Source organism: Myotis daubentonii, chromosome 3 (genome assembly GCF_963259705.1).
Source record: "Myotis daubentonii chromosome 3, mMyoDau2.1, whole genome shotgun sequence".
In the NCBI taxonomy this organism is placed as follows: Eukaryota; Metazoa; Chordata; class Mammalia; order Chiroptera; family Vespertilionidae; genus Myotis; species Myotis daubentonii.
Window position 1 is genome coordinate 43,027,788 of NC_081842.1, and position 274,866 is coordinate 43,302,653.

The window sequence follows — 274,866 nt, forward strand, 5'->3', positions numbered from 1 at the left end:
GAGTTTCCTCAAAAAATTAAATATGGAACTGCCATTTGACCCAGTGATCCCACTTCTAGGAATATAGCCCAAGAAATCCTTAACACCAGTCAGAAAGAATGTATACACCCCTATGTTCGTAGAAGCACAATTTACAATAGCTATGATCTGGAAACAGTCCAAGTGCCCATCAGTAGAAGAGAGGATAAAAAAGCTGTGGTACATGGAATACCATGCAGCAGTAAAAGAGGATCTCTTACCCTTGAGACAGCACGGAGGGACCTGGAAAGTATTGTGCTAAGTGAAGTAAGCCAGTCAGAGAAAGACAAGTATCACATGATCTCACTCATGTGGAATCTAATGAACAAAATAGATCCAGAGACAAGGAAGCATGGAGCAGACTGTCTCTCGGAGGGAAGGCGGGGGGTGGGGCGAGGTGAGGTGGGGGTGGGTGAGTGGGAAGAGATCAAACCAAGGAACTTGTATGCATATATGCATAACCCATGGACACAAAAGGGGTGGTGGAGGCCTGGGATGGGGGGCGAGGGTGGGATCCTAGAAGAGATCAATAGGAGACAAAAGGGGACATAGGTAATACTTTCAACAATAAAAGTTTTTAATAGAAAAGCCCTTCCAATCCCCATCATAGGATCCAGCCAGGTGATTACCCCTATTTCTCCCCTGCAAGAAATGGGAGATTCAGTCTTTGGAGAAATGGTGGGGAGGAAATGACCAAAGAAATACAAAGATGTCCTAGACCCAAAGGTCATGAGTTTCTAGACTGACAGCCCATGAGTGCCCAGCATAATAAATGAAATAGTCCCGTGAACCTTGGGGGAAATGTAAATTATTAGAGCCTCTGGATTCAACAGCAAATCTAATAGAGATGAGAGGTTGGGGGCTAGATTGAAATTGAAGGATTTAGTGAAACTAGGAGTGTTAGAGAGTTTTTTAAAAACACAGGGATGAAACTATAATTCTCAAAATTAAAAGAGAATGAAGAAAGTGCTATAAAAAGGAAGAACTGGAGAACAAAAGAGTTCTTAGAAATTAAAAATAAATTGTTTCCTTCCACTGAGAACTAGAGGTCTAGAGACCAAATAGGAGGGAGACTCTAGAACAGCCGTGGGCAAACTACGGCCCGCGGGCTGGATCCGGCCCGTTTGAAATGAATAAAACTAAAAAAAAAAGACCGTACCCTTTTATGTAATGATGTTTACTTTGAATTTATATTAGTTCACACAAACACTCCATCCATGCTTTTGTTCCGGCCCTCCGGTCCAGTTTAAGAACCCATTGTGGCCCTTGAGTCAAAAAGTTTGCCCACCCCTGCTCTAGAACCAGAGTCATAGAAGCATCAAACAGATCGTCCAACCTATGAGAGAAGCAGGGAGTGAAAGGGTAAGAAATCAACCAAAGGACTTGAATGAATGCATATGAGCATAACCAATGGACACAGACAGTACTATGTGAGGGCATGTGCTAGGCAGCTAGGGGGTGGGGGTGGCTGGGGAGAGGTCAATGGGGGGAAAAGAAGACTTATATAATACTTTAAACAATAAAGAATTTAAAAAGCAAGCAAACGAATGAATGAATAATAAAAAATAAATAAAGGGCCGAAACCAGTTTGGCTCAGTGGATAGAGCGTCGGCCTGCGGACTGAAAGGTCCCAGGTTCGATTCCGGTCAAGGGCATGTACCTGGGTTGCGGGCACATCCCCAGTGGGAGATGTGCAGGAGGCAGCTGATCGATGTTTCTCTCCCATCGATGTTTCTAACTCTCTATCTCTCTCCCTTCCTCTTTGTAAAAAATCAATAAAATATATTTTAAAAAATACATAAATAAATAAATAAATAAATAAATAAAGGGAAGGTGAGGTAGTGAACACATAATACAATATATAGATTATATATTATAGAATTGTACACCTGAAACTTACATAATTTTTATTAACCAATGTCACTCCAATAAATTTAATTTAAAAATCCTATCTAATAAAAGAGAAACATGGTAATTAGCCATACATCCGCTACCCTTCCCATTGGCTAATCAGGGTGATATGCAAATTAACTGCCAGCCAAGATGGCGGCCAGCAGCCAGACAGCTTGAAGTGAACATGAGGCTTGCTTGCTTCAGTGACGGAGGACTCCAACGTTCCCCGCCTGCCGCTGCCGTCCTCTGAGCTTGCAGTATGAAACATTGTTACAAATACAGAAGCTAAGCAAAACCCCAGAAACCTGCTTTCAGCCAGCCGGGATCTCAGAGCTGGAGTTGAAACAGTGTTTCAATTATAGAACCCAAACAAACCAGATACCTGCTTTCAGCAGCCGAGGCCTGAGAGCTCGAGCCAAGCCTCAGAGCTAAAGCTGGCCCAGAATAAAAGAAAAAAAGGAGCGGTTGGGAGCGTCAGTCACCCGCCAGCCTGAAAACAGCCCTCAGCCCCTCACCCAGACTCGCCAGGCACCCCAGTGGGGACCCCCACCCTGAAGGGGGTGTGACCAGCTGCAAACAGCCATCATCCCCTCATCCAGGCTGGCCAGGCACCCCATTGGGGACCCCCACCCTGATCCAGGACACCCTTCAGGGCAAACCAGCCGGCCCCCACCCGTGCACCAGGCCTCTATCCTATATAGTAAAAGGGTAATATGCCTCTCAGCACCGGGATAAGCGTGACAGGGGGCAGTGCACAAACCCCCTGATCGCCCTGCGGCTCTGTGTGTGACAGGGGGCGGGGCCACAACCTCCCTATCCGCCCTGTTCTGTTTGTGACAGGGGAAGGCGCCCCAACCTACTGATCAGCCCTGCTCTGTGCCTGATAGGGGGGAGCTCCCCAACCCCCTGATCGCCCTGCGGCTCTGTGTGTGACAGGCTGCGGCGCCCCAACCCCCTGATCAGCCCTGCTCTGTGTGTGACAGTGCGGTGCCCCAACCCCCTGATTGGCCCTGCTCTGTGTGTGACAGGGTGCGGCACCCCAACCCCCTGATCATCCCTGCTCTGTGTGTGACAGGGTGCAGCGCCCCAACCCCCCCCCCCACGGGCCCTGCTCTGTGTATGACAGGGTAGAGCCATAACCTCCCCATCAGCCCTGCCCTGAGTGTGACAGTGGCGGCGCCCCAACCCCCTGATTGGCCCTGCTCTGTGGGTGATAGAGGGCGACACCCCAACCACCCCCCACAGACCCTGCTCTGTGTGTGCCGGGGTAGAGCCATAACCTCCCCATCGGCCCTACCCTGAGTGTGACAGGGTGTGGTGCCCCAACCCCCTGATCCGCCCTGCTCTGTGTGTGACCGGGGTGGTGCCCCAACTCCCCTATCGGCCCTACTCTGTGCGTGACAGGGGGGAGCTCCCCAACCCCCTGATCGACCCTGCTCTGTGAGTGACAGGGGGCAGCGCCCTAACCCCCTGATTGGCCCTGCTCTATGTGTGACAGGGGGTGGCGCCACAACCTCCCCATCAACCCTGCCTTGAGTGTGACAGGGGGCGGTGCCCCAACTCCCCAGTCGGCCCTACCCTGAGCGTGACTGAGGGTGGCATTGCAACCTCCTGATCCGCCCTGCTCTGTGCATGACAGGGGGCTGCACCTAGGGATTGGGCCTGCCCTCTGCCACCAGGGAGCAGGCCTAAGCCAGCAGGTCGTTATCTCCTGAGGGGTCCCAGACTGCGAGAGGGCACAGGCCGGGCTGAGGGACCCCCCCTCCCGAGTGCACAAATTTTTGTGCACCGGGCCTCTAGTCCTATCTAATAAAAGAGAAACATGGTAATTGGCGTACGACCGCTACCCTTCCCATTGGCTAATCAGGGTGATATGCAAATTAACTGCCAGCCAAGATGGCGGCTGGCAGCCAGGCAGCTTAAACTGAACATGAGGCTTGCTTGCTTCAGTGACGGAGGACTCCAACGTTCCCCGCCTGCCTTGCTGGCCTCTGAGCTTGCAGTTTAAGAAACATTGTAACAAATATAGAAGCTAAACAAAACCCCAGAAACCAGCTTTCAGAGAGCTGGGATCTTAGAGCTGGAGTTGATACAGAATTTCGATTATAGAACCTAAACAAACCAGATACCTACTTTCAGCAGCAGAGACCTCAGAGCTGGAGCCAACCTCAGAGCTAAAGCTGGCCCAGAATAAAAAAAGAAAAAGAAAAAAGGAGCAGTTGGGAGCTTCAGGCCTCAGCCCCTCACCCAGACAGGCCAGGCACCCTAGTGGGGACCCCCCACCCTGAAGGGTGTGTGACCAGCTGCAAACAGCCATCATCCCCTCACCCAGGCTGGCCAGGCACCCCAGTGGGGACCCCCACCCTGAAGGGGGTGTGACCAGCTGCAAACAGCCATCAGCCCCTCACCCAGGCTGGCCAGGCACCCCAGTGGGGACCCCCACCCTGATCCAGGAAACCCTTCAGGGCAAACCAGCCAGCCCCACCCATGCACCAGGCCTCTATCCTATATAGTAAAAGGGTAATATGCCTCCCAGCACCGGGATCAGCGGAGCTGCGAGGCCTCCCAGCACTGGGATCAGTGGAGCCGAGAGGCCTCCTGGCATCGGGATCAGCATGACAGGGGGCAGAGCCCAAACCCCCTGATCACCCTGCGGCTCTGTGTGTGACAGGGTGTGGCGCCCCAAACCCCTCCCCCCATGGGCCCTGCTCTGTGTGTGACAGGGTAGAGCCATAACCTCCCCATCGGCCCTGCCCTGAGTGTGAGAGTGGCGGCGCCCCAACCCCCTGATCGGCCCTGCTCTGTGTGTGACAGGGGGCGGTGCCCCAACTCCCCTATCGGCCCTACTCTGTGAGTGACAGGGGGGAGCTCCTCAACGCCCTGATGGGCCCTGCTCTGTACATGACAGGGGGGAGCTCCCCAACCCACTGATCGACCCTGCTCTGTGCGTGACAGGGTTCGGAGCCCCAACCCCCCTGATGGGCCCTGCTCTGTGCGTGACAGGGGGTGGCGCCACAACCTCCCCATCAACCCTGCCTTGAGTGTGACAGGGGGCGGTGCCCCAACTCCCCAATAGCCCTACCCTGAGCATGACTGAGTGTGGCATCGCAACCTCCCAATCTGCCCTGCTCTGTGCATGACAGGGGGCGGCGCCCCAACTCCCCAATCAGCCCTGCTCTGAGCCCGACCAGGGGCTGCACCTAGGGATTGGGCCTGCCCTCTGCCACCCTGGAGCAGGCCTAAGCCAGCAGGGTGTTATCTCCCGAGGGGTCCCAGACTGCGAGAGGGCACAGGCCAGGCTGAGGGACCCCCCCTCCCCCCCGAGTGCACAAATTTTTGTGCACCGGGCCTCTAGTCTATAATAATAAAAGCATAATATGCTAATTAGACAGACGTCCTTCTGGATGACCTTCCAGACAAAGCTGGGACTATGAGGGAAGCCTGGGTCCTGGGTGCCAGAGGGAAGCCGGTGCCAGCAACCAGGGGAAGGAAGGCCTACTCTTGCACAAATTTCGTGCATTGAGCCTCTAGTTTATCCTATATAATAAAAGGCTAGTATGCAAATCAACCAAACAGCGAAACGACCAATTGCTATGACACACACTGACCACCAGGGGGCAGACGCTCAATGTAGGAGCTGCCCCTTGGTGGTCAGTGTGCTTCCACAGGGGGAGCGCCACTCATGGCTGGCGAGCACAGCAGCAGTGGCTGGAGCCTCTCCCGCCTCCGTGGCAGCGCTATGAATGTCTGATTGCTGGCTTAGACCTGCTCCCCACAACGGCACTTGGACATCACCCAAGGGCTCCCAGACTGCAAGAGGACACAGGCCAGGCTGAGGGACGCCCCCCCCCCCCCCGGCCCGAGTGCACGAATTTCGTGCACTGGGCATCTAGAATATATATCAAAGCCTAAGCGCCCAGTCAACTGGTTGCTATATTGTGCACTGACCACCAGGGGGCAGCCGCTCAACACAGGAGCTGCCCCCTGGTGGTCAGTGCACTTCGGCGGCAGCAGCAACGCCACTCAGCTGACCACTGACTGACAGGCTCTACACTCAGGGCTCATGGCTGCCCACTGCAACAGAGCAGGTGCGAGCCTACTGAGGGGGAGGCAGCAGCAGGCTCAGCGGGGCCAGGATGAGCAGGAGTGGCAGGCAGGAGCGGCAGGCGGCATTGGACTGCTGTTTTCGCCCCATCCCCACAGGCCCCGGTGAGGGACCTCACTGGTGCACAAATCCATGCACTGGGCCTCTAGTAAAAATATAAAGGGAAGGGTATGAAATAAAAATACATGTTTTGTGTAAGAGATAGCTAATAGGTCACCTTGCTGAAGTCAAAAATTTAGTCAGGCCCTGGTGGGGCAGCTCAGTTGTTTGGAGCATCGTCCCATACACCAAAAGATTGTGGGTTTGATTCCCGTTCAGGGTACATACCTAGGTTTTGGATTGGATCCCCAGTCCGGGTGGCTATAGGAGGCAACCAATCAATGTTTCTCTCTCTTTCTCTCTCCCTCCCTCCCTTTCTCTCTCTAAATATATCCTGGGGTGAGGATTTTTAAAAATTTAGCCAGGATGTATAATGAAACAAAAGGCTGTATAAGATATAGGTTAGATTATGGAGGGTTTTCAATATCATACTAAGGATATTTGAAAAGCACAGGGGAATGTGGAGAAGTTTCTGAGCAGAAGTGTCTGAAAAGGTACTTATTCTTGAAATGTTAATTTGGCAATAGTGTACAAAATGAAGTGAGAGGAGCCCACACTTGTTGCTGTGACCTAAAAGGACCTGTGTGAGCTGGTCACAGTTTATTTTCTCATCTAACACTATTCCTGTAGTTACAATAGCCTTCTTCTGTTCCTCAAATTAGGCAAGTTTTTTCCTGCCTTGAACCCTTATACTTGTCGTGCTCTCAGCTGGAATGCTCTCCCTCCAGACCAGACAGACCTTCTTATAGCTGCTTCCTCATTAGTTCTAAGTTTTAGCTCAAATGAAAGAAGTGTTCTCTGATCACCCATAACCTTCTTTCTCCTGTTACATCACATCACTCTAGTTTTTCTTTTTTTCTTTTTTTTTTAAGCTACTTTTAGCCCTAGCTGGTTTGGCTCAGTGGATAGAGCATTGGACTGCAAACCAGAGGTTCGATCTGGTCAAGGGCATGTACCAAGATTGCAGTCTCCTCCCTGGTGGTCAATGTTTCTCTCTGTCTTTCCCTCTCTAAAAAAAAAATCAATGGAAAAATATCCTCGAGTGAGGATTTAATAAATAAATAAAATAAAAATCAGTAATTAAAAAATACATATACTTTTTTTATTGCTTTCAGAGAGAAGGGGAGAGGGAGAGATAGGAACATCAATGATGAGAGAGAATCGTTGATCCACTGCCTCCTGCACATCGCACGCTGAGGAACGAACCCGCAACCCGGGTATGTGCCCTGACCGGGAATTAAATCATGACCTCCTGGTTCATAGGTCCATGCTCAACCACTGAGCCACCCGGGCCTGGCACTCCATTTTATCTTTTTCATAGAATTTGTCATTTTGACGTTTATTTGCAAGCCTCCTTCCAGATAAGTAAAGGTCCTGAGGGCAGCCTTATGTCTTGTTTTTGTTGTATCTCTTGCAGTATGCCTTGGCACTCAGTATTCATTAGGAAGGGGTGAGGAGATCTGTTAGGAACCAATTATATCTAGTTCTGGTTTGAGACTCACTGTCCCAGTCAGACAAGCATCTTCATTCCTGTACTCATTCTGCATTCAGTCCATTTATTTTTTAGAACATTCTTACTGATTTTAGAGAGGGAGAGGGAGAGAGAGAGAAACATCAATGATGAGGATCATTGATCAGCTGCCTCCTGCACGCCCCCTACTGGGGATTGAGCCCACAACACGCGCATGTGCCCTGACCCGGACTCAAACCCTGACCTCCCGGTTCATAGGTTGCCGCTCAACCACTGCTTCATAAATGGGCTGAGCTCCGTCCATTTATTAGACCACCGCTTTGCACTTAGGTGCTGAGGATGAAAGGAGTCAGCGCGAGATGTGGTAGACTTGATGACAGCAGCTATGTTTCCGAACAGACCCTACAGGGCCAGGTCGAGGTCACCTTCCCCCAGGGATCTTGGTCTGAACCGCCACCCACCCGCCACTGGAGACCAAGGCGACCTCTGCATTCCCCCGCCCAGCTGCAGGGGAGCAGCCCCTCCCCGCCGGGTCCGGAGCCTGGACCGGGGAGCGTCCAGGGACGTGGCCACGCTGGTGAGATCAGCTCTGGCGTCTCTGGGGGCCTAGACTCGCGCGGCCACGCTCGCGGGGGACCTGGGACCCGAGCAGGAACCAGCGCGCCGCCCGGCGGGTGGGCGGGGTGTCTGCGGCCGAGGCCCGGCCATCTGCCGCGAGGCCAGCGCGGCTGGCGGCCGGGGGCGGGGCCGCGCCGGGGCGGGGCGCGCCGGGGCCGGAGTTGGGGAGCGGGCCGGCCGCAGCCCAGAGCCGGGAGGGCCACGGCCGCCGGAAGAGTAGCCGTCGCCAGCCGAGCCGGGAGCGTGGGGAGCGGAAGCGGCGGCCGCGGCGGCGGCAGGCGGCGCTGGGACCCGGGAGCGGCCGGAGAACAAGGGAGCCGGCGGTGCGGCGGGCGCGGGGCTGGGCTGAGCCGCTGGGCCGCGCCGAGCGCCGCCGCCGCCGCCCGAGAGGCCCGGCCCGGCCGCCTGAGCAGGCCGCGCGCGGGCCGCCGGGCCCGAGGCCGGAGCCATGGGCGAGACCAAGATCATCTACCACCTGGACGGGCAGGAGACGCCGTACCTGGTGAAGCTGCCGCTGCCCGCCGAGCGCGTCACCTTGGCGGACTTTAAGGGCGTTCTGCAGCGGCCCAGCTATAAGTTCTTCTTCAAGTCTATGGACGACGATTTCGGGTGAGGATGGCCCCCGCCTCGCCTCCGGGGGACCCCGGCCCCTCTGGCTTCCAGAGGCCATTCGGCAGTTGGCGCTCCCCCGGCTGCACTGGCTCCCAGCCCCGCTCTGGATGCTGGGGGCCCTCGGCCCTTTGCTCCCCTTGCTTGTTGCAGACCCGGGAGTCCAGCCTCTCTAGGGGCGCTCCTTTCGCTCTCGTTTAGGGGGGCGTCCAGCTCCCCAAGAGCAATCAGGACCAGCCCAGGAAGCCCGCTCACCTCTGAGACCAGCGGCTCAGACACACACACACACACACACACACACACACACACACACCCCTCCTCCCAGTCCCAGAGCCCGAGCCCCCCACCCCCTCCTGCCCAGGGGCCACCTTTTAAACCCAGACTCGGGGTGTTTGGCACTCGGCCCTCTCCCTCTCCCTCTCCCCAGCTCCACACTCCGAGCCATATTTGGAGCACCGAGCATCCCAGCGCTGTGCTGCGGGGCTGGGAACTGCGGGGAGGGGGAGGCGAGGGGTGCCCGGGCGCCAGGCTGGCCGCTCAGGCCTGCAGACCGGGAGCCTAGCTGCTCCCCGTTTCCTTGCGGGGTGTGTCGGAGGTTGTCAAGGGAGCAGAACGCCTGACCCCGAAGGAGGAGCCCGCACTAGCCCAGGTGCTGATTGCCGACCCGGATGGGGGCCTTTTCCCTCCAGGGGGTGGTCTTGGAAAGGGCCTCGGAGCCGGTAGGAGGGCCGGGAAGCGTCCCTGGGCGCCCACCTCCCCTCCCTGCCGGCCTGGTGCCCTCCTCCCCCAGCCGTGGGCTCTGGACAGGCCGAGTTTGGAAGCAGCGACTTCCCCTTTAAGAAGGGATGGAATGTTGGAGCCGGAAGGTTCCTTAGCAGCTGGCCTGGGAGGGGGAGCCTGGCCATCCCCGCACACACACCCCAACTCCTGGGGGACTGGGGGCGGGGAAGGCCCCCACACTAACTGGGCGCTGGGCCTGGAGGCCTGTGGGGAAGCCTGGAGGCAGCCTCTGCAGCCCTGGCCAGAGGCCTGCGCTGCTCTCAGCTGAGGCCCCAGGCCGAGTGAGGGAAGACATTCTTCTCCCCAGTGTTCCTGTGTCCAGCCGCCGGCTTCTCTCCCAGGGCCCCGGCCCTCCTGGCCCTGGGCAGCGAGCACCCTCTCCCTCCTTCGCCTGGCATGCTTGTTGTCACCTTTCCCTCCCTGGAACTCAGGGTTCCATGAGCCCATGAGCTCCTGTGTGTGAAAGTGCTTTTCCAGTGGAAAGTGCTGTGCGGCTTCTAACCTCCTTTCTGTTGTCAGACTTGCCCTGGGGCGGGGAGCTCCGATGTCTAATATTGCCTGGCCTCAGTCCAGAGACAGACACCCCTGCTTTCCCATCCTGGAGGTCCGGCCTCTCTAGGGACTCCCCTTTGGAAAATTCGGAAGAAGGATGAACTCATCTGCAAGGATGGGAGGGAGGGGGTGATGCCTTGGCCGGGTAAGAGAAGAATAGAGTTAGGAGAGGCTGAGATACTGCCTCGGGGTATGGGTAGGGGCAGATCAGCTGGAGTCCTGTGCACGGCCCTACCCAGGCCAGGCCTCACTGCAGTCATAGGAGGCCCCCCATTACATCAGCTCACTATTGACAGTATTGTTCTTTAAATTCACTGTCAGTCCACTCACTCTTTCTTAGCTTGACCAAATCAATAATAGGAAATCACCCATCTGATTTTCTGCTTGTATTTCTTTATAAGATATGTTAAAAATAAATGTTAACTGTTGAATTAAGCAGTGTGCATTCAGGTAACGCCTGAACACATCTTGTATATGTCGCTGGTACTTGAACCATCCTTGGTAAAGTATCAGAGTAGGCCATTCTTACAGGGTTGAGAACAATGCTAAAAATGAAATGGAGGAGATTGATTTTGGAGATTGATTTTGTTTTTATCCCCAGAAGGATTAATGAGCAGACCTGGTAGAGGAGTGTGTGTGTGTGTGTGTGTGTGTGTGTACACATACACATTTAACAAAATCTTTATGGCACTTACAGTGTACTAGGCACTGATCTAAGTGCTTTTCTAATTTTTACTCATTTAATTCTCTTATCAGCCCTATGAAGTAGGTAGTAATACCATCAGTTTACAGATGAGGAAATTAGAGCACAAAAACCTGAAGTAACTTACCCAGGTCACACCGTCTGGCTAGTTAGTGGCAAAGCTTGGTTCAACATCAGGAATCTGGCTCTAAAGTCCAAGGCCTTAATCCCACTGTTGTAGGTATTATTATTAATATCACCATTTTACAGATGCATCCTCTCTGAGGGAGATGCTGAGCCTTGGCAAACTGTAGAGGTGATAGGGCTGCCACCTATCCTAGCCCCATAAGAAGAGGTCAGGCATACTTACCTGGCAGGGGAGATACCATGATCACGAAGATGGTTTCCCCAGGGCAAGGCTTACCCATTGCACTCCGGGTATGCTGACTCCTGCGATTTCCCCAAATGTGGGAAACTCGACTGCATAATTTGTGGTAGTGGGGGACTGCGTTCGCGCTCTCCCCTAAAAAAAAAAAAAAAAAAAAAGAAGAGGTCAGGCAGAGGCCAGTGACCCCTACTGACAGATGGGCGGTGGGTCAGAGGAGGAGGGCTGCTGCCTCTGCTTCCCCTCCAGGCTCACCCTCTGAGATGCTGGTTTGTGAGGGCTCCAGAAGTATTTGTCAAGCTCAGGGTAGGCCCACCCTCTTAAATTATTTGGGAAATGGAAGAAGAATAAGCATTTTTACCACTGAGGAGATAGTGTATAGAACACGGTACCCAATGCTAGAGTGGCCTTGAGCTGTGGGAAGGGGCAATATGGGAAGTAGAGTCACTAACTATGTTCCTCCTGCTCCATGTCACACTGTCCTGCCTCTGGGCCTTTTGCCTGGAACACACTTCTTCCCCCTGCTTCTCCATGTCCAAATTCTCCTGTCCTCTGGGTTCAGCTTTTAAAGTTATGGTATTTTATCCTATTTGTGCATACACCTGCTCCTAGCCAGGACTTGACATCTGTATCACTCAGCAGGTGTCTGTCCAATGAACACCTCTGCTGGTCTTCACTCTGACCACTTCCCACCTGGAATATGCTTATGTGGACTGTCCACTGGACTGTAACCTCAGAGAACAAGGCAGGCTCCAGCTCTGATGCTGCTTGAGGTTTATACAACGGCAAGCACGGGATCTAAAACTCACTGGGCACTCTCTCAGCAAAGGCTTCTTAATTGCATGAACGGTGAATGATGAGCAGATGTGTTTGGTTCCAGCCCTTGCAAACTTACTCCTAATTAGAAAGAGAGTATGGATCCTCCTGAAAATTCACAAAGTTAGAAACTAGCTTTTATGGGATGCCTGGACTGTGCCAGGCATTTACAAATCCCATTTACCAGGATGAGACAAAGGCTTGGAGAAGTTAAGAAACTTCTCTAAGATGGGAGGGCTAATAAGTAGCAGAATTGGAATTTAAACCCAAGTTTGTGAGAGTGTGGTGTGTGTGTTTGTGAGAGTGGTGTGTGTGTGTGTGTGTATGTGTGTGAGAGTGTGGTGTGTGTGTGTGAGAGTGTGGTGTGTGTGTGTGTGTGTGTGTGTGTGTTCACGCGTGTGTGCTCATGTGCAGTGGAACCCTGAGCCATTTAGCTCCACTTGGGAAGGGGGGCTTTCTGAGGCTGATCAGCTGATCATTATGAGTCAACAGAGCCTTGGCGACCTGTCAGTGACCCCCAGAAAGAGAGGAAACATCTGTAGCTGGAGCTGTGTGGTGGGGCCTGCTGGGGGAGAGGGTTGTGGGGACACAGCCACGGTTTCCACCACAGGGAGACCCTCTCTGAAGCAGGTCACAGAGTCCCTGCCATGTGTCCCACACACCTTCTTCTCCTTTTGAGCCGCAGGTCCCACAGGGGGCTGCAAGCTTAGGGTGTCCTGTGGCTGGACTGCCTGACAGGTCTGAGCTACCTCTCTCTTTCCCTCCTCTCCTGCCTGTTCTGTCTCCAGGCTTTCTGCCATGATGGCCCTGAGCAGGATGATTTGAGCTGCTTTCTCGGGGTCGTTGTGGGGCTGGAAATGATGGAGGAGCCAGGGCTGGATGGGAGGGAGGAGGGTAGGCTCGGCCTTCGAACTTGGCTGTGAGTCCAAGAATGTGAACATCGCAAGGAGCCAAGCACGTTCCCAGTTCTGGGCAGAACTTCTTCAAGAACAGGGAGACTGGGCTTCGCAGCCTCCTTCCTTAGTGTCTTCTCTCTCTGCTCACAGCTCCAGGCATGTGTCTCCCTCTTGCCCCTAATCACATCTTTCCAGCTCTGTCCTCCTGGGGGACCTCAAACTATTCCAGTTTCTTTCGCTGGCCCCAAACTGTGGTCCTAGTCTGACTTCTTGCCTCACTGCATGCCTGTGACCACATCCCACCCCCACCCCCCATGCCTCACATCACTGCCTCCCCTACCTCACCTTCCACACAGACCCACATCACCTCTGTCATTGTACAGGAGAGAATGTGAAATACTGTCCAAAGAGTGTGGGATTTAGAGTCAGACAAGCTTGGGGTTGAATTTCAACTCTGACATCTTCTAGCTCTGTGGCCTTGGACAAGTTACTGAATGTTTCTCAGTTCCTTATTCATAAAATGGGGATCATATTGTCTACGCAATGAGGCTGGTGTGAAGAATATATATTATCACTGTGGGGAGATAAGATGGTATAATTGGTAGGAATAAAGCTTGGAGTCAGGCTGATGAGGATTCAAATTCCAGCACGTCACTGATTAGTGGTGTCACTATAGGTGAATTTCTGAACCTGTTGAACCTTCGTCTCCCTATCTGTATCTTATATATAGCATTGCTCTAGTAAATGAAATGATACAAGTAAAGTGTTCACTTAGTGCTTGGCCCATAATACATGCTCAATAAATGAGAGCAATTGTTACTATTATCATAACAGCAGTAAATGTCTTCTCCCTTTTTCTTTCCTAATTTTCTTAAATTCCTCACCCACACCTCCCAGAAGAATGTCAGGATTCCCAATTGAGAAGGGAAGGACAGTAATCAGGGTGTGCTTTTTCCTAGTTTAGGGTCAGAGGGCAAGAAAAAGTCCAGCCCATGAGAGCCTTACTGGGGATGGATAAAGCGCTCTTGAGATTCTAGGGAGTGGTTGCACTCATGGGGGACAGCGATTTGTCAGGTGACCAGGAAGGCAGCTGGGTCACCCCCACCCATGCTGTTGTTTGAACAGGCTGGTGCTGGTGGTTTGATTCCCAGTTTAGGATGGAGGAGCCCCTGAGAGTTGGGATTGTGAGGACACCTCCATTTCTACCCCAGAAAGCTCATTGACAACCTCCCTTTCCCTGCAGAGTGGTGAAGGAGGAGATCTCAGATGACAATGCCAAGTTGCCCTGCTTCAATGGCCGGGTGGTGTCCTGGGTAAGGATCCTTTCTCAACTCTCCCTCCGTCCACATTCCTGCCATGGGCTGGACGGAGGAAAGACATTGCTAAGGTTATAGCTGATGGTTTTATGTTTCAGTATCTGAACTGTCCCTGAGTTTTAACTGAACAGTTTCTGCCCCAAATTCTATAGCCTTGGTGAAAACTGGGGGAGTGGTGTGAAAGGGAAAAGGCGGCTACAGAAACATACATAGGAGGCAAAATTGGTTCCTATGCCCTTGGAGGCACTTTGCCTCAGGTTCCCTTCTGTCACCTGCTGAACTCTGCCTTGGACCCTTACTCTCTGCCCCCATCGCCCTTCGCCAGCCCATGCCTCCCTGACACCGTCCACCTGCCAGTGGGCCTGCTCCTCAGGTCAGCTGTCCTTGCATAGTCCTGTCTCTTTTCCCTCCGTGTCCCCTGCTTCATTCTCCCCAAGTCTTCATGCCCTGCCAGAAGCCAACTATCCTACTCTCCCTGGTGCCCTCGTGCCATACTACCTACCCATTTTCTCCCCATCAGCTGGTGTCAGCTGAAGGCTCACACCCAGAGCCAGCTCCCTTCTGTGCTGATAACCCATCGGAGCTGCCACCTCCCATGGAGCGCACAGGAGGCATTGGGGACTCCCGGCCGCCATCCTTCCAGTGAGTGTGACCTGAGGGTAGGCAGGGCCTGTGGGGAGGGCCAGGTCAGCTCAGCCCAGGGCTGGGGGAGGGAGCCCCCAGCCTGCCCCCTCCCCCACCAAGTCCTATCTTCCCTGCAGCCCTCATGCTGGTGGGGGCAGCCAGGAGAACCTGGACAATGACACAGAGACGGACTCCTTGGTGTCTGCCCAGCGGGAGCGGCCTCGCAGGAGGGACGGCCCAGAGCACAGTGCGTCTTCCCTGAACAGATGCCTTCCCCATCCCGGTGCCCTCCCCACAGCTTCCACTCAGCTGACCACCTCTTTGCCCAACTTACTGAGCTCTGGATAGGACTGGCCCCAGTGCAGCCCCTAGCCTGCCTCTCCTCCCTTCCCTCCTACACTGGGCACTGTGAACCCAGCTGCCTCCATCCCCTGCAGCAACCCGGCTAAATGGAACTGCAAAAGGGGAGCGGCGGCGAGAACCAGGGGGTTATGACAGCTCGACTACCCTCATGAGCAGCGAGTTGGAGACCACCAGCTTCTTTGATTCCGAGGAGGATGACTCCACCAGCAGGTAGGGCCTTGGTTTTATGAGGACTGGTGGGCAGGTGATCCCTGAACCCTGAGGATACTGGGCCCCTGGGAGGGATGTGGGCTTTGTGCTGGGGACCTGGGCCCTGCAGTGCCTCTTATGGGGCAGGGCTAGGTCAGCCTGGTGGGGAACGACTGTGGGCCCCACAGGTTCAGCAGCTCCACAGAGCAGAGCAGTGCCTCACGCCTGATGAGAAGACACAAGCGGCGGCGGCGGAAGCAGAAGGTTTCCCGGATTGAGCGGGTATGGGACCTGGGGTGCTAGGGGTGAGTGGGGCAAGGCCAGGGCTTATCCGTCCTTAGATCCCCTCCCCTTGGGGCAGTGTCTAGAACCTTAGAGGGAAGGTGGTGGCTGAAGGCTCACCTTGAGGAGGAGCTAGGGGAGAGCAGTGAGTTCCTGCCACCCCTGCCTGCTGCTCAGAGTCTCTATCTATTCCAGTCCTCATCCTTCAGCAGCATCACGGACTCCACTATGTCACTCAACATCATCACGGTCACTCTCAACATGGGTGAGTCTGGTGAAACAACACTCTTGAGTGCCTACTGTATGCCAGACACTGGGCAGACTCAAGGAGTTTAAAGAGACACAAGCTATGTTCCCTGCCTTCAAGGAGCTCTCTTTCATAAACCTAAACTGATTATTTCAGTATCTCATGATCAGGGCTATGCCAGAGAGAAGCACACAGAGCTATGGAAGCAGAGAAAAGCATCAGGGAAGACTTCCTGGAGGAAGTGATTTCTGATTGCTTCCCATTTCCCATGTTTTATCTGTTGCATTCTTGTTCTCTGATTTCTGCCCTACCCACTCTTTTAGGAGATAGCTGGGTGTAGTGAAAGAGCCCCAACTTTGTCTGGAATTTAAATGAGTTTGAATACTGGTTTTGCCATTTAATGGCTTAGAAGAGTCACTTAAATTCTCTGAACCTCAGCTGTCTACTCTGTAAAATGAGACTGAGCGTCCCTGCCTCACCTCCAGCAAGGATTAATGAAAGCCTATTGAGCATGCTGAACCCAGTGCCTGGTTCCAGTTCAATAAATGTTAGCTCTTGTCCCTTTCCACTCTTTCTAATAAGGGGCTCAGAATTTGGTTAGGAACCTTGCTCCCATCTCAAGGTCTTATTACTCCCTGTAGAAAAGTATAACTTCTTGGGCATCTCCATTGTGGGCCAAAGCAACGAGCGTGGTGACGGAGGCATCTACATTGGCTCTATCATGAAGGGTGGGGCCGTGGCTGCTGATGGACGCATCGAGCCAGGAGATATGCTGTTACAGGTACCATTGTTCACTGTGGCTGGTGGTGTAGATAGGGAGTTGGGGAGATGTACCCTCTGTTCCTTCTCATTCTTCCTACCCTCTCTACCCTATTCAGAGGCCCCTTCTTGGTGGGGAAGACCTCCTGATCCACCAAGCTTCCCTAACTCCCTCCCCAGCACAGCTGCTTATCCCATTCCTGGTCCTATTTCCCAGGTAAACGAGATCAACTTTGAGAACATGAGTAATGACGACGCAGTCCGGGTACTGCGGGAGATTGTGCACAAACCAGGGTATGGATGGGCTGAAGCATTACGGAGGAGGTGCCAGGCATTTCTGGCTATCAGGCAAGGGGCTTGGTCTCGCCTCCATACATCCTGCCCTCACTAGGGACACCCTTGCTTTCAGGCCCATCACCCTGACTGTAGCCAAGTGCTGGGACCCAAGTCCACGTGGTTGCTTCACATTGCCCAGGAGTAAGTGGATGGGGAACTTGGCCCTAAAACTGGTGTCTGGCATACACGAGCTCTGTCTCTCCTGCCTTCTGTGTTGCCCTGAATCCTCACACCTACCCTGTTGGGCCCAGCACTGGGCAGGGTGGGCAGCCCCTAACTCCTCATCCTCCCTGCAGGCGAGCCCATCCGGCCCATTGACCCTGCGGCCTGGGTCTCCCACACTGCAGCCATGACTGGCACCTTCCCTGCCTACGGCATGAGCCCCTCCCTGAGCACCATCACCTCCACCAGCTCCTCTATCACCAGCTCCATCCCTGACACAGAGCGTGAGTGTCCAACCCTGTCCCCTGGGCCCAGCAGACAGGGCCAGGTGAGAGGGACTGATGAAGGCCCATGTGGAGACTTGCTTGAAAGGCAGAGGGGCTGGAGGGGGCTCGGCTCATTCCAGCTACTTCACACTGCAGCTTCCCTCAGGGGACACCCGAAGCTCACTAAACAGTGTTTGGTTCTGAACTGGTATTGAGCACCCAGTGAGCCTCAGTTTCCTCTTGTAAAATGGGACTAAAGATGTGCGCTTTACCAGGCTCCCGGGGGTTAATGAAAGGGTATAAGTGAAGCAGGTATCACAGTGTGTGGCATAAAGTAAGCACGTAATAATGACTGCCATTTTTATTATCATAACACTCGTTATGCACTATACTAAGCACCTTCATTTACATTATTTAATTATCTTCAAACATCCCTATAAAGTAGACGTGAAAGTCCCTATTTTTACAGGAGAAACTGAGTGTCCAAGAAGTCAATAATTTGTCCAACACTGGTCCATATTTATTAGACGGTAGAACTGGAATGCAAACTCCCGTCTGCCTACCTCCACAGCCCCTTTCTGCCTGACCATTTTGCTTCCCACCCCCAGGCCTAGACGACTTTCACCTGTCCATCCACAGTGACATGGCTGCCATTGTGAAAGCCATGGCCTCCCCTGAATCCGGGCTGGAGGTCCGAGACCGCATGTGGCTCAAGATCACTATCCCCAACGCTTTCATCGGTGAGAGGGCCCCATGGTGGGATGAAGGATGGGGTGGTGGGCAGTGAGGGAGCAGGATAGGCTGGGCGCCCATAACTCCCTTGAGCTGGAACCAGGCCCACCCTCATGGCTTCTGTGAGGCCAGATGAGCCCAAGGTGGGCCTCCCAATCAAAGGTAGCCTTGCTCCCAGGCTCGGATGTGGTGGACTGGCTGTACCACAACGTGGAAGGCTTCACTGACCGACGAGAAGCCCGCAAGTATGCAAGCAACCTGCTGAAAGCTGGCTTCATCCGCCACACTGTCAACAAGATCACCTTCTCCGAGCAGTGCTACTACATCTTTGGTGACCTCTGCGGCAGTACGTGCCTCCCCACTTCCTTGCCCTGTCTTCTGGCTGGGACTGGGGCGGTGCCCAGGGGTGTGGCAGCAGACTCCAGGGAACCCAGAGGAGGGGGCAGCAGAGCTGGGCTCCCAGCTCAAGGCCTGAGTTTTGTGGTGGAAGCAGAACCCAGTTCAGCCTCTTCACCTGCCTTGCGTCCCCTGGAGGGGCTGGCATTTTCTAAGTGCCTGGCACCATGCTGATTGTTTCTAAAACATCATCTCACTCTATCACTCCTCACAACCTCCTCTCTGCCCTTGGGGAGATGGATTACTATCCCTGTTTTCAGATGAGGCAACTGAGATATGTAGACGGTAAATAGTCCACCCCAGGTTTCACTACTAGAAGCAGAGAAACTAGGCCGTGGTTCCAGGTCTTTCTGGCTCCAGAGCCCTTGTTCTTCCCACCATCTGGGTTTGACCAGGTGTGTAGTGGTGCAGAAACATTGTCTTAGCAAGGCCAGAGTTCCTATCCTTGGGCCCTGCTTAGCTTCCCAGCATCAAGCAGGGTCCACCAGGGTAGGAGCTAGGATTTGTCTGAGGCCCCATGTCCTCAGCTTCCTCAGACCTCTGTGGAGGGACTGTGCTTCAGGATGGAGCTAGAGAAGCTATCAGGACCAGGTTGTAGAGTGGGGTGGGGAATGTCCAGCCTGTGGGTGGTATGAGGCCCTCGAAATCATTTGGTCTGGCCCTGCCAAGGCATTAGGGGTGAGTTAATTAAATGTTTGAGTAAATATAACAGGCTAATTTTTAAGTTGATAATTTTGTATGGCCTGTGAATGATGTTATAAATATCCAAGTGGCCTTTGGCAGAAAAAAGGTTCCCCACCCCTGTTGCATAGGATTCTACAAGCTATAACAGGAGCTGGACTTGCTCTTGAAAAAGTGCAAAGCCAGTTGGAGTTAGTAAGCAGGAGAGGTCTGCGTGGAAGCCCTCTTCTCTTTCTGAAGCCCTTTGAAAGGGGAGTCTTCGGAACAGGACAGCATCACTCAGTGTTGGGAGCTGAAACCCTCACCCAGAAGCCACCTCTACCTGAGGGAACCTTCTCTAAGCCCAGTGGTGCTGGCTGGAGTCCAAAAACTAACTCTTAAAATGCTTCAGATTAGGTTCTAGGGACCAGAAAAGCTGTTTCTTCAGAGCACAAGTCCTGGTGGAGGGTGGGTTCCTGGCCCTCAGCTGCTCCAGCGTGGCCACATGGAGTAGATGCACAGAGTTTTGGAGTTAGACAGTTCTGAGTTCAAATCCTAGCACTACCCTTACTGTGTGAACATGAGTGACACAGCCTCTCAATGCCTCAATTTGTTGATCTGTAAGGTGGAAGTAATAGTGGAATCTATATCATAGAGCTGTTTTGAGGACGATGTAATGTATATAATGCTTTCAGCACCATGTTTAGCCCACAGAAAGTACCCTTTAAAAAGTTGTCCATTCTTCATATATTTAATTGATTCTAAGATGAACACTTACCATGCATTTCAATGTCTGAAATTGGAGTGCATCTTACAACCAGTGGCTTCTTAGACTCAATCAAGTGTGATATTGTCATCCTTAGCAGAAGTCAGCCCTGATCCCAAATTTCCAGAGACACATAAAGCTTTTCAGAAGAGCTCTAGTTTTTGCTCAAGAGACATCCTTCCATCCCTGGGTCCTCCTGGATCTTCTACCCATGGACCTGGCACCAGAGGCCCAGCTCAGGGAGACACTGACATAACAGGTCTTTTCCTTCTCACTGACTGAGGTGTCCTAAGCTGGGAGAGTGGCAAGCTCAAAGGGAAAAGCCGAGGACCTGGGGAACCCCAGGAACACATAGTCTCTCCCCTTGGGATGATAGCCTGGAAGTTGAAATAGTCACCAGCTCCTGGAACATGAGCCAAAGCAGGCCCCTGCTTACTACCACCACCACCACCCTTCATGCTAGCTGCTGGCCGTGACAAGTTCATGGCTTGGCTGGAAGACTTCATTGGCTGCTTGGGCCCCCTTGGGCCCCCTCTCCTTATCTCTTCTCCCCTGGAAGGTTGGGCTGGCTTACTTAAGGGCTTGGAGCAAAGGGCTCAGTCTATATCTGGCAGGCCTCTGGGACCTGGTACAGATGGGGTGTGAGTAAGGGGTGTCCAAGGCAGGTCATTAGTCCTAGTGGCCCCTTAAACTCCCTTCCAGGTAGTTCTAACATTAGTGGGGGCATCCTTATCCTTAACATTTACTGGGGGAGCCAGAGTCGGGAAAGAAGTAATGTTAATACAATGAAGAACCACGCCTCCCTGGGAATGGGGTGGAGAGCACAGACGAGGCACCTAACTTGTTCTCTTTCTGGGCCCTTCCCACCCCACTTCCACCCTCCCCAGCAGCACCAGGAAATTGATTCTCCCAATGGCCTTCTGTATGGGAAGGTTCTGAAAGGCCCTATGTTCATTCTGGTTTTTAATGGGTATTTTTTTTTTTAGTGTTAGGTGAGAGGGGAGGGCACAATTTCACCAAACTGCTTCCTACTCCTTACTAATTTCCTCATCTGGAAATGTAAAAAAGTTAGCAATTTTTAGCTTCTGTTCTGGCTACAGTTTAGGTTGAACTCAAGCTGGTCATTTAACCTCTCTGGACTGCACTTACTTCATGTGAAAAAAATGTGCCTAGCAACTTCTTCATAGGGTTGGGGTAATATTTGTATGAGATAGTGTTTTGTATTGTGCCTAATGAATTGCAGGTATGCAGTACCTACCTGATCGTTGTCTGAGGTGTCAGCCTCCTACATTCCTCTACCTTTTACCCTCCAAAGTCAGCAATTTTCAGTCTTTTTCATCTCATGGCACATATAAGTTAAATACTAAAATTCTGTGGCGCACACACAAAAAAATTGTTTTGCCAATCTGACAAAAAAGATCGGTATAATTTTGACTCACTCACATGGGACCGTTATTGTTGTGTTGGCCACTCTTTATTTGAGTCTAAGGAAAAAGAGGTCAGAGCCCCTCACTAGTCAGGTACTGCCTGTTTTAAAAATTCTGGTGGCACACCAGTTGAAAATCACTGCCCTAAGTGAACAGAGTGAGATTTGTCCCTTCCAGTCCACTTAGGAAGGAGGAGAAACTGCCAAAGGCTTTTCTGGGAGGTGGGTGTCAGGATTTGGCATTGAGGCTAGGAATGGTGACTGGGGCCTCCCTGAGAAGGGTTTTCCCGGGGCTGTCTGCAGGGGCTCCCTCTCTACCACCTCTTCGGGGTGGTGGAGAGGGTTTAAGAAGGAATGTGAGCTCTCTGGCCTATGCCTCCTCCATAATGGTGGGAAACTACCACTGCTGTTGTCATCTCATATGCATCCAATGCAGCCTAGGCTGGGACCTCCCTCCTGACAGAGGTGCAAAGGTATGGGGGAGTCCCAACATCCGGCCCTCTCCTGCCCTCCACAGACATGGCCAACCTGTCCCTCCACGATCACGACGGCTCCAGCGGTGCCTCTGACCAGGACACACTGGCCCCTTTGCCGCACCCGGGGGCTGCCCCTTGGCCCATGGCTTTCCCCTACCAGTACCCGCCACCCCCGCACCCCTACAACCCACACCCAGGCTTCCCGGAGCTGGGGTACAGCTACGGCGGGGGCAGTGCCAGCAGTCAGCACAGTGAAGGTAAGGTGGCGGAGACAGGTAAGGCGGAGGAGACCCAGGCTTCCTCGGCGAGCTCTTGAACATCCACCACCCTGCCCCTGCCTGTCCCCTACAGGCAGCCGGAGCAGTGGCTCCAACCGCAGCGGCAGCGACCGGCGGAAAGAGAAAGACCCGAAGGCTGGAGACTCGAAGTCAGGTGGCAGCGGCAGCGAGTCGGACCACACAACCCGCAGCAGCCTGCGGGGGCCCCGGGAGCGGGCGCCCAGCGAGCGCTCGGGGCCTGCCGCCAGCGAGCACAGCCACCGCAGCCACCACTCGCTGGCCAGCAGCCTGCGCAGCCATCACACGCACCCGAGCTACGGCCCCCCTGGCGTGCCCCCTCTCTACGGCCCCCCCATGCTGATGATGCCCCCACCGCCCGCGGCCATGGGACCCCCAGGAGCCCCCCCAGGCCGTGACCTGGCCTCGGTGCCCCCCGAACTGACTGCCAGCAGACAGTCCTTCCGCATGGCCATGGGAAACCCCAGTGAGTTCTTTGTGGATGTGATGTGAGCAGGGCCCCTCCCCCACTTCCATCCCACCTCTAACCTGGCCGGCTGCGTCCCTCTCTCCATCTGTCCAGTCTTTTTTACTTTGGTACCTGAAAGGGAAATAAACGGAACTAAATCCAGGCGCGCTAACTGCTCGCTGAGCTCAGCGAGGGTGGGGTGACCCACATAGCTATTGCAGCCCCTAACCTGCCAGCAGCCCCAGCTTGTCCCTCTGCCCACTAACTGCTGCACAGGACTTCTCAGGATCCTTCATGTCCCTGGGACCCGACTTGCTGGTGCTGCTCCTGACTCCCTTCACCTGTGCATACACTTCAGGAATTCAACTGTGCCCTTGAGGGCCTGCCCAGCCCCTTATCCCCACCATTTCCCCACCTCAGGTCCCTTTCACCATTCATTCAGCTACACCATCTGCCTATTAACCTCATCGCCACAAGCATGTGTCCCATCTCTGAACTGCACCACACACGCAATACTGACACCAAAAAAATACTTGCTCCATCTGCCCCTCCTCATTGTTCCTTGCCTGCTGCCTGACCGTCTCTTGCCTGCTGCTTGCACCCTAGAGTTGTGGGTCACCTTTAGTAAGTATCCATGCTATCCCTTCCTGCACTGGGCCCTTACCAGGAGCCCAGGGGGGGCCTTCGTTGCCTGATCTCTGCCCTACCCCACCCCTTGCCTGCAATTGTGTGCTGGTTCCTTCAGACCCTTAACCCTACTAACCAACAGGCTCATCTCACCTCTGGGCCTGAAACATTTCTTTTCTTTCTTTTTTCCTCCCCCAATTTTTCCTGGGCGTGGAGCAGCCAAGAATTTCGGGCTGTTTGACTTTCTGTGAGCCCCCAGCGAGGGGAGGCCCAGCCTCCGAGGAAACCAGGAACCCTGCTTCAACAGCCCCTCAGGGCTTCCCGAGGATATGCAGCCCCCACACCCACACTTCAGCATGTTGAGTCACTAGGCTTCTGGGGAGGGCTCCAGCCCTTTGCCCATATATGAGGGATTGTTCGCCTTTCCAGAGAGTGTGCGTGCTCTCTCTTTCTCTTTCACACACGTGCACACACACAGGTGCCTATGCAAGTTCACTTAAGCCTCAGGGCTGGTCCCTGCCCAGAGGGCTGGCCTCTCTCTCCCAATTTTCTCCCAGGTTGTGGGGCTGGTCCCCTGACGTACCTCTATCCTTTCTCCCCTTCCTCATAGCCCTTAAGCCTCCCCCACATGTCCCTATCATCATCCTACCTGGATAAAGCCCATATATGGGGCTCATCAGAGGGCTCCCCAGACAACAAGCAGGCTGTTCTCACCTTGCCCCCTGCATTGCACACTTTTTCCTTTTTTCACATCACCATGGTACCCCAGAGCAGCGGTTCTCAACCTGTGTGTCACAAACAATGAAAATACATCCTGCATATCAGATATTTACATTACAATTCATAACAGTAGCAAAATTACAGTTATGAAGTAGCAACGAAAATAATTGTATGGTTGGGGGTCACCACAACATGAGGAACTGTATTAAAGGGTCACGGCATTAGGAAGGTTGAGAACCACTGCCCCAGAGCATGATTGGGCAGGGGGAATTCTGCGAGTGCCAGGTTTTTGTTTTTAACCTGTTTTCTACTCTAAACAAATTATGACTGTAAGCCTCTTCTATGAATTCTTTTGGCTCACTTGGGCTCCCATATTTTCAGAACTGGGGTGTCAAGAGATGAAGTACTAAATTCCAGGCTTTGGGGCAAACCAGGGAAGGGGCATTTGGCACTCATTTAAATACTTCCTGGGGTTTTTTGTGAGTGAAGGCTACCTTGGAAATTTGACTCAGTCTTGCCTGCCTTCTAGCAGCTCTAGTTTGCTCCCAACCCAGACCGTGGCTTCTAGCCACTGGGAGGAGGGCTGCCTCCTATACTTCTCTTTTTTTTCTGACTCTGCCATGTCCAACTTTCTTGAGAATTCTTCCACTATTGCTCCTGCCTTCAGTGTTGGTGCTCCCTGTGTTCTGTCTTCAATCCACTTCTCTTTCCTATTTACTCCCCAAATGGTATCATCCATCAGGAGGTCCTTACCTGCCTTTGATATGCTGGGTATTCTCAAATCTATCTCTCCATCCCCAATTTCCCTCTAATCTTTAGATTTGTGTTTTTATTATTCACCGGACATCTTCATGGACATGTCCATATGGACTCAATGCATTTCCCCCACTTCATGAATTCCAATTCTAGTTACTTTCACAATCTACATAGGCTCATCAACTAGAAACATCTATGGACTTAAATCCCTTCCCAAATCTTACTATTCAGCAGAACATATTCATTCTACTCCAACAATCTTTCTTAAATTCAGTCCTTCTCCCCTCTGCCTCTGCTCTAGTTCACAGGAGCATGGGATTTGGAGTCAAGTTGTTCTGGGTTTGAATCCTAGCTCTACTACTTTTTGGTTGTGTGATAGGAGAGTTATTTAATCTCTCTGAGCCTCAGTTCCCTCATATGTAAAATGACGATAATAATACCTACCTCACAGGGTTGTTGTGAGGATTTAAATTAGATATTGTATGAAAAGTGCCTAGCACAGTGCCTGGCACACAGTAGAATAGGTGCTCAATAAATGGTAGCTATTATTATTATTATTATTATTATTATTATTATTTGCTCTAAATTGGTAAGGATTTAGGGTATTAATTGAAGATAAATTTTTGGGAAAGGTTAGGAGTGAAGCCTTGTGTGCTGATTCAAGGATCAGAAATGCCTGTATTTGGTCACTTGATGGCTTCAGGTTATGACCACGGTTTTAATGAAGGAGGCCAATCTTCATCCTGCCACATCTTGGCTTCTGAAAGAGGATGCTAGGGACAGTAAGGCTTGCAACCAGGTTTGCCCTTTCTTATCCTTCCTTCCTCCCATGACGGACTCAGCCCTGACTAGCAAAGGCATCAGGGTATTTCTCTGTATAGAAAGAGAAGAGCTAACATATTTCCTTCAGGTCCTGCAAGAGCCAGGCATGCCTTTCATGTTTGAGGGTTGGCTCTGTCTTCTTGGCTTGGATGTGAAGATTAACTCTGTTCAGAGAGGGAATTTCAGATCCCATGTCCAATTAAATTAAATTCACCAATGGTTTTCTAAACAACATATCTGCCTCTCACTAGAAGGCACACAGGTTCTGGCCTTGAGGAACTGACAGTAACATAGGTATAGATGAAGTAGAACACGGACATAGTCTTGAAAAGATTTATCTAGTTTCTTCCGAGTATTTTCCTCTTCACTCCCTGTTCCCTTCGTTGGGTCTTTCTTTCTTTTTTTTTTTATGTGCCTCAGGCATGAAACAGCTCTGGCCACCAACACAGTCATCAAGCTAGGATGAACTAAGGACTGTACATCTGCTTTGCCCCTGACTGATATAAGAGCAACACCACCAATCAGGTGTCTCCTTGCCCATTGCCAGGGGGTCCTTGGGTCTTTCTTGATCCCTGGAGAAAGGCTCACGTCTGGCAAATATATACGATGAAAAATTAAAATTTGGGAGAGTCAGAGGTGGTGTGAGAAAGCAGTAAATTCAGCACAAACACTTCTACTGCCAAGTCGTGTGTTGTATGGAAAGTGAGGACAGCCGGTCCTCGGACTTGGAGACACTAAAGGCCTACAACGATCCAAGACTTAACAGATGGACTTCTAATGGTAGTAATCCTCTGAGGCTCTCCGAAACACTGACATGGGAACGGGAGGGACCTCAGAGACTACAATTCCCAGAATGCTCAGTGGGGGAAAGGAAGCGAGCGGAATCGGATAGGCTGGGAAGTGCCTTTCGGCTAAGGCTGGATTAGGCCACTCCTAGCCCTCCCCCAAGGAACTCCTACTCTCCCTTTCGAAGGTTCCCGAAGGCAGTCGGTAGTTGTAGTTTTGCTAAATCTTGAGAGCTTAAAATTGTAAGCGAGAAAACCCGAGGACCTGACGGGATTTGTAGTCCGTGCGGGAGCCCGGCGCGCAGGCGCAGGCGCAGCCGAGGCCGGGGCGGGGCCGCAGCACTGCAGTGAAAGCCGAGGCAGCGGGCTGGCGAGCAGGGGGCGGGCGGACATCTTGGGATCCGGAGAGCGGCCGGGCGGGCGGAGCAGGGGCCGCGGACACCAGGTGAGCTCGGGGCCTGGCCTCACGGGATGAGGGAGGACGCCTGCCCAACGGCAGCTTTGCCCTTCCCTTCCCTGCACAGCGTCGGCGGAAAGCTGCCCACACCCGGGAGCGGCCTCAGCCTCTCAGATCCCGGAGGAGCTGACGGCGGGCGGAGACGCCCGGGGCGCGGTCGCAGGACGGGCGGGGAGCGCGCCCTCCACCTGACCCGCCCTGCGCCTTCCTGGGGAGGGAGATCCACTAGAACCCTCCCAGGGCAGGGACCCCGCGCGGCGACCCCTCCCTGGGGCGGCGACAGCGCCCCTACCCCTCGACGCCGCCCCTCGGCGCCAGGACTGTCTCCCCACCTCCCCGGACAGTGACACCCCCCGGGTCGCCTCCTGGGACTGTGACAAGCCCCCCCCTCCCCGTGGAGTGACAGCCCGGGGCTCTCATTCCTCAGGCCGGTGACAGCCCCGCACTCCGCGCAACCATCTTCTTCCGCGGTGTCGTCCTTCCAGGGCAAAAGCCCACCCTCCGTCCCCTCATGCCTCTACCCCTGGACCTCGCCGCGGGCCCGTCTCCCAGCGCCCCTAGTCGCCACTGCCGGGCTCCCCCTGCCGTCCTTCCTCAAAGCCCCGACCTTTGCCGTCCGAACCCGCTCCCTGGGCCCCACCCGCAGCTGCCGTGGGCACCTGAGCGTTCTGCCCGCCGCCGCCGGGTCCCCGGGTCCCCGCTTAAGCAACATTCATTCCGCGCCTGCCCGGGGCCAGAGCTCCCCCCGGAGCCTTGATGCCTGGGAACTTGGTTCCTTGCCCGGGCTCCACCTCCATCTTGCCTTTCCCCTCCTGGACTCGCAGGGACCGAGGCCTGGGTCGTGTCCGCCACCTCCGGAGACCTCTCGCCGAGTCTGGGAGACCTCGGTGGCCATAGGAATGGGCTTTATCTTACAGTTTAGAAAAGCCTGCCGCACTACCCCCTGTGCAATGAACACCAGGGCTCAGCCGGGACATCTAGAACTAAACGAACCCTTTTTGCCCTCGCCAACAGCCTGCGATAGTTTGACCCGAATAATTGGATAGTCTGGGCATCCTGCCCCTCACATGTAGGCACCCAGGCCGGAAGTGGGTCTGGAATCGCAGAATTCCCGCTGGAAGGATCTCTTTAACTGTGCGGACCTGCATTCCCCCCACTCCCCACCCCCCCACCCCCCCACCCCCGCCTTATTTTTATTGTACTTGGGAGCTGAGAGGGAGCCTCCCTTTTTGAAAGGAGGGGAGGTCGCCAAGAATAACTACTAAGCAGCTTGGGTCGTGAAAGTATCGTCTGCAGGGCTGGGACCTTTCTCCTCTGCCCTTTCGCCTGCTTATCTGACTGCCTGGGGGAGGTTGGATCCACACTGGGGTCTACTAGTCAGTCAGGGCCTAAGGCCTCCCTTCTTTCCTCCTCCGCCCACCCTGCACACCCTTCCAGGGAATGCCTAGATTCAGGCCCTGCCCCTTCTCGGAGGGTAGTGGCGACTGAGACTTGGTGCCCCTGGGGCTGTCCCTGAGCCCCAGGCCTGCCCCACGGGAGTCATTGCTGCCACCATTCCTGCAGCCACGGGCAGGCCTTCCCGTGGACTCCCTGTGAGAGCCTGAGAGGCGGAAAAGGATCCTTGCTGAGCTCAGTTCTGTGAAGAGGGGGCGGGGCTACCCTCTGGGCTCAGCTCCAGAAAAGGGAGGATCAAAATGGCCTTAGTATCCTGGGCCCAAGTCCCTCACCATTTCTTTCTCCCGTCCAGTGTGGGATAAACAGGAACTGGAGCCTGGCTAAGGGGAGGAGCATGCCTGCAAGGGCTGCAGGGTCACTTGCTGGAGGGTTGAGTCAGGAAAAACACACCCAGATTGTGACCTGCACAGCCCCACAGTGGATGTGGGCAGGGGTTCTGAGGCCTTCCTTACCCTGCCTCTGCCTGTCCTAGGTCTGTTCTCAGAGCGATGGGCTGTGGAGACTGAGCTGCCGCCATGATTGGAGGCTTATTCATCTATAATCACAAGGGGGAGGTGCTCATCTCCCGGGTCTACCGAGATGACATCGGGTGAGTCCCCTGGCTGAGCCAGCTGTGCCCCACCTCCATCCCTCCTCCCCAGCATGCAGGATTAGGTCTGTTCCTCTCAGTCACTTGACTTGGACCACCCCCACCCCAACCCCCACCCCTTCTGCATCATGGAAGCTCAGCATGTACGGCCTGGCTCCCATGAGGTCTGGTAGTATTGGCCTGGCAACCAGTGCTGGCCCCCAGGTGGGACCTGTGGAATGGCGGGGCCCTCACCGTCCTAGGAACTGCTGCCTTTCCTGCCTCCTGTTTCCCTTAGTGACAGACCTGGTTGCTGGGATGAGTGCTTTTGCCTGGGCAGGTTGATTCCTCCTTTGAGGAGGAGGGAGACGTCTCCTGGGTGGAGTTAGTGGCCAGGCTGGAGGTACTAATCCATCTAAGTCTTGCCTTTAAAAGCCCTTCTCCTGACGAGAACCTTCACTGGATTCTTTTGAAAGCCTTTCCAGGCTGCCAAATCCTCTTCCACTCCCTTTCTCAGAAAGAGGCAGGCTGCTGACTCAGCTGTTTTCAGTTCCTCTGGGCCATTCCTAGAGGAGAGATTGTGAGCACTGAGGCCCTCCCTGGGTCACGGAAGGGAAGGCACTCCCTGACCTATCAGAGGAGACCCAGAATAGCGTCTTGTTCTGGGTCCCACAGACCTTACAAGTGGGCACAGCCTTCCTTTTCATTCTGCCCCGTCCTGCATGCTACTGTTCTTTCCTGAGGACATGGCCTAGCCTCAGCAGTCTAATGAGGCTAGGCTCCTCGGTTCGTTTTTCTTAGGCCCTGTTTTTCTTCCTCAAAGATCTTGGGGATAGACAGTCAAAGAATGGGCTTGCTGCAGTGCCCCAGCTCGTTGGCTTTTGGCTCCTAGGCTGATGGACTGGCCTTTGTGGCTATTTGTCCACTGGCTGGTGGTGGGGCATGAGCTAGAGATGTGGCAACACCTGGTTTGCCTGAGCCTGGCTGGCTACACCCATCCGCACCCTGCTCCAGCCCTGCATGGACCTGGTTAAGCCAAGGCCAGGGCACACACCATCATGCATGCCTTGCCGTGCTCTCCACCCCTTGCCTGTTGTCTGTTTTTACCTCATGGTGTGTGCTGCCTACCCCAGTGTGTTGTGTGTCTAACCCTCTCTCTCGTTGCTGTCACTCTCCTCTTCTTGCTGGCGTCATTTCTCTCATCCCATCTCATTGGCTGCTGTAGCAATAGGTAAGCAGCCTGTTAAGCTGCCGCCCAGGCACCGGTGGGTGGGGTGTCCTGTCCCCCCATCATTGTTTTCTTCATCCTTTTTCATTCCCTGAGCTTGCCCTGGAATTGGATCCCAGGCAGAAATGGGTGGCCCAGCTCCACAGCTCCTTGGTGCTTCTCCCTCAGTAGATTAGAGCCTCCTCTGAAGTCATGCAGGCTTTGTCTAACTTGTGGGGGAGCCAGCCTTCCCCATTGGCGGGATTACTAGTGCGAAGACTGGGTCTCTCTCATGTGGGCCTGGAGCTCACTGAGAAGCTAGAGAAGTGGTAGCTGGGAAATTGGGGGCATCCCTAAACTTGATGGACCGACCTCACTTTATTCAGTTTACATCTGTCTTCCTATCATGGCACTTTAGAGTATGTGTCAGACTTCAGCAGTGAAGTGGGGATCTGTTAGTAGCTGTGATTGATCCCTGTAGAGTGAGGTTTGCCTGAGTACTGAGCAGCCCGTCTGCCCTTTTCCTCAGGAGGAATGCCGTGGACGCTTTTCGGGTCAATGTTATCCACGCCCGGCAACAGGTGCGCAGCCCCGTCACCAACATCGCTCGCACTAGTTTCTTCCATGTTAAGCGGTCCAACATCTGGCTGGCAGCTGTCACCAAGCAGAATGTCAACGCTGCCATGGTCTTCGAATTCCTCTATAAGATGTGTGACGTAATGGCTGCCTACTTTGGCAAGATCAGCGAGGAGAACATCAAGAACAATTTTGTGCTCATATATGAGCTGCTGGATGGTGAGACTGGCGGAGTGGTGGGCCTAGGGAGGGGATGAACCTGATGGGGCCTGGCCTGGAGGTGGGAGCAGGTCTGAAGCTCCAGTGCCTTCTGAACTTTCTGTCCTGACTATGTGGTCTTTTGAGCCCTGGGAAGGCTAATCCAAATCCAGACCTAAAGTCTGCTCTGAAGTAGGACACAGAAATAGGCACTGGTGAGTAGAGGAGGTCTTTCATGGGGCTGGGAACCTGACTGGGATTTGGTGGCTGGGACTCCTACAGTAAGCACTTTTCGCCCTCTTACCTTTGTGGTTTGGACCTTAGTTCATGACTGTCCCTCCAGCTTTCCATCTCAACACCTGCCTCAGAGCCTGGAGGAGGGTGAGGTATTATAGGCCCCTCAAGTGCATTGCATTGTTACCTTGGCTCCTCTGTAGGGTATGATTTAAGTGAACAGAGTCATTCCACCTTCCCAACATCTCTCCGTTTTCTAAGGCTCAGTGCTTCTTGACCTCTCACCCACTGACCACGTGACTCTTCTACTGATTTTCTCCATTTGATAAAATCTGACATTTTAGAGAGAGGAAGGGAGGAGAAAGAGAGAGACATAAATGTGAGAAAGAAACATTGTTCGGTAGCCTCCCATATGCACCCCAACCCCAGGGACTGAACCCAGAACCTGGGCATGTGCCCTGACCAGGAATTGAACCAGGGACCTTTTGGTGCACAGGATGGTGCTCTACCAGCTGAGCCACACCAGCCAGGGCAAAATATGACATTTTCTTATGAAGAACAAATCCCAGAGTAAATACTACAAAGCTAGAAGACTTTACTGCAGGTGATCCCACACCCTTCTGGAGCTGTGTGGCTAGACATGTCTAGGCCAAGGAAGGGACAGGAATGAAGGAGCCTTCAGCTTTCTCCAGGATCTGATGGTTCCCTTCCTTTTGCAGAGATCCTGGACTTTGGCTATCCACAGAACTCAGAGACAGGCGCGCTGAAAACCTTCATTACCCAGCAGGGCATCAAGAGCCAGGTATTCGAATTATACAGCTACAGTCCGGGTGAAGCCCAACCCCTTTATCCCAGCTGGGCCCTGAGCCTTGTCCTAGCTGACTCATGAAGCTGCCTTTGGCAGGAAGTGCTGGTCTGATCTTTCTGCTATGACTGCAGGCTTATTTTCCCATGTGGCCCTCTCCCAACCGAGGTGCAACTGACTCAGCATCTCTGTTACTAGGAATACAGATCAAGCAGTTTCCTTCTACACTGGGGGAAGGGAGAATGGGGGTTGCTTTGGAGGCCTTGGTTCCTCAGGAGGAGAGAGTTTGGACCCTCCTCTAGGATCCAGGCCTCATAGCCTTTTCTGCCTGTCTCTTCCCATCTGTGCTACCCTACGGCTTCCTGTGGGCTCTACATTGGTCCTGTGGCCTCCAGCATCAGGTAAGGTATTCCCTCAACTTCTACCCTGGCAGCTTTGCTCCCTTTCTCTAAGGCCTGCCCCACTGGGCCTCTGGGGGAAGATGGGTTTCAGGGCGGGGCTTAGAAGGAAAGAGGGATGAGGATGGAGTGGGGATACAGACAGGATGATTAAAAGTGGAGAGGAGTGAGGCCATTGCTGTTTGTCTCTATTTCCATGTAGACAAAAGAAGAACAATCCCAGATCACCAGCCAGGTGACTGGGCAGATTGGTTGGCGGCGGGAGGGCATCAAGTATCGCCGGAACGAGCTGTTCCTGGATGTGCTGGAGAGTGTGAACCTCCTCATGTCCCCGCAGGGTGAGAGCCCTCTCATGGCAAAGCTGGAGGGGAACTGGGGCAAGGTCCTGGTCCTGATCAGCTTTTCCATTTGTCTGTCCATCACCAGGGCAGGTGCTGAGCGCCCATGTGTCGGGGCGGGTGGTGATGAAGAGCTACCTGAGTGGCATGCCTGAGTGCAAGTTTGGGATGAATGACAAGATTGTAATTGAGAAGCAGGGCAAAGGCACAGCAGATGAAACAAGCAAGAGGTGCCTGAGGCAGGGAAGCTGGTGGGAGTGGGTGGACCTTGGAGGGTTGGGGGGGCCTGGTGAATCACAAATTCTTTCTGGACATTTCTGTAGAATTGCAGACCCCCTCTTCCCAAGGATGTACTTGGCTAGTTGCTCTTGACATCTGTGTTTAACACATTGCGTACCACATAGAAATCTCTAAGACATACGCCAGGGACCGCACGTTTTTGGGCAAACTGCATGTTATTTAAATCATCATAATGCACTTTAGGTGTTGTTTTTCAATAATTATAACATTTTTATTTACAAAAACAATTAAACAATTGAAGTTCCTAGTACTTTTTTAACGTATGGTACTGCGTAAAACATTTTCCTCTATGAAGAGGGACCAAACAAAATTTACATAAGTATCTAGATTCGCTCCTTTTTCCATGGGCATGAAAAACGAGAACACTCGTGAGCGGTCCTTAAGAGATGGCGCGCGAAACACGAGAAAACTCCTGAGCGGTACGAAATGTGTTAAGCAAGATGAGGGAATTGCCGTCATCCTACTCAGAGAGTAAGTCCCTTTATTTGGTCCCCAGGACCGAGGCTTTTCAGTATATACTGATGGCCTCTGCCCAGTGTACCTGAAACCTCTAGGTCCTAAGCAGCAGAGCACTCAAGAGATGATGAGCTTGCAAAGCTCCCACTGATCCCTAATTATGGGGCAGGGACCCCTAAGTCAGAAAGCTGTATTCTGACAGGTTTGGGGTTTTTTTTTTTAACCTTTATTGTTGAAAGTATTACATAGGTCTTCCTTTCCTGACAGCTTTTGATAGTGTATAGTGGAAACCTCACCCAGGCTCTGAAAACCTTTGTGGGTGGGGTAGCCTTCCAGGCTAAATCTCTCCTGCCACTCCCCTGTACCTATGACACTTTGTGCCCCTTCTTGCAGCGGGAAGCAATCAATTGCCATTGATGACTGCACCTTCCACCAATGTGTGCGACTCAGCAAGTTTGACTCTGAACGCAGCATCAGCTTCATCCCACCAGATGGAGAGTTTGAGCTCATGAGGTGCCATTGGGATGTGAGGAGGCAAGGGCAAAAAGTGGGGAGAGGAAAGAGGACACACTCTGCCATGCCAACCTTGCTCTCTACTCCTAAAGGTATCGCACCACCAAGGACATCATCCTTCCTTTCCGGGTGATCCCACTGGTGCGGGAAGTGGGGCGCACCAAGCTTGAAGTCAAGGTGGTCATCAAGTCCAACTTCAAGCCCTCACTCCTGGCTCAGAAGATTGAGGTGAGGACAAGGGACTTGGGGAGGAAGAAGCACTTGTCTTCAGGAATAAAAGCAGCTGATGTCAGGGTTTGACAGCGCTTCCTGACAGGGGTGTTACTTCTAGGTGAGGATCCCAACCCCGTTGAACACAAGTGGGGTGCAGGTGATCTGCATGAAGGGGAAGGCCAAGTACAAGGCCAGTGAGAACGCCATCGTGTGGAAGTGAGTCTTTCCTTCATGAGGCCACAACAGGGCTTAAGAAGCCTCGATGTACCCTCTTACTCAGTTTTACTGTTTGTCCTCTGAGTGTATATGTGTTTTATTCGGGGAGGGAGGGGATTGCCTATTTGCTTCTCCAGGAGCTTCTACTTGCTCTCACCCTGTACCGATGTGAATGTGCCACCTGTTTGCACTTGGGTGCACGCCTACACTTATTTATCAGGATGCTTTAACGTTTTCCCATGTCTGTGAAGTAAACAGTAAGGGATGGCACGACCGTGTATCTCAGCAGAACCTGCAGCCCACAGTGCTAAAGGAACAGCAGGCCCAAGGTTCCGTAGCAAGTGGTAATCAAGGTCCTCACTGCATTTTCTTGTCCTAACACCTCCCACAAGCTCCTGGGTTCTTTCCTCCCCGCCCCCTTCGAAATTCCTCCAAGCTTCCAGCAGCACTTGCTGCCCATGGCTCCTGTGTTCCTAGGATCAAGCGCATGGCAGGCATGAAGGAATCGCAGATCAGCGCAGAGATTGAGCTGCTGCCCACCAATGATAAGAAGAAGTGGGCCCGACCCCCCATTTCCATGAACTTTGAGGTATGTCGGAGGAGGGGCCGAGAGCCATAGCAGGGTATGCTGGGAAAGATCTTGGAAGTCATTCAGATCAATCTTTACACCTACTACCTGCAGATGAGCAAACTGAGACCTTGAGAGGGGAAGTAACTTTAATTCATAGAGCCATTTCTTCCCTCTTCAGGCTTCCAACTAAAATTGCTATTCACACTAACAAAAATCTTTACCTTCTTTTGGCTTGTTGTAAGATAATTCTTTGGAAAGCTTTAGATTGCTTGAATGCCAAATAAGACACAAAGTTTACTTACAGACAGGAAAATGGGCTGACTTTGCTTTGTGCAAATTATATGTTAGACATACAATTTTCTCCACCTTATTTTTTAAGTCCATAATATTGAGATGTTCTAAGTCAGGTCTTTGGTTGCTGCTTTCTGCAGATTAAAGGAATTGATTCAAGTTATCACAGGCAGGGCCTGACTTCAAACCCAAATGATTACTGGTTACTCTTGGATATGCTTTATTCTTTAGTAACCTTTTAGAGGACCCCCTCACTACCCCAACTTCTTTCAGGACACTAATCATTCAATCACCTGTAGTAAGGAGGTAAAGGTAGGGCGGGGCTACAGAACTTCCCAGAAGAGAGAGACTGATTGGAAGGCCACATTCCTAACGAGCTGTCCCTTGCCCAGGTGCCATTCGCACCCTCTGGCCTCAAGGTGCGCTACTTGAAGGTGTTTGAACCGAAGCTGAACTACAGCGACCACGATGTCATCAAATGGGTGCGCTACATTGGCCGAAGTGGCATCTATGAGACACGCTGCTAGCTGCCTTGTGGCAGCTAGCCCGCCTCCCCACCCACCCACCCTCTTCCACAAGTCCAAGTGCCCCGGCCACCACACATCGGTGTCTCCTCCCTCCTGCTTTGCTGCCTTTCCTTTGCACCAGCCCCTGAGTCTAGGTCTGGACCAACCACATCGCAAGTAGGACAGGTGGAGCTGTCCCTGGGCTCCCTGGGCAAGGTGGTTTGTGGGGCTCCTGCTTCTCCATCCGTCTGTCTTGGCCCAATGCCAGGCTCGATGAGTTCTATGACCAAAGTCAGGTGGGCTTCTCCTCCCCTCCCCTGTGGCCACATCTCTCAAGTGGGAGGGTTGGCTGCCCTTCACCTCAGAGCTCCCCCAACAGCTAGTAATGGATCCCTAGCCCTCAATCCCTATTCTGCTTTGGGATAGTGTGAGCTTCATTTTGTACACGTGTGACTTTGTCCAGTTATAGACCCAATAAACTCTGTAGAGTGGAGTAGCTGGCTGTGTCGATGCAGGGGGGATGGGAACTGGTGGGACGGCTCTTCCTATGTCTTACACTACCTGCTCTGAGTACAATTTTCTGTTTTGACCTCTCTCAAGGCTTCTTCCCTTGTCTTGGTCTCAATTGTTAGGCCCCTCCAAGGCCATCCAGTCCCTAATCCTGATTTGTGTTCACCCCAGGCCTCCTGTCTTCTCTGAGAAGAAAACAGCTTCAAGGGCCAACAGCCCCACCTGGCCCCAGGTCCCTAAGGGTAGAGATTCTTTCTTTAATTCACTCCTAGCTTTAGGCAGATAAAAGAGCAGATTTACCCTCACCAGTTTTTCCTTGCTTGGTTTCAGCCTTTTTGAATCTAAAAAATCTATTAGAAAGTTTCAAAAAAACAGAAGTAGCAAAATGAAATGAACGCTCATGTCCCATCATCCAATTTCAACAATCAACTCGGCCGGTTCATGGATATCATGTCCAATCTGTGTACATACTTAATTCAGGTGTCCTATAAAATTTTTAGTTTGCATCTGGATCCAAACAAGGTCCATTGTAGTAGGTGAATACTTCTTAAATTTTATAAACCACAGGTTCTGCTCAGCTCTTGCAATGTTGAAGAAACCAGATATTTCTGCACAGTACATAGTTTCCCTCCTCCGAATTTCTCTTTCCCAGTGTTTCCTATAAAGTGGTTATTAGCTCTAATAACTTCTGTAGATTTATTTTAAATATTAGGATTGACTGATTCCTCACAAGGATGAATTAATGTAATTTTAGAGCAGGATTGGAAGAGTGTTCACATTAAATGTAAAGCAGTAGCATCATTAACTTCTGAGAGAATCCGGGAAAGGAAGTAGTCTTCAGAGTTACTTACTGAGATTCAGGCCGCAGAGAAGTCTGCTTTAGGTTTAGGTAGAATTAGAGCATATCAATGAATTTACACAGGCCGTGTTCACCCGGTTTTCTCGCCCTCTGGCAGAGTGAGGCTGTGCCCTGGGTGGTGGAATAGGCATAACTTGTATGAGTTGCAAGACACGAGCAGAACAGGCGAGCTTCCAGGCTGAGACGAGCCCATAAAGGTTGGGAACCATAATAACCGCGGCTGCACAGAACTGCGCAGGGGGCTTCTGAAAGCTCGGGAACCAGCGTGAGTCAGCAAACATCTCGGCTGGCTCCAAAATGGACCCGCTCAGGCGTGGAGACTGGCAAGACCAGTGTGCTCGACCCAGCGCCGGTCTCTCGGGCGGTTCCCACCCCCTGAACCTTGGACAATTGAGTTCTCCGCCGGCCGGATCTCCACCTCCCAGAAGGCAGCGAGGGCCGCACGTGTGGCTCATTTCTCAGCCGAAAAGGCGTTGCGCAAGCGCAGAGAGCAGCTCTGGCGTAGACACAGTGGTGCTCGCGCACGGTTCTTTCGGCCCCGCCCACCGGGTTCGGCGCAATCCACGCTTTGCTTATGTCACCACTACGCATGCGCCATGCAAGGAGGGACGCGCTTTCGGGGGAAGGGCAGGGGTGGGCCTTGGCCGGGGTCTCACCGCGACTGCGCGGAAGGGAGCCGGACTGTAACATGGCGACTTGCGCTGAAATCCTGCGGAGCGAGTTTCCCGAAATTGACGGACAGGTCTTCGACTACGTAACCGGTGAGCCCAACCGAATCCGCCGGCTGGGGAGGCCAAAGGGGAAGTCGGGTGGGAAAGACTAAGGGAGGGCAGGGCCGGGGCCGCTGCTGGGCCTCTCCTCTGTGTGACCTCTTGTCCCGAGGGCGGGATGGGTCCGGAGCCCGGACTCGGGTCGCGGTCCCGGGGTTAAACTGCTTGTGTGCCCACCCTGCCCCGTGTCTTCCTGGACCTGCCCCGCCCCGCCCCGCCCAGGCGTCTTGCACAGCGGCAGCGCGGACTTCGAGTCCGTGGACGACCTGGTGGAAGCTGTGGGGGAACTGTTGCAAGAGGTGTCCGGGGACAGCAAGGATGACGCGGGCATCAGAGCCGTGTGTCAGCGCATGTACAACACTCTGCGCCTGTACGTGGCGGGGGGCGTGTGGGGACGGGGGGAGGGTCGGTCGGGAGGCAGGAGGGAGTCAGGTCTGATGGCCCAGGAGCTTTGTCCTCCCCCCCTAACTGCGCTTGCGGTCCCTGCCTTGCAGGGCTGAGCCGCAGAGCCAGGGAAACAGCCAGGTGCTGCTGGACGCCCCCATCCAGTTGTCAAAGATCACGGAGAACTACGGTGAGAATGAGGGGAGGTTGACCTAGCTACCCTCTCCTGTCCTCCGCCGCGAGGCCCCGGCCGCCTGCCTCCTGGAGCTCAGAACTCCCGGCACCTCTTTTCCATAGGACAAGATTGTAGAAGCTAGTTGATGTCTTTACTGAAGGCAAAAGAGCCCATTGATGCAGGGAGTAGGGTTGGAGGGTTCTCCAAGCTCTTGGCAATGGTATGAAGCATATGGGCTTTGGAGCTGGACAAACTTGGGTTCACCCACTCCCCACCCCCTATTTTGTGACTTACTAACCAACTGCATGCTCGTGTTAGAGTTGCTTATCAGCTTTGTGTCTGGCTTATATTAGTTACTCAAAATATTAGTTTCCCTTCCCTCAGGGAGAAGGTGACTGCTTTTCTTCTCATCTACAGACTGTGGCACCAACCTTCCAGGGCTGCTGAAGAGGGAACAGTCCTCGGTGAGGAGGAGGATGAAAGGGAGGGGGCTGTGTATGGTTGGGGTAGGAGTTGACGGTCTCTAAATACTGGAATATCTTTCTGGGGGATTTCTGAATCTTTAATTCTGTTCATCGTGGATAAATTGAAAGGGTGAACTTGAGGTGCTCTCTCTGAGCCTACACCCGAGGGTGAAATGGTTTTGTTTGGACCCTCAGACAGTGAATGCAAAGAAGCTAGAGAAGGCTGAGGCTCGACTAAAGGCAAAGCAGGAGAAACGTTCAGAGAAGGACACACTCAAGACCAGCAACCCTCTGTGAGTTTAGCAAAAAGGGTTAAGAAAGCAGAACAGTCTCTACAGGGATGAAAGGGTGGTTGGGAGTGCCAAAAGCCATCCATTTCTTCTTTTAAAAGAGTCTTGGAAGAGGCATCAGCCAGCCAGGCAGGCAGCAGAAAGGAGAGTCGGTTGGAATCATCTGGCAAGAACAAATCCTACGATGTGCGAATTGAGAACTTTGACGTGTCTTTTGGCGATAGGTGAGGGAGTGGCAGTGGGGGATGTGATGTTTTTCTTTTTCCAAATAAAGGAGAATTTGGAGAGATTAAATGGGGCTAAAAGTAATATTAGGTTTCTGTTGTTAAACTTGCAGTACACCGATGTCTAGAGCACCCTTTGTCTTCCTGCTGCCCCTGCAGGGTGCTGCTGGCTGGTGCAGATGTGAACCTGGCATGGGGCCGCCGCTATGGGCTAGTGGGCCGGAATGGGCTGGGGAAGACAACACTGTTGAAGATGCTGGCCACCCGGAGCCTGCGAGTCCCAGCCCATATTTCCCTGCTGCACGTAGAGCAGGAGGTTGCTGGAGATGACACCCCTGCCCTGCAGAGTGTGCTGGAGAGTGACACTGTACGAGAAGACCTCCTGCAGCGAGAGCGGGAGCTCAGTGCCCAGGTTGCTGCTGGCAGGTGAAGGCTCCGTGCAGCTGTCCTTCACAGAGTGCCTGGCATAGTGTCATAATCCAAAATTCACATGCCCATCCTAGCGAGCAGGAGAGCTTAGAACTTAGCACTCTCAAGCCCTTGTTCCTTCCACAGTGTCCAAGGCCCTCAATGCTGTGAGCCAGTCCTTCCTATACTCTGTTCTTGTCCCAGCAACAGGGCAGCCAGTGGTCTGCTTTCCAACAGCATGGGGTGCAGGACATCCTCTTGGACTGCCCCTACTCAGGCTGATTGCTCTGCCCTCCATTTCCTTCCCAGGGCTGAGGGCTCAGAAGCTGCACAGCTGGCAGAAATCTATGCCAAACTGGAGGAGATTGAGGCTGACAAGGCACCTGCCAGGTATTTGAAATTCCCCCTTTCTTCACATTTCACCTTTCCCTTCTGTTACCTGTTCCAACTGGGTTCTTCACTTCTAGGGCATCAGTCATTCTTGCTGGACTTGGCTTTACCCCTAAAATGCAGCAGCAGCCTACCCGGTGAGTGGCCCTTGCCATTCTTGACTGTGAATACTGTTGGCTCTGCCCCTGTGCTGGTGAGCACCCACCTCTCATGCGGCTCTTTCTTTCTTTAGGGAGTTCTCAGGTGGCTGGAGGATGAGACTGGCCCTGGCCCGGGCCCTGTTTGCTAGGTGAGTCTTCTGGGCCTGTATGTGGATATTATGGAGGATGGGCCTTGGCAATTAGGGGTTTGCAATGGATCTCTAAGCTAAATCCTCAAGCTTTGCATTCTTTTTCTCCATAGGCCAGATCTTCTGCTGTTAGACGGTAAGTTTGAAATGTGACACCCTAACTTCAGGGTGGGGAAAGGTGGCAACACCCAAGTTCCTACATCTCTAGCCCTTCAATCCCAAATGTGTTCACTTTTTTAGAACCCACAAACATGCTGGATGTAAGGGCCATCCTATGGCTGGAGAATTACCTGCAGGTGAGTGCCTATAGGTGCCGGAGTAGGTTTGGGGGAAGTCTGCCTCCAAGACATCTAGGGGCTGGGAGCTGACTGCCCTCCCAAACTGGGCCTGCTGTCCTGTAACCCCTTAGACGTGGCCCTCCACAATTCTGGTCGTCTCCCACGACCGAAACTTCCTGAATGCCATAGCCACAGACATCATCCACCTGCACAGCCAGCGGCTAGATGGCTACCGGGGAGACTTTGAGACCTTTATCAAAAGCAAGCAGGAGCGACTACTCAACCAGCAGCGTGAATATGAGGCACAGCAGCAGTATCGCCAGCATATCCAGGTGTGGAGCCAGCAGGGCTGAGGGCCCCATCTCATGGGTATTAGATTTGCAGGGAGTGAGGGAGCCTGACCAATGTCTACACTCATCCGCCCGCAGGTTTTCATTGACCGGTTCCGCTACAATGCCAACAGAGCCTCTCAAGTACAGAGTAAACTCAAGATGCTGGAGAAGCTGTGAGTACAATGTCCAATGGCCCTGACTCCTGTTCTCTTAATTTCTGGCCTCATCTTGCCCTCCCATTATAGGCCCCCCATTTTCTAGAAATCAACTTGAATTTCCTCCCCCGCAAGAAAGAAAGAAGTTTTATACTGTTCTCAAAGAGTTAATCTTGTCCCCAGGCCCTAGTAACCACTAATCTGCTTTCTGTTTGTGTATATTTGTTTATGCTGAACATTTAATATAAATGGAATCATACAATGCGACCCTTGTGTCTGGCTTCTTTTGCTTAGCATAATGTTTTTGAGGGTTATCTCTGTACTAGCACATAGTACTTCATTCCTTTTTATGACAGATAATATTCCATTGTATGGATAATACCATATTTTGCTTATTGATTCATCAGTTGATGGACATTTATGTTTTCTCCTTTTGGCCCTTATGAATAATGCTGCTATGAACATTTGTGTACTAGTTGTGTGGACATATGTTTTCTATTCTCTTGGATGCATACCTAGGAGTGGAGTTGCTGGGTTATATGGTAATTCTATGTTTAACTTTTAAAAAAAAATACATATTTTTCCTGGTTTCAGAGAGGAAAGGAGAGGGAGAAAGAGATAGAAACATCACCGATGAGAGAAAAATCATTGATCAGCTGCCTCCTGCAAGCCACACACTGGGGATCGAGCCCGCAACCTGGACATATGCCCTGACCAGAATTGAACTGTGACCTTCTGCTTCGTAGGCTAAAGCTCAACCACTGAGTCACGCCTGCTGGGCTGTCTTTTTTTTTTTTTTTAATACTCACATGAGGACATGCTTAGAGAGGAATGGTGAGAGAGAAAGAAACATCAATGGGTTGCCTTCTGTATGTGCCCCAAACCCACAGCCCAGGTGTGTGCCCCGACCTGGGATCAGCGGGAAACCTTTTCTCTCAGTGCACACACTCAACTACCTGAGCCGCTCTGGCTGGTTATCATCTTTAATTTTAGCTATCCTAGTGGGTGTGGCATGTTATCTCATTGTGGTTTTGATTTGCATTCCTTCATGACTAAGGGTGGTGAACATTGAAGGTTGAATCTTTTTGTTTTGTTTTTGTTTTGCTAATCTTGAAACAACATTTCTAGAAGTGCTGGTGTTGGAGAGCCTAAAATCATAAGGCTTAGGATTTTTATGACATTGAAATGTACATCATGATATGTTAACTAGAAGGTCAAAAAGCTGCAAAAAGAATAATACTATTTTTTTCCAGCATTTAGTAAACTAAAGGAATGTACAGTCGTGTGCTGCTTAATGTCAAGGATACGTTCTGAGATGTGTTGTTGGGCAATTTTGTCATTGTGCAAACATCATAGAGTGCACCCACCTAGATGGTATAGCCCACTACACACCTAGGCAGTATGTTATAGCCTATTGCTCCTAGTCTACAGGTCTGTACGGCATGTTATTTCACTGAATACTGTAGGCATTTGTAATACAATGGTAACTATTTGTGTAACTAAACATAAAAGTTACAGTAAAACCCAGCTGGTATGGCTCAGTGGTTGAGCATCAACCCATGAACCAGGAGGTCACAGTTCAGTTCCCGGTCAGGGCATATGCCTGGATTTCGGGCTTGATCCCCAGTAGGGGGCATGCAGGAGGCAGCTGATCAATGATTTTCTCTCATCATTGATGTTTCTATCTCACTCTCTGAAATCAATAAAAATATGTATTAAAAAATGAGAGAGATGCAGTAGACAAAGGATATTTACAGCAAAAAGTATATAAGTAGCATAGTCATTTATTATCATTATCGAGTATTATGTGCTGTACATAATTACATGTGCTGTATTTTATACAGCTGGTGTGCAGTAGGCTTATTTATACCAGCATCACCACAGACATTGTGCTATGACATTATGACTTGGCTCTGATGTGACTAGGTGATAGGAATTTCAGCTCCATTATAACCTTATGGGACCATCCTCATGTATGTGGTCTGTTGTTAAACTTGTTATGTAGTACAAAACTGTCCTCGAAAATAAGAATGTTATCTGGGTGGTGGGACTAGAAGCTTTTCTAAGTTTTCTCTGAGCATATATTTCTTGTGTGATGGAACACATGAAAGTCATACATCTAGAGTGCCCCCTCTTTCCTCAGGCCAGAGCTGAAACCCGTGGACAAGGAGCTGGAGGTAGTGATGAAGTGAGTGCTGGGCCAGAGGGGCTGGGTGGAAGCTCTTGTTTCTGGCCACTGCAGTGCTGTTCACCCCCACCCTCCCTCCCACAGGTTCCCTGATGGGTTTGAGAAGTTCTCACCACCAATTCTGCAACTAGATGAGGTGGATTTCTACTATGACCCTAAACACGTTATCTTCAGCCGTCTCTCCGTCTCTGCTGATCTTGAATCCCGCATCTGTGTGGTATGGTTGTTGTTTCTCTGTTCCAGGAGCTGGGACTCTCCCACCCCAACACATGCTGGGGATTGGCCCAGATCCTCGGGCTGCAGGGGAAAGAGGTCCACTGGGCAAGAGTCAGGGCCTGAGCCAAGGACTTGGCTATACTTATACTGTCCCCATGCTCCAGCCTCACAGGGCTGCCCTGCAGAGGTGAAAAGAAAGCCTGGCATCTGGTACTTTATGAATACTTGAAGCAGTATTCTGTCTTGCTCGTCTCTGCTCTCAGTTTTCTCAAACCATGGAACATAGAGGAGAGAGTATAGGCTTCAGGGTCAGACTTCAGATCCTGACTCTGCCATTTCCCAGCTTTATTACTAAACAGTTTTCTCATCTTTAAAATGGAGATAACGTCTACCTCCCTTGGTTATTGGGAGAATTAAAGCCCCAGCACTTAGTAGGTACTCAGGTATTAGGCTCTCTTTACATATTTATTTACCTTCTTCATTTTTCTCTTGAGTTTCTGAAAAATATTTTAGTTATTGAAAGAGTCATTGGGACTACCCAAGTCCAATTCTCATTTCCTTTCCTTGTGTCCTCTACATGTACACTCTAAAGGTCTCATGTTTCTTCTTATAGGTTGGGGAGAATGGGGCTGGGAAGTCTACCATGCTGAAGCTGCTTATGGGGGACCTAACACCTGTTCGAGGCATCAGACATGCTCACCGGTAGGGCCCACACCTTCACTCTCCAACTACCCGTACACTTGTAGCTACATTCTTTATGGTCACGCCTTTCATCCCCTCTTGCACCTTCATTGCTGACTGCAGGAATCTGAAGATTGGCTATTTCAGCCAGCACCACGTGGAACAGCTGGACCTGAACGTCAGTGCTGTGGAGCTGCTGTCACGCAAGTTTCCTGGTGTGTTAGGGCTTGGGGTTCAGGAGAAAGTCCCAGGGCTGCTGCCTACAGTTAGGCCTCCTTGGGGAGGTGCTAAGCAGCCCAACAAAGTCTAGGTGTAAGGACAGAGGTATTTGAAGGTGGGGCTGGGGAGAGGGTGAAGGGAGGGAGTTGGGCCATGATTGAATGGGGCCTATTCCAGGACGGCCTGAGGAAGAGTATCGTCACCAGCTCGGCCGGTATGGCATCTCTGGAGAACTGGCTGTGCGCCCTGTTGCCAGCTTGTCTGGGGGCCAGAAGAGCCGGGTAGCCTTTGCTCAGATGACTATGCCCTGGTGAGGCCTTATTTTCTAGAATTCTTGCCCTCCCTGTCCCCCTCTAGCCTAGTAGAAAATGATTCTCTTGTCTTTATATCAGAGGAGTTCATGATTTCTCCAACTCCCCATAACTATCCACCTTCCTGGGTTCTGCCTTCCAGCCCCAACTTCTACATTCTGGATGAACCCACAAACCACCTGGATATGGAGACAATTGAGGCTCTTGGCCGTGCTCTCAACAGTTTCAGGGTGAGTGTGTCTTCATAATGCCCACTCCTTCCCAGGCCTCAGCACTCCTTAGCCCCCCAACCCCCTGAGTGCCTCTGGTCTCCTGTCTTTCAGGGTGGCGTGATTCTGGTATCCCACGATGAGCGCTTCATCAGGCTGGTGTGCCAGGAGTTGTGGGTGTGCGAAGGAGGCGGCGTCACCCGGGTCGAGGGGGGATTTGACCAGTACCGTGCTCTTCTCCAGGAACAGTTCCGCCGTGAGGGCTTCCTCTAGGCCCAACAAGCTGAGGGCTGTGCCCAGGACATGGACTGGTCTCCCAGACCCCTGGGCCACCATGTAGGCCACGGACCTCCCCTGACTTTGGGGACAGCCTTATTCCCAAATCTCTCCTTTTGACTGGAGCATGCTCTGCACAATCCAGAGAACCACATCTTAGGGTCTGTGAGGACTGGTCTTCTAAGTGGAAGGGGTAGGAGGGTACCCTCTGGGGTTATAGTTCCTCCACTGCCCCAGCTCTGACTGGGCCCCAAGTGGCTGCTGTGTAAATTAAATCTTCTTGCCTCATCTCTGCTGTTCCCTGGCAGGGCTGCAGTGTGTTAAGGGGTGTGGGCTCTCTGATTTGTTATTCTCCTGTGACATTTGTATCAATCACAAAGAGGAGGTTATAGCATCACCAGCCTTGACCCTGGAAGGAGAGACATCACTAAAGCCGCTGGGGCTCAGAGGTCACCTGCCTGACCTTGCAGTGGGCTGGGCTGTTGAATGAAGGGCAGTGGATTACATCACTGTCGTGCTTGTCCCTGTAGCGTGAGCTCGGCCTCACTGCTTAAGAGAGTGAACTGATTCTGTAATCTTGCAGCTTTAGACATGGTTTGTCATCTGCTTTCTCCCGTGGTCTCTGGCCCAGGCTCACCCTGCTTCTCTGGTCTGGACCTTCAGAAGGGTCTGAAGAGAAATTGTCTTTGTCCCTGTTTTGCTTGGGTGGTTTTATTTTTCCCTCTAACCATGTAAGAGGGGCCTGGGAAGAAGTTGAAAATGGGAACAAATAGAGCACTTTGTTTTCAAATTAAGCAGTCTTAAGTGTGGGGTGGAATGTTTCATTGTTGGGGTCCAGCTCCCCACATTTCACAGAGGTAATAGGATTTATAAATATTGCTTCTCAAGGGCTCAGCTGCTATATGTAGTTGTTATACAGAAGACACTGACATAGAGACATTGTGTTGCTCTCTGTGATGATGGAGGAAACCAGTCAACAGAAGCAACTTGCTGGCTTCATGGAGAATTATAGTCACAAAGCTCAACCAAGGAATGTTAACTCAGCTGGTGAGGTTATTATAGTGCAGGTAGGTGGAGGGAAATACCTGTTTTTGGAGTAAAGGAGAATAAAGACAGGAAGTCTCTGCTGATTTACTATAGAACAGGCAGTGATGGATGAATGAAAACAGCAGAAGAGCCACTAATCAGCCTGCCTCCTCAGCCTCTCTCACTCCCTTTCAGAAGTCCAGAGGAGAGGTTCTTCCAACTGTGTGTGGCTTTGTGAATCCTCATGCTCCTAAGAGCCTTCTCACAACCCCCATCACTTCTGCCAACCTCAGACCTGCAGATGGGCCAGTCAGGGGCCATCTGGTGTGTGATTTGTGTCTACCTGTTTGCCAGGCTCAGCCCCTTCACCTCACACAAGCTTGTGAATCCTGATATGAGTTCTCCCAAGTCCTTAAAGTTGGTGGGAGTGCAGCTGAAGGGTTCTGTGACAGAATCTGCTGCTTTTGGAGGTAGGTGACTTTATACAAAGAGCACTGGAGTTGGGTCTAAGATCAAGTCCCAGTGCCATTACTGGTGATAGAAGGAGTCACCAGACTAAGAAATACTAGCTGTGAAAGGAACCACTTAACCTTTTTGAAAACCTCTGCCTGGTTTCTTGATAGGATTGTGTTGAGGATTAGCTGACAAGCACATTATACATGTGATTCATAAAGTGATTTTTTTGTCGGTGGCCAGTCTGATTTGAAGGACTATCATGGGAAAAGCAGATTTTCTGAGTGATTCCAGAGGTGGACAAGTTTGGGTTCGAAGGAAGGAAAATTTGTAATAGTTCAGGTTGCCTCCTGAGAGTAAGTTTCCAGTCTCTGGGACTGTTCAGCCCTGCAGGCTCTCAAGAAGACCTCTTTCAGGTTGGTTTCCAATGTCATGATTCCATGAACAAAATAGGAAGAGCCTGTATATGACAGTACAGGCCTACATATCAGGCCTTGAGAAAATGAATCGTAGCTGCTGAGAAAGACTACATTAAGGTTTGGGTGAACTTCTGGAGGTTAAAAGAGGAGAGCTGGCAGAAGATAGTTGTCTTGAGGGAAAATATAGACAATGTCAACTCCATTCCAGAAAGCACAGGGCGGAGAGAAATTTGATATGCATGAGTGGGAAGCCACCCTTGATCACCACAGACTGCCCATCACAGTAGCCACCCCTTTCACACTGGAGAGCCCATATAACCCAACCATTGGGAAGCTGGTCCTTCCAACTGCTGAGGTTGGAGCTGCCCTGCTGACATCAGGCTAAGTTCTCACTGTTTTCCAGGCAAATTTTGGAATAGGGGAAAAGGTGCCGTTTACCCTTGCTGGCTATGCCCCAGGTTAATTTGTCATTTTAGAATGTAAAATTCTAGTAAAAGCCACTCCACAAGCCTGGGCCTGGCCCATCCACAGGTGCAAGCCAAACAACACCTCCAGCATCATCAGCTTATGGGTCTGCACCAGCCTGAACATGCAGACTGGATTATGGAACCTGGGGAAATCCCAGCGGGCTAGCAGGCTGGGTTCACAACCTGGCTGAAGGGCCTCTAGGGGTCCCTGAACCTGGAGCCATTGACTCCCTTCAACCTAGCCTCCCTCCAAGTGGGCTTCATCGCACTTAGTGCTTCCCACATTATAAGCTGCTTGCCATTATTAAAGTTGTAGATCCCACTTTGCCTTGTTAACCTAGAAGGCCAGACCGTGGCTTGCTCGTCTTTGTGTCTTATGTGCCTGCCACAGGTTGGGTTCCCTGGGAAGCAGTGTGAAGAAATCATGCAGGGTGTTGATGGGGATGTACTGCTGGGACCAATACCAGGATTGAGCAGAGGGAGAAAATGGGCAGCATTAAAGCCTCAGCCCCACATTCTGGAGCTGGGTAACTCTGCAGAGTTGTCCTGAGTTGAGGCAATGGCTCAGGCAGGCCTTTATCTGCTGAGTTGACTAGTCTTTGAATGCTGGCTGCTACCAGAAGATGTGAAGTTGAGAAAGGAAGTTTTCTTCAGCTGAGACAATTCCCCCAAAGGGACTGACAGCTAAGGACTTTGCCATCAGCACTCTGCAGCTAAGGCAGCAAGTCCATTCCTGAAAGGGCGTCCAGGCAGCTCATCACAGCATCTACAGTGCCTGACCTATAGACATGTGCTCAATAAAAGTGCTTGAGAAATGAGTATTTGGGGGAGATTATTTGAGAAAAAGTAGAGAATAATATTGGGAGAGGAAAAGGGGATAAACCGAGAAACCAGCCAGAAGGTCATAATCAAAATCCAGTCCTAAGGGCACGGGGTCAGCAAGGTGCAGGTGGAGACAAGGCTAGGGAGGATGGTGTGCAAACTCAGCAAGGGGCTGCCCGCCCTGCCCAAACAAGGAAGGACTCCTTTTTCTGGGCCAAAGTCTTGAGAGCTTAGGGACCTAAGGAACAGGTTTATTAGTAAAGGGAACCTTTTTGTTTTTAAACCTCACCTTGTTTCCTTTTAAGACAATGCTAAGGAATAATGACAGTACTAAATATTTATTGAGTTCTTACTGTGCAATAGGGACTTTTGTAAGTCCTTTGCCCACACTCACTCAGTCCATCTTCACAAACAAACCTGTTTTTCCCATTTCACAGATGAGGAAACAGGAAGTTGACATAGTGGGTGGCAGGACTGGGATCCGGGCCAGTCTGGTTCTAGAGTGCAACCTTCACTGTCATGCTGTACTACCGCTCAGCTCCTCGTGTGACCTGCTCAATGGTTTTGTTCATTCCATCACTTAAAACTCATCAGTTGCATGGGGCAGGGGTGGGAGGTAGGGTATTCGAACAAGCTCTCAGGAGAGCAAGCTGATGAGTAGGAGTACCTGGCATTGGGTGACATGCTGGGTGGTCAGTGAAATTGTTTGTTAAATTAATAAGAAAAAAACGTGGAAAAGTCATGCACTGGGATTAGCACAGCTCTCCCACTAATGGCATCTTGGGCAAGTCAACCTCTCCTGAGCAAATTATCCTTATCCATAAAATGGGTATAACCCAATTTGTCTTGCCTGCTTCTTTGGGTAGTTGGAAGGATTAAATGAGACAAAGCCCCGTGTAAGCTGAACAAACATTTTTGTGAACTGTAAAGAGCTGTGGATCCAAAGGGTGTCATTTTCATGGATGGAATGAGGGGGCGGCAGCCTGGGGCCTCCTCTGGAGACACATAGACTACCACATGTACAAACACTCCAGGCCATCATCAAGATGATTGCCCCAGGAGGGCCATCCACAGCCCTCATCTGCTGAGCCAAGCATCAGAAAGTGTGCTTGCAGGAGCGCAGCATGAGACTGCCTGGCACCTGCTGAGTTACATGGGGTAAGGCAGAAATCATGCAATTTAAGCCCATTCTAATAATATGTATAGGTCATGTCCTATTGGTAATTCTAGGTTTCTATTTTCTTTATGTTAAATAAATGGATGGTTTGTAAGTGATTTCTGCTTTACTGTATATAGAGAGGCCTTTGAAACCCTAAATTAAATATTTGTCAACCCATGCTACAGCATTTTTAACACCGAGGAACGCTTTCACTAATGTTCTCCTTTGGCCTTGTCTTCTCCATAATCCGTTAAGTGGATCTTGATGAGTTATTCCCATTTTACAGAACTGGAGCTTGAGGCAGAAAGATGATGAAGTGTCTTGCTTAGGTTCAGATACCTCTGTGCGTGAGAGATGGGGCAAGAACAGAGGTATCTGGGTCCCTAGACTTCTCACATCTCTCCAGATCGCTGTTCTCAACTTTGTTCCGTATTTATTCATACAATGGATGGCATTCTCATGTCACACATGCCCATGGGCATACTCAGGGTCATGTTACCTTCAATCCTTTCAGGCAAGTGTTTTGAACCTAATTGTTCAAGATGGGAGATGTTCAAGCAGGGTGTCAGAACCTAACAAGGCAAGGGGGGCATCTGTATAGGAAGGTGGTCCAGTATGAGGTCAGAACCTGAGTGAGGTGAGGACATTCATGCATGGGCATGGCCTGCGCTCTGGGGTGGGAATGCAGCCTGCCTGGGGAATCAAAGCCCAAGCAGGGGGAGGAGGACATTATTTTTTTAACTTATCTTTATTCTTTATTATTGATAGTATTACAGATGTCCCCTTTGTTTTGTTCCCTATTACCCCCTCCAGCCCATACTAGCCCTTCCCAGGCCTTCACCGGACTATTGTCTGTGTCCATTGGCTATGTACATATGCATATAAGTTCCCCAGTTATTGTCTCCCGCCTTCCCTCTAAAATTCATCAGTCTGTCCCATGTCTTTTTTTTTGTTAAGTTTTTATTGATTTTAGAGGGAGAGAGGAAGGGAGAGGGAGAGAAACATTGGTGGCTGCCTCCTGCACGCCCCTTACTGGGTATCAAGCCTGCAACCCAGGCATGGGCCTTAACCGGGAATCGAACTAGCGGCCTCTCAAGCCCGGGATGACACCCAACCAACTGAGCCACTTTAGCCAGGGCAAGGAGGACGTTTTAAGGAGGGGAAGACCCAGGACAGGGTGTTGGGCAAGTTTAGGGTGAGGAGGGTATTTACTGAGGAGGCAGGTGGAAGCAACCCAGTGTAGAGTATTGGAGACAAGAGTGGGAAGGGCATGTGAATGCAGAAGAAGGCAGTGGTGACAGGGATAATTCATGTGGATAAATGTGTTAGGGAAAATGGGAGCCCAGTTTCTCACAGTTGGAGAAGGAAATTATCCTATCTAATTAGAAGGGGATATGCTAATTGACCCTCACACCATTGCAAAGATGGCAGCACCCACAGCCAACAAGGAGGGAATATGCTAATTGCCCTGCCCTCAAAGATGGCGTTGCCCAGTCCCCTCAGCCCCCCAGCCACCCAGGGCCAGCCTGAGTGCAGGCAAGCCTCAGATGTCGGTTGCCCAGCCACCCAGGGCCTCCCAAGGCGCAGGTAACCAGGGTCAGCCGAGGCTTGCGCTGCCGACAGTGGCAGCAGCAGAGGTGTGATGGGAGCATTGCCTTCCCCTGATCGCAGGGTCACCTCCTGTCCCTGAGGGCTCCTGGACTGTGAGAGGGGGCAGAGGGACACTCCCTCCAGTGCATGAATTTTCATGCACCGGGCCTCTAGTAAATATAGAAAGGGAGAGCCGAAAGCGGTTTGGCTCAGTGGATAGAGCGTCGGCCTGCGGACTGAAAGGTCCCAGGTTCTATTCCGGTCAAGGGCATGTACCTGGGTTGCGGGCATATCCCCAGTAGGAGATGTGCAGGAGGCAGCTGATCGATGTTTCTCTCTCATCAATGTTTCTAACTCTCTATCTCTCCCCCTTCCTCTCTGTAAAAAATCAATAAAATATAAAAAATAATATATAGAAAGGGAGAAAGACCTAGCTGGTTTGGCTCAGTGGGTAGAGTGTCGGCCTGCAGACTGAAGGGTCTCAGGTTTGACTCCGGCCAAGGGCACGTGCCCAGGTTGTGGACTCAATCCCCAGTGGGTGGGAGGGTGTGCAGGGGGCAGCTGATCAATAATTCTCATCATTGCCGAAACCGATTTGGCTCAGTGGATAGAGCGTCGGCCTGCGGACTGAAAGGTCCCAGGTTCGATTCCGGTCAAGGGCATGTACCTGGGTTGCGGGCATATCCCCGGTGGGAGATGTGCAGGAGGCAGCTGATCGATGTTTCTCTCTCATCGATGTTTCTAACTCTCTATCTCTCTCCCTTCCTCTCTGTAAAAAATCAATAAAATATATTAAAAAAAATAATTCTCATCATTGATGATTCTATCTTCCTCTCCCTTTCTGAAATCAATAAAAAATATATTTGCAAAAAAAAAAAAAAGAAAGGGAGAAAACTAGAATGAACCTTGTGATGTTGGGTTAAAATTGGAGATATTGGTGTAAACTCATATTTTTCAATACATAGAGGTAGATTTAAAAATCAATATAGGGAGAAACCAAGATGGCGGCATAGGTAAACACCTGAAATTGCTGCCTTGCACGACCACTTCAAAACTACAACTAAAGACAAAACAGACATCACCCAGAACCACAGGGAGGCTGGCTGAGTAGAAATTCTACAACTAGAAGGAAAGAGAAAAGCACACTGAGACTCAGGAGGTGCAGAAGTAAAGTGCAGGGGTACAGAGGCGCACGCAGAAAGGGCTGGCATTGGAGGTTGCTGGTGTCTTTTTCAATCGGGAGGGAGTCTCAAGCTCCCGACGGCCCTGACTCCAGTTCTGGGCGAGTCTCTGGGGACTCAGACTCACACGGGGAGGAACTGAACTGTCTGGCAGCAGGCGGAACTTGAGGGCAGCTTTCTCAGAGGTGCTTGCAGCGATTACCGTGGGACACTGAGACCAGGGGCCTCTTAGGGCGGGACTGAGGACCAGCCATAGCTGTTTGCTCCGCCCTGTTGATTCCCTGAGACACCGCCTCACCCAAGCTTTTGCATATGAATGGGCTGGCCCTTTGAGATCTAAAATTGCCTAGCAAACTGCAGCTGGGTCAGAGAGAATCAGAACACCCGAGGGCTCAGGGCCCCACAGCAGCTTGCATTGCTTTGCTACTGGGCCTCATCTGGGCGCCTCAAGACCCCAAACAAGGAGGAGGAGTCTGCAGATCTCTCCGTAGCTCCTGCTGGGTAGCCTTGGGCGGAGGCTGAATTGGCACCTCCTTGGGGATCCAGGGGCCCGTGTGCCTAGTGGTCGGAGTGGGACCGTCCGGATTGCAACTCCTCAGATGCATAAGGAACACACTCGGGGCAGACTCAGTGAGCACCAAAGCCCCACTGAAGCAAGTCTTGCCCCATAAGGGTGTCTTCAGCACAGAAGTTCTCCCACTGTAGACACAGCTGATTCTCACAGACAATTGGCCTGGAGGTCAATTCCTCCCAGTGATACCAACAACAGACAAGGCTTAACTACAACAGGACTGTGCACACAGCCCACAAAGGGGTGCACCAAGAGTGTCCACCTCAGGTAATTTGGGAGGCTGAGCCACTGGGCCCTATAGGACACCTAGCACACAAAGCCACTCTATCAACACAGGGAAGCATAAAAAATGCGGAGACAAAGAAACAGGTCACAGTAACAGAAATGGAGGAAAGCAAACTATTGGATATAGAGTTCAAAACCACACTTATAAGGTTTTTCAACAATTTTCTAGAAACCACTGATAAATTAGTGAGACCCTCAAGGATATGAAAAAGGACCAACTAGAAATTAAGCATACACTGACTGAAATAAAGAATAATATACAGAGATCCAACAGCAGACAAGAGGATCCCAAGAATCAAGTCAAAGATTTGAAATGCGAAGAAGCAAAAAATACCCAACCGGAAAAGCAAAAAGAAGAAAGAATCCAAAAATATCAAGATAGTGTAAGGAGCCTCTGGGACAACTTCAAGCATACCAACATCCGAATTATAGGGGTGTCAGAAGAAGAGAAAGAGCAAGATATTGAAAACCTATTTGAAGAAATAATGACAGAAAACTTCCCCTACCTGGTGAAAGAAATAGACTTACAAGTCCAGGAAGCGCAGAGAGCCCCAAACAAGAGGAATTCAAAGAGGAAAACACCAAGACACATCATAATTAAAATGCCAAAGGCAAAAGACAAAGAGAGAATCTTAAAAGCAGCAAGAGAAAAAAAGTCAGTTACCTACAAGGGAGTACCCATACGATTGTCAGCTGATTTCTCAACAGAAACTATGCAGGCCAGAAGGGAGTGGCAAGAAATATTCAAAGTGATGAATAGCAAACCCTAGCCAGCTTGGCTCAGTGGATAGAGTGACAGCCTGCAGATTGAAGGGTCCCAGGTTCGATTCTGGCCAAGGGCACATGCCTGGGTTGCGGGGTTGATCCCCAGTAGGGGGCATGCAGGAGGCATATGATCAATGATTCTCTCATCATTAATATTTCTCTCTCTCCCCTCCCCCTTCCTCTCTGAAATCAATGAAGAAATATGAGAAAAATAAAAAAAAAGGGATGAATAGCAAGAACCTACAACCAAGATTACTTTATCCAGCAAAGCTATCATTCAGAACTGAAGGTCAGATAAAGAGCTTCACTGATAAGAAAAAGCTAAAGGAGTTCATCACCACCAAACCAGTATTATATGAAATGCTGAAAGGTATTCTTTAAGAAGAGGAGGAAGAAGAAAAAAGGTAAAGATAAAAATTATGAACAACAATTACATATCTATCAACAAGTGAATCTAAAAATCAAGTGAATAAAAAATCTGATGAACAGAGTAAACTCGTGAATATAATAGAATCAGTGGCATAGAAAGGGACTGACAGTTCTCGGAGGGGGGGGGAAAGTGGTTTGGGGGGTGGGGGAAGAGACTGGACAAAAATCATACACCTATGGATGAGGACTGTGGGTAAGGGCAGAAGGTGGGGTGGGAACTGGGTGGAGGGGAGTTATGGGGGGAAAAAAGAGGAACAACTGTAATAATCTGAACAATAAAGATTTAATTAAAAAAAATAAAATAAAAATCAATATGGATTTAAGTGTGTATGCTCTAACTGTTGAGAAGTGGCACCCCCATTCCAATGGCAAGGAGCAGTGCCCAAGTCCTAGCTTCTACATAACATTCTACACTGTATGGTGCCAGTGCTCCCTAGTGAATGAGCTGATTCTAGGGCTGAGAGAGAAATACAAGATGAGCCTAGAAATCTTGTACTAAAAGCAAAAAAAAAAAAAAAAAAAAAGTGTAATTGGGACATATAAAAAGGGCAGAAAAGTTAGCTTGAAATGCTCCCACTGGACAAATTAGACAGTTTGAACATCAGTATACTAGCATATTGATTATAACCTCTGAATAAAACAGTTGATATTAATATACATAATTATATGAATAAATTAAAAATTTAATGAGGAACAAGACACATTTTCAAAGTAATTCCACCCAAAGATTTATTTATTATAAAGGGAAAAGGAATTACTGTACAGTAGAGAAGCTTAACTGATACCACCTTGATCAAGTGATCAAAGTCAACATCAGCAGAACAAAAATAGACCCAGAGACATAGAAGCATGAACAGACTGTTGAGCCTCAGAGGGAAGGCAAGGGAAGGTGTGTGGGAAGAGATCAACCACTGAACTTGTATACATCCTTTTTCACGCCGTCCCCCAAAAGTCCCCTTTCTGGCAACCAAATCTCAGTCTGTTCTCTGTATCTGAGTCTGTTTCTGTGTTGTCGGTTCATTTATATTGTCCTTTAGATTTCACATATAAGTGAAATTATATGGTATGTCTTTCTCTCTGACTTATTTAACTCAGCACAATACCCTCTAGGCCAGCGGTTCTCAACCTTTGGCGGTCGAACGACCCTTTCACAGGGGTCGCCTAAGACCATCCTGCATATCAGATATTTACATTATGATTCATAACAATAGCAACATTACAGTTATGAAGTAGCAATGAAAATAATTTTATGGTTGGGTCACAACATGAGGAACTGTATTTAAAGGGCCAGAAGGTTGAGAACCACTGGCCCATCCATGTTGTCGAAAATGGTAAAATTTCATCCTTTTTTTTTTCAATCCTCACCCAAGGATATGTTTTATGGATTTTTTAGAAAAGAGGAAGGGAGAAAAAGAGAGAGAGAGAGAGAAACATGGGTGTGAGAGAGAAACAATGATCGGTTGCCTCCCATATGTGCCCTCACCAGGGATCAAACCCACAATCTGGGTATGTGACCTGACAGGGAATTGAACCTGTGACCCTTTGGTGCATGGAACAACTGTCCAATCAACTGAGCCAGACTGGCCAGGGCAGATTTTGTCCTTTTTTATGGCTGAATAATATTCCATTGTCTAAATGTACCACATCTTCTTTATCTATTCACCGGCGGATGGGCAGTTAGGATGCTTCCATACCTTAGCTATTGTAAATAATGCTGCAGTGAACATCGTGATTTCTTTTTTATTTTATATTTCTTACGATAAATACCCAGAAGTGGAGCTGCTGGGTCCTTCTTTGTCTCTTATTATAGCCTTTTTCAAAAGTCTGTTTTGTCTGGTATAAGTATTTCTACTTCAGCTTTTTGTTTTGTTTTGTTTTGTTTTGCTTCCATTTTCATGAAATATCTTTTTTCATCCTTTATTTCCAGTCTCTGTGTCTTTCCATCTGAAGTGAGTCTCTTGTAGACAGCATATGTATGGGTCTTGTTTCCTTCTCCAGTCAGTTATCCTGTGTCTTTTTATTGGAGCATTTAAAGTAATTGCTGATAGATATGGATTTATTGCCATTTTATTATTCATATTTTTTATCTCTTTTTTCCTGAAATAAAAACAACAACCCTTTAACATTTCTTCTAATATTGGTTTGGTGGTGATGAACTCCTTTACCTTTTTCTGGGAAGCTCTTTATCCTTCTAGTCTAAATGATAGATTTGCTGGTAGAATTAACTTCCTGATTTTGACAATTGTGTTGTGGTGATGATGTAAGAGAATGTCCTTGTTTATAAAAAATACACATTAAATAAAGGGTTATGGGGAGTTCTTTACTTCAAATTTTCTATGTGCTGAGATTGTTTTCAGATTTTTAAAAATATAAAAGTAATACATGAGTGTTGTAACAAGTTGAAGAATGCAAATAAAGTTAATACCCCCTTCATCCCAATTCTAGTACCATCTTTCCTAAAGAAACCATTATCACCAGATTTATAGATATGTTTCCAAACTTTATCTATAATCATATGAACATGTAGTCCCTGGCTGGGTAACTCAGTTGTTTGGAGTGTCATCCCAATACACCAAGGTTTTGGGTTTGACCATGGGCACATACAAGAATAAGTGGAACCACAAATTGATCTTTCTCTCTCACATCTTCCCTAATCAATTAAAAAAACACATATGAGCATCTAAATCTTTACCTTCTCTCATTGTGTCAGCTATTAACTTTCCCCTTAGTGTCCTGCACTAAACAGAAATTCTTAATTTTTATAACATTGTACTTTAAAATAATTTCAGACTTAAAGAAACAAATAATTTTTATAACATTTTACTTAAATAATTTTAGACTTGTAGAATATTACAAGGAATTCTGCTCTTCCCTTCCTCCAGATTCCATAAATGTTAATATTTTGCACATTTGCTATATCATTCTGTGTTTTTGTGTGCATGTGTGTGTATAATTTTTCCCAAACAACTTGAGAATAAGTTGTAGACATAACATTCCTTTATTTCTAAATACCCCAATATGCTTTCTAAAAACAAGGACTTCCCTTATATAACCACAGTACAATGATCAAAATCAGGATATATACACTGAGTGGCCAGATTATTATGACCGGCCAGATTATTATGACTGGCCAGATTATTATGACCACCCCATCAGTACTTCATTGGGCCACCTTTTGCCTTCGATACTGCAGCAATTCTTCTTGGCATTGACGCCACGAGATGTTGAAAGGTGATGCGAGGAATCTGACACCATGCCTGATGAATAGCACTGTCCAGCTCTGTGAGATTTGATGGTTGTGGAACCAGCTGCCTGATGGCTCTTTTAACTTCGTCCCACGAATGCTCAATTGGATTGAGATCTGGTGATTGTGGGGGCCACCTAAGCAAGGTAAAGTCTCCCTCATGTTCTTGAAACCACTCATGCACAATACGAGCACCGTGGCATGGCGCATTGTCTTGTTGGAAGATGCCATCTCCATTGGGATACACCATCAACATGATAGGATGAACTTATCAGCAACAATACTTAGGTATGTTGTGCTATTCAGACGTTTATAATGGTCTGGCCCTCTAGCTACTTCAGCAGGAAATTATAGCTAATATGCCTACAAACGTCAGGTGATCATAATAATCTGGCCACTCAGTGTACATTGATACAGTATTATTATCTAATCTATAGAGTTTACCCAATTTTTGCTAATTGTACACCAATTTATTTTATTTATTTTATTATTAATTTTTTAGTCCTTACCTGAGGATTTTTTTATTGATTTTTAGAGAGTGGAAGAGAGAGGGAAAGACAGAGAGAAACACATCAATTGGTTGCCTCCTGCACGCACCCTGATCAGGGCCCGGGCTGGGGAAGGAGCCTACAACTGCGGTACATGCCCTTGACCAGAATTGAACCCAGGACCCTTCAGTCCACAGGCTGACACTCTAACCACTGAGCCAAACTGGCTAGGGCACCACTAATTTATTTTATAAAAATTTTTTTAAATATAGGATCACACTAAATTGTATTTAGTTGTCTTGTCTCCTGTAATCTGGAACAATCCATCGGTTTTTATCTTTCATGACCTTAACATTTTGGAAGAGTACAGGACACTTTTTTTGTAGAATGTCCATTTTGGTTAGTCTGGTGTCTCCTCATGATTAGATTCAGACTATGCATTTTTGGCAGGAATGTCATAGAGGAGAGGCTGTGCCTTCTCAGAGCATCTGATCAGGAGGCATGTGATGTCAATTTGTCCTATTACTGGTGATGTTAACTTTGATTATTTGGTTAAGGTGGTGTCTGCCAGGTTTCTACGCTGTAAATTGCTGTTTTTCCCTTTGTAATTAATAAGTATCTTGTGGAGAAGCAATACTTAATTCTTATGTAATCAAAATCATCAGTGTTTGGCAACATGATTTATTCTTTTGAAGTGTTTGAGTCCTTCCCACCACCAGTAGGTGACAGAGATTTTCTGCAATTTTCTTTTTCTTTTTTTATTGAATTTCTTGGGGTGACATTTGTTAACAAAATTATATAGGTTTCAGGTGTACAATTCTGTAATACCTCATCTGTATATTGTGTGTTCACCACCCCAAGTCAAGCCTCCTTCCATCACCATTTATCCCTCCTTTACCCTCTTTTACCTCCCCCAGCCCTCTCTCCCCCTCTGGGAATCACCATACTGTTGTCCGTGCCTATGAGGGTTTTCTTGTTTGTTTGTTGTTTTTGTGTGTTTGTTTTGGCTTAATCCCTTCATCCCTTTCACACAGCCCCACAATTCCCCTCCCCTCTGACAGCTGTCAGTCTGTTCTCTGTCTATGAGTCTATTTCTGATTTTTTTTGTTAGTTTATTTTGTTCATTAGATTCCACATGAGTGAAATCAGTTCAATCCATCTAGAATTCATCCTTATATGTGTTGTATAGGAACACAGTCTTCATCTTTCTCCATATAGTGAACCAGTTTTTCCAACATTATTTACTTAACAACCTATCTTTTCTTCAATGATGGTGGTGCCACATTTATTGCATATTGTTTTCACTTATATATTATGTATTACATATTATATATAATATATTATATTACATTATTTTTATTAATACATAGGTCAGGTTCTCTATTGGTCTACTTGTTCTTGTACCAGTACCAAATCTGGTAGGGTAAGCCCCACTCTTTTATTTTCATTTTTTGTTTAAATGTATTTTTATTATTGATTTCAGAGAGGAAGGGAAAGGGAGAGACAGAAACACCAATGATGAGAGAGAATCATTGATCAGCTGCTTCCTGCACGCCCCACACTGGGGATTGAGCCCGCAACCCGGGCATATGGCCTGACCAGGAATCAAACTGTGACCTCCTGGTTCATAGGTTGACACTCAACCACTGAGCCACACTGGCCGGGCTGAATATTCTGAATACTTGGACTTAGAAAGCATATGTTGTCTAGTTTGCTATCTTTCACTTGGACCCTTTCAGGTGTCTGCTTGTTTTGGCCTAGAAGTTCATATTCCCCTGGGGGTGTCAGCCATCTGTCTGGCAAGGGTGTTGGGAAAGGTCTGAAGGCCTACAGTTCATATCCAGTCCTGGGGATCCAGAAAGCATACAACATCACAATGGATCACTCCCATTTGCTGCCTCCCGCCGAGCTGTTTAAACCCTCTAAGCTCTGAGGGAGAAGCAGGAGGGGAGGAGGTAACTGACATGCCCTCAGGTTTTGGAAAGAAGTAATAAAGGAGTGGCTGCCAAGGTGATTCAGTGACGTTCTCCTCAATTCCTTTCCTAGCAGGAATGTTGCACTGCACGGATATTATCGCTAGAGAACTTTGATAATTACTTATTTTTATAGAAATTGAGTCACATCATTCTGCAATCGGCTTTTTTCTTTCAGCGATGTACATTATTGTTTAATAGCACACACTGTTCCATGATGTGGATGCACCATCACTCATTCAACAGTTCTCTTTTTGGTGGACATTCAGCTTGTTTCCCTCCTTCTTTTTTGTCCCTAGAAACAGGTTTGTTTGTATCCTCTTAAAGACCTGTGTATTTATACCTATAGGATAACTTCTCCAATGTACGGTGAAGGAACATAAGAAAACAGTGGTGCCCTGGCCGGTGTGGCTCCGTGGTTAGTGTCTGCCCTGCTCACTGAAGGGTCTCGGGTTCAATTCCTGGTCAAGGGCACGGACCTAGGTTGCAGATTCAATCCCCAGCTCTGGTCAGGGTATGCACAGGAGACCACAATAAATGTGTCTCTCTCACATTGATGTTTCTTTCTCTTTCTCTACTCCTCCCTCCTGTCCACTCTCTCTAAAATCAATGGAGAAAAAACATCTGTGGATGGGATAGAGGAAAGAAAGGGAGGGTAACTTTTTACTGCCCACTGAATACCCATTAAGACTTTATATCCTAACTATGCATTAATTTTACAATATTAAAAAATAATTAAAGCACAACCATGTGACCACACTTAATGCCACAGTACCGTGCACTTTTGTTATGTATATACCTTACCACAATTGAAAAAAAGATATAATTAGTCCGGACCGCATGGCACAGTGGTTGAGTGTCGACCTATGAACCAGAAGGTCATGGTTCAATTCTCCATCAGGGCAAATTCTGCATCCAGGATGCCCTGGGTGCAGTAGGGGGCATGTGCCGGGAGCCGGTCCATCCTTGCTGTTTCAAGGGACCTGGCATATATGGCATACGGTTCTTAATGTTTGCTCACCTTCTTGGCACTATGTGTTTTAACCAAGGTCACCTCTCCGAGAAAGGTTGAATCCCCAGGTAGGGATTTTCCCCTGAAGTTAGGGAGGGAATAAAACCCCTCAACTAAGTGCCAGGTGGGTAATTAATCACTTTAACTATGAACAATCATGCTTAAGCTACATAATCTTTACTCCCTGCAATGGAGATAAGAAACGCCCTAACCTTTGTAATAGAGATTGATAGGATTGAATCAACTGGTATAAATACAGATGTAACAAGACAGCAAGAGACAGAACTTAGAACACAGTACTTAGAACACAGAACCTACACAGAACGTTCTCTAGAGAGAGAAGACATCGCTGGAGAGAACATGGCAAAAGATCCTGGACAGAAACTGGCCTCAGAACCTAGAGACAGAACCTAGCAAGAGAACATGACAAAAGATCCTGGACTGAACCTGACTACAGAAATTGGCAAGAGAACCTGACTAGAACCTGGTGACTGAACCTGGCTGGAGATCTCAGACAGAACCTGGCTGGAGAACCTAGCGAGGGAACATGGCCACAGAACCTGGCTGGAGATCCGAAGCAGAACCTCTCTGGAGATCGAGACCAGAACTTGGCTGGAGATCCAGGCTGGAGATCCTGGCTAGGCTGCTGATCAACTGAACGCTGTCTCCATGTCATTCCTTCTTCGCTGACTCCGTCTACGCCTTTGGGAACCCCTGGACCTGCTGGGGTTGGACCCCGGCAGGCATGCAGGAGGTAACAATCAATGATTCTCTCTCATCAACGTTTCTATCTCTCCCTCTCCTTTCCTCTCTGAAATCAATAAAAAAATATATTTTTAAAAAGATATAAATTGAAATAAACCCTGTGTGATCTCATCATTCCCTAGCTTGAAAGCCCTCTAATGACTTTTCAAAAGTTTTCAAGTAAATTTGAAAATCCTTAATAAGATTCTAAAGCCCTGAATAATTCAGTAACTTTCCTTTATTCCCTGTAAGGCTCTACACTTTCTTCTAAACAGTTCTTGAGAGACCTTAAAAGTGTGGTTCTGAACTCTATATCTTCCATTGACAATTTTGTCCTGTTTCTTTGTCTCCGCATTTTGTTATGCTTCCTTGGTGCACCCCCTAGTGGTCTTTGTTCGCAGTCTTATAGTTAAACCTTGATTGTTGTAGCTAATACCAGGGAGGGTTTGACCTCCAGGCCAAGTGGCTATGAGAATCAGCTGTGTCAGCAGTGAGAGAACTTCTGTCCTCTAGGGAGGTGCTAATCTAGCCTTTGCCTGAGGCTATCCGGCAAATGCCTCTGTGCAGGGCTTGGGTAGGGCGGGTCGCACAGGATCAACAGGGTGGGCCGGAGAGAGCAGTTATGGCCGCTCTCAGTCCTGTCCCCAGGGGCTCTGCCTCTCTGAGTCCCAGCACCCGCTGCAAAGCTCGGAGAGAAAGCTGCACTCGCTCTGACCGAAGCCAGACAGTCCCGCTTCTCCCGTTTGAGTCTGGGTCCCTAAAGACTCGCCTGTATCTGGAGCTCAGAGTCTGCGACTCCCTCCGGATTGAAAACAACAACCGCGCCCTCCGCCGCCAGCCCGCTCCGCGCACTCCGCACCTCAGAATTTGACTTCAGCACTGTGCCTCCTCTGAGTGTCCGTATGCGTTTCTCTTTCCTCCTAGTTGTAGGACTTCCACTCAGCCAGCGTTCCTGTGGTTCTGGGTGATGTCCGTTCCGTCTTTTAGTTTCACTTTTGAAGTAGTTGTTCAAAGCAGCAAACTCCGGCGTTAACCTATGCCTCCATCTTGGTTCTCCTGAGGCTCCACACTTTCTAACTCATGGTGTCTGCACACACTGTTCCCTCTGCTGGAGACCTTCTCCCTCGTCCCCTGCTTAGCTGATTCTTAGTTCTTCGGCTCTCATTGTTCAGAGCAGCTATCTCTGCCCCTTCCCCCAGGATGGTCAAGTTCCCTTATCATAATAATTGCATTGAAAAATGTAGTTTCTTATAGCTATTATCATAATTACATTTTAAATATCTAAATAGGCCCTAACCGGTTTGGCTCAGTGGATAGAGTGCTGGTCTGCAGACTGAAAGGCCCCAGGTTCGATTCCAGTCAAGGGCATGTACCTTGGTTGCGGGCACATCCCCAGTAGGAGGTGTGCAGGAGGCAGCTGATCGATGTTTCTCTCTCATCGATGTTTCTGCCTCTCTATCCCTCTCCCTTCCTCTCTGGAAAAAAATCCATAAAATATATATTTTTTAAATATCTAAATTAAAAAATGAATAATAGCCCTAGCTGATTTGGCTCAGCGGATAGAGCGTCAGCCTGCAGACTAAAGGGTCCCAAGTTTGATTCTGGTCAAGGGCACATGCCCGGGTTTCAGGCTCGATCCCTAGTAGGGGGCATGCAGAAGGCAGCCAATCAATGATTCTCTCTCATCATTGATGTTTCTATCTCTCCCTCTCCCTTCCTCTCTAAAATCAATAAAAATATATTTTTTAAAAAAATGAATAATAAAGATCTAAACAAATGGAGAAATATATCATATCTGTGGATTAGAACATTCAATATAGTAAAGATGTCAATTCTCCTCAAATTGATATACAGGTTTAGTGCAATTCCTATAAATTTCCCAGCAAAACATTTTATAGATCTAGACAAGATTATTCTAAAATTCATATGGAAAGGCATAGGAACTGGAATAACTAAACCAATTTTGAAAATAAGAATAAAGTGGGAGGAGTCAGTCTACACAATTTCAGACTTATATAGTACTAGGGGCCCAGTGCATGAATTTGTGCACCTTGAAAGGAACTGTGGGCCGCAAGGCTGCAGTGGGCACAGGGGCAGGTCTCAGACCATCCTCTGCACCCCTGCCTGGCCCCTCCCCAGTCCCGTCTACCAGCAGCCCTGCTCCCACCACCACCACTCCCACACACTGACAGTGCCACCCCCCTTACACCCACTGACAGCACGGAGTGATTGGGGCTGGCGCCAGCAGTGGGTGCAAGCAGCAGCGGCTGCCGGCCCTGATCGCCCCTCAGGAGCAGGGGAGGGGGTGGAGAAGCCCTGAGGGGCAATCGGGCCGGCTGCCACTGCTCGCACCTGCTGACAGTGCCAAGCGATGGGGCCAGTGCCAGGTGCTGGCAGCGGGTGCGAGCGGGGCCGGCGCCAGCAGCAGGTGCAAGTGCCAGGCGGGACCACGGTGGACAGGAACAAAGAATTTTCAGTAACCACCAGAGGCTCGCCCCAATGACAGCGACCAGCGCCCTGCCTTGGTCTGGTGCCCCCACTCACCTGCTCCACCATCCCACCACGGCTGACCCACGCCATATTCCACGCTCTGCCACCTGCTGCCGACGCCCACCATGTTCCACATGTGCCCCCTGGTGGTCAGTGCATGTCATAGCGACCAGTTGTTCGGTTGTTTGGTTGTTCTGCCGTTCGGTCTATTTGCATATTAGCCTTTTATTATATAGGATGTCTTCAGTAAGCAAGGTTATTTGATACTGGCAGGACAGACATACAAACCTATGGAACAGAATAGAGAACACAGAAACAGCCTTGTACAGGTACAGGCAACTGGTTTTTTAAAAATGTTTGTTTTTAAAAAATATATTTTTTATGTATTTCAGAGAGGAAGGGAGAGAGAGAGAGAAGAGAAACATCTATGAGAGAGAACCATCAATCTGCTGCCTCCTGCATACCTGGGGATTGAGCCTGAACCCTGGTATGTGCCCTGACCAGGAAGCAAACTGGGCATGAAATGATGCTCAACCAACTGAGCCACATCTGCCAGGGCTCAACTGATATTTAAAAAATATATTGATTTCAGCCGAAACCGGTTTGGCTCAGTGGATAGAGCGTGGGCCTGGGGACTGAAGGGTCCCAGGTTCAATTCCGGTCAAGGGCATGTACCTGGGTTGCGGGCACATCCCCAGTAGGAGATGTGCAGGAGGCAGCTGATCGATGTTTCTCTCTCATCATGGATGTTTCTAACTCTCTATCTCTCTCCCTTCCTCTCTGTAAAAAATCAATAAAATATATATATAAAAAAATATTGATTTCAGAGAGGAAGGGAGAGGGAGAGAGAGATAGAAACATCAATGATGAGAGAATCATTGATCGGCTGCCTCCTACATGCCCCCTACTGGGGATCAAGCCCACAACCCAGGCATGTGCCCTTGACCGGAATGGAACCTGGGACCCTTCAGTCTTCAGGCCAATGCTCTATCCACTGAGCCAAACTGGCTAGGGCCCAACTGATTTTTTACAAAGGTGCAAAAGCAATTCAATGGAGGATGGATAGTCTTTTCAACAAATGGTGCTGGAGCAATTGGCTATCCATAGAGGAAAATTTTAAAAACCTTGACCCAAACCTCACACCTTATTAAATTTTTTTCAAATGAATCAAAGATTTAAATGTACAACTTTTAGAAGCTAACATAAGAGAAAATCTTTGGGATCTAGGGCTTAGTGAAGAGTTCTTAAAATGGTACCAAAAGCATGACCCATAAAAGGAAAACACAATAAACTGAGGTTTTGATGTGTTGGCAAAATGTGGGGGGAAAAAGGAACACTTGTATATTGCTGGTAGGAATGTAAAAATTTTCACCTGGTATGGAAAACCTCACTAAGTTAATATAGATTTACCATATCATCTAGCAAATCCACTCCTGGGTATGTACCCAAAAGAATTGAAAATAGATATTCAAGCAAAAACTTTTATACAAAGATTCATCGCAGTACTGTTCATAATAGCCAAAAGGTGGAAAAAAAACCAATTTTTATAAGCTGATGAGTGAATAAACAAAAGTGATATAGCTATACAATGGTAGATTACTTAACCAAAAAAGATAATTAAGTACTGATACATGCTACAACATAGATGAAGCTTAAAAATATTAAGTGAAAGAAGCCAGACACAAAAGTCCACATATTGTATGATTCCATTTATATGAAATCTGCAAAAATATGGAAGTCTATAGAAATAGAAAGCATATTAATGGTTTCCAGGGATTGAGAGGAGGAGGGAATGGAGAGTGACTTTTTAATGGATATGGGGTTTCCTTTTGGGGTGATCGAAATGTTCTAGAACTAGCCCTAACCAGTCTGGCTCAGTGGATAGAGCGTCAGTCTGCAGACTCAAGGGTCCCAGGTTCAATTCTGGTCAAGGGCATGTACCTTGGTTGTGGGCACATCCCCAGTAGGGAGTGTGCAGGAGGCAGCTGATCAATGTTTCTAACTCTCTATCCTTCTCCCTTCCTCTCTGTAAAAAATCAATAAAATATATTTTTTTAAAAAATTAAAATAAAAAATGTTCTAGAACTAGACAGTAGTAATGGTTGCATAACATTTTGAATGTACTAATATAATTAATGGTAAAATTTACTTATCTGTATTTTACCACAATAAAAATGGTGAATTCTATTGTATATAAATTATACCTCAATAAAACTGACATAAAATATTAACTGTGACATTAATGGATGCTAAAACTTGTAGGTAAGATTTTTTTTAAAAATATATTTTATTGATTTTCTACAGAGAGGAAGGGAGAGAGATAGAGAGCCAGAAACATCGATGAGAGAGAAACATCGATCAGCCGCCTCCCGCACATCTCCCACTGGGGATGTGCCCGCAACCCAAGCACATGCCCCTGACCGGAATCGAACCTGGGACCCCTGAGTCTGAGTCTGCAGGGCGACGCTCCATCCACTGAGCCAAACCGGTCTCGGCAAAACTTGTAGGTAAGATTTTTTTTATGAAGATTGGATACTTACATAGACTCAGACTATCTCCCCACAAATGTACTTATTTATTTACAAAAAGAAAAAATAGCATTACAGTTGAAAAACCTAGAAACCTTACCTGTGATAGTTTATTTCATGTGTCAACTGGGAGTATGCTTTGGGATGAGATTAACATTGAAGTTGGTGAACTGTGGTTAAGCATGCTGCTCTTCATAATGTGGGTGGGCCTCATCCAATCAGTTGAAGGCCTGAGTAGAATAAAAAGACCAGCCTTTCCAGCAAGAAGGGATTCTCCAGCAGACTTCCTTCAGATTTCACCTGCACCATTGGCCCTCCTGGGTCTCCAACCTGCTAGCCTGCCGGGGTTCTTGTTCCGGCATCTAGAAGGGTTCAGGAAATCTGGAGAAGGCTGTGCGTAGATCAAATAGGAGTCCAGAGACGAAATAATTTTGAAAGGCATTTGGGGGTCAGAGGAGCCTAGTTTGAAGAAAACTAAGTTCTAAGTCAGGGGTGGGCAAACTTTTTGACTCGAGGGCCACAATGGGTTCTTAAACTGGACCGGAGGGCCAGAACAAAAGCATGGATGGAGTGTTTGTGTGAACTAATATAAATTCAAAGTAAACATCATTACATAAAAGGGTAAGGTCTTTTTTTATTTTTTTTTTTTTAGTTTTATTCATTTCAAACTGGCCGGATCCGGCCAGCGGGCTGTAGTTTGCCCACGGCTGTTCTAAGTTCTCCTCGTCTCAGGGCCCCATGCTTTTTATTAACACAATTTGTCCTGAGGCGAGGCAGAGATATACACTTCAAAGGGTCAGGGTTTGGTACAGAGTCCATTGTCAGAATAGGGGAATTAGCCTACGGCTGTTCAGGTGTTTGGCCAGTAGGAGGCAATAACATGTAGATTAAGATGCCCTGTGCTGTCTGGCAGCCAATAATCATCCCTTTTCAGGTTTGGGGAAATGCCCTCAGCCATTCCCAGCAGGTGACTACATGTGTGACTCAACTCTGTTGAGTCCCCAAGTTCCATCAACCTTTCGATGAAACTCTTGAAATTATGACATGCTAGAATTGGCTTCCAGCATTAGCCCACACTGCAAATTTGAACTTGCCAGCCTTCGTAATTGGGTGAGCGAATTCCTTATAATCAACACTAATAAAAGAGAAAAATGGTAATTGGCGTACGAGCTAACCTTTTCATTGGCTAATCAGGGCTATATGCAAATTAACTGCCAACTAAGATTGGCAGTTAACTGCCAACTAAGATTGGCAGTTAACTGCCAACAAGATGGCGGTTAATTTGCATACATAGGCACAATGCAGGGAGGCGAAAGGGAAAGCAGGAAGAAGCCCCCTGCCACTGACAGTGATTGGAAACCCAGGGGGGAGCTAAGAGCTGGGGGGCAGGGCAAAGGTGGCCCTGGAGCCGCCTTTGCCCTGCCCCCCAGCCATGATCGGAGAATCAGGCGCCTTTTCCGCCCTGGCCAGTGATAGCAGGAAGTAGGGGTGGAGCCAGTGATGGGAGCTGGGCATGGTCGAAGCTGGCAGTCCCAGGAGCTAGGGGTCCCTTGCCTGGGCCTAAAGCGAAGCCCACGATCGCGGGGCTGCTAAAGCTGCAGGTCCCCGCTTCCCCGGGCCAGACACCTCAGCCAGAGGCGTCAGGCCTGGGCAAGGGGCCGATCCTGCGATTGGAGGGTGATGGGGGTCAACGCCTGAGGGCTCCCAGTATGTGAGAGGGGGCAGGCTGGGCTGAGGGACACTCCCCCCGCCCCCACACACACACCCAGTGCACGAATTTCGTGCACCGGGCCCCTAGTAAATAAATAAATGAAAACATAAGTAAGGACATAAACACACACATAGCTAAAGATACATCTCCTATTGGTTTGCTTCTAATTGGAGAACCCTAACATACCACTTCAATCCAATGATCAAAGTTAACATCACCAGCAATAAACTGACGTGCACATCCTAATGTAATATAGTGAGAAGGCTACATTACTTATGTGGTAAAGCTGCCAAAAATTAATATCCCGAATCTAATCATGAGCAAACAACAGATAAACCCAAACAGCGGGACATTCTACAAAATAACTGGCCAGAACTCTTCAAACATGCCAGTGTTGAGAAAGACAAAAAGGAACGAGAATTGACTTCTGATCAAAGTGTGAGCCGTTTTCTCACCAAAGTATCAGCCTTTCAAGACAGAGACTGTCTTTTTAGCTCTGTACTGCCCACCCCCTTCCTTATGCCTGGCACACAGCAGACCAGCCAAGCTCCATGCCATTCCTTAGCCCTGTCTAGGATACCCTACCCCGGCTGGGACCTAATTCTGGGCCCTCTGGGGCTGAGCTGTCCCTTCCTGTCCTCAACGCCTGCCATGCTACAGCCCTACCACCAGAGTGCTCCCAGCTGGGCCTTAGAGACCCATTTGCTGTCCCCACAAAGCCCCTCTTCTCCCTTGGCGTCACAGCCTGCACTGCCCTGCCCCTTCCTGCAGGATGCTTTATGCCTCTTGCAGAGCTGGAGCTGCTGACCTGTCTCTTCTATGTTTGCCTCAGCTAAGACAGCCTTCCCAGCAGGATCTCAGGGCTGGTCCAGCTTCCCGGCAAAGCTTGGCCACTACAAGTGTGTTATCTAGTCTCTGACAGGAACGCCATCTTCCCGGGACACTGTCCTACATGCAAACTCTGCTCAGGACCAAAGGGGACCTCTTTGGCCATTTCTGTGTGTTTGAGGCCCCCTAATGACTGCTCCCTGCAGCTTCAGCTTGGGCCCAAGGGCCACATATAACGTTTGGCTCATTTGCAGAAGGGGCAAAGCACAAAACCCGCTTGGGCTCCAGGAGGACTTCCCTGGGCTGGTGCTGCCTGGGGACCTGGAGCACCTGGATGGCCTCTCCGCCCACTCACCAGCTACTGTTTCTCCCTAAACCTGTAAGAGGGAAGCTCACTCAGCATGAGGCTGAAAGAAAGGAGGACAGGTGTCAGTGGAACCAGGGCTCAGGTGGTGTGGAAAGAACGGGTAGCATGCAGCTGGAGCTCGCTGTGGGCTGCGGCATTGTGATGGCGGCTGTTTTCCGTGTCATCCTCGTGCATTTCCACCCATGAAGTTCCCTGGGGAGAGGCCAAGGGAAGGCCACATGCTAAGTGGTTTGAGCAAGGGAAAGGGTGTGGTTAAGGGCTCCAGCGCTCAAGGAGACAGGGGATCCCCCTGGGCAGAATGGTGGGGGTGGTGACTGGATAAACTGGGGAGGGATGAAACCTGTCTGGCTTGAAAGCCCACTCCCCACCTGCTGCCCCCTACTCTCAGCTCTCCTCAAGTTCTCTTTGCAGAATCTGAGTGTGGCCTCTGCAAGAAAGCTTCCAGGGTGACTCTAACACAGTCGCCTCCCCAGGACTCCCAGACTCTCTGTCAGGGACTGGGGAGAGCTTTTGCAGCACAACACTTTCAAGTTGCAGGACAAGTCTGCCAATTATCAAGGAACCTGTTTACAAGCAGAAATGTTTTTGCCTGTTGCAGTGATGGGGTGGGGGGTCATTGCTGCGGGGGTCGGGGGGGGGGTAGTCTGCCATCACTAGAAGTTCTGCAGGCTGGAAGGCCTCACTCCCAAGGTGGTGGGTAACTGAAGCACAGGGAGTTAAGTCCTGAGGGGGTGGTCCTGCCCACTCTCCCCACCCCCGGAAAAAGTGGGGAGATGGCTCTGCAGTGGTGGGAAGGCTGATTGCTTCCTGCTGGTGGGCGGGGGGAGTCGCTGCGGTGATGAGGACCCCTGCTTGGAGTGAGTGGTCACTGAGGGGGTCAGACAAGCTGAGGATGCCTGCAGGGCAGGGGAAGGTTCTGCAGCGAGGAAGGAGCACTTTGAAAAGGAATGGGGTGGCTTGCTGGGGCTTGGGGTCCAAGGGTAGCAGGGAGTTGGGGTTCGCTGCAGTGAGGCGGGAGGGTGACTGCAGAGACGGAAAGCCGAGCTCGGGCTGGCGCGGCGCGGGGCGGGGGCTGATACTGGGAAAGCTGTGGTCGCTGCAGTGTTGGGGGGCGGCAGGCTGAGCAGCTCGGGGGCATCTGCAGGCCGCCTCACTTCCTGAAGGACAGGAAGGGTGGGGCGTCGGCCCGTCTCGCTCGGATGGGGGGCTGTGCGGCGGCGGGGACGCGGTGCCTGCAGTGCGGTGCGGGTCTGGCTGGAACGGCCGGCGCTGGCGCGGAGGCGGTACCGCACACAAAGAGGGAGGGGGTTGGAAGACGGGGAGCACCAGCCCCGCCGCAGCGGCAGGCGGGGCCGAGGCGGGCCAGGGGGCGGCCTTTCCGAACGGGGGCGGGACCAGCATCCTCGGGGCCGACGCCCCTGCGCGGACAGAGAGCAGCCGCTGCGGGAGTCCGGAGCGGGAGCCCCGCAGGTGCCCAGACCGACTGCCCCCCGGGCGCAGAGGCGGCACCTCACCGCTGGTCCCGTCGCGGCGCCCAGAACTCCGCGGAGGACGCGGCGGTGAGGCCGGGGCTGCCTGCGGGACGGGACGACCCCGAGAGCCGGCCCGTCGCATCCCAGCCAGCTCGGCCGGCTCCGGGTGGGGAGGGGCGCCCCGGACGGACTCCCCCCGCCCTACACTTCTCCCGGCCTTGCCGCAAGGACCCCCTCCTTTCGCTTCCCGACCTCGTTCTCCCCCACCCAGCCCCCTACCCCACTCCTGCTGCAGTCTCTCTCCGCATCCAGGTCAGTTAAGGCGCCGGAGAGAGAGACGGGGGGCAGCCCTCCGGCTCCCCATCCCGCCTCGCCCCTGCTGTCCCTGGCTGGGCTGGGGGCACCCAGCAGGATCCTCGCCCTTTAAACCCTTGCTCCCTACCCAGAGCATCTTCCCTCTCCCCACCCGCGCCACTTCCGACAGCTGGCAGCCGCGGGGAGCCCTGGGGGGCCGGCAGGTACCGGCGGCGGGGCGGCTGGGAGCGGGGGATGGAACAGCTGTGACACCCCCCTCCGCCCCTAGAGGAGCCGCCGGCGGGACTGCTCGGCGCCCCGAGCGCTGGTTAATCATTAACCCTCCGCGCCCCGGTTCCGCGCTGCCCGGAGCTGCGCTCGCCCGGCTTCCCAGGTAACGGGCGAGGGTGCGGGTCTCGCTCCCTGCCTCCTTCCGCCCTCCCCTCTGCACCCTCGGCCGCCCCTCCCTGCAGGCCCCGCGCTCTTGCCCGAGTTAGGAAGCGGCGGGCTTTCCCGAGCGCGGTGGGTCCGCGCGCCCCTCACCGGGCGCCCTCCCCAGGCACCATGCCAGGCCTGTACTGCCCCTCCAACTGGACGCCGCTGCCCCTCACCGACTCCTGGGTCCGGGCCTGCGCCAACGGCCCCTGCCTGAGCCTGCGGGCCCGGCTCACCTACCGCAACCCGCAGCCGCAACCGGTGGACGGTGAGGCCGGGAGGGGCGCGGGACGGTGGGGCGCGGGCGCCACGCGAGATCCGACGCCGCCTGTGCCCCCACCCAGGTGTGTTCGTGTACCCGCTGGCCGAGGCCGAGGTGGTGTCGGGCTTTGAGGCGGAGGCGGCCGGACAGCGCGTCTCCTTCCAGCTGCAGAGCCGGCGTCGCTCGCAGGCGGCTTGCTGCCGCGCGCTGGGGCCCGCGCTGGGGGCCTCGACGCCCCGCCGCTGCGCGCAGGGTGAGTCCCCGGAACCCCGGCCCCGCCCCCCCAACCCGCCGAACTGTCCCGCTCTGCGTCCGCCCCACCTCCTGCCCCCCCCAGCCCTGAATTTTTTTTTTTTAATTCATTGATTCATCCCTTTATCCAACAGCTGTGGTTTGGGCACCTGACGTGCGCCAGGTGCTGGGGGGCTGTGACCCAGGCCTGACCCACGGTTTTCAGCCAGGGAGACAGACACAGCAGGCGTCACACATCTGTTTCCCCCGCCGGAGCAACAGCTCCTGAGCCTGGGGCAGGGTGGTGGTCATGTCCACGTCCCAGCATCTTGTACCGCAGAGGGGTTCAGTGAGCGCTGGGTGAGAGGGAAGCCCACCCTGTGTTAGGTTCCACGGCTTGCACTCCATTCTTTTCTTGACTTTGTGTACTTCCCTTGGATTTCTGCGCATGGGATTTACCGTCCGAGTGAAAAGAGGGACCGAATCCAGTGGTGCTGAGAGTTGGCATAAGCCCAGCAGGTAGTTAGAAGCCAGAGTGAGGAATGTTCCAGAAGGAAGTGGAGCCAGCATTTGACTGAAAGGAAGGAGGAGGCGGTGAGGTGGAGGAGAGGGGGAAGGCACCAGGCGAGGGCAGCGGGCGGGTGTAAGCCGTAAGCGAAGGTTTGGAATAAGTTGTCCTGGGTGATGTAGTAAAACACCTGGTGTGTGTAGAGATTGATTGACACTTGGCAAAGCCCAGTCACTGGTGCGCCTTGTCCGAGTCCTGAGGTCTGAATGTGATTGTTGTTCTCCTCCCTCTTATAGGTGATGAAAAATAACAGCAATGGTCTCTTACATGTTAGATGCTTTGCACATATTATTTCATTTATTCCTTGACCTTTGAGATATAGTTATTATGGCCCCCACATGGTGGAAACTGAGGCCCCTCAAAACAAGAGAGTTACCAACAGACAGAGTTAGAAGCCACAGAGCCAAGACTCACACTGTGCTCTCTCCACACCATGTGGCAGCAAGCTTTCTTCCTTCTTTTCCTCCCATCTCCACCCCCCCTTCATTTATTCAGCAAGCGATTCTCAAAAGAATGGATAAGTGATGATTGTGGGAATGTGAGGTGACATAGGGCTGTAAAGATAGTCTGGGGCCAGACCATGGAAGGCCTTAACTGTCACGGCATACACCTGGCCATTTTTCCTGTAGCAACTGTGGTGACTCCACACACACCCCCCTCAGTCCCCAAATAGAACTATGATCTAAGTAAAATCTTGTACTTGATATGCAAATACAGCTTTATGTTCTCTAGCCAGCTTCCAAGCAGATTACTGCTCCTGAACTCCTCTTGGGTAGAAAATCCTGGAGCCACTCCCAGTGGGCAGTCGGGAACTCCTTACTATTCATGAGCAAGGGGTTTGTGGGTCCCAGGCTACAGGAAGTGTCAGTCCACCAAGATGGTCCTTTAGGAAGATGATGTCCAAAGGTTGAATAGACAGGGGCAGAGGCCCAGAGGGCATGGGTCCCCCAGAATCTGGGCATCATGTGAATATGCCCTGTCCTCCTCAGCTTCCATTAGCAGTGCTGTCACTGCTCCCTTCCTGAGGACAGCCAGACCCTTTTACCATCCATCTACCTCTTTCTACTGTCCTTCGTCCCATGCCTCCATCCTGTATCACCAATGCACTAGCCCCGTGGTCGGCAAACCGCGGCTCGCGAGCCACATGCGGCTCTTTGGCCCCTCGAGTGTGGCTCTTCCACAAAATACCACATGCGGGCGCGCACATACAGTGCAATTGAAACTTCGTGGCCCATGCGCAGAAGTCGGTATTTTGTGGAAGAGCCACACTCAAGGGGCCAAAGAGCCGCATGTGGCTTGCTAGCAGCAGCTTGCCAACCACTGCACTAGCCCATTGTCTCTCCAGTACCCCTTGCCCAGGCTCCCCTGACTCAGTGTCTGCACCCACCCCTACCTTCCCTCATCCTCTTCTGCTTCCAGCTCCCTCTGACCCCTTTTCTCACTCATCATAGGTCATCTTGTCTTGGATCTGGCCCAGGCCCGGTCCACACTGGTGCTGCCCACCGGCCTCATCACCCCGGCCGGCACCATGACAGTGACCCTGTGCAGCAGCCGGGAACTGCCCTCAAGGCCTGATGGGGTGCTGCATGTGGCTCTGCCCTCCGTGCTCACCCCACTGGCCCCGCCAGGTCCGCCGGGCCCCCCCAGACCTCCGGGGCTCTGTGACGACAGGTTGGGCCTATGGTGATTCTCTTCGTCCCTCCCTCAGCTTCTCTGGGTCTAGTGCGGGTGAGGGGGCTTTGGCAGGGTGCCCCTGGGCAATGGGCAGGGTGGAGACAGGCTGGGGCCAGTCAGCCAGAGGGGCTAGGGGCCTTGGTAGTGGCCAAGTGACCCTCCTCGTGCTCCCTTCCAGCCCTACCAGCTGCTTTGGGGTGGGCAGCCCTCAGGAGGAAGGTCTGGCCTGGGAAGAGCCAGCTGCCCCTCCGGACGTGTTCTTAGGCCCTGCCCGCTGCCCTGCCCCATACACCTTCTCCTTCGAGATGCTGGTGACTGGGCCATGCCTGCTGGCAGGTGGGTGCCCCTCTCAGCATAGCTGACTGGGAAATAATTCAAGGCTCAGGGATGGGAGGAACACAGAACAAAAAGGAGAGAGGGACCTAAGACGTAGGAACCTCGTCTCACAGTGCGAGCATCCTCTGGACACTACTATGCAAGCCCCCCCCCCCCCGATTTGTCAGTGTCATTTATTTACCTACCACCCCACTCACCCGTGGGAAGAGAGAGGCTGACTGAGGCCAATACAAGAAGTGGGGGAGGGTGCTAAATCAGCAGTTGGGTTGACCAGCCAGGAACAGAGCTGGGACTCTGCCTCCCAAACCATGAAACCATGCAACCCCCCTCTTGTCCATTGGAGCCTATGGCCAGGTTCTGAGAGCTGAGCTTAATCAGTTGTGATTCTTGGGCCCTCCTTTCCCCCCCAGCCCCCATGGTCTGGGAAGGTGGTGTTTATGCTCTTAGTGCTGACTTGGGGTGGAGCGATCATCACCCCTCCCTGCCTCTATGTCCCTCAGGCCTAGAGAGCCCCTCTCATGTTCTACGGGCAGATGCCCCACCTCACGCCAGCTCTGCAGCCACCATCTGTGTCACACTGGCAGAAGGCCACCGCTGTGACCGGGCCCTGGAGATCCTGCTGCACCCCAGTGGTGAGGGAATGGGGCACACAGTGGGCCGGCCCTGACCAACTCCGGGGCCACCTCAGTAGCATTTTTCAAGCATAGATTTCTGGTCCCCTAGCCAGTTGGACCAAGTCATCTGTAAGGGTGGGCCTGGTGGTGTAGGGAGGCTGGACCTACAGGGTCCTCCCTGGACAGCAGAACTGGGCAGTTAGGGTCCAGAAACAGGGATTCCCCTGACAGAGCTGTGTCCCCTCCTCCCCAGAGCCCCACCAGCCGCACCTGATGCTGGAGGCCGGCAGCCTGAGTTCAGCAGAATATGAGGCCCGAGTGAGGGCCCGCCGGGATTTCCAGAGGCTACAGCGAAGACACAGTGACGGGGACCGGCAGGTATAGCTGCCGGGGGGCCCGCCTTGGTCCCTGGCCTGGCTGCTGGGTGCCTTTGTGCGTGAGGGACAGGCGAGCAGACTCATGTTGGGATGAGTAGGGGGCTCTGCTCACAGTAAGAACTCTCAGTCCCGCCACCACCATCCCAAAGGGCTGGTGAGCATTGTCTCCGGAGGGCCCATACAAGCCTCCCTGGACTGTGTCTCAGAGAACGGGGGCTCAATCTGCCGTAGGCAGAGGACAGCCACCTGCCTCTGCCCTGGCCTTTATTCATGTGACCACAAAAAGGTGACTCATTGGGTGGATTAGACAGAAAAAGGCCCGAGGGCCGGGTCCCGCTGCCAGTCCAGGTGGGAGTTGCACTAAGCCCGGCCCGGCGTGACTCTGGGCTCCCATCTTCAGGTGTGGTTCCTGCAGCGACGCTTCCACAAGGATATCCTGCTGAACCCTGTGCTGATGCTGAGCTTCTGCCCGGACCTGAGCTCCAAGCCTGGACACCTGGGCACAGCGACACGGGAGCTCCTCTTCCTGCTGGATGGCAGCTCTGTAGCACACAAGGCCTGTGGGGGGCACGGCGGGGCAGGCCTGGGGCAGTAGGTCTGAGGTGGGCTGCAGCGCGCACACACACACACACACACACTCAGAGGTGTCTCTCCCAGATCCCAAGAGCCTATCTCATACATAAAGTTGGATTGTCACCTAATCTCAAAGCCAAGTGTCATACACACCTGCAGAGTCACAGACACAAATGTCTCCCTAACACTCTCCATCCTCACTCACAGTCTTTCTCACCCAGTCTCTCACACACAGGGCCTCTCCCAGATCCTCATCCAGGCCCTCATTTTATACACAACCTGCAGAGGCAGGTCATCTGTGTCCCTTTCTCTCCACCAGTGCCCAGGGCCTGCCTCACACCGTCCTCTCTGCCCCTCCCCAGGATGCCCTTGTCTTGGCCGTGAAGTCACTCCCGTCCCAGACTCTCATCAACCTGGCCACGTTTGGCACGGCAGTGCAGCCCCTCTTCCCCGAGAGCAGGCTTTGCAGTGATGTGAGTGTGGTCCAGGAATTTGGGGGCCTAGTGGAGATGCTCAGCTCAGCGCACCCAGCCTGTGCCTTCTCTATGCAGGACACTGTGAAGCTCATCTGTGAGAGTGTTGAGACCCTGCAGGCTGCGGGAGGTCCCCCAGATGTGCTGGCTGCGCTGGACTGGGCCATGAGGCAGCCCCAGCACAGGGCCCACCCTCGGCAGCTGTTCCTGCTCACTGCGGCCTCGCCCGTGGCCGCCACTACCCACCAAACCCTGGAGCTCATGAGGTGGCACAGGGGGGCAGCCAGGTACGAGGTGGGCAGAGACAGGTGACTGAGATGCACCCCCTCAGAGGCTCTGAAGGTCACACTGCCTCCCTCCTTCCTCAGGTGCTTCTCCTTTGGGCTCGGGCCTGCCTGCCACCAGCTGCTCCAGGGTCTGTCGGCCCTCAGCAGGGGCCGGGCCTACTTCCTGAGGCCTGGGGAGAGGCTGCAGCCCCTGGTGAGCTTGAGCCTGGGCCCTGTTCCCTACTCCCCAAGTCCTTCTCCCAAGTGACACTGAGGCTGAAGCAGACCCAGTCCCGTTGTGGGGTCTCCTGGCTTCTCCCCCACTCCAATCCCTATTCTCCCTTGAGATGCCAATCAGGGGAGGAGCTACAGGTGTTGCTGTGGGATGCTTCAGGGGGCTAAAGGTGAGGGGAGCACAGCTTCTGACCACCCCCCAAATATTCTCAGTTGTGTCCTGGTACTGAGCCGTAGCCTCAATAAGCCTTTTCTCGTTCACATGGTAGAGCTCAGGCCAAGAGACAGACCAAGCCCTGAGGCCTGAGCGCTCAGTCCCCTTGCTTGTTCCTGCCCCCATTCCTTCCCCTGACCCCAGCCTGACCCTGCTCGCCTCAACCAGAGACCAGGCAGATGGGAAGGGCAGCCTTCCTGCTGTCAGCTGAGTGGCACCTCTCTCTCCCCCGTGGCCGCTCCTCACAGCTGGTGCGGGCTCTGCGCAAGGCACTGGAGCCGGCTTTGAGCGACGTCTCTGTGGACTGGTTTGTGCCAGACTCGGTGGAGGCCCTGCTGACTCCCCGGGAGATCCCAGCACTCTACCCTGGGGACCAGCTGCTCGGTTACTGCTCACTCTTCAGGGTGGATGGCTTCCGGCCTCACCCCCCTGGGGTAGGCCTGGGCTGGGGTGCGGGCAGTGGGCCTGGGATGGCTGAAGCCCTTGCATCCCTTCCAAACCCTTCCTCCATTTCCCATGCCTCTCTGCCAACTCTCCTACCACCCCCAGGCCTCCTCAGAGACCACACTGGGCCCTCCAAGGTGACTGCCACCTGCCTCCTCTTGAGTCTTCCACTGAGTTGTCCTGTAAAGTGTAGCCCTGGGCTTTTACCACAGGTCACTAAGCCACACAGACACAGAGAACAGCTCCAGCATTTGCTATGAGGTTTTTGTCAAAATTTGCTCACTCCTTCCCTCAGTGCCCTACAGAAGGCACCATCTGATTATTTCCTGTAACATTCAGGGACAGGCGCAGCACAGTCTAGATCAGTGGTTCTCAACCTGGGCTGCACATTAGAATCACCTGGGAATCTTTTTTTTTTAATCCTGATTTCTGGGCCTCGTCCTCCGGAAATTCTGTTTCTTTGTTATGGGGTGAGGCCACAACATTAGTAACAAAGAAACAGAATTTCCGGAGGATGAGGCCCAGAAATCAGGATTTTAAAAAGATTCCCAGGTGATTCTAATGTGCAGCCAAGATTGCGAACCACTGGTCTAGATGAAATCTCAGATCCCAACTCTGCCAGGTACTAGCCATTTGATTTGGGGCAAGTCACTTCACCTCTCTGAAGACCATTTCCTCGAACGGGTTTTTTTTCATAGGGTTGTTGTAATTCGAGGTCATAATACTAGTATACACGCTCTTGGTAGAATACTTGACACATCGGAGTTAGAGATGTGGTAGTTATTTTTATTATGAAAAGCTTTCTCTCTTTGGAAGAACTAAGCATGCTTCTCCCTTTTTGATAATGGACTGTTTGCCTTTTTGCCTGGTTGCCAGGAAGCTCAGGGCCAGACCTGAAGCTCAGCCACAGAAGCTCTATTAACCCCGTGGTTAGCATGGATGCTTCCTCTTCCTGAGTACTGGGCTTTCATTTCTGGTTTATTAACTTCATTGCCTCTTGCCGTTAGCCATCTTTGATCCTGTTTGGAAAGAGGTAGCATAGAGCTACAATCTGGCTTTCCCCCAATGACTATTCCTCTCTAGGGCCAAGAGCCTGGCTGGCAGAGCTTGGGCGGCTCCATGTTCCCATCCCCAGAGGAGGTGCCTTCTGCCACCAGCGCTGGCACTGAGCCCACTGGCACCTCGGAGCCACTGGGAACAGGCACTGTGCCAGGAGAGCTGTCCAGTCCATGGGCTGCTGGAGACTCAGAGCAGAGTGAGTGCTGGGTGTATGTGTGTGGCTGTGCTGGAAGAATGGGCAAGGGGAGGGGCCAGGGCTGGGTCCATTCTCCTGCCTCCATTAGGTACTGATGCTCTGACAGACCCAGTCACGGACCCTGGACCGAACCCCTCTTCTGACACAGCCATATGGCGTCGCATCTTCCAGTCCTCGTACATCCGGGAGCAGTATGTGCTCACTCACTGCTCTGCCAGCCCGGAGCCAGGCCCAGGCTCCGCAGGCAGCAGCGAGTCCCCTGGCTCCCAGGGCCCTGGCTCCCCCGAGGGCAGTGTTCCCCTGGATCCCCCCTCGCAGCAGGGCTGCCGCAGCCTGGCCTGGGGAGAGCCTGCGGGTTCCCGCTCCTGCCCCCTGCCTCCACCCCCACTGGCACCAGTCAAGGTGAGATTCAATCCACATCCATTTACCATACATCCAGCAACACTTCTCGGCCATCTGCTGTATGCCATACATGGTGCGGTGGTTACATTAAGTCTAGCTGAAGAGCTGGGTGGGCAAATCTATCATGATGCCATGCAACATACAGGGATGAGCACAGGGACATGGTGCTATGGAGTTCAGGTGACTAAGCCTGTCTCAGGGAGTTGGGAAAGCAAGAGCCTATCTGGAAAAATAAGTAGAAGTGAGCCAGGCAAAGAGGGACACGGCCTGAACAAAAACAAAGGCAAGTAACCTCCAGTGAGAAATAGTGTGTAGAGTGACATGGCTGGGAGGGGGCCGGGGGCCATGGGAGCCTGGCCTTTTTCCTAACCGCCACTCAGGGTTTCAGACAAAGGGACATGTGGCCAGTTGTGTGTGTATGTACGATGGCCAGGAGCTCTGCATTCCTTGGCCAATGGATCCCCCTTGTCCGTGCAGACTGGGGCCTTGAGTGCTGAGGTGCTGAACCGTCGACACAGAGCGGCTCTGGCTGGCCGAAGCCTCTCGTCACCCCCCGGCCAGGCGAACCCAGTCCCTGGCCGTCCCCGGCACCCCTCTCTGGGTGCAGCACCGGATGGGCCAGGCCCTGAGTCGGGGCAGCAGCTGGGACAAGGCCTGGATGACTCAGGTAAAGGTTGGATGGCGAGTTGGATTCTGACACCAAGGAGGCCTTGGGAAGGTGGAGCCAGGGCACCACACCGCCTGTCCCTGCCATTGTCTCCTCAGGAAACCTGCTCTCCCCAGCGCCCATGGACTGGGACATGCTGATGGAACCACCCTTCTTGTTCACAGCTGTCCCCCCTGATGGGGAATCCGCACCCCCAGCAGTGCCACTGCCTCCGCAGGCTCCACGCTGCCACGTGGTGATCCGGGCCCTGTGTGGGGAGCAGCCTATGTGCTGGGAGGTGGGTGTTGGGCTGGAGACACTCTGGGGGCCTGGGGACGATGGCTCCCTGCCTCCATCACCCCACGAGAGAGAAGGTGCTTGGGACCAAGCACTCCACCGGCTGACAGCAGCTTCTGTGGTCCGGGACAATGAGCAGCTGGCTCTCCGAGGGGCTGAGACCATGGCTGACTGGGGTGAGTTGCTGGTGGGCCCAAGGGGCCTGTATGGGGCAGAGGTATGGGTCTGTTTGGTCACTCTCTATACCCCACCTTGCACATCAACAGTTTGAGATGGCTCATCCACATTGACGAGGGGAAAAATTAAGCAGGGCAATGGGAAAAAAAGGGTAACAGGAAGGAGAGAATGAGGTTTTATTAAAGACGAGAGGCCTGGTGCATGAAACTCATGCACTGGGGAAGTGGGGGGTGGGTCCCCCAGTCCGGCCTGCACCCTCTCGCAGACTGGGAGCCCTTGGGGGATCTCCGACTGCCTCAGAGGCAGGAGAGGCTCCTGCCACCGCCTCTGCGCTCGCCAGCCATGAGCCCAGCTTCTGGCTGAGTGGTGCTTCCCCTGTGGGAGCACACTGACCACCAGGGGCAGCTCCCGCATTGAGCGTCTGCCCCCTGGTAGTCAGTGTGCATCATAGCGACTGGTCGTTTTGCTGTTTGGTTGATTCGCATATTAGCCTTTTATGCCTGTGGGATTGAGCCAAAACCAGCTCTCTGACGTCCCCCAAGGGGTACCAGATTGCGAGAGGGCACAGGCCAGGCCGAGGGACCCCACTGGTGCACGATTGGGGCTGGGGAGGGGCATGGGAGGCTGCCAGCCAGGGAGGGACCACGGGAGGACTCCAGGGCATGTCCGGCCTGTCTTGCTCAGGCCTGATTGGCTGGACCCCAGCAGCAAGCCAACCTACGGGTCAGAGCATCTGGCCCCTGGTGGTCAGTGCACGTCATAGCGAGTAGTTGAGCGGCCTTAGCATATCATTAGCATATTGATTGGTTGAATGGATGACTGGACACTTAGCATATTAGGCTTTTATTATATAGGATGCACACCATAAGGTTATGTGCCTTTGCAAGTATGTGACCCAAAATTGGCAAGCTTCTTAGCAGCCAATAGAGGGAAATGAGATCTTGTAAGGATTTCTAGGGCCCATAACATAAAAACAAATGTCACTCAGGAAGACTGTTAAAACCAAATAAAGTTAAAATTTCAGTTCCTCAGTTACACTAGCTACATTTCAAGTGCTTAATGGGTACACATAACTAGTGGCTACCATATTGAATCATATAAATATAGAACATTTCCTTCCTCACAGGAAGTTCTATTGGACAGTGCTGAAATGAGCGGATGGAAAAGGCACTGGTCCATGCTTCCTGAGTGGTGTCCAGAATGTTGAATTTCTGGGTGGCCAAGAGGCCTAGCCCTGCTATGGATTAAGGCAGTGGTTCTCAACCTGTCGGTTGCGACCCCTTTGGCAGTTGAACAACCCTTTCACAGGAGTTGCCTAAGACCATCCTGAATATCAGATATTTACATTACAATTCATAACAGTAGCAACATTACAGTTATGAAGTAGCAATGAAAATAATTTTATGGTTGGCTCACAACATGAGGAACTGTATTTAAAGGGCCAGAAGGCCCTAGCCGGTTTGGCTCAGTGGATAGAGCGTTGGCCTGTGGACTGAAGGGTCCCAGGTTCGATTCCGGTCAAGGGCATGTACCTTGGTTGTGGGCACATCCCCAGTGAGGAGTGTGCAGGAGGCAGCTGATCGGTGTTTCTCATAGATGTTTCTAGCTCTCTATCCCTCCCCCTTCCTCTCTGTAAAAAATCAATAAAATATATTTTTAAAAAAATAAGGGGCCAGAAGGTTGAGAACCACTGGATTAAGGGTTCAGCTTCACCACTTCTTGCCACAGTTGGAGAGTTCAAGCTGGTCCTGATCCTGAGAAACTCTACTCTGTTCAAAAGTGCACAGAGAAGCTATGGGAACACTGACTTTTTTTTTCTGTGAAGCCCTAAGTAGAGGGTGGATGGTGGGAGTGCACCCCCTCCTGGTCAGCAAACTGCTCCTTGGTTTCACAGGCCACGCCCGGAGATCCTGGCTCCGAGCCCTTCAGACAAGCAAGGTCAGCTCTGCCCCTTCCCGCTTCACCTGTCCTGTAGCTGTGGACGCTACCACTAGGGAGGTCCTGCCCTCAGTGCTGCAGGTGCGGAGCTCAGGTAGAGTCCCTCCCAAGTGACGTCTCAGGTGCTGGCCCTCGCCTCACTGGCCACACGCCCAGACAAACCTCAGCCCCATCTTCTGTGCCCCTGCAGAGCCAGTAGAGCCCCCAGGCACCCCTCCCGCCTCTCAGGGCCACCTAGATGCAGCTCTGCCCACAGTTGTCCACTGTAAAGGTAACACTCAACTCTGGGCAAATGGCAGGGAGCGCCCGAGCTTAGGGGTCACCACTGGCACTGACTGGCTCCATTGCAGCCCTTCAGGGAGGCTCTCTGGCAAGTGGCTCACATCCAGACCAGAAGGACAACTCCAAGTCTGCTTTGGAGGATCCTGCAGCCCCTACCCGAGGTCCTCATACCGTGTCCCCTCAGCCGCCTCTGAAGCTCAGCCTGGGCCATCGGAAGTCCAGAGGCCCAGACAGCCGTAGACTCTGCAGCCCCAACACAGGCCAGGCCAGTGACGGCAACAGTGAAGGCAGCAACCATGACTACTTGCCCTTGGTGAGGACTCGGGAGGTGGAGGGTGGTGTTGCCAGGGCCAGGCACTGTCTCAGCTCACTCCTCCCCCCACCTCCTCTCTCCTCAGGTGCGACTGCAGGAGGCACCTGGCTCCTTCCGCCTGGATGCACCCTTCTGCACTGCGGTGCACATCCCACAGGAGCGCCTGTGCCGCGCCTCACCCTTCGCCGTGCACCGTGCCAGCCTTAGCCCCACCTCAGCTTCGTCTCCCTGGGCACTTCTTGGCCCTGGTGTCAGCCAGGGAGACAGTGCCACGGCCTCCTGCAGCCCGACCCCCAGCTCAGGCTCCGAGGGTCCAGGCCAGGTGGACAGTGGGCAGGGTTCAGACACTGAGGCCTCAGAGGGGGCAGAAGGGCCGAGTGGGGCCGACCTGCGGGGCCGGACCTGGGCCACAGCAGTGGCACTTGCGTGGCTGGAGCACCGCTGTGCCGCTGCCTTCGGCGAGTGGGAACTGGCAGCGGCTAAGGCGGACTGTTGGCTGCGGGCACAGCACTTGCCCGATGGCCTTGACTTGGCCGCGCTCAAGGCTGCAGCCCGGGGTCTTTTCCTGCTGCTGCGTCACTGGGACCAGAACCTGCAGCTACACCTGCTGTGTTACAGCCCGGCGAACATGTGAAGCTGCCCACTGCTGGGGTGGCGGCCCCCAACAGAGTCAAGTCACTGCCACCCGGGCCGGCTTCTCGGTGCCAGCCTGCCCCCCACTGCTTCTCATCCCCTTCCAAAACCCTTTATCTCCCACAGAAAGTGCCTGCCTGTGCTCTCTCCCACTCCTTCTACCCCCTGCTCCTTCCCCTCTGAGCTCTGTACAGTGCGGTAAAAGAGGAGAGAGCCACAGCCCCCAAACCCTATGCAATAAAGTGCCTCTTAATACCACCCGAACGAGTTCTTTATCTGCCGCATGCATACCCCTCACTAGTTGGTCTAGGCACCTCCATGTAGGCTGCACAGACGTGGACTTGGTAAGGTTTATTGGGAAGGGCAGAGTCCATCCACGTCCAGGGTCCTGAGAAGGGGGCAGAGGTGATCTCAGTGGGCTTTCTTGCTGTGCTGGATGCTCTTGGGGAAGGGCTGGGGGCCCAGCCAGAGCTGCAGCAGGATGACAGCATGGCACACGTGCAGAGCAGCAGAGCTGCAGGACGTGGATGGGTATGTGTTCCAGGAGAGCTCGATGAGCCCCAGCACCAGCAGCCTGGAGATGAGAAATAAGCTCCAGGGTTTGTCCAGTTTCTAGGCCCCAGCCCCTCCATGGTCCCTAACCCTAACCCTTACCCCCCCTCAGGTTGTCCCAGCCCGGTACCTGAGCAGGTGTGTGAGCCAGCGTGCAGGCGTGGCCCACAGGAGGTAGGGCAGTGTGTGGAAATACCAGACGTAGAACTGGTAGTGGAGAGAACGGCTGAAGCAGATGCCAATGAAGTTGGAGGTGAAGAGAGTGGAAACGATCTGTATGCAGTGGTCAAGGCCAAGGGCAGGAGCAGAGGGGACGGGGCTGGGGGTGGGGTCAGGCAGGGAGGTTCCAAAGCAGAGGGGTAACAATTTTGGGGTCAGATCGCCCCCTGGCTCTACCATTCCCAGATGTGTACCTTTGGACAAGTTTCTTAACCTCTGGACGTGCTCCTCAATCTAAGGTGGAGAGTGATACCGCGGCCATAAAAGCCGAGTGAGTCCATCCTTCCTAGCTGGGTGACCTTGGTAAGTTATTTAACCTCTTAAAGCCCGAATGTTGTCCTCTGTATGTGAGGATAATAAATACACCTTCTGTGAGCTTTAAATGTTAGAATGTACATAAACCTCTGAGCACAGCACCAGGCAGAGGATGTGCACTCATAATGATAACTCAATGATATTTAAAATTATGAATAAATATGCTTAAATACGTAAATGCTCAGCACAGTGTTTGGTACAGAGCAGGAGCTCTCAGAATAAGCCCTGTAGCTATTACTGGTGCCTCCTTTTCCCTCCCCAGGTCACCAGCCATCCAGGGCCACCTGACCAGGGACCCTGTCTGCAGCTGGAGAGGGCAAGACTTACCTTCACATGACTTAAAGGATATGATTGGCTGTGAGGGGCTGGGGTGGAACCTTCCTTTTGGAGGGATCCTTCAGCAGCGACAGGATACTTTCCCCTGTCCTGGGGAAAAGCCATTCAGACATTTACCAAGCTCTCATCATGGGCCACGCTCTAAAATTCACCTCCATGAGCTCAACATCTCCCCTCAGCAGCCCCTAAGGCCCAGGCCCTTCACTCCTTCCCCTACATCTGCCCTTGGCACTGCTCCCCTTTCTCACCTGTGCCACCTGCAGAGAACAAAGAGCAAGAGCAGGGTGAGGTGGGTGGCCAACAGTGCCAGGTGGAAGGCGCGATGCAGGAAGAGGGTCTCGGGGAGGAAGCGCCAGTTCACTGTCCAGCGGAAGAGAAACTGGCGGCCCAGGTCAAAGGAGCGGGACAGGTACCCGACGGGGTTCTCCAGCAGGAAGGGCAGCCCCAGCACCACCTGAGATGGATGTGACGTCAGCAGAGCTGCACAGGCTCACCCCAGCCTCATACTCATCAGGAGAGTGGGAATCGGGTGTAGGTCTCAGAAGTTCCATAATTCCCGAGGATTCCTCCCCCACCTCCACCCCCAACCCCTCCCCTGTCAGAGCCTGGGGCCAAAGAAGCTGAGGAGGCAGGTAATGACAGCGCTTTAAGTCATAAATGGGCAGAGCTAGAAAGGCCCTAAGAGACCATCTAGTTCAACAACCTTATATTACAGGGAAAAAAAACAAAACAAAACAACCAAACAAAAAAACACAAAGCCCAGAGAGGTAGTGGCTACCCAGTCCAGAATCAACTCCAAAACCCTTGCCCCTTGGCTGTGAGGAAGTCTCAAGGAGGGAAGGAGTGAGGCAGGAGTACCTGTAGGACGGCACAGATGCCCAGCTTGGGGAGGGCCCCACGGAGGCCAAATTGTGTGAGGAGAAGGAATAGCAATCCAGGGGCGAAGAGGAGCACGTTCATCTTCACAGAGACTGCCAGGCTAGGGTGCGTAGAAGAGATAAGGGTGGAAACCAGCTCGAGAGCTATGCACCCCCACCACCACCATCACAGCAACTCCTCCCCTCCACCACCAAGTTCCAGGATAGCTTGGTGTGCAGGGCAGCAGAGCTGCAGGACGTGGATGGGTATGTGTTCCAGGAGAGCTCGATGAGCCCCAGCCCCAGCAACCTGGAGATCGGGCCCACACTCAGAACTGCGGGAGGGAGGGTAAGGTAGCCTGGGAGGAAGCTGGGGGTAGGGAATAGATACCTAGTCTCTAAGCCCAGGCTGAGCAAACAAATATATACTGAACAGTAAGAATATTAATGACCAACTCCAATACAACTCTGTGTATTGTGGGTTGGAGGGGAGACTTTCTACAGATCCTGGACTCACCGGGTAGGGCCTAACTCACCCACATTGTCTGGCCACTCCCTTGCTGCAGAAATTTGGGGAAAAAGTGACAGAAATACAAAAAGTAAGAAAGGGGACCAGAAGGGAGGGATGCTGACCTGAAACAGCAGCAACCCCAGCCCCAGCGCTGGGCCAGCAAAAGGTTGATACTGAGGAAAAGCAGCGCCATGGCCACTGGGTCATTGAAGAGCCGCAACACAAAGATGGAGTGGACACGGTAAGAGGCACAGCACATGAAGAAAAAGACGAAGGGAGGTACCTACGAGGTGGGCACAGTGGGAAGAAGGTCAGCTCACCAACCCTGAGCCATCACCAAACCTCAGCCCTCCCAGGGTGGAGACCCAGGTCCCGGTACTGTGGACTCACCTTGCAGGTCTGGTGGTAGATCAAAAAGACAAGCAGCAAGGTGGCCAGGTAGAGCACAGCAAAGATATGCTGGGCCATGCGGATGTCAGTGCCATGGCCAGTGACATAGTATAGCCCCATAAAGATGTACACAAAGCCGGCTGGGTATCTGAAAGGGAATAAGAATCTGGGTCAAGATACCCCACCTTGTACCCTGGCATCCAGTCAGCCCCCCTCACATTCTTGCTGAACCTGCTATCCGCACTCACACAAGAGGTCCGGTGTCGCCCTGCAGTTGGGTATAGTCGTAGGTGCCGTTGATGACGCCCTCTACCTCAGCCATGTAGGCCTTCCAGTCAATCTCTGTATCTGGAAAAGGAAAGGATGGTGTGGTTACTTCCAGGTCCAAAACTTGTCTGCCCCCAACACCTCCAACCCATCGAAGCACACAGTTCCAGGTCACCCTCAGGGCTTCTATCACAACCCCTTACCTAACTGCCTACTTGACATTCTTTGGGTGAACCCAGGCATCTCAAACTCAACGTGTTTATAATTGAACTCATAAGCTTCTACTCTAAATCCGCTCCCCTTCCTGAGTTCCATGAATGGCACCATCAACCTCCCTGTTGCCCAAGTCACAAAACTGAAACTTCCTTCTCTCTCATTTCCAACCCCTAGTTACTATGTCCTGTCTATTCTTCATTCTACATATCTTTACTGTCTCATCCTTCTCTACTATGATATAGCAACATTTGGGCCTACCATAATCTCTAGCCTCAATGATGCAACAGCTTCCTTATTAGGCTTCCAGCTTCCACTTTCCCCTCACCACAATGTATTTGCCATCCTGCAATCAGGAGCTCTTCCTATAACAGAAACACATCATATCTCTCTGCTTAAAATCCTTCAGTGATTCCCTAAGGCTGTTAAGATAAAGACCAAACTCTGTTACTGCCATTTTAGAAGAGGAACCTATGAGTTATTGAGCTCAAGATGAGCGAGCTAGGAAAAGCAGAGCTGAAACTGGAATTCATAGGATCCTAGACTCTTAACCACTAAGTATGCTACTATCTCCTTAACACAGCTTACTGACTCCTTTATAATCTGGTCTCAACTTCTGCAATCTCATTTCAGTACTGGCCTCACTTGAGTTCTACGTTCCAGCTCTAAAAAGCCTCCAGGCCCAGCAGGCGCGGCTCAGTGTAGAGCATCACCTACGAGCACACCAGGAGGTCCCAGTGTGATTCCCGGTGGGGGCACATGCCCGGGTTGTGGGCTCGATCCCCAGTGTGGGATGTGCAGGAGGCAGCAGATCAATGACTCTCTCTCATCATTGATATTTCTATCTCCCTCTCTTTTCCTCTCTGAAATCATTTAAAAAATATAATAAAAATTAAAAATAAACAAACCCCAGAATTGAACAGATGAGACCCAGCTGGGGAAGTGACATGTCCAAAGCCACAGCGACAAGCAGCAGCAGCAGGACATGAACACAGACCCAGGTCTTTGCCGTCCAGCTGGTTTGCTTTCTTAGCCTGGCGGGCTGCACCCTTAGGGCAGAGGACCAATCTCTAGGGTCGCCCCTATCGTCATGGGGGCGGTCGGTGGATTAAGATCGGGTTTGGTTTTCTGTGGAGCAGGCTTGGAACTTGGGTAAAAGATATGGGTCTGCAATTGGTGACTAAGTGGACCTGGGGTCGGGTCTCAGCTCCGAATCTGAGTCCGGGTTTGAGTTGGGCGTTCGGGTCCACCTCCCTCCCGCCTTTTCCGCGCCCCTCCTCTCCCCTCCCCCGCGGCGCACTCACATGCCACCCTGTGAATGACCCAGAAGGTGATGCCCACCTCCGCCAGGCAGAGGCAGGCAGCCACCAGCAGCGTGTAACGCGGCTCCAGCAGCAGTAGACGCCGCTCTTGCCAGGCGCGCCGCAACCATTGCCCGCAGAGTCCCGCCAACCGGGGTGGGGGTCCCGCCCGGGCGCGTTTCCGCACGCCCGCGGCCATCTTGTCGGTGCACCGTTCATGTGGGCCCGCCACCCTGGAAACCCGACCCTTTGGCACTTAGGTTCCGCTCTGCGCGCCGGTGCCCTAACCGAGTCGCCAGAGTCCTTATTTCCTACACTAAAATGTACTTCTTCCACATCGGTCTCTCCTGATTGACTGCACGCTCCCTACGAGCAGGAATGGTCTTACTCTTCCGTATATACTTAGCCTGGGTACCCAGGAGCTAAGATGGATCGAACATTTGCCCAGAAAAACAACCCCCTCCCCCTCCCCGCCCCCCATCCCTCCCGGCCCAGCATAACACTTCGCCGGTGTTGATAATATCTGTGTTCATGCCTGTGTCCACGCCCCTCCCGCCACCCCTCCGGGTGCTCAAAACGGGGAAGAAACAAATCTTTCACTAATTTTCATATTTAATGTAAGGAGCCGGTCAAATTGTAAATACGAGAAGGGACAGTGATGAACCAGAATGAGTCTGACGCTCTGAGTGTGGTTCTCAGATGTGAGTGACAAGTACAGCCGGAAGCTTCCGAGTCTGGACGACCTGATTAACCAGCCGGAAGATTCTTCGAAGAGCGCTTAGCAGAGGACGGAAGTTCCACGTGTTTATGTTGAGCAACCTCACTGGGGGGCGGAGACTCAAAGGCCACGCCCCCCACGACATTACCATTCAGACTGGCTGCCGGGGAGCCAAGCCCCGCCTAAAGGTGCCGGCCGACTGCCCTCCAGGCCCGGCAGCAGCAAGCATGGCCTCTCCCGGGGCCCCCGAGCCCCGGCCGGAGTTACCGGAGCAGAACTCCGGATACCGAGAGGTCCAGTACTGGGACCAGCGCTACCGGGACGCGGCCGACTCTGCCCCCTACGAGTGGTTCGGGGACTTCTCCTCTTTCCGTGCCCTCCTAGAGCCGGAGCTGCGGCCCGAGGACCGTATCCTCGTGTTAGGTGGGTAGTCCCGGCGCTGCCCAGCCAGGTGGAGCTGGCGGGACCAGCTTCGCCTCGGCGCCCCCGTCCGCTTTCCTCGCGTCTGTCTGCCCCTGACTGAGGATGCCCAGGTCAGGAGCCACGATCCAGTACCTTCAGAACCTGGAGTCAGTTCCCGGCCCCCCCACAACTCGACAGTCTCTCTGAGTCTGAGCGTGGTAGGTGAGCCGGGGCCCCGTTCCGCACCCTCGGAAGGCACCGCGAGCACTGGAGAGCTCAGAGGTCTAGGAAGTCCCTACGCTAGTTGGCTCTATGACTAGGACAGGTCGTAAACCCGTCCTGAGCTTCGGAGTCACTTCTAGAAATGGAACTGCGAGCTCCAGTCGGATAAGGCACATGCAGGCACCTCGAGCACAGTGCATAGCATCTTTCTGTTTGCGCCAATGGGCACCGGGAGCTGTTGTCACCTGGAGAGAGTTACCACTTTCCGAACTCGGAAACTCGGTCTGATGCCCCGCGTGCAGTGAGGAGGACAGCGCCCTCCGAGGTCAGAGGGGATATTGCAACCGAGATTGGTGAGATTCCAGGAAAGAGTACTAGGATGCAAGATGGGGCTTAGTCCCAGTGCCAGCCTTGGGGGGGGCGGAGGGGGAGGCGGGGGGGGGGGGGGGGGGGACGGTCTAGAGAAGTTGGATTGAGCAACGGGTTTCCTTCCAATTATAGTTTTTATTTTGGTATTTGTAAAAGCATTTATATGTTTAAGTGAAATATTTCATGTGCTCGCTTCGGCAGCACATATACTAAAATTGGAACGATAGAAGATTAGCATGGCCTCTGCGCGAGGATGACGCGCAAATTAAAAAGAAAAAAGTATTTCATATACATGTCATCTGTAATACAGTATATGAAAGGTATAAACAGTAAATCTAATATGTATGTGTATACCATACTCAGTTTGAAAAATAGAATATTCCTAGAACTAGAAAGGGAGTATAACCTAGTGCTTAAGAACTTGGACCCTGGAGGCAGCTAATTCTATTGGAATCTAGGCTCATGTAATCTAAGCTGTGGAATAATGGGGAAAATCACAGAATCTTAATGATGTAGTCCTGGAAAAAATACTTAAATTTCTGTGCCTCCATTTTCTCAGCCTTAAAAATAAAAAGATACTCCGTATTACTTATTTACTGTTTTTTTTGTGTGTTTTTTTAAAATATATTTTATTGATTTTTTACAGAGAGGAAGGGAGAGAGATAGTCAGAAACATTGATGAGAGAGAAACATCAATCAGCCGCCTCCTGCACATCCCCCACTGAGGATGTGCCCGCAACCCAGGTACATGCCCTTGACTGGAATCGAACCTGGGACCTTTCAGTCCGCAGGCCGACGCTCCATCCACTGAGCCAAACCGGTTTCGGCTTTACTGGTTTTTTTTAAATTTTTTTAATATATTTTATTGATTTTTTACAGAGAGGAAGGAAGAGAGATAGAGAGTTAGAAATATCGATGAGAGAGAAACATCGATTAGCTGCCTCCTGCACATCTCCCACTGGGGATGTGCCCGCAACCCAGGTACATGCCCTTGACTGGAATCGAACCCGGGACCCTTGAGTCCGCAGGGCGACGCTCTATCCTCTGAGCCAAACCGGTTTCGGCGGCGGCTTTACTGGGTTTTTAAGATGATTGAATGAGTATGAAAGATACCCAAAACAATGCCTGGCAAAATAAAAAGGCCCATGTATATTCAAGGTTTTCTGCGTAGTCCTCCCAAACCTCTTCTTCCCCCCCCCCCCCAGAAGTTAAAACTCAAATTTTATGCTTTTAAGCCATTACATTTATTTATAGATTTACCATAGATCTAATTTTTTAAAGCTTTAGTGTGCATGAAAATCACCTGGAAAGCTGGACCCCATCCAGGGACAGTTTAAGGTGGGTCCTAGGATTCTGTAGTTTTAGCAAGCCCATAGCGGATTCTCATGCTGAGAATAACACTGCCTTAAAATCTCCTAGACAGGAAGGTATTCTTTTCTGGAGAGGGGAGAAAAGTCTAAAAATAAAAAAGGAAAACTTTCCAGATATTATTCCCAAGATCTAAAGAGAAGACCCAGCCCAGCCTGTGTGGCTCTGTGGTTGAGCATCGACCTATGAACCAAGAGGTCACAGTCCGATTCCTGGTCAGGGCACATGCCAGGGTTTTGGGCTCAACCCCCAGAGGGCATGCAGGAGCCAGCTGATCAATGATTATTCTCATCATTGATGTTTCTATCTCTCTCCCTTCCTCTCTGAAATCAATAAAAATATACTTTAAAAATAAATAAATAAAAAGAGGACCCACATCTTGGGGAATACCTATGTTACATTCCACTTTAACAAACAAGCTGAGCACCCGGTAGGTGCTAGGGAATGTGCTGGGTGGGTCCTTTCTAACGTATTTAATATTTATGACAACCCTGAGAAATGAGTAATAAGTATTACTAGACTTACTGTAGATCAGGGGTCAGTACTATTTCTGAAAATGGCCAAATAGTAAATATTTAGGGCAGTGATGGCGAACCTTTAGAGCTCGGCGTGTCAGCATTTTGAAAAACCCTAACTTAACTCTGGTGCCATGTCACATATAGAAATTTTTTGATATTTGCAACCATAGTAAAACAAAGACTTTTATCTCTGATATTTATTTTATATATTTAAATGCCATTTAACAAAGAAAAATCAACCAAAAAAATGAGTTCGCATGTCATAGGTTCGCCATCACTGATTTAGGGCTTTGTGGGCTATACAGTTTCTCTGACAACTAGTCAGTACTGATGTTGTAGTAGAAAAGCAGCCACAGACAGTACCTAAATGAATGAGAATAGCTGTATTCCAAGAAAACTTTATTTACCAAAACAGGTGGCAAGCTGAATTTGGTATCCCCTGCTGCAGGTCATTGTCTCAGGCTGGGTCCAGAAACAAATCCTAAGATTACGATTCATCTCCTAGTTATTTGTTAGGGATGTGCTCCCAGAAGAAATCAGTCAGAGAGTGAGGGAATAGGGAAGGAAGAGACCAAGCAGGATTGTGATCACAGGCAAAAGTTTCCCTGAGGGTAGTTCAGCCTGAAGAGTCACAGATGCAAACTGTCAGAATCGAGCACACACCAAAACCTAGACACACTTCAAGCGGATCTGATCAGAGCACTGACAGTGTCCACGGTTGTCATGTAGCAAGTAAGTGGTAAAGTAAGGGTGCCACCCGACTCCAGAGCTGCTGCTGCTGCACAATGTTTATGGGCATAGAGAGACATCTAGAACTCAGTTACAATTGGTAAAATGACTAAAGATGGAATGTCACAACTGAAGGTGAGTGGACCTCTTGAAAACTGGTAGACAGTTTCGCATAGTGGTTTAAGAGCTCTGATTCTGGCGTGAAACAGGCCTAGATCCAAATTCTAACTCTGCCACTGGACTATGTGACCTTGGGAAGTTTCTTAAATACTTTAGGCAGCCTCAGTTTTCCCATCTAGAAAATGGTAATGATAATAACAGTTACCGTCTATATGAAGGTAGTGTGAAGATAAACTGAGATAATGCTTCGAAATGCTTAGCATAGGGCCCAGTGTTCAGTGACTATTAGCTATCATTATTATTATTATTTTTTTAAATATATTTTATTGATTTTTTACAGAGAGGAAGGGAGAGGGATAGAGAGTTAGAAACATCGATGAGAGAGAAACATAGACCAGCTGCCTCCTGCACAACCCCCACTGGGGATGTGCCCGCAACCCAGGTACATGCCCTTGACTGGAATCGAACCTGGGACCTTTCAATCCACAGGCTGACGCTCTATCCACTGAGCCAAACTGGTTAGGGCTAGCTATCATTATTATTATTAAAAATGGGAATTAGGGAGAACCAAGATGGCAGCATAGGTTAACGCCGGAGTTTGCTGCTTTGAACAACTACTTCAAAAGTGAAACCAAAAAACGGAAGGGACATCACCCAAAACCACAGGAACGCTGGCTGAGTGGAAGTCCTACAACTAGGAGGAAAGAGAAACGCACACGGACACTCAGAGGAGGCGCAGTGCTGAAGTCAAATTCTGAGGTGCGGAGTGCGCGGAGCGGGCTGGCGGCGAGGGCGCGGTTGTTGTTTTCAATCGGGAGGGAGTCGCAGACTCTGAGCACCAGATCCGGGCGAGTCTTTAGGGACCCAGACTCAAACGGGAGAAGCGGGACTGTCTGGCTTCGGTCAGAGCGAGTGCAGCTTTCTCTCCCAGCTTTGCAGCCATTGCTGGGACTCAGAGAGGCAGAGCCCCTTGGGACAGGACTGAGAGTCGCCATAACTGCTCTCTCCGGCCCACCCTGTTGATCCTGTGCGACCTGCCCCGCCCAAGCCCAGCAGAACCATTTGCCGGATAGCCTCAGGCAAAGGCTAGATTAGCACCTCCCTAGAGGACAGAAGTTCTCTCACTGCTGACACAGCTGATTCTCATAGCCACTTGGCCTGGAGGTCAAACCCTCCCTGGAATTAGCTACAACAATCAAGATTTATCTATAAGACTGCGAACAAAGACCACTAGGGGGTGCACCAAGGAAGCATAACAAAATGCGGAGACAAAGAAACAGGACAAAATTGTCAATGGAAGAAATAGAGTTCAGAACCACACTTTTAAGGTCTCTCAAGAACTGTTTAGAAGCTGCCGATAAACTTAATGAGATCTACACGAAAACTAATAAGACCCTCGATCTTATATTGGGGAACCAACTAGAAATTAAGCACACACAGACTGAAATAACGAATATTATACAGACGCCCGACAGCAGACCAGAGGAGCACAAGAATCAAGTCAATGATTTGAAATGCGAGGAAGCAAAAAACATCCAACCGGAAAAGCAAAATGAAAAAAGAATCCAAAAATGCGAGGATAGTGTAAGGAGCCTCTGGGACAGCTTCAAGCGTACCAACATCAGAATTATAGGGGTGCCAGAAGATGAGAGAGAGCAAGATATTGAAAACCTATTTGAAGAAATAATGACAGAAAACTTCCCCCACCTGGTGAAAGAAATGGACTTACAGGTCCAAGAAGCGCGGAGAACCCTAAACAAAAGGAATCCAAAGAGGACCACACCAAGACACATCATAATTAAAATGCCAAGAGCAAAAGATAAAGAGAGAATCTTAAAAACAGCAAGAGAAAGAAACTCAGTTACCTACAAGGGAATACCCATACGACTGTCAGCTGATTTCTCAACAGAAACTTTGCAGGCCAGAAGGGAGTGGCAAGAAAAATTCAAAGTGATGAATACCAAGAACCTACAACCAAGATTACTTTATCCAGCAAAGCTATCATTCAGAATTGAAGGTCAGATAAAGAGCTTCACAGATAAGGAAAAGCTAAAGGAGTTCATCACCACCAAACCAGGATTATATGAAATGCTGAAAGGTATCCTTTAATAAGAGGAAGAGGAAGAAAAAGGTAAAGATACAAATTATGAACAACAAATATGCATCTATCAACAAGTGAATCTAAGAATCAAGTGAATAAATAATCTGATGAACAGAATGAACTGTTGATTATAATAGAATCAGGGACATAGAAAGGGAATGGACTGACTATTCTTGGGGGGGAAAGGGGTGTGGGAGATGTGGGAAGAGACTGGACAAAAATCGTGCACCTATGGATGAGGACAGTGGGTGGGGAGTGAGGGCGGAGGGTGGGGCGGGAACTGGGAGGAGGGGAGTTATGGGGGGGGGGGGAAGGAACAAATGTAATAATCTGAACAATAAAGATTTAATTAAAAAAAAAAATGGGAATTAGAGGGGCAGTTTATCACAGACCATTCAGAGGACAGAGAGTACCCTGCCTGGGAACTTGTGTGTCTGGTCCCTATGGCTAGAATATCCTCATAACAGATGAATGCATGTGGCTGTCCTTGCTTTGCCATCATTATACATCTCTGATTCTCCATGTTCTGCAGGAATCTTATAATTTGGCTTCAATTTGTATTTTCTATATATAGAGAAGGGACTGACCAGGGGATTGACTGTCAAGTCCCCATGGTGGCTATTTTTCTCGTTATAAATTAGTGAATTGGCATTCTGGCTTACACCTCCTTCTCTTGGTGTTGGGATAGCATCTTGGGGCTGGCTCAGTTCTCTGGGCTCTACTTCCCTAAGGCTCCACCTAGGGAGGCAGGGGCCTTCCCAAACCCCACCTTAGTTGCTAGCCCCAAATCACTGAGGCAGCAGGATCAGAAATCACTGCTTTGTAAGCATGACTGGCCCTGTGGTCAGATTTTGTTCTTCCTTCATCTTTAGTGAAGTTCTCTTGGGAGATACCATTCCTTTATGAAGGGAAATAAAGGAAGGATATGTACCAGCTGCCATGGCTCTGGTTGAGCATCAACCAAGGAACCCAGAGGTCACTGGTTCAATTCCCAATCAGGGCACATGCCAGGGTTGTGGGCTCAGTCCCTAGTAGGGTGCATGCAGGAGGCAGCGGATCGATGTTTCTCTCTCACATCAATGCTTCTTTCTCTCTTCCTCTCCCTTCCTCTCTCTGTAAGAAAATCAATAAAAACATTTTAAAGGAAAAGGGGGGGAAGGATATTTGCATTTGTATATAGTTGGGCAGATCTCTGCAGGCATGAGGTCAAGTGTAGGGTGGTAAAGGGTTTGTGGGTCAGAGAACCCAGTGGGGTATCAGCCTGCACTGAGTTAGGGTCTCTTGTTCAGCCACTCTCACCACCCATCCCATGTAGTGTATCTACCAGAGCTTGCTGTATGGAAGCACACATTAATTTTTTTCAGGTGTGACAGTCTGCCTGAGCCCCGGGACCTGAGAAAGAACACAGGAGCCCTACCCGGTTTGGCTCAATGGATAGAGCATTGGCTTGGGGACTGAAGGGTCCCAGGTTTGATTCTTGTCAAGGGCACATGCCCAGGTTTCAGGCTCGATCCCCAGTAGGGGGTGTGCAGGAGGCAGCCGATCAATGATTCTCTCTTATCATTGATGTTTCTATCTCTCTCTTCCTCTCCCTTCCTCTCTGAAATAAATAAAAATATATTAAAAAAAAAAAAAAGAACACAGGAAAGGTCAGCTGAAGACCAGCCAGCATCCTCTGGGTGCTCTGGCCTGGTACCAAGCCCTGCTAGATTAGGGCTATCCCCACAGCTGATCCTGTGATCCTCTTAGAGACACAAATAGGGATTAAAGGCAATCTAATCCCAAGAGCTGGGCATCCCCATGTGGGGCCAACAAGGGCTGTCATCCAGCCCTGGTCTCAGGCTGAGACTGACCACAAGAGGGCCTGGAAGAAGCCAACAGGTCTTCGAAGAAAGCCATGCTGTCTGGACTATGGATCCACATCCGTGCCTCGAACCTCCACCTGTTCTTTCACCTGACCCAGTCCTCTTTGGGACTGCTTTTCAGGCACTTCCCACTAGTATTATGATTCTTCAAGACTGATTGGTTTGTCAGCTTCCCTGAAACCCTTGCCCAACCCCCCTGAAGTGGGGACAGGGATCATCCTGTGTGCTCCTGCAGCCTGTCCCTATTGAAACACTCATCACATCACATGGCAATTGCCTGATTACACATCTGTTCCTCCCACCAAAGCATGAGCTCCTTAAGGTCAGGGACTCTTACTCAGCAGAATACAGTATGTAGTGCTCAATCACGCACTGAGGAATTACGAGGGATCAGCTCCACTGTGTCACACCTAGTTTCCCCTTCACTTGTTAACAAAATAGGATAATAACCCCTAACTTGAAGTTTTCCCAGAGGTTCTTTGGGAGGTCCGGTATTAGGGTAATATTAATATCCTAATGAGCCCTGACAGGTTTGGCTCAGTGGATAGAGCGTTGGCCTGTGGACCGAAGGGACCCAGGTTCGATTCCGGTCAAGGGCATGTACCTTGGTTGCGGGCACATCCCCAGTAGGGGGTGTGCAGGAGGCAGCTGATCGATGTTTCTTGCTCATCGATGTTTCTAACTCTCTATCCCTCTCCCTTCCTCTCTGTAAAAAATCAATAAAATATATTTTTAAAAAAATATCCTAATGATAACACTATGAACCTAATGATGCCAATATTGTCCCATTCTGAGTCTGAGAAAACAGGCTCAGAATTGAGTGGCTTGCCAAGGCAGTGGGACTAGGAATATCAGAATCCAGACCTTTGAACTACGTTCAGAGCTTCTTCAGCTGTTTTAGTTCTTAAAATTCAGTGCAGCTTATCCTGCATGCAGGCTTGGTCTTGTTATCTTCCTTTTTCTGAATAGGAAACCCAGATTCCTAATTCACACATCTAGGAATGACAGAGCCAGGATATGTGCCCACGTCTGCATGACTCCAAGCCTCATGCTCTTTTCTGTACCATGCTGCTTCTTCCTCAGCACAGGAGGGTTTGGGCTGTGAGAAAATGGGCCAGTTGTGGATGGATAATTGGGGAGGGGAGAATCAAAGCTAACCTAGCTCACCTAGCCGTCGTGGCTCAGTGGTTGAGCGTCAATCTATGAACCAGGAGGTCCCGGTTCAATTCCTGGTTGGGGCACATGTCAGGGTCGCAGGCTCCATCCTCAGTGTGGGACATGCAGGAGGCAGCCAATCAATGATTCTCATTGATGTTTCTATCTCTCATCAATGATTCTCATTGATGTTTCTATCTCTCCCTCTCCCTTCCTCTCTGAAATCAATAATAATAAAATAATAATAATATATATATGGAAAAAAATAAAAGCTAACCTAGCTCTTTTGCTACCCACCTTTTTCCACCCAGGCTGTGGAAACAGTGCCCTGAGCTACGAGCTGTACCTTGGGGGCTTCCCTGATGTGACCAGTGTGGATTACTCATCAGTAGTGGTGGCCGCCATGCGGGCTCGCTACGCTCATGTGCCGAAGCTGCGCTGGGAGACCATGGACGTACGGGCACTGGGCTTTCCCAATGGTTCCTTCGATGTGGTGCTCGAGAAGGGCACGCTGGATGCCCTGTTGGCTGGAGAACGGGATCCCTGGACCGTGTCCTCTGAAGGGGTCCACACTGTGGACCAGGTGCTGAGTGAGGTGAGGGAGCAACAAGAGAGGAGGGCAGACCAGGAGGTGGGGGTGAGGGGCTGAGGTTTCAGGAGACTGGATGAACTTAGAAGCCAGAGGAGGCATGGTTTGGAGAGTCACTTTCAGGACTGTGGTTACCTGAATGAAGGGGAGAGTTACACTGGTCAGGATTATAGGAGGCTGGAGTGGCCAGCTGCACAGAGCTACTGGGATGCCGTAGGGATGGCATAGCAGCCAGGTTCCAGATACGTAACAGACTGAGAGGGAGGACAATTGGCAGGAAAGCAGTACCCCCTGGCTTGACCTCACTCCCATGCTCCTACCTGTCTAGAATATAGCCCTGCCCCATGGAATGACCGGGGACACAGAAGGAGGCTCAATTTGCCACGGAGAGCTGGACGTAGAGTAGTATCTGGGAGGTCAACTGGGACAATACTGACCTTTGAGAACCTGAAGATGGAGTCCTCACCATTGGCTTCTCTGTCTGCCTTGCAGGTGAGCCGAGTGCTGGTCCCTGGAGGCCGGTTCATCTCGCTGACCTCTGCTGCCCCCCATTTTCGGACTAGACACTATGCCCAAGCCCGTTATGGCTGGTCCCTAAGGCATGCAACCTATGGCAACGGTTTCCACTTCCATCTCTACCTTATGCACAAGGGCAAAGAGCTGAGTGTGGCCCAGCTGGCTCTTGGGACCCAGATCCTCTCATCCCCCAGACCTCCCACCTCACCCTGCTTTCTCCAGGACTCAGATCATGAGGACTTCCTCAGTGCCATTCAGCTGTGAGGCCAGAAGCATGGTCCTTGAGTCCTCCTTACCTTTCTGCCCTGGACTCCTCAAGTTGTTGTAATTCCTGACTCAGGGCTTAGGGTTGGGTCCATGGTGCTCACATCCCAGGGGCCTGATGCCTAAGACAGAGCTGATGAAAGCAACCCCACATGAAACAATATAGCCCAGGCTAAGTTACATCTCAAATCACAGGTTTCTGGCTTCCTTCTTGGGTTTCTCAGATCTCTCCTGGGCTCCCCAACTTCCTCTCCCACCATATTGAATCCACCACAGCCCCTCTGCTTGCCAGCCAGACTCAGAGACCTGCATTCCCGGGGCCTGTTGTTGCCTCCCTACCCCCTTCAACCTGGATTTATCCACAGGAAGCTGCAGACTTTGAATCTAGATTGCTTTACAATTCTGACCCTAACTCCAGCCCCAACTCTGGTGACCTATCCTGTTCTGGTTGTATATTTACCCAAGAATGCTACATTGTAATGTTCTCGGGCAAGGCTGCCTGCTGTGTTTTCTTGGCAACTCTTCCCTGCCAGCAACATGCACCTGAGATTCTCAAGTACCCACCCCCCTCCCCAAAAGGGACTAGAGCCATTTTTGCCTGACCCCTGAGCAAACCGAAGCAATAGGCACACACACACAGGGAGGTCTGTGTTTATTCACACACTCCTGGTACAGTGAGGATGGAGGAACATTTACAAAGGACACCCCTGGGGGAGGACATCTCTAGGGCCACAGGTGTCATCCAAGGGTGCAGATCAGTCCCCACTTGGGTTCCCAGGGGCAGGGCGCAGGGGTCCAAGGTAAAATCAGACCTGGGCCCTTGGAAGGTGATACCTGGAGGGGAGGGGTCTGCCAGAGAGCCGCCCGGGGTCGGGCCTGGGCAGACTGGCCACATGTTGGTTACCATGTTGGGGGCTTGTCCATGCCCACCCTCAGCACTCGTCCTATCTGCCAGGCGCAGAAAAGCAAGGACGAGACCGAGGGGGGAGGGCACTAATCATGAGGGGAGCCAGTAAACAAAGAGTCGGATATAAAAATACAAATGTGCTGAGGAAGTCCCTTAGAAAGAGGCCGAGGCTGGGGTCACGCCAGACAGGGGTGAGGGTGAGGAGCGGCCTGGAGGGCTGGGCTCAGGTGGGTGGGAAGCTCATGCAAATACGCAGCCAAACATCCCTGGCCGCGCGCGGTCCGACCCGGCTGGCAGCCAGTCCGCAGACCAAACCGGCCGGAGAGGGGCGGGGCTGGGGAGCCGTGCGGGAGGGGGCGGGCCGGGGGCTGAGGGCCGCGGGGCTCGGTACGTTCTGGTGTGCGGAATGGGGCTGCGGCCCGCGGTTCTAAAGTGCATGAGCGCGGCGGTGGGCTCCGGGCGGGTCCACGCCGCTGCTGTTGCTGCTGCCGCCGCCGCCGCCGTGGTGCTGAAGCGGACAGCTCCGGAGTGCCCGGCGGCGGCGGCGGCGACTCCGACCCGGAGGCGGCGCGGCCCTGCAGCCCCCGCCCGCGGGCGCCTGGGCCGGGGCGGGGGTCGCCGGCAGCTGCATCGCCTGCCCGCGCTCCCGGCCGCTGCGAGGCTGGGCCCGGAGCCCGCCGCCCGAGCCGGCGCGTCTACACTCCGGACGGCGGCTTCTCCCCCATCCCCTTCAGCACGTCGTCTATCCGGTCATCCTCGATCACCACTGCACGGGGAGAAAGCGCGTCAGCCGCGCGGCCTGGGGGCGGCGGCCAGGATGGGCCCGCGTCCTCGAGCCCCGCGCAGAAACGGCCCGCAGCCCAGCAACGCCCCTCGACCCCCAAGCCACAGGGGCCTCCCCACCCGAACTCTCCTGCCGACCCAACCCCGGGCCGAGCCTCGCTCCACAGACCCCTCCTCTCCGCGTGGAGGAACGCCCCCTCGTTATAAGGCTTCAGCCCCTCCACCTCGCAGTCTACACCCTCCCGCCTGAGCTCTCCTCCATCCGGGCTGATCAGAAACCTTCCTGCTCAGGGGACCCGCTTGCCAACCCTCACTGCAACTGAACCCCCTCCTCCAACGGAACCTCCAGCCAGCCCCAGCCCCTCCCCAACCTAACCCTCCCGCCCCTTGAGCCCCTCTTCGGATCCTGGCACCAAACAAAGCCCCCTCCCCATGCAAAGAACCAGGATGTCCGATTTCCTGCCCCCCCGCCCCCGCCCTGCTCTCCAGTCGGACGTCCCTCCACACCCGAAGGTTCTTCCGTAGCATCCACCGACTCAGCGTTTGGTCCTGAAGAAGCGGCCCGTCTCCCCACGTTCCCACTTCCAGGTAACCCCAAAAGCCCCGGCCGGTGCCTCCCCGTCGCCCGGGTGCCAGGGCTCTACTTCCAGAGGTGTTGAGCATCGAATCCGGGGCACTGCGTTCCCGGGAGAGGGGGAGAGGGGGACGGCACTGCAACGGGGACCCCCACCCCCCCGCATCCCAGCCTGCGAGCGGCTGGCTGCGCTGGTCTGCGGCAAGAGCTGCGGGAGGCTGGCGGGGAACCGCCGCCGGGAGGCGCCCGGCGGAGGGTTTCTGGGTCAGGCGGCGACTCCGGGCCCCGGCCGCGTACCTCTCTTGGCTCGGCCGATCTGGCCCAGCTTCGGGGGTCGCTTGGCTTGGTTGCCCGCAAAGAAGGAGTTGGTGTCCTGGAGGCGGCAGCTGAAGGAGAGGTCGGAGCCCTCGGGGTCGGCGCCGAAGCGGCCCATCTTGTCCTCACTGTAGGGCAGGATCTCGGACATGGCGGGCGCGGAGTGGGCGCGGGACTGCGGCGGGGCGCGGGCGGCGGGCGAGCTGCCGGACCGGCCCTAGCTCAGCGGGGGAGCCGGCGGAAGGATGAAGTCATGCAGCATCCGGGGCTGCGGAGCCTAGCGGGGCCTCCTCCCCCGCGCCTCCGCCTCCCGGGCCGCTGGGCAGGCGGCGGCGGCGGCGGTGGCGGGGACCGGGCGGGGGCGGTGCGCGGGGGCGGGGATGGCGGCGGCGGCGGCGGCGGCGGCGGCGGCGGCGACGGGAGCGGAATGACGATGAGCGCCCGACTGCCGCAGAGCGCGGCGGGCTGGGCGCGGTGGAGGCGGGGCGGGCACCGGCCAGCGGAGAGGGGCGGGGCGGGGGCGGGAGGGCCGGAGAGCGCGGGACTCTCCGGGGAGGAGAGGGCGGGGCGGAAGCGGCTGTGGGCGGGTCTTGCACGAGGCGGGAGTGGCGGCTGGGCGAAGGATTCCGGCCAACGGGCGCAGCACCGGCCCGGGAGCCGGGAGCGGGGAAGGGGTGTGGCGGGAGGTCTGGCAGGGAGGCTGAGAGCCGAGCCAGGGGGACTGGGAATTGGCGGGCTGGCCTTGGATTGGGGGGGGGGGGGGGAGCGGGGCTGGCCTTGGATTTGGGGCGGGACACCCGAACGCCGCGTGGGGAAAGTCGGCTGCCGGGCGCGGTGTGCGGGACTTGGCGAGCCCGCAGGACTGGGAGACGGCTCCGAGCGGTGGGTGGCGTCCTCGCCGTCGGCGGGCTTGTATTGGTCTGCTCTTCGGGTTTTAAACTGTGCACCTGCCTCTGTGTTTCTCTGACTGCCCCCCTGTGTCTGTCTCTGCCTGTCTGCATGGCAGTCCAGAAAGTGTCTGCCGGTGTCTGCCTCCGTGACCTCTTTGTGTGACGGTCTCCGTCTGTGTCGGCCTTCAATGCCTTTGCCCTTCTGCATCTGTCTCCGTGCTTGGCCCCTGCACCCATGGACCGCTGTGTCTCCATCTCCCGAGTCTCAGCGTGTCTCGGTCTCGCCTGGGAGAGGTCTCGGTAACGGTAACGGGGCCGACACGCGAGCACCAGGGCCGATGCCCGCCCCCAGCCCTAACGCTGGCGCCTGAACTCGGGTTCAAAGCGTGCGCCGCGCCCTGCGGTTTCCCGGCCCGGGTGCCCGCGCTGCGCCTGCCTTGCGAGAAGAATGAATGGTGGTGTCGCGAAGGGCACCCTGGCGCCAGGTGACGCAGGGAAGCCCGGAGCGCCCGAGGACGCGCTGCGCTTCTGCGTGTGTCCACAAGTAGGGGGGGGGCGGGGCAGAGGGCGCCCCCCTGCTCTGGTTGAAGTGCCTCACGTGACAGTTCTCGCCGAACCAACGGGAGCACTCCTCTCACCTTCCACCCCCAGCTGGCCGTCCACTGCGGCGTCACCTGCTTGCTTGCGCTCTGGGGCTATGTCTAAATCCTTGGCCTTGAAGGAGAGGGGTGATGACAGCGCTGATGAGGGTAATAATCATTTCCTATGCTCAGGGCACGATTGAGGCGGAGGGGGTCTCCACTGTCAGTGAAGCGTGTCCCCCCCTCTCCTCCTCCGCCACCTCCCACCAAATTACGCAGCCAGTAAGGCTGCCAAGTACTGAGTGTCCTTCCTCCAACAACTCACCAAGTGTTAGTCCCTGGAACACAGAGGCGAATGCAATGGTGGCTGCCCCAGGGACCGGGACTGGTGGGGGAGGGGGGGAGGTGTGTGAGGCGGGGTCGGGGGAGCCGGGTGGCGGGCAGAAAGAGAGGGAAGAGGAAGGGTTGCCGGAGGATGCCTCTGTGCAAGCCTCACTCAGAGCCCCAGATCTGGAGGCCCATCCCTATCAAGTCCTCCCCTGCAGTGTGCTAGTCCGAGATAAGGTGGAAGCTGGAGGTGGAGGTGGAGGCCCAGCTGGAGAGAGAGCCTGGAGACCTGGAGGGATAATAGAGGCTGGAGCTCAGGAATACTAAGGAGAGAGGCCAGAAATTTCACCCCCACTGGAGGTCGTCCAGCAATGGGTTCCAATCCTGGTTCTGCCACTTTCTCCATGAACTTGAATGGAAGGCCCCATCATTCTAGATTTTAAAAAACTAATTCATGCCCGGCCAGTGTGGTTCAGTGGTTGAGCATCAACCCATGAACCAGGAGGTCACGGTTTAATTCCCTGTCAGGGCACATGCCTGGGTTGTGGGCTCCATCCCCAGTGTGGGGGTGCAGGAGGAAGCTGATGGATAATTCTCTCATCATTGATATTTCTATCTCTCTCTCCCTCTCCTTCTCTCTCTGAAATAAATAATATATACTTTTTAAAGGTAATTCATTTGTACTTGTAACATTTTACAAGTACAAATTCCATATTTTAGGAAAATATGGAAAGTCACACATATTTTCTGTATATAGGGGTGGGCAAAAGTAGGTTTACAGTTGTGAGTACAGGAAAGTTTATTTTTCTTTTTTTAAAATATATTTTAATTGATTTCAGAGAGAAAAGAGAGGAAGAGAGAGACAGAAACATCAACAATGAGAGAGAATCATTGATTGGCTGCCTCCTGCACATCCCACACTGAGGATGGAGCCTGCAACCTGGGCATGTGCCCTGACCGGGAATCGAACTGTGACTTCCTGGTTCATAGGTCAACAACCAACCGCTGAGCCACACCAGCTGGGCAGTTTATTCTTTTACTGTTTATTCATTATTATATATTTGACTTACAACTGTAAACCTACTTTTGCCCACCCCTGTACATATGTCCTTCCAATCCTTGCCCACGCATTTGAATAATAATGCATACATCTCTGCACCTCCATTTCCTAGTTCAAAGCATAGAGATGATAGAACCTATATTAAGGAACGTTTTGGAGGTGAGACTGTCCTGAGGTGAAGTGGGTTGTCTCAAAAGGTAATGAGCTGCCCCTCACCCAAACTGCTAAAGGGGACATAAGGTTTCTTACCAAGGATGAGATGAGGACACTGGGTGGGGAATTGAAACAATTCTCTTTTCTTCCCCCAGAATGAGGGAGATGGAGGAATGACAATTTAACTTGGAATTCATTTCGTTAGCTGCTTCTTAAATAATCTTATTCCTGCCCTTGCTGTGCATGCTGGATCATGATTAAAGCAAAAGACCTAAGTGCAAAATTGTAAAGATATAGCAATATATAAGCTTCCATTATGTGTTAAAAATATGTGTGTGGGGAGGACTTTTTAAAGTTGTGATTCCCTATTTAAAATTCTGATGTTCTACACCCCTGCCTATGAGACAAAAAATCATTTTCACAGCTAACATGAAAAAAAAATTGTGTGGCATTTTGTGATCATCTATTGGATTTCTCAATTGAAAGCCCCTCAAAACCCAGTGGACTCAATCCATATGTTCTAAACAGAATAATATATCTTTTGACATTTGAGTATAAGTGGCACTTTTATTCAAGTGGAAACTGTAGGCCTGTGCAGTAGGTTGAATAGGACCCCCCTAAAATTCATGTTCAGCTGGAACCTCAGAATGTGACCTTATTTGGAAACAGGGTCTTTGCTGATGTAATTACTTAAATTAACACATTGCGTACCGCATAGAAATCTCTAAGACAGGGACCAGACGTTTGGGGGCAAACTGCACGTTATTTAAATCATAACTACAGATCATAATGCACTTTAGGTGTTGTTTTTCAATAATTATAACATTTTTATTTACAAAAACAAACAAAGTTCCTAGTACTTTTTTAACGTATGGTACTGCGTAAAACATTTTCCTCTGTGAAGAGGGACCAAACAAAATTTACATAAGTATCTAGATTCGCTCCTTTTTCCATGGGCGGCACAAACTCTGCAGGCTCTCATAGGAAATGTTTTCTTTCCACTCGCTGGAATACACGTAGGTTCATGCTGCTTCATATCACCTGACAACCTTTTGGGTGGATCTTTACGAGGTGCTCTCCTTGCACCCCCAGGGGAAGGGCTGGACAGATTTGTCTCTGGTTCCGGAGAGCCTTCATTATTGTCATCCGTTATCCAGTCTCTCGCCACCGATAGCAGAAACTGTTTATACTTCACTTTTGCTTGTGGATTGAGGATGTTGTACACTCTAAATGAATTGAAAAGTCCACAGTTTATAAGGTACAGCACTACTTTTTTTTGTCCATTTCATCGTTTTCCTTAGAATGGAACAACACGAAAGGAATTGATCCTCATGGTCAACGCCTTTCATGTGGGGATTGTATTCCTTGATGCAGGTAGGTTTTACAATATTCTCTCCTGTTTTTCTATTTTTTTTTTTTTCCTGTTGTCGAGACAGAAGTGTCATGGATCGTTGATATCATTCGGACAACCCGCTTGTCTTTCCATGCTAGGAGAAGAATATCGCCTTTTCTGGAAAATATTATGTCACCTTTCTTCATTCTTGATGTTTTCATTTTCAAATTTGGCGGTAAACCTCTACTCTCCCTAATAGTCCCACAGACTCTAGTTTTGTTCTGTAGCAGCAATTCAGCAGTAGATGTAGCATTGTAATAATTATCCTGGTAAATATGGTGCCATATGCCAAGATAGGGTCCAAGGACTGAAAGAACAGTTTCTTGCAATTTCCTTCCTTCAGCAGTGTATATCTCCATATTGCAGATATAGCCGGTGTCACTCTCGCACACCATCCGAACAAGTAAACCGTATTTTGTTATTTTTGCTGGGTTGTACGTGCGAAATTTTAAACGTCCTCTCCATAGAATTATTCCCTCATCCAAAGACAACTGTTGCTTTGGTTTGTATATTGTTCAAAATTTATGCAGGAAATAATCCAACACAGGTTGGATCTTGAAAAGTCTCCCCGATGCCCTGACTGGTTTGACTCAGTGGATAGAGCATCGGCCTGCAGACTGAAGGGTCCCAGGTTCAATTCCGGTCAAGGGCATGTACCTTGGTTGCGGGCACATCCCCAGTGGGGAGTGTGCAAGAGGCAGCTGATCGATGTTTCTTACTCATCGATGTTTCTAATTCTTTATCCCTCTCCCTTCCTCTCTGTAAAAAATCAATAAAATATATTTTAAAAAAAGAAAAGAAAAGTCTCCCCGAGCGACTGTCCATTTTGGCGTTATCATTGAAATGCCAGAATGTCCATATTTTCTCAAATCTATGGCAACTCACTGCCTGTGGAAATATAGGGGTACATAGCAAAGGATCTGTTGACCAATAGTCTTTCAAGCTATCTTTTCTTGTTTGACCCATCAGAATAATTAGGCCAAGGAATTTCTTGATGTCCTTCTGTGTAACCGGAGACCACTTTAGTGTTCTAGGTGGTGTTTAGCGTTTCATTATGGTTTGATCGTGATAGTTGGACAGCTCTTTGCACAACATCTCAAACAATTCATCACCAAAAAAGAGATTGGTCACAGAGGGTACAGAGTCACACTGAGACGGAAATGTAGTGACCCCGGCATGACCTTCAAACATTTGTAAGCGTGGTGGTGTGTCAATTTCAGACCAAAAATTACCAGTAGCTTCGTCAGTGTCGGAATCACTTGAAAGCACCGCCACCTTGCGCTTCCTTACAGGTCTAATAATTTCACTGTCAGTAGAATCAATAGAATCGTCTCCGGAATTGTCAAAACAGTCATCCGCATCTTCGATTTCACTAGGAATATCTGATAAATTATCGTTAAATACTTGCGGAAGTGTATCAGTTTCGTTGGTTTCCTTCCTTTTTCTGAGAGAGGGCATTTCTAAAAGCACCAGGAACTTGAAGACGAAGACTATTCGAATGACCAAAACACAATGTAACTGCAATGCTTTATGGGTTCGTGCAATTATATAGTTTTTCATAGATTGACCTGCACGGTTTCCACCAATGAGATCGCTTCATTCAATGTGGACTGTGCTGCACCAGCACAGCCAACGGTGTCTCTGAGTGGGGTGGTGAAAGGATTAAGGAAAGACAGACAAGAGAATAATAGCGGGGTCTCGGTGGGACGCTGCTCCCTGAAGAGGAGACAGTGCCAGCGCCCACAAGCCATGTCTTTATTTTCTAGCAGATGCCACCAGGCAAAGTAGGGGCGTGATCACGTTGTTTACAGCATTCTCGTGAGTCTCAACCCTACTCAGCTACATGCACCTAAACTCTATCACAAGGCACGGACCATAGGTTCAAGCTTACAACCACAACCATTGCTATGATTGTGCTGGGAGGGCCCTGCCCTCCAGCTGGGACTTGCACATGGCAGTGAGAGGACCCTGTCCTTTCATTAGTCTGAGGCTTGAACCTGGCCAAAACACTGTAACCGCGCCCCACAGTGGACAAGACAGTGTGTTGACATCTAAGGTCCATAACAGATGGGGCGCGAAACACGAGAAAACTCGAAAACTCAAACTCGTGAGCGGTCCTTAATAGATGGGGAGCGAAACACGAGAAAACTCGTGAGCGGTACGCAATGTGTTAAGAGGAGGTCTTACTGGATTTGAGGGGGCCCTAAATTCAGTCACTGGTATCTTTATAAGAAGAGGACAGATGCACAAAGACACATACACACAGGGAAGAAACCCAGGAACGCCAAGGATTGCTGGGAGCCGCTAGAAGGTGGAAGAAGCGAGGAAGGATTCTGCCTGCAGACTTCCAAAGGAATATGGCCCTGTCAATACCTTGCTTTTGGACTTCTCACCTCCAGAACTGTGAGAATAAGTTTCTGTTGTTTTAAGTCACTCGGTTTGTGGGGCTTCGTTACAGCTGAACCTAGGGAAGCAAATACAGCCTGTTACAAATACTTCGGGGCGATCTTGCATCTCTCATGACCATGTTTCACCCTCCTTACACTCTGTCCACTCAAAGGAAGCCCACCTCATGAGGGCATTTCTGGGACTCATTCTATTTGGCAGAGGCTAATAAATCACAAAAAAGGAGACATATATGAGTGGATTGACATGGTAAGATCCCCAAGGTCTGTCAAAGTGCCACTAACCAGTGTAGAGTATGATTTTATATATGTGAAAAAAGTACATACATATACATATGCATATATACCCATATACATACATAGTGTGTGTTTAGGTATATAAATGCATATAAAAGGAAAATCTGGAAGGATACACACCAAACTGCTAAGCAGGGTTCCCTCTGAGGATGGAACTGGGATCCCAGCAGAATGAATTTCATCTTTTATGTTTCTGGAGTATATTACATTTGCAATCAAAAAGTTTCAATGATTTTTTTTAAAAAATGTTTGAAACCAATGATATAGTCCATTTACCAAGCATCACACTCTGGCCCCAGAAAAATCAGATGACTTAGAAAGGAGACTAACAGGAGCACAGAGTTTAGATTAAATTGAGGATCTGTCTTCTACCTGTTGTGTAACTTTGGGTATGTTATGAAGTTTCCCTGTGTCTTAGGCTCTTTGTCTGTAAAACAGGGACTGTGATACTCATAGAATCTATAGAGTGGGTCATTCTGAGGATTAAATAAGTTAACATATTTAAATAAGTTAACATAAGTTAAATAAGTTAACATAAAGTGCTTAGGTAAGTGCCGGACAATAGAACTGTTAGCTATTATTATACAGAAAATCATAAAGAAGTGAAAAGTAATCTCATCATTAGATATATTCATATAAACTCGTAGATGTTGAATTTCCCCTCCATTTTTTTTTTTTTTTGTTATCATAGACAGTGCTGTGATGAACAAATGTAGGGGGAAAAAATGGCCCATATATTTTGTAGCTCCTCGAATCAAGAAGTAGTATCTATTTCTCCAACCCTGAATCTGGGCTTAACCTACTGGCTTGCTTTGCCCAATAGGGACATTAGCAAATGTATTGCAAGCAAAGACTTAGAAAAGGTTCATGTACTGGGCCTTACCCTATTTTCTGGTGCTGGGAATGTTGAGCTACGATATGAAGAAGCAGGGCTAGCTTACTGGAGAAGGAGAGACCACACAGAGACAAAGCCTAGTCATCCCAGCTGGAACCCAAACATGTAAATGAGGCCATTCAGCTAGACCACTCAGCTCCTGCTGAACTGACCCAGACCTGAAGACGACCCAGTCAACCCGCTGAACAGATAACTAATAAATGTTTGCTATTTTAATCCACAAAGTTTGGGTAGGTTTGTTATGTAGCAAAAGCTAGTATCATCCTAAAGAGGTGGCCATTATTAGCAGTTTGGTGTGTATCCTTCCAGATCTTTCTCCTGTGGATAATTAGTTCCTGGGACAATTTCCTAGAATTAGACTTCCTGGGTCAAATACTGTGTACACTTATATCTATTGATTTATATTTGCAAAAACATCAATTTGTAAGCCACCAGCAATATATGAAAGTGACATATGCCCTGGCTGGTTTGGCTCAGTGGATAGAGCATTGGCCTGGGGACTGAAGGGTCCCGGGTTCTATTCCAGTCAAGGGCACATGCCCAGGTTGTAGGCTCGATCCCAGTAGGGGGCATGCAGGAGGCGGCCAATCAATGATTCTCTCTCATCATTGATGTTTCTATCTCTCTCTCCCTCGCCCTTCCTCTCTGAAATCAATAAAAATATCTTAAAAAAAAAAAGAAAGTGACATATTCCTCATCTTTGTCAACACTGAACATGGATGTTTCTTATCTTCATGACTACTTTATCCTTGTAAATGTAACACATAACCCATTGTTCATTCCCTCTCAATTTATAATCAATGTAGAGAAAAGATTACTCCTGTAGGAAAGAACAGAAAAGGGAGAGAATAATAGAACGAGAAAATAAAGCAGGGTCAAAGATTATAAACACAGAGGAAAGAAAGTAGAATTGTAGAATCAAGCAACCTCCAAGCTTCTTATAAATAGGATACTTAACATGTAGTCAGGAATAATTATGAGCCTAATAAATGACTTGGGTCATGAAAGAGGCATGGAAAGGAACTGTCCATTTAGGCCAAGCCTAGTGAAACTGAGAACACTACAAAAGTAGGTACAGTGTCTTTCATATGTGGCTGCATTTCTCAGAGCAACTCTCTGAGATACAGATGACTGTTCCCATTTTACAGATGAAGAAAATGAAGGGTCAGAGCTTTCAAGTTACTTGATAAAGATCATACAGCTGATAAAGAATTGAACCCAGATTTGAGTCCATGTCTGTCTACCTTGAAAATAGATGTGTGTCCCCTAACTCTTCCAGAGAGGATATGGCAGAAGACAAGCAACTACTTAGGAGGAAGTATATCCTTGAGCCAGACCACTTGGGTTTGAATCCCAGCTCTGCTACTAACTGTGTGACTCGGCCTCTCTGTGCCTCAGTTTTCTTCATCTGCAAAATGGCTTCATAAGTGCCATGAGGATAAATGAGTACATAGGTGTAAAGCACCTAGAACACTAGCTGGCACATAGTAAAGTGCTGTATAAACTTGCTATTTCCAGTATGGCATTGCAGCAGCCGTGCGACTATTTCTTATGAGCGTGTTGCCAGGAAGTCCTTACAAAGCAGCTTTGTTTACACTCACATGGCCACGTCTTGGTGGAATTTCCCGTGGGGCAAGACCAACCTGGCTGCCATGTTTCTCTTCATCCAGGCTTGTGGGGAGAGGGAGAAGAAGTTAGTGCTGTGGTGCCACACTGTCATCAGAAAGAACATGAACAACTCCAGGCACTTGTCCCAAGTGGCCACCCCAAGTCCTTGCTGCTGCAGACCCCAGTATTCTGGAGGTGAAAGCTCCTTGCTCAGGGAACCAGACTAACCTAGAACCCACCTGCCTTCTCTTCTATCTGGAAAACAGAACAGGCTTTCTCCAGCCTTTTCAATTTTCATTCCTACCTACAGGATTTTATTACTACAGCAGCAACACGAACAGCAGGTAACACAATGGGTGCTAGTATGTGTCAGACACTGTCCCAAGCATTTCACAAGTATTGTTTCATTTGGTTCTCACAACAATCCTTTGGAAAAAGGTACTATTCTTATTTCAATGTTATAAGTGAAGAAATTCAGCCTGAATCCAGAATCTTTCATCTTAACTATGACACCGTACTGTCTCCTGTTTGAGAACATGGAGTTATGGGGTGGAAAGTGCCAAAGAAAACAACCCAGCATTTCTCAGCCTGATTCATTCGGCACCCACCTTTTCTCAGCCACAGGCGCATTCCATGCGAGAACCATTTGCAGCAAGATGTTTGAGATTATGGATGTGCCACTTCTCAGGTCAGATTTATGTCCTGTGTTGGGGAGGAGGGTGGAGGATGACGCACCTACACACACACACACACACACACACACACACACACACACGCGCTGTGGTAAAAGAAAATACGAGGCACGAGGCAGGGTAGCAGACTGCAACACCTCCAGGCCTGATTAAGGAACGACAATAAGGAAGGCAGATGGCAGATACATAGATGCCACACTATTGCCTTTCAGTTACATAGCCTTTGGGTTGTGTGTGTTTTTTCTCTCTCTCTTGTAAATCTCCCAAATAAAATGGTTTGCTTTCCTCAAGTTAGAAGTGTGAACACATCTTTTCTTTAAATATCTGTGGATGGCTGTTTTTCCCCTGCCAATTTGTCACCATCTGTAACCCTCTCTTTGTGAGATGATCTGATGACAGCAGTTATGTTGGAGAGTAAGAGTGCAGTCTTAGAGCAACATGCAGGAGCCGAGTGAGAGTGTGGGCCCTGTGGGTGTTGTATCGGTGTGTGGCGCGTGTGGGGCCGGGAGCCCTGAGCACGTACACACTGTGTGTGCGTGGGCAGTGTGTACCTTCGGTGAGCATCCTGTGTGTGTAGGGCTGTGTATGGGGCTGGGTGCTCGCCTGCGTCCTTGGGATCCATGTGCTCTCTGAGAAGATCATGCGGACACGCTGTATGTGGGTCATCGCCTGCGTGCTGCTCTGTGTGTGCGGGCTGAAGAGCGGCAGTGCGCCCTGCCGGGGGAAGATGTTCCTCAGTGGAGTATAATTTCTCAAAGGTGTTTAAAGGGGATGGGGAGGGCCTGCAATCTGGGTAATTGGGCCGAGAAATAGCGGCAGAGTTTGGGCCTGGGTCAAAGGAATGTAAATGACGGGTGGCTGGTGAAAGGATGCTGAGGGGATGGGGACGGCTGACCCTTAGGAGGCGCGGGTTCCCTGCGGTTCAGGAGGGCGGCTGCTCCCGCCTCGGCGGCAGGTCTCCCAGCTCCGCGGGGCGGCCGCGGTCGGTCCCGGAGCGAGGTCTGGGCGGGCGCTCTTCCCCTCCCCCACGTCCCCGTCCCCAGGCGCAGCGCCGCGGGAGGCGGGGGGAGCCCCCCACCCCCGGCAGGCGGGGGTGGCGGCGGCCAAGTGAAGGGCTGTGGCAGCGGCTACGATGGCGCGCGGCGGTGGGGCCTGGCCGGGGTCCGAGGCCGCGGCCTGGGCGAGGGCCAGCGGCCGGGAGCCCTAAGGTGCCGCCTGCCCGGACTCCACCATGAACATCGCGCTGCAGGAGCTGGGCGGCGGCGGGAACGTGAGTGGGGCTCCGGGCTCCAGGGTGGAGTTGCCCCCTCCCGCAGTGGAGCGAGGGGGGCTGACGGACAGGCTCGGGGCTGCGGGGCAGGGGTCGGAGGGGCCCAGGTCACAGGTCCCGGGAGGGGAAGGGGCCTCGCTGCAGGCGGGAGACGCCCGGCCTGGTGAGAGGCGCTGGGGCTTGGCCGTGGCGAGCAGCCCCATCCGCCTGACCTGGGTGGGCGCCCCGACTGCCTGGCAGATGGTGGAGTACCGACGGGCCACGCTGCGGGAAGACGACGCACCCGAGACCCCCGTGGAGGGCGGAGCCTCCCTGGACGCTGTGGAGGTGAGCCAGGGGTTCTCCCTTCCTCACCGGCCCCCGCCCTGGCAGGAAGCCTGGCATACCCAGCGGCTTCTGGCTGCCCTGGAGGGTCCCCTGCACCTGCCCCCACCCACCTCCGCTCTGACTCTGGCCTCTGCGCTAGGACTATGGCGAGGCGATGCTAAGCCATGACGTTGCACAAAACAGGCTCAAGACTCAGTTCAGCCTGCCTCCTTGCCTCCGTGCCCAGAGGTAACCCCAGTGGCATCTTTACGCCATGGCTCTGAAAACTGCCTGTGCCTTCACCCCTCCCCCCCCAGGACTTCTGTGATCTCAGATCCCCCACCCCCACACCCACCTGCAGCTGGCTAGCTGTGTCACCCTGTTCCCCAGGTGGGATTCCAGAAGAGGACAAGACACCTCCTAGGCTTGCACACCCAGCTGGAGCTGGTCTTGGCAGCGGTCTCTCTGCTGCTGGCTGCACTGCTTCTGGGCTGCGTTGTGGCCCTGGGGGTCCAGTACCACAGAGGTAGGTGGGCTCACACCGGCCCCCAGCACTCCCAGCTGTGGGGACTCTGGAGCTGACGGGCCTCTAAGATATCCTCTGGGTGGGCCACCTTCCCCGGCTTGTCTCCCTCCTCCCAACCTTCCCGCTGTCACGGCCCCTCTCAAAGCATTTGCCTTTCTCAGACCGACTGACAGCCCCCTATCCTGGCCATGTTCCCTGCCACAGACCCTTCCCACAGCACCTGCCTCACAGAGGCCTGCATTCGAGTGGCTGGGAAAATCCTGGAGACCCTTGACCGCGGGGTGAGCCCCTGTGAGGACTTTTACCAGTTCTCCTGCGGAGGCTGGATTCGGAGGAACCCCCTGCCTGACGGGCGTTCTCGCTGGAACACGTTCAATAGCCTCTGGGACCAGAACCAAGCCATCCTGAAGCACCTGCTGGGTGAGTGCGCCTGTCCGGGGCCTGTGCCAAGTACCTGCTTCGTGCCCAGCATAAGGCTTGGCACTCAGTAGGTACTTAATAAATGTCCACAAATGAAGAAATGACTGGGAACACTCCTGGGGTAAGGGATGCAGAGAGCAGGGGACTCCTGAAAGGTGGAGATGGGTTTCAGGGGGCAGACCTCTGAGTAAATGGAGGAACTCCTCTCTGCATTCTGTCTGGAGGGCTGCTGAGCTGTGGTAGGCACCAGGGAGCCTGTAGTGCTCAGAGATCTTGGATGGTCTTCATGGACAGGGGAGAGGAAGCCACGCTTGGCTGTTTCACCCAGTCTTCCTGGGTTTGCATTAGGAGGGAAGCCCCATGATCAGAAGGCAAAAGAGGGACCAAGTAAGGGCCCGGGAACCTGCTCAGCAGTCAGCATAGTTGCCACCTGGACCTTTATTCTACTCCACAGAAAACACCACCTTCAATTCCAGCAGCGAAGCTGAGCGGAAGACACAGCGCTTCTACCTATCCTGCCTACAGGTGGAGCGCATCGAGGAGCTGGGAGCCCAGCCGCTGCGAGACCTCATTGAAAAAGTACAGCCCCTGGGTGGGCTGTGGGCAGGGAGAGGACAGGACTTGGAAGAGGGTGTGGCCCCTGGAAGCTTTGGGGGCCCCTGTGTCATAGGTTCCACGATGGTCTCTACTCAGATTGGTGGTTGGAATGTTACGGGGCCCTGGGACCAAGACAACTTCATGGAGGTGCTGAAGGCAGTAGCAGGGACCTACAGGGCCTCTCCCTTTTTCACCGTCTACATCAGCGCTGACTCTAAGAGTTCCAACAGCAATGTTATACAGGTACACAGCTGGGGAACGGTGGGGGAGGGCTTATGGACCATTTGCTGAGGCCAGACTCTCCTCCCTTCTGACCAGCAGGCTGGGAACGCCCCCCTGCACAAGAGTCCAGGTTTAGGTGGGGGTGGGCTTACTCCTTTACCTTGCTATTGCAGGTGGACCAGTCTGGGCTCTTTCTACCTTCTCGAGATTACTACCTAAACAGGACCGCCAATGAGAAAGTAAGGAGCATCCTCAGAGTCCCTGTCCCTGCCCCCTGTTGAGCTGGGCTGATCTCTGTTTACTTTTCCCAAGGTCAGGGTGGAGAACTAAGATGAGCCTGTCCTATCACCTAGTGAGCTGACTACCCTTCCTTCCTCCTTTTCCCCTTCATCTTCCTTCCCTTCCCTTCTTCCTTCTTTCCTTTCCTTTTCCTTCCTTCCTTCCTTCCTTCCTTCCTTCCTTCCTTCCTTCCTTCCTTCCTTCCTTCCCTCCTCCTCCTCCTCCTCCTCCTCCTCCTCCTCCTCCTCCTCCTCCTCCTCCTCCTCCTCCTCCTCCTCCTCCTCCTCCTCCTCCTCTTCTTCTTCTTCTTCTTCTTCTTCTTCTTCTTCTTCTTCTTCTTCTTCTTCTTCTTCTTCCAGGAAAACATTTTATAGGCACCTACCATGTGCCTGTGCAGTGGGGGAATTCTGAGATGTACCTTTCAGAGTTACAAGAAACTTTCAGTGTAGATGGGATCATGGACCTAGATATCTGAGAATAAGACTCCAAGAGGGTTTTGGGAACTCAGGAGAGACTTGGGTAGCCAGAGAATGTTTCCTAATAAGATTACATTTGAGCCCCACCACCGTGGCTTGGTGGTTGAGCGTAGACCTATGAACTAGGAGGTCATGGATTGATTCCCAGTCAGTCGGGGCACATGCCCGGGTTGCGGGCTCGATCCCATCATTGATGTTTCTCTCTCTCCCTCTTTGAAATCAATAAAAACATTTTTTTTTTTAAAAAAAGAGCTTCAAAAATTTAAAAAAAAAATTACATTTGAGCCAGGCCCTATAGAATATCTAGGGGTGAGTGATATTATGCTGGGTAAAAAGAACAGTTTAAACAAAAGTGTTGAAGAAGGAAAGGCTATGGTGTACTTGGACCATGGGAAGGGGTCCAGTTTGGCAAAATGAAAGCTCAAGCAGATGAGAGGCTGGGAAGATGGACAGGGTCTAGTTCTGGAAGGGACCTGCAATGGCACCCTAAGGAGTTTTTGTATAGGCCTCGGACCAGTGCATGCTCCAGGGCAGGGAGGGAGTGACCCACTGAGCAGTGCTCTGGGAAGCCAGTTTGGCTGGGGTGTAAAAAGTAGATGCAAGAGAGGGAGCTTGAAGATCAGTTAAGAGTTGCTGCAGTACTTCAGGCTCTGAGTCTGTAAGGATCCAAATGGGGGAAGAGGCAGAGAGACTGTTAGGAAGGGAAGGATGCAGGAGACATAAGTCCCAATTGTGAATTGTTGGTGACTGGCTGTTAGAAGAGAGGAGTGGGAGGAGGAAGAGATGAAGCAAGTTAAAGCTACCAACCAGAATGATGGCGGAATGGTGGGGTCCTTAGAAAATCAAGGGTGCCTGGAGGAGAACCAGCTTAGGGCACATTGCGTCAGAGGAAACAATGTGATGTCACAGGAAAAGGGCAGACTCTGAACTCAGACCTTGAGTCCAGTCCCAGCTCTGCGGCTCGGTGCAGGTTGATCCAGCTCCCGGAGACTGCTCCATCTGCAGAATGGGATCATAGCACCGACCTCATATGGTATTTTAGGGGGCGGTGCAAGCTTATGCTCCTGCATGTGGCAGACACTCAGGGAGTGGGAGCTGCTGATGTTAGACGTGTGAGTGTGAGGGACCTGGCACCATCTGTATGGAGAGGTCAGCAGGCAGCTGTAAAAGCTGGGTGCATTCCTGGAGAGAGGATGAGGTTGGAGGGAGCTGTGGGCTTGAGGGGCATCTCCTTGGAAACCTAGACAAAGGCTCTAGGAGAGAGGAGAGAAAGGGGGAGAACAGGAAAAGGAGAAAAGGAAAGCCTTTCTCAAGGGCAGTGGGAGAAGAAGAGGCAGAAGAGGAGGCTGCTGTGGAGTAGGACAGCCAGGAGAGCCATTTACCCTTCTTTCAATCATTCTCAAACACTTACTGAGCATTCCTCAGCCAGACCTCTTCTAGGCCTGTGGTGAACACGACATTGCCCCTGCCCTCCAAGTGGGGGAGAAGACATGAAATAGCTGGGTACGTCCTGTTTACAGTTGCCAGGACTGTTACAGAGAAGCATGGCATTCTGAGAGTGAGTGTAACAGGCAGCCAGCCTAGTCCTAGGGTCAGGGTAGACTGCAGGGAAGAGAGAGTGTTCTAGGCAGAGGGAATGGCTAGCTTATGTCCAGGCTCTGAGGTGGGAAGGAACATGGTCCATTGACAGACTAGAGAGGGGAGCAGGAAGGGAGAGGGATCCGAGTCCTTCTGGACAGGTATATAGACTCATATGTTACATGAACATTGTGGGTCAAGTTTAGCATTTATCCCCAAAGAAATAGAGACTCAAGTGCAGGGAGTGGTGTGAACAGATGTGTGGTTTTGACATCATCGGAGTCAGAGGAGGAGAGAATTTGGAGAATGCAGGAGAGAACCACATGGTCCAAGACTTGGAAGAGAGCAGGCGAAAGGCTCTTACCATGTTGCCGGTAGTCATGGGTAGGGAGTCTCCTATACCAGCATCTCAGGGAAGCTGCAGTGCAAAAGGTTCAGAGAGGACAAAAACTTAGCAGTAAAGCAAGGTTTAGCAAAGTATCAAAAGTCAGTCTCAAGATGAAGATAAGGAGGTAGAGAGAGGAAGGGGTAAGTCAGTGGGCAGAGTAGGGGTCAAGATCACTGGTTGGCCCTGACCGGTTTGGCTCAGTGAATAGAGCGTCGGCTTGCGGACTAAAAGGTCCCAGGTTTGACTCCGGCCAAGGGCATGTACCTTGGTTGCGGGCACATCCCCAGTAGGAGGTGTGCAAGAGGCAGCTGATCAATGTTTCTCTCTTGTCGATGTTTCTAACTCTATCTCTCTCCCTTCCTCTCTGTAAAAAAATCAATAAAATATATTTAAAAAAAAAAATAGAAATAAAAAGATCACTGGTTGAACTAACCATCCCCCTGAGGAGCTGGGATGACTGAGATTGATACTCACACCTCTTCCTCTGACACCAGCAGTGAGGAAAAGGAGAGGTGGGGACCATGAGAAAAGCTGAAGTTTAGAGAAAGGGATTCTAAAACTTTTCAGTAGAAGGGAAGAGAAGATGGCCTTTGGTGATTAAGGGAGCTCCGGGTGAGAGTGAAGAGTGGTTCCTGGGAGGGGGACCACAGGGAGTCAGTGCTAAACAGTGCTGAGGGGCAGCGGAAGGAATGGTAAGCAGAGGTGGCGGCCAGAACAGACTCCCTCAGCCTTGGGCAGGACCTGTTGCTGGGCTGTAAGGATGACTCGGGGTTTTGACAGGTGCTTACTGCCTACCTGGACTACATGGAAGAGCTGGGGGTGCTGCTGGGTGGACAGCCAGCCTCCACACGGGAGCAGATGCGGAAGGTGCTGGAACTGGAGATACAACTGGCCAACATCACGGTGCCCCAGGACCAGCGCCGGGACGAGGAGAAGATCTATCGCAAGATGAGCATCGCAGAGCTGCAGGTGGGGCCAGCCCCTGGCGCAGACCTCTCAGCTTCTCTTCAGGCCATCTTCCTGAGGCAGCCGACCCTTTTTTCATTTCCTTGCCTTTCTGAGCTTCCCAGCTGCATAGTTGCTATCCTGGAAAGAAAAGTGGTGACCATTGTAGGCCATCTTTCACTGGGCCATCCCTTGGTCCCTTTCTTGTTGCCTGGGCATGCATAGAGAGATCAAGTTAAAAACCTGTAACAACTTGTACAAGATATCCACGAAACAATCAGAAAGTGTGTGGAAGCATCTCTTGGGGGCCCTCACTGTGCCAGGCATCAACCCTTCAGTTGTTGGATTATGGAGAAGTTGGGTCAGGGGGTTCTAGAGGAGAGGTCACCTATGTAGGGATGCTGGGTGGTATCAGAGGAATGGTGTTTTCAACTATTATGAAAATCTGTGAATATCTGGGCCCCAACTAAATACCACACGTGGTGGTTTTCCTTGAATAAGTGACTGGGCTCCGAGATTGAGGGGCGCTCAGGCCTGAAAAAGGGTTTATTGAAGGAAGGGGCCACAAAACAATTAATAGGTGTTACCTTGGTAATGGGAAGGACTCCCAGGCTCCAACATATCAGTGGGTGAAGGGTCTGCTGGGAGCCAGGTGAGCAAGCAGGGAGGCTTGAGATATATTTTGCTCCCAGGCCCTGGCGCCCTCCATGGACTGGCTGGAATTCCTGTCTTTCTTGCTGTCACCGCTGGAGCTGAGCGACTCTGAGCCTGTGGTGGTGTATGGGACAGATTATTTGCAACAGGTGTCAGAGCTCATCAACCACACGGAGCCAAGGTATGGGGGATGGGGCTCAGGGCTCCGTGCAGGTCCCGGGCAGGAACTGAGCATAGGGAAGTGGCATACCAGACACAGAAGGATTTGACAAGGCCCTGGGCATTCCAGCCAGCAAAAAACAATGTCTGTGATCTACTCCCCTCAGCCAGGGCTTCTGGGGGGTCTATATATGATCTGTATCCCTGCTCCAACCTGACTTCTGCAGGCAGGTGTATGGTCCCAGGGTGAGAGAGAAAGAGAGAGAGAGAGAGAGAGAGAGAGAGAGAGAGAGAGAGAGAGAGAGATTGATTCTGGGACAGCTCCCACCCACGCCTCTCAGCCAGCTGCCTGCACATCTGTGGAGCTGGTTTGGGGTAGAAATGGTAACCCACCTGCCTTTTTCTTATGTTCTGGTCTGGACGCCAGCACCCTGAACAATTACCTGATCTGGAACCTGGTGCAGAAGACAACCTCGAGCCTGGACCGCCGTTTTGAGTCTGCACAAGAGAAGCTGCTGCAGACCCTCTATGGCACCAAAAAGGTGGGCTCTCGTCTCTGCTCCCACTTTCCTGCCCGGCCTAGCCAAGGCTTCATGCTTACTGTGTCAGGCACCAGTTGCCTCAGGGTGTGTTAGGGAGCACAGGATTAGGAGTCAAGCGGGCCAGGGTTACAACCCCAACTCCTCCATCTTTTTAGCCAATGGGCCGTGGTCATGTCACCTAGCCTCTCTGAATCCCCATTCCCAGGTCTGTAAAGCAGGAGTATGTGCAGGAAGGATATATGCCGTTCTTGGTTTCTAGGCGCCCTGGTCAGTGGGGAAAGTGGACATGTACAATTACTCAGGGGTGATAAGAGCTCACGTTGAATGGAAGACCTTCATGTTATAGGACAGAGGTGGGGACAGCACATTATACCTGGGGGGATGGGTGGCATCAGGAAAGGCTACTCCGAAGAGGTGACATTTGAAGAGTGAGTTCTCCAAGAAAACAAGAGAGAAGGGCAGTCCAGGCAGAAGGAACAGGATGTGAAAATTCCCAGAGGCCAGAGGGAGCATGGTGGGTTTGCATGTGTTCTGGTGTGAGCTTGAGGACAGGGCAGCCGAGGCTGAGGGTGGGGAGATGGACCTGGGGCCATCCGTGACGGGACCCGAAGGTTGTGTTAAGAAGTCTGGCATTGTTTTTGTTTTTGTTTTTTTCAGGGATGGGGAACCATGGGATGGTTTTAAGGAGAAGAGAAACGCAGTTAGATTTATGTATTAGATCATCTTTCTGGCAGCCAAATGGAAGACGGAGGGGAGTGGCCGAGGAGAGGGGAGGAGAATGGAATTAGAGTTTCCAGTTAGGAGAACACTGCAATCTTCAGAGGAGAGTGTTGTAGTGCATGGCAGTGGCAAAAGGGTGGTCGGGAGAGATGATTATGAAGTGGTTTGTAGAAATTGGTGATAAATTGAATGTGGGGGTAGGGAGAGGGAGGAAGCTGGTGACTTCCAGGTTTCTGGTGTGGGGGACTGAGATGTGGAGCTGAGCAAAGAAACCTCTGGACCTCAATGGGCCTCTTAGGAATTTAAGAGAAACAGAGTGGACAGCACACACGTTTCTCCCGAGGCTTCTCTGACGGGGTCGGCACACCTTGTGATAGTGCTCCTCGTTGTCCATGGAGTCCAAGGAGAGATGGCACCCAAACCCAGGCCTCCATTGTCTCGAGCTGAGAGGGGCTGGCCCCAGAGACAGCGTGGACGACAGAGCCCTCTCTGGGAGGCCTGGCTCTTTGTCCCTTGCAGTCCTGCATACCAAGGTGGCAGACCTGCATCTCCAACACAGATGATGCCCTTGGCTTCGCTCTGGGCTCCCTCTTTGTGAAGGCCACATTTGACCGGCAAAGCAAGGAAATTGTGAGTTTTCAAGTTTCCTCCAACTCTACCCCTTGTTTTAGTTAAAATTCACTGTTCATATTTGTGAGTACATATAGGAAAAAATGGAAGGAAATTGGGATTATGGGATTATGACGGGTTCCTTTTGTCCTTTAAAGTTCTCTGCATTTCCCAAATTTCCTATAATGAGTTTATGGTACCTGTTTCATAAGAAAAAAACAATATTTACTTATTTTTCTCACCTGAGGATGTTTTTCATTGATTCTAGAGAGGAAGGGAGAGGGAGCGAGAGAAACATCAATGTGACAGAGAAACATCGACCGGTTGCGTCGTGTAGGCGCCCCAACTGGGGATCGAACCTGCAACCTGGGTGTGCCCTGACCAGAAATCGAACTCTCAACCCTTCGGTTCAAAGAATGAGGGTCTAACCACTGAACCACCGACCAGGGCTTTATTTATTTTTTTATTAAGAGATGATAATGAATGTGCTGAAAGTATTATCTATAAGAATGTTTATGGCAGTGTTGTTGATAATAAGAGGGAATAAAAACAGCTTAAATGTCTAATCATAGGAGAGTGGAAAATATAAACTGTGGTTAGGATGGACTATGAGGCAGCTTTAAAACTGATGATATATTTTTAAGTGAAAAAGAAGTTGCAAAATATATATATATATATATGTATTACAATATAATTTCATTATATATATATATATATATATATATATATATATGGAAAGACACTATAAGTAGATAATCAAATGTTAAATGAAGTTGTCTCTGAGTGAGGGATTATACGTGGTCTATTTTCTTCTTCAATTCTTCTCAGTTTTCTGAATTTTCTGCTATCAATGCTTTCCCTTTGTAATCAGATAAAAATCAATGCGCTACCTTAAATTTAATATTAATTCAATTGAATTTTCAGTTAAAATTTTTGATTAATTAGAACAAAAGACACCCGCAATCCCAGCACCTTCACAAAGCATGTTTCCTTCTCATCCTCCCCAGATGCTCAGCCTTAGTTCAGGGGTTTGGGCACTCCCACATGTCCCCTGGAGGGACAGGGATGGGACACCAGGTGGACGGGGGAGAAAGGACTCATTAATGCGAGTGGGGGCCAGACTTGTGTCCCTTCCCTCCCAGGCAGAGGGGATGATTAGCGAGATCCGAGATGCCTTTGAGGAGGGCCTGGGACGGCTGGTTTGGATGGATGAGAAGACCCGCCAGGCAGCCAAAGAGAAAGTAAGCTGTGGCCAGGGTTGGGGCGCCATCTTGCGGTGGGGATGGAGGATACAGTTTTATGGGAGACGGGAAGGAAACGCTCACCTGGTCTCTTCAGGCAGATGCCATCTATGATATGATCGGCTTCCCGGACTTCATCCTGGAGCCTAAAGAGCTGGATGATGTTTATGATGGGGTGAGTACCTCTGCTCATCAGTTCTGAACCTCAGCCCCATGGAGGGGCACTATTCCCTGGGCTCAATAGGAGCTCAAGCACTAGGAGGGAAAGAGGTGCTGGTTGGTTCCTTTCGGAGGCAATGCAGGCAACCTACATTGCTCAGGTGCCGGCTCTGTGCTAGGCTGCAGGCCACACGTTAGTAGAAGGCAGTGTGAACCAGCAGGGATTTGCAGTCGAACCTGACTCAAATCCTGTTTCTACCTCTATCTGTGTAACCCTGGACAAGTTATATAACCTCTCTGTTTCTCTGAGCCTCAGTTTCTTCATCTGTAAAATGGGGGTCCTATAAGTACCTATCCTGTAGGGTTCTTCTGAGAACAAAAGAAGGGAGTATGTGAAGAAAAAAAAAAAGCAGCAATGTTCATAAGTGCTCTTCAAGTATTGGTGTTTATTACTTACTAGATACTTTATGGTTGAAGGAACTGAGGCTCAGAGAGGTGCTAATTAGTAGCCAAGCTGGAACTTTTATCTGCTCCAACATGTTCTCTTGCTTGCTTTCTCCTTCCCACCATTCCGGTAGTATGAAGTCTCTGAAGATTCCTTCTTCCAGAACATGTTGAATTTGTACAACTTCACCGCCAAAGTGATGGCTGACCAGCTCCGAAAGCCTCCCGGCCGGGAACAGTGAGAATGGAGGGCGGTAGACAGTTGGGGCAGCAAGAGAAGCAGGGGAGGTTTCCAGGGCTTGGGGGGATGGGCAAGACTGATCCAAACCAGTGACACAAGGTCCTTGCTGGAGGTAGGTCAAGGCTGCTGGGCCGGGAGGAGCATTGGGAGAGTCAGGAGACGAAGCCTCTCCCTTTCCCGCCCCCAGGTGGAGCATGACCCCCCAGACAGTGAATGCCTACTACCTTCCAACCAAGAATGAAATTGTCTTCCCTGCTGGCATCCTGCAGGCCCCCTTCTACGCCCGCAACCACCCCAAGTGTGTCTGAGGCAGGAGGGGCTGGGTGTCGGAGCCTGGGCCTATGGGTGGGCTGGGAGCAGGGCTGGAGGTGGGATCCAGAAATGCCCCTCCCATCTCCTCACTCAGCATTCCTCACCTGCCAGGGCCCTGAACTTCGGTGGCATCGGTGTGGTGATGGGCCACGAGTTGACACATGCCTTTGATGACCAAGGTAGAGAGGCCCATGGAGTTGTTCCCTTCAGCCTAGAATTCCCAGTGGCTCCTGCGAGGCCTTGAGATGTTGGGAGCAGGTCGAACGAACCCTGGAGGGGGGAGCTCCTGACCCCAAGGGTTGAGCTCTGGTCCCGGTGGGGTGCAAAGGTTCATTCTCCTCAGGGCGTGAGTATGACAAGGAAGGGAACCTGCGGCCATGGTGGCAGAATGAGTCGCTGGCAGCCTTCCAGAATCACACGGCCTGCGTGGAGGAGCAGTACAGCCAGTACCGGGTCAATGGGGAGAAGCTCAACGGCCGCCAGACGCTGGGGGAGAACATCGCCGACAATGGCGGGCTGAAGGCCGCCTACAATGTGAGTGCCTGGCTATCCCGCCAGTGGCCAAGGCCCACCCTGTGTGTGTGGGGGGGGGGGGGAGTGGAGGGCGGAGAGCGGGTTGGAGGGGGTGGGTAGTCCCTGGTGGACTTACCGCTCCTGTGTCCAACCCTAGGCTTACAAGGCGTGGCTGAGAAAGCATGGGGAGGAGCAGCAGCTGCCAGCTGTGGGGCTCACCAACCACCAGCTCTTCTTTGTGGGATTTGCCCAGGTACTGCCCTCCTGGGAGGCCTGGGGTCTGCCCCTCTCCCGCTTCTTCCTGGGTGTGTCTTTAGGAGTCTGGGACATGTGGGAAGTGGGGCCAAAGTTGTGGGGGTGGAGGTGGTCTGGGGAGGCCTCTTGGCTGGGGCACACCCAAGCCTGTGAGGAAGCCTGGGGAGAGAGGATTCTTCAGGAGGCTTTTGCAGACCTCAGAGGGCAGGGCCGGGCCTGCTTGAGGGGGCGGGGTGGGCAGCAGGACTGATCTCACCGTGTACTGGGAGGTGGCAGTGGAGGAGGAAACTAAAGCTCGGGTACAGAGTGGCTCCTCCAGGGCTACCCAGGAATAAAGTAGGTGGCAGAGTGCGACTCAGGCAGGGTGTCCTCGAGGCACTTGGCCCGACAGCAGGCAGCCTCTGGGGGTGGGCTTCTTCCCCTCAGATGCGGCAGCCCCATTTCCAGGACAGCTTTGAAGGGCCTTCAAGGAACTGGGGAGAGAGGGTGCATCCCCTCCCTTACTGCTGATAGCCAGGGGTTGGAGCTGATGCTGGCTGAGCCCCGCCTGTGTTCCTGAGGCCTCCTGAGCTGAGGGGCGGTGCAGTGGTGGTTTGTGTCCCTGGATGGCTCTGCTGCGGCCCAGTCTGTGACCCTGCCCACATTAGACACCGTATGTCCCCGTGTCTGTCCTGGCCCGCAGGTGTGGTGCTCGGTCCGCACACCCGAGAGCTCTCACGAGGGGCTGGTGACAGACCCCCACAGCCCTGCCCGCTTCCGTGTGCTGGGCACTCTCTCCAACTCCCGTGACTTCCTGCGGCACTTCGGCTGCCCTGTCGGCTCCCCCATGAACCCAGGGCAGCTGTGTGAAGTGTGGTAGACCTGGGTCCGGGGAGAAATGGCCAGCTGTTGCTAGGGCCTGGGGCAGCTCGCCCAGCAAGGCTGTTTGCTCTGGAGTTTGGAGAAGGCACATGCCAGCTAGACTGGGTCTAGCCCCTCCACACCACAGGTGACATAGGTCCCAGTCCCTGCTCAACCACCACATTGTGCCTCTGCTTTGGGGGTGCCCCTGCCTCTAGCAGAGCCCCCACCACTCACTGTGACATCCTTCCATGTCACCTTGCCTGAAGGAGGCCTGGGTGGGGGGTGGGGGGCACCAGCTCCCCCAGCAAGGAGCCGGCCTTTCTAGCCCCAAGCTCACTTGGCTGGATGGCCATGGGGCCTGCTATGCTTCTTCTGGAGGCTCACACAATGCTCACTTGGGAGTGGACTTAGCTCCTTTAGCACCCCCCTCAGGGGCCGCCCTCCACCTCATGCTCCTCATACTGCTGCTTCCCACACTGCTGCCAACCCTCACTGACAGACCAACTGTGCTTGGCTCTTAGTGGAAGCCCCAGGGCCTCTGCAAGCCTCCCTGCTGCCTCCTGGTTTCCCTGGGCTCAGAGTGGAAGTGTGTATGTGTAGGGGATGCTAGTTCCTGTGTCTTGGGGCACAACTCTTAAGGGAGGGCTGAGTCTTCCCGGACCAAGCCGGAAAGCAGATAGATCAGGGAGAGGGAAGGACAGAGTTTATTTTTACAGGGAAGAGGGTGGGGAGGGTGTGGTCTTGGCCCTGTAGGACCCTGTGCCAATAAATAGACACGCATCAGTCAGCCTGTCTCTTCCTTTGGTCCTGTTTTCATTTATTCATTTACTCATCCCACCAATGTTTATTGAGCAGCTACTATATGCCAGGCACTCTTGTGGACACTCAGTAACTCACTCACCAGAAACAGGGGACTGACGTTTGAAGCCCCAAGAAGATAGAGAAAGAGAGGTGGGATGGAAGAATGGGATGAAGCTAAATCTGATTGGGCAGAGTACATCCTCTGCTCACTGGTGGCCATATTGCCATTGCCTGCTGTTCCACAGATCAAAGGCTTTGCCACTGCCCTCCCCTGGTGCGTGCAACTGGGCCTGACACCGAGTTCAGGGTAACTACGGCACTAGGGTCAGCTTGAAAAGTGGGTGGCACTCACCCTGCAGTGGAGGGAAGTATGCCATTCCCTGGAGCTCAGAGTACCAGCCGCTGCTTGCAGCTGAAAAGGCATGCATTTCCCTAGTACCTCAAAGGCTCGGCGCTCCTGAGAGTCACCTACATACACTCATCAGGGCCTAGCAAGTGCTAGGCACAGAGATGGCAGATACAGCTGTCACCCTCCAGAGTAAGGGAGGGAAAGAAGCATTTATTGAAAACCTCTTGCATTCCAGGCACCTCTCACTCAGTCATTTATTAGTTTATACATCCACAGATATATTTTAAAAAATGTATCAGTTACCAACAATGTTCCAGTCCCTGGTGCTGTGGAGATGAGTAAGATGGTTCCTTCTCTCAAGCGACTCTCCTCTTGGCACTTTCACCTTTATGAGCTCGTCTAATCCTCATAGCAACCGTTTTTTGTTGTTGATTCTCACCTGAGGATATGTTTCCGTTGATTTTTAGAGAGAGTAGAAAGGACAGGGAGAGACAGAGAGAGAAACATAGATGTGAGAGAGACACATCGATTGCCTTCTGCATGCCCCAACCAGGGCTGGGGATCAAGCCTGCAACCAAGGTACGTGCCCTTGACCAGAATTGAACCAGGGACCCTTCAGTCTGAGGACTGATGCTCTACACACTGGGCCAAATCAGCCAGGGTGCAACATATTTTATAAGTCCTCCAGTTTCCATTTTACAGATATAACCCTAACCACTTCACTGAATTCAAAGAGACCTGATTGAAATCAGCTTTAATGGCTGAATGAACTTGAGCCTATTCCTTAACCTCTATGAGCCTCAGTTTCTTTACCTGTAAAATGAGAACTAGAGCAAACTGTGGAAAGAGTCCAGTCTCAATTCTCTTTAAAATTCAGTGTTCTGCCCTGGCTGGCATTGCTCAGTTGGTTTGAGCATTGCCAGTATGCCAAAAGGTTGCAGGTTCAGTTCCTGGTCAGGGCACATGCCCAGGTTGCAGGTTCAATCCCCATTGGGGGTGAATGCAAGGCTCTCACATCCATATTTCTCTCCCTCTCTCTTTCTCTCTAAAAAGAAATCAATAAAAGCATGTCCTCAGGTAAGAATTAAAAAAATAAAATTAAAATTCAGTGTTCCCCAAGAAGGGGGTAGGTTTGGTTGAGTTTGGAAGGTTAAGAGCGAAACTTTGCCAGGGATTGGTGCTGGGGTCCCTGGTGATGGCACCAGCATGTGTCCCACAGTTTGTCTCCTGTCCCAGCACCAGGCTATCCCTATAAAGAGCTATATTTGGGCCCCTGTCAAGTTACCTGAAGTGCCGGCTGCTCACCAAGGGAAGGAAATAGCTGGCTACTCAGAAAGGAGCAAAGTGGCTTTGGGAACTCTAAGACCAAGGGAAGGTATAGCTTGAGCCACTGCGAACATGACTCTAGGAGGTACAGCAAAATGTATCAGAAAGAGGAGGGCCATCACATCTGGAAACCTGGTTCTGCCTCCAGCTGTTACCCCCTAAATGTGTGACACTAGGCATGGCTCATCTCCTCTTCAGGGCTCAGTATCCTCAGCAGTCTGTAAAATAAGTAGTGATTTGGGTGAGATGATGTCTGAGGACCCGTTCAGCTTTAATGTTTTAAAAAGGAATTCATGGCCCTAGCCAGTTTGGCTCAGCGGACAGAGCATCGGCCCATGGAAAGAAGAGTCCCAGGTTTGATTCCGGTCAAGGCATGTACCTCCATTGCAGGTTTGATCCCTGGCACATGCCAGGAGACAATCAATGTGTCTCTCTCACATCGATGTTTCTCTCTCTTTGTCTCTCCCCCTCCCTCCCACTCTCTCTAAAAAAAAGTCAATGGAAAAATATCTTTGGGTGAGGATTAACAACAAAAACAACAATAACAAAAAAGGATTTCATGGGCTTAGCAAATTCCGGAACCCAAAGAAATACTAAGAAATGATTTGTGAAGTTTGGGTGTTGCATAGAGGATGAGATTTATATGTCAGAGAGCATAATGAGTAAGGAGAGGGGCTTGGCAGCATAAAGCCTTGCCCTGACATCTGATTTCAGAAGCCAACTTAGAATGCTGACCAGCTGACCTCTGTGACATAGAAATTCCAAATCTGCAAAAAGGTAAAAGTGTCAAATAATAGAAATAATAAGTAGCAGCTTTCATTTACTGAGTCCCTGTTTTGTTTAAGCCTATACTAAATACTTTAAAAACACCATCTCAAGTCATGAAATTCCCACAATAATTTATAAGGTGGTTTTATCATCTCTGTTTTACAAGGAAGAAACTAAGGGAAAAGATTATATAACTTCTGCCTGGCTGGTGTGGCTCAGTGGTTGAGCATTAACCTATGAACCAGGAGGTCATGGTTCAATTCCTGGTCAGGGCACATGCCTGGGTTGCGGGCTCAGTCCCCAGTAGGAGGCAGCTGATCAATGATTCTCTCTCATCATTGAGGTTTCTCTCTTTCCCTTCCTCTCTGAAATAAAAATATTTTTAAAAATATTACATAACTTCTAATGTCAGATAAGTCAGGCTGCATTAAAATAATATTTGGAACTCAAATGCTGTTAATCACCACCATTTAGTCTTCTAAGTCATGACAGTTTAGACTCAAGCACAGACAACTGTTCTCCGGGCAATTTCATCATACTTCTATGTGAGATCACCACCAGCAGGTACATTTCCATGTTACCCAGCTCCCTTTGGCCAGGCACATGTGACAAGTAGGCAGCTGCAGGAAACTTAGGCATATGTTGAGCTGAAATTAAGCCAGGTAGCACCTGTTTGTTGAGCACTCTGCAGGTGCTTGGTTCCAGAGGAAGGCAAGGTGAACAGGTGATAGACCTTCACCCTTAGTAGCCCCGCCATGCTAAACATGCATCTGTGATATGCTCTGGTGTGTTAAGGCAGAAGGGGGATTAAAGGATGGTGCTCCTGAGTGGACACATGAGAGCAATTATTGGTAAGGGCTGGATCATAATCTACACTGTCCCATTAGGAAGTATGAATAGTTCCCATACACAACTAGGTAACATGTTAAATAATATGCTTATACACTCAGAAGCATGCTGGAAATGTCAGGCTGAAGGAGAGTCCCTTATAAAATAAACAGTTTCAGCCCTGGCCAGTGTTTCTCGGTGGTAGATCATTGGCCCACACACCAAAGGGTTGTGGGTTCGATTCCCGGTCAATGGCATGTACCCGGGTTGCAGGTTTGATCCCAGGCCCCAGTCAGGGCATGTGCAGGAGGCAACCAATTGATGTGTCTCTCACATTGATGCTTTTCTTTCTCTCTCTCTCCTTTCCTTCTACTCTCTCTAAATATCAATGGAAAATATATCCTTGGGTGAAAAAAATAAAAGAGACAGTTTCAGTGGGTCTATCATGACTCACAAAGGAGAATCTGGACAGTTTTTCAATGCCCCACTCTGGCTCCAAAGAGAGCCCCAGGCCCTTATTGTATATAAAGATGACATTCAAGAAATATTTGTCAGCCCTAACCGGTTTGGCTCAGTGGATAGAGCATCGGCCTGCGGACTCAAGGGTCCCAGGTTCGATTCCAGTTAAGGGCATGTACCGTGGTTGCCTTGGTTGCGGGCACATACCCAGTAGGGAGTGTGCAAGAGGCAGCTAATCGATGTTTCTCTCTCACCGATGTTTCTGACTCTCTATCCCTCTCCCTTCTTCTCTGTAAAAAAATCAGTAAAATATATTTAAAAGAAAGAAAGAAAGAAAGAAAGAAAGAAAGAAAGAAAGAAAGAAAGAAAGAAAGAAAGAAAGAAAGAAAGAAAGAAAGAAACATTTGTCAGCCTGGCTTGTGTGGCTCAGTGGCTGAGCATCAACCTATAACTCAGGAGGTCATGGTTCCATTTCTGGGCAGGGCACATGCCTGGGTTGCAGACTTGATCCCCAGTAGAGGGGGTGCAGGAGGCAGCCAATCAATGATTCTCTCTCATCATTGATATTTCTATCTCCCTCTCCCTTCCTCTCTGAAATCAATCAAAATATATATATATTTTAAAAGAAATATTTGTCAAGGCCTACCACAAGGCAGGTATTAGGTTGGGGGCTATGGGCACAAAGATGGAGAGGACACAGTTCCTGTTCTCCGAGAGCGCAGAGTCTAGGGAAGGAGAGAAATATGTATCAAGCATGGTGGAAGTACAGGGAAGAAATGAGTCACTTGAAGGGTAGAACAGGAAGTGTCCTGGACAGGTGACATTGAGCTGGAGTGCGGAAGATGGGAGAAATTTGCTAGCTGAAAACAGCGAAGGGCACTCCATACACAAGGATAAGGCCAATCAGCTTGAAGGGCAGGGCATGTTTAGAAATGGTGACATGTTTAGAATGAACAGAAGAGGTACATGAAATAGGCATCATGAGTGGTTCAGAGTCTGGAGAAGAGAAGTTATAACAGCAGGTATGAAAAGAGGGCATTGCAACATCTGCTATCCTGGGGATTAACAGTAACAAGGGCCATAGTGCAATGTGACTCTGAAAAATGTCACACAAAGTAAGTAGCAACCTAGTGGAAACAGTGCAATGCCGTGTCCTGCCAAGAGCACTTCTGGTGCTGTGTTATTTAGGTGATGCTTCGGCTTGAAAGGTTTTCAGATGAACAGAGACATCCATAAGATGCATAGCTCTATATCTCAGGCCATGAGTTTGGGGGCAGCACGGAAGGCTGGTGGATGCAATTTGAAGGAAGGCGGTAGGAAGACAGGTGATGGGGCTGGCCCTGTTTGGAGAGCAATTTGGCCACAAGGCTGGGAGTTTGGCCAAATGGTCGGAAGGAGTGCTTCTGGGAGGGCAATCTGACTGAAATGAAGTTGAGGCGGAATGTCAATGTTATCATAGGGCCTTGAAATAACTTCCATTTACCGCAGTCATGCAGATTCTAGGTAGGTGGAGAATGACTACTGCCTGCTTTCCAGTTGTCAGGTACCTAGACAAGCACTCTATAGACACTGTCTTATTTCATTCTCATAACAACTTATGAGGGAGGTACTCACAGAGGGAGAAACCAGGCTGAGAGAGGTTAGAAAACTTGTCCAATGGTCACAACTAGTGAAGGGCAGGATTTGGTTTTAAACGCCAGGCCTGCTGCTCTTGGAAGCTTCTGTTCTTCCCACCCCCAACTTTTTATTTTGAAACATTTCAAACCTACCAAAAAGCTGAAACATAGTATACAACAGACATTCACATACTCTTCATCTGGAGTCATCTGTTAACAGCCTGTGTCTTATGCCACATCACCCCATCTCCTCGAAGATGGGATATAACTGGAATCAAAGACAAAATCTGTGCTCTGATACAAGGAAGTCATGGATAAATGAGAGATTTAGAAGAAATACCTTTACAGATGACTGAAGAAAGCAGGACCATATATGGACATCTTGAAGTCAGAGACAGTATAGGCAGAACAGCTATAGTCTACTCAATGTCTGTCAGGAGTCATCCCCAGAATCCTAGCATTGAGTGGAAAAAAAGCAACAGGTTTTAAAATGGGCTTCAGATCGTTACACCTATATTTATACAAATATTTAGCCAACATTCATTCAGTGCTGACCACACTGTGCTAGTGTTGTTTTTTGTTTTTTTACTTTTTAAAATTGATTTCAGAGAGGGAGATAGAAACATCAATGAAGAGAGGGAATCATTGGTCGGCTGCCTCCTGCACGCCCCCTACTGGGATTTGTTAACATAAAAACCACTGAAACCTGTAAAGAATTTTTGTGAGTTTATTTGAGCCAAACTGTCGACATATATGCCGGGAAGCAGAACCTCAACGAATTGAGACAATGCTTTGGAGAATGGTGGGTTTACATTTGTATTTATACATTTGCATTCAAAGGAGGGACGTAGGTGGGTTACATGGAATTCATTGGTGATAGATTAAGGAGGAGGGATAAAGCAAAGCAGGGGAAACCCCTGGGATTGGATAAAAAGTGAAATGATGGACACGTACTTAGGTGGGTGCAGGATCAATTAACATGATAATGAAGGAATTGGTGGTATCTGTCCTGGCACCCAGCCCATTTGGTTGTGCCCCAGGGGCTCCAGAAAAAGGGAAGCTAGAAGTTACCCAGGCATTCCAAGGGTATGTTATCATAGATGCAAAAAGACAGATAGGCTCAGTTAAGGTAAAGGTTGACCTTGTCAGTGAAGATACTGGCCTAGGAGGTAACTGCCCACCATAACTGCTTTTAGTTCAAGTTTAATTTCAGACCATCCTTTGTGGTGACTTTAGGTCTCTGAGTTTGCAAGACTGCCATGCAGGCCTCCCCTGAGCTTGTCAGGTCAGCATGTGGCCCCTCTTGTCCACAGATTCAAGCCCCCCAACCCAGGCATGTGCCCTGACTGGAATTGAACTGTGACCTCCTGGTTCATAGGTCGACACTCAACCACTGAACCACACCAGCCAGGCTGTTTTTGATTTTTTAAATAAACTTTCTGTGTTCTTTTATGCTTCAGAACCCATACAATGACTCTAGGCCAAATGGTGAGTGTTCTCACCAGATGAAGGGGAGAATTACTTCCTCTTTTCTCACCTAGAGACATACACATAGCCCGAACTGAAGAAACTTTGAGGTCTGCCTGCAAGTCAGGAGCTTGGAAGACTGAGCAATCCTAATTCGACTCCTTACCATATATGATTTCCTCTGTAAAATGGACACAACCCTACCAAACTCAAAAGGCTGTGAGACGGTAGGTGATACTTAAAATCAGTCATGTCGGTGTCCGTCCTACCTGAGGAAGACCAAGACACACTGAGGGCAAAGACGCTGCCTTGCTCCGTTTTTAGCCCGACACAGCACCGGGGCATACTACTTACTCCCCCTGGCTCCACAGGTGGATTTCAGACGGTAGCCACATTCTCATGGTAATATTAGAGCACACTCCTTCAACTGGGGGAGCGGGGAGGGAACGTAATAAGGTTAATACTCCACAGTGGAGTAAGGCTGCACACAGATTACACAAACTTCACACAGACGGCAATCAAGTGTCCCGGCTTTCGAGAATTTCGTCCGTTTGTCCCACCACGGCAGCCAACTGGGGCGTCACTGTGGGTTACCATTCACAGCGCCAAGAGGAAAGCGATGGGCGGTCTCCAGGCGCACAGCCGGCTCACCTCCCTCCGCAGCGAGCACGCCCGAATCCCACACCCCAGTCTCGCGGCATTCAGGAAACTCCCGGTCCCAGCTTTGCGCCCGTGCCGCGCGGGCAGCTGGGAACTGTAGTTTTCCTGCAGCTTCCGACCCAGGCCGAAGCGTCGTTTCCGGTCCCAGGCGGGCTCCGGAGCGGGAGGGCGGGGCGCCCTGGGCGACGCGCGAGGCTCCCTGGGAAACGGGGCGGGGCGAGCGGGGTGCGCGCGCAGCTGGCCGGCAGTGGCAGTGGAGATGGAGGAGGGTGGCCGGGACAAGACATCGGTACAGCCCCAACAGCCCCCATCGACGACCCCGGGTGGCGCGGAGGAGAAGCCGGGCGGCAAGGAGCGGCAGGATGCCGGGGACAAGGACAAAGAGCAGGAGCTGGTGAGGCGTGGCTCCGGGACCCGGTGCGGGCTGAGTCACGGCGGCTCCATAGGCCTCGGGCCAGACTCCCAACGGCCCCGCCGTCCCCGGGAGAGGGCGGATGGGTACCCCCCGGGCCCCCGGCACCCTGCTTCTCTGCCCCGCATCCACAATTCCGCGCTGTTACAGCCGCCGCCCTCACTAGCCCTCATCACCGCCTCGTGAGGTGGTCCGAGGTGGGTGGATCATTGCCATCCCCTGTTTTAAAGCGGCATTCCAGCGGGACTGGTCCAGAAGCCAGGCTGCCTGCCCAACAGGGCTCCCCCTTCCCCGGCCTTTTCTCGCCCACCTGATCTCTCCTGAAGAGGCAGGCTTCCTGGCCACCTGCCCCGGGGGGAAGGGGGGAGGATGTGTGTGCGATTCCGTCTCTTGATGAGCTTCTTCCTCCAACCCTCCAGTCTGAGGAGGACAAACAGCTTCAGGATGAACTGGAGATGCTCGTGGAACGGCTCGGGGTGAGTCACGATATGGTAACATGAGCGGGTGGGTATTTGCAGCTTTCCCACCTGTTTGCTTTACTCCATTCTGAGGCAACACGATGCGAGGCATAGGGAAAGGTGGACCGTGTTAGGATCAGTGTTATGATGATGTTGTGAGGGAGGAATGCAACAAAAGACAGTTGAAGCGTTTTTGTAGCTTTCTCTCCGGGAGAAGCAATGCGTGAACTTCTCGCCCGGGTCATTTGTCTTTGTGCCAGGTGGTGTGCAGGTGGTTGGGGAATTGCAGAGGAACAGAGGCAGTGATTTTCCCAGGGGAGCCGTTAAATACATGCACTGTGACTTCAGGGACATGCCTCTTTTTTTTTTTTTTTTTTTTTGCCTGCCCCCCACATCTCCTGATCAGGAGAAGGACACGTCCTTGTACCGGCCAGCCCTGGAGGAACTGCGGAGACAGATTCGTTCTTCTACAACTTCCATGACCTCAGTGCCCAAGCCTCTCAAGTTCCTGCGCCCACACTATGGCAAGCTGAAGGAAATCTATGAGAACATGGCCCCCGGGGAGAATAAGGTAAAACCGTTTCAGAGGCTGGTGGAGGCCTGGTGTAGGAACTCCTTTTCACGAGGAGCCATGGCGCTCATGGAAGTCACAGGCAACCTGCTAGACCTGAGACCTGAGCTATCATAGTCAAAACACATAAGCGCTGATAGGAGGATTGCCTTCTCAGAAGATACTGTTCCTGTCGTTTATGTCGGACATTGGGATTTTATTATGGCCTATTTTACTTGTTTAACCTTAATTTTTTCCTTTCCTTATATCCCCTGTACATTCATTTGTTTTATCTTTAAAATAACTCCTACCTAGTTCAGTCACTTCTTTGCTTGTTGTAACAACCCTGAACGAGGAAGTCTTCAGCTCTCACCTGAATTACTGCAGCAGCCTCCTCACTGGCCTTCTTTGTATTTTTTACTTCCTACACGGTTTGTCTTTCATACAGCAGTCATAGTTGTCTTTCTAGATTGTGAGTCTTTTCTGCTTAAAACCTTTTAGTAGTTTATTATTGTGAATAGAATAAAATTGAGTCCATCTTTCTCCGCTCCTTCCTTATCACCATCCTTCAGCCATGTTTGTTTAAAAGGGAAATAGGGTCCTGGTCGGGTGGCTTCGTTGGTTGGTTCCATATACCAAAGGGTGTGGGTTTAATCCCCAGTCGGGTGTGTATGGGAGGCACTGATCCATGTTTCACATCGTTTTTCTCTCTCTCTAAATATCCATAAAAACATATCCTTGGGTGAGGATTAAACAAATAAAAGGGAGATATCAGTACTAACCCTGGAGTTACCGTGAGGCTTAACTTAGAAATTAACGTGTAAATTTCTAGAGGTTGGTGCATAGTTAGTACTTAATTTTGGGGATAGTGACAAGTGATCTTGATTCCATAGTGTGATACTCCTCTTACCCTGGATTTAACTTTAAAGACTGGTTTCTTTAAAGCGTTTTGCTGCTGATATCATCTCTGTTTTGGCGATGACCATGAGTGGGGAGCGTGAGTGCCTCAAATATCGGCTAGTGGGCTCCCAGGAGGAATTGGCATCGTGGGGTCATGAGTATGTCAGGTAAGACCTTTTCTTGGGACTCTGAAGGGGGTTCTGAGACATAATTCTGAGTTCGGTCCTAGAGTGTTATCTGTCTTGGAGTACCAGTGTATTGAGTTTCCCAGACACTGAATTCCTTGACCCACAGAGAAGTGCTTCCTGTGAAGCTGTGTTCCCTAATGGTGTGGGTCTATCCATTAGGCATCTAGCAGGAGAAGTGGCCAAGGAGTGGCAGGAACTGGATGACGCGGAGAAAACACAGCGGGAGCCACTGCTGACCCTGGTGAAGGAGATTGTCCCATACAACATGGCCCACAACGCAGAGCATGAGGCCTGCGACCTGCTCATGGAAATTGAGCAGGTGGATATGCTGGAGAAGGACATTGATGAGAATGCATATGCAAAGGTCTGCCTCTATCTCACCAGGTGAGCAAGTGTGGTAGGGAGTGATGGCAGGCCTACTGTCCCAGCACTTTTCTCTTAACTGTGCCTCCTCTGCTTTCTCAGAGCATTTGCATCATAGGTAGTGTCAAACTGTAGTTAATTTATTGATGTTTGTAAACTACTTGAGGACAGAAACATCATGTCTCCTTAGTAGTCCCAGCTTCTGGCATAGTGCCTGGATAACATATATATAGTATTTAGTATTTATTTTTGGTAAGTGAAGTAAATGGGGTATATGTATGTCTGAAACTTCTGATTCCTTTGTTTTTACCTCTGTAGCTGTGTGAATTATGTGCCTGAGCCTGAGAACTCTGCCCTACTGCGCTGTGCCTTGGGTGTGTTCCGAAAGTTCAGTCGCTTCCCTGAAGCTCTCAGATTGGCATTGATGCTCAATGACATGGAACTGGTAGAAGACATCTTCACCTCTTGCAAGGATGTGTATGTAGGGAAGAAGCCTGCAGAGGAAGAGATAAGCTCATGGGTGGGAGCTTGTTTCTGGTTAGAGCTTGAGGGGCTGTTCTGTGTCCTTAGTGGGTAGGCGCTGAGCAGTTGTGATGGCTCTCTCCCACAGGGTCGTACAGAAGCAGATGGCATTCATGCTGGGCCGGCATGGGGTGTTTCTGGAGCTGAGTGAAGATGTGGAGGAGTATGAGGACCTGACAGAGATCATGTCCAATGTGCAGCTCAATAGCAACTTCTTGGCATTAGCTCGGGAGGTGAGACTGCCCTTTTCTATCAAAGCTTTCTTGGTTGTGATTCTACCTGACTGTAACTGACTGGTCTCCTGGGTTAGAATTTCCATTGAGTGGGATATCAGAAGGGACAGCTAAAGGAGGACTGGGGGAACAGTTGTGACCCTCTGACTTCTCTTCAGCTGGATATCATGGAGCCCAAGGTGCCTGATGACATCTATAAAACCCACCTGGAGAACAATAGTGAGTAGCTATCTGCATGTGTGTGGGGATTGGAGGATTATTAATTATGCCCCTTGTACTGGGAGTGATAGGTTGGCCAAACACATTTATCCTGTAGAGCTCAGAATTCCCACATACCTTTCCTCCAGGTCACTGGTGGGAGCAAAGATAGAGGATCCTAGGGGGCCAGCTCAGAACCAGGTGCCAGCTTCCAGGTTTCTTTCTTGCCGCACTCTAAACCAACCTTTCTTTCCTCTCCCTCCTGTGCAGGGTTTGGGGGCAGTGGCTCTCAAGTGGACTCTGCCCGCATGAACTTGGCCTCTTCTTTTGTGAATGGCTTTGTGAATGCAGCCTTTGGCCAGGATAAGCTGCTGACTGATGATGGCAACAAATGGCTTTACAAGAACAAGGACCATGGTATGATCCTGTTTCTACTTTATCTTTGTGTTGCTTTGGTCACACTTGCCCTCCTAGGTTCATCTGTTACCTGACAAGTGTTCCCCAGTGCAATTCCTGGGAGAGCTCTTTATAACAGTTTTCTCAGTGTAGGACCATTTTAAGACAGATTTTTTTTCTTGGTATAGGAATGTTGAGTGCAGCTGCGTCCCTTGGCATGATTCTGCTGTGGGATGTGGATGGTGGTCTCACCCAGATTGACAAGTACCTGTACTCTTCTGAGGATTACATCAAGGTTGGTCTGGGCACAGCCCACTAATGGGGACATCCCCCATCCCTGTTCTAGGGCCCACAGGGCCTCCCTTTCACTGTTAAGTTATCTGGTTTTTAACGCCAGTTTAGGCAGGTGCTGCTCTAAGGCCTGTATTGAGTCTTTGTGATAAGGAAGGTAGAGTAGCCTGAGTGAAGAATCTCTTTGCATTTTTGCAGTCCGGAGCCCTCCTGGCCTGTGGCATTGTGAACTCTGCGGTCCGGAATGAGTGTGACCCTGCTCTGGCACTGCTCTCAGACTATGTTCTCCACAACAGCAACACTATGAGACTTGGTTCTATCTTTGGGTAAGGCTTATTGCTTCCCTTTCTGGTAGTGCTCATCCCGAAATCTCTGTGAAAAAGAGAATTGGCCCTTTTCACCTTTGTATTGCCAAGAACTACCATTATGCCTGTTGAGTACTTGGCTCTTTGTGACTGTTGAAATGATGAATGAATGACCATTCCTCTTTTTGTTCCTTCCTTGGATGTGTGTTGGGGACTGCATCTCCCTGGCTTTTGCAGGCTAGGCTTGGCCTATGCTGGCTCAAATCGTGAAGATGTTCTAACACTGCTGCTGCCTGTGATGGGAGATTCCAAGTCCAGTATGGAGGTGAATAGAGACTGTTGGTCATTTATGGGAGGTGGGGAAATACTCAAGTCCTACCACTCTCTGTAATAAATAGGGAAAGAAGAAATGGAGTTGGGGCTGGGAGAGTGGGGAATTATATTACTTTCAGTGAAATCCCTTGGAAATGGGATTCTAAGTCCCAGTGGTGTTGCTGCTAGTTCCAGCCCTTGGGATCCATGAGAAGTACCAGACTAGAGTGGCTAGTAACTTAACCCAGTTTGGGTGGGTTATTCTCACTCACTGGTTTAGTTATTGGCCAACCCTAAATATTCTTACTTGTGCAGAGTTGTTTTAGTGATGGCTAAGTATAGCATAGGCTTTAGTCAGAAAGACCTCAGTTCAAATCCTCCCACCTCTGCTTATCAGCAATGTGATCTTAGACACATAACTTAACCTCTTTTGGCTTCATTTTCCTCATCAATAAAAAAGGAATAACAGTAGGAACTGTTTCATGAATTGTTGTGCTTAAATGTTAATAGTACGCAAAGCAGGTGGCATAGTGGCTGACATAGCAAGTATTCAGTGAATTATTGCTACTGTTGTTATTTTGACCTACCATCAGAAAGGAATTTTTACCGAGTGCAGTTACAGCAGATTGTAGGGATTCGCTGTCTGGAGTCAAGATAGGTAAACAACTATTTTAACAACTTATGTGCAATACTGACTTTCCTGTTTCTAGGTGGCAGGTGTGACCGCTCTAGCCTGTGGAATGATAGCAGTGGGATCCTGCAATGGAGATGTCACTTCCACTATCCTTCAGACCATCATGGAGAAGTCAGAGACTGAGCTCAAGGACACTTATGCTCGTTGGCTTCCTCTTGGGTTGGGCCTCAATCACCTTGGTGAGGGGATGTCTCTCTATTTGGGCAAAAGGCTGACAATAAATGGATACAACAGGGACAGTTTATGTGTCAGGCTGTGGTGTATGGAAGCAAGTGTCTTCTGACCCCTTGAATCTGTCCTGTAGGGAAGGGAGAAGCCATTGAAGCAATCCTGGCTGCGCTGGAGGTTGTGTCAGAGCCATTCCGCAGCTTTGCCAACACACTGGTGGATGTGTGTGCCTATGCAGGTGTGTGTCTTTGTGCTTCCCAGTGACTCCATTTCTCTCCTGGACCTTTTTCCAGATTGTTTCTCCTGGCTCAGTCATTCGGATCTGCATTAGATTGGTTAGCTTCTATTCTTGGAGTAAGCTTTTCCTTGGTACCTCTTCATTTCTACCCTTCCTCACTCTTACCATCCTGCTACAGGCTCTGGGAATGTGCTGAAGGTGCAGCAACTGCTCCACATTTGTAGTGAACACTTTGACTCCAAGGAAAAGGAGGAAGACAAAGACAAGAAGGAAAAGAAGGACAAGGACAAGAAGGAAGCTCCCGCTGACATGGGAGCACATCAGGTGCTGTGGGCAGCTAGGCCCTCTGAGGGAGCTCTGAGGGAAGAGAAGTTTGCAGGGTGGAGGGCGGGGCTGGTTTGGGTTGGCTTTTGAACCCCTCTGAGTATGGCTGTGTATTGACATAGCACACGGCTGGGTTTCATACATGAGGGGGAAGCGTGTGCCCCACAGGACAGCTTTTTCTTTTCAGGCAGGACTCCAGTCAGAGGTGAGTTTTTTGTTGCCTGAGCTTACTGGGTTCTGCTGCCTCTTCAATTGCAGGGAGTGGCTGTGCTGGGGATTGCCCTTATTGCTATGGGGGAGGAGATTGGTGCGGAGATGGCACTACGAACCTTTGGCCACCTGGTGAGTATCGCATGGAGAGGATGAGAATATACTGATTTTGATGCCTGGGGTCCCCTAGAGGAAACTTTCCTGACGGGTTTTCATGGTTGAGAAATGTTTTTTCTGTGCCCTTTCTATAAAACTTGTTTAAAGCCTCTTTTACCTATTAGTCTGTTCCTGTAACAAAGCTTATTTTTACTGTTTTCTGTGATGCTCTTGTTATTTTCTTTTATTACCAGCTGAGATATGGGGAGCCCACACTCCGACGGGCTGTGCCTTTAGCACTGGCCTTAATTTCTGTTTCAAATCCACGACTCAACATCCTGGATACTCTAAGCAAATTTTCTCATGATGCTGACCCAGAAGTTTCCTATAACTCTATCTTTGCCATGGGCATGGTGGGCAGTGGTGAGTATCAGTCAGAAAAAGATCATAAGCAGCTTGGGGGAAGGTTTGAGGATCCTTTTTTTCCCCAATACTCTGTGATGCTTAACATTTCCAGGTACCAATAATGCCCGTCTGGCTGCGATGCTGCGCCAGTTAGCCCAGTATCATGCCAAGGACCCCAACAACCTCTTCATGGTGCGCTTGGCACAGGTAAAGAATAGAATTGTGTTCCTTAGAGTTTGCTAAGGGACAAATCTCTGGGGATGGGAGACATGTAGTGACATGAAGGGGACCTTGAGTTCAGTCTGGAGGGAGGATGTGAATGAGTTGGATTTCTGTGTAGCTAAGTTAGGTGATGTCTTTTCAGATGTGACTCTTGACCTCTACTTTCTGTATTTTTCAGGGCCTGACGCATTTAGGGAAGGGCACACTCACCCTCTGCCCCTACCACAGTGACCGGCAGCTTATGAGTCAAGTGGCTGTGGCTGGGCTGCTCACTGTGCTTGTCTCTTTCCTGGATGTCCGCAACAGTGAGTTCCTGTCAGGAGTCTTATATGGTGGCACCTGGTGCCCTGTCTCCATCCCTACCAGGGCCATCTTGATCATTTATGAGCAAGGCTTTGAGTTAGCTCTGTACCATTCTAAAAGTTTTTAGGGCCTGTGATGGACCTCATGAAACTTTTATCTCCCACACTTTTTTTTAAAATCCTCACTCAATGATTTTTAAAATGTATATGTTTTTATTGATTTCAGAGAAGAAGGGAGAGGGAGAGGAACTTCAACAATGAGAGAGAATTATTGATTGGCTGCCTCCTGCACGCCCCCACTGGGGACTGAGCCTACAACCCGGGCATGTGCCCTGACTGAGAATCGAATTGTAACCTCCTGGCTCATAGGTAAAATGCTCAACCACTGAGCCACGCCGGCTGGGGCACCCAAGGATTTTTTTTTTTTAATATATTTCATTGATTTTTCACAGAGAGGAAGGGAGAGGGATAGAGAGTTAGAAACATCGATGAGAGAGAACATTGATGAGCTGCCTCCTGCATACCTCCTACTGGTGATGTGCCTGCAACCAAGGTACATGCCCTTGACCAGAATCGAACCCGGGACCCTTGAGTCCGCAGGCCGACGCTCTATCCACTGAGCCAAACCGGTTAGGGCAAGGATATTTTTTTCCATTGATTTCCAGAGAGAGTCGGGGGGTCGGGGGGGAAACAGTGTGAGAGAGCCACATTGATTGGTTGTCTCCCACATTCGCTAGGGAACCTGCAACCAAAGTACGTGCCCTTGACTGGGAATCAAACCTGCAACCCTTCCATCCAAGGTCCAATGCTGTAACCAATGAGCACCGATTAGGGCATATCTAGCATACTTTTGATCTGGCCCAAAGATATTTTCTTTTGAGCCGAAACCGGTTTGGCTCAGTGGATAGAGCGTCGGCCTGCGGACTGTGGGGTCCCGGGTTCAATTCCGGTCAAGGGCATGTACCTGGGTTGCGGGCACATCCCCAGTGGGAGATGTGCAGGAGGCAGCTGATTGATGTTTCTCTCTCATCGATGTTTCTAACTCTCTATCTCTCTCCCTTCCTCTCTGTGAAAAATCAATAAAATATATTTTAAAAAAAAAGATATTTTCTTTTGAGAAAGGAGAACTGAGTGCAGTTTCTGCTCCTGAGTGCCTGGGGGAAAGTGATTATCAAGTTTGAGGGCTGTTTGAGTAAGGTGGGGGCATCTCTGGTTTATAGTAGGTTATATGAGGAGAGGAATGTGGGTTCAGCTATATAACGGGTTAAAGAGTCAGGGCTGGAGTGGGGTCCCTAGGTTCAGATCAGGCTTGTGCTAATGTCTCTAACTATGTTTGTCATGTGTTCTTCCCTCAGTCATCCTAGGCAAATCTCACTATGTATTGTATGGGCTGGTGGCTGCCATGCAGCCCCGAATGCTGGTTACATTTGATGAGGAGTTGCGACCATTGCCAGTGTCTGTCCGTGTGGGCCAGGTGAGGGGTTAAGTGGAGAGGAGGGCTCAGACTGTATTCTATAACTTGGAGAAAGCACATATACCTGCTTCTCTGAAACTGGTACGGGCTCTGGGTTGTTGCTGCATTGCTATCTGGGGTCCCTTCATCTCAATTTTCTCACCCTACAGGCAGTGGATGTTGTGGGCCAGGCTGGCAAACCTAAGGCTATCACAGGATTCCAGACACACACAACCCCAGTGTTGTTGGCCCACGGGGAACGGGCAGAATTGGCCACTGAGGAATATCTTCCTGTTACCCCCATTCTGGAAGGTTTCGTTATCCTTCGGAAGAACCCCAACTATGACCTCTAAGTGGCCACCAAAGGTTCTGAGCTGCAGCTGATCTGTTAGTGGGCCATGCTCCCTGTGCCAGAGGTGGACACTGCTCCAGACCTTTGGTGGAGTTGATACCTCCTGTTCTTTTGTTACTGAGTGAGATCACTTTGTTGAATAAAGACCTTTATCCCCAAGGTCCCTCTCTGTCTGTTTTCTGGGGTATGGTGGACAGAGGCCAGATTGGGGTGGGAAGTAGATGTGAGCCAGTATTGTTTGCAGCAACTCTGAGCCTTGGCTAGCAGCCCTGAATGGAAAGAACTAAACCCTTTTTCCTTCTCTCTTTCCTAATCATCTTAAGACAATGGTTCATCTTCAAATCCTTGAGATGCTGATAAATGTAATGGACCTTCTTTCTAGGAGATGTATATACACAAATTTTTATACAGACTCTGTGAGGGCTTTGTGGACCCATACACCTCCTACCCCAACCCTGTCAATGCACACCCATCTCAAGCCCATCATTCCCTGACTTTGGACTAAACTAAGGATCCCTGCTCTAAGAGGCAGCAGAATTAGCCCCACTCTATAATTTGACTTTTGTGTTGATGTACGGGAAGGACATCTTTAGCTCCTATGACCCTCTGTCACTCTTGGGAGGCTGCTGTTTGAGAAATTTGATCATGTTAACATCTATTGGGCTGTCCTTTCAGAAACAGTATAAGAAACTTGACCCTGACCTTCCCTTGGTGTAGCAATGGGAAAGAGAAATGGCCGCCTTCCTGGGATGTAATCACTCCTGATCTGCAGTACTGCTTGTGGGGCTGGTAGGAGTATAGCCGCACTGACTATTGGGGCCTGGGCCTCTGTGGATGCAGTAGAGAACATGTGGCCCTGGCAGTAATTGCTAGCATTTTACACAATACTATGGGATTAACCTCTGAACAGTGACTGGCACTTAATAGGTCTATAAATGTTGAAAGAATAACTACCTACTCTGAGACCTCACAACAACTTTGAGAGAGGTATTACTCTTGTATTTTGATGAGGAATGTAAAGTAGAGATTCAGTAACTTATTCAAGGTCATGTAGTAAGTGGTAGAGTCAGGATTGGAATCTAAATCCATCTGACTCCAAAACCCGTGCCTGTAAATTCACTATATTAATCTGTCTATGTAGCTTTGGAGACTTGTGGACCCCATTGTAGTCCAAGCTCTTGGCTAGCTGGAGAAGCAGCAACTTTGGATTGTGTGTCTCCATTGTCTTCTCTGCTTTCACTGGGCAGCCTGTATAAAACCTGTATAAGGTTAAAGCACTGACGTTGGGAGAGCAGACCTGTCAAACCCCTTTCATGAGACCTGTTGTAGTTTGAGCAAATCGGCATGTCTGATGAGCCTGTTATCTGTATAAGGGGGATATAGTAATTGCCTTACCTGGTATCCAATGGTGGTGATGTTAAAATAAATTAGAAACTGAAAACAAAAGGATAATTCCCTCCCAAATCAAGGATTACGCTTTAGAGTAGGAAAGTTTCATGGTGGCTCTTAATCTTTTCACATTCAATTGTTCATTCAGCAAGAAATAATGAATGGAGCCTTATTCTGCATTAGTTATTCTAGTTTGTGGGGATGCAAAACTTAGGGGAAAAAATCCTATCAAAAAGCTTACGTAATGGAAAGAAAACAATTGTGATCAATACTGTACTAGGTTGTGAACAAGTTACCCTGATATCATTGAAATAGGGCCTAAGTGCCTGGATAAGAGGGATTTTGAGGAAACAGAATTGGAAGAAGATGAGTTTGTCCAGAGGAAAAGAGGGTAGGATATAGCTAAAGGAGTAGCAAAAGCAGAGAGGTGGAAAAGCTATTTGTTTTCAGAAATCATGGATAAGTGAGTGGAGCCAGGGAAAGTGTGGTCGGAGGTACAGTTCTAAGCCTTCTCTGATCAGGTTTAGAAGAGCTTTGCTGTGCTAAGAAATTGACAATATCTCAATCACTGAATAAGAGCAGGAAAGTGACATGATCAGCTAGCTATCTGGGTGGGAAAGTGTAACATGGAGGCTCAGAGACCACACAAGTGAAATGAATGCCTAAATTGGGGCAGTAAAAATGGGGAGATAGGGGAGAGTCGAAGAAAGATTAAAAAAAAAAGGCTTTTATTGATTTTAGAGATAGAGGGAGAAATAGAAACATGCCTCCTGCTTGCCCCCTACTGAGGATTGAGTCCACAACCTGGGCATGTGTCCTGACCTGGAATTGAACTGGTGACCTCTTGGTGCATGGGACAATGCTCAACCAAATGAGCCACACCGGCTGGGCAAAGAAAGATTTTTTTTAAAAAATATATTTTATTGATTTCCTACAGAGAGAAAGGGAGAGGGATAGAGAGTTAGAAACATCGATGAGAGAAACATCGACCAGCTGCCTCCTGCACATTCCCTACTGGGGATGTGCCCACAACCAAGGTACATGCACTTGACTGGAATCGAACCTGGGACCCTTGAGTCCGCAGGCCGACGCTCCTATCCACTGAGCCAAACTGGTTAGGGCCAAAGAAAGATTTTTTAAATGAAAATCAACAAGACTGGATTTTGATCCAAACACCAGTAAGACCTGGTGTCTGATTAGATATAGTATGTGGATGGGAAGGAATGTAGGATGAATCCCAGATTTTTTGGTTGGGCAGTGCTTAATACAATACATGAGCAACAACATGTTTAGGGTCGAGGCGGAGAACTCTATTGAGTAGGGAAAGATGACAAATTTCTATCTGGGCATACACAATTTGAGATGCCTGTGAGATGATTAAGTGAATATATCATTTTAAAAAACATTTTTATTGATTTCAGAGAGGAAGGGAGGAGAGAGAGAAACATCAATGATGAGAGAGAATATTGATGGGCTGTCTCCTGCACGTTCCTTACTGGGGGTTGAGCCTGCAACCTGGGCATGTGCCCTTGGCCAGAATTGAACCCGGGACCCTTCAGTCCACAGGCCTATGCTGTATCCACTTAGCCAAACCAGCTAGGGCAGGTGAATATATCTTTTAGAGTCACAGTTCAATTCCCGGTTGGGGCAAGTGCCTGGGTTGCGGCCTCAGGCATTTATGTCTGGGGTTCCCTAGACATAATAATAGACAAACATGTAAATTGACTGTCCCTCTGCTATGCTCAACAGCCAATCAGGAGTATGCAAATTACCCAACAAAGATGGCGGTTAATTTGCATATGTAGGTGCAAAGTGGTGGAGCGAAGACTGAAGGCTCCGGCCGGAGCAGCGAAGACTGAAGGCTCCAGCCAGAGTGAAGGCCTGGGTCCTGGGTGCCGGAGGAAAACCAGTGCCAGCAGCCAGGGGAAGGGAAGGCCTATTGCACAAACCTCTTCGTGTAATGGGCCTCTAGTATATATATATTTTAAAGATCTCTTTTAGGTAGAATCTTGTTCTAACTGGAGTTCAAGAGTGGATTCTAAGGTAGGAATGGATTGACATGTAGGTAGTAATTGACTTCTTAAATTGAATCTTTATTGTTGAAAGTATTACATATGTTCCATTTTTTCCCTTTCTAGCATGCCCCTGCCCAAGGCCTTCACCATCCTATTGTCTGTGTCCATAGGTTATGCATACAAATTCTTTGGTTGATCATTTCCCACCCACCCACCCTCTCCTGCCTTCCCTCAGATTCCACAGCCTGTTCTATGCTGCCTTTTTTTTGTTGTTGTTAATCTTCACTTGAGGATATTTTTGTTGTTGTTGTTGTTATTGTTAATCCTCACCCTAGGATATTTTTTCTATTGATCTTTTTTAAAGAGAGAGTGGAAGGGTGGGAGGGGAGAGACAGAGAAACATCGATGTGAGAGAGAAGCATTGATCGGGTTGTCTCCCATATGTGTCCTGACCGAAAATCAAACCTGAAATCTTTTGGTGTATAGGATGACACTCCAACCAACTGAGCCACCCCATCTGGGCTAATTTTCTTAGTTTGCTCAGGGACAAAGAGAAATGAGAAGAATAGAGTAGGGAGCCCTATGTGATTAAGTCACAGCACTTAAATCAATGAATACTCCAGATCTAGATTGGTATTTTCATTCTCACTGTAGTTCCTCTTCTATGTATCTATTTTGCTCTCCTACCTTTGGAGCTTCAGTTCCTCATATGTAATGGGAATGATAATACAATCCATTCTGTGGGCAATTGTGAGGATTGAAGTCACATAAGTCATACATATTAAGTGGCCAGTTCATCATTTGGTGCTGAGATACTTTTTCTTCTGAGATTATGTGTATACACAGGGAGAAGGGAGTGAACAAAAACCTATGTACTGTTTTAAGCACTTTTTAAAAAATATATTTTTAGTGGTTTCAGAGAGAAAGGGAGCGAGATAGAGAAACATCAAAGAGAATCACCGATCAGTTGCTTCTTTGCATGCCCCACACAGGATTGAGCCCTCAACCCCGCCCGACCTGGAATCAAAACCATGACCTCCTGGTTCATAAGTCAATGCACAACAACTGAGCCATGCAGGCTGGGTTTAAGCACTTTCACATGAATTAACTCCTTTAATCCTCACAATCCACATTATCATTGTGAGATTAAAAGCATGGCAGTTAAAAGCTTAGACTTGATCCAGACTGCCTGGTTTCAAATCTTACCATTTTATAACTGTTCTAGAGGCCTGGTGCATGAAACTCATGCACGGGTAGGGTCTCTAGGCCTGGCCGGGGATCAGGGCCAATCTGGGGGCCTTTGGGGTGCTGGCTGGGACCTTCCTTCATTCCGTGCTGCCCCCTGGTGGTCAGCACACATCATAACGAGCGATTGAACTCCAAGGGGACAATTTGCATAATATATATGTATATAAAGTAGGTATATTGCCAGGTATTAAGTAGGAGAATTTGGATTAAAACCCAGGCTACCTACCTGACTCCTGGTATGTGGATTTGGCTTTAGTATGGCCCCTTCTGGGGTCTCAATTCTTTTGACTGCGGGGCAGTGGTTTTGGGGTTACTTCTTCCATCATTCTGAATTTCCCATGATTGATTTTTACTCTCTGACAGTGGCTGAACGTTGTGAAAGACATATCCCTTATACTAATTTCATAGTCAGAATGTTGCAATTCTTTTAACATAGCACTCAGTTTATATATTTTTAAATTTTAAATTATTTAGATAGACTTTTTTTGGAGAGAGGAAGGGGTGAGAGAGAGGAGAGAGAGCAAGACAGACAGACATCAATTTGTTGTTCCCCTTATTTTCTCATTTATTGTTTTTTTTTAAAATTTTATATTCATTTATCTTTATTTTCTAAAGTTTTTAAATGAACATACATTACTCATGTAAAAAACAGTTTCTAAAACATTGGTTGATTCTTCTATGTGCCCTGAACAGATCAAACCCGCAACCTTGGTGTATCCAGACCACGCTCTAACCAACTGAGATACCCAGCCAGGACATAACATTCAATGATCTAACCTACATAATTTTCAAAGGCTGTATAGTTCATATTTCTTTTTGTATTTTTATAGAACATTTTATATTCTATTTGTACCATGACTTACTGAGGCAAGACTGAGTCTTTGATTTCAGTATTCTCGACCCCTATGCACTCAATAAATGCTGGCTCAAAGTATGAATGAACCGAAGGACTGCGGAACACAGACTCCGAGTTGGAGGGTCGGTCTGGAGTTCTAAAGTTCGGGAGGGGACACGGGGGCGGGCCGTGGCTGTCACATGACGAGGCGGAGCAAATCCCATGTGCTCGGCGGCGCCGGGCGCGGCTCCGCCCTTCGCGCCGGTCACGTGGGGGCGCCGGCTGCGCCTGCGGAGAAGCGGTGGCCGCCGAGCGGGATCTGTGCGGGGAGCCGGAAATGGTTGTGGACTACGTCTGTGCGGCTGCGTGGGGCTCGGCCGCGCGGACTGAAGGAGACTGAAGGTAAAGCCGCCATGTCCGGGCCCGACCCGGCCCCCCCACCCCCTCCCCCCGCATCCGCCGCCATCCGGGCCGGGACCGGCCACCCTGGGCCGCCGCCCCGGCGCCCTGGCTCCGCGGCTCAAGCCCAGGCCCCCGCCCGCCAGGGCCCGATCCCCGGCCCACGTGTGCCCGGCCTGGCCCGGCCCGGCGGCTGGGTGGGGGTGGGGAAGCGCGGGGCCAGAATATGCGGTCCCTGCGGCCTGGGAGGGCGCCGGGTTCACCGGCCACGAAGTCCCGCCGCGGTCTGACCCGAGGAGGCCCCGCCGGCGCAGGCACCGCGGCTCCCGTCCCGCCGCCCCCTCCCCCCTTTGCGGCCCGGCCGCCGGGAAGTGACACGTTGTTCTTTGGCACTGGTCGGCTCTGCGCAGGGAGGGCGCAGGGGAGGGAGGCGACGGCGGTGGGCAGGGAGGAGCCCCCGGCCCCGCCCGCCCGCCCTCCAGGCCGACCCTCGCTTGAAACCGGCTCCTCTTCGGCCGCCGCCCGCCTGGCCTTTTACTGCCCGACTCCCGCCCTTCCTGGCTTCCACTCCTGGGCGGCGGCGGGCTTCGCCTCTGGCCCCGCGCGGGTGCCCCCGTGGCCACCCGCAGCAGGCGTGCCTTGTGTGCCCCTGGGCCAGCCCGGAACCCGGTGTCCCCAGGTGGGGGGTGGGGACACCACGGCCGAAGCTGCTAGCTCCGTTTATGATCCGGGAGCCTGGTGCCAGCGAGACCTGGAATTTCCGGTCTGGTTGGTCTTGGGCCCCGCGGAGCCAGGTTGATACCCCTCACCTCCCAACCCCAGGCCCTCGGATGCCCAGAACCTGTAGGCCGCACCGTGGACTTATTCTTAACCGAGCGGGTGAGTGAGGGTGCTGTTTGAGCAGGTCAGGGGGTGGTTGGAGGTGATGCGGCTTGACAACGTGCTGGTGGGGGCATCAGCTGTCTCTTGCCTGCTCCTTCACCCCCTTGCGTCTCGGGGGCCTCCGTGTGGGACCTAGCCCTTGCCTCCCTCCCCCTCCCCCACTCCTTTTGCCTTCAGCTTGGGTCCCTTCCCCTTTCCGAGCTCCACTCTTTCCCAACAGGTGTTGGGGGGACCCTGATGTGGACCAAATGAAATGAACAAAGCTCCACAGCCCACAGGCCCCCCACCCGCCCCATCCCCTGGACTCCCACAGGTAATTAGGAAGGAATTAGCCGAGACTGGGGTGGGGGTGGGGGAGATCAGGCAGCCGGTCAGGAACAGGTTCCAAACCCTCTGGATTTTCCCACCCCCATCTGTGTCAGGGCAAAGTGCAGTTTTCTGCTGCCAGATTGAGACAGGGCTCCTGGCTGTTCCCAGGGGCTGTCATGGAGAGGGGGTATGTGGACTGCTGAGCTCTCGCCCCAGATCTGCCCCCCTTACTTCACCAGCTTGGGTTTCTGCCCCACCCGGGTTTCCCCTCTTGCTGAACTCTGGTCTCCCCCTTCAGCCAGCGTTTCCCCCGGGGCAGACAGCACCGGTGGTGTTCAGTACGCCACAAGCGACACAAATGAACACGCCTTCTCAGTCCCGTCAGGTGAGGGGCTGTGGGGATGGGAGTAGGGGGCCTGGGTGGGAGCTGTGGAAAGCTTAAGCCAGCTTGGGCCTGGATGGAAGCTCTGGAGGGCCTGTACCTGCCCCAATTTCCTGACGGTTGCTCTGTGTTCTTTCATGCGACTCTGCACTTTGCACTGGTGATTACTTATGGCCCTTTGGGGAGTATGTAGTTGATGGGGGTGACATTATTAGGGGTCCTGGTGCCATGAGAATTGGGGGCAGTACTTTGGGCCCTGCTGCCAACTCCTTTCCTATTTCCTCCTTTTACTGGAGGCTGCCATTGCTCCATTCCCCTTCCCTTCTTTCTCTTTGGACTATGGCAAGATAAACACTCCAGCTGCTGCTTGCCTTTCTGTGTTCCCTAAATTCTTCCTCACTAAGTGGGAGGATTCTTGTCCTACTTCCGCCCCCCTCCCCCATCACCTTGGGGATAATGCTCTTCTTTCCTGTCCCCATGTGCTCTCAGGGAGGATTCAGGTCTCTGCAGGTAATACCCCTTTGCTAATTCTGGACCTTCTCCTGGTCTCACCCTTATTCTCTGTCCTAGTCCGGGGCCAGGCCTAGGGACTGGAGGCTTCAGGGTGGGAACTTGTTTGCTGTCTAGGTTTTCAGTCTGCGACTGACGGATGCATGTTAGGGGCTAAATCTTTCACTGTATACCTGGCAGCTGGGTGACCTTTGCATGTTAGTTCTCAGTACTTCAGGGTGGAGCAGTGCATGCTGGGAGTATGTTGTCCTAAAAGGCTTTAGTTAGGCATAACGCATCTGGCGGTTAGGAAGCCTCTGCAGAAGGGTAGCCTGGTGGGGGTGACATGAGTATGCATGGCAGTGAGCGAGTAAATACACAGGGTGCAAAGTGTATGCCTCAGTGTGGAAGGCGTGTGTAGGTACAAGAGGCCACTTAACCATCATTTGGTGAAGTGGGTCCTGGAAGGATTGGGCCCCATGCTCCATAGCCCTAGTACTTCTCTCCAGACTAGAGACACTGCTGAGTGGCCCTTCCTAATATCAACTGCCTTCCTCCCTCTTGACAGCACTTCTACCCTAGCCGGGCCCAGCCCCCGAGCAGTGCAGCTTCCCGAGTGCAGAGTGCAGCCCCTGCCCGCCCTGGCCCAGCTGCCCATGTCTACCCTGCTGGATCCCAAGTAATGATGATCCCTTCCCAGATCTCCTACTCAGCCTCCCAGGGGGCCTACTACATCCCTGGACAGGTGAGGCTGGAGGCCGGGGGCTGGAAGCCACAGAATCTTGTACTCCAACCATCATCTCCCCAATCCTGACCCTCCAACCCCGTCTCTTCTCCATAGGGTAGGACTTCTTTCTGGTCACTGCCCAGAGTTGGCTTGTCCTATCTTTTTGTTTTAATGGCTTGTCCTATCTTGCCCTACATTCTCTTTGTAGTCTGATATGATACTCAGCTTCCTCAATTCCTTCTCTCCCCCTCCTCCTCTCCCTTCCCCCTCACCAGGGGCGTTCCACATATGTTGTTCCGACACAGCAGTATCCTGTGCAGCCTGGAGCCCCAAGTTTCTATCCGGGTGCAAGCCCTACAGAGTTTGGGACCTATGGTAAGCAGGGGAGGGGGAATCAGGTGAGAGTTGAGTACAAGGGACATCTAAACTCACTAATTCCTAATACCCTTTCTAGGCTTGTCTCTTGGTCTAAAAATGATAGGGCTAGTAGGTTGTAGGGGTATGTGTGGGTGGTGGGGCATTTTATCCTATTTCTGTGAGTTGGAGTCCTCCCCATCGCATGGAATATTGGATCAGGCACCAGTTTGAGGGCCTGTAAGTAAACATTTCCTGTGATACTCATTCCATGGGTGCAGGGAGCCATGGATTTGGGAGGTTTTTGTGGCTGTTTTTCATTTATAATCTTGGAGAGGATTAGTCTGTTCTTTATGGCAGTGGTTTCCAGAGTTTTTTGATCATCTATCAGGAAAAATTTTGATTAGGTACCTCTAATGTTATGATTTTGTTTATACATTTGCATAATTTAAACAAATAATACTTAGGTTGCTTGTGAAAGACAAGTGGAGATTATGGATGAGATTAAAGAATGTATCCCACTTTGGAGACCATTGCTTTTAAGGAATTAATTTTTCCTCATCCTGGGCCTGGTTCATAATTTTACTTTTTATTTCCTTGCTCCTGAGCAAAGGGCTGGAGACTGGAACTGGACTCATGTTGAGTGGATAGGGTTGGCAAATCTTTTTCTCATTCCCAAAGACCTGATTCTGTTTCAGGTTAAGTAGTTGCTGCTCCCTCAGAGTATATGTGTACGTGGTGCCTGGGGTGGGGTACATACAGCATGTTACCAGGTGGAAGGAGGACAGACAGAATCGTGGTGGCTGGTGTATGATGGGGAACGAGTCCCTGCCTATAAGGGGTGTGTGTGCCAGTGTCAGGAATTCTTGTAAACGCAGCTCAGACTGGTTCCCCAGCTTTGATAGACACCTAATTCCCTTGGGGAGGAAGGTGGGGCAGGGCAAGGGGCCGGCTGTGGGTGATGAGAAGTTCTGGGGTTGGGAGGTACTCAAACAGGCATTTGTATATGGTTGTGCCCTGACGCTGCCACCATTCTTCCTTTCCCTGTGTCGTCTCCCCCCTCTCCCGCCAAGCTGGCACCTACTACCCAGCCCAGGGTGTGCAGCAGTTTCCCACTGGTGTGGCCCCCGCCCCGGTTTTGATGAACCAGCCACCCCAGATTGCTCCCAAGAGGGAGCGGAAAACGGTGAGTAGCAACAAGGGGCTCTCGGACATGTTGGAAAGGGAGAATCAAGGTCAGGCGCATTGTGGGTCAGGGAGCAGGAAGTTGAGGAAGGAGATCTTCAGTTGAAATGGGCAAAGAATGGGAATCTGTGAAGTGCTCGTTTTTTTTGTATGTTGCTAAGATTACTTTAGAAGAAGCTCATGGGAAGACTAAAGTGGCTGGTGGGGAAATACCTGAGAGACCTGGCTTCTGGGGTCCATAAGATCTATGTTTGGTTTTAGGTTTCTGGTGGCTTGCTTTAGAAATGGTTAGTTTTCTGTGGCCCCACCCCCACCCCCTAGTCCTGGAAGCTCTCGAGGCCTCCGCCTCTGCTCAATCCTCAAGCCCTGGGCGTGGTGCCCAGAATAGGGTGCCAGGGCTGGGGAAGCCGCTGAGTCACCCTGGCTCCACCCACTGGATCTGGGCCCTGCCCCCAGAGATCAGGCCGGCTAGCCACAAGTGAGCCGAATGGGTCCTAGATGGGGGTCCTGGGCCCCAGGGTGTGCAGCCACTGCCTTGGGGACTATTGGGGCAGGGATGAGGGAGGGAGGGGCATTGTGATGTACAGGGCTGCTCTGTGAGGTCAAGGGTCTCAGGGGTGGGGACCAGGGCAGGGACTACAAGAGCAGCCCGATGGGTTGACAGTAGAACTCATAGGGTTTCCGGCACCCGCCCACCTGTTCCCAGTGGGAGGGTGGAGGGTTGGCCTGGAGTCTTAGGTGTGGGGCAGGGTGGAGAGGTGGGCTCCTCCTGCCTTCCACTGATCCTGTAGCTTTTTTTCCTCAGATCCGAATTCGAGATCCAAACCAAGGAGGGAAGGATATCACGGAGGAAATCATGTCTGGGGCCCGAACCGCCTCCACACCCACTCCTCCCCAGGTATTGTCTGCTAAGTAACACCATGGCTGGGATGGCTATTCTGCTCTGGACTCCCAAGTCCGGTGGTCTTTTCCTTCAACTAAGGGATTTATTTCCCTGCTTCCTGGATTTCTAGGTAGAGCTAAAGTAGAAATGGCTCTAGCAAAGAGGGTTGTGGGCCTCTTCAGGGCAAAGTTGGTAACATTTTGTGTCCTGCAGACGGGAGTCGGCCTGGAGCCTCAAGCTAATGGGGAGACTCCCCAGGTTGCTGTTGTTGTCCGGCCAGGTGTGTACGCATGTGGAGCAGAGCTTTTACGGGGAAAAGGAGTGCGACAGTTTAAAATGCCAAGGAGGTGTAGAAAATAAAATAAAATGACAAGGAGTTGGGGTGGTGGCTTGAACCAGGTGCCAGAGAAGAATGACTTAAGTTTCAGGTAGTGGATTTTGAGTGTGGGTTGGGTTTTGGGTGAAAAGAGAAAAGGCTTAGGTGGGAGAACACTGGGGGAAGGGAGCATTAGGTTGGGAATGCCTTGGCTGGGAGGCGGAGGTGGAGGAACAACAGAGAAAGACTTGCCTTTAATTACTCATTCTTCTTCCTGTGGTGCAGATGACCGGTCACAGGGAGCAATCATTGGGGGCCGGCCGGGGCTGCCTGGCACAGAGCATAGCCCTTCAGAATCGCAGCCTTCATCACCTTCTCCGACCCCATCACCACCCCCAATCTTGGAACCAGGATCTGAGCCTAACCTTGCAGTCCTCTCTATTCCTGGGGACACTATGACAACGGGGATAATACAAATGTCTGTAGAAGAATCATCCCCCATGCCCCGTGAAACTGGGGAGCCATATTGTCTCTCTCCAGAACCCACTCCCCTCGCTGAACCCTTACTGGAAGTAGAAGTGACACTTAGCAAACCAATTCCGGAATCTGAGTTCTCTTCCAGTCCTCTCCAGGTTTCCATCCCTCTGGCATCTCCCAAGGTGGAAATTCTTCCTGAGCCTAATGGCACGGTCCCATCTGAGGATCTAGAACCAGAGCTAGAGTCCTCAAACCCAGAACTTTCCCCTCTCCTTCCTCCCGCTTGTCCCTCTGAATCCCCCATGCCTATTGCTCCAACTACCCAACCTGAGGAACTGCTCAATGGAGCCCCCTCACCACCAGCTGCGGACTTGAGCCCAGTCAGTGAGCCAAAGGAGCAGGCCAAGGAGGTTCCAGCACCAGTGGTTCCCCGCACCATCCTCTCTGCCACTCCAGCTATGGCTCCTCCCGTGACTTCCCATGCTCCAGAGGAGGAAATGGAGGAGAAGGAGGAGGTGGAGGAGGAGGAGGAGGAGGAGGAGGAGGAGGAGGAAGAACCTGGAGAAGCTGAGAGTGAGAAGGGAGGAGAGGAACTGCTTCCCCCAGAGAGTACCCCTGTTCCAGCCCACCTGTCCCAGAATTTGGAGACAGCAGCAGCCACCCAAGGTAAGATGCGGCTGGATGGTGCGGGTGGGTCAAGCCTGGAGGGTGTGGTTCTTTCTATTTATTGATCTCCCATTTGTGCTGTTATGTCTGGGTCAGAAGCTCTGTGATGGAAACTAAGAACTAGATTAAGGAGTTTAAGAGAGGGTGTGATGGAAAGAGGAAATGTTACACAGTGACTGCTTTTTCCCTTTTTTTTTTTTTAACATATCAATATATATATAGTGATTATTCACCAAACACAGTGCTACTCAGAAATAAGTAATTTATCTTTTCACATAAGCATTTGTGTTGAATCTCAAAGTTTCTATGTACATGGAGGAAACGAATATTTGTTACAGAGTACACACCAAGTAGTGCCTATAAAATTATGAACAATATGAACTATTCTATTGTAAAGAAAAGAAAATTCATGACTGCATGGAGGACCGAGAAAGACAGAAAGAGAGATTATAACAGGGTATTAGGAAAATAATAGGATGTGGCAAAAAGTAGGTTTAGAGTTGCTGGTATGGAAAATAATACATTAATAATAATAATATTAATAATACAGGGGCACTTAAGTTATTCCCATTCCTTCTAACCCCCCCCCCCCCCCGCCCTAAATATAGTGGCAGTATCTGTGCCAAAGAGGAGACGGAAAATTAAGGAGCTCAATAAAAAAGAAGCTGTAGGAGACCTTCTGGATGCCTTCAAGGAGGTAAGGAAGCAGATAGTAGCAGAGGGAAGAGTTTGGGTATGGAACAGTGGCTGAACTGCAACCAAACGGAATGTCCCCATGGTTGCAGGCAAACCCAGGAGTACCGGAGGTGGAAAATCAGCCTTCTGTAGGCAACAACCCCTGTCCAGAGCCTGAGAGCAGCAGTGTGCCCACACGACCTGAGGAACCAGATGAGACCTGGGACTCAAAGGAAGACAAAATCCACAATGCTGAGAATATCCAACCTGGGGAACAGAAGTATGAATATAAGTCAGGTATGCTGAAGGAAGGGTTGAGAGGGCTGAGTACTCTTATCAGGACCCAGGAGACAGTACGGTTGGTTCATCTGTCTTCCTTACAGATCAGTGGAAGCCTCTAAACCTTGAGGAGAAAAAGCGTTATGACCGTGAGTTCCTGCTTGGCTTTCAGTTCATCTTCGCCAGTATGCAGAAGCCGGAGGGACTGCCTCATATCAGTGATGTGGTATTGGACAAGGTTGGTGGGCTTGAGGGGAAGCTAAGTTTGTACTGCCTGGCTGGCTGGATGGGGAGGAGCCCGAGGTCCTGAAAGAGCAGTCAGTGGCCCTAGCCTGTTTCTGATACCTTCTCTGTTCTTTTCACAGGCCAATAAAACACCACTGCGGCCACTGGATCCTGCTAGACTTCAAGGCATAAATTGTGGCCCAGACTTTACTCCATCCTTTGCCAACCTTGGCCGACCAACCCTCAGCAGCCGTGGGCCCCCAAGGGGTGGGCCAGGTGGGGAGCTGCCCCGAGGGCCGGTGAGTGGGACTAGCTAGATGGGCAATTGGGCAAGGGGAGTGGGGATGTGTGGCCTTCTGTACCTCATTGGGGAATGAGAAGTTTGCCCTGAAGATGTGTGGTAGTGGTGTCAGGTTGTGCTGAGTACTGTATCTTCTCTTGTCCTCATCCCTTGCTTAGCAGGCTGGTCTGGGACCCCGGCGCTCTCAGCAGGGCCCCCGAAAGGAGCCACGCAAGATCATTGCTACAGTATTAATGACCGAAGATATAAAACTGAACAAAGCAGAGAAGGCCTGGAAACCCAGCAGCAAGCGGACAGCAGCTGATAAGGACCGAGGGGAAGAGGATGCTGATGGCAGCAAAACCCAGGTACTGGCAAGTCCTTTGGTCTCTATTCTTTCTCTTCAGGGTTTGCTGAGCCAACTTTGCTTATTTTGCTTCTGTCCATCCTATCCCTGGCCTCTTCATTCTCATACCCTTTTCCATCCCTCCCAGTGGCCTCTGAGAACCTCACTGGATCCTGTTCCCTCTCCCACCAGGACCTGTTCCGCAGGGTGCGCGCCATTCTGAATAAGCTGACACCCCAGATGTTCCAGCAGTTGATGAAGCAAGTGACGCAGCTGGCCATCGACACTGAGGAGCGCCTGAAAGGGGTCATTGACCTCATCTTTGAGAAGGCCATTTCAGAGCCCAACTTCTCTGTGGCCTATGCCAACATGTGCCGCTGCCTCATGGCGGTTAGTTTCCACTATTTTCTAAATCATGTGGTCTGGCCTCCCACTTCTTGAGTCCAGCTTCTTGGTTCTCCTCCAGTCTGTGCTGTTGATGGCAGCCAAGACGAGGCAGAGCCGGAGCCAAAGGTCTTCCTGGCTTTTAGGTAAAGACTGTGAGGGTCTTCCCTGCCCTAGACTAATCTGAATGTGACAATCTCTTTGACATACAGCTGAAAGTGCCCACTACAGAAAAGCCAACAGTGACTGTAAACTTTCGAAAACTGTTGTTGAATCGATGTCAGAAGGAGTTTGAAAAAGACAAAGATGATGATGAAGTTTTTGAGAAGAAGCAGAAAGAGATGGATGAAGCTGCTACGGTGAGAGAAAACCAACCAATTCCACTGCTTATTCAGAAGCTGCTTAGCTGTAGAATTGGGGGTGGGGTAGTGGTATGGGGGTTTCTCTGCCTGAGGACATGAGTGCTTGTTGCTGGGTATAGAAGTCCAGATGGTGGAGGAGAGGGTTTTAGCCTTGTGGCTGGGTATCTTTTTGATGTGTTTCCTGTCTCATGACTGCCAGGCAGAGGAACGGGGACGCCTGAAGGAAGAGCTGGAAGAGGCTCGAGATATAGCCCGGCGGCGCTCTTTAGGGAATATCAAGTTTATTGGGGAGTTGTTCAAGCTGAAGATGTTAACAGAGGCAATAATGCACGACTGTGTAGTTAAACTACTTAAGAACCACGACGAAGAGTCCCTTGAATGCCTTTGCCGTCTGCTCACTACCATTGGCAAAGACCTAGACTTTGAAAAAGCCAAGGTAGGGGTCCTGGGACGTAGAAGGGGGCAAGCTGAAGTACATGGGGCCTACTGTCCACTGATAAACTCCCTGTTGGGCTGTCATGTCTGGGCCACTGAATCTCAGTGATGGAGATAAGGGCCTGTAGCTGGAAGTTCCTGGCCTGATCTCTTTGCTGCTTCTCCCTAGCCCCGAATGGATCAGTATTTCAACCAGATGGAGAAAATAATTAAGGAAAAGAAGACTTCATCCCGAATCCGCTTCATGCTGCAGGACGTGCTGGATCTGCGACGGGTGTGTGTCCCCGCCTTCCCACTACTAATCTGCTGCCTCTGACCCCATAGCCCCCAGTTGCTGCCTGCTTTGGCCTCTCTGATGTAATTATCTTGTGGGTGGCTTCATGTCCCTACAGAGCAATTGGGTGCCACGCCGAGGGGATCAGGGTCCCAAGACCATTGACCAGATCCATAAGGAGGCGGAGTTGGAGGAGCATCGGGAGCACATAAAAGTGCAGCAGCTAATGGCCAAGGGCAGCGACAAGCGTCGGGGTGGCCCTCCAGGTCCACCTATCAGTGAGTTTGAGGCTACAATTGAGGAGGGGCAATGTGAGGGGTTGTGCTTTCCACTGATGACTTCTTGTTAGTGCCACGTGTCTGGGCCACTGATACCCCATGATGGAACTGAGGATCTGAGGAAGCGAGGCTGGGGTCAGTCAGCTCAGGTGGACAGGGCTGTTTACTCACTATTTCAGTATGCTCTCCTTTTTGTTCCAGGCCGTGGCCTTCCACTTGTAGATGATGGTGGTGGCTGGAACACAGTCCCCATCAGTAAGGGCAGCCGCCCTATTGACACCTCACGACTCACCAAGATCACGAAGGTAGGGGTGTGTATGTTGGAGGGGGTGATGTTTGAAATAGGAGGGTAATGAGGGATCAAAGTAGGCATTAAACACAATTTGGGTCTCCGTCCCCTCATTCTCTGAGGTTGGGAAAGTGACAGCTGAAATTTTCCTCTTAGACTAACTGGTTAGATTACTAGAGACAGGACTGCCAACCCTAGGACGTGTGATCACATTGGTCTGGGCCACTCTGTGGTCAGCACACTGACATGCACACCAAATTAGGTAGGTCCATTCCTGTTCTGTGCATCTCCCAGGCTAAAATGATTTTTACTGGTCGGAAAAAAGTGAATGTTGTTATGTGATGTGAAATTATGTAAAACGTACATTTCATTGTTCATAGTTTTATTGGAACTCAACCGTGTTCATTCCCTTTATTCTCTGTGACTGCTCTTGTGTGACAGCGGCAGTGTTGAGTAGTTAGAATAGAGACTGTGTGGCTGCAAAGCCTAAAATATTTACTATTTGGCCCTTTACAGGAAAAGCTTGCCTGGCCCCTGGTCTGGGCTGTTGATGGCTGTGTGGCTGGGGGCTTTGGCCAGGTCAGACCTATGACTCTTCACCCCCTTTCCTTCCTCAGCCTGGCTCCATCGATTCTAACAACCAGCTCTTTGCACCTGGAGGTCGATTGAGCTGGGGCAAGGGCAGCAGTGGAGGCTCAGGAGCCAAGCCCTCTGACGCAGGTAGGGAGGCCGATGTAAAGAGCTGGGTGATTAGTAATGAGCTCTCCTGAGGGTAGAGCATTGTCTGCATGGGAGGCTTGTCTCCTTGCCTGTCTGTGGGGCTTTCAGTACAGTGTGGTTAGGTAATGCAGGAGCCGTGGACTACTTGGTGGGACTAGGGACTGAAATGCTTTAGTGTTGGGGCTAGGACCGAGAGTCCTAAACTGGCAAGTAGGTGATAGGATGTAAGAAAATATATCGTAATCTTCATTTACTGCCTCCCCAGCATCAGAAGCTGCTCGACCAGCTACTAGTACCTTGAATCGCTTCTCAGCCCTTCAACAGGCAGCACCTACTGAAAGCACAGAAAACAGACGTGTGGCCCAGAGGTGAGGCTTCCTAGGTCTCTGTTTTTCACGCACATGGAGAATACCATGATTGGGTTTGGGTTGTTGCCATAGGAATCCTCACACACAACTGTAATGCTGAGAGGCCCTGGCTGAGCATGGGACATATTCCTGATGCCAAGAACAAGGCCTGATGGTTGCTCAGCATGTTGGGTAAAGGAGCGAACTCCTGGGCAGTACAGGTGAGAGACCATGTGCTTGTCTTTCTTCCAGGAGTAGCTTGAGCCGGGAACGAGGTGAGAAAGCTGGGGACCGGGGAGACCGCTTAGAGCGGAGTGAGCGGGGAGGTGATCGTGGGGACCGGCTAGATCGCTCTCGGACACCTGGCACCAAGCGGAGCTTCAGCAAGGAAGTGGAGGAACGGAGTAGAGAGCGGCCTTCCCAGCCTGACGGGCTGCGCAAGGCAGCTAGCCTCTCGGAGGAACGGGACCGCGGACGGGATGCTGGTAAGGGGTTGAGAGAGGAAGGGAAGGGAATGGTGTGGGCTGGTTAGGGACTAGTCAGTCCCTAGACAGTCTTCAGAGCTGCAGTTTGCTGGAAAGACTGGAACTGAAGAGTCTCTGATCTGTTTTGTACCCCTCAGGGAAGCGAGACGCCACCTTGCCTCCTGTGAGTCCCCCTAAGGCTGCACTATCAGAAGAGGAGCTGGAGAAGAAATCCAAGGCCATCATTGAGGAATACCTCCATCTCAATGACATGAAGGTTGGTAGTGGGAGGGGTCTGAGTGATGGTAGAGTGGGCAGAGACTGTGCTGCCTGGTATACATTGTAGGGTCTAGACCAGATTCTGACGGCTCTCTTTCTCCTGTACCCTGTGCCCCCTGCAGGAGGCAGTGCAGTGTGTGCAGGAGCTGGCCTCACCCTCCCTGCTTTTCATCTTTGTGCGGCATGGCGTCGAGTCCACACTGGAACGCAGTGCCATTGCTCGTGAACATATGGGACGGCTGCTGCACCAGCTGCTCTGTGCTGGGTACCTCTCCACTGCTCAGTACTACCAAGGGTATGACCGACTTCTGTGACCCTCCCACTTTGACAAAACTACAAATTCCCTTCCTTTGTAGGACCTGTGGAACCTTGGGGAAGAATGTAGGTTCCTCAACCATTCCTGGTCAACATCATTTTTGTCAGGGGTAGGGGGTTGAGCCATCTAAGGACAAGAAGGTGTCCTTAGCTTGAGATAATTGCCCCATGTTTAGGAAATATTCCTGATGGGCTCCATGTTCAATTCTTTAGTCATGCCTTGTTACCCCAAAAGGAGGGTAGGCACCTGGCTCCTCTTTCCTAGAATGCCCTAACTTTGAATTCCCTTTGCAGGCTGTTTGAAATCCTAGAATTGGCTGAAGACATGGAAATTGACATCCCCCACGTGTGGCTCTACCTAGCAGAACTGGTAACGCCAATTCTGCAGGATGGTGGAGTACCCATGGGGGAGCTGTTCAGGTGAGCTCCCTTAGCTGGAATTCGGGAGAGGTAGAAAGGGAGGGGGGGTGAGAACGGAGGGGTGGTTGGCTAGGGTGCCCATGTTTAGGGAGGGTTGGGGTAGTATGTTGAGGGCTTAACAAAAACAACTGAATTTTCTTATAGGGAGATTACAAAACCTCTGAGGCCCCTGGGCAAAGCTGCTTCTCTGTTGCTGGAGATCTTGGGGCTCCTATGCAAAAGCATGGTGAGTGAGAGCCTTTCGGGGATGATGTGTTCAGGATTTTTCCTACTGTGCTTTTTGGGCTCTTTGGGGTGACACTGAAGCCTCTCCTGGTCCTTTGGTGGGATAGGGTTAATGGGGCTGGATGGTAATGCTGTGTTAGTATCTGAGAGAGAGGGGCTGGTACTCCCTCAGACCAGTTCCTCTTAGAGTTCTGGTCAAGGCTGGAGAATGGGAATCTTAAGACCCTAGACCAGCGGTTCTCAACCTGTGGGTCGCGACCCCTTTGGCGGTCAAACGACCCTTTCACAGGGGTCACCTAAGACCATCCCGCATATCAGATATTTACATTACGATTCATAACAGCAAAATTACAGTTATGAAGTAGCAACGAAAATAATTTTATGGTTGGGGGTCACAACATGAGGAACTATTTTAAAGGGCCAGAAGGTTGAGAACCACTGCCCTAGACCCTTGTTTGATTGTTTCATTCATTCTTTTATTTATTTATTTATTATTTTTTTAATAAATATTGTTGAAAGTATTACATAGGTCCTTCCCCCCCCCCCCATCGCCCTCCCCCCATTCATTCATTTTTTTTAAAAACTAGTGTTTAAAGAAACACAAACATTTACTAGATGGTAGGCATTTATAATACAGCAGTGAATAAAAAAAGTTGAAAGAGGAAAAACGACTTAACAAAAACAACAGTGTGAAGTAAAGCTTGAAATAAAGTGGTTGAAATTGAGTGTTTTAAGCACTGTGAAGTTGCAAAGGAGTGTCTGATAATGTTCATGATGGTATGCTTTCCTGGGAAGGTGTTGAAGCTGCCTAGTGTGAAAGTTAATTGTTGACTAGCAGGTAGAAAGGTGGGAAGATAGGAAAGGCAAGCTGGGTGTGGGGTTTAGTGGTAGTAGAAAGTTGGAAAGTGCAGTTTCAGAAGAGTTTAGCTACCTGGAACCTGGAGGAATGAGACTTGGAATGGAAAGGAATTGTTCTTTCAGCATACATAATTATGTACCAGGATAATTTATGTTTAAAAAAAGAAAAAGCATGTTGAACTACTGTATTTTCATTGAATCTAAGGTGCCATAGATTATAGGATGCATTTATACTCTGCTAAGGAAAAGAAAAGACTTATGGTCATATTTTTAAAATGTAATATACTTCCCTAGCTGGTGTGGCTCAGTGGATAGAGCCTGTGGACTGAAGAGTCCTAGGTTTGATTCCGGCCAAGGGCACACTTTTGGGTTGTGGGCTGGATCCCCCAGTGCAGGAGGCAGCCGACCAATTTCATCATTGATTTTTCTATCTATCTCTCCCTCTCCCTTCCTCTCTGAAATCAATAAAGATCTTTAAAAAAAAATAACCATAAGAAATTGTAATATAATAACTGAGACAACTCCATTTCAGTGGTGTTAAAATCCATGAGCATCTTTAAAATCCATGAACTATAAATAATAATCCTGTTAAGGGTTGATGTCATCATTTTGAATACCTGTGATTATGAAAGTGATCCTTTTCAGAATCTCTTGCCTTTTACAGGATATGGGCTCTCAGACTTGCTGTTTGTGTGAGGATTGTGATTTGCGTTGGGGGTGGGTGGGTGTATATGCTCCTAAAATTTTCTGGACTTGGGAACCAATAAATGTACTTGTTAGTTGTCCTTTCCCGTCAGCATTTGTTACTTGGAGTAATGAAAAATGAAACTTTTAGGGAAAAAAATGTAGGAGTGTGGAATAGGATGAAATATTTATTTGGATTTGGTTGTTTACCTTTTGTGATCCAATAATTCTTTGATAATCCTGTGAAAGGCAATTGACATCTTTCCTGGAGGCTCCTAGGCCATTCACCCCCAAACCTGCAGTCTCATAGTGGATGAGTTCCTTGTGTCTACGACTGATGTCTATGCCTGGTACTAGACTGTAAACTTGGAGGTCCTGTGCCTATTTTGTACCTCTATAGCAGTGGTTCCCAACCTTTTTTATGGTCATGCCCCACCTAAGCATCTCTCAAATCCTGATGCACCCTCCCCCCAACCTTGACATATAATTCTTCTTATTTAAAAAGTAAACTATTCATGTGGAGGAAGCCTAAAAGGCCATTAACTTTTTCTAAACAAGCTTCCAAAGAACATGGCATCCATGAAAGAGAAAAATAAAAGAACAAAAGGACAGTTGAAGTACTGAGAAAGAAGTCACTAAGAAATTGTTTTAAAAAAATAATATGAAGTGATACGAAAAAAAAGCAAAAAAAGTTTCAAAACATATAATAAAAGACTGAAATGCATAAATATGTCACAATATACTGTATACGAGGCTCCTAGAACCATAAGAAATGCAAAAAATTCACTGTTAATAACTCATTCTTGAATTGCCCCCCTTAAAAATCAAATTGCCCGCCCCCCCCCGTAGGGCATTTGCCTCACATTGGGAACTACTGGTCTATAACACCCTGAGCCTCTAGCTGGCACCTAGTGGCCTTTCAGTAAATATTTGATATATGCCATTTGTGGTGCTGTTAGTTTCTTGGAGAGAAAAAGGGATGCTGAGTTGGTCTTGTGTTTTTCAGGGTCCCAAAAAGGTGGGGGCACTATGGCGAGAAGCTGGACTCAGCTGGAAAGAATTCCTACCAGAAGGCCAGGCTGTTGCTGCGTTTGTTGCTGAGCAGGTTTGTGGCTGGAGCTCCATTTGGGGCTGGCCAGTCTTCCATCAGCTCACTGATGTGGCACACTTACCTCTTGCCTATGGGCTCTTTTGCTTGCAGAAGGTGGAGTATACCCTGGGAGAGGAGTCAGAAGCCCCTGGCCAGAGGTTGTTCTCCTCTGAGGAGCTGAGCAGGCAGCTGGAGAAGCTGCTCAAGGAGGACAGTAGTAACCAGCAGGTGTTTGACTGGATAGAGGTACGTTTCTCTTGATATCAGGAGAGCAGGGTAAAGGAGAAGTTGTTCTGGTGTGATGATGGGGGCAAAATTCAGAATTGATGGGTCATATGTTTTTCTTTTTCCTGCATAGGCCAACCTGACTGAGGAGCAGGTAGCATCCAACACATTAGTTCGAGCCCTCATGAAAACTGTCTGCTATTCCGCAATTATTTGTAAGAGGAGCCAGGGAGATGGTGGGGCAAGGGTGGGCCCAACAGACAAATGGAGGGAGGGAGGTTTTGGTCTTTGCCTCCTAGTTCTGAACCAGAATGAGGGTGCATTATCCCACTTATCCCTGTCTTTCTTCCCGTAGTTGAGACTACCCTCCGAGTGGATGTTGCAGTGCTGAAAGCACGAGCGAAACTGCTACAGAAATACCTATGTGATGAGCAGAAGGAGCTGCAGGCACTCTATGCCCTCCAGGCCCTTGTAGTGACCCTAGAACAGCCCCCCAGTAAGAGCCAGGCTGGAGGGTTGGGGGTGGGGTGGAAGAACCGCCAGAAAGCGGGGACAGTCATGGAAAGGTGGGTGGTCATTGGAGAGCAAAATGCTCTGATGGTTGATTCCTTTCCTCTACAGTGTTTGTTTCCTTGTCTACAAATGGGAGGAGTTAGACTCAGCCTTGAAGGTGTGACCACCTGTTTTGTGCTTAGCCAGCTATTAGATGTCAGGAATGCAGAGCTGATAAATGTTTTTTCCCTTTGCCAGGCACAGGGCTGAGATGCTTTTCTTGCCTCATTTAATCTCACAACTATTCTTTAGAATAGATGGTGTTGTCCTCTTCCATTTTGGGAGACTGAGGGTCAGGTTAACATGCCTGAGGTTATGCATTCTGCAAATAGGTAGGTGCTGGGGCCCTGGGATGTTAGTAATAAATCAAGCACAGTTCCCATGCTGACCTGGAGTGAGGAGTGTTGGAAGATGGATCCTTAGTACACTTAGTCTAAGGCAAGCATGTCAAAATCTTGGCCAGCTGGACGAGATTTTGACATGCTTGGTCTAAGGCAGTGGTTCTCAACCTTGGCTGCACATTAGAATCACCTGGGAATCTTTTTAAAATCCTGACTTCTGGGCCTCATCCTCTGGAATGAAGCCCAGAAATCAGGATTTTAAAAAGATTCCCAGGTGATTCTAATGTGCAGCTAAGGTTGAGAACCACTGGTCTAAGGGATAATGAGTGGGAATTGACAAATGGGAGCTAAATAACAAGTAGGACGGGGAGACTTGGAAAAAGGAACTGTGTAGAAGGCCATGAAGTAGGAAGAACTGGACAGAGGTAAAAGATCTTGAAGGAAGACCATTGTGGGAGAGCACAGAAACCAGTCATGTGAGGCAAAATGGGGTCGAGAGATGGACATAGGCTGGATCATGCAGGGCTGTGTAAGCCAGGGGTTGAGTTTTGGGCTTTAGCCTAAGGACAAGAAGAGGCCTTTGTGGGACTTAAGCAAAATTAAAGAATTCTAATTCAGTCTTTAGATCTGGCTATTAGGGGAAGAGTATGGTTTGGAATAGGGGTGAGTGTGAATGCAGTAGGATCAGCTAATCCAGGATGTGTTGGTAGTGGCTCATTCTGGCTGTGGAGATGGGAGAGGTGTGGGCAGATTCAAGACATACCCTGACCTGGGAGAGGGCGATGAGAGTCATGCCTCCCAGGAAGGTTTTTAGTGTTTAGTAGGTGAGGTGATAGTGTGGTACCATCCATTGAGTGGTAGGAAACACTGGATCAAGTTGAGTTTGTGGTCTGTGGGTGGGGGTGATCAGAGATGTTGGTAGACAGCTGGATATCTGAATTCATTTGGAGAGGAAGAGATCAGGGATAGAGGTCTACCTGTGAGTTTTTAGCACAGGGCAACAACACATGCAAGTCACAAGTAGAAAAACAACAAAAAGATACGGGATTGCCTGAGGGAGAGTGATGAGGGCCTGAGATAGTACCTTCAGGTGAAGGATCAACAGATAGGGATTAAGCAGGACAGGACCCTATGCGTGAAGGACAATAATTTTAGGAGAGGGAAGTGGTCAGTAATGCTAGATGCTGCTTAAGAACTCCCATGAGGTGACCTGAAAATTAAGGGCTTCTGCAGCATAAAAGCATGGAGGCCATCCTGGCAGAATCATTATTTGGTGGAGTAGAGTGCAGGATCTTAATTGAAAAAGGCTGAGTAGTATTTGACTAAGAAAACAGCAAATGTAAACAAAAATCTTTGAACTCAATCTGTCAAAATACGAAAATATTTTGTTTGGTTATGACATAGTGGTTGTAAAGGTGTCCTTTTGTGTTGAGATCAGAGAAACTTAGGCTTGAAAATACAGGGCAGATTATGTGTATAGGGTCCCCAGGGTGGGTGTGCAAAGGATTTAGAGCACAGGTTTGGGACAAATGATGTACTGCTGCCATTGCTGTGGGATGGGGAGGGGAGGCTGCCCACAGGCAAGCAGTTGTAGATTTGAGGGTGTGCATGCCCCTAAGAGCATCCTGGATTGCAGCTTCTTAGGCAGCTCAGTCAGTTTCACAAATGAACTGGGCTCTACATTCTATGGTTTATTGCTCTCTCTTTAAAAAAAAAAATTGATTCTTAGAGAGAGAGAGAGGAAAACATCAATTTGTTCTGCTTATTTATGGATTCATAGATTCTTTTATGTGCTCTGACTGGGGATCGAACCCTCAAGCTTGGTGTATCAGGCCGCCATTAACCAACTGAACTACCTGGTCAGGGCTATATTAATTTCTTTTATATTTATGTATATATATATGTTTTTGTTGATTTCAGAGAGGAAGGGAGAGAGGGAGAGGGAGAGAGAGAGAGAACCATCGATGATGAGAGAGAATCATTGATTGGATGCCTCCTGCATGCCCCCTACTGGGGAAGGAGCCTACAACCCAGGCATGTGCCCTTGACTGGAATTGAACCCGGAACCCTTCAGTCTGCAGACCAACACTATCCACTGAGCCAAACCGGCCAGGGCTTCATTTCTTTTTCCGGAAGAAGTATATTCACTACTTTTAGGAATATAAAGTTTGCTTTGGAAATGCCGGTAGTGAAGTGTGGGGAAGGAAGTAGGTTGTGTTCAGGGTTGTAGGACAAGTGCTTAGGAAGGCTAGGGGTGAGGGAGAAAGAGGGTCAGAGTGCAGGGGGTGCTTGAGTTGAGCCTAAAGGAATTCACTAGGAAGGTGACAAGAGAAAGGATGTTCCTGGCAAAAGATGTAGCACATAGAAAAATGTCAAGGCCAGAGAGGGTGTGTTATGTTCAGAAGGTGGAGAGGAATCAAGTTTGTCAGGATCCGTAATGGGGGCCAGTAGATGTTTAGGTTATACCCTTGAATTGTGAGTGATACATCTGGGATTGTGATTCCAAATTCAGGAGTACCAATTTTACATAGTTTTCCCCGTTAATTATATTATTATTATTTTTTTTTAAATATATTTTATTGACTTTTTACAGAGAGGAAGGAAGAGGGATAGAGAGCTAGAAACATCGATGAGAGAGTAACATCGATCAGTTGCCTCCTGCACGCCCCCCACCGGGGATGTGCCCACAACCAAGGTACATGCCCTTGACCGGAATCGAACCTGGGACCCTTCAGTCCGCAGGCCGATGCTCTATCCACTGAGCCAAACCGGTTTTGGCTAATTATATTATTAAAGTGAAGAAATTTGAAGTTGCTGAGGTGAGTGTGAGTGAAGCTAGGCAGGTTTGTAAGGTTTGGCTGAGTGACTCATTCCTGTGCACCAGTCTCTTTAGATCATGAGGTTAGCGTCCCATCAAAGACCTAGTCACTCTGAGATGGTCAAAGATAGATGTCTGGACAGTGGGTCAAGGGCCATGTTTTAACAGTGGAGCTTGGGAGGGATTCCTGTGGGTGGGATGGGGCGGCTGTGGGCAGCACACCTCTTACACCTGTCCTACCTTGCAGACCTGCTTGGGATGTTCTTTGATGCGTTGTACGATGAGGATGTGCTGAAGGAAGACGCCTTCTACAGCTGGGAGAGTAGCAAGGACCCCGCTGAGCAGCAGGGCAAGGGCGTGGCCCTTAAATCTGTCACAGGCTTCTTCAAGTGGCTTCGTGAGGGGGAGGAGGAATCCGACCACAACTGAGGGCTGGTGGGGTCGGGGACTTGGAACCCCATGGACACTCGGATGGCCCAGCCAGCCGCCCGGACTGCAGGGGGGTCAGCAGCAGCGGCGGTGGCAGTGGGTGCCTGTAGTGCGATGTGTCTGAGCTAATAAAGTGGCTGAAGAGGCAGGATGGCGTGGGGCTGCCTGGGACCCCCCTCCAGGATGCTGCCAGGTGTCCCTCTCCTCCCCCGGGACACAGAGATATATTATATATAAAGTCTTGAAATTTGGTGTGTCTTGGGGGGGCACCACTGCTTGCCCCTGGGGTCCTTTTTTTATTTTCTGAAAATCACTCTTGGGACTGCCGTCCTCGCTGCTGGGGGCATATGCCCCAGCCCCTGCACCACCCCTGCTGCTGCCTGGGCAGGGGGAAGGGGGGGCACGGTGCCTGTAATTATTAAACATGAATTCAATTAAGCTCACTGCCTCTGCTTTATGGCCTCCCTCGGAGAAGGGGTGTGGATCGGCGGGCAGCCTCCTTTCCAGAGCTGGCACTACAGCAGCTTCCTAGAACTTGGCACCCCTCCTACCTCTTCCCCTGTCCATGATTGTGGAAGCTGGGAATCACTTTCTTGGAGGGTGGCCTTGAAGTGGACGTGGTTGGGTGCCCTGTTGGTTAGGAGGGGAGAGGGAGACAATAGCTGTGGGGTATTTAGTAGAATACACGTGGCTGGTTTCACTTTACTAGCAGAATGTGATCCAAACTCCTCTTGCGTGGAGGTGGGCCTGAGTTTCAGGCTGTTCATAGCCCGCGAGTCCTTTCTGGTTACAAGGGCTCATCTATAAAACGAGGGGGTTGGGTGCAGTGAGGTCCTATGGCCCCAAACAGTGCTACTGGCAGCCTGGCCCCGTCAATCCCGCCAAGACACGTCGACTCCCCGACCCTACCCCGCTCCACCCGCCTTGAGGGGTCACTCCGTGGCTGGGCCTGGGAGCAGAGGACAAGCTCCGTACGCCTGCTCTGCGTGGCCCTGACGCCGGCACGGCCCCGCCCACCCGCTCACTTTAGGTGGTGACGTGGATGGTCACGCCCCCCCGCTGACGTCACCGGACCGGTTCCCTCTCCCGGGAGCGGTGGCGGATGCGCGGTTCCCACCCCCCTCCCCTGACGGGTTTTCCCCTCCCCGGTGGCGGCCGCGGCCCGACCCTCTGCAAGCCGATGGCCCGGGTCCCGAGCGCGGGCTAGCGTGCCTGGGTTCCCGGCCATGGGCTGTATCGGCTCTCGGAGCCCGGCGGGTCAGGGTAAGAGGCCGGGCACTGGTTGGGGAGACCGGTCGCGGCGCGCGGGTGGGTCGGGGCCTTGAGGAAGGGGCCAGCGTCGGGAGAGGGAGGAGCCTGCGCCAGGGAGGCGGGCCAGGCTAGAGGAGGGAGTGGAGCAGGCCTGAGCGGGGAGAGGGCTGAATCAACTTGGGTTCGGTCCCAGGGCCTGCCTGCTTCTGGGCTCTGCAGGGTGGACTCGTGTCTTTCCGCCTGGATTCCCACCGCTGAGGGTGGCAGGAGGCGCATGGCCTGGGGAGGGGTTAGTCAGCCCTCACCAGCCCATGGCGACTGTCCTTGTCCACTCACATACACTCATCACCATCACCACCCAGTTCCTACACCTCTCTTGCTGTCCTGGGAATGGCCCTACCCTGGGAACCTGCCTCTCCTGCCTGTGTCCCAACCTCCTTAAGCCTGCAAACGCTGGCCAAGTACCCTGCCAGGGGATTTAATTAAACCTTACTCCCCACTCCAGAGTCAGATGGTTGATGAACGGGACTGAGACCCAGCTTGGGGCACCTGTGTGCACCCGATCACCTCCCACCTCTTACAACTCTTTTAGTTCCCTCCCCCCACTCGCAACAATAACAACAAATCACCCTACCCTGAGGAGGGAAACAGGAGCCTAAAGGGAGGCCATCAGGTCTTCCTGCCCAGAACTGCTGACCCTTGCCTTGGTTCCCCTGGATGGTGCATGCTGGGGCCTGGTCTTAGTCCTGTGCATCTGAGGTTGGCCACTCTACTTCAGTGTCGTGGGTTTCGCCAAGCCTAAGGCCAGGTAGGAACTTAAGATGTTGAGGGCTAGGTTTCTGATGATGGGTCCTGGGTTTCAGCGTAGGTGGGTCAGTCACACAGGCCTTCGTCTGGTTGGTACTTGAGGTCCTGTGGAACTAAGACTCAGATTTGTACTTTCCTTGGGTTCCCATGAGGAATTCTGGGATTTGTAGTACCACATTCGCCTCAGCGTTTGAAGCTGAGAAGCATAAGGCTGCTCTCATCTCTCTGGCCCTGCAACGGCTTGGAGCTCAGGAGGTCATTCCCTCCTGTAGTCAGGGGAGAGTTTGGCTGACCTCAGGATTGGGCACCAGCTGGGGCCAGGGATGGCCTGTAACCTTGTGTCTGTCTTCTGGTTGGTAGCATTTCTGGGAACCACCAGCTGGATGAGGTCCAGGGACAGAGACGGCTGCTCCAGCTAAAGGTCAGTTGTGATATACATTGATTGCCTGTTGGCACTGCCTAGGGGAAGGGCCTCAGCTAGCTGAGCTCCACAGAGCTTGGCTGGGCCCCTGGCACTCCCACCTCCTCAAAGCCATGAGACAGGAACACTTTCCTTATGTGACTAGGAACAGGTTCCAAGTGGGGAGGAGAATGGCTCAACATCCGGAACCAAAATAGGAATAGAACTGGGAGCTGAGCCTGGAGCAGTTCTGGGCTTTTGGTTCTCTGCATCAATACAGCCAGCATGCCTATGATTTCTGTGCTGGGCAAAATGTTTCTTTGGCAGCGTGAAGGGCCTGGAGGACGATGGACTTGTCAGACAAGTCGCAGAGGTGAGACCGGGGACTGTAGATGTGATCTGGGAGGTGATGGGAACCTGAGGAGTAGGGTGCTCAGGTGGCAAGAGGAAAATTACTTTGGCTTAGATATTGGGAACCAGGCTGAAACAGGAACAGCCAGGCTGGGGCCAGACAGGCCATCAGGAAACAGCCTTAGGGGACTGGGACGAAAGAAAAAATCATGGGCTTGTCAGAGAAGAAGAGTAAAGCTGAGCCTGGCGAGAGGAAAGAACCAAGACCAGGAAGGCAGCAAGCCTGCAAAGGGCCAAGATGGTGGTGGGGAGGGGGCCGGGGATGGCGGTGGAAGGATGAATGAGGTGTGCTTTCCAAGAGGAATGGGTAGGCTGAGGAACCCAGAGAGGATTCAGAATTTATCAAAGTTTAGGTTTCATCCCGAGGGTTTTAATGGCAAACTATATCCAGTGGAGGAAGGTGGTCAGTGGCTGCCACAAAATGGCCTCAGGAGCAGAAAGGCTAGGGGTGGTGGGAGAGGGGCTTTCAGAGTTGCGGGAGCACCAGGTGGTTGGCTGCTGGTATTCTGGGAGGTGGGGGGAGGAATGATGTGGCAACACCGGATGAAAAGGGGGGGATCTTGGCAGAAGGGGGAGCCCAGCTGAACAGCGTTTCCCCCACCCCTCAGTGGCCTCGGACCCCGCGTGGGCTGTGGAGTGGATCGAACTTCCTCGGGGCCTCTCTCTCTCTTCCTTGGGATCTGCTCGTACCCTCCGAGGCTGGAGCCGGTCCTCGCGCCCTTCCTCTTCCTCCGTGGACAGTCAGGACTTGCCAGAGGTGCTGGGCCCCTGGTGTTGGTAGGGGGTGGGGGAGCCGTATCCACACGAAGCGGGTCTGTATCCCTCGCAGCCGCCTGGCCAGCCCGTTCCTGGCGTTCCTGGCTTCCTCTGCCTGCGAGCGGAGGCGCTATCCGGCCGGCAGTAAGGCCGCCCCCACCGGTCTGCTCTGCTCGGCGCCCTGCCAGCGTGGCGGGCGGGCTGCTCGCGCCTTCGGCGCTGACGTCAGCGCATCCCGGGCCATATCCCGGGAGACCCTGTTGCATGGTGATGGGTTGCCAGGGAGACGTACACCTTTTCTCTGGGCCTGGGCCGCAGCTGCGCGGAGTGCTGGCACGGATGGTGGCGGCTGGGGGGAGTGAGGGGAGGGAGGGAGAGCGAGCCAGGAAACACCCAGCAGGTGCTCCTCCCTCCAGGCCTGGCCAGAGGCTACCGGCGCCACCCTGGGGGCCTTGTCAGCCAGGTACTGAAGGGGAGGGACAGAGGGGGTGGGCCTGAGGTCAAGGGGCAGGTGGAGCCCCTCTGGTGAGGGGTGGGAACTGATGGAGTAGAGCTAGGCAATGCCAGGGAGGGTGCCTGTACCTCTGGCTTCATTCATTTGCTGAGGGAAACATTTGCCTGGGCTTGCCAAGGAGCACAGAGCCAGGTGCAGGGTGGAGGTAGGAACCCAGGTGAATCAGACTCAGGCCCTGCCATCCTGAGATCCCTCAGGAGAGATGCAAGGGTGATGCTGGGGATGGGAAAAGGGCTGAAAACACAGTAAGAGGTGGCACTTGAGTCAGGCCTTGAACGGTAGGGAGCATTTGTCAGGCAAGGATGGCATTCTTTGCCCAGGGAAAAGCTGGGTTTCTTTGCCTGGAGGAAGGCAGGGGGCTGCCTGCTGACAGGGAAAGTGAGTAGTGGGGTTTTATGGACAGAGGAGATCAGTGGTGGATTCCAAGCAGGCCTGGTAGGAGGCAGGGCCTCACAGAGTCAGTCCTTCGGTGCCTGGCTGCGAGCTGGCACTTCATTGGACAGTGAAGGGGCCCAGGAAAGATTTTAAATAAGGACATGTGGTGACCAGTGGCACCCCAGGAAAATGGGGTACATTTATACATTGCCTTGTTCATTCGGCCTATGTATTTTGAGAGGTTGCTCTGTACCAGGCATTGTGCTAAACACTGGCGTGCGGCAGTGACCAAAAGAGACCAAATTTCTGAAAGAGCTTAAGACCAGTGAGGGAGACCAACAAGAAATAAGGAAACACATGAAATAGACCATAATTACACACCCGAGATATATTGATAGAGGATGGTGACTTGTTACAGACTGCAGAGGGAGGGTAGACAACTGGTAGGGCGGCCAGGAAGCCTTCTTTGAGGGAGTGATATTTCAGCCAAGACCCAAAAGGTGAGAAAGAGCCAGCCAGACATGGAAAGGGGGAAGGAGAACACTTACACAACAGAGGAGGCTGAGAAAATAGCATGGAGTCGGAGGAGCTTGGGGGACTACCACTATGCTAATCTGGGCAAGGAGCATTTGCAAAGGATGAGGGCAGTATTAGAGGCAGTTTGGAGATGGAATCATTAGGTCTTAACAACAGATGTGCGTAGGGAAAGCTTATGTGGGAGTTGGTGGTAATGCTGAGGTTTGGAGCCAGGCTGAATGGGAGAATGGTGGGATGATGCAAAGTGAGGGCCAGATATGGGGAGAAGGTGTTGGGTTTGTTTTTGGTCATCCTGAGTTTGTGGCTGTGATAGGCTCCAGAACCAGTTAGAATGTGGGTCTGGAGACAGAGGAGAAGAGGGGTAGAAGGAAGGGGACCTGGATGTTATATCCTTCTCCTTTCCTCTTTTCTCAAAGACCCTACTCCATGTTCTTCCAGAACTGTCTTATTCTCCTCTGGGAGCTTGGAAGGCAGAGGCTTAGCTGTAGTTCTGCTCCTTTGGATCTGCCCACATCGCCATTGCTCCCTGGGGTGGGGGTGGGGGGTGGGGGGGCATAATTTGCTGGTCCTGGCTTCTTACCTTTTTACATATCCCAGCAGCCTTTGGGAAACATGTGTTGCCCTGTCATCTCTTCCCAGCTCCCATATCCCCTTGGTGCCTTGGGTGGGGTATGGGCATGTGGGAGGACAATGCTGTCAGAGGAGCACTCACCCTCTAATTCTGTCACCCAAGGTGAATGTTGGAGACACTGTCGCGATGCTGCCCAAGTCCCGGAGAGCCCTAACTATCCAGGAGATCGCTGCACTGGCCAGATCCTCCCTGCATGGTATGAACCCCTTCCCATGCCTCTGGCCATTTGGACCTTTTTTACATGCCCTTGGGGATTGTATCCTTTGAGCTCCTGCTGCTATCTCTCTTTTCCTCTCTTTCTCAGGTGAATCCCTGCCCCTTCCCCCGCCAAAGGCACATGTGGACCCTCACTACCACCGCCCTTACACTTCCCTCCCAGATGTTCTCTGACCCATGCTCTTACCAGGCTTTCTGACTTTGCCTCACCTCTAGGTATTTCCCAGGTGGTGAAGGACCACGTGACCAAGCCCACTGCCATGGCCCAGGGTCGTGTGGCTCACCTTATTGAATGGAAGGGCTGGAGCAAGCCAAGCGACTCTCCTGCTGCCCTGGAATCAGCCTTTTCCTCCTACTCGGATCTCAGTGAGGGTGAGCAAGAGGCTCGCTTTGCGGCAGGTGAGTGACAGAAAGAGAATCAGCCACACATTTGTCCTAGGGATATTCTCTCTCATCTCCTTGGGCCTGATGTGGGGTTTGGAGTCTTTCCACACCCATGTGTCTTCCCTCGCCTGTCTCCAAGCTGAGCCCTAACCTTAGTTCACTTCTGCTAATGAATTCCGTGTCTTCCCCAACAGGAGTGGCTGAGCAGTTTGCCATTGCAGAAGCCAAGCTCCGGGCATGGTCCTCAGTGGATGGTGAGGACTCGACCGATGAATCCTATGATGAGGACTTTGCTGGGGGAACTGACTCAGGTGAGGGGACATTCCGTACTAGTACTGCCAGCTGGGGTGAAACTGCCTGATAGGCCTTGTGATCCAGAGCTCAGCCTTTGGAAGGGGAGCGGAGAGAAGCAGACTCTGTCCAGGTAATACTCGACTTTCCACTCTCGTGGGTGGGCAGTCAGCAGGTGGAAATGGAGTAGTTCCTTTCTCTGCCCATTTTTGCAATTGGGCCTTGAGGCCCTCAAAAAAAAAAAAAAAAAAAAAAAGCCGGAGACTTCGCCAGCACCTTCTGTGCAGCCATGTTGTCTCTCTGGGAGGGTCTGCCGTGCCTTGCCCCTGAAAGTCCTCTCAAGACAGCCTCCTGGCTGGTCGAAGCAGCACAGACGCACAGTGCAGCAGCCACAGCACCTCATGGGGCTGTGGCGCAGGCAAACAGGAAGCTTGCTGAGCCGGGACTGCCCACAGGGCTGCTTGGCTCCAGCCTAGCGTCCTCGCATTCCAGGCTAGTGGGCCTTGCTCTCCGCTGGTGCTTGCAGAAGGGACCCCGTGGGGCTGTGCAGCTGTGCAAGGCCCTCCTTTCATCTTCCATTCTCGGGACCAAATGGCTGACTTTCTCTGTAGCTTCTGGGCTCAAGCCTCCCAGACCACCATCCCCCTTCCACCCCTTTGTCTTTGAAGATTGCGTCCACATGCCTCATCCCTTGAGCTAATTAACATTCTCTGAAGTGGGCAGTACATTAAAGCAGCTGAGACTGCTGCTGTGGTCCAGAGAGGACTGATTGGGATGACCGAGACGAAGACAGAGCCGAACCACAATGTTTTTGTTTGATTGAGTTCCAGGCCTGCTTTGACCCCTGGTATAATGAAAATAACTGCATTTATCCAAGGCCACTACTAGCCCATGCGGAATCATTGTGCAAATTTGAAAAAAGTTCTCCTTTTGCTGGTGGGCACAGCCCCATGCCAGGGCATGCTGCTTGGTGAGCAGAGTGTGGCCTGAATTTCACTTACTGCCTTGGACACACTCCCCGTGGGCAGTGAACAGCCTGCACGACATGTAGGGTATCCCAGCATTTATTGCTTTCTTACTGTGTGCCAGACTGTTCTCTCAGCAACCCCATAAGGTAGGTATGTAAGAATCCCCAGTTCACCATTAAGGAAATTGAGGCAGAGAGGTTAAGTGACTTGTCTAAAGTTCCCTGGGACCTACCCCCCATCCTTAGAGCTGTACCAAGTGGGGAGATGTGGCTTCCAGGTTGGCCAATTGAGATGGGGCTAGCAGGGTTATCTTCTCCTTTTCTCTCCCCCGACAGACATGGCTGGGCAGCTGCCCCTGGGACCCCACCTCCAGGACCTCTTCACTGGCCACCGATTTTCCCGGCCTGTGCGCCAGGGCTCCGTGGAGCCTGAGAGCGACTGCTCGCAGACAGTGTCCCCAGAGACCCTGTGCTCTAGTCTGTGCAGCCTGGAGGACGGGTTGCTGGGCTCCCCGGCCCACCTGGCCTCCCAGCTGCTGGGTGAAGAGCTGCTTCTTGCCAAACTGCCCCCCAGCCGGGAAAGTGCCTTCCGCAGCCTGGGCCCCTTGGAGGCCCAGGACTCGCCCTACAACTCGCCCGTCACGGAGTCCTGCCTTTCCCCCGCCGAGGTGGAGCCAGCCCCCTGCGAGGACTGCCAGCCGCTCTGCCCACCGGTGGGCAGCTGGGAACGCCAGCGGCAAGCCTCTGACGTGGCTTCTTCTGGGGTGGTGTCCTTAGAGGAGGATGAGGTGGAGCCAGAGGAACAGTGACGCAGATCATGCCTGGCGGTGGCATAGCCGCCGTGCCCAGTTGTGGGCTTGAGGCTTCCAGCAGAGCTCCAAAGCCTGGGGGGCTCCTGGGAGCACTCACTCCTCATTGTGTGTTTTGCATGAAAGTGTCTAGAGAGGAGGCAGGGACCAGGCTGGGGGCGCATGTCCAGCCCCCACTCCTGGGGCTTGCCGGGGGTTGCCCGGGGCCCCTGGGGCATGGCTACAGCAGTGGCAGAGTGATGTTCATGTTCTTAAATCAAAAACGCCACATATTTCCTCCTCTGATGATGTGAACCTCTGAGGGGGCAGTTATGACTGGGCTACGTGGGACAGAATGGGAGGGAGCCCGGCCTCCCCTGCCCCTCCCCCCGCCTCTCCTCTGCTTCTCTCCTCACCTCCAAGTCCATGTACCGTGCTTGATAGAATCACCCCCACCCAGGGAGCCTACGGATTGAGCCGTCCCCCAGGTCCCTTTCCCAGCTGGGCTCATCCTGTGCTATACCTCTCCATTGTCTCTAAATCTTTTTTGTAAAGAAAGAGGGGTTTTGGTCTGTTCTTTCAGTCAGATCTTCTCTGGGAGGCATTGGAATGATGAAAGCGTGCACCCCCACCCTTTTCCTGGCCGCTCTGAGGGGTCTGGGCCCTTTCCCAGTCCCTTGTAGGATGTGTGGGCAGAGCCCCGGTGGCTCCCAGCCCACCAGGTTGCTGTAGGGTGGAGTTGGAAGAGGACAGGGCTCTGGTAGCTACAGAGCTGGGACTTCGATGTTCTTCCAGAGAGAGCCACCAGGGGGCCACATGGGTGGCCCTGAGCAGGGCAGATACTGTGCCAACCGGTGACAGTCATGAGGGAGTGCCTCTCCTTGGGGAGGAAGGAGGGCAGTGCCTTTTTGGCCGAAGCTACAGTACTGGGGGCAGCCAGGGTGTTGATGGCCAAGCAGTGGAGGCCTCTCAGATCCTACACTCCATGGACAGCAGGCTCTGGAGTTTTATGGCCATGGGGTGTAGGTGGCTAGATTTCAGGACTTGCAGGCTTTGGCAGGTAAGAGGGCCCAAGGTAAGAACACGAGCTGATGGGCACAGGCATTCTCTATATAAGTGGCTCATTAGGTGTTTATTTTGTTCTATTTAAGAATTTGTTTTATTAAATTAATATAAAAATCTTTGTAAATCTCTATATACATCTGGTCATTGGAGGTTCCAGTATAAACCCATCTTAGTTCTACCCCTTTCCCCCTCAAAGGGGCAGCAGGGGTCAGGTACCCCGCCCCATCCCCATCCCCATCCCAGTGCTGATCTTCCTGCCCTTGGAACACTGCAGGTGGGTGCTGTGTCAGATTCCAAGTAGAGGCTGGTGCCCCTGGTCTGGACGGGGGGCTGCGGCCCCAACCTTTGGCTGTAGCTGCCTCCTGCTTTCCCACGGCAGAAGGGACAGGAGAGCTGTAGGATCCGGGCTGACAGCAAGGCCACTGCCACCCCAGGCTGCCTGCTGAGGAATTCACTGGCACTTGTCATCGCTGTCAGAAGGGCTGCCCTCCCCGGGGAGGCTGTGGCGGGAGCGGGGCCCCCAGAGTGCATGCACCTCCGTCGTCTCTGTGTCGCTGCTGCTGGTGGCACTATCACGGAAGCTGGCGAGGGGTGGCCGGACTTTCACGCCCTGTGCTGTGACAGAGCCCTCAATAGCTTTCCGGAGCTGGAAAGGTGAGAGGGTCAGTCTGGGCTCCCTGCTCGTACTCTCCAGCCCTTACCCCCAGGTGAGCTGGGCATAAGCTTCCATGCCTTTTTGGAAGTGGAAGTGGCTTTGACAGCCACTATCATCTTACCTCCTTTAGGGTAACGATCCCAATGAGTCTGCCAATACTGGTGACGTAAGCATGGTCCACTCCCAGGAGTGAGAAGATGGTGTGAGTCTACAGGGTGGGGAGAAGAACATTGGACTTTATGCACAAGGGGAGAGGAGCCCAGGAGGAGGTGTTGGGTTGGGGGCAGGATAGAGGGGGTGCTACAGATGGTGGGGGAGGGGGAAGGCCAAAGTGTAATGAGATTGTACAACCAATCTTCAGAAACTTGATAGTGAGAATCTTTATGTGGATGAGAAACAGGACGGAATTTTCATCCCATGTTAGCAAGGAGAATGGTGGAGAGAACAACTGTTCAAATATGACACCTAATGATTGGCCAGGCACCTGGCTAAGTCTTACATTAATCAGTGTTTAATTTCATCACAGTCCTGAGAAGTCTGACACCCATTCTACAGGACAGGCAGCATGAGGCTCAGTGGTGCAGTGACTTGCTGGGTGGGGGTCATCAGTAAGAAGTGGCCCAGCAGCTCCAGGCCACTTTTCAGTACACTCACAGTGGTTCTCAACCTTCCTCATGTTGTGACCCAACCATAAAATTATCTTCGTTGCTACTTCATAACTGTAATTTTGCTACTGTTATAAATCGTAATGTAAATATCTGCTATGCAGGATGGTCTTAGGCGACCCCTGTGAAAGGGCCCTTCGACCCCCAAAGGGGTCGCGACCCACAGGTTGAGAACCGCTGCTCTAGGAGGAGGCACTGCCTAGTGGGCCTAGGCGGATGTCCGATTAGTCATGGGTATATCCAGGAGGAAAGTTCCACACCCCCTTAGGGGTACTGGCCCTGAATCCTGTTCCTCTTACCCCGCCTGGGTGGCTGACACGTGCTTCCCCTTTGCCCTCAGCTGGCTGAACATGTAAGGTATCCCTCACCCTGGCTCCGACCCCCCCAATATTGGCCTGCCGCACTCTTTATGTCTCTCAGTTTGCCTTTTCTGGGGCCCAAAGCATCCCAGGTCTTGTTGACATGTAGCTTACCGTCCAAGGGCCAAGAGTACCCCCCAACCCCCATGTTTTTTTGCTTTGGACCCTTCCCCCAAGGTTTCCAGTGTAATCAGCCAGGGTTCAGAAATTGTCAGCTAGCTCCCCTTGTGCTCCAAGTGGATTTTCTTGGGCCAGATGTCTTGAAAAAACACTCTACTGACTCAGCAGTTCCTGGAATTTTTGGCCTATCAGTTATCACACTGTTTATAGTTTACTTGTAAGCCTCTTGGCTTAATGCTCGAATTGAAATGGGCATTACTACCCCAGCTTCTTGAGTACCAGCTACTCAGAAATCATTGTAATGATCTTAACACTTTAAAAATGTTTTCTTATACAGCTGCTGAATTCTTTAGGAAAGAACTTCCTGAACTTTCCTAACTTCCTCCTTCTAAGGCATGACAGTACTTATAAAAGGAGGTGGAAGTGTAGTTTTAGCATAAGTTTTTCTGTGCTCCTTTAATACCTATGTCATAACTGTCATTGTTTAGCAAGTCCCTTGAATCCTACATGCTACACGTTATCTTTAATTTCCTCATCTGATTTCATTGGGAAACATAATAAGATTTCCTGTATTGTCCTGCTGGTGTGGCTCAGTGGTTGAGCATCAGCCTATGAACCAGGAGGTCATGGTTCGATTCCTGGTCAGGGCACATGTCTGGGTTGCGGGCTCGATCCTCAGTGTGGTGTGTGTAGGAGGCAGCCGATCAATGGGTTCTCTCTCATCACTGATATTTCTATCGCTCTCTCTCTCCCTTCCTCTCTGAAATAATATATATCCTATCTAATAAAAGACAAAAAGGGTAATTAACCGTACCTCCGCTACGTTTCCCATTGGCTAATCAGCAAGATATACAAATTAACTGCCAACAAAGATGGCGGCCGGCAGCCACGCAGCTGAAGCGAGCAGGAGGCTTGCTTGCTCCAGTGATGGAGGAAGCCAAGGTTCCTCGTCTGCCGTGGCCTGCTCTAAGCTCCAAAAGCAACAGCTCCAAAAGCAACAAAGTTTCAATTATAGAAGCTAAACAAACCCCAGATACCTGCTTTCAGCCAGCTCGGCCTCAGAGCTGGAGCGAGCAGGCCAGCAACAAAGTTTCAATTATAGAAGCCAAACAAACCCCAGATACCTGCTTTCAGCCAGCCGTGGCCTCAGAGCTGGGAGCACCAGTGATGGCAACAAAGTTTTAATTATAGAAGGTAAGTAAATCCCAGAATAAAAAAAAAAAAAAGGAGAGGCTGGGAGCTTCAGTCGCTGGTCAGCCTGAAAACGGCCCTCAGCCCCTCACCGAGACTGGCCAGGCACCCCAGTGGGGACCCCCACCCTCACGGGGGTGTGGCCAGCCTGAAAACAGCCATCAGCTCCTCATCCAGGCTGGCCAGGCACCCCAGTGGGGACCCCCATCCTGAAGGGGGTGTGACCAGCTGCAAGCAGCCATCAGCCTCTCACCCAGGCTGGCCAGGCACCAAAGCAGGACCCCCACCCTGATCCGGGACACCCTTCAGGGCAAACCAGCCGGCCTCCACCCGTGCACCAGGCCTCTATCCTATATAGTAAAAGGGTAATATGCAAACTGACCCTAACAGCAGAAAGACTAGGAATGACTGGTCACTATGACACACACTGACCACCAGGGGGCAGACGCTCAATGTAGGAGCTGCCCTCTGGTGGTCAGTGCGCTCCCACATGGGGGAGCTCTGCTCAGCCACAAACCAGGCTGATGGCTGCCAGTACAGCGGTGGTGGTGGGAGCCTCTCCTGCCTCCTCAGCAGCGCTAAGGATGTCCGACTGCAGCTTAGGTCTGCTCCCCGCTGGCAAGTGGACATCCCCCCAGGGCTGCTGGGCTGCCAGAGGGATGTCTGATTGCCAGATTAGGCCCAATCCCCCAGGGAGCAGGCCTAAGCCAGCAGGTGGTCATCCCCCGAGGGGTCCCAGACTGCGAGAGGGCACAGGCTGGGCTGAGGGGACCCCCCCCCCCCCAGTGCACAAAGTTTTGTGCACCGGGCCTCTAATTTATATGTATAAATAATTTATATATATAAATTAATTAATTAAAAAAAGGATTTCCTGTATTATTAATCCCTCGGCTTTGTCTTCTTATGTTTAATAATCCATCTCATCCTCTCTCAAGGATCCTATTAAATTGTTCCCCTAAAGTTTCCACAATCCTAATCAGAGTGAGCTTCTGATAAACTATATACCTTTTGGGTTTGCAAACCACTTGTCCTGGGGAGTCACCAAGCCTTACTAATCTACCTCCTGAACATCCTGGCAATTCTTCCTGACTCCCTCACCATCCTGATCAGGATGGGACTGTAACATCTTTTTTTTTTTGGTTAATCCTCACCTGAGGATATTTTTCCATTGCTTTTAGATAGGTTGGGAGGGAGCGAAGGATATATATATATATATATATATATATATATATATATATATAGAGAGAGAGAGAGAGAGAGAGAGAGAGAGAGAGAGAGAGAGAGAGAGAAGACATAGATGTGAGAGAGGCACACTCGCCCTGACTGGGGCTGGGGATCAAACCTGCAATCCAGGTATGTGCACTTCACTGGAAATGAATCTGAGACTCTGGTACGCAGGCTGATGCTCTAACCACTTTGCACACCGGCCAGGGTGGGACTATCACATCTTAATGGGTTCTCCTTTCTGCCTCCCTTCTATCCAACTTGGCTCTGACATCCTATCAGCTTTCTCAATCTCGAGTTAGAGCCCAGACACCCCAGAATGGCCCACAGGACCCTTTTCAAGCACACCTCAGTCTCTCTATTCTCAGATTCCACCAGACACTCCAGCTTCCAGCCTCACCTAATCACTCACCCTATTCTGAAAATATCAATTTCTTGTACACTTCCTTCATTATACCATCTCTTAAAGCCCCCTATTTTTCACCTCTAAGCATAACTAGTAGTAATTTCTAAAATATATTGAATACTTACTAGGTGCCAGCTACTTTTCTAAGTGGCTCACATGTATGACCTCCCTTAATCCTCAGAAAACCCTATGATGTAGGGACTAAGATCCCCATTTTACAGATAAGGAAAGTGAAGTACAGAGACGCTAAGAAATCTGACAAGGTTACACAGCTAGCCAACACTGGGCGGAGTGAGGATTAGGTTCAGCCAGTCTGACCCAGTGTTGGCACTCTACTTCCTCCCCCACCTCCACTCACTGCTTCTCGGTAGGTGGCCTCTGAATGAATGCGGTACTTAGCTGATAGGGTGATCTCCAGTTGCACAGCTTCCTAAATAGTCTCCAGTTGTATTCCCTTGCCCCTCTGGATGTTCCCCTCCTGAACTTAATTGAGCTACTACTTATTGACTCCTCGGGCCTGCAAGGACATTTTGAATTCTAATCTTATGTTCTTATCACTTGCAGTTCTTTGTACTTTTGGTAGTCGGTTCCTCAAAGGTTTCTCTTCCTCTGATTTTTTTTTTTTAAGTTTGTAACAAACACCTACTTTGTTCTTTTTCATTTTAATTTAATTAGACACCAGGGAGCTCATTGGAGAGCCTGCATTTCTTGGGCTTGGGAACAGTGAATTGAAAGGGAGAGGGACAGCGTGGCTCTCTGAAAGAATACTGGGACTGGGGCCAGGAAATCTGGGCTCTAGGCCTGACTCTGCTATACTGACTCAGGCAAGTGACCTCACTGCCTCAGTTTCCCCATGTATTAAAATGGTTAAATCCACAGGCTTTTGGGTCAATCTTGGATTTTGCTACTTACTGGCTATGTGATCTCTTGGCCAAATTGCTTAACTACTTTGAATTTCAATGTCCCCTTTTATAAAAACTGGAATATCACACTATCTGTGGTTGTGAGAACTACATCAAACATGTGAACAGCTTAGCCCAGTGCCTGAGACATAGCAGGCACTAATAAAATGTCAGCATCATCCTCATCTTTATGTGATGTTTGAGAACTAAGGAAGATGATGGAAAAGCTTTAGTAGCGGTCTTAGGAGGAAAGGCTTTAAATCAGGGTGGGGAATGTCCAGCCCGTGGGCTATATAAGGTCCGCAAAATCATTTGGTCTGGCCCTGCCAAGGCAGTAGGGGTGAGTTAATAAAATGTTTGACCAAATATAGCAGGCTAATTTTTAAGTTGATAATTTTGTATGGCCCATGAATGATGTTACAAATATCCAAATGGGCCTTGGCAGAGAAAAGGCTCCCCACCCCTGCTTTAAATAAAAGCCAAATGTATTATTCTCAGGCCTACCTCCTAGGCCTACCTCCTTTTTCCTTTAATACTTTTTTGCTTTTTTGTTTCTCTTTTGTTCCCTGCCAGAGCCCCTGCTTGTCTACACTAAACTGGCTTTGAGGCACAGCTTGCATCTAAGTTAGCTGTCCAAACTGCAGACCTTGGGAGCTCCCCCACTGGCCCCAGCCCCCACACCTCAGAGGTTTGCACATTAAATCTAACAATTTAGCTGAAACATCCCCTTGGTTTCTGCCCTAGCAGCCTGCTGGGTGTGCCTGCACGCCCTTGCCTTCACTGAGAGGCCTGGAGGTGCCCAACGATGCCACTGCCCTATTCTGGGGAGCCCAAGGCCGTCCGTCCTCCACAGAGAGCCCTGTTCTCTAATGTCAGCCTCACCCACCACCCACCTGTCTGCACGCAAGTTTCCTCCCCGTTTCTGCAGGCTGGTTTTGCCTTCTGCTGAGCTCTCTCTCCGTGTCCTTACCCGGTTCCCTCCGGCCTACATGAAGTGAGACTTTCTGGGGTCTGACATTCCAAGCCCCCCACTGGGCGTTTCTCATCTTTGTTTATCTCTTCTCTGCAGTGTCCCCACCCCTACTTGGATGTTTGTTAGCTTGTTTATTAGACTTTCTTTTCCTGCCTGTTTCTCACCCATTTTTTTCAGTGTGGGTGTATCAGCCTTGTTGGGAGCTGGCAGCCTCCCTCCTAGCTCTGACCCTGGCCTGGCCTCCTGGCTTCTACCCAGCTTGAGCCCAGTCTTTGTTGCTGCTTCGGTCCAGAGTTCCCTGGGGGCAAGGCTGAGAAGAGGAAAAATGATGCTTGATTCCACCGCAGGCAGGAAGAGGCTGAGGGGACCTCTCGCCTGGCCTCCCACCGTTGGAAGCAATGTGTTGGAAAAACAGCTCAGCACAGAGCCCCTCTCTGCTGTCCCTTTTTTGCCCACTGGCTTGAGCCCAAACTTGTGGGAGGACCTAGACCCCACCCCAGGTTGCTGGCCCTACCTTGTGCAAAGAGGTCCGCTCCACCAGCTGGAAGGGGGCAGGGTCAATTTTGCAGTCGCTGAAGTTGACAGGTTCGTCTAGTTGCTGCTCCTCCCACTCCAGAATCTGAGGGTATGAGACTAGGAGGGTTAGGGAGAAGGGGCCATCAGCGGCCCTCACCTCCCTGAAAGCTGGCCTGCCCCTTTTCCTACCCCATGGTCCCTCCCATGGGGACAGAAGCCAAGATGATGACTGAACACATCCCGGAAGAAACAGAGTCCAGAGTCCAGTCACACCTTACCTCCTCAGGGGTCATTTCACTTTCCAGGTCTGAGTCGCTCTAGGAGAGAGGGAGGGAGGCTGGCAGCTGGGGCTGGGGAGAGGGGGCATGTCCCCCCACTGGGGGAGGTTTATCTAGACCCTGGCCTGCCCTGTCTAGTGCTCCTGAGCTGCAGAAAGAAGTGAGCACTTACTGCCAGGGAAATTCGGACCCGCTTCAGCTTGCGCTTGTCACATGGTTCCGACTTCTCCAACTGTGTTAGAGCCGAGGGGGAGAGAAGAGGAATTGATGTTATAGGGAGGAGGGAGGTGAGAAGTGTGGTGGGGGGTGGGGGGGAAGGGTGCACTGCAAGGACAGAGCTGGCGTCCAGGAGGGCAGAAGGGCAGGAGAATGGAAGCAGGTGCTACAGGACTACTGGAGAGGTTATCTCAGCATTAGAGGTTGAGCTAGACGGAGAGGCTCCAGCCACTCACCTCTGAAGCAGCCTCGGGGGGCGGACTGCCACAGAAGAGGCTCCTGAGGGCGATGCCAGCCTGCTCCACGTTCCCTGTGTTCCCAAACACAAGGCCCTGGGGCAATGTCATCTTTGGGGGAGAGGGGAGGAGGGCACGGGGAGAGGCACCCTGGTTCTACCCCTGGTCCGTTCAGGCAGCCTCTTCGCTGGGATGTGCCCCAGCTCAAGGGGCGCAGGGGCCCTTGTGTGGTCTCAGAGGCCGGGCTGGGCTCTGTGGGAGCGTGGAGGGGTGCTAGCGGGTGCTGGGCTCACCTGGGGGACTCTCCCTGAGGCTCATGGAGTTGCTGGACGCCCTCTTGAGAGCAGGCTTCAGGGGCTTGTGAGTGTCCCCCCGGGCCGCAGGGAAGCCTGAGCCCTCTGTGCTCACCTGCGCGGGCAAAGGGGCTGGTGAGGCTGTGGCCCCGGGACTCCTCTGGGTCGCCCTCCTGACGGTCTACGCACAGTTAGGAGGAGGTGTGTGCGACTGCAGGGCTTTCCCTACCTGGAAGCGAACTGAGCTCTCAGGGCTGGGGGGGCTCTCCTGATCGGGTGGCGGAGGAGTCTGGGCAGCTCTCCGCTCCTGCAGGTGCTGCCGCCGGCGGGCTGGGCTTAGCTGGGCCGCCAGCAGTGCCACCACCTGTGAGCGCTCAATGGAGCCCAGGAGGATCATCGACTCTGAACAGAGCAGGTGGGAGGACTCAGGACAGTGAGGCCCTCCTCCCCACCCCCAACCTTCTCTGGCACTCAGAGTGGGGCCTTGGACACAGGCCACACACCAGGGGGCAAGGCCTGCCTGGCGAATGCCGGCTATGCCTGTTCCCTCCCCCTTCCTGAGCAGCGGCCCTGGGAGAGGCTCATAGCGCCTGGCCCCTTGCTGGTCTCACCAGAGGACTCAACTAGGGCCAACATGCGGCCCTTGGTCCTGTGCAGGGCCAACCGCAGGTCCCGGAAGGTGCAGCTGAGGGCCACATGGGGAACATCTCGTACCATGATGTCCTCCACTCGCACCCGGTACTGCCTGGGGGCAGAGAGAGGCACTTGGTTTGTGGTCAGCAGGGGGTGGATAGCCGGAGCACTACCAGCAGGGCCATAAGGAAGGCTCAGAGCCCATGGGGACAAGGGCTAAGGGCCAAGGAGTAGTCCCTGCCAGGGTATGGACAAGGGGAGCTCTGGACAGGGGGAGCAAGGTGGCTGGTCGCCCAGCTTCATTGACTGTGGACCCTGCTGGAGTGGGTGTGAGGGGGTCCTAGGCCACCTTCTGCCCCTCACCCATAACCCCTCTGTTGCCCGGCCCTCCATACTGGTGGCGGCCCCAGCCCAGCTCAGGCAGATAAGGCAGTTTCTTGATTCGAATGATGCTGTCGTAGAGCGAGGGCTGTAGGCTCTGGGCCACAGCATTGGCCAGGATGACGGCGATCATGACGGGCAGGATGTGGGCGATCTGGCCTGTGAGCTCAAACACGATCACAGCCGTGGACACCGTGTGTGTCACTGCTCCTGCCAGTGCAGCCGCTCCTAGGGAAGCCACCTTTAGTCTCCTCAGGGTGCCCAGGGACCAGAGAACCCTCCCCACCCGGGGACAGTCCTTTGGGTACCCTCAGGGCAGCCCAGGGCAGTTCTGAGAACTGGGTTTCTGCATTTGAAGGAAGCCTGGTTCCTGCCAGCAGGGGGCACCAGAGCCTCAGACCCTGTGGCCCTACCTGTGGGGAACTGGAGCACTCACCCACCACTGCATAGCCCCCAGGCACAATCCGGTAGGTGCTGCTGTCCGTGTGAATCCCATCTGGGAACCAGGCGGCCATGCTTTCGCCCACCAGACGCCCAAATGCTGCTCCTTCAGGGAGTGAAGTGGGAAGAGAAATAGGTAGTGGAGGGGGAGGGTGGGAACACTAGGAAGAGAGAGGGTCAGAGGGTGGGGGAGGGGCCAGTGGGTCATTCAGTGCAGGGGACAGTCCTCTGAGGTGGGCACTGGGATGGGGGCTGGACCAAAACCCACTCCCAGGCAGTGAGAGTATGGCCAGGGGGTAGCCAGAAGGTGGGAAGGGGAAACAGGCAACTGAGGACTCACCAATGACAAAGACAGGCATGAAGGCCCCACAGGGTACTGGGATAGTGGTGGCCAGTGCCGACATCCAGAACTGTAGGTGGAAGGCAGTTCAAACAGGTAGAGGTGCCACCCGGCTCCTGGTAGCCCCCAGCTCCACCCCAAGGACTCTACATTGCTTATCAGGTAAATGTAGATTTACCAGCTATCCCAGATTTCCCAGGGATGAAGGACTCCAGAACCAGATGGCTTGGGTTTAAATTCTAACTTTGCCAGTACTTATGTGATGTTGGGCCAATTATGATCCTTTTATGTCTCAACTTCTCATCTTTTTTTTTTTTTTTTATTGATTTCAGAGAGGAAGAGAGAGGAAAAGAGAGATAGAAACATCAGTGATGACAGGGAATCATTGATTGGCTGCCTCCTGCATGCCCCCGCCCTGGGGACCAAGCCCACAGCCCAGGCATGTGCCCTTGACTGGAATTGAACCAGAAACTCTTCAGTCCACAGGCCGACGCTCTATCCACTGAGCCAAACTGGCTAGGGCTCTTTTTAAATTTTATTGATTTTTAGAGAGGAAGGGAGAGAGAGAGAAATATTGATGGGAGAGAAACATCAATAGGCTGCCTCCTGCATGCCCCCTACCAGGGATTGGCCAACCTGGGTATGTGCCCTGACCATCCTGACAGGGAATCAAATCGGTAACCTCTTGGTTCAGGGGTCGATGCTCAACCGCTGAGCCACACTGGCTGGGCTTGAATGCCCATCTTTAAAACAGGGAGGCTAATAGTACCTTTCCATAGCACGGTTGTAAGGCTTAAAGGAGTTAATACGTGGAAAGTGCTGAGAACAGTGCCTGGCACCTTATAAGCCTAACATTAGTTATACATTTGTAAGGAGCCCTACCTTCATGAGAATGAAGATGACCAGGGTGAGGAAGACATTGGCACGTGGAGGGCTCCAGGCCTGGGAAGTTCCGGGAGGCTCTAACTCCTCCACCAGGCCCTGGCGGACCCATGTCCGGTTGTCAAACAGGGTGACCAGCGTCTCTTTCTGTGAGAGCTATAGGGGAAAGGGTGCCTCAGGCTGGGAACACACAGGATGAAGGGAAGGGGCCCTTGGCGGGGCAGGGGCTGTTGGCTTTAGGAGGGTGCATCCCAGAGGAAAAAGCATACGCTCCTGTTCTGCTGGGGTTACCTGTCCAGCCATGAACTGTCCCAAGCCAGGGGGGAAGGTCAGCGTGGAGATGAGCAGGGTCACGAGAGCCGGGAAGAGCAGGCGTCTAGAGGGGTAGGTTTCACAGCATCAAACACGGGCGGTGCACTTACTACAGGGGAGAGGCTGGGCGCCCTCACACCTCAGGGCGGAGGTCGCAGCAGAGCTTGGCTCTTACATGAAAGCACACGGTTCTGAGAGAAGGTCCCCTTTGCTGTTCATGAGATGACGGCCCTGAGGGTGGTGGCCACTGGGGTTATCAGGAGCCCCAACAACTTTCTGTTGGCTCCAAACTCCCTCGGTGGGTAGCAGTGGCAGAAGTCCACCCCCAGCTCTCTGCGGGACACCTCTGAGCTGTGTCTCCTGCCTTTGCCCCCGGCAGCCCTAGCTGCAGGGCTTTGTGCGAGAGGAAAGAGGTTCTGCCCTGTCTGTTTCTCTGTGGTGACTGAGGCTGAAGGTCAGCGTTAGGGGAAAGAGGCTGGGGTTACAATGAAGTTGACTGAAGGTGCCATAGGGAGCAGGCAGTCGGCTGCCCTTTCCCTGAAGGACGTTAGTCCCAACAAAAGTCACGTCTCAGGCTTCCCCCTCCCAACCCTCAGGTCACAACTGAGAGAGCTGTGCTCTGGAGATTAAGAAAAAGTCTCGCCCATCCCCATGCTTCCCTGGAGGAAACAAAGGCTCATCTACTCTCCCGGAGACCTGCTATCTGCGCCAGGCCAGGGCTAGGAAGTCTTAGATCTAAATCCCTCTGCTACTGACTACAAATTCAAAAGTGTCAGTTCAATCCACCAGGAAAACACCACTGGCTGATTTTCTCAATGGAGTGCCTATATTTTTAAAAATCCTCACCTGAGGGTATTTTTTTCCATTGATATTTTTAGAGAGTGAAGGGAAGGGAGGAGGGAGAGAGAGAGAAGAATTGATGTGAGAGAGACACATCAATTGGTTGCCTCCCGCATGTGCCCTGACTGGGGCTGGGGATCGAGCTAGCAACTGAGGTATGTGCCCTTGACCCGGAATCGAACTCTCGACCACTTTGGTCCTTGGGCTGACATTCTAAACCCTGGGCAAAACTGGCCAGGGCTGGAGTGCCTGTTTTTGATTGGGCCACTAGATGCCAGCTCACCTGTCACTCCCCCTCCCACCGCCCTGTGACCCTCACACACCCAAAGCCAACCCACTTTTTCATGAGGAAGCGGTTGATGGTTTTCTGCTTCCGCATCACCTGGACAATCTTCCGGTTCAGGTAGACAAAGAGCGCCCCCCCAAAGCCACTGGCAATACTGGAGAGGGAAGAAGCATCATGGTAAGAGGGGTCTTCCCCCTTTTACCTCCTCCTCCCCCACAGCCCCAGCTCCCACAGCTCCTCACCCAATGACAGCAAAAGCTGGCAGTTCCTGGAGGTCAAAGGGGAAGTCAAGCCGGAACCGGGTTTTGAAGAGAGCAGTGATAGTCTCTGAAGGGAAGGCAGAGTAGCAGAGGGAGGCAGGTGTAGCATCGAGGGCCCCACGTGAGCCATCTCATGGGCTCCCCGCATCCCCCAGGTGCCCCCACCTTCATCACGGTTCCAGACCGCCAAGACCCGGAAGATGAAGGCACTGAAGGTGGCAGCAAAGAAGCCCCGCCAATAGTTCCGCACGGCGAAGAAGGTGGAGGTGACCTCAATGCTGAACAAGACACCTGGGAGGGGCCGGGAGGGCGCCACTTCAGGCCGGGCCGGGACTCAGAGCCGACGAGAAGGGTAAAGGAGGCAAGGCCGGGGGCAGGGCTGGGGGCTGCACTGGCCGCCTACCTCCGATAGGTGCTGCAAAGCAGCAGCCCACTCCCACGGCACAGGCAGCCGCCAGCATCTCTGTGTTCCGGGATTCATTCTGGTGAGTGGTGGATGGGGAATCAGTGGGCTCAGCAGCCCACCCCTCTCCTCCGCCCTCCTCCAGGGTACGCCTTACCTCATAGATGCCCCCGAAGAGGGAGAGGAACTTGCTGAGCAGCGCAGCACACATGCTTGCGATATGTACAAAAGGGCCCTGGGGGAGGCGGTCAGGAGGTGAGAGGGGAAGCAGCACGCCCTGACCCTGGCCTGGCTTCTTCCTCCACCGGGAGGGACTCCTTTATTCCCCAACCCGCAGTTACCTCTTTGCCAAGGGGCATCCCACTGCCCAGAGCACAGGTCAGCCCGATGACCTTCGCCACAAAGGTCTTGAGGGTGAGGTATTCCTTTAGCACCACGCCCCGCAAGATGGTCTTCATCTCGGGGATGCCGGACCCTGGAGAGTGGAGGGTCCCAGGAGAGTAATGTCATGGGCCTGGCTCAGGAGGCTCCACCTCTGCCCTGCCCTTCTCTCCCTACTGTACCGACAGCCTGAGGAGCCAGGATCTGTGTAAATCCAGCTGAGAAAGTGATGAGGACGACAGGATAGGTGACCCAGGCCAGGTACTGGAGCAAGAGGCTGGTGTTCAAGCCTCGAGACATCCACTGCTGAGCTGTGGGGAGAGGAAGTGCTGCTGGACCCCTGCGGGGCACGCCCAGTCCCCGCCTGGCTGCTGGGCCGTATCGATAGGAGAGGCTGTCCCAGGGACCATCATACAGAGCCCAGGTAAAGGGTCAGGGAGGGACCCTAGAGGCCTTTAGTGGGGGAGGGGTCATTGTAGGTCAGAGGGTCAGTTGGAGAGGGGAGGCGAGGAGTCATGGCCTATGGGAGTGGCAGTGATTATGTCTGAAGACAGGCACTCAGGCGGCCAAGTAGCCAAGATACTTCGACAAGTTTGGCATGGAGGAAGCAGGTTGGTGTTTCCCAGCCCGCCCCTGCCAGCCCTGTCCTCACCCTGCAGACAGGCGGCAATGGCATAGTCCATGGCCCAGCTGACCAGCGCCATGACGAGCCCCAGCAGGACCAGGAAGATCCAGTCTTCACCAACCCTGGATACTAGGAACTTATGACAGCGTACAGAACAGACTGGGAGCAGGGAAGGAAAAAACGGGGGGCTGGCACCAAAGTGCTCCTACCCCTGCCTCCCCCAACCCACAATGGGCAGCTCTAATGAATGGCTTCTGTCCCCCTAGTACAGCACAGCCAGATCCCCTGCCCAAGCCCAGAGTCTCACTGCGGCACCGGGCACAACGGCTCTGTCCGTATTCGAGAAGTTCCAGGGGAGCTGGAGGGGACAGCGGGCTCCTCCAGGGCTCCGGCCCTGCCAGGCGGATCCGAGCAGCCTCCTCTTTGGCAAAAGCCCCAAGGTCCTGAGTGTACCGGCCATACATCTGAGCAATGGGGGAAAACAGGGTTAGCAGCTCTGCGTGGCTGAGGGGATCCAGGGAGGGCCCTGGGGCCTCCGCTCCCCTCTCCCAGCCCCCAGATTACATATCCCCTCTTGAACCCACAGGTCCCACTTTGGCTTGGGGTGGGGGAACAATGCACATGGCAGACTGTGGGAGCCGTCCTGCCGGAGTGATGGGGACCGCCAAGGTACAGGGACACAGCTCTGGGGGTGGCAGAATAATCAGTCCTCTTCTCACAGCGCTGCCTGGGGGAGGGGAGCGCTGAGGAGGAGTGGGAGGGAAGCCCCAGAGGAGGGGAGAAGGAAAAACCTACAGCTCTGGAAGTGGGAGGAGGGAAGGTCAGAGAATAAGGGATGGTCAAGGGCGTAGGGGTAACAATAAGGTCCTCAAGGAGCTGGGGGCAGCTGAGTCGGGCCTAGGAACAGGCGGGGCCTCAATCCTTATCACGTTCCTGCTGGGCCTCTGGCCTGTGACTGAGTCAGCTGTACCCCTTCCTCCCACCCTAATCCCCTTGTCCCTATTCTCCATCCTCCCCCCCATCCCCCTCAGCCTGCCAGTCCAGCTTCCAGCTGGGAGTGGAAAGTGTCTCGGGTGGATGGGGAGTACTTGGTGGCCTCAGCCCACACTGGAGCTGCCCTGAGTCCAGTGGTAGGTTGGGGGGGCAGCAGAAGCTGATGGCTGGGCTGTGATGCTGGGGTGATGGGACCGGAGAGTCTCCGAGCTATGGCTAGACCTGCCAAGCTGGGCATGTGTTGAGGGGTGGGGAGGAGTAGATTCCGGCTGCCACCCGCAGAGCTTGGAGACACAAAGGGCTCCTGTTGGGACTGGGGGGTGGTGGTGGTGAGGGAGGGAAAGATGAGAGAGAGAGAGAAAGAGAGAGAGAGAGAGAGAGAGAGAGAGAGAGAGAGAGAGAGAGAACCAGATAGAGACCCAGAGAGAGGAGAGGTGGGGAGGGAAGAGAGGCCAGGGGAAGGAGCAGAGAAGAGGAAGGAGAAGGGAGGAGGAAGGGAGAGAAACAAAGTAAGAGTATAAACAGGCCGACACAATGTCAGAGTGGGAGGTGAGCCTGTGAGAAAAAGACAAAGGGATCGAAAGGAGAAGGGGGAGAGGCTGGAGCAGAGAGTGCCCGGGAGAGAGCTTGACCCTGAGAACTCACACCAGAGATAAAGACCAGGCGAAGGAGATGGGGCTGGGGCTGGTGCAACAGATAGACACGGTTTCAGGGCCCGGTGCCTGGCTTCCGAGACCAATGCCCCATTCTTGGCGCGTGCGGATGGACGGACACCTCCCACCCGATGTGAAGGCTCAGCCCTATACCCTTGCTCCACCCCCTCCTGTCACCTCTCCCTGTCATCCTGTTCCATCCAGTCATTCCCTCTCTTAACTGGGCGCCTCCCAGCCTCAATTACAGCCAGGGGCTCCCCCCTCCTGGAGAGATCCCCTCCCTGCCTCCTTCCTGGGCAAATTCCAGGACCAGCTGTTTGAAAAGGAGCCCTTCCCTAGCGTTTGGGCTCCCCCACCCCAGTGACACAAGGAAGGGCGAAAGGCTTCTCCAACACTCGGTGATAGTGTGGCCACGAGTCAGCTCAGAACCCCAGGACCCCTGCTTCTAATGAGGTCAAGGGACACCCCCGGGGTGGGTAGGGGCTGGACACTCAGAGTAAGCATGGACAAAGGTCCCAGTTCCCACACCCATTCCTGCCTGACCCATCCCCCCTGAAGTTCCTGTCCCCCAGCGGGCATGCCACCTTTTCTTTCTTTCTTTTCTTTTCTTTCTTTTTTTTTTGCCAAAGAATAGACGCAGGGGTTCCTGCCAATGCTGGGGGCTGGGTTTGCCCATCTTTCTACACACGCCTGCTTCTGTGTCCAGCACAGGAAAACGCACAGAGAGAATGTCTTGGTGGCGGAGATAGAAGTGCAGACAGATAAAGTTCACCGGGTGTGAGCGGTGCTGGGGAGGGCAGTGGGGGGCTGGGGCTTGGGTCCAGGTGGTCAGGGGGAGGGGCAGAGAAAACGCGGTGTGTTGGGGGGAGAGGTAATGGGAAGGACACCTCGGACAAGCACCTGATCTTGTCCTCCGCAGGCCTGGCCTCGGCCAGAAACCTGCATGCAGCTCGTCCCGCAGCCCTCCGACCGCTCAGGCCCCCGAGCCTCAGTTTCCCCAGCTCGGACGGCTGGGGCGGGGCTCGGGCAGCTCCCGGTCCTCGCGCTGGAGGGAGGGTGCCCAGGAGCAGCCGCCCGGAGCGCACTCCTCGGAGCTCGGCTCGGCTTCACTCACCAGGGTCTGCTCGTACTGCAGCGCCCGCGGCTCCATCCCCTCCTCCGCCGCCGCGGCCGCCCCGGCCGCCATCTCCGCGCACAGCCCTCCGGCTTCCCGCCGCGGCTCGGGCTCCGGCCTGGACTCGGCTCCCCGCCCGCAGAGCCCGCGCCGACACCCGTCCCGTCCCCGCAGCCCCGGCGGCCGAGTGCAGAGAGCCTCCCGCTCGCGTCCCCTCCTCGGCGGGCGGGCCGAGGGCGGTGCCCACAGTGCTGCTCCGCCCGCCGGCCCGTCCGCGGGGGCCGGCCCAGCCCGGCCGGGGTCTGCTCGAGGCCGCCTCCTCCGCTGGAGAGAGGCGGTAGGGGGCGCTTGGAGCGCGCGAGCCCGCGCCCCCTCTCCGCCGGGGCGGGGGGCTGAGCTGGGCGCCCGGGGCCAGAGCGGGGGCGGGTCCGCTGGCACGTGGAGGGGCGGGCTGGGTCTGCGGCTCCCGGTGCCCGAGCCGCGCGGGAGGGACTGGAGGCGCCGGGGCCGGCAGCGCAGAGACGCCGCGGCTCCGCCTGGAGTGAGAAGCCGGGCTGCGGGGATCGGAGGGGAGCATTGAGTCCAGGAGGGGGGGGCAGTGCTCGGAGTGGAGACCCTGGGGCTCTCTCATCCCTCCCCTCCGCCCTTTCCTGGCGGCTTCCCCAGGAGGTGCCCCTGGAGCACCCCGGACCGAGGGGTGTGCGGGGCTGGGCCGGGGCGGGGGGAGGGGAGTGGGACCCGAAGGAAGCGGGGTCCAGGTGCGGGAGAGCGCGCTCCTGGAGGCGGGCGCGGAGGGGCAGAGGTCGCTTCTTTCTGGCGGGGCCCCAGAAGAACCCGAGTAGCTGCTGACATCTCGCCGCCATGGGGGAGATGGCCTGATGGGCTCTCGGTTCTCCATCAGGTTCGAGGAAGGACAGAGCCGAGGGTGGGGCGAGCACAGGGTGGATGGGCTGTGTGTGCGAGTCAGAGATAGTGTCGGGGAGAGGCCCGTGCCCAGGACACAGGCAGTGTGCCCCGGAGGAGGCCACGGGAGGAAGGGGCATGCGGAGGTGCAGGTCCTGGCTGGGAGGAGGGGACGGTGCCCAGGAAGGGGGCATGCGGGAGGAGCCAGCCTCCTGGGGGAAGGGGTGATCAATGTCAGGCCAGAGTGTCCGTAGGAGGGGAGAGTGCCAGGATGAAGGGGCACACAGATCAGTGTCCAGTGGGGAGGGAACGAGCAGTTCCAAGCTGAAGGGGCAGTGCTCCTGAGGGCACAGTGTGATGGGGTCAATGCCAGGCTACAGGGGCGGTGTGAGCAGGGCTCAGGGCGAGAGGACAATGGTGGGGAGGGTGCGGTGCCAGGGGAAGGGATAGTGCAGGCTTTCCTCTTCCCCATAGTGACATCATGGCAAATTCCCAAACTGAAAGGACCCAGCTCGGGTGACATCCAGCAGGGCCGAGCTGGGCCAGGCCGGCCTGAAGGGCCTCGGTGCCAGCTGCAGGGGCGAGGTAGGTCCGGCGCCCTGCGGAGCCGGCGCTCTGGGGGCGGGGTTCTGCTCCGCCCTTTCTCGGCGCGGACTGTGCCCTCGGCAAGCACGCGTGCTGGCAGGGTAGGGCTGGGCTGGGCTTCTCTGGGCCAAGGATCAAGGTCTCTGGCTGGGCTAGGCCCCCAAGCGTTCCAGTGTTCCCAACAGGAAGACTGGAGAGGGCGCAGTCGAGCCTCCGCGGAGAGCGAGGAACCGCGCCACCTCGGCGGGAGGTGGGGGTCTGTCTTATTGTGATCCCGCCCTGGGGCGGGGTTATCGACCTGAGGACCGCCCTCAACACTGAAGTCGCCGGAGCGTAGTTCGGGGCGGAAGTTAGGAAGCCCCGAGAGCTAGGCGACGGAAGTGGCCGCGCTCCTGCCTGCCTGTGCGCAGGCGTTATTCTATTTCCTTGTGGTTGCAGTTTAGGCTGCACCTATTCCCCTCTCCCGCTCCTTTTATCCGCGCGAGGGGGTGCGCGTACTCGTAGTCGTGGTTGCGCGGTCAGCGCCCCCGGTGCCAGCCTCGTCGCCCTGTTACCATGGCCGGCATTCTGTTTGAGGATATTTTTGATGTCAAAGACATTGACCCGGAAGGCAAGAAGTTTGATCGAGGTAAGTAAGGTATGTAGGGGCGGTTTTGGGTCTGGGACTAGTCCGGTTCTCGGGGACACGCCCCCGGCCACCCAACCCACGTGGCATGCGCCTCCCATCAGGTCCTGATGTAGGGACCGCGTTCAGGAAGCACTTTATAGATGAAAGAACGGAGGCTCCGAGCTCTCCTGCGTTCACACATGCTGTGCCCAGTGCCTGGGTGGCCTTTTCTCGTGGTGCTGGTAAACTCCTGGGCATCTTTCTGGTCTCTGCCCGCTCTGCCAGGCGCTGTACTGTGCACCTTCCACGCTTTGTCTGATTTCTTTCAAGAGTCTGCATGAGGTAGTTATTGTCTTACCCGTTTTTCTCCGAGAAGTAACCCACCCAAGGCTGCACAGCAAGTAATCTGACTCCAGAACCTATTTTATTATTATTATTATTATTATTATTATTATTATTATTTATTATTAATTTTTATTGAGTTTATTGGGGTGACATTGGTTGACAAACCCATATAGGCTTCAGGTGTACAATCCAACAGATCATCTGCATACTGCATCGTGAGCCCATCGCCCAAAGTAAAGCCTCTTTGCACCTATATTCTTGTATTGCCCTTAGAATCCTTAGCTTTTTGTGAAGCCCTCCCCGAGTTAGAGTTGACTGCTTGGAATAATAAAGAGTTGCTCTTTATTCTGTCATTGATCAATAATTGTTTCTTGCCGAAACCGGTTTGGCTCAGTGGATAGAGCCTCGGCCTGCGGACTGAAAGGTCCCGGGTTCGATTCCGGTCAAGGGCATGTGCCTGGGTTGTGGGCACATCCCCAGTGGGAGATGTGCAGGAGGCAGCTGATCGATGTTTCTCTCTCATCGATGTTTCTAGCTCTCTATCTCTCTCCCTTCCTCTCTGTGAAAAATCAATAAAATATATTTAAAAAAAATAATTGTTTCTTTCTGTTTTCTTACCCTTTGCCTGGAGACTGAGATGTTCTTCAAGGCAAACACCAGTTCTTACATGTCCTAATAATCCCCTCAGCACAGCGCCTGACACAGAAAGACAAAACCTTTGCCCAAAGATAGGTTGTTTCTTAATCACCGAGGCAGGCCTAGAATCTGGATATTTTTTGTTGCCAGAGGGCTTTTGATTCTTTTCCCGGGATTTTCTCCACTTTGCTTCTTGCATATCTGGTTCTGATTGAGCCTGCACTTCTGAGAGCAGATGAGAGGCCAGTGGATGCTAATCCTCCCATATAATAAAAGCCAAATATGCAAAGTGACCGAACCGCTCACTGGTGGCCCGTGCCATCCCCCATTCAGCCCGCCAGTCACCTCCCACAGAGGGAGATCAGACTGCTGCTTAGGCCCACTCCCCGTAGTGGGCTTACCAGACAGTAAGAGGGCGCAGGCCCAGCTGAGAGACCCCCCTCCCCAGCCCAGTGCACAAATTTTTGTGCACCGGGCCTCTAGTTGGGGTAGGTTGAGTCTTCTATTGCATACAGCCCCCCAAAGTGGGGTCTGCAGGATCACCCTGGGTCAGGCACTTATCCTCTGCCACTCTTTCTCTACTTCTCTCCAGTGTCCCGACTGCATTGTGAGAGTGAATCTTTCAAGATGGATCTTATCTTAGATGTAAACATTCAGATTTACCCTGTAGATTTAGGTAAGTATTGAACACAGAAAATAGCAGGAGTCTTTTTGCCATTTCAGCTGTTTTCACTCTCAGATATTGCCGTTACTTTCAGGTGACAAGTTCCGGTTGGTCATAGCCAGTACCTTGTATGAAGATGGTACCTTGGATGATGGTGAATATAACCCCACAGATGACAGACCTTCCAGGTGAGGGAGTGAAGAAGGGAGTACTTGAAATATGCCTGAGAACAAAGTAGATAATTGGTATAGAAAGACCCTTATTTAGTTAAATCGTGGAATAAATGATTATCAGCAGAATCTGAGAAAACTTAAAGAAATTGCTGCACTTAAGAATTAGCAAGGTACCTGGCCAGTGTGGCTTAGTGGATGAGTGTCGACCTATGAACCAGGCAGTCATGGTTCGATTCATGATCAAGGCACATGCCTGGGTTGCAGGATTGATCCCCAGTGTGGAGCACACAGGAGGTAGCTGATCAATGATTCTCTCTCATCATTGATGTTTCTACCTCTCCCTCTCACTTTCTCTCTCTTAAATAAATGAAAACATATTAAAAAAAAGAATTAACAAGGTGTTAATCCAGAGCAGTGATTACATGCTTGTGACTTGTAGCTTTTTGATGGTGGAGGAAATGACTACTGAGTGACCTAGGCTGTGTGGGCCGTGAGTCTTGGGGGGGGAGTTTGGTGTGATGGGAGTTTGGAGTCCCATTGAGTTAAAATCTCAGTCCTACCACTCATTTGTTGAATAACCTTAACTTCTTTCAGCCTCAATTTTCTTGTCAGTGAAAGACAGATGGTTGTATCTAGTTCACAGGTTTGCTGTGAGGACTAAATAACATTGTATTTGGGAAGTGCCTGTTGCTATAATGCTGGCACCTAGTTAGCTGTTACCAATTTTATTTTATTTTTTATTTTTTTTAATATATATTTTATTGATTTTTTTACAGAGAGGAAGGGAGAGGAATAGAGAGTTAGAAACATCGATGAGAGAGAAACTTCAATCAGCTGCCTTCTGCACACTCCCTACTGGGGATGTGCCCGCAACCAAGGTACATGCCCTTGACTGGAATCGAACCTGGGACCCTTGAGGAATAGAACCTGGCTCTATCCATTGAGCCAAACCGGTTAGGGCGACCAATTTTAAAGAACCTCTTATTGTTAACTACTTTAAAAATATATGTTTTTATTGACTTTTAGAGAGAGAGGAAGAGAGAGGGAGAAGAGAGAGATAGAAACATCAACGAGAGAAACTTCGATTGGCTGTCTCCTGCACGCCCCCTACTGGGGATTGAGCTCCCAACCTGGGCAAGTGCCCTGACCAGGAATCAAACCAGTGACCTTTTGGTGCATGGGTCGACATCCAGCCACTGAGCAACACTGGCCTGGCATTGTTAACTACTTTTAAGAGTAACTGCCACTATTGTTCCACAGGGCTGACCAATTTGAGTATGTAATGTATGGAAAAGTGTACAGGATTGAGGGAGATGAAACTTCTACTGAAGCAGCAACACGTCTGTAAGTTCCTTGGTCCTGTGAGAACCCTTTCACCCTGCCCTGTTCTGAGAATTTGGGACTTGCTTATCCTTCCTGTGTTGGGTCCCTCTCTTTAATTACCTCAGACCTAAGCAGGACCCAGAAAGAAACTTCTGGGAACAGTTTTCAGTCTAAAATGTAGGCTGCTCACTTTGCTCTTTGTCAGGGTCTCGGCCCTGGTGGTCCAAATGAGACACTGACAATCTTGCTGTGTGCAGTGCAAAGGAAGGTTGCTTCCTTAGGAAATAAATGCAGCATCAAGTAATTAAACTGCTAGGTGTGCTTGTGCGTGTGTGTGTGTGTGTATATATGTGTGTATATGTATATGCTGCTACACTGCAACCCAATCCCTAGTTCTTTGGTTTCCCTGATGAGCTATTTTTTCTTTTCTTTAAAATCTTATTAAAACAATATGTGCCCTTTGTAAGAAATATGAAAAGCAGAGAAGTAATGTCAAGAAGGAACAAAAATCATCTATAATTCCATACCCAGAGGGAACCTTTTGCATAAACATTTTTGAATAATTTAGGTTTTTTTTTTTCTTCTGTGCTTTTTTCTTTGAGATCTTGTTGTTTATTACAATGTTTTCTTCTACTCTTTTTGCTTAATGTTATGTAAAACATGTTTCCCCATGTCAGTTTAGAGCTTTTCCTAAACATTTTAATAGCTGTATATCTAACATTCCAGTAAATGGATATATCTGAATTGATTTGACCATTTCCTTTATTCTGGGCATGTAGTATTTTCCACTTTTGCTAATATCAAAAGCACTGCCATGCATATGTCTGTGCATTCATTTTTGTCTGAATTTTGGTTCCTAGTGACAAAACATTAGAAAGGTGCCTCTTTTTCTTAGGCGGGGCTGGAGAGCCGCTGAGTAACAGCTGCTCCAAATCTCACACTCATGGGACTGGACCTTCTGTTTCAGCTCTGCCTACGTGTCCTATGGGGGCCTGCTCATGAGGCTGCAGGGTGATGCCAACAACCTTCATGGGTTTGAAGTGGATTCCAGAGTTTATCTGCTGATGAAGAAACTGGCCTTCTGAACCACTGGGAAGCCAACCTTGCTGCTCAGTCACTCAGGTCATGGACATTTGTTCAAGTCTGAGTTGCAGTTGCTGTTGTCCTGCTCAGGAGGGGCTCGCTGTCTGTCCACCATGGTGCTTCTCTCCCTGGTCTGGACTCTGGGAAACTGACTTGCCTGTGAAAGACCCAGCGGGAGAGTTTAAAATGAACCAGAAGTTGTTTTTGTGTGTATGGTTTTTTTAAATTAAACTTTACTTTTTCAGACTTCTTCTCCCCTTAAATTTTTTTCCCCATTTACTTTAAAATCATTTTTTTTTTTAGTTTGCCTATGGTATATTATGTCTCTGGCCCATAGCCAGATGATCATGCCGATGCAAGATCTGTCTCAGCCTTTTGGTCTCCATAGTCAGTCTCCTGGCTGACTATCCCCAACATTTGTCCTCCAGTGTGATTTTCTACACAAGAGAAGCTATGGTGTTTTTGGCTCCTGGGGCACTCCAGGCGCAGAAGATAACCCTCCACACCCCATACTAAACCAAAAGAAACACCCCCCCCCCCCCCCCCCCCCCGCAGAGACCACTCATTTTCAACCCATTTCCCTAAATACTCTAACACCTCACGTAAAGACCTGAAAATGATGGGGAAGGAGATACCCCAGGCATCCCACCAGGGGACCAGCTCCCCTGGCAAAACGAGAGATCAATAGAGGCAACTGCTTAATACACACTCACAAATCTTTCTGGATAGTTACCTGAGTTTCCAGGGGTAATCAGAGTCCGGTATGCTTTCTCCGGTATGCATAGAATTTTGAATTGGCAAGGAGCCCTGCTCGTGTCCTTCCAACTCTCAGTCGCTTAAGAAGTCAAATCACGTTGACTTGAATGAGTCACTTGGGTAGCCTGGAAATGTTCATCATTTTTAAGGAAGCTTTGGGTAGAGGCTTTTATACACAAGATGGGACAAGACTCTGAAGATAATAGGAAGAGTGGATTTGGTGGTTATGGGAACAGGTGGAGGAGCTAGCTGTCTGCTCTGTATTCCAGTGGTGACCTGGAGGGAGGGTAAGTTTCTTACCGGTGACACTGAACAGGGAGCTGCTGCACAGACTAGGGAAGCGGACAGGGCACCAATACCAATGAGGTTGGCAGTCCAGTGCCAGTGCCCGAGACAGTGCAGCAGCCTGACTGCAGTCACTACCTTAAACGTGGAGGAAGCACACAGTGAAGGAAATGGTGATGCTTACAAGGCCTCCAGCAGGGCAGCTGGCTCTTCAGCCTGGCATGCAAGGTCCCCGAGAAAGCATACCAGACTCTGATTACCCCTGGGAAACTCAGGGTAACTGTCCAGAAAGATCTGTGAGTGTGTATTAAGCAGTTGCCTCTATTGATCTCTCGTTTTGCCAGGGGAGCTGGTCCCCTGGTGGGATGCCTGGGGTATCTCCTTCCCCATCATTTTCAGGTCTTCACATGAGGTGTTAGAGTATTTAGGGAAATGGGTTGAAAATGAGTGGTCCCTGCAGGGGCGGGTGTTTCTTTTGGTTTAGTATGGGGTGTGGAGGGTGGAGAGGGAAATTGGAGATCAGTGGGGGTTGGGATGGATTTTTATGGGATCCTACAGCCTTTCCATAGAGTCCAGTTTTGGGGTAGGGGCAGGTAGAGAAGGTTGGAGTGGGAGAACCTAATTACCTATTGTAGTTTCTGGGGTGGCACAGCAGACTGTCCTAGCTGCTCTGGGTGGCAGAAGAAAGAGAACTGGCATACAGTTGAATAGAGATAGGGATGTTCTGGTTATAATAGTTTTTTGTTTTGTTCTGTGTGAAGAGGAGACAGATTTGAGAATGGGTTAGATATTCAATAGAGACGAATTAGTTCACACTGGAGAATCCCATGAGTTATTTACATTTGCCCCAGAGCAAGTCAGATGCCAATACTGGATGCCTGGAACTTTCTGTCTACATACTTTTTGCAGTTTTGCCATCTTTGTCTCATCTGACTGTGCTGAGATCTCCTAATTCTTTGTCTCTGGTCCTGTTGACATATCTGGTTCTGGGTGCTGCCTCTTTCATGTATCATAAAGGGTTTCATTTGATTATTAGATTTACTCTACTCTAGTACTGCATTAAATTAAAATTTCCACTTACCATTCCCTTGACTGCATCCTGGGATTTGTAGTGTAGATGAGCTGATTCTTTCCCACGTAGAAACTGACACCATTCGAGATTTGGACAACACTTTTGAGCTTTGTGCATTTGTTTATTCCTTCTCCATGGCAACTGTTCTGTCCATAATGGGGGAGAGGGACACCTGGAGATGTCTAAATTGGTCACTCGTACCAAGAGCTTTGGCTTTCTACTCAGAACTCTTTTATCTGTTGATGTATTTACTCCCTAAGGACTTGGAAATTTTCCCTAATAAATAGAATCACTGAATAACATTGGACAGTGCACCGCACTGGGGAGAGTATGAGCTCTAGACTAAGTCGGCCTAGGGTGTTTTCCCTCTCACAGGCTGTGAAACCTTTGGGAACTTGCCTGGCTTCTCCCTCATCTATAAAATAGAGAGTCACTGGAGCCTTAAAAAAGGCCCTATGGTTCCTGGCACACTGAACTTTCATTCTGCGTTAGCATGATCCCAGGTATTGGTGGCCGTGTTTGGAACGCTGGTTCCTGGCTCCTCTACCTACACTGTAGACATGCCCCTCCTGTCCCAGCTGCTCTGGGTGCCAGAAGAAAGAGAACTGGCAGACAGTTGAATAGAGATAGGAACTCCCTTGTCATAACAGTTTTTTGTTTTGTGTGAAGGGAAGAGGAGACAATGATTTGGGAATGGGTTAGATATTCAGTAGGGACCTTCTGGTGGGGAGGGAAGAGGAGAAACTTCCATTAGTTTCCCCTACAGGAGCCTCTGGAGGTAGTGTTGACCTTTGCAGTGGAGTTTTTGTTTCGGGCAATATAAACCTCCTCTCCCTTAGCACCAAGATGGCATTTATGGGCAAAGCCCCATAAGCCTGGCTTTTTTCTCTAGAGCTCCCCTAACAGGGTTTATGGTGGTCACACAACGCTGCTTTTTAGATGCTATTTACCTCTGGGTATTGGGAAATCAGCCTTCAACTTGTACTTGAGTTGTACTTGTGTCTCCTGCTGTGTGAGCCCTAGGAGACTGACTCATGCCACTTCCTGCACTTCCCCCGACCTCCACAGGAGGGAGGCAGGACCCCAAGCTCCGCGAAGCTTCCTGCTGAGCGGCTGAAGCGCTGGCTGTTTGCTCAGCTGTCATTCCAGGTCTTGCCTGAACTGTCTGCGCGTCCTTACCTGAGGTCTGAGGCACTCCTAAGCTTCCTGTTAGCTTTTCTTTCTTTCTTTCTTTCTTCCTTCCTTCCTTTCTTTCTTTCTTTCTTTCTTTCTTTCTTTCTTTCTTTCTTTCTTTCTTTCTTTCTTTCTTTCTTTCTTTCTTTCTTTCTTCCTTTCTGTCTGTCTGTCTGTCTTTCTTTCTTTCTTTCTTTCTTTTTTTTTTTGTTAGGGAGGGACAGAACTATTGCCCTCTGAGAAGAATATCTTTTTCTTTCCAGTTAGCTTTTGGGTACTTAATTTATTCTTTATTGATACAGGCTCAGACAGTCTTTCTGGGAGACAACGTCTCATTCATTTCTCAGGGGTAAGGATCTCCTAAGAAAAGGAGATCAGAATGCCATTGAGACTGAGGTAAAGGGTTATGGTAAAGAGACTAACCTTAGTTCTGAGCAGAAGACCAAAGCTCGCATTTCTGTTTTTCTGATATAAGATTAGTCTCTACCTTTGTTCAGAGGGCAGGCCAGTCCAGGCCTTTGAGGAATTATTATACGAAAAAGCATATAGAGAATTCGTAAGTTGTAAATTTGTACAGAAAATAGACCAACGATAACTAGCTGCTCTGGTGAATATTGATAGGTTAAAAAAATAGCTTTTCTGCCCAGCCGGTGTGGCTCAGTTGGTTGAGCGTTGTCCCATGCACCAGGAGGTCGCGGGTTCGATTCCGGTCAGGGCATATGCCCAGGTTGGGTTGTGGGGTCCATTCCCAGGAGGGGGCATGCAGGAGGCAGCGATGGATGTATCTCACATCAATGTTTCCCTCCCCCTTTCTTTCTCTGAAATCAATAAAAACATATTTAAAAAAAAGCTTCTGGTGTTTTAAACCGTGAAAAACAACCCCCTTTCTGTCCTATGTATCTGCCTTTACCAGGGCTTTGGGTTCCAGGTGACAGCAGGGAATCTGGTGGAGTTGCAGTTGTCTCCCAGGCCTCTCCTCTGGGTAAGAGAACACACGGGAGACACTGCTGGCGTTGGCAGTGCCTGAGTACCTTACTCTTCCTGAGACAGATTCTGGAAGTGAGGGTGGGCCGCAGGTAGAAGAGGACTGGTAGGGTTGGGCATGGCAGCAGAGGGGTCAGGAAGCGGGAGTTGGAGCTGGACCATGGGGGTGGGCGAGGTGGGTAAAGGGGAGAAGAGTGTATGCTGTCCAATGGGAGGAAGGGTTAGGGAAGAAGAATATCCAGGTTGGAGGTTGGGTGGCAGGGAACCCATGTCCGAAGTTCCTGGAGGAATATTCAGGGCTCCGAGGGCCCTGGGTGAGGGTCCAGGAAAGAGTCCATGAGTTCCATTCAAAGGTCTGTGTGTCCTGTTCAGTTGTCCAGGGATTTGGTCTAGCAGACCAGGCCCATTGGCTCTGAATCCCTGCAGCCTCTTCAGAAGTCCAGCGCCAGTAGTTTTGGCCGGGACAGTGGAGTTTGTCTCCAACAATCCAGAAGTCCTGTTTGGAAGCTTGTTCAGTGTGAGGAGTAGAGAGGTACTGTGTGGGAGCGCTGTGGTGGGTAGGGCCCGCTTGGCACAGAGGGTGGGCCCTACTACATGCAGCAGGAAACGCACCTTTCCTCGGAGCAGCTGTTGGAAGCTCAGGAAGATGGCATGGGGATCTTTGTGAGCTGTGGTCCTGCCCTGTGGAGGAAGCTGAGGGCAGAGGATGGGCCTGAGGCCAGAGACCTGGGCCAGATCTCATGCCTCCCTTGTCTATGTGGGTAGACAGGGTACCAGCACCCAGGCTTTATGGCTGGGAGGGAGCATTCCTTGGGAGGTCATCTCTTCTACCTCAAGATTCCTAGAATTCCTCTTCCCTCAGGCCTTCTGAGGAGACTGAGTCAGAAAAGAGGGACATTTCCTATAGTCCCCTTGACTGGGGTCTTACCTGGGTTCCCAGGAGGCCCTGCAGGGCCCCACGGAGGAGGCGAACTTGTCCAGAAAGCTGCCCCAGTAAGAATGAGAGGCAAGTGGGTCCCAGTTGTCCCCGCGCTGCCATCGCTCCCTCCAGCAGGAGGGTCGTCGCCCCCAGGACGTCCTGTGCCTTGGTCTGCTCCTGGGAAAGAGATGGACCAGAGAAGTGCACTGCTTCAAAGGACATGCTAATAGCGGGTGGGGAGCTTGGAGGAGTAGCCAGCAGCATGAATCATAGAAGCTGAGAATTGGACAGGACCAAGGTCCCACCCAGCACAGGAATTCCTTCACAGTCTCCCGACAATTGGTCATCAGCCTCTGCTTGAATAACTCCAGTGTCCGGTAACCCGGCCTGGTCTTACACTTACTTTCAGTCAGGAAAGCTCTTTTTCTCTCGTTCTTACATTATACTGAAATATGCCCTTTTATGGCATTTACCTCTTAAGGGTTCTAGTGCTGCAAATCTCGTCCTGCTACAGAACCTTAGGATCATGTGATTCTTTTTTAACTGAGTGTAGAGATGAAACCATCATAAAGAGCATAAAGATGAAGGGAAGGGCTTGGGGGTACATGGCAGAGCTGGAACTAAGGGCTCCATAGGAGCTGCCCTTCCCCAGCCCAGCCCCCTAGGAGATCTGAGGGGGGAATGAGATTCCAGGGATCTTGAGGATAGAAGAGTTGACCTACCATGGAGTGCCCCTTCCCAGTGGTTTCCTGAGCCTCTGACTAAAGCTCCCCATGCTATACCACGAGACTGCCGCTTCGTCCAAGCTAATCAGACAGGCTTTGTATTTTTTTTAAAACCATTCCTCATATAACATGTTTTCTAACCTCTTCATGCTCAGGTTGCTTCCTCCTGGGAACATGCTAGTGTAATAGGTCCTCTGAATAAATTGGCGTGTGTCTAGTACTCAGTCCAGTATTTTTAAGTGCAGTCCACTCGGAATTTTATGGGGATATTTCCACATTATTGGTGCTAAACATTGAAAGCTACCCAGAACCACTAGGCTTTTAAATAGCCGCCTCAATAATGTTGTTACATGTGAAGTTTGGGGTCAACTCAACCCTCCTCGATCTTTTTCGTAGTAAATTCTAGGGCCAGAAGTTTCTATGAGGGAAGCAGGGCATTGTGGCCTGCAAGCTGGAGTAGGACTTTACTCAAGTACTTTACACATGTAGAATTTTTAATCTATCTCTGTTAAATTCCACCATGTTTTGAACCTCGCCTTTCAGTGATTTGAATCTTGATTCTGTCTTTTGTTATTTTTGTGGTGGTTCCCAGCTTTGTGTCATCTGTGGCTGACAGATCAGTCTTACTGATTCATGGCAACTTAAGAAGCTTGAATTGGAATAAGTCAAAGGCATGGCCCACGAGAGACCTCTATCCAGCTTTTCATGGTGTTCAGCTTTGAATCTATTTAACACACTGGAACTGCAAGTCGTCATCTTGTCCAGAGGATATTATCACAGTAGCATGTAGATCGGGTTAGAGTGGCCAAGCTGAAGATGAGATATTTTCAGAGAGCTCAGGAATTTTAAAGAATCCACAGGAAGCAACAGGAAACGGATGAAGACAGGGCTTAGTGAAGGCCAGGGAAGGGCTGGCTTTCTTACCGTCTGGGTTTTCCATTCTCTCAAGCTAAAGTCCACAGCAGGCAGCAGGACAGGCGTGGACAAAGGGTTAATGTCTGGGCACTGGCTCTGTTGAAAAAATTGGTGGGAGAGGGGGAAAGAAAGGAGAAGGGGACATGGTCACCTAGTGACGAAGATGCTTCCATGAGTAATAGGTCCAGATTAGTTTTAGAGGAGAGCTTGATTGCAAATCATAATCCTTGTCAAGGAGTGCTGATCAGGAGGTCATGGTCTTACCAAAGACAATATTGGAAGAACAGCGATTGGATCAGGGAGCAAGAGGATTTGATGGGAGTGAGGGTATCTTACCAGTTAAACGGACAGAGAGGACAGTGCTGGGGGGGTTCTCACCAGTCTGCCGTGAAGGACATGAGAGTCACGTAGCAGTTTATTTAGCAGTCGGGGGTCACAGGCAGGAGGAGCCGGGCTAGACCAAGTCAGCCGTGTGGTTAGGAGAAGCATGACCACGAGGAGCAGTTCTTGGATTAGGGGGGTGAGGGTGAAAGGGGTGGGTAAGGAAGAAATCATTGTTGGGTGGTGGTCCAGGAATTCCCATGTAGGACCCAGACCTGAAATCCAGGGACTCTGCCACTCAGAGACCTCATTCCTCGGAAAGTGGGTTCTTCCAGCCCCCGCCCCTCACCCCCCCCTTGCCCCCCCCCACACACTGTAGCATATCTCCTTTCCTTCCCCTTCTACCATGTTCTGATTTGGCTCTCAGCCCCTCAGTGTGTCCTTACCAGTCAGCTCCATTCTGGCCAGGCTGTCTGGTTGGAGTGGCTCCCTGGATGGGGCCTCTCCCCTGAATCCTTCCTGGGGCCATGGAGGCGGCTTGGGCTCTTGCACTTCTGGGCAGAGTGGGGCGGGGCACACAGAGTGGGGTGGGGCACGGCACAGGTGGGCTGAGGAGGAGGGTCTTGAATCTATCCTGCAAGTGACGGGGATAATGAACACTTATTCAAGTTTTAAGGAGGAGACTCTGTCTGGCTAGGGGAACAGAGGCTGGGAAGGCTGGCGCTGCTGACCAGCCTAGAACTGCTAAAGCTCTGAGTGCTCCCACGTTTTCTTGTGATTGTAGCATATGGTGTCTCCTCTTTGTCAGGGTGTTTCCTCTTTGTCAGGGTTTCTCAGTGAATCTGACCCGAGTTTGGTGCCCCTGCCTCCTGCCGAGAGCAGCAGGACAGGATATGTACACAAACACACATCTTAATTGGCCTCAAATTCTGAGCCACCTTGATTGTTTGGTTGGAGAAAGTCTGGCATGGGGATAGAGAAGGGAAGCACTGTGGTATAACGTGAAGAAGCGGGGGAACCGGAATAAGGCCAGGATGGGGGACTAGCAAATATGTACAATGCATCGAGGGGTAGCTTGTGGAGTGGGGTTGGGGATGGAATTAGGCAAAAACAAACAAATAAGCAACACCAACAAAAACCAAAAAATTGGACTGATATAAGTCATTGATTAAAAGATTAAGAGAAGGTGGCATGGGAGAAATTAACCTCTAATTTTTTCCCTATTTACCCCCCCGCCCCCACATAAAGCCTCTCAAAGTTTTTCTTTGCCCTCCAAGTTCTGAAATACTGGGTTTTCCAAGGCAAGGAGATGGGCTACCATTCCCGAGACTTTCTTCCTGAGGCAAGTTGTCCAGGAATGGATACCTACTGAGTGAGATGATGCCCACCTCACATGGCATACCTCCCCACGGCCACCCACCATATCTCATAGCCCATACCTTCCTCCCTGCCCCCTCTTCAGACCCCTTCCGGTTCCTTCACAGGACCCCCCACATGGCTTCCTCCTTTCACAAGTTGTGCAAAGAGGCCTGCACCTGTTTCAATATTGGGATTTCCTATAGGTCTGTCAACATGCAGGAGCCCTCCTCCCATCACCCTCTCTTTGTGCCCTGGCTTGCCTGACCCAGCTTCCCAGCCCCTGGATCCAGAACCTTAAGCTAACTAGGAATGACTGGGTAAGAATGAAGATTGGAGCTGTGTCCACCTTGGCGCTGTGTTCCCCAAGTCCTAATAATATACTTCCTTTCTCATTCTCCCCCTGGAGCTGTGTCCACCTTGGCGCTGTGTTCCCCAAGTCCTAATAATATACTTCCTTTCTCATTCTCCCCTTCCCTCCCCCCCCAAAGCCCATGTTTCCTTTCCTTAGTGCCCGCCAGGACTGTGCTGTATTTCACCAAGTCTGTGACCAGTCCCTCAGAACCCAGCACCCCACCCCCTACCCCTGCTCTGCTCTACTCCTCCCATTCTGGGAAGGCCACACGCTTCCTGACAAAGGTCAGTGCCTGCAGGTTCCAGTGTGCCCGCCCCTCCCCCAGCTGAGAGCCCAATTCCTCTTTCCTGTCCTTCCTACCCTCACTTAACTGCAAGCCCTGCTTGCCACTCACCGGGTGGAGAAGGGCTCCAGGACCCAGGTGCAGAGCAGAAGGCACCCTGGGGAGCAGATGGGTAGGAAAGCTTGTGGCGTTGGGGCATAGCCCCTTCCCAGCAGTGGGGTCACACGCCTGCCTGGGCCACTTCTGCCCAATCAGAGAGCAGGGAGCCACCAGACACTGCGGAGGGCCCCCGGAAGTGACGCCTTCTCCTCCCACCCTCACTGGACCTGGAGCCCCTGCCTGGACCATGGTCTGTTATCACAGCCCGGCTCCTCCACCCACACACACCACCGGGAGGCTCTGTCTTTTCCTAGGAAATGGCAACCTGGGACCTGGCTGGAGAGGAGATGGGAGGGGAACAGGTTTTTTTTTCAGGAGGAATCCAGCAGGACATTTTTGTTTTCAGGTCCTGGCTGGCCAAATTTCTTTTCCCTAGATACCACACCTGCTGCTGAAATCCAATAAGGCTCCTGCTTCCCTGCTTCTCTCTCCTATAGCCCCTAGGGCCGTGGTCGGCAAACTTCGGCTCTCGAGCCACATGCGGCTTTTGACCTCTTGAGTGTGGCTCTTCCTAAGCCTTAGGAGTATCCTAATTAAGTTAATAACCATGTATCTACCTATATAGTTTAAGTTTAAAAAATTTGGCTCTCAAAAGAAATTTCAGTCGTTGTATTGTTGATATTTGGCTCTGTTGACTAATGAGTTTGCCAACCACTAGGGCCTAGGGCAGTGGTTCTCAACCTTCCTAATGCCACAACCCTTTAATACAGTTCCTCATGTTGTGGTGACCCCCAATTTCATTGTTACAAATTGAACATAATTAAAGCATAGTGATTAATCACAAAAACAATATGTAATTATATATGTGTTTTCCGATGGTCTTAGGCGACCCCTGTGAAAAGGTCGTTCAACCCCCAAAGGGGTCGCGACCCACAGGTTGAGAACCGCTGCCCTAGAGGGTAGTGTCTTATACCCGCTTTCTGAGTGGGAACATGGGTATTGCCTGTATTAGAGAATGACGCTGTCAGAGGTCAGTGTTGTGGGGAAAGGGTCTGGGCAGTTCGAAAGGACTGCACAGAGAGGGCGTGTGTGCTGGGCTCAGGTGATCCTCTGCTGGGGCCCACTGGCTCAGACAGCTAAGCTCACTTCTCTGCCAGTGTACGCCTTTGCTTGCCGGGTCTTTCTCCCTCTTCCATCTCCTACCATTCCACAAGTGACAAGAGGAATAACGAGGCCCATGTGTCCCAGTCTTAGAAAGACAGCTGCTATCCCCCCCCCATACCTCCTGCTGGCCTAGCCCTCCTCTTCCTTTGGCCCTGCCTCTTGTTCCTTTGCTTTCCTCTCAATCCCAGGCTCCCCACAGCCTCTGTCCTCAGGGCCTCCTGGCCTGACCTTGTTCCCATCCCCCCTCCCACCCCCCCAGTTCTTCTTCAGGCTCTCTCCTGCTCCTCCTCCCCAGGCAGGATGGGGCTGTCTGCTAAGGAGCATGGCCTAGATCCCGGAATTCTCCATTTCAACCAGATGAGATGCCTCCCAAGATTAAGAAGGAGGGTGCTGGGATGGCTGGGATGGTGTGGGTGGGTGGGTGGGAGGGGCAGGGAGGCAGTCATGACCAGGGAACCAACCAAGACAGAGGAGTTTGAGGTGAGTGGAGAGGCTGAGGGTCCCCTGGGTGAAGGAAGAGCGTGAGAAAGCATGTCAGGTGGGGACGATGACGGGTGGATGAGCTTGAGGACAGGTTACACAGCAGGGAGGGAAACTGTCACCAGGCGGAAAGGACACAGTCTCTTTCTGGCTAAGCTCCTGTCCTGGTGAACCGTAGAATGAGGAGAGACCTCAGGCAAGAGGTGGGGACGCGGGCTAGGCAGTGAAAGTGGGTGGGTGGGGTTTGAGAGGTGCTGTGAGCCCAGAGTCAGGGGGAGAGCAGTTGACAGGCCTCTCCTGCACGCTGTCACCCTTGAAGACAAGTCTTCATCCTTCCGGCAGGCACCGAATCCCAGCGCAGTGGCCGGCCCAGGCCTCAGGCCTAGCCTTTGCCCCTCCCTGGCCTGGGGTTCTCATCCAGGGCGGGACACGCACCTCCTGCTGGGTCCAGCCACCCTGGGGCCACCGGCAGTGGAGGGGGTCTGGGGGGGCGCTCCAGACCTGCCTCTCCTCCCCTCTTCGCGCCCCCTGGTCCCTCCCCTCCCCTCCCCCTCCGCTCCCCCTGGCCCTCCAGCCCCTCCCTCCTCCCCTGCCCGGTCCCAGCCCCTCCCTCCCCTCCCCCACTCGCGATCCGGGCCGCGGCGGCTGGGCCGGACCCCCCGGGCTCAGCCCGGCCCCTCGCCGAGCCACCGCCGCCGCCGCCCCGTTTGCAGAGGAGGAGGCCCCCGGCCGGGGTGCGGAGCACGGGGCATAAAACCGGCCAGCGCGGCGCCCGGGGCACTAGAGCAGCGGACCGCCGGGTCAGAGCCGCCCGCTCGCGCTCCCGGCCTCTCCCTCGCCTGGCCCGGCGCCGACTCCGCGGCCGCCCGACGAGCCCCGGCCCCGGCCCCTCCGCCGCACCGCCCCCGGCCCGGCCCTCCTCCCGCCTCCCTCCTCCCTCTCCTGCCGCCTCCTCCCCCCGCCTCCCCAGCTGTCCGGTTCGCGTCATGCCGAGCCTCCCGGCCCCGCCGGGCCCGCTGCTGCTCCTCGGGCTGCTGCTGCTCGGTCCCCGGCCGGCCCGCGGCGCCGGCCCCGAGCCGCCCGCGCTGCCCATCCGGCCCGAGAAGGAGCCGCTGCCCATTCGGGGAGCGGCAGGTAGGTGGGCGCCCGGGGAAGGTGCGGGAGGGAAGTCCGCTTGGGGCGAGTCCGTGCCCGCCCCGAGGGGGCGCGGGCGCAGGTGGTTCGGCGCGGCGGGGGGCCGGGAGGGGTGGGCGGGGGTCGGGGCGCGCGGTGCGGGGGACCCAGGGCCCGCTGGCAGCGTCCGGGGCGGGCACCGGCGGCAGCGGGACAGCGGCTGCCAGCCAACGCCGTCCCCGCAGGCTGCTCCTTCGGCGGGAAGGTCTATGCCTTGGACGAGACGTGGCACCCGGACCTGGGGGAGCCCTTCGGGGTGATGCGCTGCGTGCTGTGCGCCTGCGAGACGGTGAGTGCACCGAACGGCCCTGGCCTGGCCCCTCGCGGGCGGAGGGCACTGGGGTCCCGGGGCGTCGGAGTGGACGCGGAGGTGGCGAGGAGAAAGGAGCGAGCCTGCGGATAATCGGGACAGTTTCCTGGCGGAGACCGGGGCAGGAAGCGCCCCTTCCAGGCTCAGGTGTTGGCCGTTATTGATCGCCCACTATGTGCCGGGCTGTTTGCCAGCTCCATCTCATCAGTCTCTCACTAACTCCTAGCACCACCCTCCTAGATAGATGCCGTCATGAGCCCCACTTTCAGACGGGGACCCCGAGGCCCAGAGAGTGTAAGGAACTTGTCTAGGGTCCCGCAGCTTAGAGGAGCAGCGTCTGCCTCGGTGGGACCCATTGCCTTGCTCTCTGACACCCCCCACCCCCTGGGTCTTAGGGATCGGTGCTTACACTCAGTTGTTCTGTCTTTTCCGTGCAGCCTCCGTGGGGTCGCCGCGCGAGGGGCCCGGGCAAGGTCAGCTGCAAGAACATTAAACCCGAGTGCCCACCCCTGTCCTGCGGGCAGCCGCGCCAGCTGCCGGGCCACTGCTGCCAGACCTGCCCGCCGGGTGAGGCCCGTTCCGTGGTGAGGGGAGGGCGGCAGGGCTGCGCACTTGGTCCAGAGCCCCTCCTCCGGGGCGGATGGAGCCATGATAGCGCACGGAGCGGCCAATGGGCCCTTCCAGTGCCCCGCTGAAGCCCGCGCCCCCACCCCTGGCGCAGAGCGCAGCGGTCCGGAGAAGCAGCCCACCGGCCTGGCCTTCGAGTATCCGCGGGACCCAGAGCACCGCAGCTACAGCGACCGCGGGGAGCCGGGCGCCGAGGACCGGGCGCGCGGGGATGGCCACACGGGTAGGCAGGGACCCAGCCAGGACCGGGGTCGCGGTTTTGGCGCGGCCGTCACAGCGGGTGAAGATATTGGGGACATCTTCCTTCTCTCCCAGACTTCGTGGCGCTGCTGACGGGGCCGAGGTCGCAGGCCGTGGCAAGGGCGCGAGTGATACTGCTGCGCTCTAGTCTGCGCTTCTCCATCTCCTACCGGCAGTGAGAACGGGCCAGGAGGGAGGAAGAGCGGGCTGGGCGCTGCGGCGGGAGAGCTGGGACAGGCTGGAGGGGCTGCTTCTGGCCCAGGCTCAGAGTCCGTGCTCCCCCGCACCCTCATTCCCAGGCTGGACCGTCCCACCCGAATCCGCTTCTCAGACTCCACTGGCAGCGTCCTGTTCGAACACCCTGCAGCTCCGACCCAAGATGGCTTGGTGAGATGATGCCATTTATGAGTGCTTATCTAGTTTGGACACTGTGCTCTGCATGACCTCCTTTGGTCCTCACAACAGTCCAGTGGGAGGAAGGCACTGACATCATATGCCCACTTTACAGATGAGGAAATTGAGGCTCAGTAGCAGAATGTGATTTGTGCAAGGTCACACAGCTGTAAATGGTGGAGCCAGGATTTGGACACCTGGATTCCTTCTTCTTTAAAAAAAAAATTTTTTTTTTTATTGATTTTAGAGAGGAAGGGAGAGGGAGAGAGAGATAGAAACATCAGTGATGAGAGAGAATCATTGATTGGCTGTCTCCTGCACACCCCCTACTGGGGATAGAGCCGGCAACCTGGGCATGTGCCCTTGGCCAGGATCGAACCTGGGACCCATCAGTCCGCAGGCCGACACTCTGTCCACTGAGCCAAACAGGCTAGGGGTGGATTCTTAAGCTTCCTAGGAGAGCATGGGGGCTCCTTCCCATATTCCTTCTTCATCAGATAGGCCTCTTCGCTGGCCTATCCTGCATACTGTTTGAGTAGGGTCGTCTTGTCTCTCTGCCCAGGTGTGTGGGGTGTGGCGAGCAGTGCCTCGGTTGTCTCTGCGGCTCCTCAGGGCAGAACAGCTACATGTGGCACTTGTGACACCCACTCATCCTTCAGGAGAGGTCTGGGGGCCCCTCATCCGGCACCGGGCTCTGGCTGCAGGTGAGGGGAGCAACAGCCCCCGGGCATGAAGTTCTGTCTTCTCTATACCGAGGAATGGAGTGGGCTGCGGAGGGGGCTTTCTGATGGGCTCTCATGGTCCTCCCTCTCCCAGAGACCTTCAGTGCCATCCTGACCCTGGAAGGCACCCCACAACAGGGCATAGGTGGCATCACCCTACTCACTCTCAGTGACACAGAGGACTCCTTGCATTTTTTGCTGCTCTTCCGTGGACTGCTGGAATCCAGGAGTGGGGGTAAGTGGGATATGGGGAGGGCATGTGAGAAGGGCAGGGAGAGCACCTGGCTCTCAGCGGTCTCCACATGTACCATCGTTTCAGGACCAGCCCAGGTTCCCTTGCGGCTCCAGATTCTACACCAGGGGCAGCTATTGCGAGAGCTCCAGGCCAATGCCTCAGCCCAGGTGAGCGAAGGTTTGGCTTTTGTTGCCAGCTGCTCTGGCCTCTTACTGCTCCCACCGATTATCCTGCTCTGTCCCTAGGACCCAGGCTTCGCTGAGGTGCTGCCTAACCTGACAGCCCAGGAGATGGACTGGCTGGTGCTGGGGAAGCTGCAGATAGCCCTGGAGAGGGCAGGTAGCCCAGGGTTGCGTATCAGTGGACACATTGCTGCCAGGCAGAGCTGCGATGGTGAGGCAGGGTGGAGCCTGGCTCCCTGGGCACACGCCACTGAGAGGCATAGACAAGTGCCAGGGGCAGGTCCAGGGTGGATATGGGAGGGATCCTGGGGGCCGGGGGTATGAATGGCCATGGAGCCAGCCAGCCTCCACTTGTCTTGCCCCTCTGCAGTCCTGCAAAGTGTCCTTTGTGGGGCCGATGCCCTGATCCCAGTTCAGACAGGTGCAGCTGGCTCAGCCAGCCTCACACTGCTAGGAAACGGCTCCCTAATCTACCAGGTAAGTCAGGGGCTGCAAGAGGTGGAAGGGCAGTAGATTGAGGCGGAGATTTGGCCTGTAGTTCAGGCCCCAGGCCTTCTCTGCCACTCCAGTTTGCTCTACCCAACTCTGCCCACCAGGTACAAGTGGTAGGTACAGGCAGCGAGGTGGTGGCCATGACGCTGGAGACCAAGCCTCAGCGGAGGGACCAGCGCACTGTCCTGTGCCACATGGCTGGACTCCAGTCGGGAGGACACACAGTGAGTGCTACAGGCAGAGCTGGGCCACAGGGCCCATGTACCACAATGCGGGGGTCGTGGGAAGCTAAGTCGGGTGAGCAGATAGGTTCAGCAGCATTCACTCATTCACAGGCTCTCTCATTGATACATTGATTCACCGGACACATTTTTAGTGAGACTCAGGCCAAAGAGTACAAAGAAGATCAGATATGGCCCCTGTCCTCAGCAAGCTCATGTCAAATGAGAGGAGTAAGACAGGGAGACCAGTGCAGGAGATCACATACTAATTGTGAGAGCAATGGCGGCTTATTGAGCCTTTCTAGGTGCTGCGCACTAGACTGGTTGCCTTACTTATGTTATTGTTGGCCCTCGCAGTACCCATTTTAGAGATGATGAAGTGAAGGGTCAGAGGATAACTCTTCAAGGTGATCACATACGTAGGAAGTGGCAGAGAAGGGACTTGAACTTGGGCCTGCAAGGTTCTTATTCAGTGTTACTGGTGTGGGGAAGTGTGTATGGGTGTAGTGGGGGCACAAAACATGGAAAGGCTTCAGAATCTTAGGCTTGTGTGAAAGCTGAGGAGGGTTCATCTGGGGTCTGGCAGGCTCCAGCTAGGGCTCACCCTTCACTGTCCCCTAGGCCATGGGTGTCTGCCCTGGGCTGGGTGCCCGAGGGGCTCATATGCTGCTGCAGAATGAGCTATTCCTGAACGTGGCCACCAAGGACTTTCCAGATGGAGAGCTGCGGGGGCATGTGGCTGCCCTGCCCTACAGTGGGCACAGCGCCCGCCATGACAGTGAGTGCCCATAGGTTTGCCTGCCCTTTGCTGCCCTCTAATCAGTGACTCAAGTACATAAGGGATGGTGTCAGAGCGCTAGAGCCTGATGTGTCTTTCTCTGCCTGAGCTCTAGGCTTGCATCTGGAGATGTATAGGTGGGATGTAAAGGGTGGCCCTCCTGGGAGATCCTCCCTGTTGCGATGGTGCAGGGGTCTAAAACTTGCTGCTCCCCCAGCCCTGGGGTTATGGGCAGTGTCTGCCAGCTCACGGAGTCTGTGCTGGGCAACATGGGAATCCTGGGGTTGAGTGGCTGCTCTAGGCCACCTTCTCATCTGTCCCCTCTCCTCTGTCTGGATCCAGCACTGCCTGTGCCCCTGGCAGGAGCCCTGGTGTTGCCCCCTGTGCAGAGTCAGGCAGCAGGGCATGCCTGGCTCTCCCTGGATACCCACTGTCACCTGCACTATGAAGTGCTGCTGGCTGGGCTTGGTGGCTCAGAACAGGGCACTGTCACTGCCCACCTCCTCGGTCCACATGGGATGCCAGGGCCCCGGCGGCTGCTGAAGGGATTCTATGGCCCAGAGGTGAGGATGTGATTGGAAAATATCTGCTTTTTAGCTTAAAGGTGTGTGTGTGTGTGTGTATGTATGTGTAAGCAGAGACCAGGCTGCCTGGTATGGCAGAGCTGGCATGGGCTCAGGAGTCAGACAGACCGGGCTGTGGACCTGACCCAGCCTTTTATTATTCATCCTCTTTCCTGCGTCTTTCTCTGGTGGGATCGCTTGAATTGTATGTAAAATCCTGGACCTCCAGGGGAGTAGGTGGGGTGGCCAAGCCCCCTGAAGTAGATGGGTGGTCAGGGACTTGTTGTCAGAGAGGATGGGTTCCTGAGCTCCATACCATTGCTAATGAGCTTTGCTATCCTGGAGACCTTATTTCATCTTCCTGGGTCTCAGTTTCCTCATCTGCAAATCGGGAACAGTAGACTCAGCCCTAGAGTGCCTTGTTCCCATCCCTTATCCTATCTACTCACAGGCCCAGGGCGTGGTGAAGGACCTGGAGCCTGAGCTGCTGCTGCACCTGGCACAGGGCACCGCCTCCCTGCTGATCTCCACCAAGGGGAGCCCCCAAGGGGAGCTTCGAGGGCAGGTAGGCAGCAGTGGGGATGGGTCAGAGTTGGACTGGCACCGTGTGTCTCTGTGCCACTTGCTCTCCCCCAGCCCTGGGGGGTGGAAGTATCACACTTATTTACTGCTTGGGAGGATGAAGCCATACAAGGCACATAAACAACAAGGCCGGCAGCAGGGTACTCTGTGCCTGGCAGCGAGAATGATTGCTGGGATGAAGAGCATCCTTTTGGGGCACAGGGCACTCAGGGGATGAGGTGTTTCTGCTTGGTGGGCTGGCTGCTGCTGGTGGAGACGCAAGGGGGAGCCCGGGCACTGCCTCAGCTCACCTCTCCTCCCAGGTGCACATCGCCAACCAATGTGAGGTGGGCGGCCTGCGCCTGGCCGAGGCAGGGGCGGAGGAGGCCCGGAAGCCTGGGGCTCCTGAGGCAGTGGGCGCAGCTGCACTGCCCATGCTGCCCGCTGTACTCAGCCCTGATGCCCCAGCGCCAGTCAAACCAGGCAGCCCCTGGAGAGCCCGAGACCCCAACACTTGCTTCTTCGAGGGACAGCAGCGCCCCCATGGGGCTCGCTGGGCACCTAACTACGACCCGCTCTGTTCACTCTGCACCTGCCAGGTAGGAGGCCCTGGAAGGGCAGGGCGTACTGGAGCCTGGGTTCTGGGGCAAGGGCTCCAGTCAACCTCCCACCTCTCCCTGCAGAGGCGGACAGTGATTTGTGACCCTGTGGTGTGCCCGCTGCTCAGCTGCCCGAGTCCAGTGCAGGTGCCGGACCAGTGCTGCCCTGTGTGCCCCGGTGAGTGCCATGCAGGGGTGGAGACAGTCATGGGGGCTCCGCCAACGGTGGATGAGGCCTCTAGGAAGGGAAGGAGGCTGTCACCCTCTGCCTTCACTATTTTTTGGCTCCACAGAGAAACAAGATGTCAGAGACCTGCCAGGGCTGCCGAGGAGCAGGGACCCCGGAGAGGGTGAGCTGGCAGTGTATGAGCCAGGGTGGGGTGGGAGCAGGAGGGGGACGGTGGGGTGAGAGTATATATGGGTGGGTGAAGGCTGAGGGACACAGGTTTCAGTGACACCTCATAGGCTTCATTAGAGTGACTGGCCCGAGAATGGGCCCTGGGGTTAGAGGGTGTGGGGTTGGCCTGAGCCTGAAGCCTTGGTTTTTGGATCCAGCCAATGAGCTCAGTCCTAATGGCAGCTGGCCACTGTCTGCCACCAGGCTGTTATTTTGATGGTGACCGGAGCTGGCGGGCAGCGGGTACCCGGTGGCATCCTGTCGTTCCCCCTTTTGGCTTAATTAAGTGTGCCGTCTGCACCTGCAAGGTATGGCTGCTCAGTCTTCTCCAGTGCTACACCCCGTGGGGCTGCAGAGATGGGAAGGGGCCTTCAGGAGAGGAATAGCCCAGCCTTGTGAGGGGGGCTCAAGGATCAAAATAATATGAGGAAGTCCTTTGGGCTTTGAGAGCTGGCTTCCTGCAGGAGAAGGGCAAGGGTGACCTGTGTGAATTCTGGCTCTGCCAGCTGACTAGCTCCATATCACGTGGGCACTTCCTGTGCCCCCCTGAGCTGCACTTTCCTCTCCCGTGAGCGGATGTGCTAGCACCTACCTGGCAGGGCTACAATGAGGATTTAGTTCAGGAATATAAAGCACCAGCCCAGGGCCTGAGTAAAAGGCCGTGGATATATTACTCGAGGTATGCGGAAGGAGAGGGAGGAAGCAGGAGTGCTCCCCCTCCTTCCTAACACCCCTCACACAATGGATCCCTACAGGGGGACACGGGAGAGGTGCACTGTGAGAAGGTGCAGTGTCCCCGGCTGGCCTGTGCCCAGCCTGTCCGCGCCAACCCCACTGACTGCTGCAAACAGTGTCCAGGTGAGGGGGGTGGGCACTGAGGCCTCTTGGGGCAGATAGGGCCCTTCACACCTTGTCCTGGGAGAGGGGATGCACAGTGAGGGTGGATGGAAGGGACTTCTCAGCTAATTCAGCATTTCCTGAGCACCACTCTGTGCCTAGTCTGGAGCTAGGGTTCTAAATACAGTGGAAAGATGTGCATGTATTAGTGGGCTATGATGGGTTCTAGTTCCTGCCCCATCTATCCATTCATCCATCCAACCAGCCAACCAACCAACCCATCCATCCACCCATCCACCCATCCACCTATCCATCCATCCACCCACCCACCCACCCACCCACCCACCCACCCACCCATCCACCATCCATCCATCCATCCATCCATCCATCCATCCATCCATCCATCCATCCATCCATCCAGATTTATCACCTATTAAGGGCCAGAAACTGCTAGGTGCTGGAGATTCAAAGACAAATAAAACCTGGGTGGCCCTCATAGCGCTCAGATCTACTGGCCTCTTCCTCTTCTCCCTCTTTCCCTTCCAACAGTGGGGTCAGGAACCCACCTCCAACTGGGGGACCCCATGCAGGCCGATGGGCCCCGGGGCTGCCGGTTTGCAGGGCAGTGGTTTCCGGAGAGCCAGAGCTGGCACCCCTCAGTGCCCCCCTTTGGGGAGATGAGCTGTATCACCTGCAGGTGTGGGGTAAGAGCGGCAGGGGGGCTTGTGTGAGGTGGGCATTGGAGGCCTCACCTGGACTAGGGGGACCTTCCCAGGGAGGGCAGGCTCCTGGGGGCAGCCCTCCCTGAAGAGGCTGAAGGCTGTTGTGCCCCCGTGCCTCTGGGGACCCTCAGGATCTGCTCTGTCCTGCCTCAGGCAGGGGTGCCCCACTGTGAGCGAGATGACTGTTCGCTGCCACTGTCCTGCGGCTCAGGGAAGGAGAGTCGCTGCTGCTCCCACTGCACGTCCCGCCGGTGTAAGTGAGGGGACCCAGGGGCAGCAGTCCTGGGCTGACCGTGGGATGCTGAGGAGGGAAGGAGCACCCGCTGTGTGCCAGGGACAGTGCCCTCTGCTTCGCAGTTGCCACTCCATTCTGCCCTCACAGTTGACCTGGTGGGCTTGTTATTGGTAGTCTTTTACTTATTTTTTTAAATATGTTTTTATTGATTTTGAGAAAGAGCAGAAGAGAGAGAAACATCAATGAGAATCATTGATTGGCTGCCTCCTGCATGCCCCACACTGGGGATCAAGCCCACAACCTGGGCACATGCTCCAACCGGGAATCGAACCGGGACCTCCTGGTTCGTAGGTCGATGCTCAACCACTGAGCCACGCTGGCTGGGCATAGTCCTTTCTTTACAAATGAGATTTCTGAAGCTCGAGGAATTAGGCTACCAGGTTAAGGTTACGCGGCTGTTCTGTGCTCACTTGCTCAGAAAATACTGACCTTTCTGGGACCAGAACAGGGATACTTCGCTGGGCTCTCTGTGCCTCCTCCAGAGTTCGCTCCCTTCTGTCCTCAGCAGCCCTGGAGACCAGGACAGCGCCAGAGCTGAGGAAGGAAGCCCCGGGCTCCTAGGGAGCAGCGGGAAGGCCCGTGACCAAGAGGACGGGCCTGGGCTGGGAGAAGGAGTGGCGCCGAGGACCCTGCATCCTCCTGCGGGAAACCCAGTGCCTTTGGCTCCTCTTTTCCGCCTCTTCTCCCTCCCCCACTACCTCTGGGACCGCAACTCCACAAGGGGGAGGGGCTGTCAGGGCAGACCCAGGCCATGTCCACTCCAACTCCTGCCCTGTCACCCTCTGGCCTCTGCCTTGGAAGCCCAACCCCTTTCCTTCTGTACATAATGTCACTGGCTTGTTGGGATTTTTAATTTATCCTCACTCAGCACCAAGGGTCCCCCACCACTTCACTCCTACTGCCCCTGAGCTGAGCAGAGTCATTATTGAAGATTTTTGTATTTATTAAAACATCTTTTTCAATCTTTGAGCTAAAGGTCTTTCTTTATGGCCGGGGACCCCATGGACAAGGGGCTGAGAGTAGGAGGGTGGAGAGATGAACTCTGGCTCCAGGAGCTTTGCTGGGACCCTTGGGGAGCGGGACGAGACCTGAGGCGAAGCAGACGGCACAGCCGCTGGCTGGCAGGCCTGATTCCACAGAGAAGCTTGGGCCTATCTTTGAGGTGGACTAGAGCCTCAGGAACGAAGGCACTCTGAAGCAGAGCTTAGGTGCAAGTTTGGTTTCCACTGGTCTACCCGTGGCTGGCATTTTTGCTGACTCCATGTTTGAAGTTGCTCCAAAGAGAGAAAAGTATAACCAGCCTCTATTTTCTTTATCTAAAATGAGGCAAACACTTCCAGTTCATCTTCTTTCCTGGAAACTAAGTGCATTCTGGACCAGTTCTGGGGAAATTCTGGGTCAGAGTGGATTGGAATCAGCCCTAGTCCAGTTCTGGGCTGAGCTTATCTAAGTGATGCACAGAATAAAGCCCCTTGTTCCTTTCTCCCCTTTCCTGCCACCAGCACCTGGGCACCCCCACAGACCGCACAGGCTTGTGGGAAATAAGAGCATCAGGATGGAGAGCTGTCAAATACACGCACCTGCAGGCTTGTCTTTTGTATAAACAATGTGGGATGAAACGAGCCTGGAATTTTACGACCTAGTGGGGTAGTAGGAAGGGGAAACCAGCGCCTTCTTATTTAGGGACAGGCGTGGTGTGTTGTGTTTGAGAAGTTATGGTCTTAGCCCATTGAAGCATCAAGTTCCAGTTCTGCTATTAACTCACTGAGTGATTTAACCTCCGCGAGTCCCTATTTCCTTTCTGTAAAACAGAGATCTCCCTCGCAGGATCCAGTCAGAGCTTGTGAATCACACAGCTCAGTGCTTGGCATACATTCATTGCAAAGACATTCGAGCTGAGGTAGGGTTCCTGGAGCTGGTTTGAAATAAAAGGCAGGGAGAGATCTGGGGAGGAGAGTGGCGATGGGTTTCAACTTTGGTGTGATAGTCTGCCGGGTGCTCAGGCTGAATGGGGAGGCCAGGCTGGGGATGAGAAGATGATGAGGATGGAGAGACTGGACTTGGCCCAGAGCCCTGGCTGTCAGTAGGCGTATTAGAGGGTCAGATAGGGAAGAAAAAGCAGCAGGATTGGCATGGGGCTAGATGCAGGGAGCCAAGTACAGCTCCAGGTGTGGTGTGATGGAGGATTTAGCCCAGAAACCGATGAGGGAGTTTGGTGGGAAGAAGGGTTGAGAAAGGAAATTTTGATCCCTAGATTTAACACGAGTTTGCTACTGACACTCACAAGACAAGAGGAAGAGTGCGCATCCACCGGGTGGCGCCATGGGCTCCGAGAGGCAGGGCCCGCTCCTGGATCCTGCCCCCAGGCACCCAGCCAGCCTTCAGAGCAGCATCAGCGGATGTCAGTTGAGCAAAGGAAAGAGCAGCTAATGGACCCAGGCAGACCATTGTTCTTCTTAGACCACAGTCCTTGAAACACCTTTCCCTCAGGGGCCTGCATTCTAACCAGAGCTGACCTGTCCCCAGATCCTGGGGACCTGGCACAGTGACTGCAGAGGCCCCGCCTGGGCAGATGGGAACCACACGTCAGACAGCCTGGAAGCCCTGACTTGCAGAGACCGCAAGAGGGCACCCATCCATTCACCTTTAGGCAGCTGCACCACCTCAGAGAGTCCTTTGCCTTCCTAAAAAAACAAAAGCAACCCTAAAACCGTAACAAAACCCAAGGAGAGCCCATCCTGGGCAGAGGATTTTAGTGGCTCAGATCAGGTGCTGGAAAGATTTAAAACTGGGTCCGTCAAGCCTTCTCTGTGGTAGAGGGTTGGACTGGGCCTCTGAGCTTCTCCTGGGAAAGAGATGGAAGGTAATACACAGGGGCGCTGGCTGCCAGAGGAGAGAGGGGGTGGTTCTGATACACCTGTTTTTTGAGGTGTCCTTCCCATGCAGTCCTCCACTTTGTGCGTTCTGCGGTGACACCCCTGTGCCATCTTTTATTTGCCACATCCAAATTTTGGTGTCTGGTGAGGGACAGCCATGTGGGCTGTGACATGGTGGCGCTGCTGGCAGCTGGCATTGGGCCCGTCACCTGGAGCAGTGTCTGTGTAGGTATTTGGGTAGTTTATGGCAATGAGTGGTAATTTTCAAACTCTGCCTCAGACCCTCAGACACGTGAAAGGGCCTCCAGGCAGCAGGAGAATGGGGGCTGTGGAGGGTGGAACAGCCCAGGTGCTTGTTGGGAGTGGCGAGTCCAGGGCCCTCCACTCAGCTTCCACGTTGGCTGCTGCACTTCTCAGAAAGAAGAGTCGGTGGCTTTCTAAAAAGTTTCAGACAACTGTTTTATTGCATTTCACCCTTAGTCTTTATGAAAACAATGGGAAGTAGACACACACAAGTGTGACACTTTTTGTTGTTGTTAATCCTCACCCGAGGGTATTTTTCCATTTCAGAGAGAGTAGAAGGGAGGGGGAGACAGAGAGAGAGAAACATCAATGTGAGAGAGACACACTTGAACCGGATTGAACGGGATTGAACAGGCTGACGCTCTATCCACTGAGCCAAACCGGCCAGGGCAAAAGTGTGACCCTTCTGACACAATGACAGTGACAGAGGGGGTGTCTCATAAAGCAACGGGATTAGGACCAGGGGGGCATTCAGCAGGCATGCTGGAAGGGACACATTTTCGCTGATCAGATTTTCGGCCAGTCAGAGATGAAATGTGAAGGAAAAAACAGAATATGTATGGAACACTGGAAATACATTGTTAAGGATGACAAAAGGGAGGGAATTTTTGAGACTGTTAATGATTATAAAGTTCTGAGAGCGAAGCCACCCCTTTAACATTGCTTGGCTCTAATGTATGTTTTCATGGGTCAAGGGGGCCGCCAGGATTACTTTTGCTCACCATAAAAGTAAATCATTGCGAACAATTATAGTAAAACACAAATGTGTGGGGAAGAAAGAAAAATTCACCTGTTAGAAAGATAGAATCCCAACCCCTGCATAATCGCTATGAATAACTCACTGAGTATTTTTCTGAGTTTTATTTGCCCAGCCCCAGCCCTGCCCCACTCTGGGTCCTGCCCCTGCAGCACCTCTGTCCCCACTTGTGGAGTGGCTGGGATGCCTGTCCTTGCCCCAGCTGAGGGTATTCGTGTGATAACCTCTGGAGCTGGAGCACATGTAAGTCTGCACAAGTAAGGAAAGCAGGAGACTGCATTTCAGGGAAATCTGACCCTTTGTATTTAAATTGGCAGGGGAGGCAAAACCCCAGAAATTTGGAAAAAATTTTCACCAACTCAGAGAAGTTGGCAGATTGGTTGGTATTCAGTGATTTGATTTTCAGGGCAGTGACTAGAGTCCACCAGCTCCTCAGCAGAGGGGTGTTGGGTAGGCCTTGAGGTTGTCTGGTCCTCATGTGGGCAGCAGAGGTTGGCTGGTGGGGCTGTAGGTTGAAAATCTCACTGAACGCCACCTAAAGAAGCACCACGCAGAAAACACAAATGGGGTCCTGAAACCGCTCAGGAAAGGGGTTCATGCGAAAGAAGGGGGGCAAGGAAAGGTGATAGGGGCGGGTACCTGCCCTGGAAAGGCGCTAGATCAGCGGTTCTCAACCTGTGGGTCGCGACCCCTTTCACAGGGGTCGCCTAAGACCATCGGAAAAACTCATATATAATTACATATTGTTTTTGTGATTAATCACTATGCTTTAATTATGTTCAATTTGTAACAATGAAAATACATCCTGCATATCAGATATTTACATTATGATTCATAACAGTAGCAAAATTACAGTTATGAAGTAGCAATGAAAATAATTGTATGGTTGGGGGTCACCACACATGAGGAACTGTATTAAAGGGTCGGGGCATTAGGAAGGTTGAGAATCACTGCCCTAGATGCTGGAGGACAAAAGATGCCTCATTCTCCCCACCCCCACCCCTTTTCCGCAGCTCCTGCAGCTGGAACCAGATCAGCCCCAGGTGTCTTCCCAGGGGAGCAGGGAGCCCACCTGGGGAGTGGCCCAGCACTGCTCCTTCTGAGCCCTCTCCCCCCAGGTCCCAGGAGGTCTAAATCAGATTTACTTTCAGGACTCATCCCACTCTCCCCTTGACACAAACATCACTGCACCTGCTGGCTGATGCCAGAAATTCCTTTAGAAGAGTTTTTTCCTTCCACCACCGGAAGATGGGAGTTTTAAAATGCAAACAACTGGTTAAGATATTAGGTCATCTGCTAAAGTATAACCTATCAGTCAACAAATGCAAATGACTACTGTCGGATTCTCTTCCTTTTGACAAGAGGGGAGTTAGAAAAAAGGTAGAGGCTGACAACGACGGAAGGGTGTGGAGGTAGGGAAATGGGACTGCACAGACAGCCGTCCAGGCAGGGACATTGACAAGGGCCGGGCTGTTACCTTCCAGACCTCCACGAGGAATAGTTGCTGTGAGAGATGGAATTTCTGTCCTGCACATCTGTGCACTCTCCCAGCTTAGCGGGAACTCGGCCACTCAGACATATGATTCACATCAACGATGTTTTTCCTGACTTTCAGAGTTTTTTTTTTTTTTTTTTAAGAAAGGCTGACGTTATTATGAAGGAACTTTTTTCTCATAGGTTTCAACTGAGGTATCACTTAGGTTCCAAATGAGGTACCACTGGGAATGGCACCAGGGAGGACCTTCAGGCGTAGTTTTTTTAAAAAATATATATTTTTATTGATTTTAGAGAGGAAGGGAGAGGGAGAGAGAGGTAGAAACACCAGTGATGAGAGAGGATCACTGATCGGCTGCCTCCTGTAAGTCCCACACTGGGAACTGAGCCAGCAACCTGGGCATGTGCCTTGACCAGGAATCAATCCGTGACCTTCTGGTTCATAGGTGGATACTCAACCACTGAGCCACGCCTGGGCCAGAGGTAGTTTTTAATTCCCCCAGCCCTCCTCCAGGGATAGGTGAACGAGGGAACTTCCTGACAGGGATTAAAAAAGTAGTGTTTTGCCCTGACTGGTTTGGCTCAGTGGATAGAGCAGTGATGGTGAACCTTTTGAGCTCGGGGTGTCAGCATTTTGAAAAACCCTAACTTAACTCTGGTGCCGTGTCACATATAGAAATTTTTTGATATTTGCAACTATAATAAAACGAAGATTTATATTTTTGATATTTATTTTATATATTTAAATGCCATTTAACAAAGAAAAATCAACCAAAAAAATGAGTTCGCGTGTCACCTCTGACACGCGTGTCATAGGTTCGCCATCACTGGGATAGAGCGTAGGCCTGCGGACTGAAAGGTCTCAGGTTTGATTCCAGTCAAGGGCATGTACCTTGCTTGTGGGCACATCCCCAGTGTGGGGTGTGCAGGAGGCAGCTGATCGATGTTTCTCTCTCATTGATGTTTCTAACTCTCTATCCCTCTCCCTTCCTCTCTGTAAAATTTAATACATTTTTATTGAAAAAAAGTTTTGGCAAACAGAAAAGGGTAAAGTGAAGAAATTTAATGTTAATTACCTAATAAAATTAAAACACCACCTCAGAAATAATCCTCATTTAACTTTGATTTCCCTCCTAATCTTTTTCTGAACATTAATATACCATGATTTATTTTGAATATTTCAGATGGTTGTTTCTCGTGAATCACCTTTTAAAATTATAACAATAATGCTTGCACAATGTAGGAAATCTGGTTAAAGAAAAAAATCCAGAATTTGTTTTTGTAGAGAATACAAAGTTTTTTGAGATACGTTCTTCCTCTTGTGTGTTTTGGTGAGTTTATCCTGTGTTTATAGTTTTATATCCTTCTTTTCTCTGCTTGGCCCTATTATTGCATATCTCATGAGCTTTTGCCATGGATTGTTGGGGTTTTAAGAGACTCTTTTTCCACATATGGGTGAAGCCAGACGCAGAGGCAGAGGGATAAGCTGAAACCCCACAGCCTGAGTGCGGGCGTGGGATAAACTTGGCCCTCGGTCTGGTGGGATAATGGCAGGGCAGATACGTGGCGACAGCGCCGGGAATAAAGAAGGAATGAGTTTGGACACCTAAGTTGAACCACAGTCTGAAGCAGTGGGAAGCCATGAAGATGCTGGCAAGTGGCAGTTAGAGGGAGTCACAGATGTGCCTTCAGGGAGGGAGGGGCTGTCCCCCTGAGATCAGGCAAAAGCTGTTCCAAAGCTCAGAGGAGCTCTCTCCACATAGCTGTGGTTACCTTAATAGTTTGCAACGTGTGTATTCGTTTTGGTTGCCAAGAAGACTCAGCTGAGTGGATTTGGGCTCAGGAGATAACATTTTGTGAGAAGAAGGGAGGCAGTTGTTGGGGATGGTGGTGGAGACGGGCCTGAGGAGCAAGAAAAGGCTGCTTTGAGAGAGACCCTCGTGGTCGATTGACCTCTATTGCCTCAGTTTACTTACTTGTAAAAACTTCCCAGAAACATGGCATGTCTTGAACCAGCAGCAGCTTAGTACAGCGGATTGAATCCAGGGCCTGACACTTCAAAAAATTTGAGATAACATTGATTAATAACATTAGGTAAGTTTCAGGTGTACAACATTCTAATTTGATATCTGTGTACAGTATAGCATGCTCACCGCCTAAAGTCTTGTTTTCATCCATCACTGAACATTTGACCGCCTTTAGCCATTTCACTCTCCCTCATCCTCTTTCTCTCTGGTGACCACCAATCTTTTGTCTGTATCTATGAGTTTGTTTTGTTTTATTCATTTTTTTTCCTCTTTTATATTCCACCTATAGTCCACAGTTTATTCTTTTTCCTCTGACTTATTTCACTTAGCATAACATCCTCAAGGTCCATCCATGTAGTCATGAATGGCAATATTTCATCATTGCTATGGCTGAGTAATGTTCTATTACCTAGATGTATCTATATCTATCATCGATATCTATATCACATCTTCTTTTTTTAATATTTTTATTGATTTCAGAGAGGAAGGTAGAGAGAGAGCGAGATAGAAACATTAATAATGAGAGATAATCATTGATTGGCTGTCTCCTGCATGCCCCCCACTGGGGATCGAGCTCGAAACCCCGGGCATGTGCCCTTGACAGGAATCAAACCTAGGACTCTTTGGTCTGCAGGTTGACGCTCTATCCACTGAGCCAAACCAGCTAGTGCTATCATATCCTTTATCCAATCATCTTGGCTATTGTAAATAGTGCTGCAGTGAACATAGCGTTGCATATATCTTTTGAATTAGTGTTTTCATATTCTTCAGGTAAATACCCAAAGAGGAATTGCTGGATATATGGTAGTTCTATTCTTAATTTTTTGAGGAAACTCTATACTGTTTTCCATAGAGGCTGCAACAATTTATAATCCCACCAACAGTGTACAAGAGTTTCCTTTCCTCCACATTCTCAAAGACACTTGTTATTTCTCATCTTTTTGATAATAGCCATTCTGATGGGTGTAAGGTGATTGATACTTCATTGTGGTTTTGACTTGCATTTCCCTAATAATTAGTGATGTTGAACATCTTTTCATGTGTCTGTTGACCATCTGTATGCCTTCCTTGGGAAAATATCTATTCAGATCTTTGCCCATTTTTTAAAAAATTGGGTTGTTAGTTTTTTTATTGTTGAGTTGTATGACTTTTTAAATATATTTTGGATATAACTCCTTTTTGGGAATATTATTTGCAAATATCTCCTTTCATTCCAAGGCCTGACATTTTTTGGCTGTGTGGCCTTAGGCAAGTCATTTGACATATGTGAGCTTCAGTTTCCTGCAAAATGGTGATAATGATGGTTTTCTGTATGATTGCTATAAGGCACATACAGTCCTGGCTGGGTAGCTCAGTTGGTTAGAGAGTTGTCCTGATACACCAAGGTTGGAGGTTTGATCCCCCGTCAGGGTACATTTAAGAATCAACCAATGAATACACAAATAAGTGAAACAAATCAATGCTTTCTCTCTCTCTCTCTCTCATCAATGAATAAACAATTCTAAGAAAAAAAGATATGTATAATGCTTGGCATAGAGTTGACACTCAATGACATCACTATAATTAGACTTGATTGGGATGGGATTCATTAGGGAGGTATAAAGTGCTATGCATGCCCATGGAAGGGTGAGGTTATTCTTGGGTAGAGGAAACGGAGTGCTAAGGCCTCTATTGTGTGATAGGACAGAAATTATTATTGCCTTTCTACTGTCAAAGAGAGTCTTTCGTAGCCAGCCTAATCCTCACCCTCCTTTCCCAGCCCAGAAGAGGAAACATTCTTTCTTGCTGGGAGTGAGGCTAAGCCAATCTACCTAATCAAGTGGTGAGCGAGATGCGGGGCAGGGCCAAGGCTCTGGGGCTGGAGAAGTGTGCAGCAGCAATGTGAATGAGAGGGAAGTAGCCATGAGAGCAAAGAGGCTCTAACAGGTTGCTGTGGCCTGTGCTTATAGGTTTCCTTTAATGTTTTGCAAGATATGAATAAAAATAGAATTCTTTTTCTGTGGTAAAATATATAGGGTGTCCAAAAATGTATATACACACATTGAGTAACTATAAAGTCACTATTTTATTAAAATATATCTCATTTTCAAAATTGAGCTATCAGCTGTTAAAGTGTATATACCTTTTGGGGGTCACCCTATGTATATAACATAAAATCAACCATTTAAACCATTTTTAGGTGTATAATTCAGTGGCGTTAAGTATATTTACAGTGTTGTGCAACAATTACCACTATCCATTTCTAGAACTTTTTCATCATCACAAACAGAAACTTTGAACCCATTAAACAATAACTAACTCCCCATTCTCCCTCCAGCCTCTGATAACTTTTATTATACCTTCAGTCTCTTTGAATTTGCCTATTCTAGGCACCTGATAGAAGTGGGATCATACAATATTGGCCCTCTGTGTTTGGGCTTATTTCACCCCACATAATATTTCCGAGGTTTACCCATGTGGTAGCATGTATCAGAATTTCATGCTTTTAAGATTGAATAATATTCTATTGTATGCGTATTTCACATTTTGTTTACCATTCACCTGTTGATGGACATTTGGGTTGTTTCCACTTTTTGGCTCTTATGAATAATGCTGCCATGAACACTGGGGTACAAGTATCTGAGTCCCTGCTTTCAATTCTTTGCATATTTACCCAGAAGCAGCATGGCTGGCTTAGATGGCAATTCTCTGTTTAACTTTGGTTATGCATCTTTTGTTCTTATTATGTTTCTCAGGTCTTATAATTCTGTTATAGTCTCCCCTTTATTTCATGCCAGTGATTTGTTGGAGAAACTAAATTATCTCTACAGAATGATCCACATTCTAGATTTATTTATTTATTTATTTATTTATTGGCTCCTTGTAGTGCCATATAATTTGTTCCCACGTCCCCTATGTTCCAGAAAACTGAAAGTTAAATATAGAGTCTTGATTGGATGCTGGTTCAAGTTTTCCACAGGAATATTTCACCCAGGCTGGCCAGGCATCCCAGTGGGGGCTCCCACCCTGAAGGGGATGTGACCAGCCTGCAAATAGCCATCAGCCACTCACCCAGGCTGGCCAGGCACCCCAGTGGGGACCCCCACCCTGAAGGAGGTGTGACTAGCTGCAAACAGCCATCAGCCCCTCACCCAGGCTGGCCAGGCACCCCAGTGTGGACTCCCACCCCGAAGGGGGTGTGACCAGCTGCAAACAGCCATCAGCCCCTCACCCAGGCTGGCCAGACACTCCACCGGGACCCCCACTCTGATCCAGGACACCCTTCAGGGCAAACCAGCTGGCCCCCACCCATGCACCAGGCCTCTATCCCATATAATAATAGGGTAATATGCAAATTGACCCTAACAGCAGAACAACTGGGAATGACTGGTCACTATGACACACACTGACCACCAGGACGCAGGCGCTCAATGCAGGAGCTGTCCCCTGGTGGTCAGTGCGCTCCCACAGGGGGAGCTCTGTTCAGCCACAAGCCAGGCTGATGGCTGCCAGCACAGTAGTGGTGGCGGGAGCCTCTCTCGCCTCCTTAGCAGCACTAAGGATGTCCGACAGCAGCTTAGATCTGCTCCCTGCTGGTAAGTGGATATCCCCCAACGGCTGCTGGGCTGTCAGAGGGATGTCTGATTGCCAGCTTGGGCCTGACCCCCCAGGGAGCGGGCCTAAGCCAGCAGGTGGACATCCTCTGAGGGGTCCCAGACTGCAAGAGGGCATAGGCTGGGCTGAGGGACCCTCCCGAGTGCACAAATTTTTGTGCACCAGGCCTCTAGTAAACAATAGTGAGCTACTAAGACACATAGCAACGTGGATGAATCTCAAGTTCATTACGTTCCGTGAGAAAAGCCAGCTCAAAAGTATGATTCTATTCATATGGTAGTCTAGAAAAGGTAAAACCATATGGCTAGAAAAGAGATCAGTGTTTTCAGGGATTGGGGCTGAGGAAGAGGTTGACTACACAGGAGCACAGGAGAATTTTGGGAGAATGGGACAATTTTATATCTTGATTATAGTGGTGTTTACATGATTATATACATTTATCAAAAACTCTCAGAACTGAATTCAAGAAAGGGTAAATTTTATCACATGTAAAATATACCTTAATACAAACTGGGTGATGGGGGATGGTAGTGTAGTGATTACTTGTCATGTTGAGGCTGCCAATCAAATCTCCCAATCCTATTACCTCCCAGATCACCAGGATCACCGGTTCAGAGATCACCCACAGCCTCCCAGTTCTCCACTCAGAGAAGTCTTGATAAAAGGAAGAGGCACAGTCCCCTGTATAAACCAAAGAGACCGTTTACCCCTCTCTCGGGGACAGCTGTGAGTGGGCAGGTGAGTTGGGTTCAACCAATTGGATACCCTCTCCTGGGCTGTGACCAAAGGTTTGAGGATGGTGGTAGGTGAATTCTATTGTGTCAACGGCAGCAGCATATGGCTAGATGGTCCTGTGCTGAGACCTTGACATTCTTACTGCTCTCAAGAATGTCCCAGCTTCCTCCTCCTTATCACACCAATTCCCATTTTGCTTACAATGGCTAGGATAAGTGTCTGTGGTTTGTAAGTCATGAAACTTTATGATACAAATAGGGTAAGAGCAGGTAGAAAGGAGGAGAAGGGAAAAAATAGAAGTATCAATGGGGAAAGAGGCAGATGGGAGAAGAGGAAGATAAGGACCAAGTAATGAATCCAGGGCAAACCCACATCAGGGAGGCCAGTCATTGGTACAGGGGAGTGTCTCTCCTTGGTCCTGATAGTGCCACATTTCAGGCAGTGGAGTCTGGTTCCCCCACTGTTGTACTTTGTGGAGGTGGTGATATGTGTGTGGGGTTGTGGCAGGTGTGCGAATGGGCTCATTCTGTCCTTACTGGTTTGGGATAATAATATAATGAATGATAACAGCTATTATTTATTACATGCCTACACTGTACCATGCATTCTTTAAAACATTTTTTTTTAAATTAATTTTTAGAGAGAAGGAATCATCAATCGGCTGCCTCCTGCAATCTTTCGGTGCACAGGACGACGCCCAACCAACTGAACCACACTGGCCAGGGCTGTGTCATGCATTCTTAATTTCATCCATAATGCCCTGGGGTAGGTACTATTATCCCCACTTTATAGAAGAGGAAACTGAGGCTTAGGAGATTAGGCAAGGCATACAAAGACACACTGATAGTAAGTGGTCGGGTGAGGGCTCAAATGCAGATCTGACTCTGGGGACATGAATTCAAGGGATCGTTTTATTTTATCTTTTTTTTTTTTTTTAAACCTCACCTGAGGATATTTTCCCGTTGATTTTTAAAGAGAGTGGAAGAGAGAGGGAATGACAGAGAGAAATATCAATGTGAGAGAAACACATTGATTGGTTGACTCCTGCACAATCCCCAGCCAGGACCCCGGGCCGGGCCGAGGAGGAGCCTGTAACTGAGGTATGTGCCCTTGACTGGAATTGAACCTGGGACCCTTCGGTCCGCAGGCCAAGGTCCTATTCACTGAGCCAAACTGGCTAAGGCTACTTTATCTTTTAAAAAATATGTTTTTATTGATTTTTAGAGAGAGAATAAAGGAGAGGGATAGAGAGATAGAAGCATCAATGGGAGAGGAACATCCTCGATTGGCTGCCTCCTGCACACCCTCTACTGGAGATGGAGCCTGCAACCCGAGCATGTGCCCTGGCTGAGAATCTAACCATGACCTCTTGGTTGCTGGGTTGATGCTCACCCACTGAGCTACACTGGCTGGGTGGGATCATGTTAGTTTTAAGGGGAGGGACAGGATGTCTAAGGATCCCCAGAGTCAGTGTCCCGGACCTGGGTCCCCTTGGGGAAGGCTCCATGGGGCCTCATCCAGGTCACAGCATTCTCAAGCAAGTCGTGTCTGTTTCATCGCAGGTCTTTAAAAGGTCTGCAGGGTCCAGATTATGTAGAGGAGTAGTTGTGACCTGGGAGTTTTTACAAAACACCTATGCCTAGCTCCTAAACCAGAGTCTCTGGGGGTGGGAGTCGGGCTTCAACAGTTTTAAAAAGCTCCCCATGGATGCTGATGCAGGTGAGGGATAAAGACAAGGCAGGTCTTAGAGGCATGGTCAGGCGATGTACCATGCTCAGAGCTCTCCCTCAGAGCAGCCAGTCGGAGAAGGGTGCAGCAACTTCGGTATACTGTGGTCAGAAGCAATGGTGATAATCTGCTCTCTGTGCCCAAGAGAAGATTGTTCTTGGGTAGTACCAGAAGGTTCAGCGATCTCCCATAGAAGTCTCCTAAACCCCCCACACTTGTGGGTTCTGGGTAAGGTTTCTAGTTTACCCTCGCCCTCCCCTCCTCCGCCCCCAGTGTACTGGGTCAATTGCCATCAACTTTCAAAAGGTAGGACCATAACCTTTCCTCTTATTATATTTCTCCAGGTGTCCTGGGATCAAAGATGAGAATGAAGACAGGGGTAGGGTGTGTGGGGGGTGTTTCATTTACATTAGAGCAGCCCCCTGAAGCTCTTCTCAGTTGCTGCTTTCACCATCTCTCTGCTGTATTGTCAACTATCTCCTACCTCCCTGCCATGGGCATCTGTCCCTACTGTTTGCCAGTCATCTCTGACCCCCAGTCTCTGCCTCCTCCTGTACCTCTTGGTGATGGTTGCCCATGCAGAGATGATGACACATCCTCACCCTGTCCTTGGGTCTTGGGACAATATTCACTCTTTTTCTTTTCTTTTCTTTTAAAAATATATTTTTATTGATTTCAGAGAGGAAGGGAGAGGGATAAAGAGATAGAAACATCAATGATGAGAGAGAATCATTGATCGGCTACCTCCTGCACACCCCCTACTGGGGATTGAGCCCACAACCTGGGCATGTGCCCTTGTCGGAATTGAACCCAGGACTCTTCAGTCCACAGGTCGATGCTCTATCCACTGAGCCAAACCGGCTAGGGCAATACTCACTCTTTTGCCTGTGCCCAAGAGTGTCTTGTCACCTATTCCCAAATGTCTGGGCTTACAATCCTTCTATTTCAGTTCAGTTTTTTAAGGGGAGAAGATGTGTATGTCCCATGCTTGAGTTCCTAATGGTGTTTCCTCCCCTCACCGCTCTGGCTCCAGTTTTACTCTGAGCTCTCTGGGATGAGGCCTGCTTCCTTCATCATCACCATCATGACCATTTACTGAATATTTACCATGAACCAAAGAGCAGTATGATAAGAGTTAATATACATGTGGTCCTGCAAGCAACCATGAAACTGTTATTATTATCCTCCTATCCCCATTGTGCAGATAAGAAAAACAAGGTACATAGAAGTAATTTTCCAAAATAACATATTTGAATAGGTTCCCCATGGTATATGTCTCCCTCCCCCTGCCCTTTAACCTCAGATCTTTGCATTCCAAGTGGAGCTCAGTTTATAGTAATCAGGAGCCTTTATCTCACTACTGCCCCTGACCTTCACATTGTGGTGTTGAGTCTGGCCCACTTCCTCATGGTAATTTCTTTCCTGGGGTTCTAGTTGCTGCTCCTATTATGGATCTTATCACCCCCCCCTCCCCCCCCGCTGCCTCTGGACCCTACAGGACACTTACTGCTTTAGGCCTAGAAGATGTAGCAAGTCTACCTAACACATAGAAACAAACACAGGGAGGTGGCCAAAATGAAGCAACAAAGAAACATGGCCCAAATGAAAGAACAGTACAAAACTCCAGAAGAAGAACTAAACAAAATTGAGACAAGCAATCCACTATAAACTGAGTTCAAACCACTGGTTATAAGGATGCTCAAGGAACTCAGTGAGGATCTCAACAGCATAAAAAAGAACCAGTCAGAAATAAAGAATACTCTAAGTAAAATAAAGAATAATTTACAGAAAATTGACAGTAGAGTAGGTGAAGCTGAGAGTCAAACCATTAATTTGGAATATAAGGAAGCAAAAAACACCCAATCAGAACAGCAAAAAGAAAAAAGGAATAAAATTTTTTTTTAAAAAGACAAGAGTATAAGGAGCTTCTGGACAACTTCAAGCATACCAACATCACATCATGGGGCTGAAGGAGAAGAAAGAGAGCAAGAAATTGAAAACCTATTTGAAAAAATAATGACAGAAAACTTTCCTAACTTGGTGAAGGAAACAGACATACAAGTCCAGGAAGTGCAAAGAGTCCCAAACAACAAGACACATCATAATTAAAATGCACAAGGTTAAAGCCAAACAGAGAATCTTAAAAGCAGCAAGAGAAAAGCAGTTAGTTACCTACAAGGGAGGTCCCATATGACTCTCAGCTGATTTTTCAAAATAAACTTTGCAGGTCAGAAGGGAGTGGCAAGAAATATTCAAAGTGATGAAAAGCAAGGACTTCCAACCAAGATCACTGTATTCTGCAAAGCTATTATGTAGAATTGATGGACATATAAAGAGCTTCCCAGACAAAGAAAAGCTAAAGGAGTTTACCACCACCAAACCAGTATTATATGAAATGTTAAAGCGTCTTCTTTAAGAAGAAGGAGACAAAAAAATATGAGCAATAAAATGGCAATAAATACATATCTATCAACAATTGAATCTACAAATAAAATGAACAAGCAGAATAGAAATAGACTCATATAGATGCAGAGAACTTCTTGTTAGTTTCCAGAAGGGAGGGGAGTTAGGGGGATGGATGAAAAAGATGAAGGGATTAAGAAGTACAAATTGGTTGTTACAGAATAGTCATGGGGATGTAAAGTAACAACATAGGGAATGTTCTAATAACTAGGTGTGGTGCTAGATGGGTGTGGGATTTATTGGGATGATCACTTATTAAGTTATGTAATATCTGGTTATTTGGGTGTACACCTGAAACTAATATAATGATGCATGTCAACTGTAAGTGAAAATTAAAAAATGATTAAAAAAAAGATTTTCATGTAACCATCTAATCTTTTGCCCGTGCTGTTATAGATGCATGTGATGGGGTTGCCTTGCCATTCTGGTTACATGTAACAGAAATCATCACCAATAAGGTGATGCTTGGCTTTCTGGGACTGTGAGGGTCAGGCATGGCTGTCTTTGCTCTGAATAGGACTGAGCTCAGTGGACGTTTGGATTCTCACCGTGTTTGCTCAGCCAGACCCCCTTCTTCTAGTGCTTTTGGGGACTCCTCAGCCAGCCCACCTCCACCCCCAGACACAGGTAGACACACGAGGGGAGGGCATCCATCAGCATACTTTGGCTCAAGGCTGGCATGTGGTCCAAGCAGTGTCAGCTAGAATCTTCGTGGGCAGAGCCGTGAACTTGATGGGAAGAATTCTCATTTCCCTGGCACTTCTAAAGGCCTTTACATCTATGATGGGAAGAAACTAGATCCAAGTAGAGTCAAGAGGTGGAGAGAGGGACAAAACTCTGCTACACAGACACAGCTGGGCCTGACGCAAAGCAGTATTTTGCTTAGCAGTTGGTGAGCCAGAGCGGCCCCTTTTTGCTCCAATAGTTTCATCTGGGTTTCCATCACTTGTTTCTAAATGAGACCTGGCCAATACCTCTTATCTTGGCTCATCTTCTCAGTTCCCTTTTATAGTAAAAGGTCTTTGCTGCTTTTCCAAGGGTAGGGTGGGGTTTATAGAGACTCAGTCCTAGCCGAGCTCAGAGATTCCCTGGCTGTGGTTGAACCCCAAGTCCCTGGAGCGGGAATTTGTCCAGAGAATGGAGTCACACAGGAAAATGTGGCTGCTAGGGAATGACCTCTGTGGGGGTGTGGGTAAGTAGGTGGGCAGAGGAATTCATAGTGAGGACCATTGTAAGCCGGGCAGGCACCTTAGAGATGTTTCCTAGGAGCCAAAGAGTCCTTATGTGACAGGTACATTTTTGTGTGGGCAGCAATAGTCCTGGTGCCACCAATAACTTGGTTCCTTTCATCTATGGCTACTAGAACCTGTCTTTCACTATGGGTCCTCTCCTCCTGTCTCCTTCACTGGGCCCTTTTGCTATTTTTCTTGGGCTCCTATTCTAACCATGGCTCTGCTCCATGGAGACCTGGTCTTCTGGGTGTTTACTGTCTAGTTAGAGAGACCTGACCTATGTATAAAGTCCCCATGACACCAAATGATAAGAACAACAGGTGAGGCCAATAGAGATCTGGGGACAGACACACTCCCAGCTTGGGGAATGGAGACCTCACAGAGGAGGTAGCATTTCAGCTGAGCCTTGAAGGATTGCTAAGCTTTAGATGTTGCAAGTGGAGGGAAGGCCTCAGGGCCCTGGGATGGGAAATCACAAGAGTGTGGGCAGAAAAGAATCTTTGTGGTAAGAGCCGTAAACTTGATGGGAAGAATTCTCATTTCCCTGGCACTTCTAAAGGCCTTTACATCTATGATGGGAAGAAACTAGATCCAAGTAGAGTCAAGAGGTGGAGAGAGGGACAAAACTCTGCTACACAGACACAGCTGGGCCTGACGCAAAGCAGTATTTTGCTTAGCAGTTGGTGAGCCAGAGCAGCCCCCTTTTGCTCCAATAGTTTCATCTGGGTTTCCATCACTTGTTTATAGAGACTCAGTCCTAGACTCAGTGGGGTTGGAGAAGGAATAGGAGATGATGGGATGAGGTTAAACAGACAGGCCAGGGAAGACTGTGGAGGAGGATCTTTAATATCATACATACCTGCACCAGAAGAACTAAGGACCCCCAAAACTCAGGGCTGAGAGGACAGCTTGGAGGTAAACTGGGCCAATACTTCCATTAGAGGTAGGCAAGCAGGTCCCTGCCCCGGGCCAGGCCTCAGAGGACTCATTGCTTCTGAGTGCCTTCCTCAAAATGTTCTAACCTCTCCTCCATCCCCTTCGATGTCTGGGTTGGGCTGGCAGCACCAGCTGGGCTAGGTGTCCTGAGCCTACATTGGGCCTGTGTGGCCCATGGTCTCCAGAAGCCTGTTCCTCAAAATGTTTGAAGTCTCACTCTGCCCACTTAGACCAGTCAGAGCTGCCCTCCTAGCAGAATGGTTGAACCAGGACCAGGTGTCATCCTAGGGCCCGGGCATGGGCCCCATTTCCAGGAGGGCAGCCTGGTGAGTGGATTACTCCTGTAGCCAGCACAGTATTTTTTTGTGGGATCATATAACTGAGTCATTCAGGATACAGGACAAATTCAAGGCTCTGGGCTAATGATGGTCAACTGCCAACTCTTGGGCTTGACTGTGTGTGTGGCCAGGTTTCAGTTCTCGCCTGGCGGTGCTCCAACTGCAGTGCTGCCTCGGGTCGACAGCACCTGAGGTGGTGGGGCTGGCAGCAAGGGCTCTCTGGCACCCTCCCTACCTTGCCAATGGCACTAGGATGGTCACTTCTGGGTGTTACTCATCTCCTCCCAGGGCTTTCAACACCAGCTCAACAACAAGGGGCTTTTCCCATGGATGCTTTTACTTGCTGTGATGTTATGGTGAGCATGGATGAGACTGTTCTTTGGACTCTGGCCATGGGCCCTCTCACCTTTCCTTCCTGTGGAAGGCATGGGTGTGGTCAATAGGGAAAGAGATCATATTCTAGGAATTCAGTGATTAAGGCCTAAAGAGTTCTAGAGGAGTTATGGTTGGAAATGTGCTGTCTGTGTTTATGCTATAAAGTCCCCAGGCAGGGGTAAATTGAACATGATCTGAAAAGAAATAATTGCACATACTTTTTTGCATACTCTAGGAAGACTTACATTTGTGATCATTACCAAGGGAGCCCCGTACAACCTTTGAAGAGTCCTAGAAGCCAGCACTCATGGCTGCACTGTGGGTGATGCAGTGTCATGAGTAGTGATGGAACTGGCATGAATTGAACAGTGTTAGGGAACTGCAGAGGCAGGAAGGTCCATATTGTCTATACCAGTGGTTTGCAAATTGCGGCTCGCGAGCCACATGTGTCTCTTTGGCCCCTTGAGTGTGGCTCTTCCTAAGCCTTAGGAGTACCCTAATTAAGTTAATAACAATGTACCTACCTATATAGTTTAAGTTTAAAAAATTTGGCTCTCAAAAGAAATTTCAATCATTGTACTGTTGATATTTGGCTCTGTTGATAATGAGTTTGCCGACCACTGGTCTCTACTAATAAAAGGGTAATATGCTAATTAGACTGAGTCAACTGGACATCCAGACTTCTGACTTCCTTCCAGGCAAAGTCACAGTGGTGGGGGCCAAGGCAGAGGTGGTTGGGGGCAATCAGGCTGGCAAGGGAGCAGTTAGGGGGTGACCAGGCCAGCAGGGGACCAGTTAGGGGGCAATCAGGCCAGCAAGTAGAGGCACTTAGGGGCAATCAGGCAGGCAGGCAGGCAGGCAGGCGAGCAGTTAGGAGCCAGAGGTCCTGGATTGCAGGAGGGCAGTCGGACATCCCCTGAGGGGGTCCCAGATTGGAGAGGGTGCAGGCCAGGCTAAGGGATCCCCACTCCCTGGTGCACGAATTTCATGCACCAGGCCTCTAGTTCTATATAATAAAAGAGAAACATGCAAATTAACCGCCCCTCTGCTATGCTCAAGCCATACCCACAAGCCATGCCCACAAGCCAATCAGGAGCGAGTTTGCAAATTAACCCAACTAAGATGGCTGTGGCCATGGAGTTGGAGTGAGCAGGAGGCTTGGGTTGCCCCCAGAGATAGAGGAAGCCAAGCTTCCTGCCTGCCCTGGCTGGCCTGGGCTGCTCAAGGCTACAAAGTTTCAATTATAGAAGATAAATAAATACCAGAAAAAAAAAGAAAAGAAAAAAAGGAAAGGCTGGGAGCTTGGGTCGCCGGGGGGCATGGCCAGCCTGAAAATGGCCCTCAGCCCTTCACTCAGGCTGGCCAGGCACCCCAGCAGGACTCCCACACCCTGAAGGGGGTGTGGCCAGCCTGAAAACAGTCCTCAGCCCCTCACCCTGGCTGGCCACAACCCCATGGGGTGAGGGTCCCCGCTGGGGGGCTGTGGCCAGCCTGCAAACAGCCATCAGCCCCTCACCAGGCTGGCCAGGCACCCCAGTGTGGACCCCCACCTTGAAGGGGGTGTGGCCAGCCTGAAAACGGCCCTCAGCCCCTCACCCAGGCTGGCCAGGCACCCCAGCAGGACTCCCGCACCCTAAAGGGGCTGTGGGCAGCATGAAAACGGTCCTCAGCCCCTCACCCAGGCTGGCCAGGCACCCCACTGGGACCCCCACCCTGATCCAAGACACCTTTCAGGGCAAACTAGCCTGCCCCCACCTGTGTACCAGGCCTCTATCCTATATAATAAAAGGGTAATATGCAAATTGACCCTAACAGCAGAACAACTGGGAATGACTGATCACTATGACACACACTGACCACCAGGGGGCAGATGCTCAATGTAGGAGTTGCCCCCTGGTGGTCAGTGCGCTCCCACAGGGGGAGCTCTGCTCAGCCACAAGCCAGGCTGATGGCTGCCAGCACAGTGGTGGTGGTGGGAGCCTCTCCCGCCTCCTCAGCAGCGCTAAGGATGTCCAACTGCAGCTTAGGCCTGCTCCCCACTGGCAAGTGGACAGCCCCCAAGGGCTCCTGGGCTGCCAGAGAGATGTCCAACTGCAGCTTAGGCCTGCTCCCCACTGGCAAGTGGACAGCCCCCAAGGGCTCCTGGGCTGCCAGAGAGATGTCTGACTGCCAGCTTAGGCCTGATCCCCTGGGGAGCGGGCCTAAGCCAGCAGGTAGACATCCCCCGAGGGGTCCCAGGTCGGGCTGAGGGACCCTCCCGAGTGCACAAATTTTTGTGCACCAGGCCTCTAGTTTTAATATAAACAGTTCCTGAAGAACCAATGCACTGTGAGTAATAACAGCCTTGCTATCATTTCCTCTCAGTGAGATTCACAGAGCTAGCCAGGTCGAAAGTCAGGAGGAAGAGATTGGTGAGAAGGCATGGGGGAAGTCTCTTTTGGGACCAGATGAACAGAAGCCAGGCACTGTCTGGGCTTCTCCCCTCCCTGACCCCCTGTCACCAGATCTAGCCAGTTCGCCTCAAGCGTGGAAGTGGGACTGGGATGGGCGGGGCTGCTTCACAGGAGTGTGGCTATCAGAACTTTTAGGGATTTCTTCCTGAGCTGGTCAGCTTTCTGGAGATGTCTGTTCCAGTGTCCTGGCTGGGGGTGAGGAACCTGGCTGCCAGTGTGCGTGAGGAGGCTGTGGGGAGGGGAGGGGCCACGTCTCAGCATTTAGCACATAACCCTGCATTGGACCCTGTTTTCAGTGTGGTGCCCTGTCCTCACTCTGCCTGCCATGCCAGTTCAGAAAAAAACAACCACCTCCAGCGTTTGTTGGAATGAGGGATGGAATGGGATGGGCAGGACCCTCAATCGTCCTGCTTTTGGCTCCACCATCACCAGTATCCCTCCCCACGCTCCATTTTCAGAAGTACCTGGTGCCACTGATTCCTGAACCATTTGGCAGTTCTTCGGCTTTAATAGGATATTTCCTTTACTTGCCCCACAGCTCAGGATTGAGTTTTTTTTAAGTCTGGTACACTGGTTACCTTTTGTCTAGGTGCTTTCCAGCTTCTAACATGTTGCTATTGACACTCCTATTCTCTTTTCCTTATGAATTTTTAACCTTAAAAAAAAAAAGATTTCAGTCTGGCTTGTGTGGCTCAGTGGTTGAGCCAGGAGATCACAGTTCCATTCCCAGTCAGGACACATGCCTGGGCTGCGGGCTTGATCCCCAGTAGGGGGCATGCAGGCAGCAGCCAGTAGCTGATGTTTCTCTCTCATCGATGTTCCTATCTCTCTATTCCTCTCCCTTCCTCTCTGTGAAATCAATAAAAACATATTAAAATAAATTGATTTCAGAAAGCGCGGGGGCTGAATGTGTTGGCCCGGTCTACCGCTGTTAAGCTAACAGAACGATCTCGCTAACATTTAATCTGATCTCCCTCACATTTAAATCTGATTACATCTCCCTTCTGTTCAAAATACTCCCATTGCTCCCCGTTGGCAGCAGGATAAAAAAAAATAGAAAACTGTGCATGACTTTTTGAAGGCTTTATTCTAAATCAGACTTTTTATTGGATTCTATTAATTTTAATGAAACAGGAATCTCAGGACACCTAGAGATAGAGTCAAAAGTTCACTTTTGTCCTCTACTAAATGTCAATGCGGAACAGTGTTTGGCGCTCACCTGCATCACTTCTGTCCCTTTTTCTCTGGGAAACTTTAAGTGCTGAATTGCTCTGAGCCCTGAGTTGGTCGGAATTGGGGTCCAATGATGGTGTAATAGTGTGTGTGTGTGTGTGTGTGTGTGTGTGTGTGTGTGTTCACACCCGTGGCCGCAGCCCTGAGCAGCTGCAGGAAATTTCCGGTTTACGTTGCCAGCAGTGAGAAGGCAGACTCCTTTTTGTATTCTTTCTGGAGCATAAATTACAGCTGGTGATAAAATTTGTTCCGTCCCCTCACTACGCCATCACCTTGGACCACACAGATACTTGGCTTAGGTAATCCTGATAGACTAGAGCAGTGGTTCTCAACCTTGGCTGCACATTAGAATCACCTTGGAATCTTTTTAAAATCCTGATTTACGGGCCTCATCCTCCGGAAGTTCTGTTTCTTTGTTACTAATGTTGAGGCCTCACCCCATAACAAAGAAACAGAATTTCCAGAGGACGAGGCCCAGAAATCAGGATTTTAAAAGGATTCCCAGGTGATTCTAATGTGCAGCCAAGGTTGAGAACCACTGGACTAGAGGGACACGCTTTCCCCCAGATGGACTAGGGCGACACCGCCACAATGTGAGCCCGCAGGATCACCAAAAGGTGGGGGCGGGGGGGATTGGCATCTGGTTTCTCTTTTCCCTTAGTGATAACACGAAGGATAGTTATGAACAAGTGAAGTTGCGTTTGGTAGACCTTGCTCAAAAAGGGAACGTATTCATCTATTTACTCCCTTGCCAGATAAAAGTGCCATCCTGAGTGGCTCCAACAGAGTGTTAGGACCCAGGGTGATTTTGCTAAGAATCTCTCAAAAAAGGCAATGCAGACTCTTCGTTGTGTCTTTCCTTTGTACTTACCCCTCTTCCCCAAAACAAAACACACTGACTTTCTAGTTCAACCACACGGAACTCCTCGTACTTGCCAGGCAATGGCTTACTTTTTTTTTTTCCTTTCTCCCTTCAAACATATATTTTATTGATTTTTCACAGAGAGGAAGGGAGAGGGATAGAGAGCCAGAAACATTGATGAGAGAGAAACATCGATCAGCCGCCTCCTGCAAACTCCCCACCGGGGATGTGCCCGCAACTAAGGTATATGTCCCTGACAGAATCGAACCTGGGACCCTTGAGTCCGCAGGCCGATGCTCTATCCATTGAGCCAAACCGGTTAGGGCAATGGCTTACTTTCTTGAACATGCAGTTTTGCAGTCTGCTCCCTCTGCCTGGAATACCCACTGTAACTTTCCTATTCCAGCTAGGTTAGCCTAGTTGCTGTTTTTCAAACATGCTAGTCATATTCTCACCTTCGAGCCTTTGCATTGGCTGTTCTCCCTGCCTGGAATAGTCTTCCTGCTCGTCTCCACGTGGCTTGCCCCTCATTTCATTGTCTCCACTCCAGTCCTACCTCTTGGTCATCACCGTCCGTGCCCTCCACCCAAAGACCGCCAGGAACCCACCTGCAGTGGAGCGAGTTGGGTTTATTGCTGGATGCAGTGAAGGAGAACATCCGCCCCCGGGAACCGTGGGCTCCTCAGTATGGGGGCGTCAGAAAGGGCCTGCAGGGTTTGGGCTTGTTTTTGTCTAGATCCATCATGGTCACAGAGTGGCCTTGTCTGGGGTTGATGTTCTGTGAAATGGTTTATATTCAACAGGAGAATGCCACGGCTTGGCTGTGGGTGCCAGGGCAAAACCTGGATGCCAGGGATTGCTTTCTCTTCATCATCCTTGAACCCTTAGTGCATACAACAGAAACTGGAGGAGAGGGCAGCAGGTATTGAATAGAAATGTGTTGAACGAATTGATGAAGTCTGTGCTCAGCAGACTCTTACCCCACATTCAAGTGCCCAGCCAGAGGCCCCTCTGCTGGGAGCCGTCCCTGGTGAGCCCAGACCAGCCTTGATCTATGCTCTTCCTGTGCGCACTGCAACCCTCTTCAAAGCAGTTATCAGAGTCATGCCATGAGGGTCTGCATGCCAGTCTCCCCACCCTGCTGTGAATGCCTTGAGGACAGGGATCATCTCTTTTCCCTTCCAACCCAGGGCCAGCACAGAGCAGGCACCTAACAACTTACCGACCAGCTGAGTGCCCAGCATGGCTGTGCTTGAATCGTGCCTCTGGCTTGGGCTCCAGAATTCTGCACGCGTCTTCTGAGAATATGGTTTGCAGGCCACTGGGTGGGAAATAGTTAAATAGGAGCCACCCAGGCACTGTCAGTCAGTGAGTTTCTGCTACTCAGGAGCAGCTTTAGGCAGGACTTTGGCCTTCATGTGGGGCCTCTGCAGTGTGGATTCCACTTGGGTTTGGCTTATTCTAAAAAATTCCCCCACCCCTGCTACCCAAGGGCCAAAGGGGGCTGATTGAAGACTTCAGGTCCCAGGAATGGGATGGGAAGGGGCTGTAAGAGCCTAGGTACCACCAAAACAGGCACCGCATATAGGGGACACAGGGAGTTACCTGATTATCTGGTTCTCTTCTCACAATGGCCCATTAAAGTATGTGCAGCCAGTATCTTTATTTTACAGAGGGAGAAACAGAGGCACAGAGAGGTTCAGTAACTTGTTCAGAGATACACAGCTAGTGAGTGACAGAGGTATGATTAGGTTGATCTAATCCCCAAACCCATGTTCTGACTTCCCATAATCCTCTGTGTAGCCTTCATGGGGCAGTCTGGACATTTGACTTAAGGAGCCCATTCAAAGAGCTCTCTGAATCAAGTGGCCCCTGCAGTAAAGGTTCTGATACTTAGAAGGGCAAGACAGGAAGTGGCAGTCTTCAGAGAATAGGCCCGGGTAGGGTGGGCTACATTTTGGCACACCAGGGGAGACAGTAGAGAGAATTCCACCTTGGGGCCTGTATAAGTGGTCCTGTGGGTTGACTGTGCCCTCTCCACAGGTCAGAAGTGGGCCAAGATTGGATGTATGTGGAAAACCTTAACTCCTGTGGACATTTCCTTAGCTGCGAGCACTGCAGCTTCCTCTTTTGGCCACTAGGGGGCGACCCCCTTCAATGGCACAGGGCCACTCCCTGCAGTTATTCTCAGGCCTACTTCTGCTCTGAGGAGAGAAGAGTGGATGCTGTTAAGGCATTGTCTGCATCCATCCTGTGGTCTTCCCTTTCAAAGAACAACCCACTATGAGTGTGTGTGTGTGTGTGTGTGTGTTTTGGGGGTACATATAACTGAGGACCTCTTTTTTTTAATATATATATATTTTATTGATTTTTTACAGAGAGGAAGGGAGAGGGATAGAGAGCCAGAAACATCGATGAGAGAGAAACATCGATCAGCTGCCTCCTGCACACTCCCTACTGGGGATGTGCCTGCAACCTAGGTACCTGCCAGCCGTGGGCAAACTACGGCCCGTGGGCGGATCCGGCCCGTTTGAAATGAATAAAACTAAAAAAAAAAAAAAAAAAAGACCATACCCTTTTATGTAATGATGTTTACTTTGAATTTATATTAGTTCACACAAACACTCCATCCATGCTTTTGTTCCGGCCCTCCGGTCCAGTTTAAGAACCCATTGTGGCCCTGGAGTCAAAAAGTTTGCCCACCTGCCGAAACCGGTTTGGCTCAGTGGATAGAGCGTCAGCTTGCGGACTGAAAGGTCCCGGGTTCGATTCCGGTCAAGGGCATGCACCTGGGTTGCGGGCACATCCCCAGTAGGAGATGTGCAGGAGGCAGCTGATTGATGTTTCTCTCTCATCGATGTTTCTAACTCTCTATCTCTCTCCCTTCCTCTCTGTAAAAAATCAATAAAATATATTTAAAAAAAAAAAAAAGTTTGCCCACCCCTGGTACATGTCCTTGACCAGAATTGAACCTGGGACCCTTGAGTCTGCAGGCCGACGCTCTATCCGCTGAGCCAAACCAGCTAGGGCTGAGGACCTCTTTTGTCTTGAGGAGGAGGAAATGTGTTCAGAACCACTGGCCCTCAGACAGTATTCATAGCAAAGCCCACGTATAAATGCCTACCGAATTTCTACAAAGTGACATATTGTCTTTTACATTTAATAAAAGGAAACATGGGATTTCTCTGTACGTATGGCTATCACACAATTCAGCTCTCAATTCCCAGCCAAGATGGCATAGTGAGTTCATGCTGTGGCCTATTCCCTCTCCTCCAAACACATAACAATAATAAACACAATTTTTATAATGATAAATAAAAGGACATAGTTGGGCCCCAAATCAACATGGATATCTTTGTGTACCAGGAGCAGATCAGAAGTGTGGGGCTGAGGGCAGGTTGGCCTCGGGGCCTAAAAGCAGCAAGAGCTGCCAGAGGCTTAGCTCCTGGTGAAGAACTAAAGTGCTCCGTGTAAGACAGGGGACAGCAGCCTGGCTCCGCGTAGTCCGAGGTGGGGTGAGGGTCCCTCTGTTTATGAAAAGAGGCAGGAAAAAAAGCCAGCTGTTCCTATGCAGTCTGGGGCTTGAAATGTGGGAAGATGAGGACAAACTCTTGACTAGGAGCAGAGCCAAGCCGTCCGCTGGCTATGTTCCTGGATCTGTGATGTCCTCATACCACAGCAGAGCAGGAGCCCTGCAGCACTATTATAAGACCTGGTTTTCAACTGAGCCTGGGGTCTCAGCTCAGGACATGTAGAAACAGATTAAAAAATAGATGTAAATACAAAATTTAAAAATTCTTTAACTCATTATGGGATTTTGAACCAAAATATATGAAAATGTGGTAAGAAAACAGTCAACAAAATCAACATTTGTAATAGGAATCCATCCTGGATTAAATTAACTTTCTGAAAATCTTATAAATAAATAAAAAAAAATGTTTAGTATGCCTAAAAAGGCAAATGAAGGCTTAATATCCATTGAAATTTAACAAGACATGAATGAGGGTGGATAAAAAAAAAAAAGAGAAGTAGATGTAAAAGGAATCAATAAGAAATCTTGGAAATGAAAACAGTGATCATTAAAAAATACACTAGACAGAATAAACTGTTAGACTAGACACAAGAGAAGGATTTAGTGAATTAGAAGACATTGCTTAGGAATGAATACTAATACAGTAAACAGAGACAAAGATTAAAAATATAAAAGCACTTATGAATCATAAAAGAAGGCATATAAAATGACAATGTATGTCCAATAAGAATTTTGGAAAAATAAAACGGAATGGAATCACAGTGAAGTGATATATGAGGAAATAGTAGCAGAGAAATTTCCCTGGGGAAATTACAGAACATCAAAGGCAAAGAGAAAAAGACCATACAATAGACCCGAGGAAAGACAGATTACTTACAAAGGAACTTCTAGCCTCAGCAAAAAAATAATACTCCATCTGGAGTAGTATTTTCAAAGTGCCACTGGACTTTTATACCCAGTGAACTTACAGTTGACGTTAAAGACAAAAAGGGGACAACCAAGATGGCGGCATAGGTAAACACCTGAACTTGCTGCTGCACACAACCACATTAAAACTGCAACTGAAAGACAAAACGAATATCACCCAGAACCACGGGAAGGCTGGCTGAGTGGAAATTCTAGTAGGAAAGAGAAAAGCGCATTGAGTCCGGTAGGAGGTGCAGGGGTGTGGAAGTGTGGAGGTACGGAGGCGTGTGAAAGGGGCTGGAAGCTGGGTACACTGTTGTCTTCTTCAATCGGGAGGGAGATACAAGCTCCCGACTGCTCTGAATTCCAGTTACGGGCGAGAATTTGGGGACCCAAACTTATATGGAGAGAAACTGGACTGTCTGGCATCGGGCCAGAACGTGAGGGCAGCATTCTCGCAGAGGTGCTTGCAACGTTCATTGTTCCTGCATGGGATCGAGGGACACAGACCATGGGACCTCTCTGAGGCAAAGCAGACTGGCAGCCATTGTGGTTTGCTCTGCCCTGGTGATTCCCTAAGATCCTGCCCCACCCAATTTACAACCCCACCCAAGCTGTATGCAGAGGCTTTTGCATACGAATGGCCTGGCCTTTCTCTGCCTAAAAACCTGTCAAACTGTAGCTGGGTCAGAGAACCTCAGAGTTTCCAAAAGAAGGCCTAAGGCTCCTCAGCAGCCTGCATTACTTCACAGCTGCACCTCATCTGGGCACCTCCAAACCCCAAACAAAGAGGAGGAATCTGCAGATCTCTCTGTAGCTCCTGAGGGGTGGCCTCAGGCAGTGGCTGACTTACTTTGCACCTCCTTGGAGATCCAAGAGCCAGTCTACCCAGTGGTCAGAGTGAGACCATCCAGATTACAACTCTTCACATCCATAAGCGACACACTCAGGGGGCAGACTCAGTGAGCACCAAAGCCCCACTGAAGCAAGTCCTGCCCCAGAAGGGTGTCTCCAGCACAGAAGTTCTCCCATTGTAGACACAACCGGTCCTCACAGCCAATTGACCTGGAGGTCAATTCCTCCCAGTGATACCAACAGCAATCAAGGCTTAACTACAACAAGACTGTGCACACAGCCCACAAAGGGATGCACCAAGAGTGTCCACCTCAGGTAATTAGGGAGGCTCAGCCACTGGGCCCTATAGGACACCTAGCACACAAAGCCACTTTATCAACACAGGAAAGCAGCCAAAATGCAGAGATAAAGAAACAGGTCACAAATGAAAAAAATGGAGGAAAGCAAACTACTGTATATAGAGTTCAAAACCACGGTTATAAGGCTACTCAAGAATCTTCTAGAAACCTCTGAGAAATATAGTGAGACCCTCAAGGATATGAAAAAGGACCAATTAGAAATTAAGCATACACTGACTGAAATAAAGAAAAATATACACAGATCCAACAGCAGATGAGAGGATCCCAAGAATCAAGTCAAAGATTTGAAATACAAAGAAGCAAAATACACCAAACCAGAAAATCAAAAGAAAAAAGAATCCAAAAGCATGAAGATAGTGTAAGGAGCCTCTGGGACAACTTCAAGGGTACCAACATCTGAATTATGGGGGTGCCAGAAGAAGAGAGAGAGCAAGATATTGAAAACACATTTGAAGAAATAATGACAGAAAACTTCCCCTACCTGGTGAAAGAAATAGATTTACAAGTCCAGGAAGTGCAGAGAACCCCAAACAAGAGGAATGCAAAGAGGACCACACCAAGACACATCATAATTAAAATGCCAAGGGCAAAAGACAAAGAGAGAATATTAAAAGCAGCAAGAGAAAAACAGTTAGTTACCTACAAGGGAGTACCCATACAACTGTCAGCTGATTTCTCATGAGAAACTATGCAGGCCAGAAGGGAGTGGCAAGAAATATTCAAAGAGAGAAACCAAGATGGTGGCATAGGTTAATGCCGGAGATTGCTGCCTCGAACAACCAATTCAAGGATACACCTAAAAGACGGAACGGACATCATCCAGAACCACAGGAAGGCTGGCTGAGTGGAAATTCTACAACTAGGAGGAAAGAGAATATCATACCCAGACTCAGAGGAGGCGCAGTGCTGAAGTGAAATACTCAGGTGCGGAGTGCGCGCTGAGCGGGCTGGCAGCAGAGGGCGCGGTTGTTGTTTTCAATCGGGAGGGAGTTTCAGACTCTGAGCTCCAGATCCGGGCGAGTCTCTAGGGACCCAGACTCAAACGGGAGAAGCGGGACTGTCTGGCTTCGTTCGGAACTCGAAGGCAGCTTTCTCTCCGAGGTTTGCAGCGGTTGCTGGGACTCTGTGAGGCAGAGCCCCTAGGGATGGAACTGAGAGCAGCCATAACTGCTCGCTCCGGCCCGCCCTGTAGATCCCCGGGGACCCACCCCGCCCAAGCCCTGCGCAGAGCCATTTGCTGGATAGCCTCAGGCAAACGCGAGATTAGCACCGCCCTAGAGATCCAGCACAGAAGCTCTCCCACTGCAGACACAGCTGACTCTCATAGCCAGTTAGCCTGGAGGTCAAATCACCCCCGGTATTGCCGACCGACAACAATCAAGGCTTAACTACAACAAGACTGCGCACAAAGACCACTAGGGGGTGCACCAAGAAAAGATAAAAAAATGCGGAGACAAAGAAACAGGACGCAAATGTCAGAAATGGAAGATATAGAGTTCAAAACCACACTTTTAAGGTCTCTCAAGAACTGTCTAGAAGCTGCCGATAAACAGTAAGGCCCTCGAGAAGACTGGTGAGACCGCCGATAAATGTAGTGAGATCCTCAAGAAATCTAATGAGACCCTTGATATTGTGATAAAGAACCAACTAGAAATTAAGCATACACTGACTGAAATAAAGAATATTGTACAGACACCCAACAGCAGACCAGAGGAGCGCAAGAATCAAGTCAAAGATTCGAAATGCGAAGAAGCAAAAAACACCCAACTGGAAAAGAAAAATGAAAAAAGAACCCCAAAATACGAAGATAGTGTAAGGAGCCTCTGGGACAGCTTCAAGTGTACCAACATCAGAATTATAGGGGTGCCAGAAGATGAGAGAGAGCAAGATATTGAAAACCTATTTGAAGAAATTATGACAGAAAACTTCCCCCACCTGGTGAAAGAAATAGACTTACAGGTCCAGGAAGAGCAGAGAACCCCAAACAAAAGGAATCCAAAGAGGACTACACCAAGACACATCATAATTAAAATGCCAAGAGCAAAAGACAAAGAGAAAATCCTAAAAGCAGCAAGAGAAAGAAACTCAGTTACCTACAAGGGAATACCCATACGACTGTCAGCTGATTTCTCAACAGAAACTTTGCAGGCCAGAAGGGAATGGCAAGAAATATTCAAAGTGATGAATACCAAGAACCTACAACCAAGATTACTTTATCCAGCAAAGCTATCATTCAGAACTGAAGGTCAGATAAAGAGCTTCACAGATAAGGAAAAGCTAAAGGAGTTCATCACCACCAAACCAGTATTATATGAAATGCTGAAAGGTATCCTTTAAGAAGAGGAAGAAGAAGAAAAAGGTAAAGATACAAATTATGAACAACAAACTTGCATCTATCAACAAGTGAACCTAAGAATCAAGTGAACAAATAATCTGGTGATCATAATAGAATCAGGGACATAGAAAGGGAATGGACTGACTATTCTTGGGGGGGAAAGGGGTGTGGGAGATGTGGGAAGAGAGTGGACAAAAATCGTGCACCTATGGATGAGGACAGTGGGTGGGGAGTGAGGGTGGAGGGTGGGGCCGGAACTGGGAGGAGGGGAGTTATGGGGGGAAAAAAGAGGAACAAATGTAATAATCTGAACAATAAAGATTTAATTAAAAAAATTAAAAGAAAATAAATTTCTGCTATTAGTCTTTGGGTAACTTTACATAAACTTTGTTTAGGAAGGCAAAAACACAAATTACTTACTTTAGCTTATGAGGCCCAATATATTGATTTTTCATTACAGTTAGACATCTGAAGGAAACCTCTTTTTATTTCCTTCCAGACACTTTTCTTTCTTTTTTACACCAAGCAACAAATGTAACAAACTGGGTGCTTTTTGAGATTTTAATAAATACTGCTGGCAAAGCCATATATTTCAAGTGATTTTTCATGTATGGTGACTGTAATTACTGTCAAATTTAGTATTTTAACAACAATCTTAGTATACCCTGTAAATATTAGCAATTATATTTTTAAAGAGTATCCCCTTTGGCTTATTTGCATATACAGAGGGATTATGGAAGGTTTCAGTAATTTTCCTAGACTTTACTTGGATTCAATTATAATTTCAGCATATAAAGAATAAATAATATGTGAGATTTTAAAATGAGGCACATGGCTTATTGCAAACAGCGTATTGAGCATTGAAAATAATTCATAAACTCCCAATCTGTGAAACGAAAATACCCAGAGTATCACTGGCAGACACCCCCACAGGGAATCATGACTGTTGGCTTGCCCGGTATCCCTGACTGGACACATGCTACCCCCCTGAAAGTTTTCTGTTTGAACGTGGCTTGGAATCTTTGTAAGTTCCTTTCTGAAGCAGAGTGCCTCAACAACACACGTGACCTGTCCCTTGCTCTTGATTGGAGCTCAGGTGCACAGTATTTCCCGATTGGCTAATTCAAAGGGAGGGGTTGGCCTTTGCTGTTTCAAGATGGTAGCTCCCAGGGGAGCAGCAAGCCATGTGGCCAACATGGTGGCTGTCTAAGCTGTTCTTCAACAGAAAAGATGATTTGCTTATTCTCACAATAAACAAAGGAAGAACACCCAAAATCCCTAAAAGATAGACAGTCAACATTATACTGCAGACAAACAGAAATCTCACTATCTGTTTCTGGTGGCCGAACCCCGAGAGGGAGAGCAAGAAGAACCCCCAAGATTAAGAATTCTCGGCAGCTGCTGGGATGTTCTTGCAATCGCTCTCACGCTTTCAACCCCACCACACACAGCTAGGTTTCCCAAAGTGGGACTTGCCTCTCCTTTAAATAAATTGAACAACAACAAAGAGACACACAAAACATCAACACTCTTATACAGGCGCGCAGAACACACTAAAAGTTTACACCAGAGAATGTCCAGCATTAAAAATTACCAAAGCAGTGTCTTTTGTCCCTGGTTCAGGAACTGCCCCTCTCTAAAATTTCAGTATATCCCCAATGGACTATTCAAAAAAAATAAAAATGGGCTGGGTCTTTTAAAATTCTGTCTAAAAAATTTGGCTGTATTTAAGAAATATATTGTTACTTTATTTTGCCCTTCATAGAGGCCAAAACCTTCACAACATTTAAAACATATGTGTATAAGTAAACTATAGTTATTAATTTTTATTTGATAAAGCTTTCCATGTGATTTCAAGTATATCAAATTGGCTAAATTAAAAAATATTTAGCAAACTTTTGAAAACATTTCAGGGCCCATGAAATGCTTCAAGGTTATTCCTTGGGTTAAATCCTTGAAATGTAACTTGGAAAGACCATCAAACATATATATATATATATATATATATATATATATATATATATATATATATAATTTAAAGATTATATACTTTTTAGAATTATCTTAAAATATCAATGAAATTTAAACTGGTTTTTGTATTTAAAAATTTTCCATTGGGATCACAGAATTAATGCTCTTTTTTAATTAGGCCAATGTAGAAATTTTACTACATGGACTATAATATATTTTGAATTATTAATTTTCTAGAGAAAATACAAGATTTTCTCAAAAAGAAATTTCTATACTTTAGGCATTTAGTTACCACAACTACATAATTTCTTCCAATTTAATTTGAACTTTTAAAGCTGGCAAGTCAAATATTTAGCGTTTCTTAGATTAAGCTGCTAGAGTTCGGTCTGGAAATGTGACCACCCCCAAGGAGGGGAAGCCAGGAAGCAAGCTTGTCTTTAGAAGTTGCTACTGGTGGGAAACTTAGGTTTTTGGCTGGCGAGGGCCTACCTGCTTGATTTTTATTTTTTCTGCTGGGGGAAAGGCGACTAGCCCCTTCCTCCATTAGAGAGGCATAGCTAGCCTTCCCCTGTGCGATTGGACCTTTATAATTAACATATTACTTATCTATGTTTCGACAATTTTTTGAAATTTTAATTCAATTATAATTGTGTTAAGGCATTTTCTTTGGCAAATTTTTATAACAGAGACTATTTACTGAATTTTCTTTTGGCGGCCTTAAAGTTTACTTTTGAACACGCTTCATTAGCATTTTAAAAACTACTCTTTAGTATGGAAATACCAATCTTGTTAGAACCTAGCCTGTATTTTTTCCCCTGGGTCAAATCTGCCATCTTTCTTAGGAAAAAACATTTTTTTTGGGTTTTATTCTGTACATTTGTGAAGAGATTTAAGCTTAGTTCAAAACTTTAAAATCCGAAATCAGACTATGCGCACATTTGTTTTAAGCTAGTTTCACATGCACAGAAATCCCAGACTCATTTCTAATTTTGTAAAACTTTTCAATTACAAGAAGGAGACTTTAAATTAGCATACTCAGGGAGGGGTCGTCCATATTGGATTGCCACGTGGCTCCCCTCCCCCACCTCCTGCTTGCTTTTCATAAGTTATTTGAGCATTCAGTCCGTGGTTTGCGTGGGCTTGCTCCTGACATTTCTATGATAGGAAAAGCAAGCCTTTCTTCTACCATCATGTCCTTCAATCCTTCTCTGATGGCCTCTTGCATAGGTTATTCTATTAATGGTGAATTAAACATTTCAGGATTAGGACATGGAGGTGGAGGGGGCCACGAAGGCCATTCCTCCAATTTTTCTTATCTTTTTGCTCTTCTCTAGGGGCTGAGGGTGTAAGGGGAGGAGATTTATCCTCCTTGGCCTCTCTTAAAGGCTCTAGCAAATGAAATACCGTGTTTCACAAGGAAACAATTTGGAGGCAAGTTTTTCCCTTGCTGCTGAGCTTTTTTCAAGTTCTGGCCAACTCTTTGCCAAACATTTGTTGTAATGTACCCTGTGAATCACAGAAGGATGCCTCAAGAAGTCGAATGAAAGAGTCACATTTATTGCAATCTGGGACTACGAGGGAGCCATGCACTCCAAATCTCACAGTGTCCTCCCCATGCCCACCACCAGATTTATAGGCAAATATCACAAAGGTATTGATTACATCCCAGGGTTTGGAATGAGGAACCTGATTCGCAAAAAAGCAGTTTACAGAAGCAGAATTAAGCATGTTAATTATAGTTTGGGTCTCTGGATCACTGAGTTGACAGCAACACATTATCTGGGACCACTGAGTTGACAGGAACATATTATCTAGAGCCCTCGGGTCTTGAGACCACTGAGTTAACAGGAACACATTATCTAGAGCCATCAAGGCAATTTAGAGTAATTGTGCTGTCCTGGTCTTGGGACGACTGAGTCAACCGGAACGCATTATCTGTGGCCACTGAGACAATTTAGGATAATTGTGCTGTCCTGTTTCCCAGGTACAGAAGAATGTGCTTCGATAACCAGTAAGATCACAATCAGTGGGATATTCACATTACAATCAATAAGGTATTCAATCGAATGGGATGATTTATACAATTCAGAAAATCAAAATAACTTTTCTATTGTTAAACAAAGCAAATAAGTACAGAAGCCAAACAGCAGGGTTAAAGTTAAACTACAGTTTCTACCTGAGATGGTTGCTGCCACACTTCACATTCAAGATCTAATGTACCTTCTTCACGAAACCAAGGGTTATGTTCTATAACATCAAGCAAAAACTGTAAGAGAATACCTTCTGAAACTTTAATTCCTTAAGCATGCAAGCCAAAAATCTTCAATAAAGTTTCTTACTTTTTAAGCCAAATTCTGCCCCATTAGCCTGGCTAGAAAGACACATTCCCACCCTACTTACAGATCGCGATTCTGCAGCTGATCATGGACTTTGCGTGCGGTAAAATATCTTCCCACCTATACGGTGTGCCCAACTATACGGTGAATTCTCCCCTACCTATACTGTGGATCTTCGTTTTTTCGCTCTAGGCAAAGTCTTCTCTTTCAGATGGCCCATTGAGGCACCAGATGTGTAATGTTCCCCCACGTCCCGCGTGGTTCAGGGTTCAGGATCTGGAAGAGGGGTCGCGCACAAATGAAAGAGATGAGACAATAAATAATTTGGAAATTGGGGGGCCAGGCGATAGCCCATCCAAAGAGGATGGACTCCGCTTGTACTCAGGCCTTGCCATCCTTTTATTCAGTTTGGGATACACCTATAGCCCTAAGGCAGGCAAGTTCCAGTAACAGGCAGACTATCTTATCAGTAAGGATTTACATGACTATCTGGTGGGGAAGTTGCTTCAGCTACCATTATGGGTGCATAGCACTGACCTTTGCCAGAGCTCAAGGGTCACCAGCATTCGGGCTCCTTGTCCACACCTCTCTGCTAGAGAAGACAATAGGCGGTTTCCCACAATTCCTAAAAAAGTGAGTTAAAAATAAATCACAACAAAAATTACCAAATATTTAGAACCAAATAATAACAAAATACTATATAGCAAAACTTATACTATAAAGCAAAAACAATTATAATTTTAAGGCATTTATTACAAAAAGAACAGGTTTAAAATTAATTAGGGACTCAATACAAGGAGCTAAAAAGGTATTATGAATAAACCCAAGGAAAGCAGGGGGAGAGAGTAAAAATAATGGTGGTTCATTAAAAAAGACAACTAACAAAATAGACAAGCTTCTAGCAAGACTTATCAAGGAAAACAATATTAGAAACAAAAATAGGCAAAACTAGAAATGGAACAGAAATTTAAAAAAATAGTAAGAGAACAATAGAACAACTTCATATCAATGAAATTGACAATAAGAAATGGATACTTTTCTAAAAAATATAGGTAATCAAAGTTGACTGAAGAAGAAATAGTTTGAATTAACCGATAATAATTGTATAATTAATCAAAAATCCCCCTTCAAAAGACATGAATTTTGCAGGAAGGTTTTTTTTATTTTTATATTTTATTGATTTTCTACAGAGAGGAAGGGAGAAGGATAGAGAGCCAGAATCATAGATCAGCTGCCTCCTGCACACTCCCCACTGGGTATGTGCCTGCAGATAAGGTACATGCCCTTGACTGGAATCGAACCCGGGACCCTTGAGTCTGCAGGCTGACGCTCTATCCACTGAGCCAAACCAGCTAGGGCTGCAGGAAGGTTTTTTACTGAACCTTCAAAAACCTGCTTCAGAAAATTGAAACAGGGAAATGAATTTTTGAGGCTAGTATATTCTTGATACTAACCAAAAAAAGTAGGTTCAAGAAAAGAAAACTGTAAACCAATCTCACTGGTAGCCAGCCTCCAAGATGGCCCCCAATGACCTTCATTTGCTGCTCACACCCCTGTGTAGCGCTTTCCCTCGGTGAAGCATGGCTTGTCTGTGTGGCCGATAGGGTGCGGCGGAAATGATTTGGGGGCTTGTTCATAGAAGACCCTACCGCCTCTTCGCCTTACTCTTTTGGAAAGCTCGCTCTGGAGGAAGCTGCCATGCCATGGGCACACGCAAGCATCCCTAGGCAGTGGCTCTCAACCTTCCTAATGCCGCGACCCTTTAATACAGCTCCTCAGGTTGTGGTGACCCCCAGCCATAACATTATTTTCGTGGCTACTTCATAACTGTAATGTTGCTACCATTATGAATCTTCATGTAAATACCTGATATGCAGGATGGATTTCCATTGTTCGCGACCCACAGGTTGAGAACCGCTGCATCCACACGATGAAGAACTGAGCCTTTTGCCAACATCCAACACCAAATCACCAGTCATGTGAGGAGTCATCTTAGAACCCTTCAGTCATAGTCAAGCCTTCATATGACTGCAGCACTGGCTTGACTGTAAACTCATGAGTGCCCTAAGACAGAATCTCCCAACTAAGTTGCTCCCATATTCCTGAACCACAGAAACTGAGAGATAATAAATGTTTATTGCTGTTTTAATCAGCTAATCTGGGATAATTGTTATTATTGTCATGGAGAACTGTTACTCATTTAAGAACCTAGATGCAAAAGTTATAAATAAAATACTAGCAAAACGAATTAGCAGTGTATAATTAGAGTTTATTTCAGAATGTGAGAATATTTAATTTAGGAAAGTTTATTAATGTGATTTACCATATTAAAAAAATAAAGGAGAAAATATATGAACAACTTAACAGATGCAAAGAAAGCATCTGGACCCTGGCTGGTTTGGCTCACTGGATAGAGCTTCGGCCTGGGGACTGAAGGGTCCCAGGTTTGATTCCTGTCAAGGGCATGTACCTTGGTTGCAGGCACATCCCCAGTGAGGGGATGCTTCTCTCTCATTGATGTTTCTAATTCTCTATCCCTCTCCCTTCCTCTCTGTAAAAAATCAATAAAATATATTAAAAAAAAGAGAAAGCATTTGATAAAATTTTACATACATTTATGACAAAACTCACCAAATTTGTAATAGAAGAAAACTTTTTGAACAGGATAAAGGTTATCCATCAATAATCAACAGGATGCCCTAGCCGGTTTGGCTCAGTGGATAGAGCGTCAGCCTGTAGACTGATGGGTCCGGGTTTGATTCTGGTCAAGGGCATATATTAGGGTTGCAGGCTCGATCCCTACTGGGGGGTGTGCAGGAGGCAGCCGATCAATGATTCTCTCTCATCATTGATGTTTCTATCTCTCTCTCCCTCTCCCTTCCTCTCTGAAATCAATAAAAATATATTAAAAAAATCAACAGCAAGCATACTCACATGGTGCAATTTCAGAAACATTTCTTTTATATTCAGGAGTAAGACAAGATGCCTACTATCATCACTTCTTTTCCGCATTGGAGGACCTAGCCTATGCAACAACTCAAGGAAAAAAAGAAGAGGTATAAAAATTGGAAAGAAAAAAATGTAAGTGTTTTGTTATGCAGACTGTAATCGTCTACATAGATAATTCAAAAGAATGTACAGATAAACTATTAAAAGTATTAAATTAATTCAGCAATATTGCTGGACACAAGGTCAACAAAGAAAAATTACTAGTCTTCCTACATATCAATTATGGACAGTTAGCAATGTAATAGGAAAAACAAACATCTCATTCATAATGGCACAATAAGTATGAGATGCCTCATGATTAATCTAACAGAAGATAGGAGGATTTTTATGGAGAAAATTGTACAACATTGTGGGAAGAATACAAAAGAAGACCTGAAAACAAGTGAAGAGGCATAGGTTCATGGATCAGAAGACTCAATATCCTAAATATGCCAATTTCTTCCAAATAATCTAGAAATGCAATTAAATTTCAATTTTAAAATCCCTATAAAGTTTTTTTTTTCTGGAACTTGACAAACTGATCTTAAAATTCATATGGAAGAGCAAGAGCTAGATAATTTTAGAAAAGAACACAAGGAGGTGGGATGGGAGGAAGACTTAACCTACAAGATAACAGGACTTAGTGATATTACAAAGGAATGATAATTAGAGAGTGGGGTGATGGTGCAGAACAGTGAGCCCAGGAAGAGACCCACGCACATATGGAAATGATATACAACAGTTGGCATTTCAAATCAGCAGGGGAAAGAAATTACTTTTAGAAATAAGTGATGCTTGGAAAATTTGTTATCCATGTGGAAACACATTAAATTAGGTTCTTAGTTCCATCCTCTAAAATAAATAACTAAAAAGCTAACCTTTAAAACGTTTAGATGAAATACGGAGAAATCTTTATGATCTTTGAGCAGGTAATCATTTCTTAAACAGGACACAAAAATCAACCATAAAGGGAATGAAGGACATTCACAGAACAACTTCTGTTCAAAAAAGGCATCTTAAATACATGTGAAGACAAGACTCAGGCTAGGGGAAGGTATTTGCTACTCAAAAAGAAAACTGAATGGGCAACTTTACTAATAATCAAAGAAATAAAAATTTAAGCTATATGAGATACCATTTCCCACCCATTGGGTTGGCAATAATTAAAAAGGGATACTACTGAATATTTACAAGGATGTAGAGTAGATAAACAGAAACTCTGATGGGCTGCTGGTGGTACAATCACTTTGAAGAGCAATTTGGCAATGTCTAAGGAACATCAGATATGCATGTCCTTCAACTCTACAATGGATTTCTAGTGAAATCCTACATGTGCACAAGGAGACACCTATGGGACATGCATAAAAATTTGTTATAACATTGCTCATATTGGAAAACCTGGAAATCACCTACATATCCACCAACAGGAGAATAAGCAAATGGAATACTACAAAGCAGTGAAAATACTCCTGATGTAAACAATGAATATATCTCAAAAATATAGTGTTGAGAAAAAGTGTCATAAGGACATTTTACATGAAGTTTGAAAACATGAATATTGTAACAGATACATATATATTTTGTAGTATACAGGGGAAAGATAAATATCAGAATTCCAGAGAGCTGGGTGTGTAGATGTAAGATATGTTGGTGTCTATACTTCTTTGTTTGCTTGAAATGTTATATAAAAATCCTCTCAGTTCAGACAGAAGGACTCCTGAGCTCCTGTGTGCATATTTCATGACCTGGGCTTCTGGGTGGCCCTTTCTCACCAATCCCGAGCTCCTTCGGGGGCATTGTCTATTTCCTTTCTGTATCCCTAGGGCCTAGACCAGCTGTGGGCAAACTACGGCCCGCGGGCCGGATCCGGCCCGTTTGAAATGAATAAAACTAAAAAAAAAAAAGACCATACCCTTTTATGTAATGATGTTGACTTTGAATTTATATTAGTTCACACAAACACTCCATCCATGCTTTTGTTCCGGCCCTCCGGTCCAGTTTAAGAACCCATTGTGGCCCTCGAGTCAAAAAGTTTGCCCACCCCTGGCCTAGAATATTGTAGATATTCAACCTGTGTTTGTTGGTTGACTGACTGACTGACTGATTGAATGAGTAAGCAGATCAAGAGGGGAATGAAAAAGGAGGAAAGTTAGGAGGAGGATGGATAAAGAGATTGAGACAATGCTTTCACTGCCTGCATCTGACATGGCCTGCTATGGAGAGAAGTGGATGGACTTGAGAAAATCCAGGAAAATGAGCTCTGCTGGACTTGAGACATGACTAGAAGAGGAAATCTAGGCTGTTTCCTGAGGCTCTTGCTCAGAAGATGGCAATGGTGGATGGCCATGACAGTTTTGCCTGTTTAAGCGGGGAATCCTGAAGGACATGTAAGTTTAAGAAGACAGTGAGTTTAAGTTTAGACCAGCCGTTCTCAACCTGTGGATCACAACCCCTTTGGGGGTCGAACGACCCTTTCACAGGGGTCACCCAAGACCATCGGAAAACACATGTAATTACATATTGTTTTTGTGGTTAATCACTATGCTTTAATTATGTTCAATTTGTAACAATGAAATTGGGGGTCACCACAACTTGAGGAACTGTATTAAAGGGTTGCGGCATGAGGAAGGTTGAGAACCACTGGTTTAGACAGTGCTGTGAGACCTCCAGGTGTAAATATCCAGCTTGTACTAGGATAAATGGGCTGTAGCTTAGGAGAGAGGCCAGAGCTAGAAGTGTAATTTGGTTGTTATAGGAAAATGAGGATAAGTAGTCTGGCAGTGACTATGCTTCCTTAGGGAGAGAGGGCAGAATGAGGAGGGCAGGCAGCTGCACACAGACCCTGAGGAGCATCGACGCTTGAGGACTGAGTGGCAAGAAAGAACCCAGGCAAGGAGGCTGAGGTGAGAGTCCAGAGAAGGAGGAGGACAGGAGAGGCAAGGAAAAAGGTTTCAGGAGAGAGAGTGGGGTCAGATAAGAAAGAAAGGTCCAGAAAGATAAGAACAAAATAGTGTCTTTGAATTTGGTAAAAGCAGGCCATTGTGGTCTTTGCTGGTGGAGTTTCACTGGAGATGTGAGAGGGACAGCAGATTGTATTATATCATGAGTGACGAAGTGCTGAATGTGAGTAAATGTGGAAAGTGAACCTCAAAACCCACTTCTTTCAGACGTCTGGACTTGAAGGGGGGAGAAAGGTTAGTAAAATCAAGGGTGGAGTTAGGGGTTGAAGATTGTTGACTCTAAATAAACTAAGGGAAGGAATCTGAAGAGAGAGAGAGGTTTAAAATATAGGAGGGGGGTTCTAGCCAGTTTTGCTCAGTGGTTACAGTGCTAGCCTGCAGAATGAAGGGTCTCGGGTTTGATGCCAGTCAAGGGCATATACCTTGGTTGTAGGCTTAATCCTTGGCCCTGCTCAGGGCCATGGCAACTGATGTATCTCTCTCATATTGATGTTACTCTCTCTCTGTCTCTCCCCCTCCTTCTACTCTTTCTAAAAATCAATGGAAAAATATGCTCTGGTGGGGATTAAAAAAAAAATCCTATCTAATAAAGCAGAAATATGCAAATTGACTCTTACACCATCACAAAGATGGCAGCGCCCACAGCCGATAAGGAGGGAATATGCTAATTGACTGCCCCTCCCTCAAAGATGGCAGCGCCCAGAGCCACAAGATGGTAGTGCCCAGTCCCCTCAGCCCCCCAGCCACCCAGGGCTGGCCCAAGACGCAGGTAAGCCTCAGATGTTGGCTGCCCAGCTGCCCAGGGCTGCCTGAGGTGCAGGTAACCAAAGCTGGCCTAGGTGTGATGGGGGTGTCATCTTCCCCTGATCACTGGGTCGCCTCCAGCCCCTGAGGGCTCCTGGACTGTGAGAGGGGGCAGGCCGGGCTGAGGGCCCCCCTCTCCAGTGCATGAATTTTCATGCACCTGGCCTCTGTGTGTGTGTGTGTGTGTGTGTGTGTGTGTGTGTGTGTGTGTGTATGTATATATATATGGAGATAGTTGATGAATCAAAGTTTTGGCAGAAATGAGGGAATCCTATATGATAAAGAGTTAATATGCAAATTGACCATCACTCCAACACACAAGATGGCCACCACAAGATGGCCAGCAGGGGAGGGCAATTGTGGGTGATCAGGCCAGCAGGGGAGGGCAAGTTGGAAGGGACCAGGCCTGAAAGGGAGGGCAGTTGGGGAGGACCCAGGCCTACAGGGGAGGGAAGTTGGGGGTGACCAGGCCAGCAGGAGAGGGCAATTAGGGGCAATAGGGCCGGCAAGGGAGCAGTTAGGCATTAATCAGGCTGGCAGGGGAGTGGTTAGGGAGTGATCAGGCTGGCAGGCAGAAGCAGTTAGGGGCAATCATGCAGGCAGGCAGGTGAGCAGTTGGGAGCCAGAAGTCCTGGATTGTGAGAGGGATGTCCTACTGTCCAATGGGCAGTCAGATATTCCTCCAATCTGGGGTCCCAGATTGGAGAGGGTGAAGGCTGGGCTGAGGGACACCCACCCCCCATGCATGAATTTCACTCACTGGGCCTCTAGTGCACTAATATTAATACTAGCAACACTAATTAGTACAGTAATATTAACACTGGCAACCACTTATAGACACCTACTGTATATCAGGTGCTCTTCTAAGTCCTTAACATAAAATTAACTCATTTAATCTTTACAACAGTCCTATGAGGTAGGTACTATAATCACCCCATTTTATAGATCAGTGATGGCGAACCTTTTGAGCTCGGCGTGTCAGCATTTTGAAAAACCCTAACTTAACTCTGGTGCCGTGTCACATATAGAAATTTTTTGATATTTGCAACCATAGTAAAACAAAGATTTATATTTTTGATATTTATTTTATATATTTAAATGCCATTTAACAAAGAAAAATCAACCAAAAAAATGAGTTCGCGTGTCACCTCTGACACACGTGTCATAGGTTCGCCATCACTGTTATAGATGAAGAAACCGAGGTACGGAAAGACAAAACATTATCATCTTCATTACTGTGCTCTTTTTATTTATCAGAAGTATGACTGCTGACAACAACTCTGTAATGCATGAATAGGTCAGTTTTACAAGTTAGGTATAGTTAGAACACAGAGAGAGGTTATAAGGACATGGAAGGAGAGTTTGCCTCAGTCTCTGATTTTGGAGGGAAGGAGGGAAGGATGCATGTGGTCACAGAGATGGATGAGAACTTAGGGGAGTGGTGTAGAGAAGGCAACAGGAATTTCAGTCAGCTCAAGCCAATGGCTTCAATTTCTTTGGCAAAACAGAGAAGGAAAACACAGGTAACAATGAAAAAAGAATATTTTAATTTCAAGTCATTTCCATAACTGCTTTAAACATTTTGTTGTATTTACTTCCAGAATTTGCTCTAAGCATACATATACTGGCATACATACGTAACAAGGAAGTCAGCCCTCCTTCTAATGGAGAGAATAAGAGTCGAAATAAACCCAACAGAATCCAAAATCCAAACCCTGTAATTTTGGAGCGACCAACAGTGTTGAGGAGATAGCTGCTTGACCTCTCTTCCTTGTCTTGAGCAATCTGCCTCCAGATCTTTCATTACGAGTCCTGTAGCCTCTTCTGGCGTGCAGAGGTCTGAGGCGCCGAGACCTGGCTGCCCTGCCAACGTATTGAAAGATCATCTCATCAGGGGTGCATTTCTGCAGACCGTATCTTTGGAGAAATGTTTCAATCCTAAGCATGAATTTAGCTCAATCCTAGTGGCAGACTAATAGGCCTATTATGAGCTGATTGCGTGTAAAAACAAAACCCAAACAATGTTTGTATGTGTGCTTGTGTTAAGGTAGATTGTCCTAGATTATGGTAAACAAGAGCGTGCGTGCGCGTGTGTTCGTGCTGGTTTCTATTCTTCACTGAGGAAGTGCCAAAAACACATTCTGGCCTCAGGGATGCAGCCCCATCAGAAATTGGGGGTAGGATGGGGCAAGGCTTCCTCACCAAAGGGAGCATTCATCAGAGTGAGCCCAGTTGTCTGGGACTAATGCTGTGGGGAATGAGAACTCTGTATTTGAAGGGTGTAGAAGACCAGCAGACAGATCCCCGAGAAAGGATGTGGGAGCGATGGAGGTGAGGTGTTTGGACCTTAGGAAGTGGAAGGGGCTGGGCCCTGTCCTGACTTTACACCTTTGGGTCAGCCTGAGGATAAGAAGGAACTTAATTGAAGGGTGTGATCCCAGGACCCACAGGATTCTGCTCTCCACATTCTTCCCTTGATAATCTTTCCGTATAATTAAGTGTGCTATGTCGTGCTCTTCAGTGGCCTCTCACTGTGGAAGGACCATGGCTTATTAACTAACTTCCTGTGTTGGAAACACCCACCAGACTGGACTTCATTGAAGAGCAAACTAAGCTCATTTTGGGAGCTGGCCACGGCCGTGTTCGCCCCCTCCTGTAAGGACCCTAAGTCAGTTCTTCCATGTCTCCCCTCTCAACACCTTTGTGTGGTGTTTCTGCACCAGCAGTTGAAGTCCTGGCATGCCTTCCTCCCAAGCACACAAAATTCATGGAGAAAAAGAGGCCCAAACACTCTGAGAAAACATCGAGGCAAAGGCATGGCTGGGATCCCAGCACAGACTCCCCGTCCTCCTGCAGTTACAGTCTTCTTGGCTGAGCTGAACCCTTTCCTCAGTGTTTGGCTTGGATGTTAGACTAGGTGAGTCAGCCCTCCTGGCATCCTCCTTCCAGTCGAAAGTCTCACTGAGATGGGGTCGCTGCCAGATCAGTAGAATTATTTATTGGTCTCTCCCACAACCCAAGTCCTCCCAGTCCTCTCTCTGAAACTAGGTCCCAGAAGATGGCCTGTGAGGGTGTGGGCAGGAGCAAGCCTCAGGAGCCGTCTTACATCAGCTCTCTAGTGGCCGGGAGCCCCTTGCTGTGACTTGGGGCCTGGGCCCTAAACGAAGGAAGCACTTCCCTCTGTGTCTCTAAATGCTTTCCTTGGGTACCAGGCCAGGGAGCACACACCTCCCAGATGTCGCGGGACACGCCTGGTTGGAATTCCAGCTCCATCACTGACTGGCTGGGTGACCTTGGCCTGACCTCTTTGAGCCCCCAGAGATACGTTTTCCTCACCTTTAAAACGAGAAATCATGCTCTCTGTACTTACGACCATAAAAATGGTCAATGCATGTAAGTATAACAGGGCCTTAGAACTAAAATTTCCACCAGACACCAATATGTATCATAGATGCGAAAATCCAAATGGAGGTGCCAAGTCACCTATGGAAATGTCTAAATCTGTCCCAAGACTTTTCAAACCCCTTTGTCCACTTTGAGACTCTATAAAAGGAAAAATAGAGGAGACAGGAGGATTTTGTGAGGGCAAATTTGCTTGAAGAAAGCTGTGCTGTGAGTCCCATCTTGGGGACAAGTGAGTTCCTGTTCCCTTACCTCAAGCCTCCTGAGGTCTTGTGTCTGGGGGACAGGGCTTCTCTGAGAGCAGCCTGTGTGACCCCCTCCAGCTGGGCGTTTTGGCCTGGACTCTGGTCCCACCTGGGAAATTTGGTAAGTGAGAGGAGGGCCCACAAGCTGCTTTGGTTGGGCTGCTGCCACTATGCTGGGACCAGCCTGCACTTGCAGAGTTTTTTTGGGGGTGGGGGTGGGGGTGGGGGTTGTAGGGATAAGAAGCATGTGAGGTTCCTCTGGACAGATGTGGGCCTCACAGTAGAGAGGTCCTGCAGGGACCCCATGTCTTCGTTCCTCTGTGTGGCTCCCCAATAGCTAAAGGCTGGAGCTGAATGCCCAGGGGCTGAGGACGGGGTCTCAGGTGACCACCCCAAATGAGGCTGGACTTGAGATACATCCACAGGTTAGAGAGGACTTTGGGAGAAAGAGCCTGAGTGGGGAACCCTTGGAGAGGGCATTAAAGCACTTGGCGAGAAAGAGGCAGAATTTAACATCTGCCTGGCAAGAAAGCCTGAAGTCAACTTAACAGCTGTTGCTGCCCCTTCCCCGACTGCTCCCACAGAGCAGCAGTAGTCGTAGCCATGGAAACTGGCTGGGGAGGCCGAGTGGAAAAAGAGAGAAGAAGCCAGCCCCTCTACACTGTCCCCACTGTGGGCTTCCAGCTGGGCAGGTGGGGGGAAGAGTGGGATTTATGGTAAAAAGTTCAGACTGTTGATGAATACCTGGCATTAGCATTCTAATTTCTGAACGGAGACTGGGTTTGCAACCAAAGTGACCACAGACACTATTCTAAGAATGAGCAGAAAATTCTCAGGCCGGCTGGAGTTGTCATCCAGGCTGGGGAGGTTTCCTTCCTGGAATACTGTTGGTGCAAGGAAATAGCGCGCCAGTTACTGTGGGCTCTGAGCATAGCCATTAGCAGCTGGGACACACAGAAATCTTTCTCCCCACTCACCTGATCCTCTCTGGCTTACAGCCTGCTCCTGCCCTGACATACTTTTCTCCAGCTCATATGTTATGCTTGAAGTATGTTGTCTGTCCCAATGTCCAGGCCAAGTTATCTTGGCAAAAGCCATTTCTTGGCACAGATGATCTTGAGCCTAAACTCCCTAGAAGACAGATGACTCCGTGACAGACATAGTCTTCCTCAGGAAGAGAAGAGCATGAAGTGTTTTCCCTATTTCTCAGATGGGGATAGGAAGTTGGAGCAGGCAAACTAACCGCTGCCATTAAGCCTCACCGGCAGACTTAAGCTCCCTGCCACACTGGTTGCTTATCTGTAGAAGACGTTCATGATAATTAATGTGTATTTCACAGGATGAGATGAAATTTTGGATTAGGTCAGTAATGGCGAACCTATGACACGCGTGTCAGAGGTGACACATGAACTCATTTTTTTGGTTGATTTTTCTTTGTTAAATGGCATTTAAATATATAAAATAAATATCAAAACTATAAGTCTTTGTTTTACTATGGTTGCAAATATCAAAAAAAGTTCTATATGTGACACGGCACCAGAGTTAAGTTAGGGTTTTTCAAAATGCTGACACGCCGAGCTCAAAAGGTTCGCCATCACTGCATTAGGTTGAACCCTAAGACATAGCCAACAAACATTCAATCGTTTTTTACTCCACAAAAATGCCAAGTTCGGATGGTTCATCCTCATATGTAAACATTGCTTTGTGAACTCTAAACTGTTAGATATTGTTTAACAGTAACAACAAACATCTTACACCCATGCTTCCTAATGAGTCTCCAGAATTCTGTTGGCAGGAATGTCTCAAGGTCCCTGGTGATTTGTGAAGCAGTCACAACTGACAGATTGAGACTGTGAATGCTTCTCAGTTCCTTGCCAGTTTCTCCCAGGACCCAGAGAGCGCCCCCCCTACCCCCTTTCTGGTCTCATTGCAAAAGCTAGCATAAACAACAAGCCCCACCCCCAAAACCCTAAATCCCTCAGACAATCATATTCTGAAGTTTCACTGCACTGTGCCTAAATGGGCATTTGCTATATTCATCCAGTTGAGGACTCAGTGTATCCTCTCAATTTTGAGGCCATCCATTCTTTAAAAAATATATCTTCTATCAGATTGTTAAATCTGACAATATAAAAGAAAAATTAAAAAAATACCCTGGCCAGTGTGGCTCAGTTGGTTGGAGCGTCGCCCCCAACACTGATAGGTTGCAGGTTTAATTCCCTGCCAGGGCACATACCCAGGCTGCAGGTTAGATCCTTAGGGAGGCAACTTCTCTCTCTCTCTCTTTCCCCCTTTATCTCTCTAAAAATCAATAAACATATCCTCCAATGAGGATTAAAAAAAATAAAAGCTTTTGTATGAAAAAAAAAAAGACGCTATAAATACAGTTGAGAAAGAATTCAGAAGGTGGGCGAAATGGATGAAGGGGGTCAAAAGGTATCAACTTCCAGTTATAAAATAACTAAGTCATGAGGATATAATATACAGTATGGTGACCTTAGTTAATAATACTTTTTTGTATATTTGAAAGTTGTTAAGAGAGTAGATCTTAAGAGTTCCCAATACAAGAAAAAAATACTTGTAACTATGTGTGGTGATGTATGTTAACTAGACTTATTGCCATATATTGAATCACTATGCTATAAACCTGAAACTAATATAATGTTATATGTAAATTACATAGCACTTAAAATAAAAAGGATTCAGAGACAATATATAGAAAAGGAATGCCAAGTGGCCAATAGACGATGAAAGGATGGTCCAACTTACTAGACATAAGGGCCATGCAACTAAAAATTGTAATGAGGGACAATTTTGCACCCATCAGACTGGCAAAATTAAAAAGTCTGAAAATATTACATCTTGATGTGGTTGAGGGAAAGTGGAGACAACCATATACTGCTTGTTAGATTGTAAACTGAAGAGCAGTTTCACAGAACCTAGTAAAATTGGAAATGTGCATATCCTATCTTCCTGCAATTCTACTTCTGGATACACGCTTGGAAAAACCGTCACCCATGTGCATAGGGCTCATATTATTATATTGTTTCATGATGGTAAAAAGTTCATCTATAAAAGTATAATCTAAAATATGGCATAGTTGGTAATACAATGAAATATTCTACAGTAGTCCCGAGAAATTAACTGGTACTCTCTCCATAAGTGCAGAGAGAGATAAAACTTACACTGCTAGTAAAAAGAGTGAGTTGCAGAGCCCTGTGTTCGGTATATTATTACTTAAGTAAGATTTAAAGCCATATGCAAAAGCATCATCTGTATTATGCAATACACATTATTGGACTAGAAAGATACATACAAATTCATGATGGTGGTTGCTGCCCTAAGGAAAAAGGTAAGGAAGGGAGATTGGGGTCAAAAAGATCATCAGCTTTATTTGTAGTTTTATTTCTTTAAAAATATTACTAAAGGCACATCTGGTAAAACATTATAAATTGTCACTACTGATTCGTGGAAACACAGTATTATATTATTTTCTGCTCTATTTTGTAGTTTTAGCATTTCTTTAAGAATTTCCTCTCTTTTATTTTCTTCTTCTGGAACACCTATTAGAGAAAAATTGGAACTTCAGAATTTATTTTCCACATTTCTAGCACTCTCCCTTTTTCTTAAAACTTTTATAAATATTTAATTTATTTTTTATTAATTTAGAAAATAAGTATAGTTGACATACAATATTATATTGGTTTCAGGTGTACAACATAGTAATTTTTAGGTACCTTGTAATGTGACTAACACAATCAATCTGGTAAACTGTTACATACAAAGTTATCACCATATTATTGACTATAGTCCCTGCGCTGCAGATAACACCCCCAAGCTTTATTTATTAACTACTTGGAAGTTTATACCTCTTAGTCCCATTCACCTGTTCACCCATCCCCTGACACCCTTCCTTTGCTGGCAACCATCAGTTTATTGTTTGTTCGTTTGTTTTGTTTTTCTAGATTCTATATATGAGTGAAGTTATACGGTGTTTGATTTTCTGTCTGACTCATTTTACTTAGCATAATACCCTCTTGGTCCATTCACTTTGTTGCAAACAGCAAGATTTCATTCTTTTTAATGGTTTAGTAATATTCCATTCTTTACACCCCCGTCCACCCCCCCACCCACACACATTACATCGTTATCCGTTGATGGACACTGAGATTACTTCCATATCGTAGCTATTGTAAATAGTGCTGCAATAAACAGTGTTAGGGGTGCGGAAGGAGGAGCGCATGAGGCCAAAGCGGTGAGGGATTATAAATTTATTAGGTCATCTGGATACCAGATGGGCTGGATCCCAAAATGGTGCCAGCACCCAAAGACAGGGAGTCAGAGCTTTTCAAAGGACTCTAGGCGGGCTTTTTCTGGGCGGAGAATTCTCTGTGCGGGTCGGGTTCTGGGGAACTCCAGAGGGGAGAGGTAATGGTCTTAGCAAGTGGAATGTGGTCTAAGCAAGTGGAATGTCCATTGTGAAGTGGCCTGAAGGTCAGTTCTGGGGGATGGGGTAGGTGGTATCAATTCAATTATTTGATCAGACCTAAACATAGAAGTGCATATAACTTTTTAAAATATTGTTTCCTTTTTCTTCAGATAAATGCCCCAAAGTAGAGTTGCTGGGTTGAATGGCAGTTCTATTTTAAACTGTTTTCCATAGTGGCTGCACCGGTTACACCCTCATCAACAGTGCACAAGGGTTCTCTTTTCTTTACATCCTCACCAACACTTGCTTGTTGGGGTTTTGCCTGCATTTTAACACTTGCCTACAGTGAAATACTGCATTGTCATTGAACAAGTTTATCGCAAGGTTTGTTACTTCTTTGCCATAGTGATATTTCTCAATCAATATTCACAGTACAATTCCCTGAGACATTAACAACATCAGGTTTAGCGGTAAAGTGACTCACACTCGTGCATTCTCTCCTTTGTTTGTCACCTGAGAGATGCATGACTCATTATGCAGGTATCAGCATGAATAGGTTGTTGGGTCCAGAACTAAAGTTTTGTTCAACAACTGAGACATTTTTCAATGAACAACTTGGTCGAGAATTGAATTGTTCCAGATGGGAGACATTTGAGAACCGAGGTTTGACTGCACAGGTCTTTTACCTCCTTGGTTAAATTTATTCCTAGGTATTTTATTCTTTTTGATGTCACTGTAAATGTGTTTGTTTTCATAATTTCTTTTTCTGATAGCTCATTATTAGTGTATAAAAATGCAATAGATATCTGAATATTGATCTTGTATCCTGTAATTTGACTGCATTTATTTATTTGTCCTAATAGTTTTTAGTAGAGTCTTTAGGATTTTTTACATAGTATGTCATCTTGTCTGATTGCTATGCAATTTGAATGCCTTTTATGATTATTTTTTCTTGTCCAATTGCTATGACTAGGACTTCCAATACTACGATAAACAAAAGTGGTGACAGTGGGCATCTTTGTCTTGTTCTTAATCTTGGAGGGAAAGCTTTC

General features: G+C 50.4%; 14 protein-coding genes, 4 non-coding genes and 1 pseudogene across 48 annotated transcripts; 14 read left to right on the plus strand and 5 right to left on the minus strand.

Annotated features, from left to right (window-relative positions):
* The first annotated feature begins 8,350 nt into the window (after positions 1-8,350).
* DVL3 (dishevelled segment polarity protein 3) lies at positions 8,351-25,325 on the plus strand. The gene is made up of 16 exons (XM_059687184.1): positions 8,351-8,813; positions 14,168-14,237; positions 14,761-14,882; positions 15,002-15,111; positions 15,302-15,437; positions 15,605-15,698; positions 15,894-15,963; positions 16,587-16,726; positions 16,922-16,998; positions 17,114-17,181; positions 17,337-17,486; positions 18,077-18,208; positions 18,379-18,546; positions 21,966-22,181; positions 22,276-22,686; positions 23,515-25,325. The coding sequence occupies exons 1-16, from the start codon at positions 8,653-8,655 to the stop codon at positions 23,544-23,546; spliced, it is 2,157 nt and encodes a 718-aa protein (XP_059543167.1). The 5' UTR covers positions 8,351-8,652; the 3' UTR covers positions 23,547-25,325.
* Positions 11,190-11,353, plus strand: LOC132232160 (U1 spliceosomal RNA). Its single transcript, XR_009452303.1, has one exon. It is a non-coding gene; the product is annotated as a U1 spliceosomal RNA (small nuclear RNA).
* A 675-nt stretch (positions 25,326-26,000) lies between the features above and the next one.
* LOC132232225 (small nucleolar RNA SNORA48) lies at positions 26,001-26,145 on the minus strand (annotated as a pseudogene).
* A 521-nt stretch (positions 26,146-26,666) lies between these two features.
* AP2M1 (adaptor related protein complex 2 subunit mu 1) lies at positions 26,667-36,173 on the plus strand. The gene is made up of 11 exons (XM_059687199.1): positions 26,667-26,823; positions 28,763-28,879; positions 30,595-30,860; positions 31,793-31,875; positions 32,479-32,614; positions 32,703-32,844; positions 33,764-33,883; positions 33,976-34,111; positions 34,215-34,312; positions 34,790-34,901; positions 35,567-36,173. The coding sequence occupies exons 2-11, from the start codon at positions 28,806-28,808 to the stop codon at positions 35,699-35,701; spliced, it is 1,302 nt and encodes a 433-aa protein (XP_059543182.1). The 5' UTR covers positions 26,667-26,823; positions 28,763-28,805; the 3' UTR covers positions 35,702-36,173.
* A 1,435-nt stretch (positions 36,174-37,608) lies between these two features.
* On the plus strand, positions 37,609-45,632 carry ABCF3 (ATP binding cassette subfamily F member 3). 2 transcript variants are annotated; one of them, XM_059687196.1, is made up of 21 exons: positions 37,609-37,810; positions 38,042-38,189; positions 38,314-38,393; positions 38,796-38,842; positions 39,038-39,135; positions 39,234-39,356; positions 39,516-39,782; positions 40,074-40,154; positions 40,232-40,291; positions 40,387-40,443; positions 40,557-40,579; positions 40,684-40,739; positions 40,853-41,053; positions 41,150-41,226; positions 43,352-43,396; positions 43,481-43,613; positions 44,226-44,314; positions 44,417-44,508; positions 44,690-44,822; positions 44,966-45,053; positions 45,147-45,632. In XM_059687196.1, exons 1-21 carry the CDS (start codon positions 37,624-37,626, stop codon positions 45,303-45,305), a joined length of 2,244 nt encoding a protein of 747 aa, XP_059543179.1. In that variant the 5' UTR covers positions 37,609-37,623; the 3' UTR covers positions 45,306-45,632. The 2 variants fall into 2 exon arrangements, with proteins under 2 accessions (XP_059543179.1, XP_059543181.1); XM_059687198.1 differs by lacking the exons at positions 37,609-37,810; positions 38,042-38,189; positions 38,314-38,393; ... (1 more) ...; positions 39,038-39,135; positions 39,234-39,356 and having other exon boundaries at positions 39,683-39,813.
* Positions 45,633-71,274: 25,642 nt separating this feature from the next.
* VWA5B2 (von Willebrand factor A domain containing 5B2) lies at positions 71,275-84,271 on the plus strand. Of its 2 annotated transcripts, none has more exons than XM_059687189.1 (19): positions 71,275-72,329; positions 72,406-72,576; positions 74,574-74,805; positions 74,975-75,132; positions 75,633-75,764; positions 76,000-76,124; positions 76,524-76,679; positions 77,059-77,169; positions 77,248-77,456; positions 77,538-77,649; positions 78,132-78,317; positions 79,411-79,582; positions 79,671-79,984; positions 80,462-80,651; positions 80,750-81,103; positions 82,999-83,136; positions 83,233-83,313; positions 83,393-83,637; positions 83,723-84,271. In XM_059687189.1, exons 1-19 carry the CDS (start codon positions 72,191-72,193, stop codon positions 84,269-84,271), a joined length of 3,774 nt encoding a protein of 1,257 aa, XP_059543172.1. In that variant the 5' UTR covers positions 71,275-72,190. The 2 variants fall into 2 exon arrangements, with proteins under 2 accessions (XP_059543172.1, XP_059543173.1); XM_059687190.1 differs by having other exon boundaries at positions 74,574-74,793.
* A 36-nt stretch (positions 84,272-84,307) lies between these two features.
* ALG3 (ALG3 alpha-1,3- mannosyltransferase) lies at positions 84,308-89,469 on the minus strand. Of its 3 annotated transcripts, none has more exons than XM_059687186.1 (9): positions 89,272-89,469; positions 87,699-87,798; positions 87,451-87,598; positions 87,183-87,343; positions 86,551-86,671; positions 85,941-86,146; positions 85,705-85,777; positions 84,953-85,096; positions 84,308-84,844 (listed from the first exon to the last, which is right to left on the minus strand). In XM_059687186.1, the coding sequence occupies exons 1-9, from the start codon at positions 89,360-89,362 to the stop codon at positions 84,308-84,310; spliced, it is 1,581 nt and encodes a 526-aa protein (XP_059543169.1). In that variant the 5' UTR covers positions 89,363-89,469. The 3 variants fall into 3 exon arrangements, with proteins under 3 accessions (XP_059543169.1, XP_059543168.1, XP_059543171.1); XM_059687185.1 differs by having other exon boundaries at positions 89,235-89,469; XM_059687188.1 differs by having other exon boundaries at positions 84,607-84,844; positions 85,705-85,782; positions 89,235-89,468.
* Positions 89,470-90,099: 630 nt separating this feature from the next.
* ECE2 (endothelin converting enzyme 2) lies at positions 90,100-127,529 on the plus strand. Of its 5 annotated transcripts, XM_059687195.1 has the most exons (20): positions 90,100-90,372; positions 99,110-99,393; positions 114,558-114,644; positions 115,014-115,149; positions 115,354-115,569; positions 116,024-116,148; positions 116,263-116,409; positions 116,562-116,627; positions 119,890-120,078; positions 120,747-120,889; positions 121,295-121,409; positions 122,649-122,759; positions 123,881-123,979; positions 124,077-124,154; positions 124,717-124,820; positions 125,011-125,121; positions 125,247-125,314; positions 125,479-125,669; positions 125,806-125,901; positions 126,586-127,529. In XM_059687195.1, exons 1-20 carry the CDS (start codon positions 90,177-90,179, stop codon positions 126,760-126,762), a joined length of 2,739 nt encoding a protein of 912 aa, XP_059543178.1. In that variant the 5' UTR covers positions 90,100-90,176; the 3' UTR covers positions 126,763-127,529. The 5 variants fall into 5 exon arrangements, with proteins under 5 accessions (XP_059543178.1, XP_059543177.1, XP_059543176.1 ...); XM_059687193.1 differs by lacking the exons at positions 90,100-90,372; positions 99,110-99,393 and adding an exon at positions 102,426-102,445; XM_059687192.1 differs by lacking the exons at positions 90,100-90,372; positions 99,110-99,393 and adding an exon at positions 113,573-113,805.
* LOC132232076 (U6 spliceosomal RNA) lies at positions 91,128-91,230 on the plus strand. Its single transcript, XR_009452238.1, has one exon. It is a non-coding gene; the product is annotated as a U6 spliceosomal RNA (small nuclear RNA).
* On the minus strand, positions 100,803-103,183 carry CAMK2N2 (calcium/calmodulin dependent protein kinase II inhibitor 2). Its single transcript, XM_059687200.1, has 2 exons — positions 102,729-103,183; positions 100,803-101,840 (listed from the first exon to the last, which is right to left on the minus strand). The coding sequence occupies exons 1-2, from the start codon at positions 102,895-102,897 to the stop codon at positions 101,770-101,772; spliced, it is 240 nt and encodes a 79-aa protein (XP_059543183.1). The 5' UTR covers positions 102,898-103,183; the 3' UTR covers positions 100,803-101,769.
* A 7,705-nt stretch (positions 127,530-135,234) lies between the features above and the next one.
* On the plus strand, positions 135,235-144,771 carry PSMD2 (proteasome 26S subunit ubiquitin receptor, non-ATPase 2). Its single transcript, XM_059687201.1, has 21 exons — positions 135,235-135,414; positions 135,852-135,908; positions 136,297-136,461; positions 137,386-137,507; positions 137,688-137,912; positions 138,210-138,368; positions 138,502-138,646; positions 138,805-138,865; positions 139,115-139,261; positions 139,429-139,535; positions 139,730-139,857; positions 140,074-140,161; positions 140,859-141,021; positions 141,147-141,248; positions 141,427-141,572; positions 141,831-141,914; positions 142,133-142,301; positions 142,396-142,490; positions 142,684-142,810; positions 144,163-144,281; positions 144,431-144,771. Exons 1-21 carry the CDS (start codon positions 135,280-135,282, stop codon positions 144,611-144,613), a joined length of 2,727 nt encoding a protein of 908 aa, XP_059543184.1. The 5' UTR covers positions 135,235-135,279; the 3' UTR covers positions 144,614-144,771.
* Positions 144,772-150,346: 5,575 nt separating this feature from the next.
* Positions 150,347-171,200, plus strand: EIF4G1 (eukaryotic translation initiation factor 4 gamma 1). 8 transcript variants are annotated; one of them, XM_059687202.1, is made up of 34 exons: positions 150,347-150,501; positions 151,321-151,377; positions 151,601-151,693; positions 151,988-152,074; positions 152,561-152,581; positions 153,129-153,305; positions 153,563-153,662; positions 154,715-154,827; positions 155,632-155,724; positions 155,923-155,989; positions 156,311-157,168; positions 157,777-157,865; positions 157,954-158,140; positions 158,227-158,360; positions 158,488-158,646; positions 158,807-158,995; positions 159,166-159,363; positions 159,570-159,716; positions 159,919-160,155; positions 160,324-160,428; positions 160,547-160,706; positions 160,908-161,011; positions 161,613-161,715; positions 161,981-162,083; positions 162,315-162,547; positions 162,685-162,803; positions 162,928-163,100; positions 163,415-163,540; positions 163,685-163,766; positions 166,314-166,412; positions 166,509-166,643; positions 166,756-166,837; positions 166,978-167,118; positions 170,581-171,200. In XM_059687202.1, exons 3-34 carry the CDS (start codon positions 151,634-151,636, stop codon positions 170,760-170,762), a joined length of 4,863 nt encoding a protein of 1,620 aa, XP_059543185.1. In that variant the 5' UTR covers positions 150,347-150,501; positions 151,321-151,377; positions 151,601-151,633; the 3' UTR covers positions 170,763-171,200. The 8 variants fall into 8 exon arrangements, with proteins under 8 accessions (XP_059543185.1, XP_059543186.1, XP_059543189.1 ...); XM_059687203.1 differs by having other exon boundaries at positions 158,810-158,995; XM_059687206.1 differs by having other exon boundaries at positions 153,593-153,662.
* On the plus strand, positions 160,208-160,288 carry LOC132232242 (small nucleolar RNA SNORD66). Its single transcript, XR_009452364.1, has one exon. It is a non-coding gene; the product is annotated as a small nucleolar RNA SNORD66 (small nucleolar RNA).
* On the plus strand, positions 160,755-160,830 carry LOC132232241 (small nucleolar RNA SNORD66). The gene has a single exon (XR_009452363.1). It is a non-coding gene; the product is annotated as a small nucleolar RNA SNORD66 (small nucleolar RNA).
* Positions 171,201-172,052: 852 nt separating the features above from the next.
* FAM131A (family with sequence similarity 131 member A) lies at positions 172,053-180,285 on the plus strand. Of its 4 annotated transcripts, none has more exons than XM_059687214.1 (7): positions 172,053-172,821; positions 173,181-173,241; positions 174,240-174,388; positions 176,547-176,640; positions 176,877-177,059; positions 177,239-177,355; positions 178,639-180,285. In XM_059687214.1, the coding sequence occupies exons 4-7, from the start codon at positions 176,571-176,573 to the stop codon at positions 179,109-179,111; spliced, it is 843 nt and encodes a 280-aa protein (XP_059543197.1). In that variant the 5' UTR covers positions 172,053-172,821; positions 173,181-173,241; positions 174,240-174,388; positions 176,547-176,570; the 3' UTR covers positions 179,112-180,285. The 4 variants fall into 4 exon arrangements, with proteins under 4 accessions (XP_059543197.1, XP_059543199.1, XP_059543196.1 ...); XM_059687216.1 differs by lacking the exon at positions 172,053-172,821 and adding an exon at positions 173,548-173,593 and having other exon boundaries at positions 173,223-173,241; XM_059687213.1 differs by lacking the exons at positions 172,053-172,821; positions 173,181-173,241 and adding an exon at positions 173,280-173,593.
* On the minus strand, positions 180,230-196,958 carry CLCN2 (chloride voltage-gated channel 2). Of its 3 annotated transcripts, XM_059687212.1 has the most exons (24): positions 196,734-196,953; positions 194,281-194,437; positions 194,001-194,132; positions 193,531-193,659; positions 193,309-193,442; positions 193,125-193,202; positions 192,968-193,046; positions 192,730-192,855; positions 192,547-192,631; positions 192,357-192,458; positions 191,158-191,242; positions 190,867-191,022; positions 189,985-190,054; positions 189,640-189,750; positions 189,218-189,431; positions 188,801-188,934; positions 188,419-188,591; positions 188,190-188,304; positions 187,897-187,970; positions 187,617-187,676; positions 187,445-187,483; positions 187,165-187,269; positions 180,932-181,018; positions 180,230-180,801 (listed from the first exon to the last, which is right to left on the minus strand). In XM_059687212.1, the coding sequence occupies exons 1-24, from the start codon at positions 196,803-196,805 to the stop codon at positions 180,607-180,609; spliced, it is 2,712 nt and encodes a 903-aa protein (XP_059543195.1). In that variant the 5' UTR covers positions 196,806-196,953; the 3' UTR covers positions 180,230-180,606. The 3 variants fall into 3 exon arrangements, 2 of the variants coding, with proteins under 2 accessions (XP_059543195.1, XP_059543194.1); XM_059687211.1 differs by having other exon boundaries at positions 192,968-193,202; positions 196,734-196,954; XR_009451817.1 differs by lacking the exons at positions 180,230-180,801; positions 180,932-181,018 and having other exon boundaries at positions 187,169-187,269; positions 187,897-187,992; positions 192,968-193,202; positions 196,734-196,958.
* Positions 196,959-197,455: 497 nt separating this feature from the next.
* On the plus strand, positions 197,456-203,298 carry POLR2H (RNA polymerase II, I and III subunit H). Of its 7 annotated transcripts, XM_059687218.1 has the most exons (7): positions 197,462-197,634; positions 198,111-198,221; positions 198,660-198,849; positions 200,402-200,485; positions 200,568-200,661; positions 201,907-201,990; positions 202,937-203,298. In XM_059687218.1, exons 3-7 carry the CDS (start codon positions 198,777-198,779, stop codon positions 203,052-203,054), a joined length of 453 nt encoding a protein of 150 aa, XP_059543201.1. In that variant the 5' UTR covers positions 197,462-197,634; positions 198,111-198,221; positions 198,660-198,776; the 3' UTR covers positions 203,055-203,298. The 7 variants fall into 7 exon arrangements, with proteins under 7 accessions (XP_059543203.1, XP_059543201.1, XP_059543200.1 ...); XM_059687217.1 differs by having other exon boundaries at positions 198,111-198,849; XM_059687220.1 differs by lacking the exon at positions 201,907-201,990 and having other exon boundaries at positions 197,456-197,788; positions 198,111-198,849.
* A 3,244-nt stretch (positions 203,299-206,542) lies between these two features.
* Positions 206,543-212,773, minus strand: THPO (thrombopoietin). Of its 3 annotated transcripts, XM_059687242.1 has the most exons (7): positions 212,308-212,773; positions 210,649-210,836; positions 210,260-210,387; positions 209,891-209,977; positions 208,251-208,418; positions 207,935-208,015; positions 206,543-207,818 (listed from the first exon to the last, which is right to left on the minus strand). In XM_059687242.1, the coding sequence occupies exons 2-7, from the start codon at positions 210,659-210,661 to the stop codon at positions 207,456-207,458; spliced, it is 840 nt and encodes a 279-aa protein (XP_059543225.1). In that variant the 5' UTR covers positions 210,662-210,836; positions 212,308-212,773; the 3' UTR covers positions 206,543-207,455. The 3 variants fall into 3 exon arrangements, with proteins under 3 accessions (XP_059543225.1, XP_059543224.1, XP_059543223.1); XM_059687241.1 differs by having other exon boundaries at positions 206,543-208,003; positions 212,308-212,769; XM_059687240.1 differs by having other exon boundaries at positions 206,543-208,015; positions 212,308-212,767.
* A 1,767-nt stretch (positions 212,774-214,540) lies between these two features.
* CHRD (chordin) lies at positions 214,541-224,255 on the plus strand. Of its 3 annotated transcripts, none has more exons than XM_059687226.1 (23): positions 214,542-215,073; positions 215,298-215,401; positions 215,860-215,989; positions 216,144-216,272; positions 216,365-216,464; positions 216,589-216,676; positions 217,245-217,386; positions 217,499-217,639; positions 217,724-217,806; positions 217,885-218,032; positions 218,192-218,298; positions 218,418-218,537; positions 219,156-219,312; positions 219,655-219,875; positions 220,327-220,440; positions 220,760-221,035; positions 221,120-221,213; positions 221,329-221,385; positions 221,637-221,740; positions 222,188-222,290; positions 222,819-222,973; positions 223,145-223,244; positions 223,795-224,255. In XM_059687226.1, the coding sequence occupies exons 1-23, from the start codon at positions 214,926-214,928 to the stop codon at positions 223,845-223,847; spliced, it is 2,874 nt and encodes a 957-aa protein (XP_059543209.1). In that variant the 5' UTR covers positions 214,542-214,925; the 3' UTR covers positions 223,848-224,255. The 3 variants fall into 3 exon arrangements, 2 of the variants coding, with proteins under 2 accessions (XP_059543209.1, XP_059543208.1); XM_059687225.1 differs by having other exon boundaries at positions 214,543-215,073; positions 223,792-224,255; XR_009451818.1 differs by lacking the exon at positions 222,188-222,290 and having other exon boundaries at positions 214,541-215,073; positions 223,792-223,828.
* Positions 224,256-274,866: the final 50,611 nt, after the last annotated feature.

Bases quoted from the DNA above. Each gene is read 5' to 3' on its own strand.
- THPO (XM_059687240.1), bottom strand. The intron at 208,419-209,890 runs GTAAGAAAGCCA...TCTCTTTCCCAG, and splicing joins GAGAATGGAAAACCCAGACG to GAGCAGACCAAGGCACAGGA. The intron at 208,016-208,250 runs GTAAGACCCCAG...CTCTGCCCTCAG, and splicing joins AGGGCCTCCTGGGAACCCAG to CTTCCTCCACAGGGCAGGAC.
- CHRD (XM_059687225.1), top strand. From the start codon at position 214,926: ATGCCGAGCCTCCCGGCCCCGCCGGGCCCGCTGCTGCTCCTCGGGCTG. The intron at 218,033-218,191 runs GTGAGGCAGGGT...GCCCCTCTGCAG, and splicing joins TGCCAGGCAGAGCTGCGATG to TCCTGCAAAGTGTCCTTTGT. The intron at 220,441-220,759 runs GTAGGCAGCAGT...CTCTCCTCCCAG, and splicing joins AAGGGGAGCTTCGAGGGCAG to GTGCACATCGCCAACCAATG.
- ECE2 (XM_059687195.1), top strand. From the start codon at position 90,177: ATGGCCTCTCCCGGGGCCCCCGAGCCCCGGCCGGAGTTACCGGAGCAG. The intron at 124,155-124,716 runs GTGAGTACCTCT...CCATTCCGGTAG, and splicing joins TGGATGATGTTTATGATGGG to TATGAAGTCTCTGAAGATTC. The intron at 125,902-126,585 runs GTACTGCCCTCC...CCTGGCCCGCAG, and splicing joins TCTTTGTGGGATTTGCCCAG to GTGTGGTGCTCGGTCCGCAC.
- POLR2H (XM_059687217.1), top strand. From the start codon at position 198,777: ATGGCCGGCATTCTGTTTGAGGATATTTTTGATGTCAAAGACATTGAC. The intron at 198,850-200,401 runs GTAAGTAAGGTA...ACTTCTCTCCAG, and splicing joins AGGCAAGAAGTTTGATCGAG to TGTCCCGACTGCATTGTGAG. The intron at 200,662-201,906 runs GTGAGGGAGTGA...ATTGTTCCACAG, and splicing joins ACAGATGACAGACCTTCCAG to GGCTGACCAATTTGAGTATG.
- ABCF3 (XM_059687196.1), top strand. From the start codon at position 37,624: ATGTCACCACTACGCATGCGCCATGCAAGGAGGGACGCGCTTTCGGGG. The intron at 38,843-39,037 runs GTGAGGAGGAGG...TTGGACCCTCAG, and splicing joins TGAAGAGGGAACAGTCCTCG to ACAGTGAATGCAAAGAAGCT. The intron at 40,580-40,683 runs GTAAGTTTGAAA...TCACTTTTTTAG, and splicing joins AGATCTTCTGCTGTTAGACG to AACCCACAAACATGCTGGAT.
- AP2M1 (XM_059687199.1), top strand. From the start codon at position 28,806: ATGATTGGAGGCTTATTCATCTATAATCACAAGGGGGAGGTGCTCATC. The intron at 30,861-31,792 runs GTGAGACTGGCG...TTCCTTTTGCAG, and splicing joins CATATATGAGCTGCTGGATG to AGATCCTGGACTTTGGCTAT. The intron at 34,313-34,789 runs GTGAGTCTTTCC...CTGTGTTCCTAG, and splicing joins GAGAACGCCATCGTGTGGAA to GATCAAGCGCATGGCAGGCA.
- PSMD2 (XM_059687201.1), top strand. From the start codon at position 135,280: ATGGAGGAGGGTGGCCGGGACAAGACATCGGTACAGCCCCAACAGCCC. The intron at 135,415-135,851 runs GTGAGGCGTGGC...CCAACCCTCCAG, and splicing joins AGGACAAAGAGCAGGAGCTG to TCTGAGGAGGACAAACAGCT. The intron at 139,536-139,729 runs GTTGGTCTGGGC...GCATTTTTGCAG, and splicing joins CTTCTGAGGATTACATCAAG to TCCGGAGCCCTCCTGGCCTG.
- CLCN2 (XM_059687211.1), bottom strand. From the start codon at position 196,805: ATGGCGGCCGGGGCGGCCGCGGCGGCGGAGGAGGGGATGGAGCCGCGG. The intron at 194,438-196,733 runs GTGAGTGAAGCC...CCCATTGCTCAG, and splicing joins TGCAGTACGAGCAGACCCTG to ATGTATGGCCGGTACACTCA. The intron at 187,270-187,444 runs GTAAGGTGTGAC...TCATACCCTCAG, and splicing joins GTGAAATGACCCCTGAGGAG to ATTCTGGAGTGGGAGGAGCA.
- EIF4G1 (XM_059687202.1), top strand. From the start codon at position 151,634: ATGAACAAAGCTCCACAGCCCACAGGCCCCCCACCCGCCCCATCCCCT. The intron at 151,694-151,987 runs GTAATTAGGAAG...CTCCCCCTTCAG, and splicing joins CATCCCCTGGACTCCCACAG to CCAGCGTTTCCCCCGGGGCA. The intron at 162,804-162,927 runs GTTGGTAGTGGG...TGCCCCCTGCAG, and splicing joins TCCATCTCAATGACATGAAG to GAGGCAGTGCAGTGTGTGCA.
- DVL3 (XM_059687184.1), top strand. From the start codon at position 8,653: ATGGGCGAGACCAAGATCATCTACCACCTGGACGGGCAGGAGACGCCG. The intron at 8,814-14,167 runs GTGAGGATGGCC...CTTTCCCTGCAG, and splicing joins TCTATGGACGACGATTTCGG to AGTGGTGAAGGAGGAGATCT. The intron at 22,687-23,514 runs GTGAGTTCTTTG...GGCGTGGAGCAG, and splicing joins CATGGCCATGGGAAACCCCA to CCAAGAATTTCGGGCTGTTT.
- CAMK2N2 (XM_059687200.1), bottom strand. From the start codon at position 102,897: ATGTCCGAGATCCTGCCCTACAGTGAGGACAAGATGGGCCGCTTCGGC. The intron at 101,841-102,728 runs GTACGCGGCCGG...CTCCCCGTGCAG, and splicing joins GATCGGCCGAGCCAAGAGAG to TGGTGATCGAGGATGACCGG.
- VWA5B2 (XM_059687189.1), top strand. From the start codon at position 72,191: ATGCCAGGCCTGTACTGCCCCTCCAACTGGACGCCGCTGCCCCTCACC. The intron at 75,133-75,632 runs GTGGGTGCCCCT...TATGTCCCTCAG, and splicing joins TGGGCCATGCCTGCTGGCAG to GCCTAGAGAGCCCCTCTCAT. The intron at 76,680-77,058 runs GCCTGTGGGGGG...GCCCCTCCCCAG, and splicing joins GCAGCTCTGTAGCACACAAG to GATGCCCTTGTCTTGGCCGT.
- ALG3 (XM_059687185.1), bottom strand. From the start codon at position 89,430: ATGGCCGCGGGCGTGCGGAAACGCGCCCGGGCGGGACCCCCACCCCGG. The intron at 87,344-87,450 runs GTGAGTCCACAG...CCCACCTCGTAG, and splicing joins TCTACCACCAGACCTGCAAG to GTACCTCCCTTCGTCTTTTT. The intron at 84,845-84,952 runs GTACCGGGCTGG...TCTCATCTCCAG, and splicing joins TGGCTCACACACCTGCTCAG to GCTGCTGGTGCTGGGGCTCA.
- FAM131A (XM_059687213.1), top strand. From the start codon at position 173,506: ATGCCTATGATTTCTGTGCTGGGCAAAATGTTTCTTTGGCAGCGTGAA. The intron at 173,594-174,239 runs GTGAGACCGGGG...CCCACCCCTCAG, and splicing joins TTGTCAGACAAGTCGCAGAG to TGGCCTCGGACCCCGCGTGG. The intron at 177,356-178,638 runs GTGAGGGGACAT...CTCCCCCGACAG, and splicing joins TGCTGGGGGAACTGACTCAG to ACATGGCTGGGCAGCTGCCC.